Below are 288,358 nucleotides of genomic sequence, written 5' to 3' on the forward strand. Positions count from 1 at the left end.
TGTAGATTGTATGTAACATCTTTTCAAGTGGAAGTTCAAGTGTCGATAGTTGGATGTAACAGTCATAGAGTAGTTGAAGAGTCGTGAGGGTAGATGAACAGTCACAAAGGCGAATGCCAAGGGTCACCCCACCCTTTTCTATATATAGTACCTCATAACTCATTAGAGAGGCTTTTGGTCAGCCAAGCTTCCTATAGGAGTATCTTAGAGAAAGCTTGGAGAGTATTGTAACGAGACTTGGCTTCTTCACAACGCAGAGCTAGTACATCTCTTTGGAGGAGCAGGCGAAAGTGACTGTAACCTTCTGTTATTGGGACTAGTGTTTGGTCACGGTTGTAGTGTATGATTGGAACTTTCAGTTCTTTATATAACATAGCCAATACGTTTCATGCATATGTTGTTATTGTATTTCAGTTAACTTGTTTACTCTAATGATATATGTATCTGTTCGCTTACGCATGTATGGATGGACTCTTTCTGTATATGTATGTATGAATCTTACTGAAATGTGTTGTTGGTTTAACCATCACTTTGGATTGTTGGTTCACATTCCTTCCATCTTGTGATGCATCTTTGCTCGTGTGTTCCCTTCCAAGCTACGTGTTTACACAGGTTTCCAAGGGGCACACTCATTCCACCTTCGGTGTGTTAGAACCATTCACGTACCTTCCTTGGCTTGATGCGCATGTCACACCCTTGCTACCAACGAGGACATCTTACTTGCCTTTGCGTGCAACTGCGATCAAGGCAATACCATATGACCCACTGTTGGGACTCCTACACCAAACGGTCTAAGGTCTAGTTGGGACTTCTTACCGGGGAGATCCCCTAACATGTTGGCAGGTCCAGCATCATCAACAGTGTGCAACTATTTTCTGAGTTTCTAGTTTATTTTTCCGCAACATAATTTTATTATGAAGAATTGTAGTGTGATTTATTCATTGTTTTCCGTAGCAAATAAACTACATAATTAATTAGTTAGAAGAATAAATTTCAGTTGCTACATTTAAAGGTTTTTTCACAATAAATCCTAATATTAATATTATAAACACTAGTATTATAAACCCTAAGTTTAAGATATTAAACTCCAAGAATATAAACACTAAGATTAATATTATAAACACTAATATTAAAAACCCAAGGGATGGATATTATTAACCCAAGGGATTTACAGTCAAAACACAAGGGATTATTATTACAAACCCAAGGGATTATTAATATCAATAAACCCAAAATATTAATATTATAAACCCAAGCAATTGATAAAACTAATGGATTAATATTATAAACACAAGTGATTGATAAAACTAAGGGATTAAAATTATAAACCCAAGCGATTATTAATATTATAAACCGAAAAAATTATTAGCATTATTATAAACCCAAATTTCAATATATTAAACCCTAGGATTGTAAACCCAAAGATTAATATATTAATCCCTAGAATTATAAACCTAAAATTTAATATATTAAACACTAAAATTATAAACCCTAAATTTTATATATTAGACCATAGAATTATAAACCCTAAGTTTAATATATTAAATCCTAGAATTATAAAACCTAAGATTAATATTATAAACCCCAAAATGTTATACCGTAAGTTTAATATATTAAATCCTAATAATATAAAACATTAACATTATAAAACTCAAGATTATAAACATTAACATTAATGTTATAAACCTTAAGATTATAAACCCTAAGATTAATATATTAAACCCTAGTATTATAAACCCTAGTATTAATATTATATTTACCCTAGGGATAATATTAAACCATAGAATTAATTATAAAAACGTTAAGATCATTATTTAACCCTAAGATTAATGTTATAAATCCTAAGATTAATATTACAACCCTTAAGATTATAAAACCCAATCTAATTAACCCTAATATTAATTTTATAAACACTAATATTATAAACCCTAAGTTTAAGATATTAAATCCCAGGAATATAAACACTAAAGTTAATAATATAAACCCTAAAATTAATATTATAAACCCTCTTGGATTAATATTATAAATCTTAGGATTGCGAACCCTGAGATTTTTATTATAAACTCTAAGATTAATATTATAAACCTTATGACTAATATATTAAACCCTAATTTTGTGATTAGGTTTATAATATTATGGCTTTTTAATATTAGGTTTTTAATATTAATATTAGTCCTAGAGTAATATTAATCCAATGGGTTTATGTTCCTCAGGTTTAATATTAAATAGGGTTTATAATCCCTTGGTTTTATTAATCACTTAGGCTTTTTAAAATTTGGTTTATAACATTAGTTTTATAATTTATAATGTTAGAGTATAATATTAAGGTTTATAGTATTAATTTTAGGTCTATAATATTGATGATGGGGTTTATATTAATCCCCTGATTTATAATCCCTTGGGTTTATAATATTAATCCCTTAGGTTTATTAATAAACCCAACATATTAATATTATAAACCCAAGAGATTGGTAAACCCAAACAATTATTAACATTAGAAATCCTAAGAATATAAACTGAAATTTTAATATATTAAACCCTAAGATTAATATATTAAACCTTAGAATTATAAACCCAAAGTTTAATATGCTAAACCTTAGGACTATAAACTCTGAGTTAAATATATAAAACCTAAGAATAATAAACCCTAGGTGTAGGAATTTACAGGGTAAGTTCCTCAGACGGGACACCAAAGGACACCGCTCACAAACAGATCACATATCAATACACCAGTATTCTTGACGTGGTTAAAACCCTCAAAGAGGGATACAGTCCATGGCCTGAGCCAATGCGGCCACTTCAGACAATTTATTAATAAAGGAATGAAAATTTACATAAGCTTCTCTCATGAACGGTTACCCTACAAATGACCCTTCGTGCTCTTTAAATAGAGATCATGGACCAATCGAGTGTTAAGCCAGAGATCAAGTATCGGTAATACCGAGAGAATGAATCATCGGATCACTTCATGTCTGGAACATATCGTGACCATCGGAATGTAAGTTACAAAAGTACATAGTAAAGAAACACACTTTACCTAACTCTATACTAGACCAAGTTATACTTAACTATTTCTTATGTGTCAAAATATCCTAACACTAGGAATATTAAACCCAAAGTTTAATATATTAAACCCTAGGATTATAAACCCTAAGTTTAATATACTAAATCCTAAGATTAATATAATAATAATATAAAACATTAACATTATAAAACCCAATATTATAAACCTTAACATTAATGTTATAAGCCTTAAGATTATAAACTCTAAGTTTAATATATTAAATAATATGATTATAAACCCTAAGATTAATATTCTAAACCCCGGGGATAATATTAAATCCTAGAATTAATATCATAAACCTTAAGATCAATATTTAACCCTAAGATTAATGTTATAAACTCTGGGATTATAAACCCTAGGATTAATATTATAAATCCTAAGATTGTAAAACCCAATATAATAAACCCTAAGATTAATATTGTAAACACTAATATTATGAAACCCTAAGTTTAAGATATTAAACTCCATGAATATAGACACTAAGATTAATATTATAAAACCTAATATTAAAAATCAAAAGGATGAATATTATAAACCCAAGGGATTATTATTACATACCAAAGAAAATTATTAATATTAATGAACCTAAGGGACTAATATTATAAACCCAGGGGAGTAATATTATAAACTCAAAAGATTATTAATATTATAAACACAAGGGATTAAAATTACCAGTATAGATCCATCTTAATCACGGATCTAGCAAGAGTCAGGAGGGATCAAATCCCTTCACGTGAAAACCTCTTTTAGAGTGGAAAAATTGAATAAAACATTTACACATGACATATTTTATCCATCTAAAAGTTGACTAGATCTATAATTAAGATTGATCTATACGGCTTCTTTATATATATATATATATATATATATATATATATATATATATATATATATATGAATTTATAAAATGGATGCGATGTCTTCAAACTTTATTTGGAAACTTGGATTGTGTACGCTACACAACTTAAACTTGCAATTCGAATACATCTTTTCTCTATTTCAAATAAAATTGACCAAAAAAATATTTAAAAGAGGGCCATAATGTAAAATAGTGGGATTACTTAAAATATTTTAATGATCAATTTTTTTTAACTTTATATAGTGTATGTATAGTTTTCTTTAATCATCGAGTCGAGAGGGATTAACTTCTTTTAAAGTATACAAACTTAAACTTGCAATTCCAACACATAATTACTTGATTTCAAACAAAATTGGTCAAAAATATACCTAAAGAAAATAACCAAAATGTAAAACGGTGAGACTACTCGAAATGTTTTACCAATAATATATATATAATAATAATAAAATTTATTTTCTATTTATAATTATTAATAATATTTTTAAGTGTTACAAATTAATTTCATGTTAAGAATCAAATGAATTACACCTCTCTTATTACTCTTATTAAGAAGTAATTGATTTTTTTATTCTCAATTACTCCTTTTCTTTAAACATTGAAATATTTTATTATCATCAACAATAACTTTTTTTTCCTTTTTTCAATATATACATATATATATAAAGTTTAAATTGAAACAAATTAGTGAATATGTATATTAAAATAGTTTATTTAAGTAAAAAAATCATAAGAAATATACAACATCACAGTCCAATGTGTGTGTGTGTTATATATAGCCCACATTGTTTTTATTTTATTTAAAGAATATTTTATTTTATTTTAAAGGGAACATGTGTCAATGAGAAGTTGAGCACAAACATACTTACACATCCCTCATATTGTGTTGTAGAATGAACCTCTCGGCCAATTAACCTAAGGGATTAATAAACCCAATGAATTAATATTATAAACCCAAACAATTATTAATATTATAAACCGAAGGGATTATTAACATTATTATAAAATAAAAGTTTAATATATTAAACCCTAGGATTATAAATCCACATATTAATATATTAAACCCTAGAATTGTAAACCCAAAGTTTAATATTTTAATACTATTATAAACCCTAAATTTAATATATTAAACTATAAAATTATAAAACCTAGGATTATTAAACCCTATGATTATAAACCCTAGAATTATAAATCCTAAGATTAATATTATAAACCCAAAAATATTAAACCCTATTTAGAATATATTAAATCATAATATTAATATAATAATAATATAAAACATTAACATTAGAAAACCCAATATTATAAACCTTATCATTAATGTTATAAACTTTCAGATTATAAACCCTAAGATTAATATATTGAACCTTAAGTTTAATATATTAAATTCTAGGATTATAAACCCTAATATTAATATTATAAACCCTACGGATAATGTTAAACCCCTGTAGTTAATAATATAAACCTTAAGAGTAACATTTAACCGTAAGATTAATATTGTAAACACTAATATTATAAACCTTAAGTTTAAGATATTAAACCACAAGAATATAAACATTAAGCTTAATATTAAAAACCCTTAGATTAATATTAAATCCTAGGATTAATATTATAAACCTTAATATTTTTATTATAAACTCTAAGATTAATATTGTAAACCCAAAGACTAATATATTAAATCCTAATTTTGTCATGTCACAATGCGACGTTGAATAAATTGTATTCTAATGTAACATTGAGACAATGATTGTCAAATTGATGTGACATTGTGATGTTGGAAAGATTTCTAAATATATTAAACCCTAATATTAAACACGATTTTTATAATGTTAAAATATAAAACCCTAACATTATAAAACCCAATATAATAAACCCGAAGATTAATATTATAAAAACTAAGATTAATATACCAAACCCTATGTTTAATATATTAAACCCCAAGAATATAAACCTTAATATTAATATTATAAACCCTAAGATAAATATTATAAACCCTAACATTGATATATTAAACCCTATTTTTGTAATTTTTCATTACACCATTGAATAAATTGCATTGTAATGTAACATTGCAACTATGATTATCAAATTGATTGACACATTGCGACAATGTTTGTCACAATGCGATGTTGGATAGATTTCAATACCATTCCAATGTGACAACATTATTAAATATTTTTAAAGTTGACTATTGTTAAATAAACCCTAGGATTCACATTATAAAAACTCAATATTAAACCTTAATATTAGAAATCCCTATTATTAAACCCTAGTTTTGTAATGTAACAATGTGACATTGAATAAATGCAATGTAATGTAACATTGAAACAATGATTGTTAAATTGATTGTCATATAGAGACAATATTTATCACAATGCAATGTTCATAAATTTTTTGTACCATTCGAATGTTACATTATTAAACCATAATATAAAACCCTAACATTTAGGGTTTATATTAATCCCTTAAGGATTAATATTATAAACCCAATGGATTAATATTTGTTTTTTTGGTCAAATAACTTCTATTATATTAGCTCAAAAATACAAAATATAAAATGAGTCTCATCAACTCTCCCTACTTCATTCTAACCAGATTTGTTAGCTAGGAGAGCGGGAGTGTGCAAAAGATTTTTCTAATGAGCCATTATTTTCAAAGGGCTAGATAGCCATACATGCCAAAAGGGAGACAAAATTAGAAGACATCATGTGGATGACATATAAGGGTGGTAGTTGAGGAGGGCGCATAGGAGGAATTTCCAGTAGGCTAGGACATTCATGCATGTGGAAATATATGTGTTCTACATTGGCCTCCATTTCATGCAAGTAGTCATTAGTCTGTCGTTGGCTCTTGCGTAAGTTGGCCAAATGGTCTAGAATTTCAATCTGACTATATTGGATGTCGTTTTTTATATGCCACTAACTTGTTATTCTCCTCATATCTATGCTCCCTAAGGATATCCAATTTGGCCTGGATGCCCCTCAACTACTCAGCTAGAGATTCCAAGGTGGCCGATAGGTCCACACATCTCAGGGATCGGCCCTAATCCTGGGCCAATTCGCCCTCTCTCTCTCCGTGCTCGTTGAATTTGGAACCCAATGGATTAATATTAAACCCTATAATTAATATTATAAACCATGATACAATTAATATTAAATTCTAGGAACATAAACTATGAGATTAATATTAAACCTTAGAATTAATATTATAAACCCTAAGATTAATAAACCTAAGGGATTAAATTTATAAACCCAAGGGATTATAAACTAAGGTGATTAATATTAAACCCTATGATCAATATTATAAACCCTAAGATTAAATATTAAACCATAGGAATATAAACACAAGGGATTATAAACCCTATGATTAATATTAAACCCTAGGACTAACATTAAAAACCCTAAGATTAATATTATAAACCCAAACATTATAAATTATAAACCTAATATTAAACCTTAATATTATAAACTAAATATTAAAAAGTGTAAGGGATTAATAAACCCAGGAGATTAATATTAAACCCTCTGATCAATATTATAAACCCTAAGATTAATATTAAACTCTAGGAATATAAACCCAATGGATTATAACCCCTAGGATAAATATTAAACCTTAGGAATAATATTAATATTAAAAAGCCTTAATATTATAAACCTAATATTAAACCCTAGTATTGTAATGTAACAATGTGACTTTGAATAAAAGAAAATGTAATGTAAGGTTGGAGTTGAAGTGCCTGTAAATGGTTTCCATCATATGGTGACTAAAGCTGACCAACAAGCATCCAAGTAAGATGTTATCATTCAAAGATACACATCTAGTATATTACCATATTACTAGTGAATCAAGATGCCCATGTAGATGAAAGTGAGTCTATTCCTTGTCATATTGGACATGTTTTGGAAGTGATGGTCAACCTCATCATTAAAAGTGCAAGCATTATAGCCTAGGGATGTACCCTTATTCTTCTTGAAAAATAAAAGTGTAAAGAGGTTATGGAAACTATTCATATGTCTCGATCTGATGAAAATTTGATAGTGTGGAAGGTTGTAGGAGAGAGAGGATCCCAATTACCTAGGAAGACTTGAGTACATTATCCATGATGAAGAGATGGACAATGATAAAAATATTTCAAAATGTTTCGATCCCACTACAAAGGGAAAAGGAGAATAACTAGGTGTAAGTAATGATGCAACAAATATCCAAAGCCATCTAACTAGACAAAAGTGACCCCAATCTTATGTTCAACTATATAATTATGTTCCAAAAAATGGTCCTATATTGTCTCAGGGTATTTGAAAACATAATATTGACTTATAGCTTGTGTAATCATGGTAAGATTGGTGACTTAATTATTCTTGTGCCAATGTTTAAGCTTATTTCCATAGTCCTCTAGCCAAATGAACAAGTTTTGTCATGGGTAGATTTGTAGTAGATGTGTGATCGAGAGTATATTAAAAAACTAGATAACAGAACAATGGTGACTCTAATCAAGAAACCAACATTTCACAGCAGATTCATCCGACGATCCTTAATTTTTTGCAGGCCCCCCCTAATTGTTCAACATTTAACAGAGTAGGGAGGGGCGCCAAGGCTATAAATAAATCCTACCAATCAAGATATTAATGGCCAAGATTTATTGCCAGACCCCCTATCCAAAAACTTGAAACCAGTTGAGGGGGTTGTCCATAATCCACTTTTTGAAAACTAATTGTTTGAGCATTTAATTTTTGGGTTATAAAATATATTATCATATATTTATATATTATAAAATTAACATTTAATTTTGTATTAGTAAATACTATTAATTTCATTTTAAACTAAAGTTTAATTAATTTTAACCTAAATCATCTAAAGAGTAGTTCCACAATTGGGCAAAGTTAAAAATAAATTGGGTGGGGAGGGGGGGGAAGGAAGTAATACTAAGAGTGAAAAATTGTAAATTTATTCTGAAGAAAAAATAAAAGTTATGGAGATTATTTTCCAAAGTTTCCAAATTCAACAGATTGCAGTGGGTTCTTCTTTTCTGATGAGATTTTTCTACTTTTTGAAGTCTTTTTCTTCTTGTATATTTCTTGTAATTCGGAAAATGTACCAGTAGTCCTTGATAATGAAATATTCATGGTTAATTTAAGATGACAAAATAGTATTAAAAAAAAAAAATTAACACTTTTCAAAGTTTTCATGATATCGATGCAATCTAAAATTGGGTATTAAGAAGCATCTTATATTTGTGATCCATAAACTCTTAATGGCTGAGAGCATCTTCATCACAGAGTTATGGTTATGTGAATTCATTCTTTAAAATACTCACATAGTTGAACTCTATTTCCTTTTTTTTATTTTTCTCTCATTTCTTATTAAAGTTTGAGGTTGTAAATTGTTGATGATCTAACCTTGGCGAATGGTTGAAGAGAAAAAAAATTATAGCAAGAAGGAATGGACACAATTCTTCCTAGCCAATAATATTTTAAATCAATTTTTAATTTTAATTTCCTTTGCATTGATTACTCTCCAACCTAGGAATTGTCTCAATGGTTACGACATAACCAACTAGAAAACTTGGCGAAGGAATAAGTAGCAACAAATCTTAGTGAAAGGAGAGGAAACTAACATAGATTGTCAAGAAGCAAGCATAAACAATGGAGTAGGTTGTTTCCTATGAATATTTGCAACAACGTGGATTGGTGTCTCCTGTAGGTTGGTGCTTAGAAAGCAACAAAGGGGATTGTTGTCTCCTGCAGGTTGGTGTTTACAAATATTCAGTAGAAGGGATTGGTGTCTCTTGTGGGTTGTTGCCTAAAAGTAACAGAGCATATTGGTGTCTCCTATAAGCTGGTGGATACAAAGAAGCAAAGGGGATTAATGTCTCCTATATTTTTGTTCCTACAAAGCAGCAAAGGGGATTACTATCTCGTGTAGGTTGGTGTCTATAAAGTAGCAACAGGGACTTGTATCTCCTATAAGTTGATTCCTATAAAGGAATGTAGGGGATTGGTGTCTCCTATAAATTCGTTCCTACAAGATTTTTGATAAAAAGACTTTTTGGGGTTTTCTCCTTTGAGGGTTTCCACGTATATCTTGTGTTATTTATTTATTTTATTAAATTTATGTTTTATGATTTTTGAATATTTAAATAAGTAAAAAATTTCATTACACTAGTTCACAACCCCCCAAGTACATTTGTGATTCCAACGAGCAATAGATTGGATTGGTCTCTCTTGTAGGTTGGAACCTACAAATTTATGTAATAGTAGGTTAGTGTCTGCATGATATTGTATATAAATAGGTTTTATGGTTTTCTCCCATAAGAGTCTCCATAATCTCCATGTATATCATGTTACTTGTTTAACTTATGAAATAATTGTTTTATAATGATTGACTGGTTATAAATATGTAAAATGTCATTACACTAATTCACACCCCTCTCAATAATTGTAAAATCCAATATTTGTTATCAGAGCAATTTCCTTGTAAAGTATTTTAACCACTAAAAGGTAAATCTTATAGGGAAAAATGGCTAGTAAGATTAATTCTTTCTCAAATAGAGCCCACTCTTTGATGTAACCAATTATGCTTTTTGGAAGATAAGGATAAGGGCACATCTGATGTCTCTTGGCGATGATGTTTGGCATTTTTTTGTAGATGGCTATAAAGTTATAACAATCATTATAATACATAAAAATGAGAAAAATGCTTTTGTATATAATTCCAATGCAACAAATGCCATTCTAGGTGGTCTTGGAGATTCAGAATTTGTCAAGATAATCTAGTGTGACTGCTAAATAAATTTGGAAAAATATTCAAGGCGACTATGAAGGAGATGAAAATTTAAATAGGGCTATGCTTCAAACGCAAAGAATGCAATTTGAAAGTCTAAAGATGAATGAAGAAAATACATTGAAGCCTTTTTCCCTTTGTGTAAATGAGGTTGCGAATAATATTATAGGACTTGGTGAAACAACTAGTAAACCAGTAATTGTTCAAAAAGCATTGAGATCTATTCCGTTGAGATTTAATGCAAAGGCATATATGATTGAATAAATAAAATATCTAAAATATATGAAGATGGATGAACTACCTAGAATCCTCACTCCATATGAGATGAGAACATGAAAGTAGAAGTTAGGATTAAAAGAAGCACCCTTCAAAGCGTCAAAGAAAACAAAATGACACAAGGACTGTGATCATTCTATCAATGAATTAAATGAAGAAGAAAATCAATTTGTGAGGAAGTTGAAAAGAGGATCTAGTAAATATAAAGGTAAGCTACCATTCAAAGGTTTCAAATGTGGCAAAATATGTCATTATGCTTCTAAATATCCATATGAAAAATTGGAATATAATGATGTTAGAAGAATATAAAGATAGAAGCAAATCTCATAAATATAGAAATAGAGGCAAATTTCATCAAAAGGAAGGGGAAATATTTCAAGAAGAAACACATTTATTCCAAGGAATATGAAAACTCATCAAAATATAGTGATGAATATGCATATGACGAAGGCTAAGAAGAATTCATATTCATGGCCATGAAAACTCAATATATTGATAAGGAGATATCAATTTCAGGGGAACAATTTCTCAAGGATTCAAAGAAAGAAGAAAAATTCAAAGCCCGTGATTGTTCTAGTGGTGCATTAGATGTATAAGAAGTGCAATCTATCCTAAGAGGAACTAGCAAAGGCAAAGGAAAACTACTATTATGTCATAATTGTAGTAAAATCAATCATCTTGATGTTAGATGTCCTCATGTAATTTGGAAAATAGTAATGATAAAGAAAAACATGAAGATAATAGAAAATCTTATGAGTATTAAAAAAAGTATGTGTGTGTCTAATAATAAGAAAGAAAAGAATTCTTACTCATAACCATGCAAGCTCAATACTTTGATAAAGAGAAATTAGATTTAGAGAGAGGAGATGTTGATGATCTTAAGGGAGAACTTATCTACGCATTAAATGAAATAGAATGACTTGGAAGAAAAATTAAAAGGAAGGAGGAGTTGCAGAAACACGCGAAAGCAAATAATCATGATCTTGATGAATCAACAATCTCTCTTGTGACGTTACATTTAGAAGAGGCAAAGAAAAGAGAATGAATGTTACTATTATCGCTTGAAGAAAAGGAATAAAATTGTGAGAAATTAGAAGTTGAGATTGTTCCTTTGAGAAAGGATTCAAAAAAATCCAATGACCAACTAAATCAAAGTCTTAAGTTTGGATTTTTTTTTTTGAAATCTTGGATGACATTCTAGTTTCTAGAGATCTCCTCTTATTAAAAAAGGTCTTGGTTATCATGAAACTTCCAAGGGAGAATCAAGCTCAAACAAAGTTTCCCATCAAACAAGCACTGAACCGAGTTCTCACTTTTTTGAGTTAGCAAAAAAACATGCGATTTAGAAAAGTGTTGATTCAAAACACACCTTTTTTTTTAGCATATTTTTGGGACTTTAAATTTTCTTATGCACATTTTTTTTAAATGCTAGTGATTTTCATGCCATTTTGAAAAGTGTTGAAGCAACATCAACCCCTTTTTTGGGGGATTATTTTTACCCTTTAAGTTTTTTGATATATTAAATATGGATAATTTTTTTTAAAGGTTAGTGATTTTCATGTTGACTTTGAAAAGCATCAACCTTTCTTTTTGTAGGCATATTTTTGACACTTATATTTTCTTATGTCCTAAGTATGTTTTTTTTTTTTAATGTTGATTATTTAACCATTTTTCAGGTTGGCTTATACCTATTCTTGTTTTCCGTCCTAATATGCTTGTTTTTTAAAGGTTTTCCAAACTTGTGTTTTTTTTCTTTGCATTGTTTTTTTTATAATGAAATTTTTAACCTTTTTTGAAAAGTTTAAAAAAATAATGAAATTAATATTTTGAGATTATGTTTTTATATATATTTATTTATTACTTCAATACACATAAAATAATTGTCACTAAAAAATATAATTTTAAACATTCGACAAAAAATACAAATTATGCATATAGATATAATTTAAAAAATACATATTTTGGGACATTTTTGCTAAAAAAAAGACATGTTAAATAAAAGATTTTTATGAACAAATTGCATTAAAAAAGTTGGAAAATAGCAAATTTTATGAAATTTTATGAGATTTTTATAAATTTTATATCAAAAAATGATGATTTTTTTTTTTCAAAAAAATGGTTGAGATAAAATTTTAAGTGAAGAAAAAAAGAAATTAAAACGTACAATTTAAAAATAAATCATTTTTTTAAGTAAATATAGACAAAATAATAATAATACAATTAAATTAAAAAAAATGAATTAAAAAAAAATTTAAAGTAAAATTTAAAAAAAAAAACAAAAAACAATTAAAAATAATAATAATTTAAGAAAATAGGCCTACCCACCCAACCGCCCCTGCCTTGGCCTGCAACCACTCAAGCTCCTAGGATATGTTAATTTTGAGCAAATAACCTAAACGATTTTGAGCAAAAAGATATGTTAATTGGCCTTCCCCCTAAAAGATATGTTAAGATTAAGGGATTTTGAGCAAATTAACATATCGACCTTCCCCCTCCTACGACGCCTGAGGGGTTGCATGCCAGGGTGGGGGATGGGTGTTGCACACAATGCCCCCCGCTCTAGCCCACAACCCCTAATGCGCCTGAGAGGGGGAAGGTTGATTCTTGAAATTGACCTTCCCCCTTCCAGGCGCTCAAGGGGTCGTCAACAAGAGTGGGGGGGCTGCATGTAGCACCCCCCGCTCCAGGCGATGGCCCCTCAAGCCAGGGCGGGGGGCACTGCATTAATTTGCTGAAAATATCTATCAATGAAAATAATAGTAGGAAATAAGGAGAGGAATAGCAAAAATCTAATCCTCAAAAGAAAGAAAGAAGCACAAGGAAAGGAAGTGAGGATGAGCAGAGACCTAGGAATATTAAATTCAAAAGATAAATTTCCCCAAGAAAGAATTTTACATCTAGGTATCAATATCTCTTTTATAGCTATTAATTTTCATGTAATAATTTTGATCATAGCTCAATAGACTGTAGACCCTATGTAGGAAATGACCATATGAAGAATAGGAGCAGGGGATCATATGAGAGCTTAAGGAATGGTTGTGTGAGTGTAATCCCAAAAGATTTAATGAGAATATTGTCAAAATTTTCAAATTAATTTTCACCCTTATGAAATCATGTTGAATGTTTCAAGTGCAATAGTCTTGGGCATAAATCTCACAATTATAAAAGCAATACATTAAGGCTTTGGGTGAACTTTATAGGATCACGATGAGGATCACTATGGTTTTTGCACGTATCACTCTCCTACTGCCATCATCAAGTTTCAACTCACATTTGAGGCTCTTGACGATATTGTCTCTGGAGAACCATTGATCCGACGTGAATCCAGTCATGGTAATGGTTGCGCTAGATTTATTTTGAAGCATTTTCAGCCCTTCTGGCCATCTTGGAGTTGTGACTACATGGCTTATGATGCGCATATCCTACGCTACAGGTGGATGAAGGGCTTGCATAATTTTTTCTTGATGATTCTAAAGATCCAGTTTCAGATTGTTACAATTCACAACTGCCTTATGGAATTGGCAAAGGAACTTATCCCAGATCCGGTCCATATATCAAATTTGGACTCCTCCCCTATTTTTGCTTAGATGCACATTCTTTAGCATACAACCTCGGATCTGGAGGAGTTTTTTCAACTTTTTGTTAAAACCTTAAAATGGGAAATATTATCTTTTAGGGGTTCGAACATCGTATCTAGTGAAATATATGAAAAAGAAGCTCTGATATAAGTTGGGTATTTCGACAAATCTCAAAAATTTGATTTATCTAGGCAAATTGTTACAAGATGTCAACCAGTTAAAAGACTATGAAATCAAACATAATTCCATTATTATCATAGGTTTAATATTGCGGGGTGGTGCTCCAGGAATGAGTGTCCCATTTGGATTAGTTTTGTTAGCTAGAAATCTCAAGGGTCTAACAACTTTTAAGGATGTTGTGAAAGGGAAAGTTTCCACACCAGATGGAAATAACCCAAATCTTTCAATCCCAAGTCCTTACATTGTTGAAAAGATGGAGAAATTACCAGATATGTCAATAAATTTGCTAGAGGTAAGTAGTATTTTCATAGTCCTCTAAGCTAGAGCCCCAATATGTAGGTTCAATGGTTTTTGGATCAAATAAGAACATATGCATCATGGGGTCTTCACTAATTTGACTGATAAGTGATGTTTACTTGTGTGCGAAGGGTTTTTTTGTGGTACAATTTGATAATGAAGCATATTTGGAATATGATTTAAACAAGGGACCATGGTTTTGGGGTAGGGTGGGGACCATGGTTTTGGGGTAGGGAGGGCCTATTCGTAACTCCATGGTTTCTAGATTTTGATTCTATGACAATGATGGTTACGAAGATGCCGGTATAGGTGAGACTACACAATCTTCCTCTCCCATTTTTGGCACCACCAAGTTTTAGAGGGAATTGGAAACATATTGACAAGATTTCTGAAGATTGATCAAGAAAGAATGGAAAGAGGTATTTTTACCTTTGCGAGGATTTGTATAAATGTAGACCTTAGTAAAGTTCTACAAGATCACATCCACATGGCTCATAAAGATTTCAAGTGGACTCAAATAATAGCTTTTTAAAACACGGGGGGGGTGGGTGTTGCACACAATTCCCCTCGCCCTATCCCACAACCCCTCATGCACCTGAGAGGGGGAAGGTTGATTCTTGAAATCGACCTTCCCCCTTCCAGGCACTCAAGGGGTCGTCGACAAGAGCGGGGGGCCTGCATGTAGCGCCCCCCGCTCCAAGCAATGGCCACTCGAGCCAGGGCAGGGGGCGTTGCGTTAATTTGCTGAAAATATCTATCAATGAAAACAATTGTAGGAAATAAGGAGAGGACTAGCAAAAATCTAATCCTCAAAAGAAAGAAAGAAGCACAAGGAAAGGAAGTGAGGATGAGCAGAGACCTAGGAATATTAAATTCAAAAGATAAATTTCCCCAAGAAAGAATTTTACATCTAGGTATCAGTATCTCTTTTACAGCTATTAATTTTCATGTAATAATTTTGGTCATAGCCCAATAGATTGTAGAGCCTATGTAGGAAAAGACCATATCAAGAATAGGAGCAGGGGATCATATGAAAGCATAAGGAATGGTTGTGTGAGCGTACTCCCAGAAGTTTTAATGAGAATATTGTCAAAAATTTTCAAATTAATTTTCACCCTTATGAAATCATGTTGAACGCTTCAAGTGCAATAGTTTTGGGCATAAATCTCACAATTATAAAAGCAATACATTAAGGCTTTGGGAGAACTTTATAGGATCACGATGAGGATCGCTAGGGTTTTTGCAGGTATCACTCTCCTACTGTCGTCATCAAGTTTCAACTCACATTTTATGCTCTTGACGATATTATCTCTGGAGAACCATTGGTCTGACGTGAATCCAATCATGGCAATGGCTGCGCTAGATTTATTTTGAAGCATTTTCAGCCTCTCTCGAGATCTCAAATACCCGAGATCATTTTGATGAGGGAAGGGTGGCAGTTTGTTTGCATATCACAATGGAACAACAGTCTAAATTTCTTTGTTCAGTCTTGAGTGTGTTTCGGATTTACCATGTTGAAACTCAAAGGTATAAATCCACCCAATTGATCTAAATTCTGATGAACGAAGCCACCCAAGATGTAGATCCGCTCTATATCCCCACTAACCCAACAAAGAAACACTATCAAACCATAAATCTAGAGGATTTTTTTTTTTTCTTTTTTCCTTTACAACTCTTAAGAACACCCTTCTCACCATCTTGGAGTTGTGACTACATGGTTTGTGATGCGCATATCCTACGCTACACATGGATGAAGGGCTTGCATAATTTTTTCTTGATGATTCTAAAGATCCAATTTCAGATTGTTACAATTCACAACTGCCTTATGGAACTGGCAAAGGAACTTATCCCAAATCCAGTCCATATCGGTCCATATATCAAGTTTGGACTCCTACCCTAGTTTTGCTCGGATGCACGTTCTTTAGCATACAACCTCGCATCAGGAGGAATTTTTTCAACTTTTTGTTAAAACCTTAAAATGGGAAATCTTCTCTTTTAGGGGTTCGAGCATTGTATCTAGTGAAAGATATGAAAAAGAAGGTCTGATATAAGTTGAGAATTCTGACAAATCTAAAAAATTTGATTTATCTAGGAAAATTGTTACAAGATGTCAACCAGTTAAAAGACTATGAAATCAAACATAATTCCATTATTATCATAAATTTGAGATTGCGAGGTGGTGCTCTAGGAATGAGTAACCCATCTGGATTAGCTCTATCATCTAGAAATCACAAGGGTCCAACAACTTTCAAGGATGTTGTGAAAGGGAAAGTTGCCACACTGGATGGAAATAACCCAAATCTTTCAATCCCAGGTCCTTACATTGTTGAAAAGATGGAAAAATTACCAGATATGTCAATAAATTTGCTAGAGGTAAGTAGAATTTTCATAGTCCTCTAAGCTAGAGCCCCGATATGTAGGTTCAATGGTTTTTGGATCAAATAAGAAGATATGCATCACGGGGTCTTCACTAATTTGACTGATAAGTGTGATGTTTACTTGTGTGCGAAGGGTTTTTTGTGGTACAATTTGATAATGAAGCATATTTGGAATATGTTTTAAATAAGGGACCATGGTTTTGGGGTAGGGTGGGGACCATGGTTTTGGGGTATGGATGGCCTATTCATAACTCCATGGTTTCTAGATTTTGATTACAACAATGGTGGTTACGAGGATGTCGGTATGGGTTAGACTACACAATCTTCCTCCCCCTTTTTTGGCACAACCAAAGTTTAGAGGGAATTGGAAACATATTGACAAGATTTCTGAAGATTGATCAAGAAAGAATGGAAAGAGGTCTTTTTACCTTTGCGAGGGTTTGTGTAAATGTAGACCTTAGTAAAGGTCTACAAGATCACATCCATTGGCTCATAAAGATTTCAAGTGGACTCAAATATTAGATTTTTAAAACACGACATTTAGGTGCTAGATTTGTCTTTAGACAAGGCATCTCCAGAATACTTGTCCCCAAGCAAAAACAAGGACAAAGAAAAGACCCCAAAAGTCAAAGGGGTGGAAATTTAAAGATCCACATCTTTCAGAAGAAGAAGACGAACAAATGGAAGAGAAACATAAAAAAATGGAAGAACAATATCAACAAGGCTCTTAAGTGAAGGAGGGAGAAAAGAAGTAGAATATTTCTGCAGATCACGTTGAGAAAGGACCTGATTTAACAATGATCTAGTTCAAGAAAAGCAACATGAAAAAATATGTAACAGTCAAGGAGTGAGTGAGAAAAGTGAACACATACATCTTAGAGTTGTGACTCAGACAAAGAAGTGCCTTTGAAGATGGAAGGAGAATAAATGGAAATAGTAGTTGCCAACTCAAACTATGAGGGTTGGCAAATTCAAAAGAGGAAAAGTAAAAAAGAGAAGCTCAGTTTAACTGGGTAAATGTGAATCTAGTTTGGGAAATTTTTTCATGTTTTGAGTGCAAGCAACAATGTTATGCATGCGTTAAGCACATACAAAATGTAATTTTAGTCTTTTAATAAAATTACAAATTTTTTCTTTGGAAAAAAGTACATTGAAGCTTCCAAATAAAAGAGAAAAAAAATATATTGTCAGAAATGGAAATCAAAGAACAAATGTATGGAGAAGGAAGCAAGCGAAGCAGGAAGAATGTGCTCTAGCTCTATGCATTGAAAAGAAAGATAGTTAATGGTATATAGATAGTGGATTTTCATGTCATATGATAGGAAATAAAAGTAACTTTCTCTATCTAAAAGAATTCAAAGGAAACAATATCACCCTTGGAAATAATGGTTTGGGAAGAATAATGGGAAAAAGGACACTCAATCTTGATGATGGAAGACAAAAATTCAAAATGTTCTATTGGTTGAAGGTCTAAAGCACAATATATTAAGTTTAAGTCAAAGGGTTGATCAAGGGTACGATCACACATTTTATTCTAAAGGATGTGAAATAAGAAAAGTAGTTTTAGGAAAATTGGTAGCAAATGCAATTAGGTCTTCAAACAATGTATATGTCATCAATAAGATTAAAAGAAATAAAACACCCGATATGGGATTGATATCCCTCCCATCTCATCAATAACAAATAAGTGATAGACTACAACTCCTCAGACCACATTAAGAAGATGCAAACTTTTGAGAGTGAGTTGTAGGAGACGAATGATGAAATAGAATGTTGAATCAGAAGCTCAGGGCGAGAATTTATTTACTCAAGTGAAATAAAAAATGCAAGTGTTATAAATAAGGAAAAGAACTAGTTCAAGGGGAATAGTCTCAAGAGTAAATTTGTAGAAGAGGAATTGTTGCATGCAAAGAAAGATAGAAACAACTTTAATAACAAGATCCTAGTTGTAGACAAAGAAGTACGAAATCAAAAGAGGTAATTATTTGTTGTTATCATATCAAAGGAAGAAATTTTATCCAAAAGTAAAAACAATATGCATACATATGGATAAATAGTAGATAGGGGGAGCCATTGTAATCACTGAGAGAAGTTGCAGATAGAGGAGGAGCTACAGAAGTTATTGATAATGGGACTCAAATTGTAATTGAAGGATCTATAGACAAATGCATACATGTATACAAAGCAAATCGAACACAAAGCAAATAATTTATCTCAAAAAGCCAAGTGGAGTTTTACAGTAGTTGCAAAAATTTTAAAAAAAATATTGAACCGTAGAAGAATTGCAGATAGTTAGGTAAAGAATTGATCATGGATAGACAGGGGGACTCTCATTCTTAGCAAGTATATACCTTTGAAATTAATGTAAAACAAAGAGAAATTGAAAAAAGGGAGAACTAGAGGGAATTCTTTAGCATTCAACAATATAACTCAAATTCAATGAAAAAGGGGGAGATTTGTGTAAACTGTGTTGTCATTGATGTCAACATGCCAAGGAGAGCACAGTTGGATAAGATTGAATAGTTTGGATTAATTTTGTTATTGATGTCATAGGTCAACTAACTTCGTATAGTGTGTTGTCATTGGTATCATGGGAGAAGAGAAGAGGTGCAAGGTCAAGTAATAGAAGAGCAATGAAGGTTTTATCAGAGGTGACCAAGAAGAACATAGAACAACTTGGATCAATAGATCAATGCAGTAGTGTAGCTTGATGAGATCTACAACCATTATTCATTTAAAGGGGGCCAACCTACTTAACGCTTAACCATAGGATGGTTTAAAATGACATCAGATAGTAAAACCACCAAAGGTACGTGAAATTTGATAAATGGATTCACCCCTCTCCCATATTTCTGAAACCTCCATTGACCCCACCCCCGCTTGAAACCACTTGAGCTTAAATAAAACTAGCGGAGGGTAATGTGGCACTAGTGGGGCCAAATGTGATAGTCAACCTTCAATTAACAGATGGAAAGGAAATCGCCAAGTGTTGGTCCATCTAACAGACACTCGAAACATCAGATGGTTTCTCGAAGCAAATGCTCATCAATTTCCTAATATCCAATAATATGGATTCTTGTCAAGCTCTTAGTCACAAGACACTTAAGGATTGGTGCCCAAGTGTTAAGAACCCTTGGAACAATGTTGTATCAGATTTTTTTCAATATGCAAGTGTCAATTTAGATTTTCCTGATACCCGATATAGTTGGCTCCTAGTCAAGCCCATGATTTTAGAGTGCTAAGGTCTAGAATGTTGGATGCATAAATGTCAATATATTTCTATCATACTCTATAATATTGGCTCTTGGTCAAGCCTTTGGTCACAAAGCACTAAGGCATAACACCTAAGGTCTAAGAGCCTTCAGGCCCATGGAACATTAAATGTGCAAATGTACAAGAGTTAACATATTTTCCCCCATACACACAACAACTATCTCTTGGTCAAGCCCCTAGTTGAAGAAGGCTAAAAATTAATTCCTAAGGGCTAAAGGTTCCATTGGCCGCCCAAAACCTCAGGCATAGTAAAAATTCAAAAAATTGCTTGATAGCCTAACACCTGGGATATGCCAACTAGATAGGGACAACGTAGTGATGTAGCAAGTGGAACAGGTGATGTGGAATGTGTCAATTGATCTAGATGGAAAAGTACATGTCAAAATTAGCCATGTGTGTGACTATGACTGACTAATGGAAGAATGTTGTGGAAAACTAAGTGGACCCTAGAGCCTTGGAATCTTATAGTGCTTTGCAATGAAATCACTTAATAGTATAAGAGTCCTCATTTAAAATTCTAGAGAAATGGAAAAAAAAAATCAAAAATAGATGAAAATTTTGGCATCAATGGGCCCCCGAAGCCCTATAATTCTTGAATGACATTGTGCAAAATATATGTCAATTACACTATCATCTGATAACATTGGATTGTAGTCACATGGTCTAGTCACAAAGGGCTAACATATAGCATGTGAGGGCTTAGCACCCGTCAACCTTAGAAATCCCAAAGTAATGTTTATAAAAGAATGTTCAAGTTTTCCTCATAACTCGGGATCTAATATGGACCTTAGTCATAATGCATGGTTCTAGGCACCCATTGATCTGAATTGGATCATTATACTGTTTTCCATCCATATTGATGCTTTCATAGTGGAAAAAGTGGAGGAATCATCACATAGGACCATTTTACTGGTGGGACCTAGTTTGGCAAATAGGGGTCTAAAACATTCCAGGATCATTTTGAGGCATCAAATGACATTTTTTGGGCGTAAAACTTTTCCACTTTAGCATAGCACTCTTTTTTCATATTTTACACATAGAGACCTTTCCAATGGCACAAGAATTTCCTCAATCAAAGTTCGTATGCAAAATCTATGCCACTCAGAAGTTGACCTTCCTGTTTTCACCACCATAATTCGATAGGATGTGACGTCAAGCCCCATTATTCATGTAAAAGAGGCTAGGCACATCATTAGGATGAAGTAAGTTTAGAATAGTCCATATTGTAACATAGGTTAAGAGTTAAAGTAGTCAAACCAAACCACTAGTACGCTATCAGGTTGTGCTATAACAAGGCCACTAGGAGGAAAAAGGGTTCCATTCTTTTAGAGTGCATTTGTTCCATAGATGAGAAAAATAACTGAGAGGGATAGGGGATAGAGAACACAGAGAGGATTTGTGCACTGTAGTTTCCCACAAGCCACAAGCCTTACTTTTGTGTACTTGCATCCATTTTCTATTCAGAGAAAGGGAGTAGAGTGGCATCACCCTCCAGCTAGGTTTTCCTCCAAAGGGTTTTCCCAAGTTATATCTTATTTCAAATCATGGTTTGCAAGTTTATATTTCATTGTTAAATACTTATACATAATTTATTTTACATGCATACACAATTAATAATAATATACAAATCTAGAAATATAAAGAGAAATAAAACCCTAATAGTGTGGATTTTTTATTTTTAAATATAGTTTTAATAGATTTGTTGTTACAAATTGTCCAGTGGAATATCCAAGACATTTTATGGATTATATTAGTGTCACAACAAGATTCTTTGGGTATATTGTAGAGATTTGCAAGGGATCTAGACCGGTTAAGCCAAAATTCGTAAGACCTTAATCATGGTTCACGAATCTTTGAATAACCCTCCTGATCATGTAGAGGAGATGTTTTCGCAGCTAAAAGTACAAGTTGTAGATATAAGTCATAAAGTGAATTTCCTCATGTCAGCCTTGAACAATAAGCTAGGGATACTTGGAAAATATGGAGGTTTTAACACAGGATAGATCAGAGGGTAATTCAAGAGATTAGTAAGAAATAAAGAACGAGTTGAAGAAAGGACCCAAAAGAGATCAACCTAGTTTGAGTATTGTGAGCCATTAATAGCCCCTATTCAAAATGGAAGCGAAGGTTGATATCAAGATGTACCAAGGTGATATTGATGCTCTAAAGATAGATCACTAGTTGCGACAATTAGAAGTGTATTTTAGTGTTCATCATATAGAGGAGGAATAAAAAAATTCATTTATATGGCTAAAATTACAAGGTCATGCCATAATTTAGTGGGAAATCCACATGGAGACATGAAGGTTAGAGGGATATCTTGTAGTGACTAAATGGGAGGATTTCAAACCCCTCATAAACTCACAATTTTACCCTATTAGGTATGTAGAGGACCAGTGGATTTGGTAGATCTACTTCCAGTAGAAGCAAGGGAAAAGTGCACAAGAGTACACCACAGTTTAAAAAGATGGCCATAATAATGGGTGTCTCCCTAAAGAACCCATATGTACTCTTCAAGTATCTAGGGGGTCTACATAACCATATGTGGAAGCAAGTGATGGTGTTCAAGCTTGAATCGACGGACAAGGTTTGTGTACAGGTACATAACCTAGAGAACATAGGTCTGCAGAAAGGGAAATCAAGTGGATCAAAGCAGAAGGAGCAATAGGGCGATTCTAAGAAGGGGAAGAAGAAGCGAAAAGGGCTAAAGATAAAAAGATGGAAACCACAACACACCACTGCAAAGATCCCAACAACCACTACAACATTGATGGTCATACAAAGGAGAAGTGTTGGAAGCTTCATCCAGAACATAACTTGAAGGACAAAAAGAAAGATAATAAGAAGAATCACATGGCCACTGATTTGAGAAACCAAGTGAAAGTGGCTCGGACATAGATGATAAAATTGTATGTACGTCAGTGCAGAAGGAGGTGAATCTAAGTAGTCGTCAACAACAAGAAAAGAAAGAAATGACTGAACTCTTCCACATCAAGATACATGTCAAAAAGACAAATATTGATGCTTTGTTTGACTCAAGATCGCTAGCAAATCTCATGGTGGGAGAGCTGGTCAAAAAATTGGAATTGGAAGTTTGTGATCATCTAAGCCCATATCCATTGGGATGGGTAAATAAGGATGCAGAGTTGAAGGTAACAAAACAATGCAAAATTATATTTTCCATCAATGTTGATTTTAATGATGAAGTAGAACTAAATGCAATTCCCCTTGATGTGTGTGGAGTCGTGTTTGGAAGTCCCTACATGTACATTTAGGACGCAATCTTCATGTAGAGAGCAAACCAATATCGGCTCATCAAGGACAGAAAATCGTTAACCATCAACGTGCATAAAGGCAAGTTAAAATTTTTCCCTGTAAGTGCCAACCAAGCCAAGAAACTGATTAGTTCCAACACGAAGTATGTTTTACTAAGTTTAAAAGAAAGTCATTTTGTAAAGGAGTCAGTACGAGGTAAGACATTCCTAGGGGGTTGTAATAAGAAATAGAAATAACAACCAGAAGAGTTGCTATAGGCATATTGGTTGTGTTTTGGGAGCCTAAAGGGTTACCATGAAAGAGGGAAGTGGAGCACGAGATCCAGCTATTGTTGGACTCCCCATTCTTAAACATTAAGTTATATAGGCAATCATTATAGAAGAGAAATAATTGCAGCCACTACTAGAATAGTGTCATTCGATCAAGTACATCACCATGTGGGTCACCCATAATCATTATGCCAAAGAAAGATGGGACTTGGCAGACGTGTATTGATTACAAGGCATTGAACAAAATCACGCTTAAAAATAGGTACCCCCCTACCTAGGGGATGGTCTACTCGATCAGTTGCAGTGAGTAAAATACTTCACCAAGCTAGACTTAAAGTTTGAAAATCACTAGATTTAAGCTAGAGAAGAAGATCCCTAGAAGACCTCCTTCAAAACTAGGCAAGTTTTGTATGAGCAGTTAGTCACACCATTTGGCCTATGCAATGCACTACTTACATTTATGAGGTTAATGAAAGATATATTGTGCCCTTTTATATATCCATATTGTATTTCCTATTTGGATGATATATTGATATACAATGCTACTTGGGAAGAGGACATCTCACATTTGACACAAATGTTGGAGACATTAAGGAAGCACCAGCTGCTAGCAAATCTCAACAAGTGTGAGTTTACACAATAATCTTTGGTGTATCTAGGGTATGTGATGGGTGGGGAGAGTTTAATATAGATCCTACCAAGATGGAGGCCATCATGAAATGACAGGTGCTTACTAATGTTTCTAATGTTAGGAGTTTCATTAGGGTGGCACAGTACCCAAGGAAATTCATAGCCTCATTTTTAGCAATAACATCACCATTGCACTATAACAACAAGTGGCAATAGTTTCATGTGGGGAAAGGGTCAACAAAGGGCATTTTAAGAGTTACAGAAGAAGATCAATCAAGCACTGATTGAGTTGAAAGGACAACTTCCAGACAAAGTTAAACGGTACACCCAAGAGAAAGTGAAGGAAAAATTTCCTCATCTTATTCAGTAAAAGCTTTTGGGAACCAAAAGCCTCCTAAAATGGGGAGGTGTTATGTAGATTGGATCATTATATTGTTTTTCATCCATCTCAATACTTTCAAAGTGGAAAAAGTGGAGGAATTAACTCACGAGACCATTTTTACCAACAAGACCCAGTTTGGCAAATTGAGCTCTGAAACTTTCCGGGAGAATTTTGAGGCATCAAATGACATTTTTAGGGGGTAAAACTTTGTTGCTTTGGAGCCACATTTTTTTTCATATTTTACACACAAAGGCCTTTCCAACAATGCAAGAATTGCCTCAATTAGAGTTCATATGCAAAAGTTATGCCACTCAAAAGTTCGCCTTCCTATTCTCACCACCATAATTCGAGAGGATGCCACGCCAACCCCCACTATTCATTGAAAAGGGGTAAGCCACATGATTATGATACTCTAGAAGAGTTTATATTGGAACATTGGCTAAGAGTTTAGGTAGTCAAACCTAACCACTAGTAGGCTATCAGACTGTGTTATAACCAAGCCACTAGCAAGAAAAGGGGTTCTATTCTTTCGAGTGCATTTGTTCCATGCATAAGAAAAATAACCAAGAGGGATATGGGATATAGCACACAAAAAGGATTTGTGCATTATAGTAGCCCATGATCCAAAAGCCTTACTTCTTTGTACTCGCAAGCATATTCTATTAGAAAAAGGGAGTAGAGTGGCCTCACCTTCCCGTTGAGTTTTCTTCAAAAAGGGCTTCCTAGGTTATATCTTGTGTTAAATCATGGTTTATGAGGTCATATTTCATTTTTTTTATTTTCTACATAATCTTAATTTGCATGCATACACAATTAATGATAATCTACATATCCAAAAATCTAAAGAGAAATAAAACCCTAATATTGTGGATTTCATATTTTTTAATATAGTTTTATCATATCTATTGTGATGAATTGTCAAATGGAATATCCATGACAATTTATGAATCACTTATTAACATTAGTGTTTCAATAATGAATAGTATAACCATGGGTGTTTTCTCCCGAAGTGCAATAGCTCGATATATGTTGGTTGATAGTCCTAAGGGATAGGAAGATGGTCGAATCCTAACATAATAAGTTACCATCAAAGAGTCCAATAGACCACGGTTTTGCAAGGGCTTCATGTGTTAAATTTTTTCCAAGTATTCCCCAAATTCTTAGTTATTTCCCAAATTCCCAGTAAAGTGCAAATTTGGTTTTTACATGTCTTGGAATCCTAGGGTTTCAAGGTTGAAAGAAGGGAGTGTAAAGAATAAGAAATCCACTTACATAAGCATTGATATAGGAAATGTTAGCTAGAGTTCCAAGCTCGAGACAACAAATGCATCTATAAATTAAAAGAGTTGAGAGGGGTAATGGAAAGTGATTGTATAAGGATGGAAGTGTGACATGAAGGTGTACTACAATGAGTATTTGCATTGGAAGAAGTTATAGGTATGTGATGAAGTGCAAAAGTGATATGTAGTATGAGAGTTGTTTGCAGTGAACTGTGAATGTGGTGAGAAGATCAAGGATGGTTGACAATGAAGTGCGGAGCAAGAATGGTATACATTGAAGAGTTATAGTGATGTGCAACGAGAGAGTAGTCTATGTGAAGTATGAGGGAGGAGTGTTAGACAACAAAGAAATATGTTGATACATTAATATAGAGTTGAACAAGGGCAAAGAAACTACAAAATAATAAGATAGTGGAGCATATTGTTGAGATGCATTGAGGAGAAGAGTAATTCAAAGAAGGATAGAGAATAGAGGGAATTGGTGTCTCTTGTAGGTTGGTGCCTACAATGATGTAGAGGGTTTGGTGTCTCCTATAGGTTGTTTCCTACAAAATAACACAGTGGATTGGTGTCTCTTATAGGTTGGTGCCTACAATGATGTAGAAGGTTTGGTGCCTCCTGCAGGTTGTTGCCTAAGAAATAACATAGTGGATTGGTGCCTCCTATAGGTTGGTGCCTACAAAGAAGCAAAGGGAATTGGTGTCTCCTATAGGTTGGTTCCTACAAAGCGGTAGAGGAGATTGGTGTCTCCTATAGGTTGGTTCCTGCAAAGTAGTAGAGGGGATTGGTGTACCGTGTAGGCTAGTGCCTAGAAATTTATGTAACATTAGGTTGGTGCATACAAGATATTTTATATAAAGAGATTTTGTGGTTCTCTCTTGTAAGGGTTTCCATGTATATCTTGTGTCATTTTTTTAGATGATCAGATTGATGTTTTATAATATTCGACTAGTTATTAATATGTAAAAATATTCATTATAATGATTGGCCCCCACTCTTCGTATAAATTTGAAATCCAAGATCCTCTCATCTCCCAAACTTATTATATTGATGTGATGTATTTCATCCATTAGTTTCTCCTTTGACATCATACATTAAGGGGCATCTATAATAGCTTAAAATGACACTCCCTCAAGTCTACTGGAGAAGTCACACATGAAGAATGCGGAAGTAAGAAAAAGCTTTAAGAAAACCATAGAAAAAGTTATATTTTACTAATTCAGTGCCCTTGGCACACTAACAAAAAGAGTCGCAACACTCCAGATGGTTTATCAGGAAGTGTTAAACCCTCAAGATGCACATGCATAGAGCATTGAAATGGATATGGTTAGTAATGCCCATGCGTAAGGGTTGATAGGGTCAAAAAGTGATCAAATATCACAATGAGGATGAAAGAAATAAATCAAACTCAATTCGAAAATGTCTAGATTCATTTAATCACTTTGTGTTAACTCATCTATAAAAGATAAAATATCCATGAGGCTAAAGGGGAGAGAGAAGTTAACATGCGTAAATGTTGTCGAAACTTAGTTCCGCCTCATGATAAGCCAACACTAGCAATGAGCTTGACTATGAGTTTTGGTGAGAGGAGGAGTTGAAGAGGACCTTAAGGAGCTCAAAATTCAAATACTATAATTATTCTGATATAATGAAATATGCAATCATGTAGCTCAACTATTATAACTATTTTGGTATGATGAATATGCAATCATATCCCCCCATATATAAATCATCTCTTTCATTTGAATGCTTGTATTTTTGGTTTTGATTTTTGCTAATGCTAATATTGTTTGTAGGTTAATAGAGTTTTCCAGTGTGTCTATGTAATACCCAAAAAGAAAAAGAACACTAAGATGTGTACCTTGTATTCAAAGACTTGGAATTTGGCTGCTTCTTGTTGCTCCAACAACTCCACAACGATGGTATGGAAACAACTCTCCTCCCAACCATAGGCTTGACTCCACTGCGGACCACCCCTAAGCCTCAATCTATTATTGCCAAATTTACAAGTATTTCCCCTCACCCTCTAAATGCCCCTCTTTTTATTTCCCCCTTTTTTATATAGTCTTTCCATCATAAAGAACTAAATCCCAAGACTTGTCATAATTATCTTTATCTTGATCTTTCTTTTCATGTGTCTTATTTTTCTTTCCCTATATCTTTATTTCTTGTATTAATTTAATTGATATGGGGCACGACAATCTATTGGTTTTGCTTCCAAGTTATGGATGTGGAGGATTGAAGCCATTATCTTTGGAGCTCTCATCTAACAAAATGAAGCAAGGACTAGCCCTCTGAAATAAGGTTTGCTCCATCTCCATATTTTTATTCAACATTATGTATTTCCATGCAAGTCATTAGGGGTTAGAGTAATTGTAGAAGATATTATTTGTCATAGGTCTTGGTTAGGCCTGTGGGATTAATATTGCGGCAATAGAGGAAAATTCAGGGAAATAGTTTCCCATATCATATCTTGGTGTTTCTAGCGTTTGGTGCATGTTTGTATTCTTTGTTCTCTATTTTCCACATATTATCTATTGCATGCATGAGGAGAAAGTAGTAATTAATAAATCAAGAAATCTAAGGAAATTAACCATTGTAGCGTAGATTTCAGAATGTAAACTATTTTTATAAGATCTTTGTGACAAACTATCCATTACAATATCTAAACTACCATATCTCTTAACTATAGGAACACTTTTTCACGTCTCCCTAACATAAATGACGCTTCATAATTAATCAAGTAGCAATGTTCCCAAGTTTTTCAAAGAATTAATTACAAAATCAAACATGTTACAACAAAATACATAAAGTCTTCAAACTTGTCGGTAGCCGCAACTCAAATTTAAATGTTTTATAATTTAGATGCCTTCTAATTTTTTTTTTCAATTAATTATTAACTTTAATATATTTAATTGCAAAACAAAAACAAAAAAAATTGTATTTATATATCATTCAATTTTTTTATTAATTTATCTAATGTTTTCATAAATGCATTCCCTGTAATATAAAAGGCAATCATAACAATATATAAAATGTGTTACATATTTTGTGAATATATTGAAAATTGCTCATTTATAAAATGTGTTACATATTTTGTGAATATATTGAAAATTGCTCATTGTAATGTTACTTGTGTATTGCATAGTCCAGATGCTAAAATGTTACAAGAATTGAGTATTCCACATATACATGAAGGTGATTTTATCTTTATTTTCTTTAACAATTTATATTTATATTTATCTAAAAAATTATGATTTTCCTTACAAATTATTGAAACTTGTAAAAGGGAAATAATCATTTTGAATGACCATATTTATTTTTAAATAGTTTATAGATATTGTCCATTTTGTTCACATTCTTAGATACAATAACAAGAAGTGAGATCCATTTACTATCACAGGCAATATAAATGAAATCTACTCAATAATCACTCTTTCTCCTTTGTTATATATATATATATATATATAATTTTGGATTTAGGTTGTGGTACTCCTATGAAACTTGATGAGCTTGACTCAATTTTTGATGTCATGTTAAGGGTATAATTTTGGAACACCTAAGGGTGTAAAACATATGACGGTTCAAATTCGTTAAAGGCATCCACATCTATAAAGGTTTTAATAGAAATCTTAGCGATTAAAGTCTTTATCTTTGAAGTATAATATAATATTATTAAAAGGAAGATAGGAAAATGATGAAGAGTGATGATTCCATATATACCTACATAATAATGTTTATCTTAGTCCATGATATTAAGTAAATAAAATTAAGGTAATAAAATTAATATTTTAGTTTATATTATATATATTTTCAATTATGTTTTTTATTGTTTCCAATTTACAATTATTTAAATATTGAAATTTAATTATATAGTTGAAATTATTGCAATTTGTGATTCCATAAAGTATTGTTATTTTGTCCTTTTTAATGTAAAAGTGGAGTCAACATATTAGAATGTGATTTTTGCAATTTTATCAATTTAAAATTATTTTTGCAAAAAGTCAAAATAAATCTACCTTCCCATTATTTCGAATAGCAAAAACAACTCATTTAACCAACTCTTAATAACTTAGACTATAGAAAAAATATCTTCCAAAGCAGATTTCTCAATTTTAGTTTTAGTTCCAAGGAAACAAAAATAGTTATAAAATTGTCAAACTATTCAAAGAAAGAAATCTAATCTCACTGCCCACAGGGGCAACTCAATTGGCGATTGTTGTGTTATGAAGTATTATGTAAACTATGAGATTTGAAGTTCAAATCCTTATTGGTCAACCCAACAGAAAATTTTAAAAGGAAAAAGGAAATCCCCACCATTTATAAGGGATATTTAAGTTTGGAACCATGTAGTTGGGATAATCTTGGTGCTCTTATTCTTATCTTATGTGTGTCATTGTAAGAAATTGAAATTTACCGAGTTCTCACTAAAAAAAAAATTACTTAAGAACATACTCTATTAAGTGAGCTGGTAGATTGATGTCAAGTGTTTTATTGATGCAAAGTTTAGGGGGAGCTTGGACTTTTCCTATAGTTTCCTTGTTCAAACGAGCATGAAAAGTGTCTAGTTCGATAGTGCTTTCAAAGAGTTTTCCATTAGCATATAACACTTGGTACAACTCCCAAATGAATGCAATGAAATAAAATTTTGTAGTAATGCGATGCAACAAGCGAACTCATCTAGACTTTTTCCAAACACTAAACCTTTGCCAGAATCTGGCCCATGCAGTATGCACCAAGGCATTTGGGCATCCAAGCCATTTGTGATGCATCAAGGCATCTAGGCATCAATGTACCTAGGGTTGCACAAAGGATACCACTTAAGAATTAGGCTAGATCCAAACTTCCCCGGAGATAGAAATTGTTGAGAAGGCCGAACACCATCGGATCAGGTTGCTTAGACATAATGAAAATGGGAGGGCGCCTAGGCGCATTCGAAAGTTAACTAGAGGGCACTTCCCATGGTGGAAATCATCATGGCTTATCATTGGTAATGTGGCAGCACGTGATTGGTTGCACACCCCCCTTCCCCCTTGTGCTCTGTACCATAACCAAGAAACCCCCCCACTCCCCAACCACCCTGCATGCGCGATACTAGCGATTTTTTTTGGCAAAACACAATAGGTGAAACCTAAATGATGAGGATACAGGGTGGCAAGCACATGGCACACATAGTGGCTTAGATGTTGTTGTGGTAGCTTAGAAGGTAACATGTGGTAGACGAATTTGAGACTTTTGAAGGGCTAAATGGATAGTTCGCAAGTGACATGTGGTAGGCATACATGAGCAAGTGAACATGTGACAAGTTCTTAGTAGCAATGGCAAATGATGGTTCATACACAATGACAGGTGATGTGGCAGTGAACCCCATCTCGGGACTTCGGTCTTGGGATTTGCTTTGGAGTTTAGATTTGGAGAGACCTCCGACCTCTTGGATCTTAGAAGCTTAAGCCTATGGCCATAACCCCCAATCACAAAAGCTTGTCAGAAGCGCCTAGGGGTCTTCTAGTTGTTTGGACTTTAGTATTAGGGATTTTATTTGGAGTTTAATGTCGAAGGGACCTTCAATCTCCAAGATCATAGAAGCTTAAACCTATGGCCACAACACCTGATAACAAAGGGCTTGGCAGAAGAAACAGGGGGTCTATCAATTCTCGAGACTTCGGTATTGAGGATTTGGTTTGGAGTTAAGTGTCAAAGAGACCCTTAATGCCTGAGATCTAAGAGAGTTGTTAAGCTTGTGGTTCTCAACACAGGTGACAGATTGTCGAAGGTTAAGTGATGTAGGGATTGGGCCTTGTGGATGGTTCTATTTTCATGGATAATTAATGGCGATCTTTGATGATATGTGCTATGATATTTAAGTTATCTTCTTCCAATCTTGTCTCTTTTTTATGGATTAGGATTATTAAATAATCATCAAGGTTTTGTTGATATTTTACATCTCCAAAATCTCTCTTCATAAAAATTTTCATCCAAGTTATCTTGCTCTGACCTAGGTTTAGCTCCCTCCCTTTATTTGTCGAAGAGAATAAAAGGATATTAGGGTTAAAGGATTAAGGAGCACTATTTGTCTCCTTTGATTTCTTTAAATGCACAAGCATCTCCTTCTTGCCAAGGAATATTATTCTTAAACTGCATTAGCCATTGATAAAGCACTAGTCTTACCTCTTGTGTCAATCTTTAAAAACCAAAAATCAAATTTTTCAGTTTATTTATTTGTTCTAGGATAAATTTAGGGTTTAGCTATAACAAAATTACTAATTTTCAACATTCATTGGCTTATAAATTGATGTCCTATGGTTAGGAATTGTTTGGAACACACTGGATGAGTAAAAGTTGCATCTATTGTGCATTTTCCAGCCATTAATTAGGGTTGATGTCTAGGGTCTAAGCACTACTACGTGCTTTTTTAACCATAAATATCACTATCATTTATTATCTTGTTTACTCAAATTTATCCCTTATTTTACACTTTATTGTCATAGTTTATAGGGCTAAACTTCCTGCTGTTATAAACTATTGTAATGCTGCAGATTCTGATTTGAAGAGCTCAATTATGATAGTCAAGCACAATTTCTTCATTATGCGTGTTTGGGAACCTATTTGAGCCTCTATTGGTTGACCTAAACCTCTAGATTGAGCCATAGGGGCTTTTGAACTCAAATCTTGAAATTACTCTTTAATGCACCTTAAACCCTATTTTCTTATTCTTATCCCCGGGTGGAAATCATTGTAAAACCCTTAGGAGGTGCTTAGCTTGAGCTAATTGGATTATTTGATCCCTAATATCAGCTAAGGAAGCATCCCTTCTGTTGGACTGTCTTCATCACTAAAATAAGTGGAGTTATTATTGAGGTGACAGTGGTGACATTCCCATGGTTGCATTTGATCTGAGTTGTCTAGTGAGGCTTTGCATTTGATCAAGGTCCCAGATTTCACTGTAACAATCCCGAAACATAACAATTCATCACATGTAAATTCATCATTACGCAATGGATTCTTTGCTTGCATAGCTTTTTTCTTTTGGTTGGTTGGTTGGGTGGGGTGGGCATTTCTAGACAAAAATCACGAGGAAACACCCCAATGTCCCACTTTCTAGTGGGGGCTGGGCAGGGTTGCAAAAGCCCCTCATTTTTCCAAGGGTCCCACACATTGGCAAAATATTTCATTGTGTTTTCCTGAGTTTCACAAAATAGGGAGCATGGCAAAACATTTCACCAAGCGCCCGCTATCCCAAAGGCATTGAAAGTGTAAGGTGCATGCCCCCAACCATGCAGGACGCGTCCCCATAGAACAATGCTAACATACCTTCCTGAATAACCTATCAAGTTTTCGTGCAACATCATACAAACGTTCTGGAAAACATAAACAACTTAAAATTGTACTTGTGCATAACAGTTTACAATCCATTTAGACTGGCACTTAATAGTGGAAATTTGCCCATCCAACAATTACGTTGAACTAAATAGGATTCCTGCTAAACATGACTTCTCATAGGGGAAGAGAGAGAGACTGCATTTTACACACATTCATTGCATTTAGCAATTCTCCCTTTATGGTTATCGCTTGCAAGACCTCACTATCGAATATCTACAAATCAGAGTACTCTGTGCACCTGTCCTTGATTTTACATCAAGTTTGTTATAAATGTTCTCAGCTTAAAAATGGTGATGACATTAACATCTTACATAGTTAGAACACTGCTTATTTTATTACTGATAAACTCCAGAATTTACAAGTCTAAGGTATTAAGACATTTCTCAAGTTCATTTGTTGCCTGAACAAAAATGAGATGAAAGCAAATTGTAGAAACACATAATTGGAAGAAACCAAATCTTACCCAGGATGTATATTGTCTTTAAAAAAAAATATGGAACATGCTTGGGTAGCAAGCAATTTGAATGGACAACAATGATCAGGAAGCTACATGATGTGATTCGAATATCACTTCTTCCAATTGCATTAACTGTTCAGAGAAAGACTTGCTTGTTGATCACACACCTGACACAGAAACTGTTATCGTTAAACAGAACATATAAACTTGAAAAATAAACTCATTTGCCTCACAGTATGATGTATGCTAATTGGAAAAGGGAAAATACCGTGGAAGTGTGTTTGAGAAGGGAAATGTCACAGATGTTACTGACAGGATCACGAGACAACAATAGTCGAACATGTGGCATAGATTTCCAACTCTCCCCCAGTGCAGGCTTTGATGTTCCAGTTTTGTCCACAACTATGTGATTAGTGATCTGCACCACTAATATTAACAAAGTTACTGAAATAGCATTTCTTAAATCTAAACAATTGTGTCATTATCAATAGTTATTTATATGCACCAATTTATGACTTTCCATTCCAGTATTGCACTCTATTTTAATGGGCACTGCCTTAAATAATTCTACAGTATTTCATGGTATCTATCTGGATTAAATTTTACGTTACACAACTAAGTAATGTTTCGAAAACCTATACATGTGAAGTTAATTCAGTGCAGTTATAAGGAATCATAAAGGAGGGTAGATTCTACATATTTTCCTAATCAGAATTTGGAAATTCATTAACAAATACATCTAAAAATTTGCACTTAAAATTGATGTTAAGAAAATCTTGAAATTGCAATTCATTAATTGCAAACCCTGCATAGAATGCGTTAAAAGCTAACATCATCCTGTGCTAGCGATATCTCCCTCTAAAGAGAACTCAGATTCATGTTTTGTGTCTGCTTCCATGCATACATAGAGAATTGTCAGGTAAACAGTTTGATAGAAAGGATTTAAAACCAAGAAAAATTACAATGCACTTTACCCTGAAGTACAAGAAAATATATAGAGCAGGAAGTTTCTTCTACCACCTATCTTATTTCCTATGTTGCAGGAAGTGCCCCCACAACCCGGCTACCCGTATCGGAAACGTTTGGAAATGCCAAAACACCATCAGATGTACCTACAGTGTTTCACAATTTGGAAACACCACATGGTATGGTCAGCACCATTTCTGTCCAAATCCACCCCATTTGGGCACAAATCTGTGGCTGTTTTGCTTGTGGGCCCATTCAAGTGCCCAAGAAGGGCGTGGGACCTTTATATGGCCAAAAAAAGGTTAATACAGCACTAAAATTCATCTCTAATCACTCCACAAACTAATTAACTGCCTCTTCTTCCAACCCACACACCAATTCTGCTGAACAAGCATCTTGTTCTATTTATGTTAATGAGGATGAAGATAAGAATTATTAGGATATGTAATTGTACTTGTCTTTAGCTCATGTTTTATTTTATTTTCAGCACATATAGCCTCATGTACAGGGGCCGATTTTGGAATCTTGGATGTATAGCCTCATATATATAGGGTAATTTTGGATTTTGCTTCATTTAATCATTTGTGGAGTTTATATAGACATGATTTTCCTTCTAAAATGCCATTTATGTGTCTCATTCCTTTTTTTCTTGAGTTTCCCGACATTTCCATTTTAAGGGGTCATATTTGTTAATTTTAGATAACAAAGGTATATGTTGAAAATGGCAACAAGAAATGCTAATAATAGCATTGCTATAAATAGCATTTCAGGATATACTCAAACTCTGTTGGAAATAGCAAAAAAATAGAAATGCTAAAAATAGCATTGCTATAAATAGCATTTCAGGATAGATTCCAATTTTAATTAGTCCCTGAATTAAAATTGAGAATTAAAATTCGAATTTAGTCTCACTCGCTGTTTGAAAAATAATTAATTAATTCATCTTCAGTTAATTAGTTGGATAAATTCAAACATGAAGTCTTTGTGAAGACATGCAACAGTGATCCCTTTGATTGAGGAAGTTATCCCTTAATTAAGGAGATAAGGATGAGTTGTATTTGAGTTGTAATTAGATAGCTCATTAACTGAGTTAAGTTCAGTTAAATTAGTTCCAAACAGTTGGAGAACTAATTGTGAGTTCAGTCAGTTAATGCATGCATGCATGCAACTAGTGTTCTCCAGATAACTGAATATTCTCTTATAAATAACTCATGCATGTCAGTTCAGACAGAGACCCAATTGAGATTAAAGGAAGGGGCATTGTACTATCAGTTGGAGGAATTTTCCTATATAAGAAACTCATCCATGCAGAAGGAATTATATCCTTCAGGTTTGCGCAGTTATTTCAGAGGTCAGAGCAGTGTGTGAGGGATTATTACACACAGGTGGCAGCTTGAGGACCCAGGAGAAACTGCGCAAAGAAATAGGAGGCTTGGAGGGCAGAGGAGAAGGTTTGTGAAAAGCATTTGACTGTCTATGAGCAGCAGAGGGATTGTACTAAGAGCTGGATAGCTTGTGAGCTAAAGCTTTGTGTAATCCGGACATATTTCCACTTGTATGATAATACAGAGATCGGGGTTTTTAGCTGAGGCTTTCCCCAAAGTATTCTTCTTTGTTTCATTTGTGATTGAATCTTTTTCTCTGTTATATGTGTTATGTTTGATCTTGCTCAAATTGATTAAGCTTCCACAAAATTTGATAGTAGAAATAGATAAAGTATTTTGCTTTAGTACATTGCATAATCAGTTTAATCTACAGTGAGAATTTCTACATGGTATCAGAGCTAGCTGATCCATAGAGAAATTTTTACATGGTATCAGAGCAAAGGTGATCAAAGCAGTGAATAGTATACGAAGAAGAAAATTTTAAGTAAAAAAAAAAATTGTGCCACGAGTTTTCAGAGTAGATCTGAAAATTTTTGTGCAAAATTTTCAGAAACAAATAGCAAATTTGGATTCCTTGTGGAAAAAGACGCAAATTCAAAAAAAAAAAAAAAATCAGCTGAATCGGAGTTCGGATGAGGGAGATATCGCTAATTTAAAATCAGCTCTTTTTCCATAAAATTTCGTGACAGCAGGAAAGATGAAACAGATTGGTGTGCTAGCCAAGAACCTGTATGCACTTCAAGTACAAGATGCATGCAAAGCCTTGAGGAGCAAGGCAAAGGTTAGATACTTGGTGGTTGAGAGGGAGAGTACATTACCTCTCAACATGCAGTGCCAAAAGAAGTCTCAGACAATTGTGGAGGAGTCACAATTGGTGAAGCAGCTTCAGGAGGTTGTGGAGTAGTCACAACTAGAGAAGCCAAGAGGAGATCGAATGGAGGCATTCACTCATGCAGAGACCTCTAGTGAGGGGTAATTTCGAGCCAAGTGGGCAGAGAAATCACATGCATCCATATCTCCAGGTGGAAAGTGGAGTGATGTGTAGTGATAGTCCCAAGAAGGCTAAAATAGGGATAGGATCCTTGAGGTACCCAGCCTCTTTGATTAGAAGTTGCTACGGTAGCCCCGACGAGTAGTAGCAGGACTGGCTAAGTGGGTAGAGACGGATGTGGATGGAGCAGCAGAAAGAGCTACAGTGCAGGAGTCCCAAGACAGCGCAAAGCTAGCAGGCTACAGCAATGTGAGAGGCACAAGAGTGTTGCACCAGTGCAGGATGGCACAGAGAGGTGTGCAACGGTGCGAAATGCAGGGAATTGTTGCAGTGGCGCAGACATCAGAGAGGGAGCACTTGTCAGCAGCAGATGGAGCTTCAGCATCAGAGGGTGTTTCTAGCCCAACAGGGAGGTCAGTTGGGAGATCAGTTACTTACTTCTCAGTAACTGAGTTGCAGTGCAGCAGTGGGCAGCATGATGCAACATGATGAGAGGAGGTGCAGTGCGGATGCAGTGCTGGGAGATAGGACCAGCAGCAGCAAGGATGCAGCACGAGGAATCAGTGTGATTGATGCGTTCAGAGATCAAAGTGACAGAGACTAGAGAAGTCAGATGCTGAAGAGCATATAGGTGCAAAGTTTTCAGTCGACAGAGGCATCATTCTGATTCAAGTTGGATATTTTTTGTTTCTGGAGTTGCTGGAGCAACAACACTTGAGAGAAGTGTTGCATGCAAAACATTTTCAAGATCGGGTTTGAGTTGAATGCCTTTCTTGTTGAGAGGGAGTGTTGAAAATGGCAACAAGAAATGCTAACAATAGGAATGCTAAAACTAGCATTGTGATAAATAGCATTTCAGGATATACTCCAACTCTGTTGGAAATAGCAAAAAAATAGAAATGCTAAAAATAACATTGCTATAAATAGCATTTCCGAATAGATTCCAATTTTAATTAGTCCCTGAATTAAAATTGAGAATTAAAATTCGAATTTAGTCTCACTAGTTGTTTGAAAAATAATTAATTAATTCACCTTGAGTTAATTAGTTGGAGAAATTCAAACACGAAGTCTTCGTGAAGACATGCAACAGTTATCCCTTTGATTGAAGAATTTATCCCTTAATTAAGGACATAAGGATGAGTTGTATTTGATTTGTAATTAGTTAGCTCAGTTAACTGAGTTAAGTCCAGTTAAATTAGTTCCAAACAGTTGGAGGAACTAATTGTGAGTTCAGTCAGTTACTGCATGCATGCATGCAACTAATGTTCTCCAGATAACTGAATATTCTCTCATAAATAACTCATGCATGTCAGTTCAGACAAAGACCCAATTGAGATTAAAAGAAGGGACATTGTACTATCAATTGGAGGAATTTTCCTATATAGGAAACTCATCCATGCAGAAGGAATTATCTCCTTCGGGTTTGTGCAGTTATTTCAGAGGTCAGAGCAGTGTGTGAGGGATTATTACACACAGGTGGCAGCTTGAGGACCCAGGAGAAAATGCGCAAGGAAATAGGAGGTTTGGAGGGGAGAGGAGAAGGTTTGTGAGAAGTTGTTGTCTGTCTATGAACAGCAGAGGGATTGCACTGAGAGTTGGATAACTTGTGAACTAAAGCTTTGTGTAATCCTGACATATTTCCACTTGTATGATAATACAGAGATCGGGGTTTTTAGCTGAGGCTTTCCCCAGAGTATTCTTCTGTGTTTCATGTGCGATTGAATCTTCTTCTCTGTTATATGTATTTTGTTTGATCTTGCTCAAATTGATTAAGCTTCCGCAAAGTTTGATAGTAGAAGTAGATCAAGTATTTTGCTTTAGTACATTGCATAATCAGTTTAATCTACAGTGAGAATTTCTATATGGTATCAGAGCTAGCTAATCCATAGAGAAATTTCTACATGGTATTAGAGCAAAGGTGATCAAAGCGGTGAACAGTATACGAAGAAAAAAAATTGAAGTATATAGAGAAAAATAAAAATAAATAAAAAATGGGCCACGAGTTTTCAGAGCAGATCTGAAAATTTTTGTGCAAAATTTTCAGAAACAACAGCAGATCTGGATTCCTTGCGTAAAAAGACCCCAAAAAAAATCGGCTGAATCGGACTTTGGATGAGGGAGATATCGCTGAATTAAAATCAGCTCTTTTTCCATAAAATTTCGTGACAGCGGGAAAGATGAAACAGATTGGTGTGCTAGCCAAGAACTTGTATGCACTTGAGGTACAAGATGCATGAAAAGCCTTGAAGAGCAAGGCAAAGGTTAGATACTTGGTGGCTGAGAGGGAGAGTACATTGCATCTCAACATGTAGCACCAGAAGAAGTCTCAGACAATTGTGGAAGAGTCACAATTGGTGAAGCAGCTTCAAGAGGTTGTGGATCAGCCACAACTAGAGAAGCCGAGAGGAGACCGAGTGGAGGCATCCACTCATACAGAGACCTCCAGTAGGGGGAAATTTTGAGCCAAGTGGGCAGAGGGATCACATGCATCCATACCTCCAGGTGGGAGGTGGGGCGATGTGTAGTGATAGTCCCAAGAAGGCTAAAATAGGGGTAGGATCCTCGAGGTACCCAGCCTCTTTGATTATACCTTGCTACGGCAACCCCAACGAGTAGTAGCAGCACTGACTAAGTGGGTAGAGACAGATGCGGATGGAGCGTCAAAGAAAGCTACAGTGCAGGAGTCCCAAGACAGTGCAAAGCTAGCAAGCTGCAGCAATGCGAGAGGCACAGGAGTGTTGCACCAGTGCAGGATGGCACAGAGAGGTGTGCAACGGTGCGAGATGCAGGGAATTGTTGCAGCAGCGCAGAGGTCAGAGAGGAAGCACTTGTCAGCGGCAGAGGGAGCCTCAGCATCAGAGGGTGTTTCTAGCCCAACAGGGAGGTCAGTTGGAACTTGGGAGATCAGTTACTTACTTCTCAGTAACTGAGTTGCAGTGCAATAGTGGGCAGCATGATGCAACATGATGAGAGAAGGTGCAATGCGGATGCAGTGCTGGGAGACAGGACCAGCAGCGACACAGATGCAGCAGGAGAAATTAGTGTGATTGATGCAATCAGAGATCAAAGTGACAGAGGCTAGAGCAGTCAAGATGCTAAAGAGCACATAGGTGTAGAGTTTTCAGTCGACAGAGGCAATAGCAGTCAGAGACTTTGATGACAGAGGCATCATTCTGATTCAGGTTGGATATTTTTTTGTTTCTGGAGTTGCTGGAGCAACAACACTTGAGAGAAGAGTTGCACGCAGAACATTCCAAAGGTTTACGATCGGGTACGAGTTGAATGTCTTTCTTGTTGAGAGGGAGTGTTGAAAATGGCAATATATGCTAAAAATGGCATTGCTATAAATAGCATTTCAGGATATACTCCAACTATGTTGGAAATAGCAAAAAAATAGAAATACTAAAAATAGCATTGCTATAAATAGCATTTCGGGATAAATTCCAATTTTATTTAATCCCTGAATTAAAATTGAGAATTCAAATTCAAATTTAGTCTCACTCGCTGTTTGAAAAATAATTAATTAATTCATCTTGAGTTAATTAGTTGGAGAAATTCAAACATGAAGTCTTTGTGAAGACATGCAATAGTTATCCCTTTGATTGAGGAAGTTATCCCTTAATTAAGGAGATAAAGATGAGTTGTATTTAAGTTGTAATTAGTTAGCTCAATTAACTGAGTTAAGTCCAGTTAAATTAGTTCCAAACAGTTGGAAGAACTAATCGTGAGTTCAGTCAGTAAATGCATGCATGCAAGCAACTAGTGTTCTCCAGATAACTAAATATTCTCTCATAAATAACTCATGCATGTCAGTTCAGACAGAGACCAGGTTGAGATTAAAGGAAGGGACATTGTACTATCAGTTGGAGGAATTTTCCTATATAGGAAACTCATCCATGCAGAAGGAATTATCTCCTTCAGGTTTGTGCAGTTATTTCAGAGGTCAGAGCAGTGTGTGAGGGATTATTACACACAAGTGGCAGCTTGAGGACCCAGGAGAAAGTGCGCAAGGAAATAGGAGGCTTGGAGGGCAGAGGAGAAGGTTTGTGAGAAGCTTTTGACTGTCTATGAGCAGCAGAGGGATTGTACTGAGAGCTGGATAGCTTGTGAGCTAAAGCTTTGTGTAATCTGGACATATTTCCACTTGTATGATAATATAGAGATCGGGGTTTTTAGCTAAGGCTTTGCCCAGAGTATTCTTCTATGTTTCATGTGTGATTGAATCTTCTTCTTTGTTATATGTGTTTTGTTTGATCTTGCTCAAATTGATTAAGCTTCCGTAAATTTTAATAGTAGAAGTAGATCAAGTATTTTTCTTTAGTACATTGCATAATCAGTTTAATCTACAGTGAGAATTTCTATAGTATGTTCTATGCTAAAGACAATTTATTTCAATGTTCTTTTAACAACGCAATGACAAATTCCAATTATATCCAGTAGCAATCACATTAACTTATAAACATTGACAGTAAATGCAGATAGAACATAAAATCATATGCATAAGATAAGCCAAGACAAGAGGACACAAGATGTAGAGCATGCCAGGGACAAACCCCAATGTGGAGAAACCCTTTGATCAAATCTTCTTATTATTCTTCAGTAGTTCAACAGAGAGAGAGAGAGAGTACAAATATAAGCCAAAACAGATTTGTTAAATCAGCCGTCAAATCAGCGCTAACCAGAAAGTCAACGGTGGTCAAAGCTGCCCTGAAACATCCTCCAAACAGTAGTCCAATTTGGCCTTCCAATAGAGTCAAAGTCGACTCAAAATCTTTGGTCAAACCCAATCAAAGGAGAGAGAAAAGCTGCTGTAATTTTCTGCAGTCAAACCTGAAGTCAACACTAGTCAAACACCTCCAACTGCCTCGATTTCTGTGCCAATAAATGCGGCCTAAGAAAAGCGAAATTTTGGTGCAAAAACTGAGGTCAACGTTGGTCAACACTCTGCAATTTCCAATTGTTCTGTCCAGAAGAAACTCGGCCTCCTGCCACACATGCGAAGAAGAGAAAGAGTTGCCCAACCACAAGTGCAAAGAAGAGAAAGAGCTGCCCAGCCACACGTGCGACGTAGAAGAGAGAAGCCTCCAATGTTGTTTGACCCAATCAAGAGAGAGAGATGTGATGAGATGATGCTGTCCAAATGAGGAAAATGTCTCTCTTATTTATACACAATGTTGAGGGTGAAAAGACACATCTGTTGAGCTTCATCAACCTACATTTGACTGGAGCCAACCTTGACAATTTGTCCATAGAAGAAATAAATTCATAATTTCATTTCTGCTTGTCAAAATGAGATGATCTTTATATCAAAATTGTACCTCTCCGAAAGAGGAATCCAATGCAATAATCATCTCCATCATATGAGTTGTCCTAAGGTGGAATTTGGCCCTAGTTGCCAATTTTAACACTCCCTCTTAATTAAGGAGAATTCCACCTGTCAATCCATCTTCATGCCAACCTGTCATCCTATACCATCCAGCCATCACTGCTCTGCTGAACCATGAAGTAATAATGAAGAAGTGATCGGGAGTGTATCATACCACTCTCCACTGACTAAAGTCAGTCCTTGATCCTACATCAAGTTGTTGAACACCATGCATCCTAGTCATAGGGAGTACAACAGTACACAATGCGTCCATCGGTAGTGCTATGGTCCCTAACCAGCTTTTCCCAACTCATTGGCCAGATGAGAGGTACTTCCCATGCATCTCAGACTCTATCGGTAGGATGTGTGTCGGGGCATCAACAGGAGAAGGTGAACCACCCATCCTGCTCATATGCCATAGGAGAAGGTGAACCACTCATCCTATGCATATGTCAACTATAGGGGAAGGACTCACCCCACATGCATGTGTCCGGTTAGGGGAAGGTGAACCAGTCATCCTACACACGTCAACCATAATGGGGTATCACAGGGGAAGGTGAACCACACCCCATACCCAGTGCATCACTAGGGGAAGGTGAACCACTCACCCTATGGTCACTCATAGTTAGCCCCAAGAAGTACCCCACGCCCCGAGGATCTCCCAGAGCTTTATGTCCATGATCTGAAATCACCCGTAAATGACCTCAGAAAATTAATGAAGGCATTACAAACTCAAGTGCTGGGGTGTGCCTATGTTATTTTATGCAATGGATCGATAAGATTGCGAAATACACAGACTCTCGGACTCTCTCTGTCTCTGTCTGCTCGATGCTGCCTTTGCTCTGCAGGTCAGCTCGGCTTCTCTGCTCTCTGCAATTCACTTCTTTCTTGCCTCTCGGCTTTCTGCTTCTCTTCTCTGCTTGTCTTTACTCTCTATATGTTCGTGGCTTAAAGCCAATCTGCTCCCTGACTGTTCGTTTCCGCTTCCCGGCTCTCTGGATCTCCTGCCTCTGCCCGTTGGAATTCCCCTGCTTTGCGTCATCATCACTGTGTAATGCTTCAGAGAGAGGTGGTCACTTGTTTCCTCACAAACTGAGTGTCAGTTCTCTTTGAACAGTCATTATTTCTGTTTCTCCAAGATTGCCCGCGAAACTGATTCTTTTGTCAACTCATCGGTCATGCCGGACCTCAAATCTTATATGACTCAGCCTATTTCCCCGTCAAATCCGGTCATCCATTGGATCATTTCTTCGTTGTTGATCTAGAGCCTCCAGATCCTACGGTCTCCGTCCATATCGCGCGGGTAAGTAGCATGACCTTTACTCGCGCGATGTGAGCAGTTTTCTCTCTCATCCGCTGGATGCGTGTCACCCAGTGTATGGCATCGAGCGAGACTCGGTCGAACCCGCTTACCGCTTGAAGCCCTTCCGATATCCTGCCGGTTTTAGCGCGGGACCCACCTTCTGACGGAATCGGCGATTTCTGTATGGTTTTATGCTTTTCCTCATGACTGAGCGCTTGGGGGCTTTCCTTCACTGAGGGGGACGCCCTGCGATTAGTGCTAATCGCGTATCAGAAACTGCCTCTGTTTTTGGATTTGACCTCCCGTTTGTCAATTTGTGCCAGTGCGCAGTCACCATGGGCCAACGATCTGCGCGCTTTGACCGAGGGTCCTCGTTGTTCCATGCTGACCACAAATTGCCTTGTTCAGAGGTAATTTTTTATAAGCTCGACATCCATAGCACTTTGAAACTTTGGTATGAGTTTTACAGAGTTCAAGGAACTTTAAGAGTGTTTAAGGATCCAATTCGGATCACAGCCTTCCCACTAAGAAAGCTTTTGGACCACCAAAAGTTGGTTTTCAAGCATCGACTAAGTGAAGATATAGTTGTCTCACTTGTCCAATCTCTATCCACTTTGCACTGCGTGGCTTTGAACCCTTGAGTCCAATCCTGAGGTACTCAACATCTCCCCTGCGCGTCGTCCTCACCTTCCTATCCAGAACTGTGTCTTCCTGCAATTCATTAAGATATTCAGGCAATAGATCATCAATAGAAGGAAATTGACTCTGCTCTTCGGGATCTTCAATTAGTGAAGGTTCAAATAGTCTCAAGCTACCTGCATTAACGACTGAGTAGATGTGCATGTAAACTGGTAAATCAAGGCGAAAAGCATTCTCACCAATTTTCTCAAGTATCTTGAAAAGTCCATACCTTATTGGCTTTAGTTTTTTACCTTCACCTTGCATTCTGTCTTTGCTGATATATAGCCAGACTTGATCACCAACTTGGAAACTATGCTCCATCTGATGCTTGTCATGCCTTGCCTTGTATTTGGCTTGGCTCTTTTACAGTTGTTCCTGTACTGCCTGGTGAATCTCTTGGATTTGTTCAATGAACTTGGTTGCCTTGTCCACATCACTATGTCCATCAACTGCTATGTCTTTACCAAAGACAAAATCCAAGGAAGACCTTGGTGTGAAACCAAAACAAGTCTCAAAAGGAGATCTCTGTGTAGAAGAATGTTTTGCTCGGTTGTAAGCATGCTGCACATAGCACAAATGTTCATCCCAAAGTTTGGGATGCTTGCTGCAATAGCCTCTGAGCAACTGGATCACTATCCTATTGACCACTTCTGTCTGGCCATCTGTCTGTGAATGAAAGGCTGTGCTTTTCTTCAATTTGGTGTCCATCAGTTCCCACAAACTCGACCAAAACATCCCAACAAATCGGGAATCTCGATCGGATACAATGGAAGTGGGTAATGCAAAATAAACCCATACATGCTGAAAGAACAACTTTGCAGTTTGTTCAGCTATAATCTGTTTATTACAAGATATCAAGTACACATTTTGCCGAACCTATCCACAACAACATATAAATAGTCATGACCTTTCCTAGATTTAGGCAGTCGTCCAACAAAGTCCATGGAAATACTTTCCCAAGGATGAGAAAGAACTGGTAGTGGAGTGTACAAGCCTAGTTTTCTATTGCTAGGCTTACTTTTAGCACACATGGTACACCCTCTTACATATCTAGAAATTGTCTCATTCATTTTTGGCCAATAACAAAATCTTTGCAGCGGTGCAACCATTTTACTTACCCCAAAGTGACCTGATATTAGAGAAGTGTGTGCTTCTCGAGTTATATTTACTCTTTCAGTTTGTGGAATGCATAGCTTCCCACAATGATACAAGAGTTGGTCCTTAATGTGATAATCCAATTCTTCTACTTGTTTGCCTTGACTTAAAGTTGCATATACATCTTTAAAATCTATATCTTGAGCATATTGTTCAATGTAGCTCTCATGCAATACTGAATTATGCTTAAGTATAGTAGATGCATTTATAATTGGTCTAGATAACATATCTACAACTTTATTGTGTATGCCCTTTTTATATCTGATGACTAAATGAAACTGTTGTAGAAAACCCATCCATCTATAGTGTCTTGATTGCTGCAACTTAGTTTGGGAGTGTAGATATTGGAGTGGTTGATGATCAGTATGTATAATTGTCTCTTTGCCCATTAAGTAATGTTTCCACTTTTTCACACTCTGTACTAATGCATACAATTCTTTATCATATGTGGGATAGTTAACTACTGCAGAATTAAATGTCTCAGAATGATAACATATGGGTTTACCGTGTTGTATCAACACTGCTCCCATGGCATAGTCACTGGCATCCATTTGGATCTCAAATGGTCTTTGAAGATCGGGCAGTGCTAGTACTGGTGTTGTACTAATCTTTTCTTTCAAGGTGTCAAAGGCTTTTTGTTGTTTGCCTCCCCACTGAAACACCTTGTTCAATCCTGTTAAAGCATGTAAGGGAGCTGCAATTAAGGAAAAGTTAGAAATGAACTTTCTCCAATATTGTGTTGCTCCTAAGAAGCTTCTAACTTCTGTAGCAGATTCAGGTTTAGGCCAGTTTACAATGACTTCCACCTTAGAGGGATCTATCTTCAGTTCACCACCCCCTACTATATGTCCCAAATAATTCAAATATGTTTTGCCGAATTCACATTTTGAGAATTTAACATAAAGTTTTTCTCTTTTCAAAACATCTAGTGTCTGCTTAACATGCTTTAAATGTTCTTCCCAAGTTTTGCTAAATATAAGAATGTCATCCAGATATACAATAACAAAATCATCAAGAAAAAGTCTGAGTAAATCATTCATTACTCTCATGAAAGTAGCAGGAGCATTAGTTAAGCCAAAAGGCATAACCAGCCACTCATACAATCCCTACTTTGTTTTGAAAGCAGTCTTCCATGCATTTTGTTCTACAACTCTGACCTGATGATATCCACTATGCAAGTCTAACTTGGAAAAATAAACAGCTTCCTTTAACTGATCTAATAGATCATCTATGTGACGAAGGGGATAACGATTTTTTATTGTTATCTTATTCGGTGCTCGATAATCAATGCACATTCTCCACGAGCCATTTTTCTTTTTCACCAAATCGATTGGAGACCCACATGGTGATGTGCTAGGTCTGATGAACCCCTTCTCGAGCAACTCCTGCACCTACTTCTTGATTTCTGCATTCTCTAAAGCAGACAACATATACATTTCGATGTTAGGCAATGGAGCATCTTGCTGCAAATTAATATCATACACTATTTCTTTTTTGGGTGGCAGACCTTTAGGTTCTTGAAACAAGATATCATATTCTGAAACAACCTTTTCTAAATCAGTGTGTTGCTTAGCATCACAGCCCTCAAATACATTGGTTTTATCAGGCTTTTTTTCCTTTACAACCATCAGTAAAAATTGTTTGCATGAATTTACAATTTGTTTCATCTGCCCTGAGTTTATGAGAGTATAATTATTCTTGAGCTTATGAGCTCTTACAATATATTCGATTCCATCTTTAACAAGGAGATACTTGTTCTCAACTCTATAGAAAATAGCATTTCTATCATACAAGTAGGGACTTCCCAAAACAATTCCACATATATCCAAAGGAACAATATCTAACTCAACCTCATCTACAAATGCTGACCCAAAAGAAAACTTAAGTTTACATTGTCTAGTCACTTGTAGTTGTGCTTTATCACTTAACCAACCTAATGGATATGGTTTCTTGTGAGGTGTAGTCAATAATCCCAACTTTTTTACAATTGCTTCAGAAATTAAATTTACTTGTGAGCCACTATCAAACAAAGTATCAATATTTTGATGCTTGGAAATAACTCGAATATGGAAAAGCTCATGTCTTTTTCTCTCATTTTCTTCATTATTAGTAGATTGGTAGAATTACTAGTAAATGCTTTAGAATTTCTACCTTTTATACATGTGGCTGCAATGAATGTTTCATCTCCTGACTCCGACCCCAAATCTTTCTGAATAGTTGCAGCAGTCTTCTTCTTCTTGCCCTCGAACTTCTTAGGTCTCAGCTCCGAATGCAGAATCCAACAGTGCTCATCATCATGCCCATCCTTCTTACAATGAGTGCATGAAGACTTGCTTTTCTGTGCAGTTTTGGCCTTCCTCTCTTTCCATTTTTGTTTTCTTTTCTCCTTATTCTTGCTTGCAATGGGCTTGGATGATCCTCCAACTTCTAGGTTCCCATTCTTTCCTCTAGCTTCTAGATGCGTAGCTTGAACAAATACCTCATATATACTAGTGGAGTTAAACACGAGGATAGTGTGCCTCATGTCGTTGTGTAGACCACCTATGTACTTCAACAGAGTCTCAAGTGAGTCTAATGAAATTCCTAGAATCAAAGCTCTTTTCCTAAATTCTTGGGTGTAACCTTGTACACTTTGCCCTTTCAATTGGCGAAGAGTTTGCCAAGCTCATCATGGCTTGCTGCATGTAAGCTAGTGGATAGAACTGTTTTTTGATTGCAGAAACAAATTCACTCCAGACAGAAAGAATCTTACCATGTTTCTTCATGTCAGCTTGTGTCCTGCCTTCCCACCATACCAAGGCAGTGCCTCCGAGGCGTAGGCTGGCCAGCTGAATCTTACTCTTGTCTGAGTCGATACTCTGCACTCTGCAATAAACATCAATTTGTCTGATCCAATTATCCAGCTTCTCTGCATTCAACTCTCCATCATATATTGGTAAATCAAATTTAACATCTAATTTAATCAAAGATGTCTTTTCTTTATGTGCAGGGCTATTAGGAGGTGTGAGAAAGTTTTCTTCTTTTCCTTTGCCTTTTGAGAGGTCATGGAGGAGAGACTCTTCTTCTCCTTTATCTTGTTTGGAGCCTGATGAATCTTCATCTTTATGTTTCCAAAAGTCCCTATACCTTTCCTCTACCATGGACCTTATCGCCAGGAAACTATCTATAAATTGGGGGTCTGGTCCCAAGGGACTTTCTTCTGACATTTTCTTCTGAAGATAGACTCTTCCAATTTCCGGGTTAGTTTCAACCAACTCTCCTTCTCCTAATTTAAGCTTTGATCTAGTTAGCATTCAACAACAAAATCCAACACAAGCTTGTCTAAACTTAACAACCTAGAGCTCTGATACCACTTGATCTAAAATCACCCGTAAATGACCTCAGAAAATTAATGAAGGCATTACATACTCAAGTGTTGGGGTGTGCCTATGTTATTTTATGCAACGGATCGATAAGATTGCGAAATACACAGACACTGAAACAGTAAGAGAACACAGTAATCAAACACAAACACAACAAATTTAATAAGGAGTTCACCCAATCCTCCTGGACTACGTCTCCTGGTCCAGCCTTCAGTGGTGGCCTTTCTATTGTGTCTTAAAGCAGAGTTTTTACAATAAGGAGCTCAATTTGAGTCTCACTTTAACTGATGATGATCAATAGGATTGTACTTGGGTTCCTCAAGCCTCTTGAGTACACAGACTCCCCTTACTGAAACTCGACCTCAACTGGTCTCAGTGGTATGAGTCCAATTTGGTACTCGATACCTGATAGGTATACACAGAGGAGTTGCTTGAACCTCTCAAGCCTTCTCTGGAGTTCACAGACTCTCAGACTCTCTATGTCTCTATCTGCTCGATGCTGCCTTTGCTCTGTAGGTCAGCTCGGCTTCTCTGCTCTCTGCAATTCACTTCTTTCTTGCCTCTCGACTTTCTGCTTCTCTTCTCTACCTGCCTTTACTCTTTGTCTGTTCGTGGCTTAAAGCCAATCTGCTCCTTGACTGTTCGTTTCCGCTTCCCGGCTCTCTGGATCTCCTGCCTCTGCCCGCTGGAATTCCCCTACTCTGCGTCATCATCACTGTGTAACGCTTCAGAGAGAGGTGGCCACTTGTTTCCTCACGAACTGAGTGTCAATTTTCTTTCAACAGTCATTATTTTCGTTGCTCCAAGATTGCTCGCGAAACTGATTCCTCTATCAACTCGTTGGTCATGCAGGACCTCAAATCTTATATGACTCAGCCTATTTCCCCGTCAAATCTGGTCATCCATCAGATCATTTCTCCGCCATTGATCTGGAGCCTCCAGATCCTACAGTCTCCGTCCATATCGCGCGGGTAAGTAGCATGACCTTTACTCGCGCGATGTGAGCGATTTTCTCTCTCATCCACTGGACGTGTGTCACCCAGTGTATGGCATCAGGCGGGACTCGGTCGAACCCGCTTACTGCTTGAAGCCCTTCCGATATCCTGCCGGTTTTAGCGCGGGACCCGCCTTCTAATGGAATCGGCGATTTCCATACGGTTTTATGCTTTTCCTCGTGACCGAGTGCTTGGGGGCTTTCCTTCACTGAGGGGGACGCCCTGCGATACGCGATTAGCGCTTATTAGAAACTGCCTCTGTTTTTGGATTTGACCTCCCGTTTGTCAATTTGTGCCAGTGCGTGGTCACCATGGACCAACGGTTTGCGCGCTTTGACTGAGGGTCCTCGTTGTTCTGTGCTGACCACAAATTGCCATTGTTCAAAGGTAATTTCTGATAAGCTCGACATCCATAGCACTATGAAACTTTGGTATGAGTTTTACAGAGTTCAGGGAACTTTAAGAGTGTTTAAGGATCCAATTTGCATTAGTCCAACTCATACGAGACCCTCATAAGAGGGTCGTTCCATGACTCCAAGTCTCTCCCGGAAGAATAAGAAGACCTTCCCGAGAGGCTTCGTGAGAATGTCAGCAACCTGCTCATCTGCCCTGATGTGTTGGAACCTAACTGCTCCCCGTTTTACCATATCCCAGATAAAGTGGTACTTGATATCAATGTGCTTGGAGCAGTCGTGGAACACAATATTCTCTGATAAACGAATCCCACTCGAGTTGCTGCAAAAGATCACAATCGTATCTAGCGCGTGCTCAAATAGTTCACTGAAGAGCTTCCTCAAGCAGACTGCTTCACAACAGACCATACTCGCAGCAATGTATTTGACCTCAGCGGTGCTTAGTGCAACCAATTTCTGCTTCCTGTTCATCTAGGATATAGAAGCAGACCCAAAGAGAAGCAACACCCAGACATGCTCTTACGATCCACCACATTGCCAGTCCAATCAACATCTGAATATCCATGTAGCCTCAAATTCCCGAAAGTGTATCTCAGACCATAGTGGATAGTGCCCCAGAGCTACCTCAAGAGATTCATGGCAGCAATCCAATGAAGGTGATGAGGCTCGACCATATATTGACTCAACATGTTCATAGTGAAGCATATGTCAAGACGGGAGTTGACCAAAAACATCAATGCTCCCACAAGTTGACGATACTCAGTAGGGTTCACCAATTCGGGCTCAGCAGCACTTCCACATAGCTTCTTAAAGTTGAGTTCCATCAAAATAGTCACGGACTTACAGTCCACCATCCCATATCTCTCAAGTAGCTTCACAATATATTTTCCTCGAGAAAGGAAAATCTCCCCTATCTTTTGTCAGACCTCCAACTGTAGGAAATAATGCATCAGTCCTAGGTCCTTCATCTCGAACTTGGAAGCCAACTCCCTCTTGCATTGATGAATGAGAAGGGGATGACCTGTCAGAAAGAGATCATCCACATAAAGGACCAGAATGCGAGGTTTGTCCTTTACAATCTTGAAGTGTAGGTTCGAGTCTGCATTGCTTCTTGCAAATCCCAACTTCATAAGATAGATATCCATCCTTTCATACCAAGCCCTAGGGACTTGCTTCAATCCATAGAGGGCTTTCTTCAACCTGCATACATGTGTCTCGCGATCTTGAACCTCGAACCCCTCAGGTTGTTCCACATATACTTCCTCCTTAAGTGAACCATGCAAGAAGGCAGTTTTGACATCCATCCAATGAAGGTTTCATCCTTGCGAGGCAACAAGGGCTATGATCGAACGGATGGTGGTATATCGGGCAACTAGTGCAAATATCTCATCATAATCTACTCCTTCCTTTTGAGAGAAGCCTTGAGCTACAAATCTAGCCTTGAATTTCTCAGCACTCCCATCAGCTCCATGTTTGATCTGGTAGAGCCATTTCGAGGTGACCATAGAGTTATCCTTGGGTCTAGAAACCACATCCCAAACATCATTCTTCATGATTGATTCATACTCTTCGTTCATCACATCCTTCCAAACTTGTTGCTTCACGGCCTCTTCGAATGTACAAGGCTCAGATTGTACAATAGAACTCAACACAGCTAAGTACCCTTGGTACCTATTCGGCTTCTTGCTTTCACAGAATGTCCCTCTCAGTGCAATGTGTTTCTCGGCATCTTCAAGAGTATCTTTAAGCCACAAAGACCTCTTTCTTGTAGTAGAGGGCTCACAAGGAGGTGGATCAATGAGATCCATCGATCCTTCAACATCGAGCATCAATATATCAGACGGAGATTCATCCTGCTTTTATGCATCAGCATCATCATTGGCCTTCCTAGGAATAGGAAGATCTCGAATCTTTCTAAGTGTGGAATCTTCATCAAAAGTGACATCATGACTTAATTCCACTTCCCTTTGACCAGGCACATAGATTCTATATGCCTTCGAAGTTTCACTGTAGCTCATGAATGTTCCTTTCTTCCCAAATGCATCTATTTTGTTTCTTTTCTCTTTCGACACGTGAAAGTATATGGCACAACCAAAAATTCTAAAATAAGAAACATATGGTTTCTTACCGATGAATACTTCTTCAGGTGTCTTGAAATCCAAACCTTGATGTGGGCATCGGTTTTGGACATACACAACAGTGCTGGTAGCTTCTCCTCATAAGAACTTTGGAAGACCTTGATCATGAAGCATAGTCCGAGTAGCTTCGATGATAGTACGATTCTTCCTTTCGGAAACACCATTTTGTTCAGGAGTATAGGCGGTTGTAGTCTCCCTCTTAATGCCAGCTTCTCTACAATAGTCTTTGAATTCATTAGACTCATATTAGGTCCCATTATCGGTCCTCAGAATTTTGATCTTCTTCCCTGTTTGATTCTCGACCAAGGCTTTGAAGCTAGTGAACCATTTGAATGCTTCATTCTTCTTCTGTAAGAAATAGATCCATGTCTTGCGATGTTGATTTGGGGTAGCATTGGATGTGCTCTAGCCACGAAAATCGGTGGAGAGGCTAAGGCACATGAGATCTCCAATACCCAGAAAGGGTTTGGGTAGATTCTAAACAGTTAGGGAGATATTAAAATAATTAATATTTTTAATGGAGTCCCTAAGTCTAAACTTAGGAAAATTAAAATATTAATGTGGATTAATATAAAACTGTGTTAGAATGGTCCAAAAGACATGGATCAAGCCAGATCTAATCTTAGTCATTGATTAGGGACTTAATCTCGACCATTGATATGTCAAAGAGAAAAGTATAAGAGGAGACATGACGGTCACTTTGAGAACACACTAGATGATCAGTCATCCTATTCTCTAGAGTGGGGTTGGCTAAGAGAGTTAGAATCTGTGATCAGAGTTGCAGCTGAGGGGCAGTGAGTACAGAGACACAAATAGGCAGAGATAGTGCCGGGAGATAAGCGCAGGAGCCAGAGAAAGTGAAGCAGTAGCAGCTAGCGCTCACGCAAAGGCAGCGAGGAGCTGGGCAGTGCTTCAGAGAGGCCAGCGTAGATGATGCAGAGGGCCAAAAGGCTGATGCAGGGCCTCCTTAGGCTAACGCAGGCCTATGCAGGGTGATGCAGGGCCAACGCTGGGCAGAGAGAGGCTGACGCTGGGGTTTCTGGGGCAGATTGGAGCTGAGGAGCTACTGGAGGGTTTATCCGGGGTTTCAGCCGGGACATTTGTCTCAAATTGAGAGGTACTACTGCCAAGGGAATTCTCTGTTGGGTAAGCCAGATTTGGCACCCATATTGTACTCTGAAATTGCTTAATAAGAAAACCCTCAGATAGTTGCACTAGTTTTCCCGCATTAGGTTTTTCCGGGGACATTGGTCCAAAAATAACGGCGTCATTTTGTCTGCTTGTTTCTGTTTCCTTCAGTTGATGATCTATAATATGTTGAGCATGCACTAGTGTTTATTTTAAGTATTTACATTGTAAATAACTTGTTAAGTAACGGAACAAGTAGGTAGGAAAAAATCAGTAAAGTGCATGGAGGGTTTTTAACTGGTAGACTTAGAAACTTCAACATCGTATCAAAGCGTGGTTGCAGATCATAGGAGAATTGAGGACATCAGTCGAGCGGAGCAATAGCAACAGAAAACAGTTCTCCCGAGTGACAGAAGCTGTTTCTAGCAGAGCAGCAACAAGGGAAGGGTGACACAGTGCCTACATCATCAAGGGTGAGCCAGGAAGAGGCAGCGTAGAGGCTAAGGGAGGCAAAGGGAGACTCACGCAGAAGCTACAGGGTTGACACAGTTGGCTGAGGAGGCCGAGTTGCTGGTGCCAGGATTGCGCAGAGCCTAGGAGCTCTCACCTTCAAGTTGCTGGGGTTTAGGAGGCTGTGGGAAACTTGCAGAGTGGAGCTAGTGGGGTACTGTAGTCAGAACAGTACCTAACAGGGCAAGGAGGAGGGAGTTCCTACCGAGGGTTTCTAGCCGAGAAATCTGGATCAATGGTGCAGTTGCACAGATGATCAGAGTAGGGGGCATCTCGACATCGACAGAAGGATTTCCAGGAGGGAAATCGAGACTCAGAGGGAGTCACATCGAGAACTTCCAGGAGGGAAGTAGAAGAGCAACATGGCACTACACGGAGTAGGGGACCAAGACAGACTGGACGAAGCCTCAAACTTCGCAGTCTAGAAGGCCTGAATCTTATCCGTACTTGACAGAAATTGTGTCAGGCACTTCGTCTTGACGACGATAGCAATCCCAGTTGACCCAGCTGATAATGACAAGTATGAGGAGGCAATGGTGAGGGCCAAGAGCATCATCCTTAACGGGGTCAAGGACCATGTAGTACCACACATTGTCGAGAAGGAAACGGCAAATGAGATGTTTGAGGCCCTAAAGAAATTGTACCAACATACTTTTGTGCAAAAAAGAATGTAGAAAATCAAATGAGGTCATACCAGATGAAGAAGGGAGAACCGATCGACACCTTCCTCGGTGGACTGAATGAGATCCGAGATCAGTTGACTTCCATAGGGGCCACACCGGATCAGGAATTAATTGTGAGGACAACCCTAAATGCAGTCTCAGAAGATTGGGAGGTATTTGTCCAGAGTATACTGGGTAGAGGGACCCTTCCACCTTGGGAGGAGATGTGGGCGGCAGAAGATAAAGGCAAGAAGCAGCAGTAAGGGGATCCGAGTCAAAAAGGAGGAGGAAGATGTTGCCCTAGCATCTGGGGAAAAGCAAGAAAAATGGAAGAAGAATGATCTCTCCAAAATCAAGTGCTTCCACTGTGGGGAGCTTGGTCATTATGCGACCTAATGTCCAAGGAAGAAGAGTAAGTGAGAGTCTTCTCAGACTAAGGCAGCGCCAGCAAGGGCAGAGAAGCAAGTGGAGACAGACGATGACTGTGCCATGAATGCACACGCACCACTTGAGCGGAAGTGGGGAGACATCGAGCTGTAGTCAGACCATAGTTTTAAAAACCGTTCCGGTCCAACCGGTTACCGGCCTAACCGGCCGGTTGGGAGGCTCACCGGTCAGAACCGGTGAAAAAACCCGGTTAGAAGCCCCATGTGCCCGAAAAATTGACCTAACCGGTAAAAACCGGCCGGTTTAGGTCAAAACCGGCCGGTTTATTGCTAACCGGCCGGTTTTGTCCTAAACCGGCCGGTTTATGGACAGCCCACTGAAACATGACAAAAAATGCAGTTGTTTAGTGGTTTAGTGGTTTAGGGGTTATGATTTTCATGACTTTATCAATAGGAATGATACATGTTCTAGATACTTCATCTCTCAAACCTTACTACAATTTTCTAAGTTCTTAAAATATCACTGCAATTCGGGAAAATTGAAATACCATTGTAATTCAGACCTTTGTAATCCACTGAAATCTTCAGACCTTCTTTAGTATCATTATAGTTTCGGACCTCTATTAACCAAGGAAGATTTTGTACCTCTGCAATGTTATTAGGCCTACAATCTTCGGACTTCTATACGAAGTTACTGTGATTCTTGGGTTTCTGTAATACTCCGGACTTTGGATCTTTGTGATTCTTGGGTCTCTGAAATACACCAGACTTTGAACCTCTATGATTCTCGTGTCTCTGAAACACCTCAGACTTTGGACCTCTATGCAGACCTATTTTAATTTAGGGGCAGACTTTTTGTCTGTCATTTGGTTCTCTTCTTTTGTATAAGCTTCTTGCTAGTCTTGTTATACTTGATCTCCAAATGATCAAGCTACAGATGAAATAGTGATATTTCCAGCTACCAAGGATACAAACCATAGCTTTGATACCATGTTGGAAAATGGTTAGGGCAACATATTAAACCTAACATTTTCCTTAGATGAAATTTACTTGTGATATTAATATCTTCTTAGTGGTTTAGAGCCTCATTGCTTATGTATTTTGTCGATGATATGTATTGCACTCGGTGCCATTTTGATATATTCACCTTTACATGGTATATAAATGAGCAATCTTTGCATATTTTGTCTCTATTGGCTTGGAATCATGCTTTTAAATCTTAAAAATAGTTTTTTTCATTAAAAAATAATTATTTAATGTATTTTTCTAAAACCGGTTCGTTTAGACCAAACCAGTCCCGGTTAGACCGGTTCCGGTCGGTAAACCGGTTCATTAGGTGGACCGGTCCGATCACCGGTTCCGGTTTTAAAAACACTGAGTCAGACGGACTATAGGCGATGAGGGGCAGGATCCTCGAGGTACCCAGCCTCTTGGATTAGACCATGCTACGGGAGCCCCGAAGAGGAGTAGCAAGACTGGTGGATGTGGGTAGAGACGGATGCAGATGAAGTGGCAGAGAGAGCTACAGTGTAGAATTCCCAGGACAGCGTGAGGCTAGCAAGCTGCAGCAGTGCGAGAGGCACGGGAGTGTTGCACCAGTGCAGGATGGCACAGAGAGGTGTGCAACGGTGCGAGATGCAGGGAGTTGTTGCAGCAGCGTAGAGGTCAGAGAGGGAGAACTTGTCAGCGACAGAAGGACTTCAGCATCAGCGGGTGTCTCTAGCCCAACAGAGAGGTCAGAGTTGGGAGATCAGTTACTTACTTCTCAGTAACTGAGTTGCAGTGCAGCAGTGGGCAGCACGATGCAGCATGATGAGAGGAGATGCAGTGCAGATGCAGCAGTGGCAGTGGCAGAGCCATGGGCAGCAACACGGATGTAGAGGGAGTTGCAGTACGGATGCAACAGTGGCAGTGGCAGAGCCATGGGTAGCAGTACAGGATGCAGCAGTGCAGAGGATGTTGAGGATGTTGGGTAATGGCCTAGCATCAGCACAGGGACCGATGCTGAATGATCAGGGTAATACTCAGCGAGGAGTATTGCTAGAGCACAGTCCTCGCTAAGAGGGAGTGTTGATTTGGGGTAGCATCGGATGTGCTCTAGCCACGAAAATCGATGGAGAGGCTAAGGCATATGACATCTCCAATAACCAAAAAGGGTTTGGGCAAATTCTAAACAATTAGGGAGATATTAAAATAATTAATATTTTTAACGGAGTCCCTAAGTCTAAACTTAGAGAAATTAAAATATTAATGTGAATTAATCTATTACTGTGTTAGAATGGTCCAAAAGACATGGATCAAGGCAGATCTAATCTTAGCTGTTGATTAGGAACTTAATCTCGGCCGTTGATATGTCAAAGAGAAAAGTATAAGAGGAGGCTTGAGGGTCACATGGAGAACACACCAGATGATCAATCATTCTATTCTCTAGAACAGGGTTTGCTAAGAGAGAGAATCAGTGATCGGAGTTGCAGCTAAGTGGTAGTGAGTACAGAGAGACAGAGGCAGAGATAGTGTCGGGAGATCAGCACAGGAGCCAGAGAGAGTGACGCAGTAGCAGCCACGGCTCACGCGGGGCCACGCAAAGGCAACCAAGAGCTGGGCAGTGCTTCAGAGAGGCCAGCGTAGCTGACGCAGAGGGCCATAACGCTAATGCAGGGCCTCCTTAGGCTAACACAAGCCTATTCAAGATGATGCAAGGCCAATGCTGAGCAGAGAGAGGCTGATGCGGTCCAGAGAGGCTGACGCTGGGGTTTCTGGGGCAGATTGGCGCTGAGGAGTTGTCAGAGGGTTTATCCAGGGTTTCAACAGGGACATTTGTCTCAGACTGAGAGGTACTACTGCCAAGGGAATTCTCTGTTGGGTAAGCCGGATTTGGCACCCAGATTGTACTCTGAAATTGCTTAATAAGAAAACCCTCAGATAGTTGCACCGGTTTTCCTGCATTGGGTTTTTCCGAGGACATTGGTCCAAAAATAACAGTGTCATTTTGTGTGCTTGTTTCTGTTTCCTTCAGTTGATGATCTGTAATATGTTGAACATGCACTAGTGTTTATTTTTAGTATTTACATTGTAAATAACTTGTTAAGTAACGGAACAAGTAGGTAGGAATAAATTAGTAAAGTGCATGGAGGGTTTCTAACTGGTAGACTTGGAAACTTCAACATGCGAGAGAAGTCATCCACAAAAATAGCATAATACAAATATCCACCCAAAGATGTAACGAGCATCATACCTGATAGATCAGAATGGACCAATTGAAGAATATCAGTGGTTTGAGACTCACTTAAGGGGAATGGTCCCCTTGTATGTTTTGTATCTTCACATCCCTGACAAACACCTTCATGATTCAAGTTGACTTTGGGCATCCCTGTGACCATCTTGATACATCGGGTAAGGCTTTAAAATGAAGGTGAACAAATCTTCGGTGCCATAATTTAAATTGAAGAGAGGTGTCACAAATCATAGCTCCCAACAGACTTCCTCCAACCTGATAGTGACCTTGAACACTGAATCCTAGAGTGAATGCATCTCTTGGATTCCTTTGCCAAAGACGAAGCTTCCCATCAATGAATGACACCTTAAAACCTTTATCTTCCATCACAGAAATAGAAACCAAGTTCTTTTTCAAGTCAAGTGCATATAGCACTTCTTGTAGGTGAAAGATTTGACCTTGATTTAAGTGAAGAGTAACGGTCCCAATTCCTTTCACAGGATAGGTGGCATTATCCCCAAGTATGATCTCCATATTTGTCTTCTTCTCAACCAAGTTTGAGAGAGCTTCTTTATACCCAGTGAAGTGCCTTGAGGCACCACTATCAATCAACCAATGGTCCAATGTATCTGGAGGAGAGGCGGTGGAGAGGGCAGAAATAAGATAAAATTCATTTTGCTTTGCAACATTAACTTCATCATACCTGGAGTTTCTCGACTTCTTGGGAGGATGACCACCTCCATTTCGAGCAACAGGTGCATTCCTCTTTCCTTTGTTATTGAACCTATTGTTCCTTCGATTTCCATTTCCCTTGAAGTTGTTGTTATTATTGTTGTCATCATCTCGTGGAGTATCCTTCTTGTGAGGACACTCTCTAGCGAAGTGGCCAAACCTGTTACAATTGAAGCACCTTCCTTTTCTTCCTTCTTTGAATCCCTGCTTGAACCCTTGTCCTTGATTCCTTGGACCAGCATTGTTCCTTCTTCTAGAATGAGTGGAGAAGGCAATAGGATTGTTTCCATTTGAGGGCTTGTCTCGTTCCATCATCCTTATTTCTTCTTGAGTGCATCTGGCCAATAGTTCCTCATATCCCAGAATCCTGTCATTGTTAAGAATGGTAGTGTTGAACACATCCCAATCTCTTGTAAGGCCCCCAAGTGCAATAAGAGAGAGTTCCCTGTCACAAATGACTTCTCCAATAGATAAGAGATCTTTATTGATCTCAGGGATCCTCATGAAGTAGGATTGGATGGATTCTCCTCTATCCATCTTGATGTCTTTCAACTTGTTCTTGAGAAAAAGAATTTGATTTGCATTGTTCACTTTGAACATCCCAACCAGTCTTTCATACATCTCCTTAGATGTTTCCAAATCAAAAATATATGCAACCAAAGGCTTATGAATAGAATCAACAATAATCTTTTTAGCTTTTGTCTCACCTTTCTTGTACTTTGTTTGAACAACAACGGATGCACTTGAAGGAGGCTCGGTTATTCTTCCCTTGACATAGTCCATGGCATCATTCTCTTCCAAAGTCAAATCCAAAATCATCTTCCATGCATGATAGTCGGATTTGTCCTTGAGCTTGTCCTCGGATTTGAAGAAAGATGTAGTCGTCATTGGGACTAGTTCCAAGTCCTTGTCCAGCAACTTCCTTTAGTGATTGCTTTGCTTCACTCTTGCTTGGGCTTTGTCTTAACCTGGTTCTGATACCATGTTAATTTTAGATTAACAATGGTACGTTCTATGCTTAAGACAATTTACTTCAATGTTACTTTAGTAGCCCAATGACAAATTCCAATTATATCCAGTAGCAATCACATTAACTTATAAAAATTGACAGTAAATGCAGATAGAACATAAAATCATATGCACAAGACAAGCCAAGACAAGAGGACACAAGATGTGGCACATGTCAGGGACAAACCCCAATGTGGGGAAACCCTTTGATCAAATCTTCTTATTATTCTTCAATAGTTCAACAGAAAGAGAGTACAAATATAAGCCCAAAACAGATCTGCTAAATCAATAGTCAAATCATTCCTAACCAGAAAGTCAACAGTGGTCAAAGCTCCCCCAAAACATCCTCCAAACAGCAGTCCAATTCAGCCTTCCAAGAGAGTCAAAGTCAACTCAAAATCTTTAGTCAAACCCAGTCGAAGGAGAGAGAAAATCTGCGGTAATTTTCAGCAGTCAAACCTGAAGTCAATGCTAGTCAAACACCCCCAACTGCCTCGATTTCTGTAACAATAAATGTGGCCTAAAAAAAGCGAAATTCTGGCCCAAAAACCAAGGTCAATGCTACTCAAACACGCCTTGGTCAACACTCTACAATTTCGACCTGTTCTTCCCATAAGAAACTCGGCCTCCTGCCACACGTGCGAAGAAGAGAAAGAGCTGACCAGCCCAATGTGCGAAGAAGAGAAAGAGCTGCCCAGCCACACGTGCGAAGAAGAGAAAGCACTGCCCAGCCACATGTGCGAAGTAGAAGAGAGAAGCTTCCAATGTTGTTTGACCCAATCAAGAGAGAGAGAAGATGTGATGAGATGATGATGTCCAAATGAGGAAAAGGTCTCTCTTGTTTATACACAATGTTGAGGGTGAAAAGACACATTTGTTGAGCTTCATGAGCCTACATTTGACTAGATCCAACCTTGACAATTTGTCCATAGGATAAATAAATTCATAATTTCATTTCTGCTTGTCAGAATGAGATGATCTTTATATCAAAATTTGTCATGTCCCTTCTCAAATACATTTGTAATAGGGTGCTGCTACACAATTTTGCACAGTTTTGGCTAAAGAAGAGAACCCATCATTTTCGACTTAGGGACTTAGGAGGCAATTCGACTTTATTTGGTTGCTAGTGGAATGTGGGGGCCACCCACATGGGAGTTCGAATTGGCCCATTCGAATAGCTTGGAGGGAAAGTTGAATAGGTGGATGAAGGGGCTCACATGAGGCTAGGGAGGTCTAAGGAGTTATAAGAAGAGAGCAACTCTCATTTTGGATTCATTCTTACACCTTGCAATCAAAATTATTTGACTATTCGCTCTGTTGTTTAGCTGAGTCAACCGGTTGTTTAGCCACGAATCTCTTAAGCAGGAAATTCAACCTCTACTTTGGGGACCATCCGTGCCCGCCCTAGAGAGGCGGTCCCATCAGTATTTCAGGAGTTCTAGAAGTGTGTTATAGCACTACCATTCAGCCACAACAGTGAGTGTTTATTTTTGGCTTGCTGGAGAATACGCAGGGGGAGTTTAGAGCTATCAGTGATCAATCATTTGCGGGGAGAGTTAGAGGATTGGGAGAGCAGCAAAGGGCCAACCTTTCTTGCGAGTTTGGAGCCAACAGAGCCAGCATCCAAGCAATTCAAATTACTGGGATTGGGGACAATGCCAAGGGCCAATCCAGTAATTTTGTGGAGCTAAGGAGTAGGTGCCATGGGCCGGAAGCCTATCCGAGAAGTCAAGGGGTTGATAACAGAGGTCAACCCAACACTTTGGGTCCATTTCCGAGAGGATTTACAGGCAGATTCCAGCAGGCCGAGTTTTGCAGTTGCATCTGAAGCTAGGCTCCAATGGGGTCGAATTTCAGAAGTCTAAACCAACCAAATTCCTTTCCGAGTTTTAGGTAAGGATCACACTCCTAATTTTATAGAATTTTCTGGGCAGATCTAAGGGGTCAAACATGGGTCCCAACCGAGCTAGTAGCTAGAGGAGCTAACGGGAATTTAGGCCAAAACTCTGAGTTCAACATTTGGCCAACTCCTTCGTGGGTTTTTTGGGGTTTAGGCCAAGGAACAAGGATCTGAAATCTCATAATTTTCTGAGCACGGGAAGCAGTGATTCCAGCCCTTCGAAGTTAGCAGACATAACAGTTTTCTAGGGCAATGCAGTTCAGTTTGGTGCAGCAGTTGTAGCAGCCTTTAGTTCAACATTTTCTCACCTAGGTTTTGTCATGCTTCTCCATTGAGACAAGCCGAGGTGCACCATTTTGTTTTACTAATGTATTTGCTCCTAAAGAAGTAATAAAATGACTCAATAATTCTTTATTTCCAGTGTTTCCATGGGTGCTTAATGTATATTTCGTTTTTCTGATTGTTGGATTGTTTGCATGCTTTGTATATCACTTATAATCCGGTTTAGGAACATTATAGTGGTATCACAGCCATAATATTGGCTCAGCCTGTAGGAAAGATTAGAATCAAAAACGTGGTGGTCACTTGGAATGAGGTGGCGAGGATAATGTTCCTAAGTAGGAATGTAAGTGATATTAAGCAAATAAATTATGCAACAGAATATAAAAATAAAACACACATCAAACATCCATGAAAACGCTGCCAATAAAGAATTGTCGAGCCATATTATTAAATATCTGCAGGCTAGATACAATATGAAATGGAATGGTGCACCTGGGCTTGTCCCAATGAACAAGCAAGGCCAACCCCAGGTGGGAAAATTGTTGAGTTGAAGGCTACCCAGCTGCTGCACCACTCTGCACTGCGCTGCCCCAATAAACCGCTACCCTATTGAATTTCGACTAGTTGGAAGGTGCTCAAAAAATGCCTAGAAAATTGTGTGCTTTTAACCTCAAACTCCTTGGACAAAACCCAGAAAAAAACCCAGTAGGTAATTTAGCTGGTTTTGACTTTGGATTTTCGGCCTCATTGGAGCCTCTCCCCAACTTCGACCGCCAATTTCGACTTGCAAGAAACAACCTACAAATCCCTCTGCAAACTCCTCCAAAATGCTGGTTTTATCTGTACTATTCAACTCTTAGCTCCCCAGATGGCTCTTGGCCAAGATCAACTGCTCCCCAAGTCCCACGAATTTGCTGTTGGATGGCCTCTGTACGGTCCCTCTATCCAAGAATTCCACTGACTGTTGCACTGGTCTAGCTGGCTGCAAACTCCAGCGAAAATGCCTTCTCTATGTTGCCTCCTCAACTCCCGAATCTCCCAGCAAGCAATGAATCCCCTTGCTAACCTCCAACTCCTCCTGCGTGTTTTCTCGTTGCTCAGGAATATGCAGTTCCCTCTCTACATTGATGGCTAAAGTATGTTGTTGTCCCTGACTCCCTTAAACTCCTGCTAGAACAGCCTCCCTAGGGCAAGCATGGATGGTCCCGTGAAGTAGAGGTTGAATCTCCCGCGCGAGAGATTCATGGCTAAACAGCCGGTAGACTTGCTAAGCAGCAAAAAGTACAAGTGAGTGTTTGTTTTCAAATGTAGAAGATGATCGAAAATGAAAGTTGATGCTCCTTTTATTACCTTGGGCCTCCTTAGCCCCATGTGGCCTCTCCATCCACCCATTTGATTTCCCTCCAAGCACATCGAATGGCCAAGTTCGAATTCCCCATGTGGGTGGCCCCCACATTCCACTAGCTCCTAAATAAAGTCGAAATTGCTCCATAGTTCTTAAGTCTACATGTGGGGTCCTCCTCCTAAGTCAAAATTGTGCCAAAAATGTGTAGCTGCACCCTGTGACTAATGCCTTTGACCCTGTGACTAATGCCTTTGAGAAGGGACATGACAGTCCTCCCCTCCCAAATGTTGTTTTCCCTCAAGCAACCTCAACGTTAGGTGTTCCAATATGTGCTCACCTTCCCAAGTGGCATCCTCATCCGGCAAGTTCTTCCAGCGTACCAAGAACTCCCTGATGGTCCTGCTCCTCAGTCTCCTTTCCCTGCTCTCCAAAATGTCCTCTAGTTCTAACACCCAATGGCCCTCATCATCCAGCAGGGGTAGATCAACTGATGTCGTCACCTGTTGTCCCAACACCTTCTTCAGGCATGAGACATGAAACACATTGTGGATTCTACTCCCTGAAGGCAGCTCCAACTCATAAGCCACCTCCCCAACTCGCCTATTCGCCCAGTAGGGCCCATAGTAGCGCCCTTCTGTTTCAGCGTAGACTGTCTATAAGACTGCAACCGAAGGTATATTAAGGCCCCCTCCTCAAAGTTCCTCTCTGTCCTGTGTCGGTCTGCATAAAGTTTTTGTTGATTTTGGGTTGTCACCAAATTATCCTTGAGAGCCTTGAGGATATCTTGGCTCTCTTGGACCCAGTCTTTCGCCTTTGGGGCTTGGTTGTCTCCAAAAACAATATCAGCGAAAGTCAATGCATCATATCCATAAAGGGCACAGAAAGGAATCATACCAATAGACATGTAGTGTGTAGTGTTGTAGCAGTACTCACCCAGATGCAACCACCGAATCCACGTCCTCTGCTAACATGTCACATAGTTCCTCAGGTACTCCTCCAACCACTGATTAACCCTCTCCATCTAGCCACAGTCTAAGGGTGATAACTGGTGCTAGGATAGATCTGAACCATCACTGACACACGCAGAAAATCTGAAAAGTACTGCTCTGGGTTGCCAGTTTGGTGTAGTTGTTTCAGCTCCCTGAAATACGCCTCCGGATCCCTCTAATTGAATCACTCCACCACCCTCCGAGTGAAGTCCTCATAAGAAACTATCTGGGCATGCCCTAAGGTGGTCAAGCCATGGAACCACCAATCATGGGCTTCCCCCTCCAGGTGCAACGTGGCCATCTTAATGGCTTCTTGCTCTGTCATCCGATTGAGTTGAAAGTATGTGTCCATCTTTTCAACCCAAGCCCTGGCTGTGCACTTGGCAGTGCCATCAAAAGTAGGGAAATACATCCTCCCTATGGTTCTCTGCAGCTCATAGTTCTGGGTCCCTTGTCCTCTGTACCCCTTGTTCCTCTCACTCTGCTTGAGCTTGCAGTAATCTCTGAAGGAGAGGGCTTCTTTGAAGTCTTCATCCATGGTCTGCCACTCTCTGAAGTAATCCCCCATCTGAGGAGGATCTTCCTCCCTTGCAGGCTCGATTTGTGCCACTGGCACGAAAGAAGGTAGTGTAGCCCGAGTTGGCACACTGACTAAAGGGCATTGTGCTGCTGGTGAGGGATGATCGAAAGGCTGAGAGGCCCCAGAAGTTTCTCCACATAGAGACCCTCTAGACGTGGTCTTTTCTCTGTTTTGTGACTTGACCTCCTCCAGCATGTCTTTCTACCCCTTGGCCAAGTCACTCAAGGCCTCAAGAGGCAGTCGAAATCCATCTCCTCCCTGCTCTTGGGCTCTGTCATTTCCTCCTCTCCGGCCACTGCTTTCCCTCTGTCCTCCGTATCTGGAGTAATTTCTAACTCCCTTTCTCTGCTCCTATACCTCTACCAACAATAGGTAATGTTCCGCTAGTCCCCTTCTCTCATAGGGAACAATCCCCACAGTTGAGCCAAGATCTAGGCTCTGATACCACTATAATGTTCCTAAGCAGGAATGTAAGTGATATTAAGCAAATAAACTGTGCAGCGTATATAAAAATAAAACACACATCAAACATGCATGAAAACGCTGACAATAAGGAACTGCTGAGCCATATTATTAAAAATCTGCAGGCTAGAGACGATATGAAATGGAATGGTGCACCTGGGCTTGCCCCAATGAACAAGCAAGACCAACCCCAGGTGGGAAAACAGTTGAGCTGAAGGTTGCCCATCTGCTGCACCACTTTGCACTGCGCTGCCCCAGTAAACCGCTGCCCTACTGAACTTTGAATTGCTAGAAGGTGCTCAAAAACTGCCCAAAAAATAGTGTGCTTTTAACCTCGGACTTCTTGGACAAAACACAGAAAAACCCATAAGGTAATTTAGTTGGTTTTGACTTTGGATTTCCAACCTCCTTGGAGCCTCTCCCCAGCTTCGACTACCAATTTCGACTTGCAAGAAACAGCATACAAATCCCTTTGCAAACTCCTCCAAAATGTTGGTTTTACTTGTGCTATTCAACTCCTAGCTCCCCAGATGGCTCTTGGCCAAGATCAACTGCTCCCCAAGTCCCACGAATTTGTTGTTGGATGGCCTCTGTGCAGTCCCTCTATCCAGGAATTCGACTGACTGCTGCATTGGTCTAGCTGGCTGCAAACTCTAGCGAAAATGCCTTCTCTATGCTGCCTCCTCAACTCCCAGATCTCCCAGCAAGCAATGAATCCCCTTGCTGACCTCCAACTCCTCCTGCGTGTTTTCTAGCTGCCCAGGAATACGTAGTTCCCTCTCTGCGTTGATGGCTGAAGTGTGTTGTTGTCCTTGACTCCCTGAAACTCTTGTTAGAACAGCCTCCCTACGGCGGGCACGGATGGTCCCCCGAAGTAGAAGTTGAATCTCACACGTGAGAGATTCGTGGCTAAACAACCGATAGACTTGCTAAGCATCAAAGCGTACAAGTGAGTGTTTGTTTTCAAATGTAGAAGATGATTGAAAATGAGAGATGATCCTCCTTTTATTACCTTGGGCCTCCTTAGCCTCATGTGGGCCCCTCCATCCACCCATTCGATTTCCCTCCAAGCACATCGAATGGCCAAGTTCGAATTCCCCAAGTGGGTGGCCCCCACATTTCACTAACTCATAAATAAAGTCGAAATTGCCCCATAGTTCCTAAGTCTACGTGTGGGGTCCTCCTCCTAAGTCAAAATTGTGCCAAAAATGTGTAGCTGCACCCTGTCACTAACGTCTTTGAGAAGGGACATGACACAACAAATGATGATTGATGTGGGGAAGAAGTTGATTCGTTCCTCAGTTGGGAATCCGGACATGATTGCAACTAATGTGGAGTTATTGGGGGAGAACTGGAGGGCATACCAATCAATGGGTTATGGCATTCAAGCGTCCCTCTCTTTTTGGGAATTCTGTGAACTAAGGGGTATGCACAAACCAATGGAGATTCAGTGGGATTTTGCAGGGATGATGAGAAGTATTAAGGAAAAAGATGAAAGAGTAGTTGAAGGGGCCATGGTTGGCAAGGAGACAATTGAGCATGCACCCATTGATGAGGTATTCGAGGTTGTGACCGAGTTCTCAGGTGATAACAATGCACCACAAGTTGATGAGGTGCTGAAAGACAACTCCACCGTTGTTGAGGAGCCGATAGGTACAGAGGCCTCTAGATCTATGATGGAGTTGCCAGACGACAGTCGCTTACAACTAACTGATGAGCATATTGTGCACATCGGGTTGTCTATGGAGGAGCAGTCGAAGGCTCATGTCGAGGTCGTGATGGAGGAGGATGTGCAGCCATCCCTTGGGCTAGCCATGGATGACGGGCAACATAGAGGTTGCACGTTGGGTTTTCAGCACAGTTCACTTCAGATGCCCACTGGTGGGGTCTATAGCATTATCAACCCACCCGTATGCATTGGATTGAGGGAGGCCTTGTTGTCTAGACGTACCCGAGGGGGTGGACAGGTTAGCGAGACTGAACTGAGCATGAAACCACATCAACTTGGAGTCCTTGTTCCTTCCACAGAGGATTACAAATTCGATCTCTCCCTTGGGATTGGATGGCAAAAGGTACTGAGTTGGTACTCGATGGAGTAGGTTAGGCGGTTGGATACATCCATGGCCACATGTCAGCAGAGGCCATGGATTACCAAAGGGACTCGAGGGTCGGACTGTTTTTGGGATCCAGGTGGGATTTTCCATCACATCATAGAGTTGGTAGGTGATGTTAGTAGCTACGTGATGGAGTTGATGCATGAGCGCACCCACATTTTTAGATCTCCATCAGAGCCCCAGTCATCACTAGTGACAGGATGGTTTGACAGGCGAGCAAACAGATTTCATGAGTTGTCTTAGCATACTGATGGTGCGTGGAGTCACAGGGTGACTAGCTTACTTTGGCAGGAGCTAGTAGGAGGAGGCGGCATAGACATGCTATCAGACAGGGCATGGTATGGAGAGAGTACTCTCTTACTAACATATGGGACACAGGGACTATTGAGGATAAGTGCAGTAGTGTCATTTCCGTTAGCATGCAAGGAGTGAGGCCGGTCAAGTCTTTCAGAAAAGATGGGGGGATGTAGCCCACATCATGGAGGGTGTACTAGCAGAGAGGTGGACACTTTGGCCCATGCAAGACACTGTATGTTACAGGGTGGTACGACAATGGGCAATAGTACACAAGACTACACAGAGTTATGTCATAGGGTCCAGTGTTATGTCGAGGGATGCAGTATGGTGCATACAGACCCAATGTTAGGCCATAACATCTAATGGCGTGTGGGGCTATTGAGCGAAGAGCAGGGGCTTGCAGAGGAGCATGGAGATGCAGGGTGGTGTGTCGTAGTATGTTGGACTGTGCTGTGGAGTGATAGGTACAATGACAAAGGCGGGAAACAAGCCAATACAAGATGGCATATCTGTAGCCGAGGGTATCTAGCGGTGTACAAGGGAAGGTCGCGGTGTACAGTGGCATGTCCAGGAGTACTCGGATGATCGGTGGTATGCAGGAGTGTATAGTGCCACATGGCAAGGTCTTGGAGTGTTGCCTCTAGGGAGACCCTTAGACGGAAACACCGGGCATACCTTTGGGCGTAGTTCACTCGGGATCGACAAGGACACAGATAAGCGATACTTGATGGTATCCGCAGGGACTCACACGCCTGAGCCTCTTCTACATCCCTCATGGGCGCAATCGATTTTGTTGTCGACTTTTTGCACTCTAGGCATGAGCAGCGAAGGACGAGGAGCTCGCCCGAGATATTTGGGTGACACTCTGCGCACTACGGGGGAGAATTTTCAGCAATGGCATTGGGTTGTTGCGTCAGTTGACAGCCACAGATTGGGGGATGAGGTGATCATTTGCAGGGGTGGCATCTCGTTCATCACCAAGCCTACGTCTAGGGAACTAGTCACGAGGGAGACATGTGTCACTCTTTTCTCAGGGCATGTCGAGACCATGCATGAGCATAGGATATCGGGTACGACTAAGGTAGTTCCCAGTATGTGTCTAGGCTCTAGACCTTATATTGGCACATTATCGAGAGGGCGGATGGCAGACCCAGGGAAAATGATTGGCAGGGATAGGAGGGATCCACATACCCTGAGTCAATTACGAGTATCGGATACCCATCTTTTGGTTGCATTCAGGGGGTAGCTCTTTGGCACACATGGCTTCCAGGGATCTTCGGTACTACATAGTGGCATGCATCAGATTAGCCCACGATATATGGAGTCTATATAGTGATCACATGCAGGGGATAGAGACGAGGGCCACGGGGATTCCATCAATTGACAGGGCTATGCCACAGCAGGTCTGGCTATGGGATACAGGTATTCAATTGATCGATAGATCACTCGTGATGAGCGGAGTCGTGCCAGAGAGTGATATAGTTCGCTCTTGGGATGACACATTGGGGTTCACAGAGGGTTTCATCATATGGGGAGGCAGACATTCTCTGTTGCTACATAGGTTTAGAGTTAGATTTGGATGGGTAGGCCTTGGTGCAATGGAGATGCCCAGACAGGATGTGTCTCACCTCTTTCAGTATTCCACCATCGAGTTCCAGGAGAGGAGGATACTGACTGCGCACAATGGGGAGTATGACATAGTCATAGTAGCGCAGCATCAGCATGGTGGCACCACTCTGGGACTAGCAGGGAACTGGGGCATCACAACTCTTCACAACTCAATAACCTTTAGGGATGCGCCGACTACTACAGGGGGAGATCATACAAATCTTCCATTGGGCTTTAGCGAGTCACTAATGGAGCAGGGGACTTCTGGTACTTTCACCGGGCAGGATAGTGAGTGGAGTGAGGGGAGCTTCATGTTGGACAGGATTGCCTGGGATCCTGGTATTGAAGGATTCTTTCATATCAGGACAGTGCAAAGGTCAGGCACGATCCAGTGGCACATCTGGGACCCTGGCACATTTTGTAGTGACAGTGGGGAGCAACAATTAGAGAGGATGCTTGCCCAAGCATTGCTTGAGGACAAGCGATTTTTGGTGCATGGAGGAGCTTGCCGGATGCGGATGCCACCTGGGAAGGTGAGCACATTTTGGAGCACCCAACTTTGAGGTTGCTTGAGGGCAAGCAACATTTGGGAGGGGAGGACCGTCATGTCCCATCTCAAATACATTTTTAACAGGGTGTTGCTATACAATTTTTCACAATTTTGGCTAAGGAAGAGAACCCGTCATTTTCGACTTAAGGACTTAGGAGGCAATTCGACTTTATTTGGTTACTAGTGGAATGTGGGGGCCACCCACATGGGAGTTCGAATTGGCCCATTCGAATAGCTTAGAGGTAAAGTCGAATAGGTGGATGGAGGGGCCCACATGAGGCTAGGGAGGCCTAAGGAGTTATAAGAAGGGAGCAACTCTCATTTTGGATTCATTCTTACACCTTGCAATCAAAATTACTTTGATTGTTCACTCTACTGTTTAGCTAAGTCAATCGACTGTTTAGCCACAAATCTCTCAATTGGGAGATTCAACCTCTACTTTGGGGGACCATCCATGTCCGCCCTAGAGAAGCAATTCCATAAGTATTTCAGGAGTTCTGAGAGTGTGTTACAACACTACCATTCAGCCATAACCGGGAATGCATATTTTTGGCTAGCTGGAGAATACGCAGGGAGAATTTGGAGCTATCAGGGATCAAGCATTTGCCGGGAGAGTTAGAGAATTGGGAGAGCAGCAAATGGCCAGCCTTTCTTGTGAGTTTCGGAGCCAACAGAGCCAGCATCCCAGCAATTCGAATTACTGGGCTTGGGGATAGCGCAGAGGGCTAGTCCAGCAATTTTGTGGAGTTAATGAGCAAGTGCCATAGGCCGGAAGCCCATTCGGGAAGTCAGGGGATTGATAACAGAGGTCAGCCCAACACTTTGGGTCCATTTCCGGGAGGATTTACAAGCAGATTCCAACAGGCCGAGTTTTGCAGTTGCAACTGAAGGTGGGCTCCAAGGGGGTCGAATTTCAGAAGTCTAAACCAGCCAAATTCATTTCTAGGTTTTGGGTAAGGATCACACTCCTAATTTTATATAATTTTTTGGGCAGATCTAAGGGATCAAATAGGGGTCCCAACTGAGCCAGCAGCTAAAGGAGCTAACGGTAATTTGGGCCAAAACTCCGAGGTCAACATTTAGCCAATTCCTTAGTGGGTTTTTCTGGGTTTAGGCCAAGGAGCAAGGAGATTTAATCTCATAATTTTCTGAGCATGGGAAGCAGTGATTCTAGCCCTTCGAAGTCAGCAGACAGAATAGTTTTCTAGGGCAACACAGTTCAGTTTGGTGCAGCAGTTGTAGCAGCCTTCAGTTCAGCATTTTCTCACCTGGGTTTTGTCATGCTTGCCCATTGAGACAAGCCCAGGTGCACCATTCTATTTTACTATTGTATATGCTCCTGAAGAAGTAATAAAATGGCTCAACAGTTCTCTATTTCCAGTGTTTCCGTGGGTGCTTAATGTATATTTCATTTTTCTGTTGCTCGATTGTTTGCATGCTTTGTATATCACTTATACTCCTATTTAGGAACATTACAAAATTGTACCTCTCCAAAAGAGGAATCCAATGCAATAATTATCTCCATCATATGAGCTGTCCTAAGGTGGAATTTGGCCCTAGTTTCCAATTTTAACAATATTTCCAAGCATACCCATTTCAGAAACTTCCATACATTTCCACATTTCATGCAACTTAGTTTATTTCTAAACCCCTAAGCACTTTTACTTGTCTTTCCTTCTGAACCCCAAGCGTAAATATCTTCTCATTCAGGGAAAAAGTTCCACTTCCTAGTAGCTGCCACTTTTGTACTTGATATGTGCAAACCATTCAACCTATCTTTCAGCCTACCAGGTTGATTGATTATGGACAGTTGATGTCATTGCCTTTTGGGCATTTGCCATTGACCCCTCCAGCTGTCCATCAAGGAATCAGACCTCTCCCTTTTAAGGCTAACAGCCTACTTTCTTTGGTCAAGAAGACGTTTTCTAGGTGATATGAACCATTGCTAGCTCAAGGGAACTATCCTTGTCATCCTACTTGATGCATCTTGTCTACTATTTCTGGTTCGCTTCTCCTGACTAGCAGTATTATATCCCTCCCAAAAGTCATGCCTCTTTTCAGTGTGGAGTATGATTTATGAGGGGTATTCTGAGTCCATTTACCTTATCTTCATTCAGCGTTGGTGGCTCGTAAAACTTGAGTGGATCCACCAGAAAGGCAAATCAGTTTGAAGGCAGTGGCACTCCTGCTCCATGACTCCACTATCTGGAATGGCCCATATCTGAGTGGTTTCATCTGCAAGTTTTTTCCCATGGGTCCTTCCTCAGGTAGTCACAGAAAAAGTTTATCTTCAGTAATGATCATTTCAATGCTTGTCATGTAAGTTTTTGCATTTTTGTTAAGACCTCAATAAAAATTTCTGCATTTGTAAATGTACTCTCTAATATGCTGGAAAAACTTTTAAGTTTAGCCTATGTATGTAATTCTTCCTGTAAAGTCTTTGGCAAAAATGTCTCCACAGTCATATCCAAAGATACTTGAGGTTGGAACCCCAAACGTGCCTCATAAAATGATGATTTCAGGAATTGCATCTTGTAACAGACTCATATATCAGATTGAAGGCACCAAAAATTATCCTTCTAAGACAACTATGCTGTCCATTATTCGAAATCAGGAGGCTTGTAGTTTAAACTAGATTTCCCTTTTCTATGATAACTGTTTGTTATTTTTTTTGGCTTCTTATTAATTTATTTATGTTCTTCTTCATCAAACAGTTATCAAATGTGAAACATGACGATCACAGTACACAAGAAACACAAGATATAAGTTCCAAGCCAGGGCAAAACACCACAGAAAAATTCACCCTTTAGATGTCAAGTCAGACCTTCCTTTAGCACAGCAAATCCATCATCAAGAGACCAACAAGAGATGTATCAAGGCATAACTTCCACAAACTTTAAGCTCAAGAAGAAAATACCCCTCTCATACTTCGGCCCTCCTCTTCATCTGTCCTTTCTGCGATATTTCAGACTAAAAACATCCAAGTGTGTATGTGCAAATGAACTCTATCTTCCCTCTATTTATATTGTCTAGAGGGGCACGAATAGACATGCCTATTGGGGAAGGGCCAACTTGACACCTAGAGGGGTTTTTGACCCAAAATTACATATCTAAAAATTCTTTTTTCTTTTTCTTTACAATAGGTCCAAATAGGAATTTGACTCAAGGAAAGCTAGAAGCATGAAGAACGTGCTTAACTAATAAAATAATAATTTCTTGAGCATGAAACCCGTGCTTGAAAAATAATATTTCTTTTTCTTTTTTTGCATTTTACATAAAATATATAATGACATAACTATAATGATAATTATGAAGACCAAACCTAGTAACATTTTCCAACACCCATGATACCCTGTATCACAACAATCATAAGGAAGGAATCGTCATAGCATATGGATTACAAATTCTGTATGGGAGGAAAAGTGGAGGACACCTTGTAACTAGGGAAAACACATGACATCATAGAAAAATAATCCAAGAGAGTAGGACATATGGCAATGATGGTATTGCAATAATAGCGTAGTTTTAAAAAATGAAACCGGGTTTTGAACTAGCCCATCTATCTAACTAGGTTTCAAACTAGAACTAGATCAAACCAGATCGAGCCAAATTTAATGAACTAGCTTTGAAAAAAGTGTTGGAATTTGGGTAGTTCAAAAGGTATTTCCGAGTGGAGGAAATCCACCAAAAGTAGTTGGTTCAGCAAGTTACCCAAATATGTGGGTTTGAGCAGTGTTTTACAACCAGGCCGAGTTGACTCGGAAACGGCCTGGTCAAACCGAGTCGAAAAAAAAAATTACGACCAGGCCAAGTAACCGGCTAGGTTGGCCGAGTCAGCTATGACTCGGCCTAGTCATCTAATGACCAGGCCGAGTCATAGCTGACTCGGTCAACCAAGCCGAGTCCGTATTGACCAGGCCGGGTCAATAAAAAGCGGCTGGGCAGCGTAAATCATGTTTTTTTTTTCACTTTTTTGGTGTTTTTTGGTAAAGTTAATAGGGTTTGTGGATTCCAAAGGGTAATGGTAAATTGTTAAATGCTTTTGGGGTCCATTTCCCCCTCCCAAACTCTATTTAAGACAGCCAAATGCTCTCATTTCACTCACAGCAGTCTTATGCATTTGAGTGAGAGTCTTCTTTGAGAGTTAGTGAGCAGTTCTTGAGCTTGTTTTGGAGCAGCAGTGAGGAGTCTTGGAGGAGCATTGTAGCTGGAGTGAGGAGCTTCTTGGGCAGCCATTTGGAGCAGCATTGAGGAGCTGATTCTTGGAGCAAGCTTGAGGAGGCAGTTTGTGCCTGGAAGTATTTTTTTCCACCCTTACAAATCTGTTTTTGCTTAGTAAATTTTAGGTGCATATCAAGAAAGCTTAGAGAGTGTTTTTTGTCAAATAAATGAACATTGAATCAATTTTATTTTTTATTTTTTTCATTTTCAGATTGTTTTCCTAGTCAAAAAATGGCACCTAGAGCAAAAGATCCTGCTTGGGCATATGTTGAAATGGTTGATAGTCAAATGCAATGCAAATTTTGCCATAAAAAAATTAAGGCAGGTCCTGGGGGGATTAATAGGCTGAAACAACACTTGGCAGGGATTAAAGGCCAAATTACCCCATGTCCCTCTGATGAAATTGAGGAGATTAGAAAGAATTTGTTGGCCAGCTTTGAAAAATTTAAAGAAGATAAGGCTAGGCAACAAGAGATACAGGCTGAGATTGGGAGGAGGAGGGAGATACAAAGAATGATGGCTACCAACCCCCACTATGATTTTGAGGGTTCTTCCTCTATCCCTCAAACTGAGGCATCCAACCCTTTCCGTTATGTTCCTCCCTCTTTTGGTTCAGTTCAAGATAAGGGAAAGGGTAGAATGAAGGGTAATGTGACTATCAAAAGTTATTTCACTCCCTCCTCTCCATCAGATGCACATGGTCCTGAAGTTAGTAAAGGTCAAATTCAGCCCACTTTAGATGACCATTGGAAGAAAGAATTGAGGGAGACTGCTTGTGACTACATAGCTAGATGGTGGTATGATGCTGATATCCCCTTTAATGCTGCTCGTTCACCATATTATGAGCCTATGTTTGATGCCATACATGCTGCTGGAAAAGGCTTCAAAGGCCCTACTATGCAAGAGCTAAGGGGGGTTCGTTTGCAGAAAGAAATTCAATCCATTAATGAGTATTTGCAAGAGTTCAAAGACTCATGGGCAAGAACAGGGTGTACCATCATGTCAGATGGATGGACTGATCAAAGAAACCGTACCATCATAAACTTTCTTGTCTTCTGCCCACAGGGAACCATGTTTTTAAAATCAGTTGATGCATCTAATAAGGTAAAAGATGGCCACTTGTTGTTTCAGCTATTGGATGAGGTTATTGAGGATGTGGGGGTGGCTAATGTTGTTCAAATCATCACTGACAATGCCTCTAACTATGTTCTTGCTGGTAAACTGTTAGAGGAAAAACACAAGACCATCTTTTGGACCCCATGCGCTGCACATTGCATAGACCTCATGCTTGAGGATATTGGAAAATTAGATTGGGTCAGAAACACTGTAGATAATGCCAAAAGCATAACAAAATTTATCTACAATCATACACTGGTTTTGAGTCTCATGAGGAAACACACTGGAGGCAAGGATATTATTAGGCCTGCCATCACTAGATTTGCTACACATTTTTTGACATTGCAATCTATGCTTTCCCAACATAGAAACTTGCAAAAGATGTTTTCCAGTGATGAATGGAATCAAACCAATTGGTCTAACAAACCAGAAGGCAGAGAATTGAAAAGGAAAGTCCATGATGAAACTTTTTGGAGAAAGGCAGCAGAGATTGTGAAGCTTGCTGAGCCACTGGTTAAGGTGTTGCGGTTGGTGGATGGGGAAAGGTTGGCTATGGGCTTCATTTATGAGGCTATGGATCAAGCAAAGGAGCAAATAAAGACAGCATACAAGGATAGAGTGGCAAAGTATGGGCCCATTTGGGCAATCATTGATGAAAGATGGAACAATCAACTCCATCGCCCTATACATGCAGCTGGGTATTTTTTGAACCCACGGTATCATTATAGAGCTAAGGAGTCAGGAGCTTTGAGCGGGGAGGTCAGAGATGGACTGGTTGATTGCATTGAACGCATGATCCCATCGGAGTCTGATCAGCTGCAGATACATCAACAGGTCACATCCTTCAGCAATGCAACAGGTACCTTTGGGAAGAACCTAGCAAAGATTGCAAGAGAAGCAGATGAGCCAGGTAAACAAAAATTTCAATTTTCAATTTCTTAACGGTTTTACAGTTTTACTTTTTTTATTAAAGACTAAAGTTTGTTAAATCATTTATAATTTGAAAGTTAGATATAATTTGTAATTTTGTTGAGCTTCAGCCTTCATCTAACTCATAATTCATTACACTCCTATGTTTTTTGCAGCACAATGGTGGGAGGCCTTTGGTGGCCAGTGCCCTCAATTGCAAAAGTTTGCAATTCGTATTTTGAGTCAAACTTGCAGTGCATCTGGGTGTGAGCGCAATTGGTCTGTCTTTGAGAGGATTCACACAAAGAAGAGAAACCGTTTGGAGCAAAAACGGTTGAATGATCTAGTTTTTGTCCAATACAACCTTCGGCTCAGACGGAACCAATTGCTGAACAAAAGACCTGATTCAGATCCCATTGTGTTGGAAGACATTGATCCAACATCAGATTGGGTAGTGGAGAGTCGTGCACCAGAGTTTGATCCTGATGAGGATCTTGATGAACTTGACCTGGGTCTGGAACATCAACTTCAGCCTGTTCAGTTGAATGCAGATCCCGATCCACCAGCCTCAGTCTCACAGCCAGCAAGGACTCCGAGGAGTAGGACTCCAGTTGTAGGTGCTTCCTCTGCTCAGCCACGACAGAAGCGCAGCCGCATATCTACTCTATCTCAGCTTGCATCTGCTAGTGGCACTAGCACCACTTCTACAGTTGCAGTTGGAGACGATGATGATGAGGAGGCATGGGGCCCCTTGTCTGACTCTGATGATGATGATGAGTCTGATCCAGAGATTGGTCGATATGATCTTGGCTCCTCTGGCAGTAGCCAGTAGTACTAGTATTGGAGTCTGGTCAGCATCACAGTTTACTTTTGTTGTAGAGGCCATTTCTAGCCTCCTTGGTTATTTGTATTTTGTTTTGAGTCTTTCACTTTGATCATGTATGACAGTTGACTATGTAGCCATTGGGTACCATTTTGATATAATGGATTGGTTCATGAGCCTACTTTGATCATATGTTGTCTTCCATCTATATTATAATGCTATGTGTTTGGAAACATGAATGAAAATCTTTAAAATTATGTTTAAAATATTTAAAATTATGTTTTTTTATAAAAAAAATAAATATTTAATGTATTTTTTACAACAACCGAGTCATTGAAATCGACTAGGCCGAGTCATTACCGATTCGGAGTCGGAGTCGGAGTCGATCCTCGGCCTGGTCGGAGTCCTGGTCGGAGTCGTAAAACACTGGGTTTGAGACAAAGAAATTAACAATTTATTCTAGTGGTAAGAGAGTGAAAACCAGTTTTGCGAAAATCGCGATTAAATTACGATCTTTTCCGCATGGCGATTTAATTGGCCGATTTTTTCCAAAATGAAAAAATCGCGATAAAATCGTAAAAATTGCCAAAAATTCGTAAAAATCATCCAAAAATCGTGGATGCTTTGGATACTTCAAAAATAAAAATAAAAACATTTTTTTTTAATGTTGCCAATGTTTTGCCGATTTTTACCTATTTTTTCTCGATTTTTACGATTTTTTCCTTTTTTGGACCCTTGCCGATTTTATCCCAATCACGATTTTCACAACATTGGCGAAAAACCTAAAGATCTAGAGTTTTCCTAAGATAACTCAAAAGAAAAGTATAAGTAGAGAGCCTAAGGAGAGGCTCATTGCGCACACGCTTGAGAAGGACTTTGTCGCAAACCCTAAAGAAGATGTAGAGCTAAAGAGAGTAGTCAATGTCTGCTGAAGGAAGGTCAAGGAGGTTGGAGACCTAATAGAGTCAAAGAGGAAGTTGTCTGTGGTTTTCTCTGGTTGTAAAGGAGTTGTGTTAGGCCTTGTTGAACAACCAAAGGAGACCATAAGCTTGGTTAGGTTGACCACAGGGCTATGGAAGGCAAACTTGGAGGGTCGAGGCCTAGAGTTGAAGGTCGAGGCAAGTTTTAGCAAACCACTATTTGGTTAAAGAATGCCACAAGGTGGTTAGAAGGCCTGGTATGGCCAACTACTGCTAGGAAAAAAGGGTCCGAAGCTCAAATCAGGTAGGTCGAAGGTCAGTTGAGGTGAGCCGAGGAGTAGATCCAATGCTAAAGTGGGCAGTCGAGGTCTATAATAGATTAGATTGAGATTTGGAGGCCTGTTTAAAGTAGATCTCAAGCATAATAAGGGTTGGAAAGACTGATGTGGAGGCCGGGGGTCTGAGGAGGACAAAGAGAGTCTGAGGTTCGAACAAAGTGTGGTTGAAGAGCCCAAATTGGTGTGAAAATCAATGTTGCAGTAATCGTTATCTGGATAATATTGACGAGGGAAAAATCGTAAAATACAATTCATTTTTTCCAATTTTTTTAATATCTAAAGCATCTACAACTTAAAATAAATACATTGACACATAAATATGATAAAAGAACTAATATATAAGATGTGTAATATCATTTCTAGTGCTACATCACACATAACAGTGAATCATGTCCTGAATAGTCAGTCCTGACTCCTGAGTCCCAACTCAGCCTCAAAATATCAACAAAAAATATAATAATGAATCTCATATCATGAGTCATAATGTCATATACAATGAAATGAACCAAATAACTAATACCACTGATTTCCTCTGCCCCTCTTGTGAGAAAATGCAATAGCTTTCCCTCTAGATGTAGATGTCAATGGATTTGGCAGTGGACTCTGCTGTGCTCTAGAAGCTAAGGAACTAGGAGCTACAGGAGGTAGACCACGTCCTCTACTGGTGACAGGGGTAGCCTGGGTAGGTTTTGTCACCTCCTCCTCCTATTGCTCCTCCTCATCAAAAAATTGGCAAATATATATATATATATATCAAGATTTTTTTCCTAAAAATCGCGATTTTTTCAAGTTATCATGATTTTTTGCATTAAAAAAAATTAACGTAAAAATCGGGCGATAATATCGCCAAACTCAAAAAATTGCGATTTTCCGATAATATCGCGATTTTCGCAACACTGGTGAAAATTCCTTAATTGCAAAATTGGACATTATTCTCCTAACTGTTACTAGTTTAATTGTTTGCAGCGATTAACGAATAATTCACAATTGCCATCTTCACCATAAAAAAATATGTTATGGAAGTAAAATCAGGAACTGAGAAATAGATACACACAAAATAAAAATGAGAACAATAATTTTGGACTAACGTCCTCGGAAAAATCCTGAAGGAAAAACGGGTGCAACAGATGAGAGTTTATTTTTATTACTATGATGCAACAAATTTCTGAGTACAATAATCTCGTTGCCCAACTGGCAATCCTCTGGAAAATATACTGGCCAAAATAATTAGGAGAAAAATACTCCCCCTGCAAAATAATTTGGCCTCCATCTAGCCTGCTTGCATTGCCTCTCTGGCTACTCGCACTGTTGGTTTGATGCAAGTCGTACAACTCTAGATCTGCCTCCAACTGGGTCGTTTAGCCTCCCTCTACCTCTGGAAAAAAATTTCTCTGCCTTCCAAACTGAAATTTGACCTCCAACAACTAAAACAAATCCTTCCTCGCAACTCGCTCTGCTGAACTATAACTCGCACTGCTTGAACGACTTTCTCTACAGGAAATTTCAGCCTCCTTTTTCCAGCCTCTCTGGCACTGGAAAACTATTGGGAATCTCTCTGGAATTCTCCTCTGCTGCTCCCTCAATCACTAATGCTCTCCTTCTCTAGATCGAACTCTCTTCCTTAGTGAATCAATGGAATTGGAAAGCTCACTATGCTAAGGTAACTCGCTCCCCTTTTGTATCCTTCTCTATCCCATCGACTTGTTCTTATAATCTCTCGATGGAGCTTCAACAACCATGATTAGATCCTCATCAATGACTAGGATCATTTTAAACTTGATCCATGTCATCTTTTGGAAGTCTCTAGAGCATAAGTCGATCTCCTTAATTAATTCACTTTAATTAACTAGTTTTCCTAAGTTAGACTTAGGAAACATTTAAATGATGGCTAATTAATTTAATTAAAGCGTTTCGCAAGCTTATCACACGAAACGATTTTGGGGTTTTGGAAATCTCATGTTCCTTAGTAACTAGTTTTCCTAAGTTAGACTAAGGAAATATTTAAATGATGGCTAATTAATTTAATTAAGGCATTTCGCAAGCTTATCACACGAAATGTTTTTGCGGTTTTGGAAATCTCATGTTCCTTGGTCTCTTAGACACAAATCGAGACTAGAACACTTGTCCAATGCTATTAAATCAGTCAAAAACTAACATTCCCTCTTAGTGAGGAAGTTGTTCTCTCTACTACAACATCTCTTCTTTGTAGTCGAACCATGTTTTTGGTGTTTGGCGTCTGTAACATACTATCATTGTCCACCAAGCTACTGAGCATACTCTGATTCACCTGCTAACCCTGCAGCTAAACCACTCTGCATCTGCGTTGCTACTGACACTACACTGCTGCCAACACTTCATGCGCTGCATTTCATCTCATGCTGCTACTATTGTTGCAACTAAGAACAAATCTATTGTCCCTGCAACTATCTTTTGCTACTGTCCCTTGAGTATCTGACTGCAACTAGCTTTGCTCTGTCTACTGAGTATCTCTAACTGCGCCCCTCTAGTATTTAACTAGAACTAGCTCTGCACTGTCTCTCAAGATCTGACTACACCTGTTAACATCTCGATCTCCCTGCTACTGGAAATTGTGGGCCCCCTGTAGCCAAGATAATGATCCTCAAGAAGAGTAGACTGCAAATGTTGCTCCTCTTCCATGGACCCTACCGGAATTTGCAACTTTAAACACCATGCTCGTCCTCCATCTGGAGGTATAGACACTATCAATGCAAACTCTTCCAATCTAGAGGTCAACTCATCTATCTCTGTCGAAGTTATCATCTGCTCCTTCCCTTTCTTGTCCTTCTTTCTCTTGGGACACTGGGTGACATAGTGGCCAAACTCGCCACACTTGAAGCATTTGACCTTCGGCAAGTCCTTCTTCTTCTTGCCTCCCTTTGAGCCATGTCCTTGACTGGGACCCTTTTTCGCTTTTCCGTTATTGGCAAGGGCTACATTCTCCTCTTCCTTCTCAACTTTCGCTCCCTTGTTGTTGCTGCTAGTAGTACCCTCAATAAGACTGAGCCTTAGCTCTTCTTGAGTAAAATCACTCCATAGGCATTCCCAATTAGGTTTTTCATCTCGTTCACTAATCCCCTGAACGAAAGTTGCCCATTCTTTAGTAAACCCATTTAGAGCTATTCACACAAGTTCATTGTCGTCTGGTTTCTCTCCAACAACTACTAACTCATCTCAGACATTCTGAAATTTGGTGAGATAGGGAGTCACGCTCTCAACCTTTTGTATCTTTGTGGTCCTCAGTTCCTCTTTGAGAATCATTTTAAGATTCTCAAATGGATCCTGTTATAGCTTCACAATGACTTCCCACATTTCCCTTGTTGTATTATGTTGAGATTTCTAAGTCTGACATGTCAGAAATTCCTATTGCATTATCTGGTTTAATTTCTCCTACTTGTTCATTCCATTAACAAGTTATTTATAAATATAAATACTGAAATAAACACAAATGCAGCCTTAACTCATATACAGATTAGCAACTGAAATACTGAGACAAACACACAAGGGACACCATTATTTTTGGACAATCATCCCCGGAAAAACCCAATGTGGGAAAACTGGTGAAGCAATTCTCAGGGTTTTATTATTATGCAAATTCTTGAGTACAACTAGGAATGTGTCATGTCCCTTCACAAATGAATTAGTCACGGGATGCAGCAACACAATTTTGGTTTAGGAGAAGGACCCCACACGCAGAAACTTAGGAACTATACGCAGTTTGAATTATTTTTGGCAACAAGTGGAATGTGGGGGCCACCACATGCATAATTCGAAATTGGCCACAGAATATGTTGGAGGCAATTCGAGCTAGTGGATGGAGGGGCCCACATGAGGCTAAGGGGGGCCAAGGAGTTATAAAGAGAGACCAACTCTCATTTTGGATTCATTCGGATTATTGGACAAACAAATTCATTTTGTACGCTTTGTTGTTCAGTGAGACTACCGGCTGTTTAGCCACAAGTCTTCCGCAGGGAAGATTCAACCTCTTCTTTGGGGGACCATCCGTGCCCACCCTAGGGAGGATGTTACACAGGAGTTTCCGGGGGGGATGGTACAGTCACACACTTTAGTGATCAGCACAGGGGGGAACTGCGTATTCTTGGGCAGCCAGAGAACACGCAGGAGGGGTTAGAAATCAGCAAGGGGGATTCACAGTGTGCTGGGAGAGCCAGGAATAGACCTGCTAAGGGAATTCACAGCTTGCTGGGAGAGCCGGGAGTTGAGGAGGCAGCGTAAAAAGGCAACTCTGCTGGACTGGTAGCCGGCTAGACCAGCGCAACAGTTAGTCAAGATTTTGGACGGAGGTTCTGCGCAGAGGCCACTGTAATAGCAAACTCGTGGTGTTGGGAGAGCAGTCATCCGAGGTGCAAGGAGTTAGTCAGTACAGGTGAACCCAGCGTACTTGGGGTATTTTCAAAGGGCTTTGCAGGCTATTTTCTGCAGGTCGAATTTGGCTATAGCAGCTGAGGAGAGGCTCCAAGGAGGCCGAAAATCCAAAGTCAAAACCAGAGAAATTCCCTTCTGGGTTTTTCTGGGTTTTGGCCAAGGAGTCCAGACTTAAAAGGATATAATTTTCTAGGCAGTTTTTGGGCACCTTCCAGTAGGTCGAAGTTAGCAGATCAGCAGTTTTGCTAGGACAACGCAATACAAGTGGTGCAGCAGCTAAACGGCCATCATCCCAGCTATTCCATCACCTGGGTTTAGTCCAACTTGCCCTTGAGACAAGCCCAAATGCACCACTACATTTATATTGTACCCATTTCTCTCAGCAATGGGTACAATATAAAAGCATAAAGGTGACTTAGTGTACCCTTGTTAAGATAAAAGCATATTTGGCCACATTCAATAGGAAAATGTACCACAAAATGCAAAAGATGATCGGGACAAACACATTTAGCACGTGGGAAAAATCCAATACATCAGCTCTACCCCATCATCATGGTCGTCGCCACCTTCATCATATAGGAACCCACGATTGTCCCAACCCTTAGTAGGAAATGAACTGCCCTACCCTAAAAGGGAGTATCCACTGCTATACCTCATACATCATGCTCTTACCCCTTGAGCCCCGAACAGCTAATTCGAGAACAATCATAAAAAGGCAAAAGGCATATAAGAAGGGTGGAAAAATCAAGGTCGGGGCACCTCATGTACCATGATTGCTCCCTCCTAGACACTATAAACCCAAGTGTGCGCTTCCCTTTTATTAGCTACCCTTGCACCACAGCATGTGGCCCAGGGCTGCCCCTTCTCATCCCCCATTTCATTCACCTATCTATCACATGCCACCACCTTTTGAAGGATGTACCTTGAAAGTATTATCCCCTTTAGAAGTAGAAACCAACTATGTAGGATACTTGGCTAACCCCATTTGGAGTTTAGGAGACATTGGCACATCCCGAAGCCCATTATGGAAGGGCGAGCCATTATAAAGTCCCCACCTGTGGTTTGTGATTGGTAAGCTCATTTACTCGATTTCTCTAATGACTCGTATTGGAAGGCTAGGGGATGCATTGGATCTTATGCAGGATTGCATATGGTCTCCATCTTGTGTTAGGTCTCCCTATACAGGGTCCTAATCCTCCAGAGGGCTACATTGGCATATGCAGGGTGTTTGTTGAGAGCCATGGGCCTCCACAGCGATAGACAACATTCCATGGATCCCCGAGGATGTTCAGAAATGCTCATGATTCACCTGTTGGACGAGGAAGATGCACCTGGTTCACCTTTGCCTAGTCGGCCCCGTAGATGTACCATGTACTTAGCAACTAACCTAGGACATCTAGAACCATCACCAGAGCCCTTGCAGATGATCAACAGGAATCTTCGACTTGTTTGGAGACCCATGAGGTTATTATTGTGCCCCCACATCCACTGGGAGCACCACAAGTTTATTGTTTGGAGAACAAGGGGCCAACCACTTGTCCATCACTTTTGAGGGTCCTACTCTTCATTATGGCATCCATTGACCTCATCGGGCCTCTTAGAGGGCTCTACGACATGTATTATTCATCATTTGACCTCTTAAGAGGCATATTCTTTCATTTGCGAGCTAGTTTGGTGGGCTTGTCACCAAAAGTTACAATATTAGCACATTATTTTGTTTTTAGGGCTTACGTGGGCCAAAGAGACTAATTTGAACTCCTCATTAGTGTATAAATACAAGTGAGATGAGTTCATTTTCTCATCATCACTTTGGATTGGATCTTTTCTCTCTTGAGAATTTTGCACTTTTTCTAGAAGATGAATTGGAGCTTTATGGATGAATTTTGATGTGTGGATATTGGTCTATCTTATCTTGGAGCTTCTCTCTTGTCAATTGTGGATGGTTGGATATATTATGTTACATGTAAGTACATGCTTTTAATGTTATTCTTGTTTTACTTTTTCATATACATTGGACTGGGATTTTCACTATTTTTAGGGCTAATTACTGCATGCATTTACTACTTTAAATTGTCAAATTTTGTCTCTATTGTAGCATCTCTCAATGTATGGGCCATGTGATGTGAATGAAATCTCCTAGGGGTAATTCTAACAATGAATTCACCTTGATAAGCCATCTCCTTTATGCATCAAAGTATAAAAGCTGCAAGATTGCTTCTCTTTGACCTAGAAGGCTAGCAAAGTAGTCTTCAGGCATCCTTGACCAAGTGGCAAGAACCAAAGGTCCTTACTCATATTCATCATAGACTCCATTCTCCCAAGACTAAGGCACTGATCTACCAAGAGATGCTTACCTAAAATCACATCTTTTTCACCTTTTCCCAAGTCTAGTCAAGTTGGGTCACCTAGGGCATCATTTTCTCGACAAACTGTCCCTCCAAAAAGTTTGATCTCCTAGGGTGTCTTGTGTTAGTGTATCATCAAGGCCTCCTCCAATTTTGAAGCCATTCCGACAGTGGATTTGGGAGAAAAGTCGAGCCCTAGCTCTGAGATCAAACTTTGCCCTACCATCCCCAAGGCTAGTACCTCATAGGATCAATTCAATACCTTCAAGTGAAAATTCTTTTTTTGATCCTTTCCCCCACCTTGTCTAGGGTAAGAACATCATTGGTTGCCATACTCTTTCCCCAAACCCTAGTCTGGGTCCGCTTGGTCCCGTGTGGTTCCATTCCTTTGAAAAGAAAATTCTTCAAGAACCATCCAGATACCAATTTCAACGAGGATTTTAGGATTGGGAAACTCCTTCACAAGTCATATCCAATAAAACCTAACTCTTAAATCCTTCCTTGCTTTCCCTAGAATACATTGTACCTTGCTTAGAAAGCAAGCAAGCTCCATCCTTCAAGCTCTTCTGGGAAAAGGGATTATTTGGGTAACTCATACCCATTAATTGATTTATCCTTTGTCAGTGACTCCATAGCATACCAGGTCTCCTCCCATCGATGAAAGTCCGGAAATAGAAGGGAGACTTAGCTAAGATGACAGTGGGCTAAGTCTCCATTTGTTGCCCTTGGTCTAGCAATTTCTGTTTAGGTCCCCTGCTAGTTTGAGCGCTAATAAAGACCTCATCCTTGGTCTTCAGAAAGAAAATACAGGTCTTCCTGGAGTGGTCATCAATGAAGGTCACATAGTACTCACGCCCAGTCAGTGATACATGAGGCATAAGACCACAAACATCAAAGTGTACCAAGTCAAGAATACCTGCAACTCTGTTGTCACTGCTTGGGAAAGGTGACTTGGTGTACTTTGCCAAAGCACACCCCCTGCACACACCATGTTGATCAGTGTTGAACTTTGGTAAACCTGTAACCATCTCCATCGGCATCTTGAAAGCTCCATGGTGCAAGTGGGCCATCCTCCTGTGCCATAGCTCACACAACTCACTATTGTTGATCAGTTCTACCAAGGCTCTAACAAGTTGAAACATGGACCTGTATAGCCTCTCACTCCGAACTCCAATACACTAGCATGTTGAACACCAGATCCCCTAGATATATCAACACATGTCCTCTAAGGCACAACACCTCGTACCCCTCCCTTGTCTTCCAACATGGAAACTAATATCAAGTTCTTCTTCAGCCCTAGAACATAAAGAGCATATGTCACTTTAGAGTAGGTAATGACTCCCTCTAAAATGATATTGTCCCCACTCCTGCTACTTTGACCATGGAGTTATCTCCAAGCACAACCTCCAAGTCAATGTCATCCTCTAAGAGACTCGTGAAGTGTTGTCTCACTCGAGTCATGTGGCAGGATGATCCACTGTCAACAAACCATGCATGGGAAGATGTAACATGAGTGGCTAAATTCACCAATAAGGCAAACTCATTCACCTCTGTTGATAAGGCAAACTCAGTGTCAAATATGGAAGTGAACTCGTCCACCTCTATTGAAGCTCCAACTCCCTGATTCTTCTTATTCTTCTTGGACGCTGAACATCAAAGTGACTCATCTTCCCACAAGCAAAGCATTTCACTTTGCTCATGTCCTTCTCCTTCGCCTTTCGCTTCCCCTTCTCTTTCTTTTCCCCACTATTAGACCCCTTCTTGGCCTTCTTTTTTCCCTTCGCTGCAAGGGCAACATTCTCCTCCTCACCTCCCCCACCACTTTGGCTGCCCACCTTAGCAAATCCTGATCTCCTCCTAGATGAAATCGTCCCATATCCTCCTCTAATCTGGAAAGTGCTCTCTGGCCACAATACCATGTGTAAATCCATCCCATTTCTGGGTGAATCCATCTAATGCAATCTTGACCAACTAGTTTTTTGGGATAACCTCTCCCATGACAGCCAACTCATCCTTCATCTGTGAGATCCTGGTGAAGTATGAGGTCACACTGTCAGTCTTAGTCATCTTGGTGTTTCTTATAGCTTTTGCCTCAACACCATCTTCTTGTTCTCGTTAGAACTTTGGTGTAAAGTGACAAGGGACTCCCACATCTCATAGGTAAACTTCATTCTTGTCACATGAGGGAATAGGTGTCTTTGATATCCTCTTTGCTTTTACATTCTTCTTGTTGAATTTTGTCAACTGTGTTTGGTTAGTAGGAGGACTCTCTACACTTCAAAGAACTTTCTCGTACATGTACGTTTCTTTCCAGGGAGGTGACCTAAACGTACTTTCGGAAACTTCGAGTTTCTTTCGTGCAACTTAGCTCTCTATGTCCCATACCTCCAACTCCTCAAGCACAAGTGTAATCCTCTCCTTCCAGGGGCCAAAATTATCAGCCCTGCTCTATCTGTCCTCTACCCTCAACCTAGTAGCCATGACGCTCACAACCAACAAATTGGAGCAAATATGATACGAGGCAGTCTCCTCCCTCTTAACCAACAACACTTTGGGTTTCTGACTGAGGTTTAACGATTGGTGTTCATTGAGATGGCACAATTTGTGCTTGTTGGTCTTTGTATCAGTTGATGCAAAATCTCAAGTCTGACTTACTTCTCTTTTGCTCTGATACCATGTAGAAAATTATAAGATGTTGTAGCCCAACCTAGTTTTCATGTTTTGCATGGTTTAATGCCCAAAACCATCATAAAACATGTGATTGATAATTTATATCAGATTAGAATTTACATGAAAACAAAGAGCTACTCTACCATTTCATTTTAAAAACTGATACAAGAGAAAATTACAAGCACACACACAAGTTTGACACACTTGTTTTGGTCAACTGGACCCTGGAAAAACCCCACAATACGGAAAACCAGTTCTTCTAGGAGGATCTTATTTGCTTCTAAGAAATTTCATACAATAAAAAATTCAACAAGAGATTAAGTTATCTCTTCCCTTTTGAAGCTTTTCAGAGGTCCTCTTTACTCTGAAATTTTGGACTGATATGATCTTCACACAGTCTTCTCTCCTTCCAGTGAAGAACTCAACCTCTAGGCTGCTCCTTATGCAGAGGGAATTTACTTCACAGAAAAGTCAATACTTCTGCTCACTGACTGATATCTGCTCAACTGGAAATGATACTCCTGTGGCAAGCTTCTTTTACTAAAACAACTCGTTCAAGCTCACACAAATCCACCCGAAATTCTCGCTGAAGCAGACTCAGAATGGCCCGAAAAATGTGTAGTTCAGGCCCGAGAATCTCAGACTCTTGGTAGTTGTTCAAAGGGTGAGAAAACAAAGCCGGCACACTGGATCCAACCCTGACAAATGAAATGACCTGAATGTTGAAGATTAAGAAGACTGCTCCACTGAGTTTCGAAACCCTCCAAAGCTTTAAACTCAGCCTCTAGGGATTCGAACCACTATTATCTCAGACTTGAATCTCTGTTGTGGAATTTCCAAGCTCTCCTCCTCCTATCTCCGCTCCTCTCTTCAATAGCTCATGAGAATAATGAGCTCTCATTTCTCCTATTCCTCCCTTTTGTCTTCTCAATAAGATGAGAACCCTAACCCTTAGATCTAATGGTTGAGATTAAATCTCAGCTCATTAGATCAAGGGTGGAGATCATTACCTCTTAACCCCCCTTTTAATGTGGTTCCCCTTTCTATTAATGAGCCTCCCTAGTACTTTTTAATGTTTTAGTGCGATGGTCCCTTTTCCTCATAAAGTGGTCACTTTTCCTTAGAATATAAAAGTCACTTTAATAATATAGAATGTACTTTAGTACTTTACACATAAAGTCACTTTTAGACACATGCGACTTTAATAACTTAAAGTACCTAGTACATCTCCCTATAAAAGGTAGTCTAGCGCCTTTGATATTAATAAACTCATAATATCACTAAGACAAAAGCTAAGTTGCACGAAACGGAGAAACGGGTACGAGTTTCCGAAACAGGCACGGGTACGAAACATGACCCACCCCAAATTTTGGAAACGGGGAAACGCAATATATATATATTAGGACATTTAAGAAATATGTGCAATCATAACGCATATATGATACATTCTAATTTATTACATTATGATTAAATTGTCAATTGTCAATGCATAAACTGTAAGTCTCTAAATTTACATCACTTTTACTCATGAATGATCACATAATGAAAATAGCAATATCCAAAATCAGCCACAAGAAATTTCGAATTTCTTGTCTCGTGCTTGATTGGGAGTCTCCCCTACATAGTCGAACCTAAGTTGCACGAAACGGGTACGGGTTTCCGAAACGGGCACGAGTACGAAACATGACCCCCCCAAATTTTGGAAACGGGGAAACGCAATATATATATATATATTAGGACATTTAAGAAATGTGTGCAATCATAAAGCATATATGATACATTCTAATTTATTACATTATGATTAAATTGTCAATTGTCAATACATAAACTATAAGTCTCTAAAGTTACATCACATTTACTCATGAATGATCACATAATGAAAATAGAAATATCCAAAATCAGCCACGAGAAATTTCTAATTTCTTGTCTTGTGCTTGATTGGGAGTCTCCTCCTACATAGTGGAATGACATTAGTGCTCTTGATTAAATACAAGTTTCATACCCTAGTACCCTACACGCTCTTGATTATTGGGAGTCTCCCATGCATAGAGGGGCTTGGTTCTCTTGATTAAATACAAGTTCCATACCCTAGTACATGACAAAATCCATTGGAAATATTGCAATCCCCCCAATCCTGAAATTCTGAAAAACAGATAAGTCTGCTGGATTTTGAGTGAGAGCTAAAATTCTACTTTCTCCATATGAAATCCAATGAGGGCAAAACCACTCTCAAACATCCCGAGTCATTTCATGGTAATGTTAAAAATTTAAATAAAAGGATTAAAATAAAAAATGAAGGAGAATATCAATTTTACTTTAAGAATTTAACATTACCATAAACTGCATATCAACACTAGGGCTATAGGCTTGAACGTTCAGCTGCCCCACTCAAATAAATCCTTTTTATATAACTTGAGAGACATCTAGAAGCATCTAGAGGATATTTGAGTTTCCCAATAAAAAATTAGAAGTGAAAAAATTAAAAAAAAAAATAAAAAAATACAAGAAAAAGTCAAGTTATAAGAGGAAACTCCGATGTATAGCCCGGAAACTCGTTTCCGGCTGTATTGGCCACGTTTCCTACTCGAGAAACGTGCCAGTATGGCCAGAAACAAGTTTCCGGGCCGTACTGTACAGGTTTCCCCATTTCCGTTTCGTTTCCGTACGAAAACGGACCCTGGACCCACGTTCCCTGCAACTTAGAGTCGAACGACCTTAGTGCTCTTGATTAAATACAAGTTCCATACCCTAGTATCCTACGTGCTCTTGAATATTGGGAGTCTCCCCTGCATAGAGGGCTTGGTTCTCTTGATTAAATACAAGTTCCATACCCTAGTACATGACAAAATCCAATGGAAACATTGCAATGCCCCCAATCCTGAAAAACAGATAACTTATAAGTCTGCTGGATTTTGAGTGAGATCTAAAATTCTACTTTCTCCATATGAAATCCAATGAGGGCGAAACCACTCTCAAACATCCTGAGTCATTTCATGATAATGTTAAAAATTTAAGTAAAAGGATGAAAATGAAAAATAAAGGAGAATGTCACTTTTACTTTAACAATTTAACATTACCATGAACTACGTATCAACACTAGGGCCATAGGCTTGAACATTAGGCTGCACCACTCAAAAAAATCCTCTTTTTTGTAACTTGAGAGGCATCTAGAAGATATTTTAGTTGCCCGATAAAAAATTAAACGCGAAAAAATAAAAAAATAAAAAAAATACAAGAAAAAGTCAAATTAGAAGAGGAAACTTCGTCGTACGGCCTGGAAACACGTTTCCGGCCATACTAGCGATGTTTCCTCCTCGAGAAACGGGCCAATACGGCCGGAAACGCGTTTCTAGGCCATACGGTACGAGTTTCCTCGTTTCCGTTTCGTTTCCGGCCAGAAACGGACCCTTCTCCAACGTTTCCTGCAACTTAGGACAAAAGGTGATTAATGTGTCTCCCTAGGCCAAAACGAGAAATGCCTATGAAACACGTCCTTGGTACCCTTATTTTCAACACCAAGGTTGGCTCACGGCTATGGAGCTGGAATTGGAGGACCAATTTGTGGAAAACTGGAATAATTATTTCACCGCACTTAAAGCTAGACACATCCAGCGTACTGAGAGGAAGACGAGCTACTTTGGGCCGCTACGATGAATGGAGTGTATTCCCCAAAGGCATGTTATTTACATCTAATATCGGATCAAGCCCCAAGGGAGGAACGTTGGTGGTGGAAATCGCTATGGAAGGCAAAATGCCCCTCAAAAGCTAGATTATTCATGTGGTGTGCCCTGAGTAACAAGGTCCCAACATGGGATGTGATGCAACACATGTTTGAAATTGGCCCAGGATGGTATGCTTATTGCAGGCAGAACGAGGAAACCGTGGGACACCTTTTCATACATTGCCTTTTTTCCATCCAAGTGTGGCACCATGTCCAAACTACTTTTGGGCAATATTGGGAATGGTCAGGAGCCTTCCTGGAGGAAGCTTGGCAGAGATGGAAATCAAATCAGAACACCCTTCCAGTTAGAGCCCTTCTGTTGATCCTCATCTGGGGAATTTGGATGGCCAAAAACCGAGCTATATTCAAAGATCAAGTCTCCCCCCCCATTATAGGTGGTTGGGGAAAGCCTAAATATATTGAGTCATTTCCCACAAATAAAGGATGCCCTGCATTGCAAAGTGGTAATTCCATAGCAGCTGGATCAAACCAGGTCTTGGGGTTTCTTGAACGAAGCTTCACAAGATCAAAACTCTCTGTGAGAAGCAGGTGCACTATTGTTCCTTTCAAAAAGACGCTCTTTTCACATTCCTATGGGTTTTGGTAGGGGCACAAATAATCTAGCAGAATTGCTTGCTTGTAAATATCACATGTTGTATGCTTTAGAAAAAGGCTGCAATACCCTTCAGGTCTTTGCTGACTCTAAACTAGTGGTCAACTGGGTGAACAGAACTCAGGCATGCAACAACATACTGTTGATGCCCATCTTGGAAGACATTTTTACTTTAGTAGTACATTTTAATGTTTTTTTCTGTTTCTCATATACACAGTGAGTAGAATCAGATTTTGGACTCCCCCTCGAAGGCTATACAGAAACTGGAGCGAGGGTTATGGTCAATCTCTGACCACTGTGGGGAGGACGTCTACCAGTTTTATCACCGACCGTTTATGGATGATGTGGGGGCAGACCCATGGAGGGACTGAGTTTTTGTGTTTCTACTATGTTCATTGTTTGGCTCCTTAAAGGAGCAGTTAATTTCAGATTTTTGGCTTCATTTTCTGGGTGAAGGGATCACCACTTGTAGCTAGTCTACGCCTTAGATGTTGCTGCAGCCGCAAGGATTTTTGATAACTTACAGTGGATGCTCTTTCATGTGCATACGGACTCATAGGATAATTAATCTTCAAATTTATGCCTGATCTTCATTTCTTCTCTACAATATATGGCTACCGGTTCTTGTGCTTCTGGATACAATCAGCTATTTCAACCTATTTTCTTTCAAATCATTTGATATATTACAACATTATAGAGTGATTATGGACTACTACCATGACCAGTTTTGTCTCTTGAATGTCAAACTACATGCGGCTTATGTTGTTGATATGGGTTGTCAGGCCCTGTGTTTAAAAGACCAGGTTTTTGGTTACTTGAAGAGTTTTTTTATGAACTGTATGGGAACTGGATAAGAATAATACACACTGGAGTGTGTATGTGCAATATGTAACTTTTAGTCAATTTGGAAAAAAAATTATGAACTTTTTCTGCGGAAAATATATATATATATATATATATATATATAGATATATAGATATATATATATATATATATATATATTGTTTTTCATTGATAGCTGAGTAATTTAGAAATTTAAATAACTTCTTTGAAATAATCCTTTACAAAATTTGATTTATGACCTTTATATATATATATAACTTCAAACACGTCTTTTTAAACTCAAAACTTCCATTATATATATATATATATAGTATATACATAATTTCCTTCACCTTTTAAACATATATATTATATCCACTTACACACCTTTAACTCCTTGGATAATTTACTCCACGTAAAAAAAATAAAACTTATAATTCACGTAATGTAATATCCCCAATTTCGTGAGCATGAGAGTCGCTAAGGAGTTTTGCCCAATTCTAGTAATATTAATTAAAAAGGGGAAAATATTATTGGAGAAAGGTCGCTAGTATTATTTTATCAGAGAATGGCAGCAAATTATTATTTTATTACATGGTAGCAAAAGTGACATAGTGGAAAATAGCCCCCATCAATAAAATAATATTAAAAAAGGAGTCTAGAGGTATGAGGAGAAATTATAAAAGGAGGTCATTTTGTAGATTATATTTGGTCATTTTACAATTTCAACATTAGTTCTCTTGAGTTGCTTAGCCAAGACAACTGTGTTGTTTAGCACAAAGAATTTCTAAGTGGGAATTCCACCTCTACCTTCAGTGAACTTCGAATGTCACCCTAGGGGAGTAAGAAGGAGTCATCTCAGGGCTTCTCTAGGAGCTACATTGCAGACCATTTCCAGCTGGAGCATGCTTCTCTTAGGGCGCAGAAGGAAATTTGAAGGGGCTGAGAGAAGATAGCAAACAATGGAGTTTTGGCCGGACAATCTGCAGAGATTTATCCATAGGGAGGGCGAGTTTTTCCTTGGTGATTGGCAGGGCTGAGAGTGCTGCATTTTAGAGGGCTGAAATTATCCATTTCAAGGGTTTTTGGACAGCTACTACACAAACATTTTAACAAGGAGATTTGGGGAGTTCGAGCCAGTGTTCCACGGGGACTCGCCCCCCCCCCCCCTAAGGGTCTAGTTTCCTCGCTCCCCCGCGCTCCGGGGACTTGGGGACGAGTAGGGGACATTTCCCCACGCTCCCAAAATGAAGGAAGCTCGGGGGGACGTGCCAGGGGAAACGTTTCCCTTCCCTAAGGGGACGTTTCCCCACGCTCCCAAAAAAATGGCCTTGCTTATAGTTTATGATTTAATAGACCTAAAGTGGTACAAAGCTACTCATGTTCTGTATGGGGATAACGTCTTGTGCTGTCTTTTGGTTTCAACAAGCGTTATTTTAGAGGGTCAATATCATGGAACTTTGCTGGACCATATAGCACGTACATGAATTTTCCCTTTTAAAACTTCTCCTTTTTTTCTCAAGTGATGGCTGGATTACAGTGGGGAGATAACTGGAGTGACAGGCAAAGAATATGAGACATTCAGTTTGTGTTTTTAATTTGCATGACATTTGACATACAAACTATGGACGCAGCGCCTATGTCATGTGGGAAAGAATTGGGTGGACTATAGACTAACATGTGTTTACTGCAAGCATGACAAAATACTATGGGCAACAAGAAATCTCAGGAACTGTCGTTATATATGAATTTATACAGTTACAAAATTTACACAGAGCACAGTGGCTCAGCTTGCATTCTCAGGTCTGAAAATTATTTTCACCCGTGAAATACACTGCTAGTTTGAGGTTTGAACTGCATGGCATTGCTCTAATAAGGTAGACAAATTATCCATGCCATCGTTGGTCACCCAAGTTGGTTCGTAGATGGTCATCCTGCAGTCAATGTCATTTGATAGTAAACTGTCAGAAACTCTTTCATGTGATCTTCTCATCTCTCCTGGAACTAAAACTTTTCTTTTAGCATATGGTGTACTATCTATATTATATATAATATAACAAACTTTCTAGCTGTTGGATCCAATACAGCTGGACAACCCATTGTAGTTGCCCCTTCTACTGCCAATGCAGTGTTCCTGATATGTTCATTTACCTTTTCACAGAATTCAGTGGCTACCTTATCAAGCTGAAGCTCTCCCTCTGTCTGACCAAAATCTAAATTAGAATTTGACCAAGCTGAAATAGAATTTTAAATTTATTATTTTATATGATATTATAAATTTGGATAATGTCAAATGATATTCATATCAATGATCATGCTTTGCAGCTTTTCAATTCAAACCAAATTGTCATAGTGGACTCAATTAATAAATTATATTTTATATTTATAAATTTTTAAGACCCTGACGCTCCCCCACGTTTCCTAAAAAATGGTAGGGAGCTTTTGCATAGGCCGCTCCCGCGCCCCCTCGCTCCCTCGTCCCCTCGTCCCGGAACCTTGGTGGAACATTGGTTCGAGCTAAGGAGAGATAAAGAGGCTTGGAGGAGTGATTCGTCAGGATTGGAGCAGATTTTTGCATTAATTGATTGGTCTTCTACAGCAAAATTCTTTCTACAGGGCGTTTTTCCAACTAATTAGAACCATACACATTTCTTGGGGTCACCAGGGCACGTTAGATTCAGTCCAAACCTTTTAAGGTTTTTTGTGGGTTTATTGAGAGGAGTCTCCGACTAATTTTATAAAAAAAATTGGGCAATATTCGGGCTTAAAATCCTCATTCTTATAGCAAGGCGAATTGCTAGTTAATTGGGGAATCTGCATCACTTGGCGAGCTTAGTTTTGGCTTGGAGTTGGGCCAAACCCTTTCTGGGTATTTCTAGGATTTTGGAGGGGATTCTGTAGCTGCAATTTCAAGGTGATCCGAGCATTCTTCAGTGCAGAATCTTCAGTTCCATTCCAGCAACAGTAGTAGTAACTTTATGGGTAGTGCGCAGTACCAGTTTGGGCCAGTATTTCATCTAGATCAGAGTTGTACTACATGGGGTTTTCATAGCTTACATAGCAAGCTCAACTTCCAAAACTTCAATTCATTTTATGTACTCTTTTATCATAAAAATAAATAAATTGGCTCAGAGTTTTGGTGCATTTCCTCTTGTGTTGTGATTTCCTGTGTATGTGTTGAGTTTCCTAGTTGTTGCCATAGTGCATGTTTCTGTTATTCACTTAATATTACCGTTAGAAATATTACAGTGGTATCAGAGCCATAATATTGGCTCATCTTGTGGGAAACCCTTCATTCTATGACAAGGTCGGAACAAAAAAAAAAAAAAAAAAAAAAAACTAAGAAATCATCAGATCCAAAGAAAGTTTAAAATCAAACAACATGGAAGTAACCTTGAATGAGGTGATTAGGATGCAACAAATGGTGATTGATGTGGGGAAGCAATTGATTCATTCTGTTGTTGGGAATCAAAACCATTCTCAATTATACAACAAATCCACTATGCCCAAAATTATGGGTAATGCATCAAGATGGAAAGACATGATTGCAACTGATGTGGAGTTATTGGAAGCAAATTGGAGGGCATACCAATCATTGGGTCATGGCATTCAGGCGTCCCTCTCTTTTTGGGAGTTCTGTGAACTAAGAGGCATGCACAAACCAGTGGGGATTCAATGGAATTATGCAGGGATGATGAGGAGGATTAAGGAAGAAGATGAGAGAGTAGTTCAAGGGGCCATGGTTGGCAAGGAGACAGTTGAGCATACACTCGTTGATGAGATGCCATCTGTTGTTGAGGTATCCCGGGTTGTGACCGAGTTCTCAGGTGATAGTAGCGCACCACAAGTTGATGAGGTGTCGAGAGACATCTCCACTGTTGATGAGGAGCCAATAGGTACAGAGGCATCCAGATCTATGACAGAGTTGTCGAACGACAGTCACCTACAGCTGACTGGTGAGCATGTCTTGCGTGTTGGGTTGTCTATGGAGGAGCAGTCGGAGGCTCGTGTTGAGTCCATGATGGAGGAGGATGTGCAACCATCCTTTGGGCTAGCCATTGATGAGGGGCAACATAGAGACCACACATTGGGATTTCAGCACAGTTCGCTTCAGAGGCACACTAATGGGATCTACAGCGTTATTAGCCCACCCTTACGCATTGGGTTGAGGGAGGCAGAGTTGTCTAGACATACCCGAGGGGATGGCCAAGTTAGTAGGACTGAGTGACATGAGCTGAGTATGACACTGCATCAACTTGGAGGGTTTGTTCCTTCCACAGGGGATCGTAGATTTGATCCCTCCTTTGGGATTGGATGGGGGAGAACTAAACTGGTACCCGATGGAGCAGGCTAGGCGGTTGGATACATCCATGGCCATAGCTCAGTAGAAGCCAAGGATTACCAAAGGGACTCGAGGGTCAGACTGTTGTTGGGATCTAGGTGGGATTTCCCATCACATCATAGAGCTGGTAGGTGATGGTAGTAGCTAGGTGATGGATCCGACGTTTGGGTGCACACACATTTTCAAATCTCCATCAGAGCCCTGGTCAACACTAGTGACAGGATGGTTTGACAGGGGAGCAAACAGATTTCATTAGTTGTCTTAGCACATTGATTGTGCGTGGAGGCACAAGCTCGACCGATGACAACAGGCTACGAAACTCACGGGGATTGGGTAGGAACTTGAAACCACAGATCTCCCCTCTATCTTCCCAACTGCACTCCATCAGTTTTGCTCCCTACCTGCTTACTGAGATTGTTGAACTTCTTCCTTTTGGATTCGCATAGAGAATTTGACCTTGTTCTTACCGCAGATAAAGTCACCTTGCTGCAGAGAAAAGCCCCTTACCCGTGATTAGCTTACTCTGGCAGGAGCTGGTAGGAGGAGGTGGCATCAACAGGCTATCAGATAGGGCATTGTATGGAGACAGTGCTCTCTTATTGGCATATGGGATGCAAGAGCTATTGAGGCTAAGCACAGTAGTATCGTTCCCGTTAGCATGTGAGGAGTTAGGCCACTTAGGTCTATCTAGGCATATGAGGAGATATAGCTCACATTGTGGAGGGCTTACCAACAAAGAGTTAGTAGATATGGTGACCCTGACATGATGAGAGATGTTGCCTATCGACTCAGTGTTAGACCTTGATATCTAGGGGTGGATAGGGGTATGAAGTAGTGCACAACAGTATGCGAAGGAGTATGGAGGTGTGCAATGGTGTGCAGGGTTGCATCATGGTGTAGGAGGAGCGATTCACATCTTAGTGCATTCCCTCATAGAGTAATAGACACATCGATACAGGAGGGACACCAGTTGATCCGAGATGATGCAACAACATGTAGCAGGATCCGAGGTTGCACAAAGATGTGTGATTGGGTGTAGTTGTATGCCAGGAGACACGAGGATACATAGTTATATGTAATAGTGTGCAAGGTTGCACTACGGACTGAGGGAGTGCTTCTAGCAGGGAGATTCCTTGACGACGATGGCAAGCATGTCATTAGGGTGGACATACCCAGGTTGGGAAAGCAGATCGGTCACAGGATGGGTCGGGAGTTTCCACATGGGTTCTTGATCATACCCATCGAAACCCACGCATCTTCAACTCGTTGGCACCTCGTGCAGTTGAGGGGAGCCTTGTTGTGTTCAATCTAGATCCATAGTGTGGATAGCAGAACTTAGGGATTTTCTTCAGACGACGCTATGAGATTCAGTGCCTCAAGGACACGATAGATATTCTCCAGTGGAGAAGCAGAGTCCGTGCATGAGTTGACAACCACAGGCTGGGAGATGAGGTGATCTTCTGCAGGGGTGGCATATCGTTCATCACTGAACCTGCACCTGGGGAGCTGGTCACGAGGGAGACATGTGTTACCCTTTCCATAGGGCATGTCGATATCCTGCATGAGCAGAGGATACCGTGTATGATTAAGGCAGTTTTCGAGTGGGTGTCCGGGCTCCAGACATTGTATTGGCACATTATCAAGAGGGTGGATGGTAGACTTAGTGGTGGTGGTTGGCAGGAGCAAGATGAACCCACATACATTAAGTCGATTGCAAGTATCGGAAACCCATCTATTGGTTGCATTCAATGGGTAGCTATTTCGCACATGCGGTTTCCAGCGGTCATCAGTACTACACAGTGGCAAGCACAAGGCAGTTTAGCATGCATCATATTGGTTCATGATATATGGAGCATATATATTGATTGCATGCAGGGACTAGAGATGAGGCATGGATGGATTCCAACAACTGTCAGAGCTATGTCGTAGCAGGTCTAGCTATGTGATCCGGGGATTTAGTTGGTTGCTATAACACTCTGTCTCATGATGAGCGAAGTCATGGCAGAGAGTGACCTAGTTCACTCTTGGGTTGACACATGGGGGTTCGCGGAGGCCTTCATCGAATGGCGAGGCACGCTTTCCCTGTTGCTACAAAGGTTAGGGGTTAGCTTTGGATGGGTAGGCTTTGGCATCATGGAGATGCCTGGGCAGGATGTATTTGGAAATTGTCAGTATTTCACCACTAGGTTCCAAGAGAGGAGGATACGATATGCACATGGTGGGTAGTCAGTTGTAATCAGAGTGGCACAACGTCGGCATGGTGGCATCTTTTTGAGATTAGCATGGGACCCTGGTATCAAGGGATTCATTTATGACAAGATGGTGCAAGGATTCAGGGTGACTCAGTGACACATTTGGGAACCCGGTATTGTTTACAGTGACATTGTGGTCAACAAAGAGAGAGAGAGCGCTTGTTCGAGCATAGCTCGAGGACAAGCAATTTTTAGCAGGGAGGACTGTAATATCCCCAATTCTATGAGCATGAGAGTCACTAAGGAGTTTTGCCCAATTTTATTAATATTAATTAAAAAACGGCAAATATTATTGGAGAAAGGTGGCTAGTATTATTTTATCTGAGAATAGCAACAAATTATTATTTTATTAAATGGTAGCAAAAGTGACTCAGTGGAAAATGGCTCCCACCAATAAAATAATATTAAAAAGGAGTCCTGAGGCATGAGGAGAAATTATAAAAGGAGGATGGACTCGTTTTGTGGATTATCTTTGGTCATTTTACAATTTCAACATTAGTTCTCTTGAGCTTCTTAGCCAAGACAACCGTGTTGTTCAACACAAGGAGTTTCCCAACGGGAATTCCACTTGTACATTCGGTGAACTTCAAATGTCACCCAAGGGGACTAAGAAGGAGTCCATCTCAGGGTTTCTCTAGGAGCTACATTGCAGACCATTTCCAGTTGGAGCCTGCTTCTCTTAGGGCGCAGAAGGAAATTCGAAGCGGCTAAGAGAAGCTAGAAAACAATGGAGTTTTGGCTGCAGAATTTGCAGAGATTTATCCATAGGGAGGGCGAGTTTTTCCTTGGTGATATGCAGGGCCAAGAGTGTTTCATTTGGAGGGCCGAATTTATCTATTTCAAAGGTTTCTGGACATCTACTGCACAGAGATTTTGACAGGGAAATTTGGGGAGTTCGGGCTAAGGAGAAACAAAGAGGCTTGGAGCAAGATTGCGAGGGAGCACCCCCCCCCCCGATCCCACTCCCAATCCGCGCAAGAGGGGAGGGAAAAAAGGGAGGGAGGGGGGGAATAAATAAACCCTCCTAAGTGAGAGAGAGCAAGAGAGTTTGGAGAGCAAGAGAGAGTTTGGAGCAAGGAGAGGAGCTTCGAGGAGTTTGAAGAGATTGCAAGGGGAGATTGGAGGCCAAAGAGGTAGGATCTACACTCTAATCTAGCAAAAAAAATTTATATTCATTGCTAAATAAATAAACAAATAAATTTCTTTATTTGCCATTCCATTTTTTTGCAAATTCAAAATTTCAAACATTATGGTTATATTTCTTGGCATTTTCTTCTTCTTGGTTATTATGGTGTTGGGGAGTAGAAAAGGAGGGATGAACATGAAGAAGGGGATGAAGAAGTGGGTTATAGTGGATTTGATGAAAACCTCGGAGAGGAGTACCTTGGTGAGGAGGAGCTGGAGGAGAGTGAACATGATTCAACTCAAAAAACTAAACAAGACCTAACCCCATTGTGGAAATATGTTACTAGGCCTGAAGCAGGGAAAGGGGGTGGAACCACTAAATTTCACTGCCCCCATTGCAACAATAATTACACAGGTTCATACACCCGTGCCAGAAAGCACCTCTGCGGGAAAAGGCCATGGGATGGAGATAAACAAATAGGAATCAAAACTTGTACAAGTGTGTCAGCAGCAGAGAGAGCCAAACACACAAGGGAAAAAGAGGAAGCCCAATACAAATCTAAAAGATCAAAGGGTTTCTTTGAACCAAGCTCACAATCACATGCACAAAGAACTCCTTCAGCATCCTCCTATGGCAGTGGATATGGAGGCATAGGGTCACCAAACATCTCTTTAAGGCGTAGAACCATATCAAATTTCCTTGATGAAGGGTGTAGGAATGATGTGGATTCAAAAGTTTACCGGTTTCTCTATGCATGTGGGATACCATTCAATGTTTTTCGATCACCTTATTGGCATGAAATGGTTTTTGCCATAAATGATGCCCCCTAAAGGATAAAAGAGCCCTGGGTATGACAAGGCTAGAACCGTTGGACTTGATCATGAAAAAGAAAAAATATCACATTCTTTGAGTAGAATGACAAATTCATGGACTGAGCATGGGGTGTCCATTGTATCTGATGGATGGACAAATGTAAAAGGCAAGCCATTGATAAGTGTTTTTGTTGTGTCTGTTAGTGGTGTCATCTTTCTTTCAGCATATGATTACTCAGATAAGTTCAAGACCGACATCAAGATTGCAGAACCATTAGTTGAAACAATTGAACGTATTGGGCCATACAATGTCATCCAAGTCATCACTGATAATGTTGTTCTAAGGCAGCCGGGAGAAATTATTGAGGATAAATACCCCAACATATTTTGGTCTGGGTATTTGGTTCACACAATGAACCTTTTGATGCATGATATTATTAAGAACAATACAAATGGATTGGTGATTTTTACAAAAGCGGCAAAAAAATGATAAAATTTATTACAAATCATAGCAATATCCATGAGCTTTTCCGCAGTCACTCAAGATTGGAGTTGTTGAAGATTACGAAGACTAGATTTGCTAGCTATTACCTCACTTTCAGGCGCCTTTTGAAGGTAAGAGAGTCATTGGCTAGCATGGTATCAAGTCCACACTGGTAGGTATTAAAAGAAAGGGCTACAAATGCAGCTGACAGGCAAAGGTTTTGAAGAAGGGGACGAGACCGCTCTTGATGGTCAGTTTTGGGCACGTGTGAGGCAAGTATTGGAATTCACCAAGCCCATTTATCACATGATTCGTTTGGCAGATATAGATAAACCAGTGATTGGGGAGGTGTTTGAGCAAATGGATACCATGTTGGGGCAAATAAAAGATATTGTTCAGAAAGATGATCCCAACTTGTATACATTGATTCACAATTGTGTGTGTACACGGTGGAATAAACTTAATGTTCCACTACATGCCTTGGCATATATCCTTACGCCAAAATACTACTCTCCAACTTGGTTGGGCCAACCTGCACCTAAGGTTGGGGTTAGGGTAAAACCCCATATGGATCCAGAGGTAGCTATAGGATATATGGAAACATTAGACAAGTTGGTACCTGACAGGGAGGAATGTGCTAATTTGCGTCTTGAATTAGGCAAATACTTCAATTGCACTGGTTTTTTTGGTTCTTTGCATGCAATGGAAGATAGAGACAGATTTGATGCTCTCACATGGTGGGAAGCATATGGCGGCATGGGACTTTTGCCAAAATTGGCAAAAAAAGTTCTCTCACAGGTTGTAAATACTTCTTTTGCAGAGAGGTGTTGGAGCACCTACAGCTTCATACATAATGTGAGAAGAAACAGACTCAATGAAAACCGAGCAGAAAGCTTGGTTTATGTGCACTACAACTTGAGGTTGTTGAGTCATTACTGTGATCGGGCTTATGAGGATCCAACATATAAAATTTGGGACAACCACCCAGAGGACGATAATTTGGAGGATGGCACTATACATCTTGAAGAACTGGAAGCAGAACTTATGAGAGAGGAAGATGAAGCAACAACCATGCCACCCCCACCATCCAGTAGCAGTGCTCGAGTTCCAAGTCTTGCTCCTTTGTTGTCGCCGCCTCCATGTACATCCTCACATGGAGGGCATGTGCCTTCTGGTTCTAGTCGTGGGACTGTGCAGGAGGAGACTCCTAGAAGACCACCACGACCTGCTAAGAAATTAGACATTATTCGTGGTGGCAAGAGGAAGATGTAGATGATAGATTTACTTGTATTTTCTAGTTTCTAGTAGTTTTTATAACTGTTGACTCTTTCATATTTATTATGATATTTTTTGTAAACAATATATGAAAATTTAAGTTTGAAGTTTGTTTGAAGTTGGCAATTATAACTCATTGGTAATGAATTATGAATATGATGCTTTGTGAAAGTTGAAAGTTTTTTCGTTTCATTTCATTTTATAACATTTCATTTCATGTTAGATATTATTTGTTGTAATAGTTACACTTAGCTTACAAGTACAACTTTGGTGATCAATGATGATAAATGTTATATATTGAATTTTTAAAGCTTGAAACTTTAAGATTGATGAATCATAATTCATGAGACTCAATATGGTGTACGTTACTAACTTGTGGACGTGGTTGATGAAGGTTATAACTTCTAGATGATTTTTGTTATATGATTCAATCTATGTTTTCTATGTTTTTTATATCTAATTCATCATTCTACATGTTTTTGTTGACATATATGCATCAAAATATAAAATATATATATATATATAAAACGCTCTGAGATTCGCTCCCAAACCGAGAGCTTCTGAAAATGTCGCTCCCGCCCCTGTTTTCGCTCTCGCTACCAAGTAACCTTGGCTTGGAGGAGAGATTTGTCGAGGTTGGATGAGATTTTTCTAGTAATTGATTGGTCTTCTATAGCAGAATTCTTTCTACGGGGCATTTTTCCAACTAGTTAGAACCATACACATTTCTTGGGGTCACCAGGGCACATTGGATTTAGCCCAAACCCTTTCTGGGTTTTTATGGGTTTATTGAGAGGAGTCTCCGGCTAATTTTATAGAATTTTTTGGGCAATATTCTGGTCTGAAATCCTCATTCTTATAGCAGGACGAATTGCTACTTGGGGAATCTACATCACTTGGTGGGCTCAATTTTCGCTTGGAGTTGGGCCAAACCCTTTCTAGGTATTTCTAGGGTTTTGGACGTCTATGGCTACAATTTCAAGGTGATCCAAGCATTCTTCAAGACAGAATCTTCAATTCCATCCCAGCAACAGTAGCAATAGTTTTCTGGGTAGTGCTCAGTACCAGTAGGGGCCAGTATTTCCTCCAGATCAAAGTTGTACTACATGGAGTTTACATAGCTTGCAGAGCAAGCCCAGGGTCCAAAACTTCAACTCATTTTATGTACTCTTTTATCATAAAATAAATAAATTAGCTGAGAGTTTTGGTGCATTTCCTCGTGTTGTGATTTCCTGCATATGTGTTGAATTTCCTAGTTGTTGTCATAGTGCATGTTTTTGTTATTCACTTAACATTTCCATTAGGAATATTACACGTAAAGAGATATTTGTATTTTTTTTTACCTTGCAAATACCATGGGAAATTACCATAGGTTGCCAAAACCACAAGCTTGTAAACAACCAAACGAAATTAATGAGGAATCAAGATTATCTTGTCTATTCTCCCTTTTCATATATCGTAGTTCTAAATATATTTAGGAAAAATCCCCTTTCACTTTCAAGTGCACTTTACTTTAACAATAATTTGGAACCTTTATATATATGAATGTTTTTTCCCACAACCCTAGAATTTTTTGTAGAACTTTTATTTTTTATTTCTTTTTTTGTCGTCACAATAACAAGAGTGACCAAAGGCCTAAATTTGGTAGAGGATCTAGATAATAGGGAGAACTCAATAATTTTATGTGACCAATAGTTGGATCAAAGAACGAAGCTCTGATACCAAATGGTTGGATAACCAATGGGAAATCATCCTCTAATCATAAAATGCCCCTCATGTAGGTTAGATGTCCATGGTCTCAATTACATGGTCAATGTCTACTACAATCTCGGGTTATGGGTCAGGCAGATAAACACACCCGATATGGATGCCATTTCATTGGATGCACTTGACATCACGAGTCCATGGAGGGTGGAAACCGAGAGACTTATCATGGAGGCGACATCTAAGTGGTTGGAGCAAGAGGTTGAGGAGTTGGAGGAGAAGGAAGAGCAAGAGGAGGATGCTCCACTTGTAGGAGAGACAGATTTGGAGCAAGGGGAGGATATTGAAAGTGTATCGCAGCCAATGCCATCAAATCCATAGAGATTGCCAACTAGGAGAAGAGGCAGAAGACATCCCACTTCATCTTCCACCTTTTCCCCGAGACTTTCACCTTCCACCTTAGCCTTGGGCTCAGCACGTCCACCTACTGCTTCTAGAGGAACAATGACACTGGTGAACTTTACCCGTAAAAAGGGTAGAAGGAATCGTTGATATCTTAGTGCATCATGATTAGCCTTGCAATATCTAGATTCTAGATGCCTCGTGACGATCATCTTATGAGATACACTTTTCTGTTTTTATGTGAATTTCTTTTATCTTATTACGAACTGTGACTCAGGACAGATATTGTATTTCAGTATCGATGTATGATGTATGATGTACCACTTGAAATCTTACACATTTTATATAGAAGTTTTATCTTCATATTTATGTGACAATGTGTTTGTTTGATGTTGATATTGCTTTAGAAGTTTAAAATTTTGAAAAAAAAATATTATTTTTGTATTGTTTTAAGTTTCTCGACAATTTCGCCAATATTACTAATAATTTAAATTTTGGACCCCAGCAATAAATTGCCGATAACAATAAATGTAGCATTGCCAAAAATAACCAAAAGATGTTTGGGAGACTGGGACTGCTGAGAGTATCATGGTTGGTAACTACATGGACAGAAGACAAGGCATTTCTAATCTATGCCCAACGCTACAATTTCAGAATATAAGAAAAAACATTGAAAGAGAGGATTCAATTTGTCAAACGACTCTCAAAGCAGAGCTTACCAATACTGCAACACTGTACTCTAAAGCAAGTTTCTTTAGAACCACTCCCAGCCTTATCATTAATGAATGCCCTGCACTTACAATATGACAAACACTATTAAAAATGTATAAGTTTTCCTTCCATACCATTTAATAAAATTAAATCCATACAGCTATACTGATAAGTGTTTCAATGTCATGATATGCTACCTCAACTTCACCAAATGGGCGAGGAAGGGGCAGCATACAACATGCAAACCCAAAATTCATAAAGAATGCACAACAGAATTAAAACAAAGTACCATTAGCAACAAACTTGCAACTTCAACAAATTTACAACTTTGTATGTCATATCAAAAACTAGCAGTCATAGTTTCTTCCTCTCCCACTTACCATGTGCAGCATATACAGATTTGCTTTTCTATTGTAAAAAATAGAAGGCGCTCTTGTTGTTTAAATATAGTTGAATAAATTAATCAAGTGGATCTAGCCCGAATGGTTGTCAATAAAATTGTTATCCTCCCCACCCAGGTTCAAATCCCATATTGAGACATGATGCTCTTTGTGAGTCATTTATTGAATGTCATGATCATCATGAAATTGTTGACAAAGCCTCAACACTCTGCAGAATATGCTTTACCCTGCATACCATCCTCAGAATGAGCGGAAGTGTCTAGCAGGTTTCCCTAAAAAAAATGTCGAATAATTTGTAAATACTAGCAAGGACAATTGTACTTTTTGTGTTTGTGTTCATTCTTCCTATAACCTGCTGGTCCATTTAATGTTTCAGCACTGGCAATAGTGTTAAGACAGACTTTTACAAGTGTACTGACCATTGCAAATGAGAGCTACATCATTTCTGTACTCCTGCTATTGACCATGCTCAGGTCTGAAAAATGCAGATATGAGTTGCAAATCAGTGTTCTGTGGACTACTAATTCTTGTGGGATCACCCTGTGGACTCAGGAAATAGGACCAGAACCAATGGAAAAGTGTAAATAGGAGCAGGAAATTCAAGAATAAATTATAGAGGAGGATTGGTTGCCATCATCCATTTGCATATAAACATGTTTTTATATATGCATGTAGATATATTTGCATAACTCAATGGTGTCTGTCTTACTGAAATATTTATTCTATATCTAATCTTGATGTCAAAAGATGTGTCCAATATGAAGTTTACAAAAGAGTACACCTCTCCAAACTTTAACTAAGTCAGCTAGTTCATTTTTATGTTCAAATTTGGGGACAGTGAAATTTGAGAAAACTTCACCAGTGCAAAAAATAAGATAAAATTCGCCATTAAATCCATAAAGACAATTAAGTGAATTCCATTATAAATTCATACATTCCAACCAAAAACAAATACAAATATTAATTTAACATCAACTTTGACCCAAAATATGTCAAAATTAAATGTCGAGACTGAATACATACATACTAGACACATAATATACCTATGTTGCACTGGGTTTTGGGAGAGGGGAATGCGTCCCCAAGATGGTTAGAGCACGCCCCCTAATCTATATATATTTATCATCATAAACATGTGTGGTTGCTAGCAATACTACATGGTATTATGCACAGCGCTTATACTCGCCAATTCTAAAAAAGCTCAGGCAATTTAAAAAGAGGCTGAGGCATTCCATCATTGGCCACTTGCAGTAGATGAACTCAGCGATTCGGCAAAGACATATTTTATTATTAATAAATAGATAGATGATGATACAATTTGTGGGAGGCCCTTGGCTTTATACTGCCTTGGGTGCCTCTTGGTGAATGGGCATGATCTTTGATCATGCCCTTTGCCTAATAAACTATTAATTAAAAATAACTAATTTTTTATATAACATTGCCTTCCTCCCAAAAAATGCTTTGTCCTCAAAGCATACGTAACGACTGATGTTGTTGACGAAATGCTTCATTCTCCCAAGAAGCTTCTCCTTTTGGTAAGTCCGTCCACTTGATCAAGTATTCCTTGATTACACGAGATCGGAGCTTCTTTTCCCTAGTGGATATGATACCTTCTGGCTCTAAAATGACCCTTCCTTCATCATCTAAGGATGGAATTGTTGTTTGTGCTAATTGATGGTCGCCAAGTTCCCTTTTAAGGCAGGATATGGATACATGGAAGACATTGTGGACACGACTTTTATGCGGAAGGCTTAAACTATATGCAACTTGGCTAATCTTTTTGTTGATCTGGTATGGTCCATAGAACTTCGGTGCCAATTTATTTTTTCCTTATTGTTTTAAGGACAATTGTTTGTATGGCTAGAGCTTGATAAATTACCCATTCTCCAACTTCAATTCTCTCTCAATTCTATTTCGGTCAACTTGCTGCTTCATACGGTTTCTTGCATTATTTAAACTTTCTTTTAGACTTTGAACGACCTTTTGGGTTTCTTCTAGTTGGTTTGTAATAGCTGGTAGTTTTGTCTGAATGATAGCCAGGTCCTTCCATTTTGGAGGTTCGTACCCGTACAAAGCTTGAAACAGAGTCATTTTTGCTGACGTGTTGTAAGTAGAATTGTACCACCATTCAGCGAGATGTAACCACTGAACCCACGTATTTTGTTTGTTTGTAGCGTAACAACGTAGGTAAGCTTCCAAACATTTATTGACAACCTCTGTTTCGCCATCTGTTTGAGGATTGTAAGCAGAACTCATGTTGAGGTAGGTTCCTATACGATTGAATAAATCCTTCCAAAAATTACCCTTAAATTTGGCATCTCTATCGCTCACAATGACCTTTGGAAATCCGTGTAATTTGTAAATATTTTTTGCAAAATATCTCAGCGATTTGTTTTGCTGAGTCTGATTTCTTCACTAAAATAAAGTGAGCATACTTGGTGAGTCTGCCGATCACTACAAGAATCTTATCCTTACCATCGGATACAAGTAACCCTTCAATAAAGTCCAGTGATATTTCTTCCCATTTATGATTTAGAATGTTTACGGGATTAAGTAGTCTGGGTGTCATAATATTTTCATTTTTATTCCTCTAGCATTTATCGCATTCGGCTACATATTTTTGAATATCATTGCTCATTCCCTTCCAAAAGAATGATTGGCGTGCGTTGTAGTAGGTTTTAAAGTATCCTACATGTCTGGCTGACAGTGAATCATGCGACTCTTTGAGAACCTTGGCTTTAAATTTGGAATCTGCATTCAAATAAATTCTTCCCTTGTACCATAGAATATCGTTCTTCCATTCAAATTTTGAATTCTGAGGAAGATTATTGATTATAGCACTTGTTTCTAGATCTTTTGCATATTCACTTCGAATCTCATTAAGCCATTTGGGAACAACCACTGACACTGCGAGTAACGATGGTTCTTTGTCTTTCCTTGACAACGCATCAGCTACTACATTATCTTTCCCTTTCTTGTGTAATATATCCATGTCAAAGGTAGCGATTTTTTCTATCCATTTTTGTTGTTCTGTAGATAGCGTTTTTTGCTAGAGGAGATGCTGAAGACTATTATGATCTGTTCATATTAAGAACTTACTTCCCAAGAGATACTGTCTCCATTTGGCTAATGCGTGTATAACAGCAAGCATTTCGTTGTTATATGTAGACTTGATACGTTCGTGCTTATTGATCTTTCTACTTTCAAACGCAATTTGGTGACCATCCTGCATTAGTACTGCTCCTATGCCAAAACCCGAAGCATCACATTCAATTACAAATGGTTTTGAGAAGTTTGGAGTTGCTAATACAAAGGCATTAGACATAACTTCCTTCAGATCTTCAAAACACTTTCCTGCTTCATCATTCCATCGAAATGAGTTCTTCTTTAGAAGGTTTGATAGGGGTGTGGTTATATGGGCGCAGTTTTTAATAAATCTTCGATAATATACGGTCAACCCTAAGAATCCTCTTAGCTTGGAGATATTAGTTGGTTTGGGCCACTCCCTTATAGCCTTGATCTTGTTAAGATCTACTTTAACTCCTTCCTTGGATATGATATGTCCGAGATATTCTACTTCTTCCTTCCCAAAGGTACATTTGGACTTCTTGGCATACAACTGATGCTCTTCCAATAGTGCTCCAAATGTTGTAGGTGCTCCTTCCAAGTTTTATTGTAAATTAAAATGTCATCAAAAAACACTAACACGAACTTCCAGAGATATGGAAGGAATAACTCATTCATAGTAGCTTGGAATGTTGTTGGTGCATTGGTTAACCCAAAAGACATTACTTTAAATTCGTAATGACCTTCATGTGTTCAGAACACAGTTTTTGGTACATCTTCCAACCTTATTCTGATTTGATAATATCCTGAACTTAAGTCCAATTTTGAGAAATATTTAGCGCCATGTATTTCATCTAGCATTTCATCGATGAAGGGAATTGGGAACTTGTTTTTAATTGTAATTTTGTTTAGTCCTCGATAATCGAGGCATAACCTGAACGATCCATCTTTTTTCCGCACCAATACAACTGGAGCAGCATACAGACTTTTACTTTTTGAGATGATGCCACACTTTAAAAGATCTTGGATTAGTCTCTAAATTTCCGTTTTTTGATGATGAGGATAGTGATACGGCTCGATGTTATTGGGGTTTGACCCTGTTTGACTTCTATTGTATGCTCGATTTCTCTAATAGGAGGCATTTTCATGGGCAGGCCTTGGAATAATTTTTCGTGCTTCTGAATTAGCTCTTGTACTTTTGGTGCTTCTTCATTGATCAATTTTGAAGTTGACATTTCTAATTGGTGACACTGTACTACATAGGCTGGTGCTCCTCTTCGAATCCTTTTCATCATTTGGGATGATGATACGATTTGATTCTAAGGTGCTTGGAATCCATATAACTTGTATTTTTGCCCTTCCCATTTAAATTTTATAAACTGCTTTTGATGGTTGGCAGAGTAAGTACCGAGGGTTTGTAACCATTGGATACCTACTGTTGATTTGGGGTAGCATTGAATGTGCTCTAGCCACGAAAATTGGTGGAGAGGCTACAGTACATGAGATCTCCAATACCCATAAATGGTTTGGGCAGTTCTAAACAATTTGGGAGATATTAAAATAATTAATATTTTTTATGGAGTCTCTAAGTATAAACTTAGGGAAAATAAAATATTAATGCAAATTAATATAAAACTCTAAGTTGCAGGAAACGCAGGTACAGGGTCCGTTTCCGTACGGAAACGAAACGGAAACGCGTTTCCGCGTACCGTACGGCCTGGAAACGCGTTTCCGGCCGTACGGCCACGTTTCCCGAAACGGAAACTTGGCCGTACGGCCGAAAACGCGTTTCCAGGCTGTACGTGCCACGTTTCCCCAAAAAAACACTTGTTTTTTAATTTTTTTTTTTTTTTTTAATTTGTTTTTAATTTTTTTTAGGGTTTCCAGGTAGTAAATGTGATGTAAATTTAATCTTAATGTTTAAATGTTTATGTAAGTAAATGTATCATTCATGCTTTATGATTGCACATATATATAATAATAATTTTTAAATATTTTTAATATATATATATATATATATATATATTATATATATTCGCGTTTCCCCGTTTCCAAAATTTGGGGAGGTCGCGTTTCGTTTCGCTTCCCCGTTTCGTGCAACTTAGATAAAACTGTGTTAGAAGGGTCCAAAAGTCATGGATCAAGCCAGAGTTAATCTTAGCCGATGATTAGGGACTTAACCTCGGCCGTTGAATTGTCATTGAGAAAAGTGTAAGAGGAGGTTTGAGGGTCACTTGGAGAACACACCAAGATATCAATATTTCGACTTTCTGGGGCTGGGTTTACTGAGAAAGTTGAGAGAGCGATCAGAGTTGCAGCTGAGGGGCAGTGAATACAGAAGCAGAGAGGCAGAGATAGCACCGGGAGGATCAGCGTAATAGCCAGAGAGACGGTCACAAAACCAACCGTTCACACAGAGCCAGCCAGGGCTCACGCAGAAGCAACTAGGAGCTTTGCAGTGCCTCAGAGGGCCAACGTGAGTGACGCAGAGGGCCAGAGGACTGACGCAGTGCCTCCAGAGGCTGACGCAGGCCAAGCCAGAGTGACGTTGGGCTAACGCTGGGCCAGAGAGAGCTGACGCAGTCCCTAGAGGCTGACGTTGGGGTTTCGTGGGGCAGATTGGAGCTATGGAGCTACCGGAGTGTTTATCCGGGGTTTCAGCCGGAATATCTGTTTCCGAGTAGAGAGGTACTACTGCCGATATTTTTCTCTGTTGGGTGAGCCAGATTTGGCACCCAGATTGTATTATGAAACTACTTAATAAATCAAACCCTTAGATAGTTGCACAGGTTTTCCCGCATTGGGTTTTTCCGGGGACATTAGACCAAAAAATAACAGTGTCACTTGTGTGCATGTTTTTGTTTCCTTCAGTTGATGATCTGTAATGTGTTGAGCATGTACTTGTATTTATTTCCAGTACTTACATGGTAAATAACTTGTTAATTAATAGAACAAGTAGGTAGGAATAAATCAGTAAAGTACATGAAGGGTTTCTAACAATTAGACTTAGAAATTCCAACACCTAAGACCACATCTACTCCTCCTAATGGTACAATGTACAATGGAGATTCTAAATTAAAGTCTTTAATCTACAATTTGACTTTACGGAATTTCCTTACATTTTCAATCTTCGTACCATTGGCTACCATCACCTTCATGTTGGGCATGGGAAATGTGAAAATGTCGAATCTCTTCGCCATGGTTGAGTCCAAAAAATTGTGGGTGCTACCGGTGTCGATGAGAACCAATACATTGTTCTTCTTGATATGTCCTTTTAATTTTAATGTCTAGGGTTGTGATATACTTGTCATAGCCGATAGTGACACTTGCAGAATACTTTCGTCATCTAGTTCTGAAGGGAATTCTGGGGCATCTTCAATTTCTTCTATGTCTGATTCATAACTGTCTGAATCAATAGTTGCTTTACAGTTATACAGATTCTTGGTCTCTTTTCTTTTAGCACACCTATGCTTAGGGTCCCACTTTTCGCCATAGCGTTTGCACTTGCCCTCTTTCATCCTTTGCATTTCCATGTTAGATTTTTCTCCTTCACAAAGATGTGGTGGAACATATTTTGTGTTATCCATATTCGCAGACTGGGGAAATCTTCGTCTCGAATATACTTTTTCAGCCTTTGACCACAACATCTTTTCAAATTTCTTTTCAACAGCTTTTGCTTTTTGTCTTGCTACTTCTATCGACGTAATGTCATGAAGCTCAAGTTCTGCTCGTAGATGGGTTTTAAGTCCAGAGGTGTACGATTGGATTAGACGAGTTTCTGATAATCCAAGTACTCGTGTTGCTAAAGTCTCCCATTCTCGAGTGTATTCATCCACATCTCCTTTTTGTCGCAATCTGGTGAATGTTGAAAAGAACTCTTCTTCCTTGACACCTTGGAACCTTTTAAAGAATGCATCCTTAAATTTTCTCCAACTAATAGCAAGTGTCGTCTTCTTCCACCACATATACCAATTATATGCTTCGCCTTCCATTTTCATGGAAGCATGCCTAATCAATGTTGCAAGAAGCGGGAGCGAAGCGGAAGCGTTTTTTGGAAGCGGGGACGCCGAAGCGTGATTTTCCAAAAATCTAGGAAGCGAAGCGTCCGCGGAAGCGTCTGCTATATATCTATATATATATATATATATATATATATATATATATATATTTTTTTGCATTTATACTCAAAACAAACATCCCAAATACCAAATTAATTGTAGAAGACATGAAAACATGCATATTTTTGCATAAATCAAGATAGATATAACATCCATTGTACATTAATGATCTAGAATCTAGATTATTCTCCTCTTGTCTAGCCTTTGCCTCTACCTCGATTGTCTAGGGATATTAGTCAACATTGCCCAATTTTGATCAAACTACCTAATTCAAGACTTAAAATATGGTAGAAAAAGCTTAACATGTTTGATCGATGATTTTGACTTGATTGAAAGTAATTTTTTGCTAAGGGCGTGCCGTGTGTCGCGTGACAAAGGAGTTCAACAATTAACACCACCAACACCAGGGTACATATAGGGCTTGGTGCTCTTGATTAAATGCTAATCGCATACCTTCATACTTGATATAATCTAATGAAATGCCACAATCCCATTGATCCTGAATACCTGAAAACTGTTAAGTCTGCTGAATTTTGAATAGGATATGAAATTCTATTTTCTCCATATGAAGTCCAATGAGGCTGGAACCACTCTCAAACATTCTGAGTCATTTCATGGTAATGTTAAAAATTTAAGTAAAAGGATGAAAATGAAAAATAAAGGAGAATGTCACTTTTACTTTAAGAATTTAACATTACCATGAGGGAGCATCTGCTATATTTATATATTTTTTTGCTTTCATTTGTCACCCTAACCCAAGGTGGACCCACCCCCAACAAGCAAACTCACCTAAAATTTAAAAAAAAATTGAAAAAAAAAACGATTTTCTAAATGCTTTTCCGAAAGCTTTTCTAGAAGCGTACGGAAGCGTCTGGGAAGCGTCTGGGAAGCACCTGGGAAGCGTCTGGGAAGCGTCTGGGAAGCGCCGTACGAAGCGTGCTTCGGCGCTTCGGAAGCGCCAGCGCTTCCAAATTTCCAGGAAGCGTCTAAAAATTTCAGAAGCGCGCTTCCGAATTTCGGAAGTGCGCTTCCGAATTTCGGAAGCGCGCTTCCGGCCAAGCTTCCTAGGCGCTTCCGTACGGGACGCGCTTCGGGGCTTGAAACCGGGGGGGGGGCACTTCGTGCAACACTGTGCCTAATCTTTTCGTTATCATTGTGAATATCGTAAATCTCGAAATATTATTCTTCTTTATTAAGAAAAGCAACGCTGCATTTTTCGTTACCGTCGAATTTGGGTAGCTCAATTTTTGCTCTTCGTTGATATGTCGCTAACGGTGAAGCGAAAAAGGGGTATTGATTTGAAAACGACATATTGGTGAATGGATTCCAAAGCTGCTTATTTTTAAAGTTCGTGTTGCTATTTTCTTGATTAAGCGTGGAAGATGTCTTCGGAGATTCGGGTTTCTCATGTGCGTATGATGATTTTGACGAAATCTGGAGAATCGAGATGTTGAGTAGCCTCATTATTCTAGCACATTTGATCAGGTGTAATCTTCAGGTTGGTACAAATACAACCCAACATCACCATAGCTTGATGACCTTAACTGAAAGGTCTGCCTGATCCTTTTTAAATTCATTCTTGCTCTCCTCAAGCTGACTCTTTATTCCATTTGTTGTGTCATGCAGTGTCTCAATTTTGTCGCCATGTTCAAGTTCTATCAATTTTTTATTGAAATCGGCCATCGACATGGGTGCAGCAATTGACCTAGTATGCGGCGGAGTATACTTATCCAACTTAACTCTTTTTCTTAATCTTGATCCTAAATTTTTTTTAAATGATTTTATTTAATAACTAAATATTAATTAATATATATATCTAAGTTGTAGGAAACGCTGGCAAGGGAGGAGTTTCTGTACGGAAACGGAAACGAAACGCGGAAATGTGTATGGTACAGCCCAAAAACGCGTTCCTGGCCGTACTGGCACGTTTCTCGAGGTGGAAACGTGGCCAGTACGGCCGGAAACGCGTTTCTGGGCCGTACGACGCCATTTCCACATGCAACTTGACTTTTTTTTTTAATTATTAATTTGTCTTCTAATTTTTAATTAGGTTTTTCTAATGCCTTCTAGTTGCTTCTAGATTCCTGTCTAAAGTTATAAAAGTGAACTTTTGCCCTAGTGTTGATATGCAGTTCATCAAGAAGTTTGAGGCATATGCATTTCATGGAAATGTTAAATTCTTAAAGTAAAAGGATGAAAATGAAAAATAAAGGAGAAATCACTTTTACTTAAATTTTTAACATTATCATGAAATGACTCAGGATGTTTGAGAGTGGTTTCGCCCTCATTGGATTTCATATGGAGAAAGTAGAATTTTAGATCTCACTCAAAATCCAGCAGACTTATTTGTTTTTCAAGATTTCAGGATTGGGGGGATTGCAATGTTTCCATTGGATTTTATCATGTACTAGGGTATGGAACTTGTATTTAATCAAGAGAACCAAGCCCTCTATGCAGGGGAGACTCCCAATAATCAAGAGCATGTAGGGTACTAGGGTATGAAACTTGTATTTAATCAAGAGCACTAAGGTCGTTCGACTATGTAGGAGCAGACTCCCAATCAAGCACGAGACAAGAAATTAGAAATTTCTCGTGGCTGATTTTGGATATTTCTATTTTCATTATGTGATCATTCATGAGTAAATGTGATGTAAATTTAGCGACTTATAGTTTATGCATTGACAATTGACAATTTTATCATAATGTAATAAATTAGAATGTATCATATATGCTTTATGATTGCACATATTTCTTAAATGTCCTAATATATATATATATATATATATATATCGCGTTTCCCCATTTCCAAAATTTGGGGGGTCACGTTTCGTACCTGTGCCCGTTTCGGAAACTCGTACCTGTTTCCCTGTTTCGTGCAACCTTGATATATATATATATATATATATATATATATATATATATATATATATATATATACACATACAATTATGAATTACATAACAACTAATAACAACTATATAATAATTAATATATATCTAAGAATATTAAACTATGTGCAATGAATCGATAAAGGATAGGAGCGGACGGGCTCGACAGTGAGTCGGATGGAGCGAGGTGAAGGGTGTTGATGGGGACAGGGATTGACGGCGGTGTCAAATGGAACGACGGCGTGGACACAGCGAGGCAGTGACGGCGTAGACACAGCGGGGCAATGACGGCGTGGACACAGCGGGCCAGCGACGATGTTGGCCGAACAGGGTGGAGAACGGAGCTGGTTATACGACGGTGGGAAAGAACAATTGGTAAATATGAATACGGCAAAGGACGAGGTATGGACGCGATTTCTAGCAATGGATGATAGCCAAGGATCGACTCCTCTGATACCACATGCAGTAGATGAACGCAGCGATTCAACAAAGACATTTTTATTATTAATAAATAGATAGATGATGATACAATTTGTTTGAGGCCCTTGGCTTTATACTGCCTTGGGTGCATCTTGGTGAATGGGCATGATCTTTGATCAAACCCTTTGCCTAATAAACGATTAATTACAAATAACTAATTTTTTATATAACACCATTAGACATGAACAAAATGCAATATAGGTTTAGGCAATGTAAGTGTAACTATTTTCAATTTGCAATAAGTCCATGAAGGGTCTATGAGACCAAGCACTGTCTCTAAAGCAACTTGTATTCCTCATTTTCCTGTCAATGATAATTATGTTAAACTTTAAAAGGCATTGCTTTCTCAACAGGTTCTGCAGATTTTTCCAGTTGTGTTAAATATCACTACACAACACTTTGGTCCTGTAATGAGATTAGATTCATAATTCAGATTAAGAAGGTGATTGACTAGGAATTTATTCAAACAGTTAGTACCTAATCCGAGTCACTACTATCTGATTCTTTTCATGATGCTTCAGGTTAGGATGGTGGAAGAATTGGACTTGAATGACTCTTAGGAACTCATCTAATATATGTAAAAGCTGAGTTGACCCGAAAAATGGAAAGAACAAGAGCAATGACGACAAGGATAACCCTTTGAAATGTTGCATTTCCTGGCATTTTGACATGGAAGCTTTGCTTGCTGTAATGTTGTTACCAAAAAGACAATAGTTAGATCATCAGAAACCCAAATCAAAACACATCATACAGACCCATGTTTTGAGCTGCAACTTGTACAACAGATTTAAATTCAATGTAGTACAAAAAAACGGATGGGATAGTGATCATATTGTCCAATCATCATTGTCCAAAATCCATTGTCAAAACTAAAGACACATGCCCAATCCCACAAAGCTGCCAGGAACATCTCTGAAATCTGCCTGGAACTTCATCAGTGACTTGTATGTATATATATATATATATATATATATATATATATTCACCATAAACATGTGTAGTTGCTAGCAATACTATATCGTATTATGCACAGCACTTATACTTGCCAATTCTGAAAAAGCACATGCAATTTAAAAAGAGGCTGAGGCATTCCATCATTGGCCCCTAGACATGAACAAAATGCAGTATAGGTTTAGGCAATGTAAGTGTAACTATTTTCAATTTGCAATAAGTCCATGAAGGGTTCCATGAGACCAAGCACTGTCTCTAAAGCAACTTTTATTCCTCATATTTCTTGTCAATGATGATTATGTTAAACTTTAAAAGGCATCGCTTTCTAAATAGGTTCTGCAGATTTTTCCAGCTGTGTTAAAAAGTACTACAAAACACTTTGGTCCTGTAAAGAGATTAGATTCATAATTCAAATTAAGAAGGTGATTGACTAGGAATTTATTCAAACAGTTAGAACCTAATCTGAGTCACTACTATCTGATTCTTTTCACGATGCTTTAGGTTAGGATGTGTGAAAATTCCTTAAACCAGAATCCCTACTGCAGCAACTGGTGATATTTCTCTTACTTGTTACATTTACATGAACAAGTTATTTGCAGTTTCCTCGACAAACATTGAAATATATACACTGTTGCCTACACCATTTAAAATAATATGCTGAAACAAGAAACTGAACAATAGAGAGATACAACACAAATGATACAGTTGTTTTTTAACAAAGGTCCTTGGAAAAACCCAATGCAGAAAAACCAGTGGAGCAGATCTAAGGGTTTTTATGATTAAGCAGAAGTTATTTTTGAATACAACCTCTAGATGCCTTGCTGGCAATCCAATACAGAGAATATCACTCGGCAGAAGAAATTAGTGAGATTACCTCACTCTACACTGCAAGTCCCGTCTGATTTGGCAGTTGAACCAACAAGTTCCCCGGCTACTTCAGCGCTGCCCCTACGTGGGCTTGCGTCAGCCTCTAAGGCACTGTGTCACCTTTGCTGGGAATCGATTTGCTCTCAGGAGCTGACCCCAACCCTCCTGGCTCAGAATGTCAGCCTCCTCAGCAAATTTGAACCTTTGTGTGGAAGGCTTCTACGCTGCTCTGTGTGGGTCCTTTGTGAGCCCTTCCTAGCTCTGTGCCACCCTCTCTACCAACTACGCCGCCTCCTCTGTGTGTCTCTCAGCCTCTCTGTTGAGTATTCTTGGCTCTGGAGAAGATCCTCCAACCAAAACTCTCTTTGCCCCTCTCTACGTGATCACTACGATATCATTGCGCTACTCTAACTTCAACGATTCGATCTAACTGATCAACTCTCTGTGTCTTCCAAATGACCCTCAAGCCTCCTTAAATAATCTTCTTGTTGACATTCAACAGCCCAGATTAGAAGCTAATCAATGGCTGAGATCATTTCTACTTGATCCTTGTCTTCTTCTAGAAGTTACACCTACAATTAGATTAATACCCATTAATTATTTTAATTTCCTAAGTTTAAACTTAGGGACCCATTAAAAATAATTAATTATTTCAATAAAACTGTCCCCGGGTGGAATTTCCCAAAACACTTTCTGGGTTCTTTAGAATACATGTGCCCAAGCCTCACTGCAAAATTTGAGACTTAGAACACATCTGATGCTACCAAAAATCAACAGAATGGTGGAAGAATTTGACTTGAATGACTCCTGGGAACTCATCTACAATATGTAAAAGCTGAGCTGACCCCAAAAAATGGGAAGAACAAGAGCAATAACCACAAGGATAACCCTTTGAAATGTTAAATTTCCTGGCATGTTGACATGGAAGCTTTGCTTGCTGTTATGTTGTTACTGAAAAGACAATAGTTAAATCATCATAAACCGAAATCGAAACACATCATACAGACCTGTGTTTTGAGCTGCAACTTGTACAACTGATTTAAATTCAGTGTAGTACAAAAAAATGGATGGGATAATGATCATATTGTCCAATCATCAATGTCCAGACGCCACTGTCAAAACTAAAGAAACATGCCCAAAATATCCCCCAAAGCTGCCACGAACATCCCCAAAATCTGTCCAGAACATCTCTGAAATCTGCCTGGAACTTCATCGATGACTTGTATATATATATAACCATAAACATGTGTAGTTGCTAGCAATACTATATAGTATTATGCACCGTGCTTATACTCGCGAATTCTGAAAAAGCTCAGGCAATTTAAAAAGAGGCTGAGGTATTCCATCATTCGCCCCTAGACATGAACAAAATGCAGTATAGGTTTAGGCAATGCAAGTGTAACTATTTTCAATTTGCAATAAGTTCGTGAAGGGTCTATGAGACCAAGCACTGTCTCCAAAGCAACTTTTATTCCTCATATTTCTTGTCAATGATGATTATGTTAAACTTTAAAAGACATTGTTTTCTCAATAGGTTCTCCAGATTTTTCCAGCTGTGTTAAAAAGTACTCCAAAACACTTTGTTCCTGTAAAGAGATTAGATTCATAATTCAGATTAAGAAGGTGATTGACTAGGAATTTATTCAAACAGTTAGTACATAATCCGAGTCACTACTATCTGATTCTTTTCACGATGCTTCAGGTTAGGATGGTGGAAGAATTGGACTTGAATGACTCCAGGAAACTCATCTACAATATGTAAAAGCTGAGCTGACTCCAAAAATGGGAAGAACAAGAGAAATAACCACAAGGTTAACCCTTTGAAATGTTGCATTTCCTGGCATTTTGACATGGAAGCTTTGCTTGCTGTAATATTGTTGCTGAAAAGACAATAGTTAAATCATCAGAAACCCAGATCGAAACACATCACACAAGACCCGTGTTTTGAGCTGCAACTTGTACAACAGATTTAAATTCAGTGTAGTACAAAAAATGGATGGGATTATGATCATATTGTCCAATCATCAATGTCCAGACTCCATTGTCAAAACCAATGTTGCGCGAAGCAAGGACATTTTTTGGAAGCGAAACCGCGGAAGCGTCATTTCCCAAAAATCTAGGAAGCAAAGCATCTATTATATTTTTTAAATTCTCTTTTCTCCATATGAAGTCTGATGAGGTTGGAACCACTCTCAAACTTCCCAAGTCATTTCACTTTTTCTTTAAGAATTTAACATTACCATTAGGGAGCATCAAGGGGCACCTTGGTAGCATTCGGAAAGCATAGTTCCTCACATAACAGTTGGAAATTTCCCAAAAAAATCAAAAAGAGCCCCACGGAACCATGTGAACCGTCCACCTTCTCTCCGATCCGCTCGCAATCCGCGGCGGATACACACTCGAACCTCCACAGATCCGCAGTCAATCCTTTTTAGATCCGCGGATCAGGCATCCTAAACCGCGGATCCAATTTTCTAGGAATCGCCAAAAAATGGCAGATCGGTGCCGGATCCGTACGGGACGCAGTTCTACCTCGTAATCCTTTGGGAGGGGGGATCCTGCAACATTGGACAAAACTAAAGAAACATGCCCAAAATATCCCCCAAAGCTGCCAGGAGCATTCCCAAAATCTGTCTGGAACATCTCTGAAATCTGCCTGGAGCATCTTGGGGATGGATGCCCAGCAAGTCCCAAAGTCGTCGATGAAGTTCCCATAAGTCTGATGCCATTTCATTGGGCTCTCAAGTCCCCAAAACGTCTGAAGAGTGTATACGGGGATTTTTTGGGGGAACAGGTCCCTGTGCAACATAGATATATACATTTCCTGTATTTTTTTATAAATTTATTTTCAAAATAATAAAAAATTCAGAATAGCAAATTAAATCCACCATTAAATTCGTCTCTATCTGAGATTTGACAAAATTTGAGTTTGAAAACAAAAACAAAAAATCTTCCCACAGTTACACTGTGTCCATATCTAGAGATTAACCTATTAACTGTTTCGCAGTTTTTAACACATAACAACTGCCATAGGGGAACATTAACTTTTCTTCAAACTTCTCAAACCATAAATGGTTTGGAAAATATTCCAGGCCATAGAATTTTTTGTCAATAGCTGGGACATTTTCTGATCATCTTCAACCAGAAAAGGCTCAAGCGTATTTTGCTTACTGTTTCAACTTTCAACCAAGAACTTGTTATTTTCTGAAAGATTACTTTTATTGCTTTCGAGATGATACGATATCTTATCATTATTTTTAAAATGAACAATGTTGCAAATTTCGTTTTGGGGAATATATTGCTGAGCATCCAGAAAGAAACTTATTGCAAATATCAACGGAAATATCCCAAAAATCAGCAAGCATAAACTTGGACCTTGGAAAACTAAGAAATATCAACAACCTAAAAACCTTGAAGAAACTAGGAAAAATCAGGAGAAATAGGAGATATTCACAACACTGAAAATGATTGTTTTCTTTGGTTTCTGAAGTTTTCTTTAACTAGTGGTGCCATGATATGAAAAAAAAAAACAGAAATGTATAATATATTAAATTTCTACTTTTGTGGCAATGGTTTCCTCAGCTTTTCCATCCACATTAAAGCCCATGTTTTGTATTAAGTGAGGGTTTCAACCTTGCAAATGGCTGACACCACCCGAGAGCAAGCGGAGGCTGCCAGGGCCAAAGAACGGAAAATGTAAAGGTCTCCGCTGCTGCACCTGGAACAAACTTTAAGAACCACATATTATGAAAGAGACAAGGAAAAATAAAAATAAGGCATCTCGGAGAAAACATTTGATTTTGCACGGATGGATGAAAATAATAATAATTGGGCCAATATCTTTATGAATACAATATTTCTGTGAATGTGATCCAGAATCTGTATTGCTGTGACATTGCAATGGCTATTACCAAGAAATCAATCATCTTAATCTTGAAAAGATTATAACTGAACAACCTTTGCTGCAAAGAAAAAGTTCTTGGTTCATAATCCCATTTGATCCTCTGGAGACCATGAAGACCAATTCACCATTGGAGTGAGATACCTGACCCGGGCATGAGAGATGTATGTGACAATTCTCCTGCATTTATAATTAGGAATCAGGATTTTGAAGTTTGTTGGAAAGTTTTTGTAAGCTTAAAATGTGTTGTTCAGTGTGGGTCACATCAACACCAATGTCAAATGAGAGAATATTTGTTGGCTAGAAAAGGGTCAGATAATATTGGCTGGTGGGTAGCACCATCAATTTATAGATTTGATGGTCAGCCCATGCAAATCAAACTACCGGCAGTGAGAATGCAAGCTGAAGACAGGGGCAGCTACAAAAGATAACAGATCTGAGCAGCATGTTTGTTGAGTAGAGAAATACGTGAGTGGGAGCATGTTCAACACAGTGTGAAACAATTCGAAGACAACATTACTAGAAAGTTTTGATGCAGATAGTTTTGTACATGAAGACAGCATCACCGCTGGGTAGTCCTGCTGTCGATTTTATAGAATTGAAAGGTCTTCTACACAGGCTAACTGTCTAGCATGCAAGAGAGAAGTCCTCTTTAGGTGCTTGTTCGAGAGGTGCAAGTAATATGATTTCCTTCCTAAGTTTTAGCTTAGGAAAAAGTTAAAAACACATTAATTAATTTAGCTGATGAAGTTGGCTAATTGAGTAAATTTCTAAGGATAAATGATTTAAATATTTAAGTAACTTAGATCTAATCTCAACCATTGATCTAAGTGGGTTAGGAATTAATCCTAGCCGTCTATCACTTTGGAGATTGAGGGTTAGGAATTTTCTTCTATTTGAAATTATAAAAGGATCCTAAAGGAGAGGATGGTGACAGCTGTTTCGGAGAGAGTCCAACAGATTTGCATGAGCTAACTGCAGGTTTGTGAAGAGGCTGAAGAAATCAGAAAGTGAGCAGGAAGGAAAATTTTCTGAGCACATAGAGAGCAGGTGATCACACGAGGGAGAGGCCGAGACTAGTTTATCTGCAGCCAGATTTGTCGCACATGCGACAACTGTTGATTTCTGATAGCATCGGATGTGCTCTAAGCCTCAAAATTTGCAGGGAGGCTAGGACACATGTATTCCAAAATACCCAAAAATCGTTTTGGGAAATTCCACCCGGAGAAGATTTTATTAAAATAATTAATTATTTTTAAGAAGGCCTATGTCTAAACTTAGCAAATTAAAATAATTAAAGGGTATTAATTAAACTGGGGGTGAAACTTCTAGAAGAAGACGAGGATCAAGCCAACATGATCTGAGCCATTGATTAGAATCTAATCTGGGCCGTTGATTAATCAACGAGAAGTTAATAAGAAGAGGCTTTGTTGACCACTACGTGTCAACCACCCATAGCAGTGCACCCCCTTTTTTCGCAAAAGGGCTAGCGCCTGATCGACGTATCCGTGCCGTTCAACTATCATCATCACCCTGAGGATCATCTTATAATGTAAACCGAGTCTGCATGTGTATAATGTAATTAATCTCAGCAGATCCGTGTCGTGTATGTAAATCACCTAGGTGAACCTACTTTTCGGGTGACGATCTACATTTCTAGAGGTTTTTGTCTCACCAATCCATTCTCGGATGGTCGGCAGAGTTTTCCTTCAGCCTTACCCCAAAGCCGGAATGGATTTTATCACTGGCATTTTAGGGGAGTCCTAGTGTTCTAGATCGAGTCTATGTAAAAGTGATTTGGGAATAATCCTAACTATTTGGTTAAGTTATTTTATTACAAATTGCTTGATCTGCTAGATTATATTTGTGTTGCAGAACTGGGTAATCTGTGAGGATCTTTTTTCAAATGGGATTTTCCCCCTTGAGATGTAAAAAATGTAAAAGTCATGATGTAAAGTGTCTTGAGGGTTAGAAAAATAATTTATCCCCTCATAGGTCCTACGTCCTAGGTAAATTTAAATTTTCCAGAGGTAAAATTTGTGGATCCTTTAAAAAATTAAATCTTAACAGGTCCGGGGACTAATGTTAATTGGTTATTTTGCTAAATTTTATGCCTTGGGTCCCTGGGGTTAAGTCAAAGTCAAAATTTTGAGAAAATAAATGCAAAATTTAAATTTTTGGATTTATTAAAATGCATTTAATTGAAAAATTCGAAATTTCCTCAATATTTAAAATTTTGGCGGATGAGATTAAAAGAAATTTTGATCCTCATCAACGGTCGAGATCACTTTGACAAGGATCACTTGAACTAGCCGTTGGAGGATTTATCTTTAAATAGGAAGTCATTTGTCAGTCAATATCATCTGATCTTTTAATCGTGTACTAAGCGAAAAGCTCTCTCTTGTAATCTTTTTATGAGCAATAAAGAAACACTTTGGGGTTAAATTTCTGCTGGTGTTACTCTTCATGGAAACGTTGTAAGATGTATTATTTTCGTGCGTGATTTCTTTTTTGCCATTGATAATAGCTTCTGAAGAGTGATTTGAGTACAGGTATCTTGCTCAGTTGTTGGGGTTTGAATGATAATTTAAGTTTTGAATATAATAGCAGGTATCTCTATTAGATCTGAATTTTATTATTGTTTTCTCGCTCTATGTTGACAATTGAATTGTGTTTTGCAAGAAAATCCTTGATTATTAGATCATCGGGCGTTCAGGAAAGTTCTCGACTGAACCAGCCAACTCCCGGTCCGTGTTTTCTGAAGAGCCCAGTTTAAATTTGATCTCGGGCTTATCATAAGATATTTTTTTTATGGGTGATGCATGAAGGGTTTTGAGCTTAGTACCTCCTCTAAAATTCAAAAAAATTTAATTTTTCTATGCTAAATCGTTAGATCTGGCTGTTGAGAGCCTCAGATCATCAGATCTGGGAGCGGAGTCGGACTCACACTCCCTAGATCTGATAGATCTGCCATTTATGTACATAGATCTGTAATTAATTTTAGTTTTCTAACTTTGGTTTTCAGGGTTTTAGTGTTTTTTGGGTCATTGTATATATCGTTTGGGTGTTTTTTGTTGTATTGCAGCTGCAAATCTGAAGCTGAAAGCTGTGCAGAGTCCAGATCTAGGCCCTGGAGGATAAGATCTGGATCTTTGGAGGTCCATCAGCATCATTTTTTGCAGGGGTCTAAATTTATTTTCAAATCTGGAAATTTTCGTGAGGGTTTCATTTAGAAATCTGAGGCAAAGCGATTTAAAAAATTTAATTAAGATTTCTGGAAAAAAAATTATGGTTCAGGTGGAAGTTCTGGGCCACCATTTTGCAGATTGATTGGTTGCCTGGTTTTTGGGGTTTACTCTGCAATTTCGAAAAAAAAATTACAAAACCCTCGCTGACATAACCCTGTCTATTCTTCGTCCAGCTTCTCACTCGGCCTACATGTAGCTTCAGCTTGGTAAGTGAACCTTCCACACTGCCATAGCTCCGTCTTTGCCTCGCTATCAACTCGTCCCACGCAGCTGCCCATTCCACGTTCCTTACACTCAACCCTTCCACGCATGCTTGCATACCCTTCCTCCCCTGCAAACGCAATGAGCTGGCTGCTGCCATATCTACGCACCTACGTGGCTATGTTCAGCTCCTCCTCACATTCTTTACCTGCGTACTGCCATCTCTGTTCCGCTGCCAGCATACCTTCCTGCGTGCTAGCCAAACCCTCAGTCTGTGTCCTCCACGCAGTCTCATCCTGCCCCTGCGTTATTCCTCTATCTCCCTCCGTCCAGCAAACCTCCCTCGCTGCCTGATAGCTCCGTCCAAACCTGCATTCCCTTCTGCGGCCATCGATCATCCATTCTGCAATCGGGTTCTTCTCCCTTCCACCGTCAAAGCCTGCAGCTGCAAAACATATGCTTTCGATTTTATTTTTATTCATGTCGTTTGTTTATATTTCCTTTTTAGTGTTAGGGTTAGTTTATTTGATTTTCATTTCATTTAGTTTGTATATAGTTCGGTTAGCTTATGTCATTTAATGAAAAAATCTAAAACATTTTTAAAATTCCAAAACTTAAAAGTCAAAAAAAAAATTCTAAAAAATCCTAATATTAAAAAATATTTAAATCTAAAAAATATAAAATTTCAAAAGTCTAAAAACATCTAAAATATTTAAAATCCAAAAACATAAATTAAAAAATTAAAAAAAAAACTTTAGATCATAAATCTAAATTTGGTGATTAAGGATTTAAAATTCGGGGGTTTTTTTTTGCTTAAACTCTAGATTTTTTAATGAGGCCTATGGCCCATTAAAATTTTTTATTTTTTAACCCTTTCCATTTTATTTTTTAGTTTTTAACCCTTCGATTAAATTAAATTCCTAGGGAATAATTTAAAAAAAAAAAATCTTAAGTTCCTTCGTGTCATTTGGTCATTAAATGCAATTTTTATGATTTTCCTATGGTCAAGGTGTGATAAACATTTTTAATCATATTTGGCTGTTGAAGAAAATTTATTAAATCTAGATTTGGGCAGTCAGCGAAAATAATTTTAAATCTAGAATTTCTTGCATATGGATTATTTATGATTGTCACTTTTCGTCACATATTGAAAATCGTTCTGGATAGCTTGTTTTATTGAGGGTTAATTCAAATATCGAAGGCACTAGTTTATAATTGTTTCTATCTTGTGGTCGTGTCTTGTTTATGTTGGCGTTTAATCTATCAATCTGATTTAATCGTTGAGATTCATCAAGTTGTCCATCATTAAAATCTCCTAGAGCCCGTGATCCACAGGCTTTCTCATCCATTTACCTTAGGGACTACCCCCCTTGACTTGCCTAGGAGAGAGTCTAAACGGAGTGAGTAAGGATTAAGAGTGACAACCCTTACTCTGAGCATTGTCGCGTTGCCTAGACACTTTGTGCGACAACAGGCCTGATGGGCATTTGGAAGACACATCTAGTGAGAGATCAAGAGATCGATTTCTGAAGAGAGCAGTGCAACAGTTGTCGAGAAGTGATCGAGGTGATTTCTTGCAGTGAGGGGCAGGGATAGTTTCCGAAGGAAGTTTTCCTGATCCAGAGAGTACAAGGCAGAGAGGGCAGAAAGACGTCCAGAGAGGCTGACGCAAGGCCACGCAGAGCTACGTTGTGGCAGCGCAGAGCTTCAGAGGGAGTCTGAAATTCTGTTGAGGAACAGTCGGGATCAAGTGTCAGAGCCGGGGTGTGAGACCAGGAGGACAGAGGGCCAAAGTTTCCAGCCAGTAGAGGATCAGAGGAGGTGCAACGCAATCCCAGCAGCAGTGATGTAGTGACTGCATGAGTGTGATGCAGAGGCAGCGCAAGGCTCATCTCTAGCGCAAATCAATGTTGGATTTTCCAATGACAGGGTGAGATCATCTCACTACTTTTTGTCCAGTTAGACCTTTGTATAGGATTGCCAGTTTGCGCATCCGAAGAATTGTACTGAGAAATTACTGCGTAATAATACAAACCCTCAAGTGTTGCACCAGTTTTTCCACATTGGGTTTTCCAGGGGACATTGGTCCAAAAATAACGATGTCACTTGTGTGTGTTATATCTTTCTTGCTCAGATTCTTGTTTCCGCGTATTATTTAAAGTTGTGAAGGTCGCAATTATATTTACTTTGATATTTATAGTAGAACACAGTAAATAACTTGCATGGATTAACAAGTAGGAGAAGTAGTATCATTTTGTTGCAGTAGTGATTCGAGGCTTCTCGAATTTTCACATGGTATCAAAGCGCAGGGGAAGCAAGAGAGCAGACCGGAAGAGCCCAGCATTGACGAGAAGGAAGATTGAAGTGTTGTGTAGGCAGCAGATCGAATCCCCAGAGGGATTGCGCAATCCAAGCTAGGAGGGCAAGATTCTAAAGGAAGATCTCTCTCTGAGTGAGTCGACAGAGAGGTAAGATTTCCAGATCAAGATTTGTCAGCGGCAGAGGGAGCAGCGAAGCAGTAGATTCACTGCAAAGAAGTTTTATGGTGAGACGCAGTTTTCTATAGCAGTTGTTGGGGCAGAAAAACGTCAAAAGAAGAAAGGAAACACTATTTGAAGGAATTTTTTCCTCAGAGAATTCCTAGCCAGGGAATTTGATTTCTCATTTGTTGAGCAACAGTAGAGAGGAGCAGAGCTACTAACTCTAGCAGGGAGTGCGAAGGCCAGCCCAGCAGCAGCGCAAATGAGAGAGGACGCAGTTCGACATTTCTTTTGGCAAAGATGGCAGCTAATGGGCTGAGATCAAGGTCGGTTGGATGGAGCATCCAACTATGTGATCTGGAAGGCTAGGATCTCATGCCTTCTGGATGAGCATGATCTCAAGATGTATGTAGATAGTGTGGTAGTTGTACCCAGTGATGCAGATCCACTCAAAAAGTACAAGGCTAAGATGGCGAAGGCCAAGCAGTTGATCATTGATGGAGTGAGGGATCATGTTGTATGTCACATTGCTAGCAAAGGGACAGCCAAAGAGATGTGGGATGCATTGGCTACGTTGTATGAAGGATCTTGCGAGCAGTGGAAGATGTACTTGGAGGAGAAGTTGAGATCAGCAAGGATGGAGAAAGGGGAACGCATTGATCTATTCCTGTCAAAGCTTCAGGAAGTCTGAGATCAGTTGGTAGTTGTAGGATCAACACCTCAACCTACAGAGATGGTGAGGTTGGCCTTGAATTCAGTTTCAGAAGAATGGAAAGTATTTGTCCAGAGTATCTTGGGCAGAGAGAGATTGTCGAATTGGGAAGGAATGTGGGCCGCTCTTCAGCAAGAAGAGATGAGGCGAGACTTAGTCAAGTGCAAACTTGATGGTAGCAGCAACAGTGGGACGAAGCCCAAGGAGGAGGAAGAGAATGCAGCCCTTGCATCAAAGGGGCAGCAGGAGCAGCGGAAGAAGAAAAAATATGTCTCAAAGATCAAATGTTTTTGGCGTGGTGAATTTGGTTAGTACACTACGCAGTGTCCTCTCAAGAAGAAGGACAAGGATGAGAAACATGATCCACAGGTTGTTACCGATAAGAACGAGGAAGAGGAGTTCGCCATCATTGGCCAGATACCTCCAGGGGAGAGGTGGAGTGATCTAGTACTGTAGTTCGAAAGAACTACAGATGGGCAGGATCCTTAACGAGTCCACCTCTTGGATCAATACCTTGTTACGAGAGCCCATATTAGAAGTAGCAGGATGGACCGAGTCAGTTGGTGCAAAGGAGTGTCGGAGTGACGGGTGTAGTGGCTAGGAGCGCCAGAGTCTGAGCAACGTAGAGCTAGTGTTGGCAGCAATGTTGTTGGCATAGTGCAGAGTTAGCAACAACGCGGTGGCTTCAGTGATAGCGTAGACACTAGCAGCAGACAGCACTCCAACAATAGATGCATCACGTTGAACACCCTTGGTTCAGTATTTTGGATGCTTTTCCGTTGTTGTTGTTGCAGCAGCAGTAGCAGTTGGAGAGGGTTGCAGTGCAGATACAGTGTTGGCAGTGGCAGGGCCAATAGCAGCACGGATGCAGCATTTGTGCAGTAGTTGGTGGGCAGTGATGTCAGACATCAACAGCACAGAGGGAGATGTTACAAAGAAAGGTAATGCTTCAACAAGTTGCATTACTAGAGCACATTCCTCGCTAAGAGGGAGTGTTGATTTCTGGTAGCATCGAATGTGCTCTAAGCCTCAAAATTTGCAGGGAGGCTAAGACACATCTATTCCAGAATACTTAGAAATCGTTTTTGGGAATTCCACCTGGAGAAGGTTTTATTAAAATAATTAATTATTTTTAATGGAGGCCTAAGTCTAAACTTAGGAAATTAAAATAATTAAGGAGTATTAATTAAACTGGGGGTGAAACTTCTAGAAGAAGATGAGGATCAAGCCAAAATGATCTGAGCCATTGATTGATCAATGAGAGAATTATAAGAAGAGGCTTGATGGGCATTTGGATGACACATCAAGTGAGAGATCAAGAGATTGATTTCTGAAGAGAGTAGCGCAGCAATTTCCGAGAAGCGATCGAGGTGATTTCTTGTAGTGAGGGTCAGGGATAGTTTCCAGAGGAAGTTTTCTTGATCCGGAGAGTACAAGGCAAAGAGGGAAAAAAGACGTCCAAAGAGGTTGACGCAAGGCCACACAGAGCTACATTGTGGCAGCGCAGAGCTTTAGAGGGAGTCTGAAATTTTGCTGAGGAACAGTCAGGATCAAGTGCTAGAGCTGGAGTGTGAGACCGAGAGGACAGAGGGCTAAAGTTTCCAGCCAACAGAGGATCAGAGTGTTGAAGAAAGTGTAACTAGGTTCGGTCTTCATAAATGTAATTTTGATCTTTGTACTTGTAAAAGAAAAGAATTATTATTTTTGTCATTATCAAGAATGGGTTTCTTGCCCATTTGATAGGTCAAGCACATGTTTAAGTGCTTCTAGGAAAGTCAAAGAGTCAATGTAATTGTTGAAGACCCATGTGGGCATGTTACACTATGTAAATCTATGTATTAGAGTCAAAGAAATATGTCAAAAGAGATCCTCCAAAGCAAAGACAAGTCTCCTCTTCAAGTCGGCTAAAAGAATGAATTTTTGGTGCACTTAAAGTCAAGTCAGCCTCACTAGCTCAAGTTGGCCCAATAGGAGGGACAGACTCCTATATATAGGGCCATTCGACCTCACAATTAGATCATCAAGTGATCTCTGAAATCAGCGAAGAAGAGAGTCAAGAAAGAGGTGCGAAAAAGGAGCAGAAAGGTGCTTCTAGGGCAGCAAAGAAGGAAAAGTAGAAACTGAGTTTGGGAGGACTATTCTGTCACACATGCGAAGAAAGGAGGGCAGTTTTGCAGTCACATCAGATCCACAAAGTGCAGCAACATAAGAGTTCGATTGGGCTAGGAAGAGACTCTGAATGTGCCTCCATCTCAAGCGAAGGAGGTCCCACATCTAGCGAAGGAAGAGAGCAAGTAAAAAGGCCTATCTCAAGCCCTAGATCAGCCACACATGCGAAGAAATCAAGTCTGCAGTAGGGTTAAGAGGATCAACCTCTAACTCAGAGATATATCAGAAGAAGAGCCTCAATTCTCTAGTCTAAGTATCAAGGAGAAGGAAGATTGCCAAGCGAGGTAGAGAAGGAAAGGAAGGCACCAAAGAAGAGGTCTCTAAGGAGACCTAGGGTTTCTACAGTTGCCGAAAAAAGAGCGAAGGAAAGTGCCATCAGTTGTCGGAAGAAGTGCAAAGGAAGAGATCAAGGTGCAGTGCAGAAGAAGGCTTTGATTGAAGAACATAAGCGAAGGTACAAAAGAGAGACTGTGTCTTGTGCTTGGAGGATCTACTGGTCAAGGGTCTACGGTTCGGCATTTGTCAATTGAAGCTTTAATAAGAGAAATTTGCAGAAGGGTTTTCTCTCTAGAAGAGAGAGGTTTTCCCCTGGCTAAGAGCCAACATCTTGTGTTCTTGTCTCTTTTCTTTTGGTAACTGTTTGATGAAGTAAGAGAACACACTCTAATAATAATAAAAGAAGATTATGCTAATAAGAAAAAGTAAAAAGTACCTCACAAATAGTTATCATAGTTAAAAGAATCTCATCCTACCTAGATGCCCTAGATTTTCAACACAAAGGAGGTGCAGTGCAGTGCTAGCAACAATGATGCAGTGACTGCGTGGGTGTGACGCAGTACTGCGCAGAGACTCATCTCCATCGCAGATCAGTGCAAGATTTTCCAGTGACAAGGAGAGATCATATCACTACTCTTTGTCTAGTTAGATCTCTGTATAGGATTGCCAGTTTAGGCATCCGAAGAATTGTACTCAGAAATTACTGCTTAATAATACAAACCCTCAGCAGCTGCATGTTGATTTCGGTAGCATCGGATGTGCTCTAGCCATGAAATTTGGTGGAGTGGCTAAAGCACATGAGATCTCCAAGACCCAGAAATAGATCTCCAGAGCTATTCACTTCAGATTTTGCAGCAAAATTCAAATCCAAAAAAGAAAAAAGAAAAAAATCGAGACAAAGGTTTTCATTTTCAAGTCTCCTGGCACCGAATCCAACCTCTCCAAGGTTAGCGTCAACATCTAAGGCCCCAACGTCAGCGTCAAATGCCTTGTGTCATCCCTTTTCAGACCTTTTAGGCTAGGTCGCGAGCCCTAGAGGCCTCAGCCTCCTCTGGAAGCCCCTATGAAGAGGGTTTAAGGCGATTTTTGGCCTAGCTGTGACCTAAAGGGGCCTTAACGTCCCTCTAGAATCCTAGACGGCTACCCCTAGGGCTAGTTGTGGGCTTTTCAGCGCTTAAGCCCTAGCCTTTTCGCCTTCTAGCCTCTGCGTCTAGCATTTTTGGCCTCTCTCCCTGCAACGTTGCCTCTTTTTGGCCTCCTCTTGCCCTTTTGTACCTCGATCTTCCCTCCTAAGCTCCTCTTCCATCAACGCTAGCCTTCCTTGGCCTAGAGTTGGCTTTTCTTGGCCTCTTTCTGCCCTAAGTTGCCTTAAAGCCTCCTCAAGATTTTCAGTATTGATTCTTTGGTGGTTTTACAGGTGTTTGGTCTCCAAAATATTCATTTTCAGGGGGCATCTTCAGTCTAAAATTTTGGGCCACTTGGGCAAGTGCATCTAGAAGGCCTTTGGCCTAGGGTTTGACCTCTAAACCCTTGTTTTCTCTTTGTTTTGTCACAGCAGTTAAATCAATGATAATTAAGCCCATATGCAAATTTATAAATTTAGATTGGGCTCGAGAAGAGAAAAGTACATCAAGATGATGATTCAACTTGGGGTTTGCTATGATGAGCAGGAAGCTGACAACACTACTAAAGCAGAGCATATTACAACTTGTTTGGTCAATTGTGGCGCAGTATGGCTTTAGAAGTTATTTGCAAGATTGTTTGATCAAGTGCGGGAGACGACCGTGGTGACAAGTCAAAGAATGTGGAGCAGTGAGGCTCCTACGTATTTCTATGGTCGAGTTGGTTGTTGACATTCTCGCAAAGCCTCTATCCTTGGATGAAGATGGCATACATCTGAGACAAGATTGGAGTGATCGAGAATGCTTCCCTTGGCTGAAGGGAGTATTGATGTTGTGGCATCAAGGGGCAAATAATCTCCCTTCGGTCATGCGTATTGATCGGGAATCCATCTAATATGGTTGGGAAAATTGGCCCAGTAGCATCAAGGATTGGATTGCTCCCCCAGTCAGGGGTTAACTGACCATATTGCCATGGGTTTTGGATAGTGTTGAGCTTGTGCCTTATAGCAACAGGTAAGTATTTTTACCATTCAATAGCATGTGATGACATGTGGGACTGGTAAATGGCCCTCGGGTTTCACCATGGGTCAGGTGGGTTCCTGACAAGACTCCGAGTGACGACTTGGTAGATTGGTGACCCTAGGACTAGGCTTCTGTCAGGGGCTGCTGGAACGACCAAAAGTCGTATACGCAGTGGAAATCTTTAAAATACTTCATAGACATAAATGTCCATTGTAAGACATGTAACTGTATATTGAATTGATGTAAGATATGAGATGATTACAAACGAGAATGAGGGTTTGTTTATATAACCTAGGCAGGTGCCCTTTCATGAATGGTCATGTATTTAAGACACACCTCTTCATTACTAACTAACAAACCATTATGATGCAGGAGCATTCAACCCAAGAGAAAATCATTGTAATTAAGTAGACATAGGGGATCATGTTTTAGAGAAGTTAGTTTCCTAAGTCTCAAATTAATGTAATATTTAGGTCTTTAAGGAATTAATTAGATAATGATAGGAAGTTGTAAATGCTCTCGAATAAATGAGAACATGAGTGGGCAATAATGACAAAAGAGTCTAAAGTCAAATAGGAATTTAGGACTCTTTAAAGCAGTTCCATGATTCGAGGAACTAAGGAGAGCTCTTAGGAATTAAATGGAGATTAGAAGTGGGCGTAGAGGATAGAGGATTTAGGAGTCAGTTCAGTAGATTTAGGAGTCGAACCAGGATTAGTTCAACGAACCTTTCTGGGATAAATGTAAGCCTACAGGCAAAGTAAAGAGACAGGCCACGATATTGAAGAACAGACCTGTGCGAGACACAGAGTCTCGGATATGTAATTAACTGTTCATATTTATATATATAGATGTTTATTCCTGACTGTGTTAGTGCGTTGAAGAGTATTTCATGAATGAATTACTTGTGAATTCGTAAGCTTTGTAACAGGTTGCAGCAAGAATTCTGAAAGACGCAGAGGAACAAAACGATTCAGAGGAATCATGAATGGATCCTTGAATCCAATTAAGGAAACAAAGGGAAGCTCTGGAGTGAAATAGCGAAGTGAGATTTCGCAGAAGAGTAAAGCTCAAAGGTCGTCGAGCAGCGGAAGCAGAAGGCAAAGTTCTGAAGGACTGCATAGAGGAGAAGAGCGATTTGGAGGATCATAATGGATCATTGAATCCGTTAGAGGGATTAAAGCTAAGCTCAGGAGGAATGCGCAGTAAAACAACAAAAAGGCCGAAACCTTAAAATAAGCCAGAACTATAGAAGAACTGAAGAAATGGCATAAAACTTAAGGAAAGCAGAAGAGCGAAGGAGTAAAGTGGCAGTGCACAGCAACCGTTTGATCTGGAATATCAACGGTCCAAATGATGTCGCTAAGGAGCAAAGCGAAATATCGCAACGGTGAAGTTTATTATACAGTTTAAGTCCCGCAAGCGAAAACCTCGACTTACACTAAAAACGAGCGCAAAACATAGTCGGATTTAGAATCCGAACTTGAAATCCTATAAAGAGTGGCTTATATCCATATCGGGTCCGTAAGGATATCGGATCTGCACATGGAAGTAGAAGGGGTCTGGCCTTGAGGTTGAGCGAAATGCGATCGCGCGAGTTAATCACAACCGTTGGATCGCAAACTAGATCGACGGTCACGATTTGATCGCTAATTCGCAATCGGAAGGAGTTAATACGGAGGAGCGGACCCGCCGATAGTTATGAATGCGGGTGCATAGAATTTGAGATCCGCTATATGTGTTCAGAGCAGGATTTCAACGTAATTCCATGTAATTGCGATAGATGTGTTGCCGAGCCTTTTCAAGGCTAAAACATATATTAACGATTCCGATAGTGGCATATCAGAGTAGGGGGGGTGATGAGGCATGTATGCATGAACCGCGAAGGGAGCGATTCCCGATTGTAATAGAGGCAGCCTCGGGAAATGTGTAGAAGCCGTACAGAGACGGAAAAAGATGTGTTTCGTATGTTTTTCCTTTATAAATGGTTTGAAAGGAAAATAGCGCCGATAGAGTAATTCATGCGATGAAACATATGTAACCAATGCATTAAAGTGAAAGGTTATATATATGCGGGTTTCAAGGGTTGTATGAAGGTTACGAAGGGTTAAATAGTCCCAATAGAAGATTTAAAGCGAGGTGATTAATTTCCTTTCAAAAGGAAAAGGTGGGTTAATGTGTAGACTTTGGTAAGTCTATGAATCATTCTGCATGAGACTAAAAGAGGGCCTTAACCATTAGAGATGGAAGATTTGACTCCTTTGTGAGTTAAATACCTGGGATAGATGTGTGGATGCATTTTACATGCATACTGTGGGTGTAAGCGGGGGTCCCCTGCATCACATTAGTTAATTAATTATTATTTATTATTATTATATTTATATTTATAGTTATTATTTTTATATGAATTATATTCATAACATTGCCTCTCTCTTCAAGAAGCTTTGTCCTCAAAGTTGACTAAGAATATCTTCTCATCTCTGAACTTTTGTCTTTGTTGATACAAGATGATATGATGCTATGAGTGAGAGACAAATTGTCGTACTGAGAACGGATCAAACCATCCTAGATTAATCTTCTATGGAATCTTCTAATCTCTGGAAATTTGTGATGAATGGTTATTGTAGGATTGGATTCTGCAAACTTCAGTATTCTTGGGAACATAAATTTGTCGTTTATGTTCTAAGTAATATTGGTATGCATATTGATTGGAAAGTCTTCTCTTGCGATTCAGATGTCGATAAACAGTTTTTCTGGTTTGGACTTTCCCTTATCATGTCAGTCGTTGTTTCCTGATTTCCTTCAGGTACTGTTGTTGTTAAGTTGGCTATTGAATCATCATTTGGAATATCCATTTGTTGAACTATAACTTCTGTGTGTGTCTTCACTTCAACAAGTTTATCCTCTGCTTGAGTTACGATTTTGACTGGATCAGTATTTGTTTCTTTATCTTCAACTTGGACTGAAACGACTGGAGACTTTGATACTACTTCTTGAATTTGTTCTAACTTTTCATTTAGTGATTTCTTGTCACTTTTAAGCTTCTTTATTTGCGTAAGTAAGGCTTGGTTATGATTCCTTAGACGTGAAAGTTCATCATTTTCTTAATTGTTGACTTTGTCCTTGTCATGTCCCTTCTCAAACACATTTGTAACAGGGTGCTACTACACAATTTTGCACAGTTTTGACTAAGGAAGAGGACCCCACACTTTCGACTTAGGGACTTAGGAGGCAAATCGACTTTATCTGGATGCTAGTGGAATGTGGGGACCACCCACATGAGACTTCGAATAGCTTGGAGGGAAAGTCGAATGGGTGGATGGAGGGGCCCACATGAGGCCAAGGAGGCCCAAGGAGTTATAAGGAGAAATCAACTCTCATTTTGTTTTCATCTTTGACATTTGCAAACAAACTACTTAGTTCACTCCGTCGTTTAGCTGAGTCAACTGGTGTTTAGCCACGAGTCTCTCAAGCGGGAGATTCAACCTCTACTTCAGAGGACCATCCATGCCCACCCTAGGGAGGTAGTTCCAAAAGGATTTACGGAGTTCTGGGGCAATAACATAGCACCATTAACCAGCACAGAGCGGGAGTGTGTATTTCTGGGCAGCCAGAGAATACGCAGAGGGAGATAGTGGCCAGCAGAGATCAGATTGTTTACCGGGGAGTTGTAGAGCTGAGGTAGCAACAATAGACCAACATTCTTGCTGAGTTTTACAGCCAATTGAGCCAACATTCCAACAATTCGAATTGTTGCGCTGAGGGACAATGCAGAGGCCACTCAGCAGATTTTCGTGGGCCTTGGGAGCAGGTGATTTTGGCCAATAGCTCATCCAGGAAGTCAGGGGTTGGATAGCAAGGGTGAACCCAGCACTTTGGAGGTATTTTCGGAAGCATTGACAAGCAGTTTCCAGCAGGCCAAGTTTTGCAACTGCAACTGGAGTGGGGCTCCAAGGGGATCGAATTTCAAAAGTCTAAACCAATGAAAATACTTTTTGGCTTTTTTTGGGTTTAGGCGAAGGAGTCCAGGGTTAAAAGCACATAAATTTTTGGGGAGTATAAGTGCACTTTCCAGCCATTCGAACTTCAGTAGAGAGGCAATTTTCTAGGCAGCGCAATGCAAATTGGTGCAGCAGTTGGGCAGCCTTCAGCTCAACCATTTTCCCACCTGGATTTGGTCATGCTTGTCCATTGAGACAAGCCCATGTGCACCATCCTATATTCTCTTGTATTTTTCCTTCAGAAACTTAATAAAATGGCTCAGCAGTTTTCTATTTACAACGTTTTTGTGGATGCTTAATGTGTATTTCGTTTTTATGAATTGTTGCACAGATTATTTGCTTGTTATCACTTGTATTACAGTGGTATCAGAGCCTAGTTCTTGGCTCAGTTGTGGGGGTTGTCTCCTATGAGAGAAGGGGACCAGCAGAACATCACCTACCGAAGGCAGAGGTACCAGAGCAGAGAAAGAGAGTTGGAGATTACTCTAGATACAGAGGATAGAGGGAAAGCAGTAGCAGAATAGGAGGAAATGGTAGAGCCCAAGAGCAGAGAAGAGATGGCTTTCGACAACCTCCTCAAGGCCCTGAATGACTTAGCCAAGGGTCAGAAGGACGTGCTGAAAGAGATCAAATCGCAGAACAGAGAGAGGACCACTCCTAGAGGGTTTCTGTTTGGGGAAACTTCTGGGGCCTCTCAGTCATTCGATCATACCTCACCAACAGCGCAGCGCCCTTCAGCCAATGTGCCAACTCGTGCTACACTACCTTCTTTCGTGCCAGTAGCACAAATTGAGCCTACAAGGGAGGAAGAGCCCCCTCAGATGGGAGATTACTTCAGAGAGTGGCAATCTATGGATGAAGACTTTAAAGAAGCACTCTCCTTCAAAGATTACTGCAAGCTCAAGCAGAGTGAGAAGAACAAGGGGTATGGAGGACAAGGGACCCAGAACTACGAGTTGCAGAGGACCATAGGGAGGATGTATTTCCCTACTTTCGATGGCACTGCCAAGTGCACAGCCAGGGCTTGGGTTGAGAAGATGGACACCTACTTCCAACTCAACCGGATGACAGAGCAGGAAGCCATTAAGATGGCCATGCTGCACATGGAGGGGGAAGCCCATGATTGGTGGTTTCATGGCTTGACCACCCTAGGGCATGCCCACGTGGCTTCTTATGAGGACTTCACCAAGAGGGTGGTGGAGCGTTTTGATCAAAGAGATCCAGAGGCCCATTTCAGAGAGTTGACCCAACTGCACCAAACAGGTAACCCGGAGCAGTACATCTCTGAATTTCTGCGAGTGTCAGTGATGGTCCTGGATCTATCCAAGGCAAGGAGGTTATATACCTTCATTGAAGGCTTGCTTTGTGAAAATTTATGAATCTAACACATCAGAAAACCCTACTGCATTTTCTAGTTTACTATCTCCTACTTGTTCTTTGCATTAACAAGTTATTTAAATGCATAAATATCGAAGTACACACAAATGCAGCCTTCACAAATATACAGATCAACAACTGAAATAAACTAAGACAACACAAGGGACACCGTTATTTTTGGACAATCGTCCCTAGAAAAACCCAATGTGGGAAAACCGGTGCAGTATATATGAGGGTTTTATTATTAAGCAAATTCTAAATACAACTAGGGTGCCAGAAATGGCTCACCCTTCATAGAATATCCTTGGCAGCAATACCTCTATCCAGAGACAGATATTTCGATTGATCAGCAACCGGATAAACAATCCCACAGTGACTCTGGTTGTTCCTTATGTTGGACAGTGAAAGCTGCTCCACGCACTCCTCTGGAATTGTGTCACCCTCTTCAGAACTGCATCACCCTCTCTGGCTCTGCGTTAACCAATCAGCTCTCAGTCTGTCCCACAGAATCACCTCAATGCAACCTCTAAAGATCTCTGCGTCTCCTGCGTTAGCTTCTTTAGCCTTTTGTGTCCTCCGCGTTGGCCTCCTTAGCCTCTGCGTCAGCCCTCCTAGGTTCTGCGCTACCTCTTCTGGCACTTTGTTGCCTCTCTGACATGTATTCTTCAGTCTTGGATCAAAATCCCTTGTTGAACTGCCCGTCACTGCAACATATCTCTAACTTGATTTCCTCAGCAAACCCAGCCCCAGAAAATCGACTTCTTGATCTCTCTTGGTGTGTCTCCAACTGACCCTCAAGCCTCCTCTTATACTTTTCCTGTTGACGATTCAACAGCGGAGATTAAGTCCCTAATCAATGGCTAAGATTAGATCTGGCTTGACCCTCATTATTTAGAACTTTCTCACCCATATTATATTAATACACATTAATATTTTAATTTTCCTAAGTATAGACTTAGAAACCCCATTAAAAATATTAATTATTTTAATATCTCTTCATCTAGGTGGAATTTCTCCAAACGATTTCTGGGTCTTGGAGATCTCATGTGCCTTAGCCTCTCCACCAATTTTCATGGCTAAAGCATATATGATGCTACCAAAAATCAACACTCCCTTTTAGCAAGGAATTTGCTCTAATAATGCTTCAGTATAGAAACATCACACTACATCAATACTTGTGTTGATGCTTGACCTGCTACCTCACATCCCATGCATTGTCGCTTCCTGTACTGTTGCCCATGACATTGCCATTGCCACTGCCACATCTGTACTGCAGCTCCCTCTCAACATGCTGCATCATGTTGTCCATAGCACTTCCACTGCTAATTGTTGCACTCAACTCAATTACCGAGAAGTAGGTAACTGACTTCCCCTAAATACAAACATCTCGGTCAGTCAGGAAACCTCGTGATGCTGAAGCTACCTCTGTTGCTATCTTGTGCTCCATCTGCTGCCACTGCGCTGTGGCAACCACTTATGTGCCTCTCGCACTACTGCAACCTCTGTTGCGCTGCTACAGACTTCAGCACTCTAGCACTACCTTGTCGCTCCACCACACTTTGCTCCACCCGACACTTATCATCACGCTACTATCGTTAAGGGCTCCTGTAGGCGGATGTGATCCAAGAGTTTGGGCACCTCAAGGATTTTGGCCCTCTTCTGTAGTCCTTTCGAATACAGCTCTGTCTCCCCACCTCTTCTCTAGAGGCGCATGAGTAGTGATGACACAATCGTCATCAATCTCGACATCCTTCTCTGCCTTTGTCGTAACTGCCTTTGAGTCGGACGCTTCTCCCTTTCCTTTCTTCCTGGGGCATTGAGATACCAATGTCCCAGCTTGTAATGTTCCTAAACAGGAATTTAAGTGATAAACCAATTAAACAAGCAGTGCAACAGTGGAAAATTAAAAACATTTAGCAAACACCCGTGAAACACTGTAATACTAGAATTGTTGAGCCATATATTATGAAATATGAGAGCATGAGTACAGTATATAAATGGAGTAGTGCACCTAGGCTTGTCTGAAGGACAAGCTGGACCAAACCCAGGTGGTAGAATAGCTAGAAAGATGTTTGTTCAGGTGCTGCTCTACTATGTTATGCATTGTCCCAGTAAACTATTGATCTGCTGATTTCGCCCTGCTAGAAAGTGCCCAAAAACTACCTAGAAAATTCTACCCTTTTAGCCTTAGACTCCTTGGACAAAACTCAGAAAAACCCAAAAGGGAATTTCTCTGATTTTGACTTTGGATTTTCAGCCTCTTGGGAGCTGCTCTCCGACTACATCTACTAACTTTTGGCCTGCTGGAAAGTGCCCAAAAATTGCCCAGAAAATTCTGCCCTTTTGGCCTTAGACTCCTTGGACAAAACCCAGAGAAGCCCAGAAGGGAATTTCTCTGATTTTGAATTTGGATTTCCGGTCTCTTGGGCGCTGCTCTCCGACTACCGTTGCCAAATTCGATTTGCAGGAAACAACCTGCAAATCCACCTGGAAACACCCCCAAATGCTGCTTTCCCCTGTACTATCTGATCCCTTGCTTTCCAGATAGTCCTTGGCCCTAATGGTTGCTCAATCAAGCCCCACGAATTTGCTGTTGGAGGCCCAGTCTCTTTGCCCAGAAATGTATACAGCTGCATTTACTAGCTGGCTGGCTACAAAACATTGACAAAATACCCTCAATCCTCCACCTTCCTTGCTCCCGAAAACTCCCAGCAAGTGAGGGGCCTCATGCCTGGCTAAATCAACCTCTGCGTATTTCTGGTTGCCCAGAAAACACGCAACCCCTTCCTCTGCGTGATTGGTTGAGTTGTGAATCGCTGCTAGAGACTCCTGCAATCTCTGTGGAACAGCCTCCCTAGGGCGGGCACAGATGGTCCCCCGAAGTAGAGGTTGAATCTTCCCTGCGGAGAACTCATGGCTAAACAGTTGATAGACACGCTAAGCAACAGAGCGTACAAGAGTGAGTTTGTTTGTCAAATATTCAGAATGAAAACAAAATGAGAGTTGATCTCTCTTTATAACTCCTTGGGCCCCCTTAGCCTCATGTGGGCCCCTCCATCCACCCATTCGATTTTCCCTCCAGGCATATCGAATGGCTAATTCGAACTCCTATGTGGGTGGCCCCCACATTCCACTAGCAGCTAAATAAATTCGATTTGGCCCCTAAGTCCCTAAGTCAAAAGTGTGGGGCCCTCTTCGTTAGTCAAAACTGTGCAAAATTGTGTAGTAGCACTCTGTTACTAATGTGTTTGAGAAGGGACATGACACAACTCCCCACAGTTGAAGCACTTGACCTTGGAGATGTCCTTCTTCCTCTTCCCTTGTTGTCCTGCAGATGCTAAAGCCACATCCTCCCCCTCCTCTTTCTTGACTCGAACTCCCTTACTCCCTGTTTTGGTCAACCTCCTGATCTCTTCTTGTCGAAGAGCTACCCACATCTCTTCCCAACTGGGGAGAGTCACTCTACCCAAAATGCTTTGGACAAACATCTCCCAGTCCTCGGAGACTGCATTCAGAGCAGTCCTGACCATAAACTCTGGATCGGATGTAGAGCCCACAGAAGTAAGCTGGTCGTGAATTCCTTGCAACCTGAGGAGGAAGTGATCTATCTCCTCTCCTTTCTGCGTCTGATATGACCTTAGCTGATTCTCCAATAGCATCTTCCGCTGCACGGAAGAGCCCTGATATAAGGTGGTCAGCGTCTACCACATCTCATTTGCTATGCTCTTCTCAGCAATATGTGGTATGACATGATCCTTGACCCCGTCTAGGATCATGCATTTCGCCTTTGCCATGGCCTCTTCATATTTCTCATTTGCATTCGGGTCAACTGAGTACAACTACGGTTTTCAAGGCATAGCCCTTGATGCGATGTTTATCCAGGATTGCCAGGATCATAGCCTCCCAGATGACAAAATTGGAAGCCCCATCCAATCTGTCTTGATCCCTCAATCCATTTACTGCCATCTCTGCTCCTCTTCTAGACTCCCTCTGAGTCTCGACTTACCTCCTGGAAATCCTCCTGCCCACTATCGAATCACCCCTCTCCAATCTCCCTTTGCCGCTGCAACTCGGATCTGGATTTCTTGGCTAGAAATCCGTCGAGGTAGTGCTTCCCTCTACCTTGGTTTTGTCTCCTTAGACATTGTTCTGTACAGACAGACACAACGTACCACCAGCTCCTCAAATCACAATCTGCATAGCTCCCTTAGCTCCGGCAACTGAAGAATCTGAGCCTTTTTGGCTCTGCGCAATCATAGTGAGAGCTGGATCAGCTCCTCCTGGCCTCAACGTCAATCCTTCCTGGCTGAGAAAGATGACCAAGCACTACATAGACCTAATATGCCCCCCCTTCTGCCTCTATGTTGGCTCTGCTCCTAGCTCAGAATGTTGATGCAAGCTCTGCGTGAGCCTCTGCGTCACCCTTTTAGCACTGTGTCGCTCCTCCTCTTGCCTCTTGCAAACCCTCAGATTTCTTCTGCTGTTGTCTTCAGTCCTCCTTGATCTGCAATCCCTCTGATACCATGTGAAAATTTCTGAATCTAACACATCAGAAACCCCTACTGCATTTTTTGGTTTACTATCTCCTACTAGTTCTTTGCGTTAACAAGTTATTTAAATGCATAAATATAAAGTAAACACAAATGCAGCATTCACAAATACACTGATCAACAATTGAAATAAACTAAGACAACACAAGGGACACCGTTATTTTTGGACAATCGTCCCCGGAAACGCCCAATACGGGAAAACCAGTGTAGCATATATGAGGGTTTTATTATTAAGCAAATTTTGAATACAACTAGGGTGCCAAAAATGGCTCACCCTTTAGAGAATATCCTTGGTACCAATACCTTTATCCGAACACAGATATTCCAGTTGATCAGCAACCGAATGAACAATCCCACAGTGACTCTAGTTTTTCCTTGTGTTGGACAGCAAAAGTTGCTCCACGCACTCCTCTGGAACTGTGTCACCCTCTCTGACTCTGCATCAGCCAATCAGCTCTCAGTCTGTCGAACAGAATCACCTCAGCGCAGCCTCTGAAGCTCTCTGCGTCTTCTACATCAGCCTCTACGGCCTCTGCGTCAGCTTCATTGGCCCTCTGCATCCTCTTTGGTGGCCTCCTTAACCTCTGCATCAGCCCTCCTAGGTTTTGCACTGCCTCTTCCAACACGTTATTGCCTCTCTGATATGTATTCTTCAACCCCAGATCAAAATCCCTTACTGAACTGCCCCTCACTGCAATAGATCTCTAACTCGATTTCTTCGACAAACCCAGAGCTAGGAAATCGAATTCTTGATCTCTCTTGGTGTGTCTCCAACTAATCCTCAAGCCTCCTCTTATACTTTTCCTGTTGTCGATTCAACGACCAAGATTAAGTCCCTAATCAACGGTCGAGATTAAATCCCTAATCAACGGCTAATATTAGATTTGCCTTGATCCTCGTTATTTATAACTTTCTCACCCATATTATATTAATACACATTAATATTTTAATTTTCCTAAGTTTAGAGTTAGGAACCCCATTAAAAATATTAATTATTTTAATATCTCTTCATCCGGGTGGAATTTCTCCAAACGATTTTTGGGTCTTGGTGATCTCATGTGCCTTAGCCTCTCCACCAATTTTCATGGCTAGAGCACATCCAATGCTACCAAAAATCAACATGCTTGAGCCCCTACGTGGACTTGTGAAGTCACGCAGACCCTCCACGCTGTAGGAAGCAGTGTTGTGCACTAGAGATCTACAGGGATCCATCCCCAAGACTAGAGCATTGTTTCGTGCATGGACCCTTCTCCGAAAAAGGGGCATGAGACTAGACCTCCACCTCAGAGGACCACACAGGGGAGGGGGCAGTTAGATGATGAGACATGGAAGGACCTCAGGAGGAGGAAGTTGTGCTTCACATGCAGGAAGCCCTAGGCACCAGGCCATCGGTGCTCTGCTGTCAGAGCACACTACATTGAGGTTTTTTCTGACAGTGACCAGGAGAACAAGGTGGAGTAAGATTATGGTGTGGCAAAGGGTGAGAGTCCGACTAATAGAGGGCCACCACCACTACCTCCACAAGGTGGGGCATCCCTTGCCGCAGCCGGGGGAGTCCTTGCTTCCTTATGCGGGATTCCCAAATTTTTGACACTGAGGATCAGAGGCACTGTACAGGGGCAAAGGGCATCAGTTCTAGTTTACAGTGGAGCTACCCACAGTTTCATAGATGCCCAGTTGGTGCAAAGGAGGAGCCTCACCACGGCCGAGTTCGAGGGCTTTTCAGTCCTAGTACCAGGTGACCATACCATACAATGCACTAGATATGTGCCTTCCTTGATAGTTGTTATGGGGACTTACTCGATGATGGACCATTTCTTTGTGGTCAATGTGCCAAACACCAACGTGGTGATGGGTCTCCAGTGGTTGTATTCCCTTGGGCGAGTCACGACAGATTGGAAGAAGCCAGAGATGGAGTTCATTAGGCCAGATGGAAAACTGGTAGTTTTGAGAGGCATGCAGTCTTATCCACCTCATACAGTTTCGGCCCACAGGATCGAGGCAGACCTACAACATGGGGACATTGCATGGGCAGTTAAGCTGAGGATCTCAGAGGCTGGGGGACAGGCTCAGCCACCACTGGCAGACATACAAGCTTTGATGGACAAATACGCAATGGTGTTTGGGGACATTCCACTAGGGCAGCCACCAGACAGGGGATTTGAGCACGCAATTGAGTTGGAGCCGGGTGTGCAGGCAGTGATCAACACCCCTTATAGGCATCCCAAGGCCTATAAGGACGATATAGTGAAGGCCATCCAGGAGTTGCTAGCATTGGGCCACATCAGGCCAAGTTCCAGTCCTTTCGCTTCATCAATGGTGCTGGTGAAGAAGAAGGATGGAACCCTTCGGATGTGCATTGACTACCAGACCCTCAACCGGAAGACAATGGAGAGCCGATACCCCATTCCGCACATAGATGAGCTGATGGATGAGCTTAGAGGATCCAAGTACTTCTCTAAGATCGATCTGCGTTCAAGGTACCACCAGATCAGAGTGAGGGATCAGGATATCCCTAAGACAGTTTTTTGCTACCACTATGGGCACTTCAAGTTCCTAGTCATGCCATTTGGACTGACCAACGCTCCAGCCACCTTCCAGTCATGCATGAACCATGTCTTCCAGGGACAGTTGAGGAGGTTTGTGCTAGTTTTCTTCGATGACATCCTCATTTACAGTCGGACATGGGAGGAGCACCTCCAACACTTTGAGGAGGTACTACGCATTCTGGAAGAGCAACAGTTTTATGCCAAGCCTTCCAAGTGCGAGTTTGGGTTGACATAGATGCTCTACCTAGGGCATATCATTGGTACTGATGGGGTAAAGATCCATGATAAGAAGATTCGGGTTATCTGAGATTGGCCAATACCCCGAGATGTGACTGCGTTGAGGGGCTTCTTGGGCATTTGCAACTATTACAAGAAGTTTGTTAAGGGGTTCTCGCAGTTGGCAGCGCCCTTGACCGACTTGACCAAGAGAAGGACTTTCGCATGGACCGATGAGGCACATGTCGCCTTCCACCGCCTCAAGGATGTGATGAGCAGATGTTGCCGGTCTTGGCACTTCCTGATTTTTCCCATCCATTCACTATGGAGTGTGATGCATCAGGGGTAGTAGTTGGAGCAGTATTGTCACAGGAGGGGCATCCCATTGCTTTCGAGAGTCGAAAGCTCCTACCGCATGAGCTGTCATATTCCATATATGACAAGGAGATGTTGTCCATTATGCATGCATTGGCCAAGTTCCATCATTATTTGGTGGGCAACAGGTTTCGAGTGAAGACTGATCACAACAGTCTTCGACATTTCATGGGGCAACAAGGCCTCAATGACAGGCAGCAGAGATGGCTGAGCAAGGTGCAGGCCTATGACTTTGATATAGAGTATGTGCGGGGGAAGCACAATGTAGAGGTCGATGCTCTATCTCGAAGACCAGCTGGGTTATCCCTCATGAGCATCTGCCATGATTGGAAGGACCAATTGTTGGTGGTGTACACCAAAGACAGGAAGGCATGCGAGGTATTGGAGGGGACCATACATATGGGCATTACTGAGTGATGGATGAGGTCATCTATTACAAGGGGCACATTTTCTTAGTGCCCGACTCGCAGTTGAGGGAGAGGGTGCTCCAAGCAGCACATTATTCACCAATATCCGGGCACCAAGGGTTTCGGAAAACTTATATGGCTGTCAGGGAGAGATTCACATGGAAGCGCCTCAAGGGGGGCATGTTGCAGCACGTACGAGAGTGCAAGGCTTGTCAGAGGAACAAGGGAGAATTGATCCAACCCGCAGGATTGCTACAGCCACTTCCCATTGCTGAGGGTAAATGGGAAAGTATTTCTATGGATTTCATCACAAGGCTCCCCACAGTGCAGGGGAAGAACTGCATCTACGTAGTGGTCAACAGGTTGACCAAATTTGCCCACTTTTTCGCCATCCGCACTAGGTACACAGCTGCACAAGTTGCAGAACTGTTCTTCCGAGAGACTTTCAGATTGCATGGGCTCCCCAAGAACATAGTGAGCGAAAGGGACAACAGATTCTTGGAAGGCTTTTGGCGGAACTCTTCATACTGGTCATGATTGAGCTCACTCCTAGCACCAGCTATCACCCTCAGACGGATGGCCAGATCGAGAGAGTTAATCGGTCGCTGGAGAGGTACCTGAGGATCTATGTGGCCGATCAACAAAGGACTTGGATTCGGTGGTTGCATCTAGGCGAGCACTGCTACAACACCACTCACCACATGTCCATCGGTATGACTCCTTTCCGTGCTCTTTATGGATATGATGCATTGTCTTTTCCTGATATTGTTTTTGGAGACAACAAGGCCCCAAAGGCCAAAGACTGGGTCCAAGAGAGCCAAGATATCCTCAAGGCTCTCAAGGATAATTTGGTGGCAGCCCAGAATCAGCAGAAATTTTATGCAAGCCAGCACAAGATGGAGATACACTTCTAGGAGGGGCACTTGGTATATCTCTGGCTACAGCCCTACAAGCAGTCCACGTTGAAGGAGAAGGGGGCCGAGAAGCTACAACCACGATTCTATGGGCCCTACCAGGTGATTAGACGAGGTGGGGAGGTGGCCTATGAGCTAGAGGTACCTCAGGGGAGAAGGATCCACAACGTTTTTCATATCTCATGCCTTAAAGGGGTGTTGGGACAACAGGCGAAGGCAGCAGCTGATCTACCCCCAATAAATGATGAGGGCCACTTGGTGTTGGAACCGAAGGCCATTTTGGAGAGCGGGGAAAGGAAACTGAGTAGCAGGACCATCAAGGAATTCTTGATTCACTTTCCAGCCAAAATCATTTCTGGGTTTTTCTGGGTTTAGGCCAAGGATTATGGGGTTAAACGCACATAAATTTATGGGCAGTATAAGTGCAATTTCCAGCCATTTGAACTTCAGTAGAGAGGCAGTTTTCTGGGCAACGCAGTGCAGATTGGTGCAGTAGTTAGCCTTCAGCTCAGCCATTTTCCCACCTGGGTTTGGTCATGCTTGTCCATTAAGACAAGCGCAAGTGCACCATCTTGTTATCTATTGTATTTTGCCTTCAGAAACTTAATAAAATGGCTCAGTTGCTCCCTATTTACAGTTTTTCTGTGGATGCCTACTGTGTATTTCGTTTTTATGAATTGTTGCACAAATTATTTGTTTGTTATCACTTGTATTCCTATTTAATATCATTACAGTCCTTAGCATCTTTCTCTTTATCTTTTAAACTTTTTATTTGCTCTAACAATTTTTTATTAAGGGTTTTTGGGCAAAAATTTTCTTTTTCTTTTTCTGATAGATTTTCCTTTAGTTCCTTATCAAAACTTTCATTTTCTTGTTATAGTCTTTGTTTCTTAACCTTAGACTTTTTTATCTGTGAAAGTATTTTCTCATTGTGGTCCCTTAGATGCCAAATTTCTTCGTTGCTTTCCGTTGATTTTTCATGAAACCGATCTTCGATATTTTATATTTCTTTTCTGATGCTTCGTTCTTTTGTTGAAGTTCTATGATTTCTTATTTTAATCTTTTAATTTGTGTCTGGGTGTTACCTTGATATTCTTCTGAAGCAAACAATCTTTGACATTTTGGACAAGGTATTATGCGATTTATAAAAATCAATAAATACTCATCTTCTGTACGACAAAATGGACATATGGTCCAAAATGTAGAGTTATATATGGAATCCATAGTTTCTTTGTTCATCTTTGAATTAGACTCCATTCACTTTTTTCTTCAAAAATGCACTTCTTTAAAATAAGTGTCATTTTATTTGATAAACTTGAACACCTTTATAAATTCCTTTAACTTTCATTTTCCTCAAATATATATTTTTTCCCACTTTAAAAAAAGTTAATATAGCTCCATTATTTAAATAAATTGTTGTTTATATTTATTATAATGCTTTCAAAAAGTACTCTTCCATTGTTATAACTTGTTATCCGTATTCCCCTTTATAGCTCTAGATTTAACCCTTTCTAAACTTTAATATATGGATCTTTTAGGTACCCTTCTATAATAATACCTGCTTTGTACTTATATATATTTTCAATAATTTTATGACTTGAATTTTTCTTTAAAATACTCCTTTATAATATAATACTTCTTTTTATATATCTTTTATTTATAATATTTTCTTTTTCTTTTTGAAAACTTACAATCCTAGTGAAATGTGACTATTCACCTCTTTGGGGTATAATATAAAATATATGTCCATTTATGTGCCTTTGACTCGGTTAATTTTCTCCACGTAAAGTAAAACTTATCATTCACATAAAGAGATTTTGTATTCCTTTTGTTCTTCTTTTACCTTAAAAATACCATGGGCAATTACCATGCGTTGCTAATACTACGAGCTTGTAAACCACTTAATGAATCAAGATAATATTATCTACTCTTCCTCTTCTTACGTATAGTTTTAAAGATATTTGAAAAGATTCCCTTTTGACTTTATCATGCACTTTTTATCAATAATGTAGAACATTTTTATATATATGAATGTTCTCCTTCAAAATTTACATCGAACCATATTTTTTTACTAGAATAATTGAAATGTCAATGGCCAAAGGCCTTTTTGATTTTTTAATTAACTAATTCTCTTTTTTTTAGCTCTTTTCTTTTATATTTCCAATTCTTTTTTTAACTCTCTTTTTTAAGTGGCCAAGGGCCTGACCGAAAATGAAGAAACTGCAACTCATTTAGTGAAACTCTTTTGTTGCGACAAGAAGTTGATGCCAAAGGTCGGTATCTACCATCGTGGCTCTGATACCAATGGAATGACCAAAAGTCGTATACGCAGTGGAAATCTTTAAAATACTTCAAAGACGTAAATGTCCATTGTAAGACATGTAATTGTATATTGAATATTGTATATTGAATTGATGTAAGATATGAGATAATTACAAATGACATAGGCAGGTGCCCTTTCATGAATGGTCATGTATTTAAGACACGCCTCTTCATTACTAACTAACTAACCATTAGTTAATTAATTATTATTTATTATTATTATATTTATATTTATAGTTATTATTTTTATATGAATGATATTCATAATAGATCTCTGACCTGCCAATGGGTATTTATCTTGTATTTGACTAGATCGTTTGCGAAGGAGATGTGACTAGTGGGTTACTAAATCCCTTTGCATGATGTTTGTGTAGGATGCTTTCGACGTGTACTGGATGGATTCATCAACATAGCTGAGCTCATTCAATGTTTTCTTCGTATAGAGAATTTTTTTATTCAACAAGAGAACCTCTAAAGAAGTCATTATGAATAGCTCCCTACCTATGAGGGAGTGTTGAATTTTGTAGCTAGGCCGGTCTTCATAAATCAAGTTTTAGCCCTCCAAATATATAAAAAATGATAAATATAAATGTCTACTCCAGAAAGTTATGTTTTGAAGGAAAATTCACAGATTGTTTCCCCACTTGTCTCAAGATTGTTGGACACTTTCTTGAGAATGGACCATGGATTCCTCAGTCTTCCAAGCGCTCTCCCTTATAAGGACTTGGAGGATTCTTATCCATTTGGCTTCTTTGAGGGAGCATCAAATGATGGGAGATGTGGATGTGGTGCTCTCATCAAGTTGTGCCTTGAGACTAAATATTGTTTCTACTGGAATGGAGGAGGTGGAACAAACTATCGACCTGAGATTGTTACAACTATGTGTCGTTGGTCCCTTAAAAAGAGCAAAGAAGTTAGTTGTTGTGCACAGTGCCCTACATCTTGAGCATAGGAAGACACCTGAGTATTTTAAGGGACCAGCGACACGATGGGATGTTGACCTAGAGGATGATGCACAGGTAGATATGGAGGAGAGACTTGATGAGAGACAGATGGGGTCGGTTGGTGTGCCACTTAACATGCTTGAGAATGCTAGTGATTCAGATTCAGGTGGTGATATGGTTGATCCTGATTTATTCATGCAGCAGCTAGATGCAGAGACTAGCGGGGCATTACCTCGAGGCTTGAGTAAAATTATGCTTGTTTATCTTTTGATATGTTGATGTTCTTATGTTATTCTGACTATAAAATTTTGACTCTTGATGTATCAGACTTGACATTATAATTCTATAAAATTTTGACTCTTGATGTATCAAACTTGACTTTTATAATTTTATGTCAATATTCACTGTTCATTATTCAATGTTCATAGTAGGAAGTGGAACATCTGTTGGGTGTGGAGCATGATTATCATCCTAATTTAGAGGTCTTTGTTTCAGTGGGATGTATACCCAAGGAACTAAGTCACATGACACGAGAACACGAGACACGGAGGACACGTAAATACGAGTATTCAATCTGAAACGCAGCGACCTGGAAACAGGACACGGGGGACACGTTTTATATATATTTAATAAAAAATATATATATATATATATATATATACCGAAATATAGTTTTTTATCCATATTATATTGCAAGTTGCAGCTTATCTAATAAAATTAAAATATAATTACTTCTCAAAGTTCATAGTTCACTTTAAAAAAATAAATAGAATCAAAATTTACTATTTAGAAATTAGAATGTGATATGCTTGGTCTTGATTCTTGAATATTCAATGTTCATTGTTCACGTACAACTTACAAGCACATAAGAAAAAAACTAAAGTCTAATCCTATTGATTTCCTCTGCCCCTCTTGCGAGAAAATGCCACAACTTTCCCTTTCCCTCTAGATGTAGATGCCGGTGCTGGTGGAGTTAACAGTGGAGTTTGCTATGCTCTAGAAGCTGAAGAACTAGAAGTAGGAGCTATAGGAGGTAGACCACGTCCTCTATTGGTGGCAGGGGTAGCTCGGGCAGGTGGTGTCACCTGGAAACATTGCAATCTCCCAATCCTGAAATCCTGAAAAACTGATAAGTCTACTGCATTTTGAATGAAATCTGAAATTCTACTTTCTCCATATGAAATCCAATGAAGCCGGAACCACTCTCAAACATCCTGAGTCATTTCATGGTAATGTTAAAAATTTAAGTAAAAGGATGAAAATGAAGATTAAGGAGAATGTCACTTTTACTTTAAGAATTTAACATTACCATGAATAGCATATCAATACTAGGGCCTAGACTTGATCATTAAGCTGCCCCACTCAAAAATTATTTGTTTCTTTCAAAAAAAATTGCAGCTTATGCAGGGAACATTTTCTACCAACGAAATACGCGTTTTCCAAATTCAGGACACGACGAAAACCGGCGAATACGTATTCCATTTTACAGGACACGATAAAAACCGTATTCGACACGTATTAGGGCCGTTTTCGTGTCCAGTACGTAAAATATAGGACACGGGACCCTGGAGGACGTGTCCTGTGACTTAGCCGAGGAAGATTGTACACCCCTCCATGCGGAGGGTCCGGGGGGGACTTGTCCCCCCCGCGGGGGTTCGAGGGGGGCCATCTCCCCCGGTTGGGGGGTCCAAGGGCCAGCGGTCCCCCAGCGGGGGTTTCGAGGGCAGCACCCTCGAAGCTAAAAATAGATGTAAAATTGCCTTGTAAAAGTATAGTAATTTCTAGTCAATCTGGGCCGTTCATTAGGCGGATGATCTGACAGTAGAATTTATGTTTAGTTTAGGGTTTTTTGCCCTAGAAGGCAACCCCTCTCTTTGTATGAGGGTATTGTATTGAGGCTGTGGAATATATGTGTATTCTCAGAGCGAGAAACATATAGGTGAGACTGTGAGAGAAAACAGAGGATATTACAGCGGAAATGTTGTAGGTTGTGTCTCTTCATTTTGTTGGATAATAGAAAGGAAGGACTAGCTATTCGGGGTGGACATAGCCCAAACTGGGTGAACCACGTATATCTATGTCTCTTTGTTTTTATGTGTTTGTGTTTTTCCGCATATTATATGTCTTGCATTTCTCTGTCATATATAATATTTTTCTAACAACATCAATATGGTTTAATCATGATGTATGATTATAAATTAGAATTTTAAATTTATACGATAATAATATTCATATCAATGATCATGCTTTGCAGCTTTTCAATTCAAACCCAATTGTCATAGTGGACTCAATTTATAAATTATATTTTATATTTATAAGTTTTTAAGACCCTGACGTCCACCCACGTTTCCTAAAAATTGGTGGGGAGCTTTTGCATAGGCCGCTCCCACATATCCTCGCTCCCTCGCCCCCTCGTCCTGGAATCTTGGTGGAAAATTGGCAAACTATGGACCTCCTTGTTGGCTCAATCTCCTCCTGCGTGTTTTTGGCTGCCCAGGAAATATGCAGTCCCCTTCTCAGCATGGCTGGATGAAGTGTATGACAACGCTGGAACCTCTAAAATCCCTATGGAACAGCCTCCCTAGGGCGGGCACGGATGGTCCGCCGAAGTAGAGGTTGAATCTCCCACTTGGAAGATTCGTGGCTAAACAGCCGGTAGACTCGCTAAGCAGCAAAGCGTACAAAGATGAGTTTGTTTGTAAAATTATCAAGACGCTGCAAAATGAAAGCTCCTTCCTCTTTTATCACCTTGGGCCCCCTTGGCCTCATGTTGGCCCCTCCTTCCACTAATTTCATTCCCTCCAAATTCATGCAAAGGCCAAGTTCAAATTATTCATGTGGGTGGCTCCCACATTCCACTAGCTGCCAGAAATAAAGTCGAATTCCCTATAGTTCCTAAGTTCTGTGTGTGGGGTCCTCCTCCTAAGCCAAAAATTATGCCAATGTGGTGTTGCACCCTGTGACTAATACATTTGAGAAGGGACATGACAATCCTCCCCTCCCAAATGTTGCTTGCCCTCAAGCAACCTCAAAGCTGGGTGCTCCAGTATGTGCTCACCTTCCCAGGTGGCATCCTCATCCGGCAAGTTCTTCCAGCGTACCAAGAACTCCCTGATGGTCCTGCTCCTCAGTTTCCTCTCCCTTCTCTCCAAAATGGCCTCTGGTTCCAACACCAAATGGCCCTCATCATCCAACGAGGGTAGATCAGCCGTTGTTGTCACCTATTGTCCAAGCACCTTCTTCAAGTATGAGACATGAAATATGTTATGGGATTCTACTCCCCAGAGGCAGCTCTAGCTCATAAGCCACCTCCCCAACCCACCTAGTCACCCAATAGGGCCCATAGAAGCGTGGTTGTAGCTTCTCAGCCCCCTTATGTTTCAACGTAGACTGTCTGTAAGGCTGCAATCGAAGGTATACTAAGTCCCCCACCTCAAAGTGCCTCTCTATCCTGTGTTGATCTACATACAGTTTTTGTTGATTTTGGGTTGTCGCTAAATTATCCTTGAGAGCCTTGAGGATACCTTGGCTCTCTTGGACCCAGTCTTTGGTCTTCGGGGCCCAATTGTCTCTGAAAACAATATCAGCAAAAGCTAGTGCATCATATCCATAGAGAGCACAGAAAGGAGTCATACTGATAAACATGTGGTACGTGGTGTTGTAGCAGAACTCGCCCAAGTGCAACCACTGGATCCACGTCCTCTGCTGACTTGTCACATGGTTCCTCAGGTACCCCTCCAACCACTGGTTGACCCTCTCCGTCTGGCTGTCCGTCTAAGGGTGATAACTAGTGCTAGGAGTGAGCTGTGTCCCGACCAACCTGAAGATATCCTGCCAAAAGCCACCCATGAATCTGTTGTCTCTATCGCTCACAATGTTCTTGGGGAGCCCATGTAGCCTTAAGACCTCCCAGAAGAACACCTCGGCAACCTGTGCAATCGTGTACCTAGTAGGAATGGCGAAGAAGTGGGCAAATTTGGTCAGCCTGTCGACCACTACATTTATGCAATCCTCCCCCTGTACCGTGGGGAGCCCAGTGATGAAATCCATCAAAATACTTTCCCATTTCCCCTCTGGAATGGGAAGCGGTTGTAGCAGCCCTCCAGGGTGATTCAACTCTCCCTTGTTCTGCTAGTAGGCCTCACACTCCCATACGTGTTGTAGCACGTCCTCCTTGAGGCCCTTTCACGTGAACCTCTCCCGAACAGCCATGTAAGTCTTCCGAAACCCCTACTGTCCAGATAGTGGCGAATCGTGAGTTGCCTGGAGCACCTTCTCCATCAACTGCGAGTTGGGCACCAAGTAAATGCGCCCCTTGTAATAGATGACCTCATCCATCAGACGGTAACGCTCATCTACATGTGTCCCCTCCAGCACCTCGCATGCCCTCCTGTCCTTCGCGTACCCCACCAACAGCTGAGCCTTCCAATCTTGGCAGATGCTCATGAGAGATAACCCAACTGGTCTCCTGGGTAGAGCATCGGCCACCACATTGTGCTTGCCTTGCACATACTCAATGTCAAAATCATAGGCCTGCACCTTGCTGACCCATCTCTGCTGCCTGTCATTGAGACCCTGTTGCCCCATGCAATGTCGAGCACTGTTGTGATCAGTCTTCACGCAAAAGTTCGGAACCGGTTGTCGACCAAGTACTCGCGGAACTTGGACAATGCATGCATAATGGCCAGCATCTCCTTGTCATATATGGAATACGACAACTCATGCAATAGGAGCTTCCGACTCTCGAAAGCTATGCAATGCCCCTCCTGTGGCAATACGGCTCCAACTCCTACCCCAGATGCATCACACTCCACCGTGAATTGCAGGGAAAAGTCGGGTAGTGCCAAAACAGGGCAACTGCTCATCACCTCCTTGAGGTGATCAAAGGCGACCTGTGCTCCATCAATCCATGCAAAGGCCATTCTTGCTCAAGTCGGTCAAAGGTGCTGCCAGATGTGAGAACCCTTTAACAAACTTTATGTAGTAAGTGCAAATGCCCAAGAAGCCTCTCAACGTAGTCAGATCTCGGGGTACTGGCCAATCTCGGATGGCCCGAATCTTCTCCTCGTGAACCTTCACCCCATCTGCTCCAATGATATGCCCAAGATAAAGCATCTCTATCAATCCAAAATCGCACTTGGATAGCTTGGCATAAAACTGTTGCTCCTCCAGAATGCGCAATACCTCCTCCAAGTGTTGGAGGTGCTCCTCCCACGTCCGGCTATAGATCAGGATGTCACCAAAGAACACTAGCACAAACCTCCTTAGTTGTCCCCCAAAGATATGGTTCATGCAAGACTGGAATGTGGTTGGAGCATTGTTCAGCCCAAATGGCATGACCAGAAACTCAAAGTGCCCATAGTGGCACTGGAACATTGTCTTTGGGATGTCCTGATCCCGTACTCTAATCTGGTGGTACCCTGAACGCAGATCACTCTTAGAGAAGTACTTGGCTCCTCTAAGCTCATCCATCAATTCATCAATGCGGGGAATGGGGTATTTGTTCTTAAAAGTCTTCCGGTTAAGTGCTCGGTAGTCGATACACATCCAGAGAGTTCCATCCTTCTTCTTCACCAGCGCTACGAAAGAAGCGAAAGGACTAGAACTTGGCCTAATATGGCCCAACGCCAACAACTCCTGGATGGTCATCTCAATCTCGTCCTTATAGGCTTTGGGGTGCCTGTAAAGACTAGTGATAATTGCCGGTATACCCAACTCCAGCTCAATGGTGTGCTCAAACCCTCTATCTGGTGGCTGCCCTGGTGGAATGTCCCTGAACACTACCACATATCTGTCCAGTAAAGCCTGTATGTCTGATGGTGGTGGCTGTGCCTGTCCTCCAACCTCTGAGATCCTCAACTCGACTGCCCATGCAATGTCCCCATGCCGGAGATTTGCCTCCATCATGTGGGCCAAAACTGTCTGAGGCAGATAAGACTGCATGTGTAAGGACCTCCGGTTGCGGGCGCGTTCGGGCGTCGGGCGAAGTCACCGTGCACGGGCGCACGGGCGGGCGCGGGCGCACGGCGGGCAGGTCTGCACGACGGGCGGGCAAGGCTGCACAGCGGGCTGGCGAAGCTGCACGACGGGCGGGCGAAGCTGCACGGCGGGCGGGCGAAGCTGCACGGCGGGCGGGCTGCACGACGGGCGGGTGAGCGCACGACGGGCAGGTGAGCGCACACGGGCGGGTGAGCGCACACGACAGTGCGACGTCTCTGTGAGCTGCGACGATAACAGTAAAAATTATGAATACGACTAAGTGTTGGGGAAATTTATATGCGACTTGGAGGAGGACTTGCATGAGGGCAAGGCCGACTTGTGAAGAGCATTTTGTGGGCATGTATGAGTGGTTTTGGGGGTCGGCCAAGGGGCTGCACACCCCATGTAAACCCACACATGAAAAGTTAAGAAGCATATAAGTATATGAGCGTGAGAGCTCATTTCACCAAGTAACATTCGCTCAAGCCTTCGCATAAAGGGGTAAAGGAGTGCGCAGTCTTAGGTAGGTAAATGCGCATATCTCATGCGCATATGGCTTGAAGGAAGTGCGCAGTTTATCTTGGGTGAAGGTTGGCAAAGAGTGCCATTGTGAGTGGATTCTTGTACACGGTTTATGCAGGATTTGGTAGGGAGGTTGAGTGGCTCGGGTGAGCACTCCCTCTTATGCAAGGGTGCATGAAATATTGTAAAAAGCAGGTGGCCTGTCTTTTGTAAAAATTGGCTAAGTGTGAGACTTGGTTCAGCCAAGACACACTTGTTGTAAAATCCGATATTCTTGACATAATATTATTGTTGGGCAGACTGTTCGGGGAGTTGCCCCTCCCTTTATACTTGTATTGTTCTCGGTTTATTGATGATGGTTAATGAATGAGAATGTTCTTTGTTAAAGTATAAAGGATAACATTTTATTCAGTTATAAGAACACAAGTTAAGCAAGTTTATGTCGGAATAGGCGTAGCCCATAAACGTTAGTATTGTTAAAAAGAACGCGTTCGGTGGTGCCGCACCTCGCTACAAGCGGTTGGAAGATCACCACAGGTGTAGGGGCGTGACAGTTGGTATCAGAGCTCGGTCAGAGCTGATGAGCTGGGGTGCTCATGACAGTGGACAGCAAGGCATGGCGAGTTTGGGTGAAGGGAGAAAGAAGCTCTTGCTTACCTTGGACAGGTTGAAGAAGTTGAAGGAAGAGAGGCCCCGAATCCGTGAAGAACTTAAAGCCTTGAGAAAGAATGTCGAAGGACTTCTCCAACTTAGTTGGGCAATGAAGCAAGTTGTATTTGATGCCAACAAGGAAGAGGAAGTCCGACATGGTGATCTTGGTCTTCAAGAGCTCTTTGATGAAAGAGCCCGGTTGAGGAAGGAAAGTGACCAAGTGGAAGCCGAAATCAAGAGGAAACTTCTCAGTAAAGAGGTTGTTGTAATTGAACAAGAAGAGCTTGACTACATTGACAGGTTGGGAACTCACTACCAAGGACATCCGGAGGACTTTCGGAAGTTTAGTTCTATGAACGTGGTAGATGGATCGTGTGCAATGAAGGGCAAAGTCAGTTGGCCAAGGCAAGGAGGCATCTTACCATGGATGACTGTGATGGAACCTTGTATGGAGAAGCAAGGATTGTCAACTATTGCAGAGCTTGTTGGGGCTACTTGTGACCTTATGGTTGAAGGTGCAAAGGCCCTTGACAAGGGTGGAACTTGATGATCGTTGTGGAGGATTGGGTCATGCTTTAGCCTCTTTGGCTAAGTGCCCGGCATGACTCATGGACAGATTGGAGGGCACACACTTGTGATGTCTTGGGTGGACTTCTCATGGCCGAGACCAAGAGGTAGTCTTGGTGAACACTTTGGTGGAGGAGCTATGGTGAAGAGACTCATGACATGATGATACGATGATGAGTTGGTTGAGTGACCGAGTTCACTAAACCGAAAGTTGAAGACTTGGGTGGGATGGCCAGATGTTGTGATGTGTCTACTTGGTTGACTACATGGGCAACTTAGTCATGGACATCAGGTTGGAGACTTGAAGACATGGAACATGGTAGAGACCTATGCAAGGACATTGTGTGGAAGCACTTGTGGAGATGTCAAGGGACATCCTAACAAGGTGCTAGGGCAGGAATGTTATGCAGGAGGACTTGCTAGTGTGACATGGGAACTTGAGGATGGCACATTGCAGATGATGAAGAGGACTTCATGGAACTGGGTGGGGCACATCAAGAGTTGATCAGATTGGAGACTTGAGGATGGCACATTGCAGATGATGAAGAGAGCTTCATGGACCTGAATGGGGCACATCAAGAATTGAATGAAGACTTGAGGGTGGCACATTGCAGATGATGGAGAGAGCTTCATGGGCCTGAATGGGGCACATCAAGAGTCGGTTTGATATGGACAACATGTTGCAGATGAGATGGATGGAGTTTCCATGGACCTGAGCATGGATTATGGATGGTGAGCTTGGTGGCAGTGGTCGCTAGGCCGAGACATAGTGGAGAAAGAGTCTCTACATATGTTGCAAGGATGTTTGCCTTGTGTAGAAAGGTCGACATCTTGAATGATGATGATCTTGGTGGAGAGCTACCGAGATGGTATGTTGTCGAGGACGACAACGATTTCAGGTGGAGGAGAATGTAAGGACCTCCGGTTGCGGGCGCGTTCGGGCGCCGGGCGAAGTCACCGTGCACGGGCGCACGGGCGGGCGCGGGCGGGTCTGCACGACGGGCGGGCAAGGCTGCACGGCGGGCGGGCGAAGCTGCACGACGGGCGGGCGAAGCTGCACGGCGGGCGGGCGAAGCAGCACGGCGGGCGGGCGAGGCTGCATGGCGGGCGGGTTTGCACGACAGGCGGGTGAGCGCACACGGGTGGTGAGCGCACACGACAGTGCGACGTTTCTGCAAGCTGCTTGAGACGATAACAGTAAAAATTATGAATACGACTAAGTGTTGGGGAAATTTATATGCGACTTGGAGGAGGACTTGCATGAGGGCAAGGCCGACTTGTGAAGAGCATTTTGTGGGCATGTATGAGTGGTTTTGGGGGTCGGCCAAGGGGCTGCACACCCCATGTAAACCCACACATGAAAAGTTAAGAAGCATATAAGTATATGAGCGTGAGAGCTCATTTCACCAAGTAACATTCGCTCAAGCCTTCGCATAAAGGGGTAAAGGAGTGCGCAATCTTAGGTAGGTAAATGCGCATATCTCATGCGCATTAGGCTTGAAGGAAGTGCGCAGTTTATCTTGGGTGAAGGTTGGCAAAGAGTGCCATTGTGAGTGGATTCTTGTACACAGTTTATGCAGGATTTGGTAGGGAGGTTGAGTGGCTCGGGTGAGCACTCCCTCTTATGCAAGGGTGCATGAAATATTGTAAAAGGCAGGTGGCCTGTCTTTTGTAAAAATTGGCTAAGTGTGAGACTTGGTTCAGCCAAGACACACTTGTTGTAAAATCCGATATTCTTGACATAATATTATTGTTGGGCAGACTGTTTGGGGAGTTTCCCCTCCCTTTATACTTGTATTGTTCTCGGTTTATTGATGATGGTTAATGAATGAGAATGTTCTTTGTTAAAGTATAAAGGATAACATTTTATTCGGTTATAAGAACACAAGTTAAGCAAGTTTATGTCGAAATAGGCATAGCCCATAAACGTTAGTATTGTTAAAAAGAACGCGTTCGGTGGTGCCGCACCTCGCTACAAGCGGTTGGAAGATCACCGCAGGTGTAGGGGCGTGACAGCATGCCTCTCAATACCACCAGTTTTCCATCTGGCCCCATGAACTCCATCTTAGGCTTCCTCCAATCTGTCGTGACTCGCCCAAGGGAATACAACCACTGGACACCCATCACCACGTTGGTGTCTGGCACATCGCCACAAAGAACCGGTCTGTCATCGAGTAGTTTCCCATAACTACTATTAAGGAGAGCACGTATCTGGTACACTAGTTGGTACGGTCACCTGGTACTAGGACTGAGAACCCCTCAAACTCTGATGTGGTGAGGCCCCTCCTCTGGACCAGTGGTGCATCTACGAAATTGTGGGTAGCCCCACTGTCCACCAACACCAACACCCTCTGTCCCTATACCATACCTCTAATCCTGAGTGTCAAAAACTTATGAAACCCGCATACAAAAGCAAAGACTCCTCCTGATGTGGCAAGAGATGCCCCTCCCTGTGGAGGTGGTGGTTGTGACCCTCTGTTCGCTGGACTCTCTCCATCTGTCCCACCGCAATCCTGCTCCACCTCATCCTCCTGGTCACTGTCAGAAAAGACCTCAATCTAATGTGCTCTACTTGCAGTGCACCTATGGCCAGGTGCCCAGGGCTCTCTGCATGTGAAGCACAGCTTCCTCCTCTGGAGGTCGTTTCGTGTCTCCTCATCTAACTGCCCCCTCCCCTGTGTGGTCCTCAGTGGTGGGGGTCTCGTCTCATGCCCTTCTGTGGAAAAGGGGTCCATGCAGGAAATGGCACTCTGGTCTTAGGGATGGCACCCTGTAAATCTCTAGCACACACAACCACTTCCTGCAACGCAGAAGGTCTACATGACTTCACCAGTCCACACAGGGGCTCAAGTAAGCCCTCAATGAAGGTGTATACCCTCATTGCCTCAGACAGATCCGGGACCATCACTGACACCCGCAGAAAGTCTGAGAAGTACTACTCTAGGTTGCTTGTTTGGCGCAGTTTTGTCAGTTCCCTGAAAGATGCCTCTGGATCCCTCTGATCAAATCGCTCCACCACCCTCTGGGTGAAGTCCTCATAAGAAACTATTTGGGCATGCCCCAAAGTGGTCAGACCGTGAAACCATTAGTCATGGGCTTCCCCCTCCAAGTGCAACGCTGTCATCTTAATGGCTTCCTGCTCCGTCATCCAATTGAGTTGAAAGTATGTGTCCATCTTTTCAACCCACGCCCTGGTTGTGCACTTGGCAATGCCATCAAATGTAGGGAAATACATCCTCCCTATAGTTCTCTACAGCTCATAGTTTTGGGTCCCTTGTCCTTCGTACCCCTTGTTCCTCTCACTCTACTTGAGCTTGCAATAATCTCTAAAGGAAAGGGCTTCTTTGAAGTCTTCGTCCATCGCTTGCCACTCTAAAGTAATCCCCCATCTGAGGGGTGTCTTCCTCCCTTGCTGGTTCGATTTGTGCCACTAGAACGAAAGAGGGTAGTGTAGCCCTAGTTGGCACACTAATTGAAGGGTGTTGCACTGCTGGTGAGGGGTGATCGAAAGGCTAAGAGGCCCTAGAAGTTTCTCCACATAAAAACCCTCTAGGTGTGGCCCTGTCTCTATTCTGGGACTTAATCTCCTCCAGCATGTCTTTCTGCCCCTTGGCCAAGTCACTCAAGGCCCTCAGGAGGCTATCGAAAGCCATCTCCTCCCTGCTCTTGGGCTCTGCCATTTCCTACTCTTCGGCCACTACTTTCCCTCTTTCCTTTGTATCTAGTGTAATTTCTAACTCCCTTTCTCCGCTCCTGTACCTCTGCCTCTAGTAAGTGATGCTCTGATGGACTTCTCTCATAGGAAACAAACCCACAGCTGAGCCAAGAACTAGGCTCTGATACCACTGTAATGTTCCTATGTAGGAATATGAGTGGTTCTTAAACAAATAAATAGTGTGGCAGCATAAAATTAAAAACATGCATTATACATCCATGAAACACTATAAATCTGGACCTGTTGAGCCATATATTATAAAATCTGAGAACATAGGTACAATATAAATGGAATGGTGCACCTGGGCTTGTCTCAAGGACAAGCTTGACAAAACCCAAGTGATGGAATAGTTGAGTTGAAGGTTGCCTAGTTGTTGCACCACTCTGCATTGCGTTGTCCTAGTAAAACATGTTGCCCTGCTGAAATTCGACCTACTGGAAAGTGCCCAAAAACTGCCCAGAAATTTATATCCTTGCAGCTGTGGACTCCTTGGACAAAACCCAAAAAAACCCAGAAGGGAATTTCTCTAGTTTTGAATTTGGAATTTCGGCCTCCTTGGAGCCCCTCCCCAGCTGCTGCTGCCAAATTCGACTTGCAGGAAACAGCCTACAAATCCCTCTGAAAACACCCCTAGAATGTTGGTTTCACTTGTGCTAACTGACTCCTTGCTCCCCGAATGATTCTTGGCCCGGATGACTACTCTCCCAAGCACCACGAATTTGTTGCCAAAGGCCTCTACGCAATCCCTCTTCCCAAAAAATCGTACCACTGAAACACCTGTCAAGCTGGCTGCAAAACCCAGCAAAAATATCATCAACCAACAACCTTTCCAACTCCCGGAACTCCCAGCAAACTACGGACCTCCTTGCTGGCTCAATCTCCTCCTACGTGTTTTTCGCTGCCCAGGAAATACGCAGTCCCCTTCTCAGCGTGGCTGGATGAAGTGTATGACAATGCTAGAACCTCCGAAATCCCTGTGGAATAGCCTCCCTAGGGCAGGCACGGATAGTCCCCCAAAATAGAGGTTGAATCTCCCGCTTGGACGATTCCTGGCTAAGCAGTCGGTAGACTCGCTAAGTAGCAAAGCGTACAAAGATGAGTTTGTTTGTAAAATGATCAAGATGCTGCGAAATGAGATCTCCTTCCTCTTTTATCACCTTGGGCCCCCTTGGCCTCATGTGGGCCCCACATTCCACTAACTGCCAGAAATAGTTCCTAAGTTTTGCATGTGGGGTCCTTCTCCTAAGCCAAAAATGATGCCAAAAATGTGGTGTTGCACCCTGTGACTAATATATTTGAGAAGGGACATGACAGCTTGGGGTCCCTCTCCGCCCTGGGCTGATGTATTTTGATTTTTTGCTAGATGTTTCTATTTGTGAATCAGGATCCTTCAATTTCTAATGCGACGGATTTATGATCTGGTCACACATTGATTGATGGTCATATGGCAGTCCTGGATACCTAAAATTGGCCCCTGGTTGGGCACAACAATAGTTTGTTTCTTTGATGCATTGCAGAGGTCTTATTTGATGTTTTTCTCTTTCTTATCATGACTGCAATCCATTGACACTCTTTTGTCATTTATTAGAAATATGTAAGCATTGAACTAGATCGCCTCCTGATATATGACAACTCCTCTTTAATTTTAATGAAGGACATTATGTTTTTTCTTTTTGAACAAAAATGTGTACTCCAAGTCGGCCATGAAATAAATTTAAAATGGAGGAAAAATCAAATTTAAGATTTTAATTAAATAAATTTGTTTAAGGTTGGCTATGTTACCACATAATCTAGCAAGGCCCTAAGGAGGGAAACCTATGGGGCAATTAGTAGACTAAGTTACACAAGTGCAGATTTTCTATGTATAATTGCTTACTGATGAATGTGACACAAGTTAAACTAATAAAGAAATCATTGGAAGTAATTATCAGTGTAGAAAATCATGAAAAATCAACAAAATCCCTCTCCCTGAAAGAAATCAATAGCCCTATCCCTGTAGTCCACAACACTTCCATTAGTTACAACCCTGGAACCAATCATTGATTTTACAATAGGCTCTAACCCTATATCCATGGCATCTCGCCATATATGCTTTGCATATGCTTCCTCATGGCTAGGAGGCTCATCCATCTTCATGTTGGAATGTACAAGAACCACAATATCAACAAGCAACCTATAAAGGCTATCATATAGCACACCTCCAACCAAAGTCATGAAACTTGCTAGACTACAGTCATTGATAGTGCAACATTATCCATCAAATGCAACTCTATATTGAAGCTCTACCACACAAGAAATTAAAAGATGATTTTTCATGAAAGCAGGAACAAACAAAACATCATTCAACTCAAGAACGTCGCTTGATGGAATTCGAAAGAAAATGATACCCAATCCTTTCATGAGATATATAACATCAACAACCAACTCCACACCTCTTACCTCCCTATTGCTTCTAAATCCTGCTGAAGAGTGTCTATCATAAGTCATGCATCTTGTTGCCCTACTATCCACATACAATCCAACATTTGACGCGATATTAAAAGATAGAGAAGAGACCATGCAGAAGGCAGTCACATTGGTCAACACAACTCCCTGCCACCTAATTACGAAATACATAAAGATATAACTTCATAACTTTACATTAAAAAAATGGAAATGCGAGTCTCCTTCTTATTATAATAAGATGTTCCATTTCCCAATAGATAAATACAAATCTGTATCTAACATTTCCCACAGATATATCTAGGTGCCTTAAGACTCACCAACCACTATTTTGATCGTGCATGTACTTTTAGTTCCAATGCTAGTCCTTGAAACACTTACGATATAATTTTTCCTAGATACAATACCCATTTGGTTCTCATTCAAGTAAGACAAATTCAAACTTGCGTTGCTCTCGTAAAATACCACACGTATCAGCCACATGATATTCTTAAGACCAATAACAATCTCAAAAAGCTTTGCCTTCAAAAATTCTGTAAAATAAATCAGCTCATCTTAGTTCAAAACATCAATGACCTCGGAATCAAGAAGGGCCTTCTAAGACGTGGAATAGTATACCTTGCAGGTTGCTGCCACTCAGAATAGGAGTTATAACAGAAGAAACCGAGTCAACGATGATTAGACGCACCCTCGATCTTTCATTTTTGCCCTAAAATTGACAATGGAAACCCACTAGTAACTAACTTTTAAACACACTTGGATATTTTTATTTTCATAAATGTGTTCAGCACAACACCTGAGTGTGCATGCTTGATTCTATTTGATAAAGTATATCCAACATACAGTAGACATCAAACACGTTATAATGGAAAATTCCTTTCATCGCCCTTTCAATATCTCGTTGTCGATCCTGAAATCCACAAAAACACTCGTGCTAGAATCAAACAGCATATATCAAATAATGCATGAAGCTGGAACAACCCAATCTGTTATAGAAGGCAATTGTGTAAGATGCAAAAAAGTGAAAATAAAAAGTTAAATCATTAATAACACTGCACCAAGATTTTTCATAAAAGAATAATAAACTTAAAAGTCAGCAATAATGAAGGAGCATTGTGGGTATTCTGACTGAAGCAATCACTTTCCCTAAAGGACCAACAGACATAAATACAAGGTTTTGTTTTACTTCTGTATTCCCAATGGGTCAACTTTGACAACTAGAAAAAAGACAAAATATAACCTTGCATTTAAATGAAGATTTAGCAAGAACATTAAGAAACTGTGCAATGCGTTTGGAGGAGAATGAGTTGCAAGTGTCCAGGTACATCACTGCAGCTTGAGAATGGTATGCAATATGTGAAGTAGCACGCAAGCATATCTGCACCAACACATTGTAAGTCAAAATCTTTCACTATAAGTAAAGAATTCACAATGCATCCAAACCAAACAGAAAATGTATGTCCTCATGTTAGCTCAGAAATAAATACCGGCAATGTTTTCCCATCAAAACAGAGACAGCAAATATAAAACAAGATGCCTTTCTATCTAAAGCCCACTATGCCAATAGTAACTCAGATAAAGAGCACAAAAAGTATGGATTTTCATGAGTGAATGCACTAAAAGCCAAAAAGTATCAAAACAAAGTTTATGTCCATGTTGTAAGAAAGTAAATCACTTCAAGTAAGCATTATACATAGGACCATGAGAACTGTAATCACACCTGAGTTTTACCAGATGCCGAAGGCCCCACCAGTTCTGTCAAGGTACCTTCTAGTAATCCTCCTCCAAGAAGTGAGTCAAGCCTGGCCATCCATGTTTTAAAAACAAATAAGGTATGTTTTTTCTCTTGTCCAACTTGTACAGATGTAAAGCAGTTATAGAACGCAGAGGAACAAATTAAAATGCAGCATCTTGAATCAAAAGAACTTCAATTGATGTATATAAGATGTACTTTCCACAAAAGAAAGGAAGCATTTCAAAGGTCAACTAATGATCAAACTATTGAGATGGGGAAAAAAGCATAAAGTGTGATACCCTTCACACCCAGTGGGTAGGACATGTACAGTTTGCTGCATATTCTCGAGTAACTGTGCTCCATTCAACCATTGTGAATGCTCACTATCTATATATGATAAAATTTCTGCAATAGCCTAACAACACATAATTAATTAGCATGCTGATAAAACAGTAATAGCTCACCTGGATGCATGTTTTATCCATAATCACATCAATTTTCAACATAGTTGAGGTATTCTGACCATGAATCAACCAAACAAATAATTTAAAGATGCCTCACCAGATCATTTCTCTAAAATTTGGAAGGATACCATGTTATTTTCCCCTGATAGACCCATTCCCTGAATTTCTACATCTAGCTATCTCCCCTATTCTGATATGCAGTGTTTTAAAAATTTACAGTTACTGAAGGAACTTACTAATGGATTTATTCTGTTACATCTCATACTTGAATCCTAATTGCACACAATTTGAATAGTTGATGTACTTTATATAAAAGAATCATACTTTTCTTGAAGCTCATATCAGCTTATCATTTCAAAAAGTATCCACCACTCCAAAACTAACCTGCTTCAAGACCTCTGAATTAGTCTGCTGTTCTGTTAGAGCTGCCAATGTATAGAGATCGTGGACTAGAAAATCTTCAACTGAAAAAGAAAAGCAAACACACAAGTCAAGAATTCATGACTCCCCTCTCTTATCAAAAATTGTGGTTCTTGTTCACATGTTAATCACATTTACATATTACTAAACGTGATCCAGCGAAAGCATTTCAGTTTCCTTTTGTTATTTTCATTTTATTTTTTAAAATGCCTCTTGTACTACAACATAAAACATGATATGTACATCAAATGTTACATCAACTGGCTAGGTGATCGTGACGTCAGCCAAACCCAGCATATGCAAGAAGGGCCAACTTGTCAGCCTTAGCTCCAACATCTAATGAATTGATAACTGTTAGAAACTCACTATTATTGAGCAATTCTTACAAGTATAATGGACAGGAACCATGCATTATCCATTTAAGTATAAATAATAGCAGCAGAAAATACAAATGAAACACTATGAAAACACATACCATCAAAAATTGTTTTTTTCCTTTCAATAATGAAACCAATAGTTAATTTGCAATGACTTTGTGATACAAAAGTGCTTATCTTGAAACAAATCTATGAGGATACCAGACGTGACATAAAAGGAATTCAGCCAGTTCTTTTGTCTGGCACCATTAAAAACAAGATTATTAGTAGATGGAAGAAGTACAATACCCTGCGCTTTATATAGCCTATGCCATGAACATGTTGCTGCACAAACTAGCAGGCCTAGTTTGTAGGCTAAAGCTAGAAGGCACAACAACAATTTGGGACAAAAGCCCATTGTCACCACAGCATATGTTCCCTTCTCTTTTCGGATTTTCACCGACGAGAGGAGTTCCAATAACCCTCACCTTTGATTAATGTCTATACAAGGGTTTGAAGTAAGGCAAGGATGCCTCATTCAATGGAAAGGCTCAATTGAGATGCGAGCTTTGGGAGAAGCTAGAATGGCTTTCCACGAAAAACCTGTAATGTTCCTAAACAGGAATATAAGTTATATACAAAACATGCAAACAATCCAACAATCAGAAAAATGAAATATACATTAAGCACGCATGGAAACACTGGAAATAGAGAACCGCTGAGCCATTTTATTACTTCTTCAGGAGCAAATACAATAGTAAAATAGAATGGTGCACCTGGGCTTGTCTCAATGGACAAGCATGACAAAACCCAGGTGAGAAAATGCTGAACTGAAGCCTACTACAACTGTTGCACCAAACTGAACTGCGCTACCCCATAACATTGTTCTGTCTGTTGACTTCGAAGGGCTGGAATCACTACCTGTACTCTGAAAATTATGAGATTTCAGTTCCTTGTTCCTTGGCCCAAGCCCTGAAAAACCCACGAAGGAATTGGCCAAATCATGACGTCGGAATTTTGGCCCAAATTCCCCTTGGCTCCTCTAGCTGCTGGCTCAGTTGGGACCCCTGTTTGACCCCTTAGATTTGACCAGAAACGTCTATAAAATTAGGAGTGTGATCCTTGCCCAAAACCCAGAAAGAAAAAAGAAAGGAATTTGTCTGGTTTATACTTCGGAAAATTGACCCCCTTGGAGCCTAGCTTCAGCTACAACTGCAAAATTCAACCTGCTGGAATCTACTAGTAAATCTCCCAAAAATGGACCCAAAGTGCTGGGATGACCTCTGCTATCTGTTGATTTGGGATAGCATCGGATGTGCTCTAGCCACAAAAATTGGTGGAGAGGCTAAAGCACATAAGATCTCCAATACCCAGAAATGGTTTGGGCAGAATCTAACCAGTTTGGGAGATATTAAAATAATTAATATTTTTAATGGAGTCCCCTAAGTCTAAACTTAGGGAAATAAAATATTAATGTGAATTAATATAAAACTGAGTTAGAAAAGTCCAAAAGTCATGGATCAAGCCAGATCTAATCTTAGTCATTGATTAGGGACTTAATCTCGATCGTTGAATTGTCAACGAGAAAAGTATAAGAGGAGGCTTAAGGGTCACTTGGAGAATACACCGAGTTGATCAATAATTCGATTTTCTGGGGCGGGGCTTGCTGAGGAAATCGAAAGAGTGATCAGAGTTGCAGCTGAGGGGCAGTGAATGCAGTAGCAAAGAGGCAAAGATAGTACCGGGAGAGGCTAAAGCACATAAGATCTCCAATAACCAAAAATGGTTTGGGCAGAATCTAACCAGTTTGGGAGATATTAAAATAATTAATAATTTTAATGGAGTCCCTAAGTCTAAACTTAGGGAAAATAAAATATTAATGTGAATTAATATAAAACTGAGTTAGAAGGGTCCAAAAGTCATGGATCAAGCCAGATCTAATCTTAGCCGTTGATTAGGGACTTAATCTCGGCCGTTGAATTGTCAATGAAAAAAGTATAAGAAGAGGCTTGACGGTCACTTGGTGAATACACCGAGTTGATCAAGAATTCGATTTTCTGGGGCAGGGCTTGCTGAGGAAATCGAAGGAGTGATCAGAGTTGCAGTTGAGGGGAAGTGAATGCAGTGGCAGAGAGGCAGAGATAGTACCGGGAGCATCAGCACAAAAGTCAAGAGAGGGTTGACACAGAGCGAGCTAGAGGCCACGCAGAAGCATCCAGAGGCCATGCACAAGCAACCAAAGGCCACACAGAGGCAGCCAGGAGCTGCGCAGAGCCTTGGGAGGGCCAGCGTGGGAGACACAAAGGCTCCAGAGGCTGACGCAGAGGCCCAAAAAGCTGACGTTGGGCCAGAGAGGCTGACGCAGACCCTAGATGCTGATACTGGAAGATTTCGTGGGGCAGATTGTGGCTGATATCTGTCTCCGACTAAGAGGTACTACTGCCGAGGGCATTCTCTGTTGGATGAGTCATTTCTGGCACCCAGATTGTATTCTGAAACTGCTTAATAATAAAACCCTCAGATAGCTGCATCGATTTTCCCGCATTGGGTTTTTCCGAGGACATTAGTCCAAAAATAACGGTGTCACTTGTGTGCTTTTTTTTCCTTCAGTTGATGATCTGTATCTGTTGAGCATGTACTTGTATTTATTTTTAGTATTTACATGGTAAATAACTTGTTAATTAACAGAACAAGTAGGAAGAAATAAATCAGAAAATACATGAAGGATTTCTAACAGATAGACTTAGAAATTCCAACATGGTATCAGAGCATGGTTGCAGATCACGGGAGAACTGAGGGCATCAACCAAGTAGATCAGCAACGGCAGAAAGTTGAAACAGCTGTCCCGAGTGACAAAAGTTGTTCCTAGCGGAAAAGCAGCAAGGATCAAGTTTGAGCCGGGAGAAGGATCAACGCAGTGGCAGAAAGAAGCAGACCTGACCTACGCAATGCTTGGTCATCTTTCTTAGTCAGGAAGGATTCACGCCCGTGGCCAGGAGGTGCGGATTTTGCTGGTGCCAAGATTGTGCAGAGTCTAGAGGCTCTAACCTTCAGTTTGTTGGGGCATAAGAAGCTGTGGAGAAGTTGCGGAGTGAAGCTAGTGGGGTATTGTGGTCAGAACAGTACCTAACAGAGCAAGAACAATGAGGGAGTTGTTACCGAGGATTTCTAACCAAGAAATCCGGATCAGTGGTGCAGCTGCACTAACAATCGGAGTGGGGGCATCTCGACATTGGCAGAGGGATTTCCAGGAGGGAAATCGAGGCTCAAAGGGAGTCACACCGAGAACATCCAGGAGGCAAGTAGAGAGACTCGAAAGAGTCGAAAGTGGAGCAGCAAGATGACAGTGAACGGGGTAAGAGATCAAGACAGACTAGACGCAGCCTTGAAAACGATAACGATCCCAGTTGACCCGACTAAGAACGATAAGTACGAGGAGGCAATGGCGAGGGCCAAGAGCATCATCCTTGACGGGGTCAAGGACCATGTAGTACCACATATTGTCGAAAAGGAGCAAATGCAATGTGGGAGGCCCTAACGAAATTGTATCAGCATACTCCCGTGCAGAGGAAGATGCTACTAGAAAATTAGTTGCGGTCATATCAGATGCAGAAAGGAGAACAGATCGAAATCTTCCTCCGTCGACTGAAGGAGATCCGGGATCAGTTGACTTCCATAGGGGCCATGCCGGATCAGGAATTAATGGTGAGGACCGCATTGAACACAGTCTCAGAGGACTGGGAGGTATTTGTCCAGAGCATACTGGGCAGATCGACCCTTCCAGATTGGGAGGAACTGTGGGTGGCTCTTCATCAAGAAGAGATCAGAAGGCTAACCAAGGCAGGAAGCAGCAGCAAGGGGGTCAGAATCAAGAAGGAAGAGGAGGATGTTGCCCTAGCATCTGAGGGAAAGCAAGAGAAACGAAAGAAGAAGGACCTCTCCAAGGTCAAATGCTTCCACTATGGGGAACTGGGTCATTATGCGAGCCAGTGTCTGAGGAAGAAGAGCAAGGGAGAGGCTTCTAAGACCAAGGCTGCGCCAGCAAGGGCGGAGAAAGAAGTGGAGACAGATGATGACTGTGCCATGAGTGCTCATGCACCTCGTGAGAGGAAGTGGGGAGACATCGAGTTGTAGTCAGACGGACTACAAGCGATGAGGGGTAGGATCCTCGAGGTACCCAACCTCTTGGATTATACCTTGCTACGGGAGCCCCGAAGAGGAGTAGCAGAATTGACGGAGATGTCAGAGTTGGGAGATCAGTTACTTACTTCTCAGTAACTGAGTTGTAGTGCAGCAGTTAGCAGTGGCAGTGCTATGGGCAGCACGATGCAACATGATGAGAGGGATTACAGTGCAGATGCAGCAGTGGCAGTGGCAGGGCCATGGGCAGCAGCACAGATGCAGAGGGAGCTGTTGTACAGATGCAGCAGTGGCAATGGCAGGGCCATGGGTAGCAGTACATGATGCAGCAGTGCAAAGGATGTTGGGCAGCAAACCTAGCATCAGCACAAGGACCGATGCCGAATGATCAGGGTGATGCTTAGTGAGGAGTATTACTAGAGCAGAGTCCTCGATAAGAGGGAGTGTTGATTTGGGGTAGCATCGGATGTGCTCTAGCCACGAAAATTGGTGGAGAGGCTAAAGCACATAAGATCTCCAACACCCAGAAATGGTTTGGGCAGAATCTAAACAGTTTGGGAGATATTAAAATAATTAATATTTTTAATGGAGTCCCTAAGTCTAAACTTAGGGAAAATAAAATATTAATGTGAATTAATATAAAATTGAGTTAGAATGGTCCAAAAGTCATGGATCAAGCCAGATCTAATCTTAGCCGTTGATTAGGGACTTAATCTCGGTCGTTGAATTGTCAACGAGAAAAGTATAAGAGGAGGCTTGAGGGTCACTTGGAGAATACACCAAGTTGATCAAGAATTCGATTTTCTAGGGCGGGGCTTGCTAAGGAAATCGAAGGAGTGATCAGAGTTGCAGTTGAGGGGCAGTGAATGCAGTAGCAGAGAGACAGAAATAGTATCGAGAGCATCAGCGCAGAACTAGCCAGAGGCCACGCAGAGGCAACCAGAGGCCACGCAGAGGCAGCCAGGAGCTGTGCAGAGCTTGAGGAGGGCCAGCATCGGAGACACAAAGGCTCCAAAGGCTGACGTAGAGCCCCGAAAGGCTGACGCTGGGCCAGAAAGGTTGACGCTGGGCCAGAGAGTCTGACGCAGGCCCTAGAGGCTGACACTAGAAGATTTCATGGGGCAGATTGGGGTTGATATCTGTCTCCAACTAAGAGGTACTACTGCCGAGGGAATTCTCTGTTGGGTGAGCCATTTTTGGCACCCAAATTGTATTCTGAAACTGCTTAATAATAAAACCCTCAGATAGTTGCATCAGTTTTCCCACATTGGGTTTCTCCAAGGATATTAGTCCAAAAATAACGGTGTCACTTGTGTGCTTGTTTTTTTTCCTTCAGTTGATGATCTGTATGTGTTGAGCATGTACTTGTATTTATTTCCAGTATTTACATGGTAAATAACTTGTTAATTAACAGAACAAGTAGGAAGAAATAAATCAGAAAGTACATTAAGGATTTCTAACAGATAGACTTAGAAATTCCAACACTATCAATCCCCTGAATTCCCAAATGGGCTTCCCTCCTATGGCACCTTCTCCTTAGCTCCACAAAATTGTTGGACTGGCCCTCTATGCTGTCCCCAAGCCTACTAATTTGAACTATTGGGATTTTGGCTCTGTTGGCTCTGAAACTCACAAGAAAGGTTGGTCCTTTGTTGCTCTCCCAATCCTCTACTCTCCCGACAAACGATTGATCATTGATAGCTTCAAACACCCCCGTGCATATTCTCTAGCTAGCCAGAAATACGCACTCCTTGTTGTGGTTGAATGGTAGTGTTGTAACATACTCTCGGAACTCCTAAAATACTTAGCTACATCTCTGGGGCGGGCACGGATGGTCCCCCGAAGTAGAGGTTGAATCTCCCGCTTGAGAGATTAGTTGCTAAACAGTTGGTTGACTCAGTTAAACAACAGAGCGAACAGTCAAGTAATTTTGATTGCAAGGTGTAAGAATGAATCCAAAATGAGAGTTGCTCCCTCTGTATAACTCCTTGGGCCTCCCTAGCCTCATGTGGGCCCCTCCATCCACCTATTCGACTTTCCCTCCAAGCTATTCGAATGGGCCAATTCGAACTCCCATGTGGGTGGCGCCCACATTCCACTAGCAACCAAATAATGTCAAATTGCCTCCTAAGTCCCTAAGTCAAAAATGATGGGTTCTCTTCCTTAGCCAAAATTGTGTAGCAGCACCCTGTTACAAATGTATTTCAGAAGGGACATGACAATCCTTCCCTCCCAAATGTTGCTTGCCCTCAAGCAACCTCAAAGTTGGGTGCTCCAAAATGTGCTCACCTTCCTAGGTGTCATCCTCATCAATCACTTGTCCTCAAGCAATGCCTGGGCAAGCATCCTCTCTAACTGTTGCTCCCCACTGTCACTACAAAATGTGCCAGGGTCCCAGATGTGTCACTGGATCGTGCCTGACCTTTGCACTGTAGTGATATGAAAGAATCCTTCAATACCAAGATCCCAGGCAATCCTGTCCAACATGAAGCTCCCCTCACTCCACTCACTATACTGCTCAGTGAAAGTACCAGAAATCTCCTGCTCCATCAGTGACTTGCTAAAGCCCAATGGAAGATCTGTATGATCTTCCCCTGCAGTAATCGGCGCATCCCTAAAGGTTATTGAGCTGTGAAGAGTTGTGATGCCCCAGTTCTCTGCTAGTACCAAAGTGGTGCCACCATGATGACGATGTGCTACTCTATCTATGTCATACTCCCCATCGTGCGCAGTCAGTGTCCTCCTCTCCTGGAACTCGATGGTGGAATACTAAAAGAGGCGAGACACATCATGCCTGAGCATCTCCATGGCACCAAGGCCTACCCATCCAAATCTAACTCTGAACCTATGCAGCAACAGAGAATGTTTGCCTCCCCATATGATGAAACCCTCTGTGAACCCCCATGTGTCATCCCAAGAGCAAACTATATCACTCTCTGCCACGACTCCGCTCATCATGAGTGATCTATCGATTAGCTGAATCCTTGTATCCCATAGCAAAACCTACTGCGACATAGCCCTGTCAACCGATGGAATCCCTCTAGCCCTCGTCTCTATTCCCTGCATGTGATCACTATAGAGGCTCCATATATCGTGGGCTAATCTGATGCATGCTAATCTGCCCCGTGCCTGGCACTTTGTAGTACTGATGATCATTGAAAGCCATGTGTGCCAAAAGAACTACCCCATGAACGCAACCAAAAGATGGGTATCCGATACTCGTAATCGATTCAAGGTATGTGGATCCCTCCTATCCCTGTTAACCATCTCCCCTTAGTCTGCCACCCGCCCTCTCGATAATGTGCCAATATAAGGTCTGGAGCTCGGACGCATACTGGGAAACTACCTCAGTCGTACCCGCTATCCTCTACTCATGCTTGGTCCCGACATGCCCTGAGAAAATAGTGACACATGTCTCCCTCGGGACTAGCTCCCTAGACGTAGGCTCGATGATGAATGATATGCCACCCCTGCAGATGATCACCACATTCCCCAACCTGTGGTTGTCAACTGACACACCAACCAATGCCACTGCTGAAAAGTCTCCACCCTAGTGCGCTGAGTGTTGAAATTTCTAAGTCTATCCGTTAGAAATTTAATCTGTATTCTTCTGGTTTATTTCTTCTACTTGTTAAATTCGAACAAGCTATTTAAAACATTTAAATACCGAAATAAACACAATACAGTCACAACATCTACAAATCAACAGCTGAAAGATAACAAACACACTAGTGACACCGTTATTTTTGGACAAATGTCCCCGGAAAAACCCAATGCAGGAAAACCGGTGTAGCTATTCTGAGGGTATATTATTATGCAGTATTTCCTTGAGTACAACTAGGTGCCAAACTGGCTCACTCAACAGAAAAAAATAACCGGCAGCAATACCTCTCTATTCGGAAACAGGTATTCAGAAAACATGTCCCACAAAACCCTCTCCAGCAACTTTGAAGCTCTGTGTTGGCCCTTCTGGCCTTTGCGTCAGCCCTCTGAGGTACTGCACAACCTCTGGGACCCTCTGCGTCACTCTAGCTGCCCTATGCGTGGATGATGTTGTCTCTCTAGCCTCTGCGTTGTCTCTGTTGGGCTCTTTGTGGCCTGCTCTAGCTGCTACTTCTCGCTCTCTGCCTTTGCACTGGTCTCTCGGCACTGTCTCTACCTCTCTGTCCAGTACTCACTGCCCCTCGCTACTGATCACTTATTCGACTTTGCTTAGCAACCCCGCTCTAGCAAATCAAATGATTGATCACTCTAGTGTATCTTCCAACTGACCCTCAAGCCTCCTCTTATACTTTTCTTGTTGGTCCTTCAACGGCCGAGATTAAATCTCTAATCAATGACTAAGATTAGATTTGGCTTGATCCATGACTTTTGGGACCTTCTAACCCAGTTTTATATTAATACCCATTAATATTTTATTTTTCCTAAGTTTAGACTTAGGAACTCCAAACAAAATATTAATTATTTTAATATCTCCCAAACCAGTTAGAATCTGCCCAAACCATTTCTTGGTCTTGGAGATTTCATGTGCTTTAGCCTCTCCACCAATTTTCATGGCTAGAGCACATCCGATGCTACCCCAAATCAACATTCCCTCTTAGCGAGGACTGTGCTCTAGCAATACTCCATACTGAGCATCACTCTGACTATACGACACCAGTACCTGTGTTGATGCTAAGTCTCCCCACCCAACATCCTCTACACTGTTGAATCCTGTACTGTTGCCCATGGCCTTGCCACAGCCACTGCTACATCTGTATGGAAGCTCCCTTTGCATCTGTGTTGCTGCTGGTCCATCCTCCCAGCACTGCATCCTCCTCTCATCATGCTGCATCGTGCTACTGCTAACCGCTACTACACTGCAACTCAATTACTGAGAAGTAAGTAACTGATCCACCCAACTTTTGACATCCCTGTCAAGCTAGAAACACTCCTGATGCTAAAGCTTTCTCTTCCGCTAACAAGTGCTCCCTCTACTGACCTCTGCGCTACTGCAACAACTCCCTGCATCTCACACCGTTGCAAACATCTCCGTGCCATCCTGCATCGTTGCAACACTCTTCATGCCTCTCGCATTGTTGCAGCTTGCTAGCCTCGCGCTGCCCGGGGACTCCTGCACTGTAGCACTCTCTACCGCTTCATCCGCATCCGTCTCTACTGACATCCGCCAGTCCTACTACTCTCTCTTAGGGGCTCGCGTAGCCAAGTATAATCCAAGAGGTTGGGTACCTCAAAGATCCTGCCCCTCATCGCCTGTAGTCCGTCTGAATACAACTCGATGTCTCCCCACCTCTTCTCTAGAGGTACATGAGCACTCATGGCACAATCGCCATCCTCCTCGACCTCCTTCTATGCCTTTGTTAGCGATGCCTTATAGTCAGACGCCTCTCCCTTACTCTTCTTCCTCGGACACTGGTTCGCATAATGACCCAGTTCCCCACAGTGGAAGCACTTGACCTTGGAGAGGTCCTTCTTCTTCCTCTTCTCATGCTTTCCCGCACATGCCAGAGCTGTATCCTCTTCCTCTTCCTTCTTGATCCTGACCACTTTACTGCACCTTCCCGCCTTGCTCAACGGCCTGATTTCCTCTTGGCAAAGAGTCGCCCACAATTCTTCCCAATCTGGAAGATCCGCCCTTCCCAGTATGCTCTGGAAAAATGTCTCCCACTCCTCGGAGACTGCGTTAAGTGCGGTCCTCACCAACATCTCCTCATCCGGTGTGGCCCCTATGGAAGTCAGCTAGTCCCAGATCTCCTTCAACAGACGGAGGAAGTGATCTATCTGCTCCCCCTTCGGCATTTGGTATGAGTATCCAAAATCCATTTTGGATCAAGAGAAGACCACATAATCGAGTGGTGTGAAAAGGAACTCACAAAAAGATTTGAAATGAAAGATCTTGGCCTTATGCATTACTTCCTATGGTTAGAAGTCTAGCAGAACAAAGATGGTATCTTTCTAGCTCAAGGAAAATATATTGTGGACATCCTAAAGAGGTTTGGAATGCTTGAATGTAAGTCAATGGCCACACCAATGATCACCAACCTCAAGAAACTACATGACTCAGACACAGGATCATATTTAGTGGACCCCACTATGTACAAGCAGCTAATCGGCTCCTTGTTGTATCTAGCTCATACTCGGCCTGATATATGTTATTCAGTGAGTGCGCTAAGTCAGTTTATGGCCAAGCCTAGACAGAGACATTGGGTTGCTGCGAAGCATATTCTGAGGTATCTGAAAGGGACCATTACCTATGGTCTAAGTTACTCTTCCAACGGTGGTATTTCTTTGCATGGTTATGCAGACTCAGACTGGGTTGGAAGTCCAGTAGACAGGAAGAGCACAACAGGTTACTGTTTCAATCTTGGATTAGCCATGATTTCCTAGTCCATTAGAAAACAGGGGTCTATTGCCCATAATACAACAGAGGTTGAATATATTGCAGCAAGTGATGCATGCAGGGAAGCGGTGTGGCTCGGGAAGTTGATTTCTGGGTTGTACAAAACTCGGTTGGAGACTACAATCCTCTTTTGTGACAATCAAAGCTGCATAAAACTGGCTGAGAATCCAGTGTTCCATGAAAGAACGAAGCACATAGACTTGAAGTATCATTATGTAAGATACATGGTCCAAAGGAAAACAGTCAAGCTACAATACATAGCAACACAAGAGCAAGTTGCAGATATCCTGACCAAGCCCTTACCAGTAAAACAGTTTGCACACCTAAGAGGCAAGCTTGGAGTTGCAGAGAATGCCTCCCTCACTGAGAGGGAGTGTTGAAAATAGCAGCATCGAAAGTCATTCTCCAATGGGAGGCCTTAAATGGCCACCCTGAGGCTAGCTAGGGAAGATTTGGAGAATCAATAAATCCTGTGAGCCACTGCAAAAGTCAAGGCGAAGGTAGAATCCTTGTGAGCTTTGACAAGAGTCAAGATGAAGGAGCTGCTAGTGGATGCCTGGTGAGCCATGTGCAAAATCCAAGGCAATGTCTTGTGAGCTCTTTGAGCAACAGTCAAGACTCAGTCTAGCAAGAGTCAGGACGAATGAAGAAGTCTTGTGAGCTAGTACTGGTATGATGGACTCCTTGGCTTGTTGTGATGTGACTACCTAGGACTTGGCCCCTCCTAGGCTTACTCCAACAAGTGTCCAAGTTGTAGTACTAAATGATCACATGGAAAAGACCTTATTGTTATCTTGAACATAAGTACTTAAATGCAATTGCAGGTGAATGGACCATGTTGGTTGAGAGAGTGATAAAATTTTACAAAAAAAAATTTGGCGAAGATCACATGAGACATCATTTGTCGACGCGTTTCGAACCAACCAGTGTGGTTCATCGTCAGGACAAGTTGAAGAAACAGATCCAGCTTAGCAGTTTAAATAGACAGAGCAAAGCCCCCAACGGTTAAAAAGACTAACAGCTACTTTTGACTAGGTACCTTAAAAATGCTACCCGGGGGGACCAGTCCTTTAAATAAATTAATATTGTGATAAAAATATTAAAAATAATTAAAAATATATAATAGTTATGTTCAATTATTACCTAAAAATAATTCATGTTAAAAGTTAGTTAAAGACAAATAACTAAAAATCATATCTAAGGGGAAAAAATTACCCTAGAGGGGGACAGTCCCTCAAATAATAATAATAAATAATTAAAAATTATTTTTAAAATAAATAAACAATTATGTTCAATTAGTAAAAATAATTTATAAAAATAGTTAGTTAGAGATAAATAATTAAAAAATTATATCTAAGGGAAAAAATATTTCTCATAGAGGGACCAATCCCTTAGAATAAATAAAATAATTATGTGAAAACTTTTTTATTAATAAAACTTATATGATAATAGTTAGTAATGATAATAGTAAATAAACATAAATAATCAAAATTATATTGAAATAAATTATATTAAAATTAAAATATAATTAAAACTAAATTATATTAAAATTATATTAAAATTAAAATATAATTAAAATTATATTTAAAATCAAATTATATTAAAATTATATTATTAAATTATATTAAAATTATGTTATAATAATTAAAATTATATTACCCTAGGGGGACCAACCCCCTAAAATAACATGATTTAATGATAATATTTAATTCAAAAATTAAAATTTTTAAGTTAAATTAGTAATTAAAAATACTTCGTGATAATATTTAGTTACAAATAAATTAATAAAAATAAGAAGGAATTAAAAACCGGACCATTAAAATGAGTAAAATAAAATATATAAAAGAATAAATAAATAAATAAATAATTAAAAATAATTAAATAAATACATAAATAAATAAATAAAAATAATAATAATAATAATAATAAAATAAAAAAATAATTCAGAACAATAATAAATAAATACGTAATAAAAAAAAAAACGAGGACTAGGTCGAGAGTGCTGGGACCCAACACCAACTAATTTTCCAGCCATCATCTCTATTGAGATTACTCGGCCTCTTTTCAATCTCAAGCGCCTCCCTAAATTTCCGATGATGGAAGTGCAAAACCTTTGCAATAACACTAGCTTCCTCAATACAAACAGAAGCCTAAACTCTACTAGAGTGATAAAATGTCAATATAAAATGTTTATGCCTGGAGTCTTTTTGAGTCATGTAAAAGTGTTTGTCATGTAAACTCCTAGTCCTGGTGACTAGTTAAGATGTTATAATGTCATGTTATGATGTAAAGGCTAAAAGCCTAAGTTTGCCTATAAGTTTATAAAGGCATTATTATATTAAAGATGTCAATGTAAAATTAGAAGTTGGTGGGGGGGGGGGGGGGTGTGCACACTTGTGTCTAGACTCTAGAGAGAACAACTTAAGTTGTTAACCCCTCTTCCATGGAGTCTTCTAGAAGGATCATGAATCTTATCCAATGTCAGTCCAAGATTAAATCTAGGCACTCCATTCTAGCCAAGAGAAATGATAGAAGGACCAAGAGAAAGTGATTCGCTACACAAGTTATTTTCTGCATTTTTTCATCTACTCTCCAAGATGTACCTATCCTTCTTGAGCACCCAAGGTTTCAAGTTCTCAGTTGTTAGATATAAGCATTCAAAGTTCAGCAGTCATTTCGCCCAGATCTGGTCTATTTTTCTGCAGTGCGCCCAAGTAATCTTCAGATCTACTTCATACAAGCTCAGATCTAGTCCGGGTTGCTTCAGATCTGACATCTTTGGCTCAAGGCAAGTTGATCTAAGTCATTTGCACCTGCATGCAAGAAGTTTCAAGTCAGTTAAGGCTTCATTTGTCTCCAAATGTCCTCTCTCCCAGTGAACTGTATTGTAGAGCCCTCAAGAAGGGTTTTGTACCTGCAAATTTGTTCAAGAGCAATAAAGTAAGGTCTTTGCTGGGGTTTTCTCCCTTATTGGGTTTCCCCAAGGTAAATCTTGTGTATTGATGTGTTTGAGTATTTTAACAGTTTATTTCAATTACTTATGCATGTTGATATTCAGATCTAAAGAATTTAAAGTACTCACATTCATATCCAACAGTTAGATCTAGCAGATCTAAGTGAACAACAAGCAAATCTAGCAAATCTGAGTGCAGATCTAAGTGAACAGCAAGCAGATCTAGCAAATCTGAGTGCAGATCTAAGTGAACAGCAAGCAGATCTAGCAAATTTGAGTGTCTAGAAGGCTGAAAACCTCAGTTTTGAGGTGTCCTTATAAGTTTTTGATCATTTACAATAAGTTGATTTGAAGAACAAAATTTCATGTGTACTTGAAAAGTTAGTTTCTGTTGTTTATATTTTCAGCTATATATGTGACTGCTACAAGTTCAGAATTTTAATTTTGTTATTGAAGTAATTCAAGATCTGGGTTATTTAATAAAGAAACATAGGACAACAATCACCTTGAGTTAGAAAAATTTTAACAAATCTGAATAATGTAATGATTTCATGGGGTGAATTTAATGAAATGCAATTATCAAAGCAAAGAACAATGCAACCCTAAGAAAAATTAACATGGTATCGGAGCTAGGCTGAAGAAAAGTCATTGAAGATCACCCCTATGAGGACACCTTTGATGGAAGCAAGAGAAGATGGACGAGACTTAAAAGAACACCAGGGTTTGAAGAAAACCCTAGGCAATTTGGTTATTTGGGTTAACGAATATTATGAGGTTAGGGTTTGGGAGAAACCTTGGTTTATGGCAAGGTTTTGAGATATGCAAGTTAGAAACACTAGCATGACTAATGTGAAGATCTTCAAGCCCCTGTGTCAGATTTGATGAAGCCCTAGATGAGATAGTCTCTATTAGGCCTGGTTTCTTATAAAAGTTGGTTGAAATGTTGAAGTCAACATTGTCATATGGAGTTGATCTCCTCTCGTTAAAAGATAAGTACCTTTTAAATTTATATTACCTCTTTGTGATTCCATTCTTGTTTGAGTTTATTGCTTTGATTATTACTTATACATCTTGCATGTATATGTGAGTATTTGATACTTCTAATCTCTTGATGAGATGTGACAAGTGGATCCTTCTTAAGGATCATCTGAGATGCAAGAAAGGATGGCTAGTACAAGAAGAGAAGAGCTATAGTTGCGCATGACAAGGAAGGTGACAAAGTGCTCCATCAGCCCATGTCAAGGTACACAAGTATCTGAATACTACAAGGTATATATGATGTAATGTTTCAACTGCAATATTAGATGGCAAGATAAACCCTAAGGTATGATGAGAATGTCTCCTTCACAAATGGCTCATGCATGCATATGAAAGTGATTTGGATTCACGATACTTATGATGAAATGGTGCACTTGGTATTGAACAAGTATCTTACTTCCTAGACATGATGAATTTCTTGATTCTATGAAGCTACTTAAAAATATTGATTTTTGATACGTTGATACACTTGATGTTTGGCTAACATCTACTATTTTGGATATCTTGATCCCATGTAGAAGGCTATTTCATTGATTCTTATATATGGTAGATTGATACTATTGATAATGCTTGTGATACGCATGACAAACTTGATGATAGAAGTGTAACAATAAGATTGATATTCAGAAACTTCTTGTTCACCTTGGTTAGCTTGATAATTATGACATGTGGTAAAATTAGATGCCCTGACTTGATGGTTAATGATAAAGAAGTGATGAAGTGATCATAATCCTTGAAGTATGATAATACACTTGTCAGTTGCCCTAATCATATGACTCTAACCCTCGATGAAAGTTTGATGTGATGATGAAGTAGCTGATGCTGACATGCTATGACCATGATGGATATATGTTTTAGAACATGATATAGCTTGACTTTATGATCTAACAATTTTGCTGATGCATGACAGTATTATAGACAAGTTGATGACTTGAATAATAATGGTTGAAGGGAATTCTCATTAAAAGGGAGAAACTCTCCATAAAATCCCTACACCTATTATCATTTACATTATATGTATAGAAGATTCTTTATTGTTGAAGTATGATTTATGGACGTGAATATACAAATATCTGGTATTGTCGGTCTGCAGCTAGTTTTGGTCTAAGAAGAGAGAGTTTTCCTTTTACTCTAAGCCCCAACTGCACGGAAGCAAGTTTGAGGGTGCAGTTGTAGCCTCTCAACCGCACGAAAGAAAGCCTATGGGTGAGGTTATGCCTATAGGTCACAAAGTTGAAGCTTTATGCATAAAATCAGGAATGCACCAAAAATATGACAGTCCCACAGATATGGTGCAGACATCAGAATGTCCTATGAGCATGGAAGTTTGAATGTTTGACTTAATGTAGAAAATGTGAATGTGTTGACTAAACTTGTGTTTGCAGGTGACCGAAATATTCATATCAATGTCATTATGATTTAACCATTGAAGCTAGTATTTGATAACAATTGCAAGGGTTTGACAAGATTTGGCTAATTAATATAGATGAGCAATGACATGATACTTGATAGTTCGTAAATATGCTCTAGAACATTGATATGATGCTTCATATGTTGAGTTATGGACTGATTAAACTTATTGTGATAACAAGTTAAGGTTTTGACTTGATATCTGATGAGTTGTCTTGATGACAATGCTATATGAGCATAGTAACTTTCAGTGACTAATATTGATATCCAATAATGGTTTTGTATTCGCCTACTTGTCCTTAGCACCATAATTGAAGTATAAACAATTGTGATTCGGTATGAAGTAATCTCACAATAAATGGATGGAACCTACATGACTTATTCTTCATGTATGCATTTGCATCTAGTGACAGAAATGATTTATATTATGAGCATGAGGATGACTTGATGAAGTTTGGTTTTATATTGCTTGGTAAATGACAATTTGTTGGCATGACAATAGATGAAGTCACAATTTGATGTAAGCTCTACTTGTCACCTGGCCCAAAGAATTTGTTACAGTAATATGGATGATTTTGTCATGTCCCTTCTTAAACACATTAGCAACAGGGTGCTGCTACACAATTTTGCACATTTTTTACTAAGGGAGATGGCCCCACACTTTCGACTTAGGGACTTAGGGGCCAAATCGACTTTATTTAGCTACCAGTGGAATGTGGGGGCCACCCACATAGGAGTTCAAATTAGCCATTCGATATGCTTGGAGGGAAAATCGAACTGGTGGATGGAGGGGCCCACATGAGGCTAAGGGGGCCCAAATAGATATAAAGAGAGATCAGCTCTCATTTTGTTTTCATCTTGAACATTTGCAAACAAACACTCTTTTGTACACTCTGCTGCTTAGCAAGTCTACAGTTGTTTAGCTACGAATCTCTCACGGGGGAGATTCAACCGCTTCTTCGAGGGACCATCTGTGCCCGCCTTAGGGAGGTTGTCCCACAGGAGTTTCGGGGAGTCTGATACAGTCACACACACCTCAGTCATCAGCGCAAAGAGGAAACTGTGTATTCCTGGGCAGCCAGAAAACACGGAGGAGGAGTTGGAAATTGTTAAAATTGGCAACTAGGGCCAAACTCCATGGGGATCACCTTATTCTAGATTCCTCTCGTCGAGAGGTGTAGGATTGATCTAAAGATCATCCGATTCCAATAAGTATTTATGGAGATATGAATTTATTTTGATTATGGACAAATTGTCAAAGTTGGCCAGCAACTTATGTAGGCTCAGAAGCCCAATAGACACATCTATTCATCATCAAGGTTTGCATATAAATACAGGATGTCTCCTCCTCATTTGGACACACACTTCTCATCCATCTCTCTCTCTCTTCTACAGAGAAAAGAGTCTCTCTCTCTCCTGCACAAATAGGTCTCTCTCTCACACGTGGGAAGCTAAGTCACAGGACACGTCCTCCAGGGTCCCGTGTCCCGTATTTTACGTACTGGACACGAAAACGGCCCTAATACGTGTCGAATACAGTTTTTATCATGTCATGTAAAATGGAATACGTATTCGCCGGTTTTCGTCGTGTCCTGAATTTGGAAAACGCGTATTTCGTTGGTAGAAAATGTTCCCTGCATAAGCTGCAATTTTTTTTTAAAGAAACAAATAATTTTTGAGTGGGGCAGCTTAATGATCAAGTCTAGGCCCTAGTATTGATATGCTATTCATGGTAATGTTAAATTCTTAAAGTAAAAGTGACATTCTCCTTAATCTTCATTTTCATCCTTTTACTTAAATTTTTAACATTACCATGAAATGACTCAGGATGTTTGAGTGGTTCCAGCTTCATTGGATTTCATATGGAGAAAGTAGAAATTTAGATTTCATTCAAAATGCAGCAGACTTATCAGTTTTTCAGGATTTCAGGATTGGGAGATTGCAATGTTTCCAGGTGATACCACCTGCCCGGGCTACCCCTACCACCAGTAGAGGACGTGGTCTACCTCCTATAGCTCCTACTTCTAGTTCTTCAGCTTCTAGAGCATAGCAAACTCCACCAGCACCAGCATCTACATCTAGAGGGAAAGGGAAAGCTGTGGCATTTTCTCGCAAGAGGGGCAGAGGAAACCAATAGGATCAGACTTTAGTTATTTTCTTATGTGCTTGTAAGTTGTACATGAACAATGAACATTGAATATTCAAGAATCAAGACCAAGCATATCACATTCTAATTTCTAAATAGTAAATTTTGATTCTATTTATTTTTTTTAAGTGAACTATGAACTTTGAGAAGTAATTATATTTTAATTTGATTAGATAAGCTGCAACTTGCAATTTAATATGGATAAAAAACTATATTTCGGTATATATATATATATATATATATATATATATATATATATATATATATATATATATATTTTATTAAATATATATAAAACGTGTCCCCCGTGTCCTATTTCCAGGTCGTTGCGTTTCGTATTGAATACTCGTATTTACGTGTCCTCCGCGTCTCGTGTCCTCGTGTCATGTGACTTAGGTGGGAAGGAAGGATGCAGTTTTCTAAGGGTTTACAAACTGCAGATTGGAACTTTGACCAACGTTGACCAACATTCTCTCTCTCCTGACTCCGCAGTAGGTGAAGCTGACTCTCCTTGGAAATCCGCAATTTTTGGCACAGGAATCGAGGTGATCTAACCTCCGGTTTGGAAGATATTGACTGCCCTAGTTTAGGGCTGATGCCGATAATACTAATGCCGCTGATGCCGAAAATGTTGATGTCGCTGATGCTGATGCCGCTAATCTAGGGTTTGCTGCTGTTGATATAAATCAAATTTTTGTACTATTTCTCTCTGCTAAATTATTGAAGATTAAAGAAGATTTGTCAAAGGGTTTCCCCATATTGGGGTTTGTCCCTGGCTAGCCGCCACATCTTGTGTCTCTTGTCTTGGCTTGTTTTCTGTCAATCGTTTAATGTTCTATCTGCACTTTACTTAATGTACATGTGATTGCTAATCTGTGGATAATAAAAAGAAAAATAAGTAGACTGCTCTAAGCATAGAACATACCATAAATTAGCAGAAATCAACAAGGGGGGATTCACAGCTTGTTGGGAGAGCCGAGAATAGGTCAGCAAGGGAATTCATAGCTTGCTGGGAGAACCGGGAATAGATTAGCAAGGGGATTCACAGCTTGTTGGGAGAGCTGGGAATAGATCAGTGAGGGGATTCACAACTCGCTGGGAGAGCCGGGAATAGATCAGTGAGGGGATTCACAACTCGCTGGGAGAGCCGGGAGTTGAAGAGGCAGCATAGAAAAATCATTTTCGTTGGAGTAGCAACCAGCTAGATCAACGCAGCAGTCAGTGGAAGTTCTGGACAGAGGTACTGGGCAGAGGCCTCTGGCAGCAAACTCGTGGTGCTTGGGAGAGCAGTCATCCGAGCCAAGGGTCATCCGGGGAGCAAGAAGTTAGTCAATACAGGTGAACCCAACGTTCTAAGGGTGTTTTCAGAGGGATTTGCAAGTTGTTTCCTGCAAGTCGAATTTCGCAATAGCAGCTAGGGAGAGGCTCCAAGGACGCCAAAAATCCAAAGTCAAAACCAGAGAAATTCCCTTCTGGGTTTTTCTGGGTTTTGTCCAAGGAGTCTAAGGCTGAAAAGATATAATTTTCTAGGCGGTTTTTGGGCACATTCCAGCAGGTCGAAGTTCAGCAGGACAACAAGTTTACTGGAGTCTGGGACAGCACAGTGTAGAGTGGTGCAGCAACTGGGCAGCCTTCAGTTCAGCTATTCTATCACCTGGGTTTGGTCCAACTTGTCCTTGAGACAAGCCCAGGTGCACCATCTCATTTATATTGTACACATGCTTTCATATTTCATAATATATGGCTCAGCGATTCTAAATTTACAGTGTTTTATGGATGTATAATGTATGTTTTTAATTTTATGCCGTTGCAATGTTTATTTGTTTAAAATATCACTCATATTCCTACTTAGGAACATTACAGTGGTATCAGAGCCCACATCTTGGCTCAGCTGTGGGTGGTATCAAAGATGAAAATTCGAGGGCCAAAACTGAAGGTTGAAGGTAAAATGCTTTCAAGTCAGAAATTTGAAGATTACAACAAATATTTCGCAAACATGTTAAAACAATTGGAAATGTGGGTATCATTGAAGATGGCAAAGAAAAAGGAAAACAGTTACAAATCTGAAGACTTGGAAGCAGCTGAAACAACACTAGTAGAGGAACCAGATACAGTGGATTCTTTGAGAAATACATCTGAAGGGAGCCAAAGGGTAAGTGATAATTCAGATGGTGGTAGGAAAAAGGTATCAATTTATGTTGCAAGTGCAGAGGTTTCCAAACCAGGCTTAGGAGAAACATATGGACCTTTTTCAAATGAAGTCCTAGTTGGCAAGGTCGTGAGAAGTTTGCCTCACAAAAAGGGTCAGCTTGCCACTAAGTCTGGCAATGTCATGATAGGAGGTGCTTTCCATGTCAAAGGTTCAGCAAAATATGGACACAAAACTTGTGAAGATGGCCAGAAGCATCTTGATGGTATCATTCCTATTTGCAGGGGACAAGACTCCACTCAAGAAGTGTTCAATATAAGTAAATTTCGACATAAAAATATGGTTCAGTTCACTGGATCCTGCATAAGGCCACCAGAAGTTTGTAATGATGATGAGATGCAATCATTATGCTCCTATTCAGTACCTGCCAATTCTATGGAATATTCCTTCTCATATCCATTTCTGAAAGGAGTGAGGCCAGTGCTAGACAAAAGGTCATTGGCAACCTTTGCTGCAAAGTCTGTCACGGAATCACCATGGAAAAGAGCAATTGTATCAGATATGCTTATTGACTCAATGCATACCTACCTGAGAATATCCCTGCCTGGGCAAACGAACCTAAGGTGCCAGAATTGCATGTTTGATGAAGGGAAGACCAAGGCAGATTCTGTGGCACTTGGAAGAGAAATTGGAGGACCTTGTGCTGCGAGCCTCAAGGCTAGATATGGGCAAGATGTGTGGGTTTCAGAAAGTCATGACTTATCTGGAGGAGCAGTATATTCACGTGCAATCAATGGCTATAAATTCGACTCAGGGCCATCTCTGTTTTCTGGCTCCCCATCTACTGGACCTCACGCCAATCTTCTTTCTCAGGTTTTGGATACTTTCAGCAAGTTTTTTCCATGTGTTTCTTATGCTCCTTGGATTTGAAAGATCCATTTATATGTAGCTGTTTGGATCTACTTTGTTTCCTGCCTTCAGGACTAAAAGCCGATGGTACACTAGCAGAAGAAATTGTATATATGTTTGCAGAATGGTATAAAACAGGTGGTCAAGTTGTTGGTGTCAAGCTGACAAGTAGGATTTCCATAAATGCAAAGGAGGCTGACTTCAGCAAGGCATCGCTATCTACAGCTGCATTGCCAGATACCCATTGGGAAAAAGTGCAAAAATCGCCCCAATGTGACTCTTTCAAGCATCTCCATCTTGGTTTTGACGCAATGGATATCCTAAAGGACCTAGAACGATATCACATTATTATAAACCACTGGAAGCCAAGGGTGGATGCTCAGCCAAACGTTGTGCTCATTTCAATAGCGAGTATGGTAAGTCCAAATTTAGCACCTAAGGGAAAGCATGTACTTCATACATACACCCCTAGAACAGAGCCATATGATGTGTGGTATGGATTAGATTGTAGAAGTGAAGAATACAAGAAGCTCAAGGCTAAGTGCTTTGAGGTCATGAGGAGAGTTGTTGAAAGTGTACTCGGAGCTGGTTTTTCTCAAGAAGAATGTGAGGTGAAGTTGGTGGGTACACCATTGACACACCAACAGTTCCTTCAGCGGAATGGAGGTACATATAGGCCTACAATTCGCACAAGAGAAGTAATTCCTGGCATGGGAGTTTCTGACTTGGGGAATAAAGAGCCTGAAATCGAAGATAAAAGCAATGGCGGTGATGACAAGGCTCAGTCAGAAGGTTGGACATGTGCAGCCGAATTTCAGCCTCTAAAATGGCCAAAGATCATTTTTTTAAAGATTAAACAGTGTTACAGGGCTGCTTCAGAATGCAATGGGGTTGATATTGTTTATCAAACAAAATTGAGAATTGAACAAGTGAGAATGCAAACACTACGGTCCACTATGACTCTATTTGAAGGCCTGTCATTGGTGGTCCCTAGAGGAGATCGTTTGTTGATGATAGGTCTAAGTGGAAATGGAGAAACATCCCTATTAAAAACTATTTCTGATATATGGTGCTTGGGTGAAGGCGCCATTAGAATCCATACAAAACATAGCAATGAAGAGCCTGATAAATCTATCAAGAATGTTACAGCTAGGCTACTATCAAATACATTTCTGCATGATTACTTGAAAGAAGAAAGCATTACCAAGTCTAGTTTCTTGGAAGAAGTTGTCAAGCATACTTAGTTACTTAGGCCATGTTGTGATCTTGAGCCTATGGCGGTAGGCCATTATAATGCAGATCTTGTAGGGCAGCAAATCCAAGTTGCAAATGAAGAAACCTTGCCATTGAATCAGTCTCCAATTCCTCAATCAGGCCATACCTTTGTGGCACGCATTTATGATGAGAATGTTCCTAAAAGCTTCCTACCAGCAGCTAGATCTCTAAATCAATATTGCCCCTCACCCTTATCGACCAAGGTTAGAATTGAGACAGGAATTAAAGAAAGGGATACAGTCAGTGTACCTTATGATCCAATGATAACTAAACTATCCGCCTGGGAAGGAAACCGAGCAGCAGCATGGGTTAAATTGGAGGACCGCCTGTCAAAGTTTCAGATTGTTGGTGTACCAGCTAATGTTAAATCCCTCCAAGGCCTTGCTGGTCAATGTACCTTTTTAAATGGCCAAGTTGAAACAAATTTCATTGGGCACCTCACGAGCAATCTATTTCCTAACTACAACGAAAAGTTAGCAAATTGTGAGTTTAAGGATGCTAGATTTGGTGCAGCTTTGAATGCTGTGTGTATTCGTGAGTGTGAACAACTAGAAGACAAAGGTCTCTCCAAAGGGAGATTGGCTTCACTATGTTATGCTGCTCCAACTTTCCAAATTAACCATAAACAGGAAAAATGGAAGAATTAACAAGGACTCCATACCAGTGGGAATTGTTGTCACACATGGGAAGGACATGTACTGTCTTGAGATTGAAGATAGCAGTTACTCTGGAATGATAACTAGAGGCATTACAGTTGTTGGGGAAAACAACTCTAATTTACATGTTGATGGGGTTACCATGAGTGTATCCTTGGCAGTCTATTCTCAGGTTTTTGTTGAACATATACATACTTGGTATGGCGACTACCACCACCAATTCAAGCAGAATACAATGAAATATCACGATGAAGAGGATGATGGTTATCTAATATGTTTGTTGTATGATGAGAACACTCGGAAATCAGAGATCAATGAGTTTGATGCAAAAACCAAGCCCCCCGAGCCAGTTACTATTGTCTATCTTCCGACAAGGGTACATTACAGCAGTGGGGTCACTGACATTCCACCAATACAAGAGAAGGCAATTGGAATCTCAGGTCAGCCTGTAACATTTGAGGGTATAGATATAAAAACACAAAATTACATTGCTATATTGGGGGGCTGCCTTGAAGATCCAGTGAGCAATGCATATGGGATGGCCAGTTTCCAGATATGGCCTTGGGATTCAAGAACTTGTGTGAAAGAAGGTCTCCACTATGGTGAATTGTTCTGTAGCATAGCAGGGAGCTACAACTGGGCAGAATTTAATGGGACCAGGGCAATACACTACTTATGTTTGAAAACATTTTGCAGGCACATTTGGGACCCTGGTGAAGTTTGCAGTGATAGTGGGGGTCCACAATCAGAGAGGTTGTTTGTTCAGGCATTGCTTGAGGACAAGCGATGTTTAGTGCATTGGAAGAACTTGCCAGATGAGGATGCCACCTGGGAGGGTGAGCACATTCTGGAGCACCCAGCTTTGAGGCTACTTGAAGGCAAGCAACATTTGGGAGGGGAGGACTGTCATGTCCCTTCTCAAACACATTAGTAACAGGGTGCTGCTACACAATTTTGCACATTTTTGACTAAGGGAGAGGGCCCCACACTTTCGACTTAGGGACTTAGAGGCCAAATCGACTTTATTTAGCTACTAGTGGAATGTGGGGGCCACCCACATAGGAGTTCAAATTAGCCATTCAATATGCTTGGAGGGAAAATCGAACAGGTAGATGGAGGAGCCCACATGAGGCTAAGGGGGCCCAAGGAGTTATAAAGAGAGATCAGCTCTCATTTTGTTTTCATCTTGAACATTTGCAAACAAACACTCTTTTGTACGCTCTGCTGCTTAGCGAGTCTACCAGCTATTTAGCCATGAATCTCTCACAGGGGAGATTCAACCTCTTCTTCGGGGGACCATCCGTGCCCGCCCTAGGGAGGCTGTTCCACAGGAGTTTCAGGGAGTCCGATACAATCACACACACTTCAGTCATCAGTGCAGAGAGGAAACTGCGTATTCCTGGGTAGCCATAAAACACGCAGGAAGAGTTGGAAATCAACAAGGGGGGATTCACAGCTTGCTAGGAGATCCGAGAATAGATCAACAAGGGAATTCACAGCTTGCTGGGAGAACCAGGAATAGATCAGCAAGGGGATTCACAGCTTGCTGGGAGAGCAAGGAATAGATCAGCAAGGGGATTCACAGCTTGCTGGGAGAGCAAGGAATAGATCAGCAAGGGGATTCACAGCTTGCTAGGACACCCGGGAATAGATCAACGAGGGGATTCACAGCTTGCTGAGAGAGCCGAGAGTTGAAGAGGCAGCATAGAAAAGGCATTTTCATTGGAGTACTAACCAGCTACATCAGCGTCGTCGTCAGTCGAAGTTTTGGACAGAGGTACTGCGTAGAGGCCTCTGGCAGCAAACTCGTGGTGCTTGGGAGAGCAGTCATCCGGGCCAAGAGTCATCCGGCAAGCAAGAAGTTAGTCAATACAAGAAAACCCAACATTCTAGGGGTGTTTTCAGAGGGATTTGCAGGTTGTTTCCTGCAAGTCGAATTTGGCAGTAGGAACTGGGGAGAGGCTCCAAGGAGGCCGAAAATCCAAAGTCAAAACCAGAGAAATTCCCTTCTGGGTTTTTTGGGTTTTGTTCATGGAGTCTAAGGCTGAAAGGATATAATTTTCTGGGCGGTTTTTAGGCACATTCCAGCAGGTCGAAGTTCAGCAAGACAGCAAGTTCACTGGGACAGCGCAGTGCAGAGTGGTGCAACAACTGGGCAACCTTCAGCTCAGCGATTCCATCACCTGGGTTTGGTCTAGCTTGTCCTTGAGACAAGCTCAGGTGCACCATCTCATTTATATTGTACCCATGCTCTCAGATTTCATAATATATGGCTCAGCAATTCCAAATTTACAGTGTTTTATGGATGTATAATGCATGTTTTTAATTTTATGTCGCTGCATTGTTTATTTGTTTAAAATATCACTCATATTCCTACTTAGGAACATTACAGATTATGATATTAGTTTTGATTTGGCATCTAAGGCTTGATAAGTTGACTTAGTTGATTTGATTGCACAATATTGATTTATGTAGGGTTGAGCATATTGGTTTGCTAAAGTGTTACATTTGCAGAAAGTATTATATGAAGCAAGCTCCCCAAGCCTAATATGTTCGCATTGACAGTATTCTGGTGAAGCCAGGAAGATGTGCCCATCCAAACCTCTACTTCAAAAGTGGTCCAAGGTATGGCTTCGATTTTGATGGTCTATTCTTGACAGGAAATGAGTCTTTGATGATTAAAGTAAGAGGGAGATGGCCTCTGAAGTTCGAAATGAAGAATCATGGCATGATGAATTACATCCTGAAAATGGGAAAAGAAAATCTACATAGTGAAGTTGTTAAAGAAAGCGGAAATGCAAATCCTTGGACACTCTGATCAAATTTCAAGAAGTTATGAAAAGATATTGTTGAACTTGACTTGGCAACCGATAGTTGATTGAAGCATTGTTTGTTTGAACACTTGTCCGTATGTATATATGTTGTGCATAGAACCTGAGTAAATTCATGATTGGGCTGCTTCATACACATTCAGTTGTCACCAAGGACCCTTCGAGATATTTGCATGGGATGATCAATTTTTGATCTGAGATATTCATTCTATGATATGTGACTACATGGATGTACTGATGTTGATCTAGATCGTGATATGATGATATAAGCACATTTGTGTGTTGCCTTAGTATGAGATCTGCCATGATATTTTGGATGAGAAGTTTGTAGCTTTAAACACGACCGAGGTTGAGTACGACATTGCTAGCATGGCTAGTTGTGAGGCAAGATGAAGAAGCTCTTTCGAGAGTTGTTTGAGCAAGTTCTAGATATGACAGGAATACATTGTGATAATAATGAGTGGGATCTGATTGGTAGAGAATCTCGTATATTGTTGGGACTGAGATACCTTCATATATTGAGATAGTGTTGCTATACGAGACAAGCTTAGGCTTGTGGTTGTTGCCTCCATGAGAAGGATGTTGAACAAGGTATCTTTTTTGTGATATATATATATATATATATATATATATATATATAGTTTTATTCTAATATAATATTTGATTTGATGTCTTGTATGAATAGGAGATTGTTGCTATTGAGACATGATGATTACCAGATATGAGAACAATGATATATCTTTGATCTATAGAGAACATTGTTGATCGAGGACACTGAGCCAACTCTTATCCCCTGTTTGAGCTCCCAGGGTGTGGAATTGAGATGGAGGGCTCCTGGGGTTGAGGGATCTTTGGACAATAGGGTATCACTCCCATCTTTCACCCATAGGATGTGTGTGATCCTTGTCAGTTTTGACAAGTCAGGTATCTCCCCTATCTTGGTCTTTGCAGAGTATACCCCAGTTGGCATCATACCCACAAGTTGGGCTTGTTGGGATTGTCCCTCCCCGTTTGGCCAACGAGTTGAGGAGGCTTAGGGGCGTGTGATCCTTCTTACCTTTTGGTATGTTGGGTATCTTACCCAAGCTCGAATTATGATGCAAGTGTTCTACCACATGACTCTTGAGGATCATTGCTAAGGAGATCGACAAACAATAGGATGGGTTGATATGTGCTCCCCTATATCACCTATTGCTCGATATGGGGTTGAAGATGTTTTTGCTCCCCCATGAGGTTCCCGCTTGAGATTAAGCTCCCTGACATGGTTTGAGGTTGAGATGTGCTCCCTGATGTTGTTCCAGATTGAGCTAAGCTCTCCAATGTTGATGTGGGTCGTAGAATTGGCTCCTTGCTAATGTTTCCTAAGTAGTAGCATTGGGCTCCCCGCTAACAGTGATTTCGGGTGGTAGCAGTGGCTCCTCGATGGATAGAGGTTGGTAGATTGAGATCCTCTCCGATATCAAATTATTCTTCTTTTAGATTCGAGAATGTCAGCATATAAGCAAGGACAATCAAGAGATAAGCAAGAATAAGCAAGAGATGAGCAACGATGGCATTTGATGACGAGACACTTGAGATTGGATATGATTCGATGATAGGATTCTTGTGATGACTACATGACGTAGTTGGAATTTCTCCCTAGCTGAGAGGGAGTGTTAATTTGGCAGCTCAATGACAAATTCCAACCATGGGATAAGATTCCTCTTTTCGAGAGGACCAATTTTGATTATTGAAGCGCTCAATTTGGACAAGTGAAAGTGTATTTTTGAATTATAAGCCCACATGTGCATATTTGATCAAGTCGGACCTAAAGCAAATTGGACACCCTTGGAAGGCTATAAATACAAGTGATCTCAACCTCATTTGGACATCATCATGGAGCACTCTTCTATTCTCTTCTTTGGTTTGGCTCGCACAGGTTTGAGGCAAGTTCGCGGAGATTGGTTGGTAAAGGTCTGAGATTACAAGGTCCGAAGCTCATGCGTGTTTCTAGGGTTTTGGGTCACAGTCGCAAGCTTACCAAAGGAAATTTTCGACTATAATCGCTGGCTTGCAGCCTCAAGGGAGCGACTAGAAACTCTCAGTTGCTCACATACCTCTTCCTCCCTGCAACTGGAAGCTAAAGTTGCATTTTTCAATTGACAAGATTTTTCGCTTGTTGACTGCAATACTCGGCAATTGACTGCTGGCAGTGACAGTTCATCACAGGCTTCTGAATCAAGATTTTGAGTATGAGCATTGTTGGGTTCATCTCATGGATGATGTTTAGTTGATTTTACTGGTTGGATTTAAGGTTGAAGATATAGATCATTGTACTCTCTGTTTCTGAATCATTCAATGACAATCTAATAAGAAAAAGAATTTGAAAGGGTTTTCCCCATAGTGGATTTTGCCCTGGTCTCCGACCAATCCTAGTGTCTCTGTGTGAATGCTTTTCTTCTATTGTTCCTTTATGTTCCACTGCATAGATGATGATATTGTTCTTTCTACAGAGTTGCATATGTTGCTGAATAATGGTGTAAATTTGAATAATGTAATTATGTTATTGGGTGAATTTGATGAAATGCAATTATCAAAGCAAAGAACAATATAGCCCTAAGAAAAATTAACATCAAGTTGTCATTTGAAAGGCAAATTTGAAGTCTTTCTCCACTTAGGAATGGAAGCTTAACTTCGATAAGGATAGAAGCAAGCTCATTCAAAGAAAGGACAACTAGATGGTTGTATGCATATCTTTAGTAACTCTTCTCTAGAAGGTAGAGTTCATGTCTATAGGAATCTTGCAGAAAGAGTTGGTCATAAGAATGTGCTCAGTAACATGAGCATGAGAAGTCTTCCATGTGGTTACTTGATGCTTGGAAGGAGTTTCGTATGCTTTGGAATGGCTGAAGGTCAAGATTCTTCCATAAGATAGCATGGCATAGACATGATGATATTGTTCAAACATCCAAATGGTCTCTTAAAGAAAGAAAGAAGATTGGCAATGACAACTTCAAGGAGAAGATATTGTAGCTTGTTGATTAGTTTGTTCCATGGGCACTTTGATTGAAAATTGAAAGCATAGAGAAGGATTTTTGTACAATATGGAGATAGACCATGCAGAAGGATGTTGATCTCAAAGGAAACAAGTAAGCAAAATCTGACACCTTGACAAAAAGGCCATTATGATGAGGTAATTATGATATTGATGTTTTGGTATTGGTTACCTGGTTTGTATCTGGTTTTGCTACCTGAAAGATTGTTGCAGAAATGCATAATGGCAATTAAGGCTAGTGCATCTACAACTATTTGTTTTGAACTCAATTTAAAGAATACATGGATTGAGTGGATGGCTTTGGTAATTGTTACCGCTCAAACTAGCAGGGGTCCCACAAGGGAATCCTTGAAGGGATACTACTAGGTCAACAAGGGCAACAATGGAGCAATAGCCCACTGTCACCTTGGCTAAAGATCCCTAATCTTTACGGACTTTCACCGATGGGAGGAGACTCGTTATAATAAGGATCACGAAAATGAATGGATCAATGATAGGATGAGAGGTGATCTTAGAAGCCTATTCACAAGAGAGGCTCAGATATATGGCTTTCTCACTTTGAAAGCAAGATGAATTCTAAGAGCTAGGGTTTGAGTATATGACTTGTCAAGAAGACTCTTAGCTCCTAAAATCCTTATGGAAACTTGGATTCCAAGTGGTTTTTGTGAAACTGACTTCAATAAGTTGTGGGACCACACAAGACCAAGTGGACCCAGAATTAGGTCAAGAGGATGGAATTTATCAACCAAGGTCACTAGCCAAAGGAAACCCAGGGCAAGAAATGGTCCTCGAGTTAGGGCTTACAATATCTCGAGATCCCACCATCAGATTTGCCTCAAATTTGGAGGGCCTCTAGAGCGAACTCCAGTTCAGTTGTGGAAAAAAAACGAAGTATTTGGATGGTTAGATTGTGAGATAAGTGATGCCCTAGGTGAACTATGTAGGCCATGCCTAGAAAGAAATAGAGAAGGTGAAGAAAAATATTCTTTAAAGTGATCACTAGTGGAAGACTAGTGCCTTGCTCTTTGGGAGAGATGGAGTCATGGATAAATTAGGGTTTAGCTCTATTACCGTTCAAACTAGCAAGGGGCCTAAAAGGGGTTCTTAAGAGGGCAACTTCTAGGTCAAGGGCAATGATGGAGACTTAGCCCACTGTCACCACAACTAAGACTCCCTACTCTTTACGGACTTTCACTGATGGGAGGATACCTGGTAGTTAGGAAGTCACTTATAAAGTGTAGATCAATAAGGGGTGTGGAGTGACCCAAATGATTCCCTTTCCAGAAGAGTTTGAAGGATAGTGCTTGCTTGCCCTTTAAGCAAGGGACTTGATCTTCTAGGGAGAGGGGATGAGGATTGGAGGGTTGAGGTGGAAGGATAAGACCTATAAAGGATGTTCTCAATCCCTAAAATCCTCTTGAGAACTTGGATTCTCGAGTAGTCCTTGATAAATGGGCTTTGGTGAAGAATGGGACCACACGAGGCCAAGTGGACCCAGCCCAAGTTAGGGGATGGATTTTGGCAACCAATGATGTTCTTAACCTGGTCAAGGTGAGGGGAAAGGATCAAACAAGAATTTTCTCCCAAAGATGTCAAATTGATCCTACTAGGTTCTAGCCTTGGGAACACCTAGGCAAAACTTGATCCTAGAGCTAGGGCTTGAGGTATCCAGAGATTCCACCGTCATAATTGCTTCAAATTTGGAGGAGAGCAAGGGGACCCACTAGCGCAGTTGTATCTAGGAGATCAAAGTTTTCTTGTGGCCAGTTTCCTGGGAAATTGATGCCCTAGGTGACCTAATGAGGCTAGACCTAGGGAAAAGGGGAAAAGGGGTAAAAGGAGGGTTAAAATGATCACCCTTTTTGAGGGACAAGTGCCTAATTCACTTGGGGATATGAAGTCAAAGATAATAATGAGGAAGGATTTAGTTTCTTGTTCAAGGAAGCTCCAAAAGTCAACTTCATCCCATGTTAGAGGAAAGAGAAGAAAAGTGACTTTCAAACATTTATACTTCATACAAATGGTGCAAACTTATCAAGATAGCATGATCTCTGGGACATTTCATTCATCCAACAATGGCCCATACAAAGAATAAGCTAAATAGACACAATTCCACATTTCGTACATGCAACAATTAGCCCTAATTATAGAGAAATTCAAATGTATGCAACAACAAAAAAATAGCGTTAAATTTGCACTTACAATGTTATAGAGTATATCCAACCAACATCACATTTGCAAATAAGAAGCTCCAAGATAGAAATAGCCCAAATCCATACATCAAAATTCATCCATCATCCAAAATAATCCTCCAAGGAAAAAGTGTAAAATTCTCTACAAATAGAGAGATCCCAAGTCAAGTGGTGATACAAACAAATCCAATTAACTCTTATTTATACACTAATTAGGAGTTTGATTTAAGCCCCTAAAAATAAAATAATGTGCAAACGACCTAACTTTGGTGACAAGCCCACCAAACTAGCTCACAAATGAAAAAAAAAGGCTCTCAAGAGGACAAATAATAATCTATGCATGTCGTAGGGCCCTCTAAGAGGCCTAATGAGGTCCATGGGCGCCACAATGAAGAATAGGACCCTCAAAAGTAGTGGACAAGGGGTTGGCCCCTTGTAATAACTTGTGGTGCTCCAAATGACTGTGGGGGCACACAAGTGTCCTCATGGGTATCCAAACAAGTCAAAGATAAATGTAGGTTGCCCTCAAGGGCTAGGATGACAACATAGGAGATACCTGCATCATCATAGAAGTCCTGGATCATCTACCAAGTGTGTGGTGTAGAGTTGGGGCCAGCTGGGCATAATGGACCAGTTGTATCCTCCTCGTCTAATAAGTGACCCACGAGCAATCTCTGAATGGTTGTTGGGATCCATGAAGTGCAGTCTACTGCTGTGGAGGCCCATGGCTCTCAACGCTCACCTTATATGTGCTAATGTAGCCCTCTGGAGGATTAGAACCCCATATAGGGAGACCAAACCCCAAATGGAAATCATCTACAATCCTGCATAAGATCCAATGCGTCCCCTGGGCTTCCAATACAACAAGCCATTAGAGAAATCGAGTAAATGAGCTTACCTAATCATGGACCACAGGTGGGGACTTCATAATAACCTGCCTTTCCATAATGGGCTTCGGGTGTGACAATGTCTCCTAAACTCCCAATGGGGTTAACCAAGTACCCTATTAGGTGGTTTCTACTTCTAAAGGGGATAATATAGTCAAGGTACATCTGTCAAAAGGTGGTGGCATGTGGCAGATAGGTGAATGATGTAAGCAATGAGAGGGGGTAGCCCTGGGTCACACACTGGGACACGAGGGTAGCCAATAAGAGGGAAGCCCACACTTGGGTTTATAATGTATAAGAGGGAGCAATCATGGTACATGAGGTGCCCCGGCCTTGATTTTTCCACCCTTCTTTTATGCCTTTTGCCTTGTTTATGATTTTCTTTGATTGACTGCTCAGGTCTCAATGGGTTAAAGCATGATGTGTAAGATATAGTAGTGAATTCCCGCCTTTAAGGTGGGGCACTTCATTGCCCACTAGGGGTTGGGACAATCATGGGTTCCTATATGATGAGGAAGGTTCATAGAACCTGTTAGAACCAGGGTGATGACCATGATGATGCGGTAGAGCTTCATGTAATGGCTTTTTCCCACACGCTAAATGTTTTTATCCCGGTCATCTTTTGCATTTTGTGGTACTTTTCCTATTGAATGTGGCCATATATGCTTTTGACTTTCTTTTTAGCTGCATCAACCTCTGGGCTTCATTCCAAACCATGACCCAAGGTGTGGGGAAGGGGAAGGGATAAGCTAACCCTCTATGAACCCAATGGAGGAATGTGAACTCAGGTGGGAGAAGTGTCAAATGGGGCAATAATGAATGGAAAGGGGGTAATATAAGTCGATAAGGGAGCGGGACCACGCAACCAAAATCAGGGTTTCCCATGAAATACGATCCCTAAAACCAAGTGGTTAGTAAAAGAGATCCCACGGGAATAGAATCCAAGGTGAAGTCCTAAAAGGGGTCTAGGGGACAGAAGGATAGACCTAAACCATTCTTTCCGTCGAATCCCCCCACTAATCCATACCCAGAAGTGTCCATGATAAGCAAACTACAAGACTCAATTTCAAAATGACAAGGCATACATTTAGCTTTGGAAGGCCCACCTTCAAACATACGATCATGGCAGATGGGCGAGGGACCTCATGGCCGACTCAGGTGGTGGAAAAATGATACAGTGAACTAACTGATGGCTGCAAGGGGCTGCTAGCGGTCGGTTGAGGACCATCTTGGAGAAAAAATTTCTCCTAGGGATATTACCCACAAAATGGTGGGTAACAAGCTCGATTTCAACTTATCAAGGAGGCCTAGAAGACATTTCGCTAGGCTTAGGGCTAGTTTGAAGCAACTTCAAGGTCTTTACAATTCGTTTAGCATAATTCAATGACTTATGAGGAGAAATAGTTATCACTAGGAATACTCATTCATTCATTGCATGGCCCAATCATGATACAACACAATTTAGAAACTTAATTTCCACAACTTCGCATAAATTGATGCAGTAAATAAGCCCTACAATAGTGAAATTCCCAGCATTATGATGCAGCAAAATTACATAACAAAAATAGCATTTAAAAGGTACTTACATGCAAGAAGAATATATCCAATCATCAAATTTGCCAACAAGAGAAGCTCCAAGACAAAGAAAATTTAACCAAACATCAAAATTCATGCATTCATCCATAAAATCTCCTCTTCCAAAGAATGCGAAATTCTCACAAGAGCTAATGATCAATCCAAGTGATGATGCTAAAATGAATCCTCCATCACTTCTATTGATACACTTCTAATGAGTTCGATTTAGCTACTTGGGCCTACATTAGCCCCTAGAATAAAGTAACGTGCAAAACAACTCATTTTTTGTGACAAGCCCACCAAAATAGCTCAGAAACAAAAGAATAAGCCTCACAAGAGGTCGAATGATCAATAACACATGTCGTTGAGCCTTCTAAGATGCCTAATGAAGTCCATAAGTGCCACAATGATGAATAGGACTCCCAAAAGTAGTGGACAAGGGGTTGGCCCCTTGTTCTCCAAATAATAAACCTGTGGTGCTCCCAATGGGTGTGAGGGCACACAAGTAACCTCATGGGTCTCCAAGTAGGTCGAAGATGCCTGTAGACCATCTGTAAGGGCTCATATGATGGTGTAAGTGATGCCACATCAGCATACAAGTCTTGGGTCATCTGCCAAGTGTATGGTACAACTGTGGGGCCAGCTAGGCATGGTGAACCAGGTGCATCTTCCTCGTCCAATAGGTGAATCTCGAGCAATCTCTGAACATCTTTGGGGATCCATGGAGTGTTGTCTACTGTTGTGGAGGCCCATGGCTCTCTACACACACCCTACATGTGCCAATGTAGCCCTCTGGAGGGTTAGGACCTTGTATAGGGAGACCAAACCCAAAATGGAGACCATCTGCAATCCTGCATAAGATCCAATGCGTCCCCTAGCCTTCCAGTACAACAAGTCATCAAAGGAAATCGAGTTAAAGAGCTTACAGATCATGGAACCCGAGTGGGCACTTCATAATCGCATGCTCTTCCATAGTTGGCTATAGTGGGCTTTGGCATGTGCTACTGTCTCCAAGCTCCAAAAGGGTTTAACCAAATATCCTATTAGGTGGTTTTTACCTTTAAAAGGGGTAGTATGTCCAAGGTACATCCTTCAAAGGGTGGTGGCATATGATAAAGAGATGAATGGAGTAGGGAATGAAAAGGGGCGGCCCTGGGCCACAAGGGGTACAAGGGTAGCTAATAAAAGGGAAGCCCACACTTGGGTATATAATGTATAGGAGGCAGCAATCTTGGTGCATGAGGTGCCCTGGCCTTGACTTTTCCACCCTTCTTTATATGCCTTTTGCCTTTTATGATTTTTCTTTGATTATTGCTCAAGGCTCAAGGGATAAGAGCATGATGTATAAAGTATAGCAGTGAATATCCCCTTTAAGGTAGGGCAATTCATTGCCCACCAAGGGTTGGGACAATCATGGGTTCCCGAATGATAAAGGAGGCTCATTTAGGGCCTTTAGGAACCAGGGTGATGGCCATGAGAATGGGGTAGAGCTCATGCATTGGATTTTGCCCATGTGCTAAATGTGTTTGTCTTGACCATCTTTTGCATTTTGTGGTACATTTTCTTGTTGAATGTGGCCAATTATGCTTTTACTTTTCTTTTCAATTGCATCAACCTTTGGGGCATCATCCCAAGCCTAACCCAAGTTGTGGGCAAGGGGAAGGGGAGGGCTAACCCTATGTGGTCCCAGTGGAAGAATGTGGACCCAGGTGGGAGAAATGATGAATGGGGTTATAATGAGCGGAAGGGGGGGTGATATATGTGAATGAGGGCACAGGACCACGCAACCAAAATCAGGGTTTCCCATGTAGTACCATCCCTAAATCCTAAAGGTCAATTAAAAGAGATCCCACAGGGCTAGGGTCCAAGGTTAACATCCAAAAGAGGTCTAGGGGAAAAGAGCACATACCTAGCCCACCCTTTCTGCTGAATCCCCCCATTAATCCATGCCCAGAAGTATCCATGATAAGCAAACTACAATACTCAATTACCAAATGACAAGGCATACCTTTGGGTTCGGTAGGCCCACCTTCAAACATACGATCATGACAGATGGGTGAGAGACCACATGGTTGGCTCACGTGGCAGAGAAATGGCACAACGAGCTAGTTGGTGGCTGCAAGGGGTTGCTGGATGCTGGTTGAAGACCATCTCGGAATTAAACAAAATATATATATATATATATATATATATATATCACCCACAAAATGGTGGGTAACAGTAATCCTTGGAGGATTATATGGCCAAGATGTCTACATCATCTTGGGATTGAAAGGTAGCAGTACAAAAAGATAACCTAATGTTTATGTTTCGATGACAATGAAGATCACTTTCATGATTAGAGGGAGCTATGACTAGCTCTACTTTGATTGGCTCAATATAATGCCTTTGTTGATGATGACTAGAGGAAAGTGATATGAAAGGTTGATGGCCTGAACCCTGTCACAGATTGAAGAAAGAGTTTGGCTCCATAACATTCTGAAAGATAAAAGCTCAATATGATGAGATGCAAAGAAAAAGGAGGATCCATGCAGCTACTTGAAGATCTCCATGAAAGAACTAGTAGTTGATGTATTGATAAAGTTTGAGACAAGCTAAAGAGCTTCTAATTATATCTTCCTAGTTAAAAGGAAGTAAGAAATCCCCTCTATGCTTGAAAGGGAGTAAGAAGTCTCCTTAAATGTTTGAAAGGGAGCGAGTATCTATTCCCTAATCAAGAGGGAATGAGTATCTCCTATCTGGTTGAGAGGGAGTGATGATGGACATCATATTCTCTTCTTCATGTGTCATGCACTAGGCCAGAACTAACAGTCATGCGTCTAGTGAAGGCCATCGAGGGAAAATGGAGGGTTGGATAAGCATCTAGGATTGGTACTCCTTGAGGATTGGGAAAACAAAGAAAGGAAGTAATCTCGTGGAACGACACTCTTTGAGGATTGGACAAGGTATCCAAGACAAGAGTGGTCATACAGGACCAATATTCTTTGAGGATTAGGAATCCAAGATAAGAATAGTCTTGGAAGGACATATCTAGTGAACATTCGAATGGGGTATGTGCTTTGAGAGGTAGTGTGGTGTCTCACGTAAAGCCTCCCAACATTGTGTTATAATCTAGTGGAGAGATAGAGCCTGTTAGTCAAGGCCTTGCTATGTTGACAATGTTGGTTATGATGTTGATGTTTAAAGACGACTTATAAATCTGACTCTTCTTATAAGAATATTTCAATTTGAGAGAATCCTTGTACCAGTTATGTAATTATGAATACCTCCCTAGTTAAGAGAGAGTGTTGGAAAATGTAACTAGTTTTGGTCTTCATAATTACCTTTGTACTTATGACATTGTATATTTTTGTAAAAAGAAGAAAAAAGAATTATTATTTTCTAGCATGGGTTTCATGCTTAAGTTGATTTGTCACTAGGTCAAGCATGTTCTTCATGCTTCTAGGGTTTGTCAAGTCAAAAGAGTATTTGTCATAAGCATTGTAGTCAAGTCCCATTTGGACTTTGAAAATAAAGTATAAAGGAAAATAAAATTATTTTGAATCAAAATATTATTTTTGTCCCTACAAGATCAAGTTGGCCCTGCCTCTACAAGTTAGCCCTGTTTGGGGTAATTCGACCTCCTTAGATGTGTATATATAAGAGCAGTTTGGCCTCATTTGGAAGACACATCAAGCAAGTTCGATCTCTGGAACAGGGAGGAAAATCAACGAAAGAGGCAAGGAAAGAAGACAAAGTCAAGGTGAGAGAAAGCAAGATCAAAGGGGAAGAAAATCTGCCCTAAAAGCTCCCACACTTGCAAAATTTTAGAGTTGCAAGAGGGCCAAAAATTGCAGGTCTATTGCAAGAGGCTGAAATTCTGTTGCAGAGGCCGAAATCTGAAGTTTGAGTAGTTTTGGAAGGGTTTGACCATCATTGACTTGTGGAGACTTTGACTTGTTGGAAAGTCTTGGAAGGAGGGCTAACTTGGGGCTTGTGACTAGACTTGCTCTTGGCATTTGGGTCTTGGATTTCTCATTTGATCTGATTGTATAAGAAGAGAAGAAATTATTTATGGGTTTTCCCCTCTGGAGGGGCTTCGCCTTGGCTTGGAACCTACTTTTGTGTCCATTGTCCTTTATGATCTTCATGTTTTATTAGTCTTGATAATTGTTTGATGAAAAGAATCTAACAAAGAATAATAAGAAGCTAACAGAAGTTCACAAGATTTTAACAAGGATAAGGAGAATTGTTTAAATAGCTACTATACTAGATTCTGCAACAAACATCACCATGAGTGACCACCGCGACGACATAGATCATGGCATTGATAGCATATTCGACAAATTTTAGGTTTTATGAGCAAAGACGCGAAAGGTTTACTACTGTGCACAATTTACCTTGACGTTACGACAAATTTGTTCAGGTCACCAAGCCGCATGCACCATTTGAAGATGAGATGGATTACCAATCAAATAAGGTCCCCGTCAAAGGAATTTTCTATGGCAGATCCCAAAACTTTTGCTCAACAAAATGATCCTGTTGACGCCATCGCATCATTCTCGAAAGCTATTAATGTCAGAGACAGTATTGACAGTGCATTGAACTATATACTTGTGATGATGAAATTGCAAATTTGATCTAAAGAATTGAAGACGTGTTCAATGTACAAGGGTAATTCTCCACCAAAATCGAATCAAATCATTTCATTTGTGAAAGGACTTTGACAATCAGCTCGATTCCTCAACAATTTGTTAGACAATCCTCAAAATTTGCTCAAATTTAGGTAGCAAATCAGAAGATTCTTTTTCTATGTGATAGGCAGCATTAGTTTCAAGTTTTAGCGGAATATCTTCTTAGAAGAGGATTAAACAATTACTCCTCTTTTATTTTATAAAGTAATATGCATCTTAGATTTGTAGCAAGTGTCAAATACTTTTTAAGGGAGTATTAAACTTGTTTTGGCATTCAAAATCATAGTAAAGAATTGGCCATGCCTCATTGAAGCATTCATTCTTAAGAGGAATCCACCAGTTTCAATATAATTCAAAGGTTATTCCACCATTAATAACAATCAATATTGGTTGTTCATTATCAGCTTCTTAAGTGTTGGGGCTTTAACTTGGTAAAAGGCAAGGCTCCCTATGTTGTATCTAAGACACATCTCTATGATCAGTATATTTTCCATAATACTGCCAAGACTTGAGTTATGGAAAGAAAGCATTAAAAGGTAGAAGTACCTAGAGGATCAGTTCCAAGTTAACCTTTGAAGAAGACAGCTTATAGTACAAATTTCTAATCATGAGTCTTCATCTGTGGAAGAAGAAGCCTATATATTTAATCTATCTCTATGGTACAAAACAAGTCGATGGTATCTCTATCTCACTGTGACAATTTTGAAGGATAGCCTGAAACTCTGTAAGGAAAGTCTCATTGTCTACACCTTGCTACTAATCTCATGTTGTTGTTTACACTGGTACCTTTGAGATGATCATGGATCTGACTACATATAAGAGTATATGTTTCCTCTCATGCCTTGAATTACAAACAATTGTTGATGATTCATGGATGCTCGTATTCTGTGTTACTTAGAAAAGTCACTTTGGCTCCTGCAAACCCTATACAATAGTAAAAATTGAAACATATTGATATCTTGCATCTTCTACGAAGAGCAAAAATTCTTGGACAACTTTGTTTGATTGATGTGGAAAGGGTTCTGATATCTGAATGCATAAGGGCATCTTGATTTAAAAGAGATCAAGGAGTCAAATTCTCCAAGCCCCTTCTTGAAATTAAGACTAAACTTGATTCAAATTCTATGGCATCTATGATTTTGAAGAAGACCTAGGGTTTGAATGTCTGGAAACCTTGGCCAGATACTAGGGTTTTGAAGTATTTAGGATTTTTGAACCCTAGCTGAGTCAGAACAAGAAAGAGGAAGTTGTAAAAAGAATGCAAGATTGAATCTTAAGAAAAACCTAATCTAATCTTGGAAAGTTATTAGGGTTTGGAACCCTAGTTAAACCTAGGGTTGATAATGTTGGACGCAAAGATGAATGTCTAGGGTTTAGAATTAAAGCCCTATCCAGTCAAAAGGGTTAAAAAAACTAGGGTTTATAACCCTAGGATCGATTAGATTCGTTGAAAGAAACCCTAGCTCATTGATGATGTTGTGGACAAGGAGGATTTGTTGATTGGATGCAAGAAGACCAAGATCAAGAGGGAGTTGATATGCCCTCAAGAGATAAGTACTTTCTTGATTATTTCTATTATTGTTTTATTTTCAATCTCTTGTCTTTGTATAACTTGCTTGGTTGTATTTGCTCTTCCTTGACTTCTTAAAGAGGATTGTAGGTACATTATAGAGATTTCCAAGGTCATGGAAATCAATGGAAGAACAAGATGACAAGAAGATTTTTGACAGATGAGCATTGGACTCAAAGGGAGAAGACAAAATTAGCTTGGTTGAAGTGTTGATCTATGAAGAAGAGAAGTCTATAATGACTTCCAAGATGGCTAGAAGTCTTGAAGATTGAGGTTGATCTGAATCTGATAAGATGAACATGCTTTGTATGCTTCTAATAAGAACGAAGGATCTGTATACCTAGTGTAAGAGGGAGGTGATTGAAGAATCTTGGTTCTATCCAAGATTGAAAGTATGAAACTTGGTGAACTCCTCATTGAGATTTGGCATAGTGGACTGTGTGTCCATAGATATCTGCATGATAAGGAATCTTTGTTGCTAGCTTGATAAATCATATTGATTAGCTCGTTGAATCATCTAATGTTGATTCCATTTTGACTGGATGCATAGCATTTTTGGGTGCTATATGAGCCTAAATGACATGGATGATTTTGTTGTTCATTGGTTTGTATATTCTGATATCCATAATGAACAAGTTGTTAATAATTGTCTAATATATGTTGCAATTTAGACTGCATGGATTCTCTAACTTTGACTGGACCGGCCGTACTGAAGATGGAAAGAGTACAACCAATGGGTGTTTCTTTCTGGGCTCCATAATGATTTCTTGGATAAGCAGAAAATAGTCTTTTGTGGCACTTAGTTTTGCAGAAGTTGAATTCATGGCAGCATGTGTTGTGATTCGAGAAGAAATATGGCTTTGGAAATTGCTTGACGGATTGTTTGATCAGATGTTGGAAACCACGATGATATTTCGTTATAATCAAAGTTGTTGAAGTTGCCAGAGAATCCAATTTTTAATGGCAAGTCAAAGCATATTGGCATCAAGTATCACTATATTGTTGACATGGTGCAGAAGGGAGCAGTGAAGCTCCAATACATCTCCACAAATGAGCAAACAACTGATATTCTGACAAAGCCTCTCCCCAAAGAAAAGTTTGTGTGTTTTGGAGATAAGTTGGAACTTGTGGAGAATGCCTCTTTCACTAAGAGGGAGCAGCGATTTACCTAGGTCATGTTGTTCTTCCTGTGTCACTTGACCAATATAGGTGTTAGAAAATCAAAAAGGCAAAAAGATTTTCTTTATGTTGATAGTTAGTTGAGATATTCTTATGTTTTCTTATGTTCCTCTTTTATCTTTAGTTTATCAAGCAATTATCAAAACGAATGCACAAATATCATAGACACTAGATATAGGCGGATAGCCAAGGTAAAACCCCTATCTAGGGGAAAACCCAGTCAACAACACTTCCTTAATAACTTCCTAAGATAATCCAATACTCTAACAAACTTCCTCCACACCAAGTCAACCTTTTCTTCTTTCTATAGATGATAACCTTTCCAATAATATCTTCAACCTAGCAGCAACAAAACTTCAATTTCATCCTAGCAATTAGCTCAGCAACAACTTCGACCCAGTAGTTAGCCAAGCAACAACTTCGACCCAGTAGCAGCACTTCGACCCTCTAGTATTATACCAAAAAATCCACACGTGTGAGAGAGAGATGACCCAAAAAGTTCGATCTTGATCTTTCCAGCACTTCTCCTTCTCTTCTTGGAATTTGGCACTTTTTTTGCCTCCTTCTTGAGTATCAAACTTGAGTGAGAGAGAATGCTCCAAATGAATTCGAACTGCTTCAATATATAGGCTTCTGGTGAGGTAAAATTACCCAGTTTGAGGCCGACTTGGTGTGGAGTTGACAAATACTTTATTTGACTCGATAATAAATCTTTTTACGTGATTCAAAAGCCCAAAAAGGGTCTCTTTAAATGGACAATGACTCTAATGACTCAAAATAAATCCTAGAAGTCCTCAATGAGGACTTTGACCTAAAAAATGATGACCCAAGCATGAAACCCATGCCTTAATAAGTCATAATAATAATAATAATAATCTCTTTTCATTCTTTTTATAAATACATTTCATTGTGACTCTAATACAATTTATGAAGACCGAACCTAGCTACATTCTTCAACACTCCCTCTTAACGAGGGAGGTATTCATATTTATATGTACAAGTACATGGAAGATCTCAAAACACATGAAGATTTTAGGCACTTACGGTGCCACAGACTAGATTCCTTACTAGGGCAATCTATCCGGGTGGAACTAAGATGGACTAAAGCTTTTAACCTCTCTAGGTACCATTAAACTTACTTACTAACCATCAACCCAGGGATCTAGGTGCACAATGCCAAGATCATAGCTCTATGCCCAACGCCACCCTCTCTACTACTTCGAGAAGTAGACATCAACACATATACTAGCCAAATGTCCTCCCAGGCATTATACACACTCAATGCCTCAACATATCAAATCTCTCTAACCTCAAGCATGCTTTTCAAAAACCTTGAGAGATTTACCTGAACAGTCACAACCCCTTAATCAGTAACAACCTTTCAAATACTCATGAGTAAACACAAACCTTCGGGGTCTTCTGACTTCTTGATGCTGCCTCACAATTCATCATAGTAGGACTTCGAGGCTTCCCAAACAAATATTGACAAAGGTTTCCTCAATCATTCAGCTTCCTTTCCTACTTCACATGCAGCAACCAAACCCTGCTTTCCTTCTTTCAACAACACCTCGATATTCATTCTTCAATTTTCTCTTCAAGGTATCCATCATTACTATAATATGTCCTCCCTCTCAACTTGGGAGATATCCTTCCTTATAACATCAGAGAATATTTCATGGCTTCCATCCTTCTTATCAGATTCATCTTGATCATCATTATTTCATATAACTTCCTTCATCATGCGTATCGATCAAATCAACTTTACTTACGAACATCTTCATTATCTTGAAGATTATGTACCTGCACAACTTAGTTAGCAAGTACAATCAAGTACATATATAGAAGCATGAACTTAACCGTATTAGAATCATATAGTAATGGAAGCATTAGACTTTAGACATCAAATATCAAAACTTAGTTATGTTCATAATCAGCAAGAGCAACATACTTTTATACTTCAACTTCTTTTGCTCGAGTTAGGTTATAACCCCTAGATCACATTAGTAACTCAATCAAGATATCTGTAAGAGCCCTAAATTCGAAATTTAAAAGGGTTTAACAATAATTTGTTCATAAATACCATAATATGTAATTTAAATACAGAATATAAACAATTTATCTAATGAATACCAACCTGTCTGCTTTGCTGCAAACCTTGTTCTGGCTGTGTTACCAAAACGGCCAAAACCTCCTTGCCGAACTGGGTACAACCTAGGTACTCAGTCTCAGAAAGCTTTCCAATTGAAGCAATCCGATCCCCCGTGCCCAAAAGCTCCAGTACAATCGAGACTCCTTCCTATTTGTACCTCTATGTTAAAATTGTTCTCCTTCCTCCCCCTCCTCAAGATTTCCTTCCTCCTTTTAATTCCTCGTTCACCACCTTCCTCCCATCTCCATGTCATTGTTTTGTTACGTGAAACTTTTATAAAATCAAATCTCATTTGATTTTGTTGATTTTATTTGGATACGTAAATTTGATTTGATTAAAGTTTATTATTATTTTAATAAATTAATTTGATTTATTTGGTTTATAATTTTAGTTAATTTATATTATTATTTTTTTAATTTTAATTTTAATTTAATTTGTAAATTAAAATTAACATTTTCTTTTAGTTTAAGGATATATATATATATATATATATATATATATATATTACCTACCTAATTTGATATATATGATATTCTGGTGAGGTATTAATTCATTACCTTAATTTATATCTCTTCCTGTAGTAACCAGCCTATATATAGTGTGATACATGCGAGTCCATGCATACGTAGCTATCGTATGGAGGTCTCGTATTTATGCTAATATTCGTATTTTATTTATAGTTGTAGGTGGATCATTACAATATCAGTGTTATTATATCTAGGGCCTCAATATTTCTTCCAAAGACATGACATACTCTACTATAATATATTGCAAACCCTAGAATCAATTCAGATTTCAAACAAGTACACTTACAATGAATCTAACAACTTTAGAATTCATATGTTAGACTTCTACCAGGATTTAATGCATACCCTAGATTCCATTCATGAGACACTAAGCCTTAGATGTCAACAATCAAAACCAATCATAGCACAATCTAAGGTTTCAACGATATGACCAACTACTACTAGGATTTATTGTAAACCCTAGATTTTAACATCATAATGGAAACACTATCATCATATCCTAAAATATTCAAACTTCTACTAGGGCTTAGTTACAAACCCTAAAACTTATCAACAATTAGGTTAGCACATATACATATCTAAGATAATCATGCACAAGCATATCATAACATATATAAGGCACAAATATCAACACATTTAAATTCAGACATATAACAATCTTGATTAGGCTAGGGATTTTATCAGACAGACAAACATACACTTAGGGTTTCATTCCTAGGAACTTACACTTGATGCATAAAAGTTTTACTCATAAACCCTAATTTACCAAAGCCTCTAGGTCTAGGAACACATTACCATCCAACCCTAAAGAACTAGGGTTCCCATAACAATATTACCATCAAAACCCCAAATATCAAAGGAATCGTATTTTCTAGATTTCATCAGTAACCCTAAGTAGACTAGGGTTTTTCACATTAGCATTGACATACCCTTAGGTTAGGGTTTTATAGAGAACCTTTCAGGGTTCTACAAACATAATGAGTTTAATGAGGGTAGATTCAATCTAATGATTAATCTCCCGAACAAGAATCTTTATGATTTAAAGGTCCTAGACATAACACTTGTTAGTAATGTCGAGCAAATTTAAATGAATATAACTTTATCACAAAGAGAACAAAACTTATGATCTAAAACATACATTTGAGTTGTTTTTCTAGACAAACCTTATAGGACATCAATTCCAATGCTTTGTCTTGTGAGATCTTCTCCATAGCCCTTGAGTATATCAGCAGGCTTTTCCTAAACAAGGAAAATATTAAAAAAATGTTATTAGCATCTAGTATAGATACGTCTAGATAAGAAAAGGAAAATCAAATATAAAAACTAATACAAGGAGTAAGATACTTATCTTTGGAAAATGGTGAGGGATCCCTCTTAATCCAACCTTGAGGGATACCTATAACTTCAACAACAAAAAATCAACAATGTTTTTCCAAAGCATGTTAAACCTATAATTGCTAGAAATCAAAATACAAAATAATTCAAAAACTTATAATAGAAGGGCCTAGTAGTATAAGTCCTTTATTTCTGATTCTTCAGTCTTCTACTTCTTTGGAGATCCTTCTTTGACAACATTGGCATGATCCCTATTTCTCTTTCTATTTCTCAGATTCTCAGGACAAGTGCTTTTATAGTTACCCATCTTGTGACAATTGTAGCATTCAATTTTGGATAGGTCTATCTTCCTTCTAGGCCCTTTAGACTTCTTGAATGATCCTTTGTACTTGTGATGAGCGGAGTAGGCATTTGAAACTGTTTCTTCTTCATTCCCTTTGTTGCTTACTAGAGAAACCCTGACTGCCAGCATTCCATATTTGTTCGAATGTAGGAGTCTCCTTCCATTTGTTGAGACCTGATGAAAAGGAACTCCATGATGTTGGTAAACCTAGAAGTGCAATGATTACAAGTTCCTTCTCTGGTACTATCTCATCAATTGCCTAGATTTCATCTCTTATTCTAGCTATTCTCACAAAGAAAGATGTCACAGTGTCTTCCTTTGTCATCTTTATAGATCTTAGTTCATTTTTAAGGCTTGTTATTTGAACAAGATTCTTGATAGTGAATAATTTTGATAATGCCTCATACATCTCTTGAGCAGAGTCTATGTTGGATATATAAGGGATGAGGTTATCTTGTATTCCATCCACCATTAATGTCATGGCCAATACTTTTTTTCCCTGAACTTTGCCTTTTCTGCATCACTTGACTCATTAGTAGGCTTCTTTACCTTTCCCTTGACTAGATCCAAAACTTTATTCTTCTCGAGGATGAGGTCTATCCTCTTCTTCCATGCCTTGTAGTTAGATGCTCCTTCTAGCTTGTTTTCTCCCTTCATTGAGTTAGACATTGTCCTTGAAGATGATAGATTTGACTTCTTATATGTTCCTTTTGATGACCTTTATTCAAAGCTTCTTAGAACTCCTTATTCTTCTTTCAATAGATCTTTGAGTTTCCTTTTTCCCTTTTTCACCTTAGCTCTGAAACCATGTTAGAAAATCAGAAAGGAAGAAAGAATTTCTTTATGTTGATAGTTACTTGAAATATTCTTATGTTTTCTTATGTTCCTCTTTTATCTTTAGTTTATCAAGCAATTATCAAAACAAATGCACAAAGAGCACAAAGACTAGATATAGGCGGACAACCAGGGAAAAACCCCAATCTAGGGGAAAACCCAGTCAACAACTCTTCCTTAATAACTTCCTAAGATAATCCAAGACTCTAACAAACTTCCTCCACACCAAGTCAACCTTTTCTTCTTTCTGTAGATGATAACCTTTCCAATAATATCTTCGACCTAACAACACCAACTTGTAGCAGCAATAGAACTTCAACTTCGTCCCAACAATTAGCCCAGCAACAAAAAATCCTAGAAGCCCTCAATGGGGACTTTGACCTAAAACATGATGACCTAAGCATGAAACCCATGCTTTAATAAGTCATAATAATAATAATAATAATTTCTTTTTCATTCTTTTGATAAATACATTTCATTGTGACTCAAATACAATTTATGAAGACCGAACCTAGTTACGTTCTTCAACAAAAGGGACATTATCCCTATGTCAATGTGACCAATATAGGAAGAATGGTTTGACAGATTAGACAACATTTTGGACATTCATTCTCTCTGTATCTTGTACTTTGACCAGTATAGGGATGTTATCCATGTGTCTTGTACCTTGACCAGTATAAGGAGAATGGTCCAATGAGCATCTCCCTATGTCTTGTACTTTGACTAGTATAGGGATATTATGCCTATGTCAAGCACATTGACCAGTATAGGAAGATGGGCATTTTCCTACGTCTTGTACTGTGACCAGTATAAGGTTGTTGTCCTTGTGTCAAGCACAATGAACAGTATAGGAAAATGGGTTTAGAGGCTACCTGGTTGGATAGGAGCCTCTCAGCATCTAGCTCGGATCACGTTTTAAAGAGAGCTTATTGATGGAAATCATGCATGGATTTGATTGATGTCTCTTTAGTAGACTTTGTATGGATACGATGATACCATGGTCATGAGAAATTGGTTGATTGACATCTCTAGGGGAGACCATGCATGGATATGTTAGTGCCATGGTGATTTGGTACCGGATGGTTAATGATGCTTGTGATGATGAATTGTTAATGATGTTGACTTAAACTTGACTTTTCTTTAAAAAACCTTTCAACTTGTTTGACATCTTGACTGTGATTATGAATACCTCCCTAGCTAAGAGGGAGTGTTGAAATTGTAGCTATAGTCGGTCTTCATAAAATTATTTATTAACATGTTCTTCGTATTTTTGTTTTGGTCAAAAATGTATATTTGTAAAGAAGAAAATTATTATTTTATTTGTAATTACAAGTGGCTCCACATGTGCTAAGTTGGCCCTTCTAGATGGTCAAGTTGGCTTGCCTAGAAACTCACTCATTTGGATTAGATCAGCCCTTCTAGATGGTCAAGTCGGTTTGCCTATAAAGGCACCCATTAGATCTCATGGTGGCCATATAAAGAGCTCCATTCGTCCTCCTTGCCAAGCAATTTGATCACACATACTTTGCTCATTTGTTCTCCTATGCAAAGGTATTCAAAGAAGGGTTCAAGGGTTAGATCAAGCGAAGAAGGATCTCTTCTATCTTTCATTGAGATCTGTATTAATTCATTGCTCCTATGGATCAAGTTTGAGATTTGTTACTCTTTTCAATGGTTTGAGATCTGCTCATTATTCTTGTGATTTGAAGTCTAGTGGTCTGAGATCTACTCATTATTCTTGTGATCTGAAGTCTGGTGATCTAATATCTGCTTCTTATTCTTGTGATCTGAAATCTGGTACTAGGTCGAGACCTAGTAGGATAATTCAAGCATTCTTTCAGCAGTTTGAAATCTCTTGAAGATATGCTTACCGAGATCTAACTCAGATCTATATCTAGTCTGAGATCTAAAGCTATTCCAGAATTGTGGTTTGATCAGAATTTTGTGCCTCCACAGATCTATTTGTCAAGGTCTAACTCAGATCTGTCCGAGATCTGAAGCATTCCAGAATTATGATTTGGTCAGAATTTTGTATCTCTACAAATTTCTATCTGAGCCTCAAAAGTGAAGTGATTCGAGCTTTGTCTCTGTGGTATGGTGATAGGATCAGTCTCTCGTTGTGATCTTGATTGGAAGACTTTGTGAAGAAGACCCTTAGCACTTGTGGAAGCCATCTTGATTGGCTAGTATTGTCTATGTCTTGATCTCTTGTTGAAGGATCTCTCTAAGAAAAAGCTAGATTGGGCTTTCCCCTTTGTGGAGTTTTACCCTGGTCTCTGACCTAAACACTGGTCTCTTGTTATTGTGCACCCTGATCTCTACTTTCTTGTCATTGTTATCGGTTGAGTTTTTTTATGTGTAATTATTTGATGAAGAATAATGAAATCATCGGATCCATAATCTCAGAAATAATTATCAGTAGTTCAAAAATTGTCCTTTTACACATTCTACTTGGTTTTTCAACACATGTGCTCCTCAACACTCAAGTGCAGCAACGGCAACAGGAATCAAGCATGTCTCTAGACCGAATTGCAATGCTAAAAGAACTAAGGGCTATACACTTTGCTTTTGGGAGCAATGACAACAAACTAAGACAGGATTTAGTGATTGAAATTGAGGCAATTGACTAAGGGCACCCAAAATTTGGGATTGCTTGCCAACATTAGAATATTTCTTTAAAAACATGATCTAGCAATCTGGGTAGAATTAAAGGGCAACACAGTCTGAATTGTTTGCAGAGATTGAGGCTCAAGGCTTGAAATTGGCAGCTTGACCATCAAATGGAAAACTTTGATACGATGCCCCAAGCTTTACCAGCATAAACAAGTATTGGGCAAGTTACTGTATCTCATTGGTTAGTGTGATCGCCCACTCAGATATCTATGAACTCCCTAAAGTTGCATTGAAGATTCACTTTGATTCTAATCCATTTCTTGGGTCACGGATGAAAAGTCCTTTTCAAGTTTGCGACAGATAGATTTGCCTTGGTGTTGGAACTTTGGCCAATTTTTTTCAGAAACGCTAGAATTGAGCCAGAACACCAAGAAACTGAACCCAAACGTGGTAATGCAGTTGGATCAACACCTCAATGGAAAACTCCCTGCTCTAGAAAACAAAGACAACCAAGGTATTCCTACAAATCTATGGCATATGTTGCATAATTGAAATACAGCTTTAATTCTCCTGGAATCTAAACGTGAAAAAGAATCATTTTTTAATTCGCGATGCTACTAACATGCCAAAGAAAGGGTTCCCAAGATTCTCAAACCCAAAGCCAGATCATAGTGTACGATGGGGTATGGCCAAAAATATAACCAACAAGGGCATGTCATAATCATCCCAGGTTTGCCCATATTCATCACAAATAATTTTTAACCAGATTATCAGCATGAGGAACAGGAACATTACCTTTCGGAACACCTTGAGTACAAACTTCCAAGCCTTCTTTTTAATTTATTTTCGTAGTTGCTGCTCAATTAGAATATCCAGAAAAAGGACTATGGGCTCCTTCGGATCCCTGTCGAGCTCACAGGAAGGGTCACACTACAGACAGCAAACTAAATACTCAGTAATGATAGGAGTTCTAAGCATGCAGGATGTTGCACCAGTAAAGACAGACAAGGACATGCACAAACCCTCGGAGCGTCAAACCAACAAGTTGAAATATTGAATAGGACACTGCATGCAAATATATGACATACAAGACAACCAAAACTTTCTTCTCTCTACTAATGTGAGATAGACAAGGGTTCACGTAAGACAAGTATCCATATTGGATATTCATTAAACCTGTTCTTCTACCTAACAGATTTATAGGGAATCAACTAAATGTTAGACATGCCGGTCAAATGCAGAGAGGTCTTGATTCTTGAACATGCACTTCGCCCACTGGAGTCTCCGGGCCTAGCAACGCGCTTCTGTGAATTTCATGTAGATTGTGTTTTCCGGCATTTTTTAATACTGTTCACATATGCGTCACCTCGTTTCAGAAATCTCCCTAGTTCCTAACTTTGCTTACGGTTATATTGTTTAAGGAATGAAAAATACTCGGTTCCCATCGTTTTTCAATTGCGAATTCTGCGTGCAATGGCATACAGTGTGCATTCAAACCTGAATTTGTTCAGGGACTTGCCCCTCGTTCAATACAATAAATGTAAGTCTGTAAGACAAAACCACCATAAAATTGCCTACCAATCTACAGACAAAGTATAAAAACTGAGATAGTTAGAGGCCGGAACCTGATATAATGCCATTAGCCGCCAAGAACTGGAGGACTTGGTGGGTAAGAATTGGCAAATTGAGAGCTCGTAGAGGTGCCATCAACTTTCAAAAAGGTTTCACGTTTTATGCCAGGGTGTCTCTAGTCTTTCTGTCGACTCCAATCGCAGTAATATCCAATGGGTTTTTCTTGAAAGTTCGTACTAATAACCACAACGTGTACAGCAGACGCCCAACAAACAGAGAGGTAAGTTGGAACTTGAAATCAAACCCAGAAATTTACAATAAGATACTATTTTCCCGGGCGGGTCGAGTTCGATTAAGGAAGCTGGAACTTGAAATCAAACCCAGAAATTTAAAGATACTAGGTCGAGGTGATTGTATTTTTGATGTGAGGTAAGCAATTCAATTCATTCCCCACTATGAGCTGCGCCAGGATTGTTGAGGAGTAAGGGTTAAGACGGATGGGTGTCAAAGCTCTAGGCCGTTTGATTGGCTGCTGTTTTTACCTTTGAAGTTTTATGTTGATGAGCAGCGTGGTCAGCGGTGAGAACAGCGAGCACAGCGGTGAGTTTTTATGCAGCGAAAGTATCGAGCAGCGAGCAAGGAACAACGATAACCTGAACGGTGGGAGCCGTGCGAAGCAATCTTGACATTTTATAGAGCTATATCTTTTTCTAAACATGTTGGACGGCAAATGCATTCAAACATAACAATGGGACAAGAAATTCGACAACATGTGGAAACAAATAATTTAAGACAAGTGAAAATTGTCTCATCCACCAAAGTTGGGAAGTGTGTTTGGGTCAATGCCAAACAATATTGAGGCATGTTAAAATGAAGACTAGCCCGTCTAAAATGGGAGCAAACAAGGAAAAAACGGTCTAAAAAGGAAAGTACTCGAGCCCTTCGCAAGAAGCACTCAAACAAGTCCCCTCTACAAGCACGTGGGAACAAGAAGTCCAAAGGAAAAGTCATTAGTGATTATGCCTTATATAGTCTCACATCCACACCTCTCACCTGGTCATCTGGTCTTTATGTGAAAGAATTGTTAAATGCAAAACAAAGGTCGGAGGTTTTAGAAGCTAAAGAGCATAAAAGAGATCATAAAATTCATATAATAACAGTTGATAACAAGGCTTTAGCAGAAAGCAATAAAGTTTTAAAAGAACAAGTGGCATTGCTACAAGAAGCTCTTTTGATAGAGAAGACAGAATGGCAACACATGAAGGCAGACGTGCAAAACATAAAGAAATCTGTAGTGGAAAGTACAGAGGTGGTGCATGCGAAATGATTACAGGATAAAAGGAAAATGATTGCCCAAATAGACAACCATGAAGAGAAAGCAATAGAAGAAAGGAAAAGAGATTACACCAAAGTTTCCAAAACTGAGCTCAAGTTATTAGCAATTCTGCTAATAAGGAAAGAGAAACAAACATTCAGGTTGACAACATGCAAGATAGAGAAGGCAATGAAAGACAAAATAGGGCAGCAAACATAATTATTAAAGGGGTGAAAGACTATGGGAAAAATGAATGTATTATTGACTTTGCAAGAGACTTATTGAAAGACAAGTTGCTATGGCAAGGACAAATATGCCAAGCATGGAGGGTGGGTAAGTTTAACGGTGAGAGAGCCAGGCCCATAAAAGTCATCATGCCTAGCTTACGTGATAAATATATCATTCTAAGCAAGAAGCATCTCTTGAGGAGTTCTCGTTTTTTCCTAGAAGAATATTTAACTGTAAAACAACAGGAGGAAATTAGGGAGGAAATGTTAAAGGTTAGGGCAGCAAGAGATGAAGGCAAGAGAGCATGGATTTATAAAGGCAAAGTTGTGATAGCATGATTTGGACCTCCTTCCAAAACAGAGCAGCAAGATGGTAATAAAGAAGAGGCAACAAACTCTTCAACAGAAAATCAGGAAGCAAGGTCAGTATGGGAAAGCAGAGACAAAGACTCAAATGTGAGTCTTGCATGTCAAAATAAATAGCAATCAAGTCATACTCAAGTTTCCCTAAGATTAGTTTGTTGGAACTACAGAGGTTACCCATGGAGACAAGGACCTGGGTTGGGGCCTATTGCGGAAGATAGAGACATAATTTGCCTCATAGAAACACATGAGCATGAAGGGTGCAAGACACCTCTATTTGAAGGATACTGGAAGATGGAAATGTGGAATAAGGCAGCAGGGAATGGCAAAGGGCACGGGGGTATCATGGTTTTAGTAAGGGAGAAAGAAGCTCATCTCATTTAGTTAGAAAAAGAAGACTCAAATAAGCAATTCATTTGGTTTAAAATATCAAAAAATGGAAACCACATCAAAATTGCAGCATGCTATTTTGCGCTATAAGTTTCAAAAATCTACAAGGGTAGAGGGCTTGACCACAAAGATCCATTTGCAGCCTTAAAAGCGGATATTGCAACATATTCGCAGCTAGGTGAATTCCTTATAGTGGGTGATTTCAATGTTAGGATTTCAAGTGAGCAAGCTAACATTCTTTGTTTTAAAGATGATTGCAACCATATTTGGCTTACATAAAAGAGTAATCATCAGTGAGAAAGAATTTCAGAGGACAAGTGTTGCAATCTCTTTGATGAACAATTGCTTACTCTATGTGGGGCCTTTGATTTAGTCATTTGTGATGGCTTGACTAGATGGGCAAAGTCCGGTAATTTCACTTGCAATGCTTATAATGGAGCAAGTGTAGTAGATTATGTAATTTGCTCGCATGGTTTGTGTGAGAAAATGGAGGAAGTTTTGATTGGAGATTAGCTATGGGACTTAAAATCATATCACAAGCCAATTTATTTATGTTTCTCTTGGACTGAAAAGAAACAATTAGAGTCAAAAATTCAACATGTCCAACAAAATCTCCCACAGGGAAAAAAAATTTGACTCCAGAAAATTGTAATGCCTTCAAAATGACACTAGAGAGGTTCTTCAAGAACTTGGAGAAAATCTCAATTCATAGTCATGAATTAACACATTTAATTCAATGCGCACTTGCAAAGTGCAAAAGAGAAAATTAAGAAGTCTAGAACAAATTGATTTCCGGTTAACGCTTGGTTTGACAAGGAATCTAAAAAGGCAAGGAGAATGTGGAAATAGTCAAACAAGGATACCAAAAAGCTCAAAGATTACAAGCAGTTATTGAGCAAGAGAAAGGTTGATTTCATGGTTTCAAGGAGGGAAGAACTAATCTTCATTGGGAAAAATAATCCCAAATTATTTTGGAAGGACCTCCAACCGAAAAAGATACAAACTGGAAATAGTATTACAGCTTCTAAATGGTTTGACTATGCAAGACAACTCTACAAGTAGGATCCCAAGGTTGACCCTCCCCCCTTAGTCAACATTGATACTAAACTCTTCACAGTGCAAGAGGTAGAGATGGGTATCAAGAAGTTGGGTGTTGGAAAAGAAAAAGACTTAGCTGAACTCCAAGCAGAATATCTAAAGTGGGGCTTAAAGATCCTTGCACCTCACATTACAAAAAATATCAACACCATCATACAACAAGGTCTCCCCACATATTGGACAACTAATCTGGCAATACCTCTTTTCAAGAGCGGTGACGTCAATAATCCCTCCAATTATAGGACCATCATGATAAACCCTTTGTTTGCAAAGCTATTTGGAAGCATGCTACAAAATAAAATTAGCAAGTGGGCAGAAGAAAGAGATAAGTGTGCTCAAGGGCAAGCAGGTTTTAGACCTAAACATTCCACAATTGATCATTGTATAACTTTAAGGCACGTCATTGAAAGAATTTGGGAGAAAAAGGAAAAAAGTATTTTCTTGCTTTGTTGATTTCAGAAAAGCTTTTGACTCAATTCCTAGGGATAAGCTTTGGCACAGAATGGAGGAACTTGGGGTTCCTAAACATTTGAGAGCAGTTGTGCATAGACTGTATGAAGAGGTGAAAGTCAAAATTAGAACTTCAACAGGCATTTCTGAAAGTTTTAGAAGTGATATCGGGGTCAAGCAAGGTTTCCCACTGTCTCCTACCATTTTTGGTTTATATATCGACAAGCTTGAGGAGTGGTTAAATTCGCAAGGGGGTGATGGTATCTATTTGGGCAAGTTTGTTATAAGGCTTCTTTTGTATGCAAATGACCTTATTCTGATTGCTAAATCGGCTCTTGGTTTGCAAGAGCACTTACTATCCCTTGAGCATTTTTGTAGAAATGTGGGGATGCAAGTCAATATCGGCAAAATGAAAGTAGTGGTTTTCCCTAAGAAAATAAAACATAACTAGCATAAGTTCTACTTTGAAGACAACATTCTGGAAGAAGTTGTGGATTACAAATATCTCATAATTGACTTCAACAAAAATCTAAGTTGGGATGGTTGTAGAAAGAAAAGAACTTTGGGGGGTGGGAAAACATTTGATGTTTTTCAAAATAGGTGTAGAGAGGCAGAGTTATGGGATTGGAAAACCACTCAAACTCTTTTTGGGCTTCTAGTGATTCCAGTGATTCTCTATGGTTGTGAACTATGGGCCAACAGTACATCTAACATGCAGTGGAGACAAATTGAGAAAATTCATAAGCGTTTGATAACAAACAAATTCAAGATTAAAAGTGCAGTTCCTTATGCTACTTGTTAAGTGAAACAAGGGTTGCTCATATTGAAGCAACTGCTACGGTGCGATTCATAAGGCATTTAAAAAAATTTGAGCAAATGGAAGAGGGTAGATGGCCTAAGGTTATCTTTAATGACAGATTGTGCAACAGGAGGAAACAAAAAAACAACAACAACAACTTGGATGCAACAAAATAGCAAATGGTTTAGTAAATAGGGTATTTTCTTGAATGTGTGTCCCATAAACAACAAAGAGATAAAAGCTTTTGTTATGGAAAAGTTCCACAAGCGTACTTGGGATAAGGAGCTAGGAAGAAAGAAAAAGTACTATATTGAAGTGTTTAATCCCACTCATAGTCATCAACCAAAAGCATACATAGAGGCCAATATCTCTTGGAGAGCCAAAATTCTTATTGCTTAGTTAAGGATTAATTCTCATCAACTCCGTTGTGAAACAAGGCGCTAGAAAAGGCCAAAAGAAGCGTGGGAGGAAAGAGTGTGCATTATTTGTTCTTCCGGAAAAGTGGAAACAAAAAAACATTTCATTTTAGAATGTGAATCCTTCGAAAACAACAGGGAAAGTTACGCAGATATGTTGGCAGCTAGCTCTTGGGATAATCTAGCGAGGGGTTTGTCGAGAAGTTGGAAGCATTTATTGTGAAGCTTCACAAAAAAAAAAAAAAAGGCTGAATACATCAGGCAAATGAAGAAGCAATTTGTTCCATAGGCTATCTTTAGCCTCGTGGACCTCGTGGACGTTAAACTAATTTCTTCTTTTCTTCTATGATATGATATATTAAACATGATGAAAATGTAATTCTACAAAACTTACCAAAAACAAAAACAAAACATTCGTAATTGCATTGGAACCTCGTGCTATATTGATGATGGATGCATTAAAAAATATGATGGTACCCATAACATATGTCTCTTCGATTTTTATTGTACCTATAACATACCTCGAATGCGAGGTGTCGAGCATTGTGTTTATATAGGCTTCAAATTACCCTTATCACAATCTCTCATGGAGGGTCATAGTTCATCATTGGAGAATTAGAAAGCTTATAGGTTTTACTTATATATTCATTCATCTACTATGAACATCATAAACATGTATTTTATTTTTTATATAAAATATTTATCTTTTTTTTTTTTTCAAAAGGTGGAAAAACCCATCAACTCAGTTGTCAAACCAACATTGAGGACAACCATCTTTGGCTACTATCCGCGAATGTCGGTTGATGCATCACTGTTATCAAGGAAAACCACGCCACTTGGAATAACTAGCTGGTGGTCCATAAGGGCGCAGGGTTTCACTCCTGCCAGATGCCTCTAGGTCTTGGGTCGTTAACCTGTTTCCTTACGTCCGAGGAAGACGAGCTCTTAGCCAAGCAGAAGTAGTTTTAGGGCATACTCCAGGCCCGATAAAATATTTATCTTGCTATGGTTAGTTACTATTAAAAAAAATCATTATTGTATTTATTTAGTTCGATATAAATATAAGTGTGGTTTTCTAGTGTCTTTAAAAAAGGAAAAAGATTATATATTCAAAATTTAATATTAGATAACTATTACAATGTATAATTTTAATGTATATTCTATTTTTAAGTTGATTATAATATATTTGTAGTTAGTATATTAATATAGCACATTTTTTTTGTTAATGGTATACTAAGTTAGAGGAGGAATTGTGGAATCGGTTTTTGTATAACTTCCAACAATGATTAATCCCATACTCTTCCTAGTCAAACAAATTACAATGGCGTTACAGTTCAAAGGTTCCTTCACCATCTTAGAAGCATATTATCTAGAATTAGGGCATCAAGAAATACCAAGAGATGGGGTTTGGATTAACATTTGGAAACAAAATACATGGCCAAAAAGTTCCTTCTTCATGTGGCTCCTAACTCAAAATAAAACCTTAACGTGGGACAATATCCAAAAGCGCAATCATTAGGGACCCTCTATAGGCCCCCTATGTCTCCTTCATCTAAAAGTCTCGAACATTTATTTAATAGTTGTACCTACTCCAATTGCTTTTGGCTTCGATTGGAAGATTGCCTCAATTTCTCTAATTGGGGCCCACTTAACATTCCAAACACCATTGCTCAATGGAGGAGCCACGCCTTCTCCAACCCCATCCTTAACCGCATCTAAACACTCTTTCTCAGCTTCATGCTATGGACGACGTGGAAGGAACGCAACCATCACATTTTCAAGAACTATTTTCTTTCCTTTCAACTATCTCTTGAGCATCATTCCAAGCAACATCAAAGAAACCATTATTCATTCTCCCTTGGTCCCCTCACGATTAGCAAGTGTGTGGTCATGAAGTCAAGATTCTTAGTAGATGGAACCTGGTTCCAAACTCCCCTCCCCTTTCTCCCCCCCCAAACCGACCACCTACCCGAGCTATCCTGATATCATGGTCTCCATCGGCTCTCTCTTTTCTTAATTTGAATTTTGATGGTGCCTCCAAAGGAAATCCTAGTCCAACTGGCTATGGTAGAATATTTAGAAATCATCTCGGCTTTCTGCTCTTCACATATTCTTGCATGTTTGGCATCAATAACAACAATGTTTTGGAGCTCACAACCCTCATAAAAGGACTAGATACAACACAGAAACAAGGATTTTCTAAACTTTTTGTGGAAGGAGACTCCCAACTCATAGTTAATATGCTCTACAGACTTCAAAATGGAACTCCCATACATAGAGTCTCCAAAAGTTAGAGATTGGAATAAATTCTACACTAGGTCTCCCCTCAAATTACCAATATCCCTATTATCATTCCCATCAACATTCGGGGATCGAGGAAAATGTTGTCGACACACTTGCTCAGCATGGTTGTCTGGACTCTTCGCGTAGAATATCCTCCACCTAGAATTTTCTAAACCACTCTCCTCTCAAGAAGGTTTGTTGGCAACTCATTCAGAAAGATATATTGTCCCCTGATGGGGTGTTTTACACGCGAGAGGGTAGGGTGCGAGTAGTTGTCGCCCCACCTAGCCATTTGACTAGGTGACGTGGTAGCGCGCACCTTGGCTAATCATTAAGGTTTCAACCTAGCATGAGGAGCATTATAGACCCAACACGATGTATGTTATTCACCACCCTTATTAGCTACACCCCTCTCAAAGCAGACTCACCTAGATTGCTATATCTTGACCTAATCACCTGAGCTTCTCCTATGTGACCGTACAAGTTATGCAACCACCAAAAATGGCATTTAATGCCTTAGTCATGGTCATTCAGAAATTGAACTTTGTTGGCCAATTTGAAAAGTAGATTACCAAATGCATTATCGCGATTGCAAAGGAAAACTTGGTAGTCTTGATATTTCAAATCCCTCTCAAATGTGATAGTTCATTTACCAAAGAACACTTCACACTAGTTCATCCTTGCATGCCATGCTCATGGATTTGCATTGCCTCTAGTTATCCATTTGGGATTGGAGAATGAGAAAGTGAGCTTGTCAATGAGCTTTTCTCCATAGAGCTGACATTTTCCTCTTTTAACCACAATTGGCATTTAGTCGCGTTTGATAACAAGGTTCTTTGTATACACATCTATGTCAAGCCCCAAAGCTAACTGGAGCACTCTATAGCCACAGAGTAGCTCTTCATTCATTGGGCGACTTTTCCCTCGGGAAAGTTTATCCTTCTCTCTTCATCGTTCTATCTCATGTCTTCTTTTCTTGATCTCCGTGTCTGGCCTAGTACTTCTCACAACTGCATGGCATCCTCTCCGTCCCTGTTAATATTCAACTCTTTATATCTCAGGGATGTTCTCTCCTTCTTGCAGCTCACAATCCCTCGCAGTGTTCCCTTCTGTTGGAACTTATCTTTATTTTCCCCTCCCCGACCACTTGAGTTCATGGTTGACTTCATTTATTCATTCGAGACATAGATGTGGCCCTATTTTGCTTTCTCTGGCCTTTTACCTATCCCTCACAATCTCTTTCCTGGCATGCTTCCACCTATTCCTTGGCCTTTTTTCCACCCCTGTGCAACCACCATGCCACACCAGCGAGTTAGGGTCAAAAGGGGCGCAATGTATTATCAAGAACATGCCAGTCATGGAAACACATGGACCCATCATAGATTGGAGGAAGCAACAACTCATTTTCGGGAGCTCACACCAGCACTCATCCAAGAAGAACTCACTCATACTAAGAGGAAAGGAACTTCCCAAAAGAACCTTCTCTTAGACACTAAGTTACTAGTTGAGTTGGTTGATTAGGCGTCCAACACAGGCCACACATGTGAGCACTTCAATCAATATATGCACATGGTGGACCTGTACTAGCACATGAAATACCTTCTTACCAAGGTTTTATTGGATCGACAGGAGCATACAGAGGATCTCCTCCTCTCCATGGAGCATTTACACCAACATATGACAAACCTAAATCAGTGACTAGAGCAAATAGAGAAGCACCTCAACATTCCCCCCACTAATGGTTGCTCGCCTAGCAACAACAAGGACTTGATCTAGGTGGAAGCTACAGATTCAAGCCCCTCTTCTTAGTCTCTTTACTTTTGTTATGTCTTTGGTTTCTTAGTTTCTTATTTATCTACTTTGTTTTCATGGTCTCAAAGGTCCATATATTAGCATACATATGGAATATTTTGAACTTTTGGGCAACCTTTTGTCTTTTGCCTCTCTTCAGAGGGTGCATTTTTGGATATGTTCGGGTTTCCCCAATGACCAACCAATCTAAAACCTTCAATTTTCTCATGTAATTTCTTGTTTCGAAGGCAATGTAAATTTTATTCCACCAAAAAAAGCATAATCTTGTATTCATGACACTGTGTGAGTAGAAATTCGTGATAAGATATTTAATAACAATATGACAAAAGCATTTCTAAATCAATTTATAATCAAGTTGTTGTATTTGCTATCATTTAAAGTCAAGAAAAATATCTCAAAATCTTGTAAGGACATGTCATAGTTGCCATTACATAACAAGTTATAGGAAAGTTATTGACCTCCAAATCCAACAATAATAAACATACATAAAGGAGGTAGAATTATCCAAGTTGTAAATTAGACACAAACATCAAATATTTCTTTTTCTTTTTTCTTTTCATAAGTACAATGTTGTGTATTTCATATGAGGACTATACATATATTGTCAATATTATCAACATCCATCATGTTACTTACATGAATTGAACGTGGGTGGGGAGGATCCCATTTTTTCCTCCCAAACATCCAAGATAACCCCAATTGACATATACATAAAAAATGGTAGAACGTTAGGAAATGATTTCTATTTGATGGAAATGACAATACATCCAATTTATTTCTTGAATTCAAACCTTAACATGGTAAATTGTTTGAACATATTTGAGATGAAAAGTTGTTAATAATATCTCCAAACCCTCATGTAAATGGTATTATCAGTAGCATGTATTCTCATGTTATGATTTTCAGTATTAATACGACCTTTTAGGTTTAAAGTCTAAAAATTGGAAACTTTGCAATGCCATGTCTAAATAATTGCACTTTCATATAATCATTTTTCACGGCTTTCTCAATTTATGAACATGTGAATCACAATATAGTTCTTGTCACACAACAAACCCCTAAGTAGCACTAAGGAGGTGGGGTATTTAAATTTTTTGTATTAAGCATTTGTACAAGATCACTACTAAGCTCATTGAGGCATACTACTTGTTTATAGCTCTCCAACAACCATGCTCTCGCCCAATTTCAAGCTCCAATCACAAATTATGGCCTTTTGAAGTTTCTTAAGGCTTTCTCCACCTTGTGATGTCATTGTTCGTACATGGCATTAGATGTGCCAAATGATGTGGTGGTGTATAGTGGCACATCACCCTTTGCATGAATAACCTATGAATTATATGTTTATTGAGGCATTTTTTCTTCCACTGGATTATCACATCGAGAAAAACTTCTCATAAGCATTGTTCCACACCACAAATGCTTTTTCCATGCAATGTATCACATCGAGGGAACTTTTACGGCTTGTGTTGAGTCATATTGCACTAACTGAAAACTTATGGCCTTACGATGTATCACACAATAATTTATTTGTGCAATACATTGAGGCACACAAAAAAGTCTTTGCTTGTGATGCAAGCCGCCCTTCCTTTCTCCTTGTTTCTTCCTCTTCACTTTCGTTGTCTTCTTTTTACTCCTCCATTATTTCGTTTCTCAACTTTTCTTCACTTCACTTGTCTTCCCATCCTCCTTCCCTTATCACATCATTGAAAGGCTCGAGTCTAGAGGCTCCTACCACTGTCAAAGATCTTCCAGCTTGCGACGTGTTTATCATGCCCTTCAAAACTTTCCTTCCTCGTGACATATTGCATGAAGATTTTCTTCATGTGGTACCTTACATCACAAAGTTTTTTTGTCTTTTTTTTTTTTTCTTTTTTTTTTTTTCTCTTGCGATGAGGGTTTTTTTCCTTCTCTTTTCTTTAGCTCTTTTCCTTAATTTTTTTCTTTCTTTCCTTTCCCGCTTGTCGCATCTTCATACATTTTCAACCACATGTCATATTATGCCCCAAAAAAATTTGTGGTGTCATACATCATGCCCTCAATGACTTTTTCCCATGCAACAACTAAACTCCTTTGCCCTTCAACCACCATGTCACAACCTTAAAAGTGTGAAAGGGTGTGGTGCATCACACCATGAGAACTTCAATTCGTATCTAACACATCAAACTTTACACCACTAAACTCTTATCTTTCCAATCCTTTATGGCCTTCACAATATCACATGAAAATTATTTTCATGTGATATGCATTGTATCACATGAAAATTATTTTCATGTGATATGCATTGTATCACATGAAAATAAACTTAATGTGATACACTAAAATCATCCAAAACTTTTCCCTAAAATTTTTGTTAAGATTTACTTTGTAATACCAAGTTTTTCTCTATCATAAGACACCCCCTCGAGGCCCACCTTTGGAACCTATAAGGGGGGGAATAGATCCTAAGGCCTCAACTACATATTAGATCAAGCTTGAGGTTTGGAGGGAGTGGTTAATGCCAAGGTCATACATTAAGGTTTATCACAAGAAATAAATTGTCCGTATCATTTAATCCTTAAGTCGATTCTCATAATATAAATTTAGCCTATCATTAATCATTACTCATGCATAAATTATAGAAATACATTCATATCATAAAAAATGCATTGCCTTATTGGAAAGTAACAAACTTCATGCCTTTGACAAGGAGTGATCTACCTTACTCCTTACACCATGTAAGCACCATAAACAACACTATATTGGTGATCCAGAATTATACATTAATGCAACAGAATACATATACAAACATAAACACCGAGATATAGCAAAAATAAAAATTCATTTCATTAATATCAAAGAACTGAAATATGCTTACATACAAAATGGAAATAAACTAGCTCAGGTAATGGTAGTTTATGTCTAAGAAGAGATGTGGTGGCTACATGCCTCTGAACTATGTTACAATGAGGCCCGATGGCCTTTTTATCATTGAGAAACAATGACAAACCCTAAACATCCAAAAACCTAACCCTAGGAGATGAAATGCCAAAATCTTCTGTTGGGGTAAGATGGAACGTCAACTTCACGGGGTCGTAACTTTGGCATACAATCTCCATTTGGATATCATAATACCTTGTTTTGAAGAATTCAAAGAGGAGGCTCAAAATCATTGTCTCCCATATCCTTAGTGATGATGTATGGTCCATATCGGAGCATGTGAAGCATGTGGTGGGCCCTAATGAGACACTCCTTCTGCAAATGTAACCAAACTTTGTCACCCACCTGGTGTAGAAATTTTGAATAACATAACACTTATTCACAGAGATTATCCTGATTATACACTATTTGTGGAATGCATGCATAATACATAACCTCCTCTACGTTGATCATCAATTTTGCAGAATTAAGAAACAATCACATGCGCACATTCAAACATCAATCACACATATCAACACATTATGTACTGGGGAAAGCATACAGCTAAAAACCCCCAACTATCTGTATATTATAATGATAGAGAACATGTAACAATACATAGTACAATACTCCTCACAAGTACTCAGTACTATCTCCACCTGCTACACACAAACTAGCTCAGATCTGAATCAAGTCACAGGTTCAAATCTCCTCCATTGTTTGCCTGCCTCCATTGCACAATCCAATGTGAGAATAGATCAGATCCAAGCTTGTTTTTCCTTGGCTTATACTGTGAAATCCTCATTGGCAATCTCAATCATTGATTATGCAAATCTCATGCACAGCTATAGTCACAACTGATAGTAGTCTCCACCTCTAACACCTGTCTCCACTGAACTGTCCATGCACTGAGTTAACTGATGTATTTTTTAGTTGATTTATGAGTTAATAATTAGTGAATTAATTAATAATTAATTCACATCACTCATCACTAGTGTATTATGTAGTTAGACTAAATACAACTAGTTCAACTAAGTCAAACTGAACACAACTCCATCAACTCCTCAATCAACTCCACCAAACTCAATCACTTGAGTTCTAACTGAAGTCCATCATGCAATAGCTCAACTAACCCATAAGAAAAGCGTATTTCCTTTTGGCAGTTGCATGTGCCACATCCATAGCTCGAACTGAAGTGCTGCAAGAGGATAAGATAGTGTTTATAGTCCAAATATTATTAAGAGCTAATAATATTTGACTGTTCTATTTTTAGACTGGCAGTCTAAAAATAGACTCCACCCATATGTCTAAAAATAGAAGTCCATCTATTTTTACCAACATGACCAATCATCCACAAATAACATCTTGCAACTCATAGACCATGATCCATATGTCTAAAAATAGACTTTGCGCCAAAAATAGCCTGCGGGCCCACTTAGTGAAGGCGACTTCTTTTCACTAAGCTCCATCATCTTGTTGCATTTTCAACACTCCCTCTCAACAGGATATGGATTATCTGCAACCCCTATCCTGCAACTCTGGAATGTTCTGCATGCAACACATTTGCCCGGTCCACTTGCTCCAACAACACTTGGAACAAAAACACTCCCAATTGACCACTCTGTTGGGCTAGGAACATACTCTGATGCTGAAGCTCTACCTGCTGCTGACAAGTGCTCCCTCTCTGACATCTGTTCTACTACAACATCTCCATGCATCTCGCACCATTTCACACCTCTCTGTGCCACCTAGCACTGTGCAAAACACTTGTGCCTCTCGCATTGCTGCAGCCTGCTAGCTATGCGTTGTCCTGGGATACCCTTCACTGTCGCTCTCTTTGCTGCTCCATCCGCATATGTCTCTACCCAATCAGTCAGTTGCTGCTACTCCACATCGGGGCTCCCGTAGCAAGGTATCATCCAAGAGGTTGGGTACCTCAAGGATCCTGCCCCTCCTCCTTGGGACGATCACTCTATATCGCCCCACCTCCTACTTGGAGGTATGGCTGCATGTGATCCCTCAGCCCACCTGGCTCGAAGTTTCCTGCTATTGGAGGTCTTTGTATGAGTAGATGTCTCTACTCGATCTCCTCTCAGCTTCCCTTGTTGTGGCTGCTCCACAACCTCCTGAAGCTGCTGCACCAATCGTGGCTCCTCCACAATCGTCTGAGACTTCTTCTGGCTCTGCATGTTGAGAGGTAATATACACTCCCTCTCAACCACCAAGTCTCCATCAGTTGCCTCGCTGCTCAATTCTTTGCATGCATCTTGAACCTCAAGAGCATACAGGTTCTTGACCCGTGAACCAATCTGCTTCACCTGTCTAGTGATGATGTGTCTAAGGAAAACCTTTCCCTTACTGAAGACTACATCATAGCCTCTGTCTTCTAACATCGCCACAGAGATAAGATTCTTCTTCAATCTTGGAACATGCATCACTTCCTTCAATACGAAGGGTTTACCAGACTCCCTCTCAAAGGAAATGGTACCGATACCGATCGCACTGTATCTACCATCATCGCCCATCTCGATGTGCACTCCAAGATCTTTCTCATCCAGATCAGAAAACAAATCTCGATCTCTTGTCATGTGAAAAGACGCACCACTATCCAATAACCATACCGATCCCATCACACTTGATAACAAGCATGTGATCAGCGAAAAATCCAGCTCAAACTGCGAGGCTAAGGCCTCTCCCGCGGCAGATCCAGCAGCTTGCTTATTTTTCTTCTTCTGCGGACAATTTGTGGCATAATGTCCGTGCTAGTGACAGTGAAAGCACTTCACCTTGGACATGTCCTACTTCTTTCCTTTCGCACCGTAATGAGAAGCTTTCTCGTTCTTCCCCTTCTTTGCTTTGGCAGCCAAAGTGCAATTTCTTCATCAGATGCCTTTGATGAAGATCCGTCCCTGGTATTCCGCCTGATCTCCTCTTGCACAAGATCTGACCAAAGGCTCTCCCATCCTGGCAATTTCTCCCGACCATTGACAGAGTCCTGATAGGAATGCCAACTCTTTGGAAGACCAAGGAGAGCCAAGCTCACCAAGTCCTCATCATCGACAGTCACCCCCACACTTCCCAACTCATCCCAGCATTGGGTGAACTTCGTGAGATACTTGGGCATACTATCTCCATTCTCACACTTAATGTTTCTGAGTTGATCCTTGAGCGCCAACTTCCTCTGGTCGCTCTTGCTTTAGAATAAATCTTTCAACGCTTTCCACGTCAAATATGGAGAAGCCTTTCCATGCAGGCTGGATATAATGTGATCCTTCACGCCCTCCAACAGAATCCTTCGACACTTTACTGTATTCTTTTGCCAAGCCTCAACGTGAGCAGCATCAGTAGGCTTTGGGACCTTAGCCTCTATGAACTTGTTCAGGCCATTTTCATCTAACACCGCCTCCATCCTGTCTTTCCATGCAATATAATTCGAGCTGCCTTCAAGGGCATACTCCAATCGCAATCCGTTGAAAGACATTTCAACTTTGACACCAAGAAAACATTGCTGCAAATTCGAATTCCACCAGCTCAAAACTAAACCTCTTCTGATCTAAAATTCGTGAGAACAAAGTATTTCTCGTACGGAGATTCACTGTATGGGCTTTTACCGGATATCTCACCTTCCAAAAGAAGGATGAATCCAGAAGCTACCTGGCCCGATTACAGACTCTGCCTGAAGAAATAAAATGTAATCACTTTTGAATAATAGATTTGATGATCAACTTCGCTCTGATACCATGTAGAAATTTTGAATAATATAACACTTATTCACAGAGATTATCCTGATTATACACTATTTGTGGAATGCATGCATAATACATAACCTCCTCTATGTTGATCATCAATTTTGCAGAATTAAGAAACAATCACATGCGCATATTGAAACATCAATCACACATATCAACACAGTATGTACTGGGGAAAGCATACAGCTGAAAACCCCCAACTATCTGTATATTATAATGATAGAGAACATGTAACAGTACATAGTACAATACTCCTCACAAGTACTCAGTACTATCTCCACCTGCTACACACAAACTAGCTCAGATCTTAATCAAGTCACAGGTTCAAATCTCCTCCACCGTTTGCCTGCCTCCACTGCGCAATTCAATGTGAGAATAGATAAGATCCAAGCTCGTTTTTCCTTGGCTTATACTGTGCAATCCTCATTGGCAATCTCAATCATTGATTGTGCAAATCTCATGCACAGCTATAGTCACAATTGATAGTAGTCTCCACATCTAACACCTGTCTCCATTGAACTGTCCATGCACTGAGTTAACTGATGTATTCTTTAGTTGATTTATGAGTTAATAATTAGTGAATTAATTAACAGTTAATTCACATCACTCATCACTAGTGTATTCTGCAGTTAGACTAAATACAACTAGTTCAACTAAGTCAAACTGAACACAACTCCATCAACTCCTCAATCAACTCCACCAAACTCAATCACTTGAGTTCTAACTGAAGTCCATCATGTAATAGCTCAACTAACCCATAAGAAAAGCGTATTTCCTTTTGGCAGTTGCATGTGCCACATCCGTAGCTCGAACTGAAGTGCTGCAAGAGGATAAGATAATGTTTATAGTCCAAATATTATTAAGAGCTAATAATATTCGACTGTTCTATTTTTAGACTGGTAGTCTAAAAATAGACTCCGCCCATATGTCTAAAAATAGAAGTCCATCTATTTTTACCAACATGACCAATCATCCACAAATAGCATCCTGCAACTCATAGACCATGATCCATATGTCTAAAAATAGACATAGTCTAAAAATAGACTTTGCGCCAAAAATAGCTTGCAGGCCCACTTAGTGAAGGCGACTTCTTTTCTCTAAGCTCCATCATCTTGTTGCATTTTCAACACCTGGAACCTGTGTGGTACTCGATGTTGATCATGGCGATGCTTGGACTTAGCATTGGCTCTATCCAATATGTCATGGACTTACTGATGGATGTGTTGAATGTGCTTAATGAAGTTGTTAGCCCTGTCAACTTCGGCATGGACATGAGCCGAATCTACCTGAGTAGCAGCAAATGGTATGGCCACATCAATGGGACATAATGGCTGGAATCTTAATCCCACCTAAAATGGGTTGTGGCCAGTTGAGTTGTGGAGAGCTTTGTTGTAACTATGCTAGACATAGGGGAGGCTTTCATTCTATGTGCATGGATGCTTCGAGTTGTACACGCGTAGAATGTGGACGATCATCCTGTTGACGAACTCTGTTTGGCCATCATTTTGGGGGTGTGACGTAGGGTTACCCCTGCTTTACCCACATTATTCATATTCCTATGCATAAACCATTCCCCCCCACGAAATTTAGATGACCTTCAGGTCAAAGGTTCACTATAAATAACAATGGGTTAAGGCCCCCTTAATTTATACTTGGTGAAATGATTTATCAAACAAACTAACCACAGTTTGTCCCTTGATCCATCCTTTGCATCAACCCTCGTTAATCCTTAGGCCCGCATATATAAGCCAACTCCCTAAACCATTATTAAACTTTGGGTCATACATAGGCTTAACCCACAAATCGCTATCGGTGCTTTAATACTATTATAAACCCTTTATAATAGATATCACATAAAACCACATAAATCATACCTTTTTCCGCCTTTCATAAGCCTTTACACAGTTCCCAAGACTTGTCTTTATCGTAATCGCTCATCACAATCCTCTACGCTCATATGACTCCTATCACCCCTTTCGCATCCGATATGCGACTATCGGAATCGTTTAACACCACTTTTACATTAAAAGACTGGGACCCCACTTTAACCGTAATACATAGAATTACATTGAAATTCCACTTCAAAACACATAAGTGGATCTCAAATATTATACACCCGCATTCATATATTGTCAGTTCCACCCTTCCATATCAAACCTTCCGCTACGTTGCTCCTCCTCCGATCTCCGATCTCTGAAACGCCCAACCTCTGATCGTCGATCTGCCTGATCTCTGATCAGCGCTTATCGCTATCGGCTATCGCTTGATCCTTGCACTTGACTCTTCCACTTTAAAACTCTGATCCGACATGTATTTCAGACCCGATGGGGTTCTAGGTTACATTTGATAAGGTTTCGGGTCCGGCTATGCAACGCATGTCACAATCGCACTTCACCTCCTCCTTTAGAAAGATTGCGATGCGATCCCGATTTTTCCACTCTTGCAATTTAATCATGGCCATTGATCTATGAGATCTAACGGTTATTGTACATTGACACTTTACTCCTCCGCTACTCTGTTTAATTATGTTTTTACGCTATTCCTTCAGCGTTCCACTATGGTTTCGGGTTTCTTCAAGATTTTGGTCCCTCCGTTGTTCCACTGCGCACTTCCTCTCGAGCTTTGAATTTGATCTTTCTAATGGTTTCAACAATCCATTATGATCCTCCTCTTCATGTATTTCTCCAACTCTCTGTTACACAGAATGTGCAAATTCATTCATTCATCATTCAATATTCGATAACACACTTATATAAATTGGAATTTGAATCTTTATGATTATATATATCAACAAACAATTACATAATGAGACTCTCTGTCTCTCCTTGGCCTGATCTTCTAATTAATGGCCTCTGTTACATCATCTACCCATAGGATTACAAACACAACTAAATATCTAACTCTCTCTCTCTCTCTCTGTCTAACCTCTCTAACCTTTGATCATGCCTTTTAGGCTTACATTTATCCAAAAGGATTCTAAAACAAATTCCTAGTTTAGATCCATAAGCTTCTCAACAAAATCCTAAAATCTCTTTCTCATCCCTAAGGTTTCTCTCAAATCCACAAAATCATGAACTGACTCCTAATCTAAGATTTACAATCAATTCTCAATCCTCTCATCACTCAAATATCCTAAATCTCTCATATTCTCCTACATTCGAGAACATTTACAATTATGCCTCACAATATTCAATTAATTCCTATTCTCATTAAAATCACTCAAAACATTAAATAATTACATTAATTCAATACTTAGGAAACCAACTTCCTTGAAACACAAGACCCCCTATGTCTACTAGAATACAATAATGATGTTGAGTTGAATGCTCCTGCATCAGACTCCCCAAGTAAGAAAATTTATGACCTCCTGGTCATAAGTCTGGATAATTGATTCCTCCTGGATCCCAGACTTTATTTTGTAACTTGTCTTTGCTTGTCCATTGTTCTATTGCTTCTGTTGTCTGCTGCTGTTCTCCAGGTCTCCATACCTTATGCTGTAATGCTCCACTTGCCCTGCTTTCATAGTCTGCTACTGTCTTCCTCTTGTTGTTACTCCTCTCCTTTCTTGTTGTTGTCTTCTTCTGAGACACTTTCATCATTAACCTTCTTATCAACTCAATTTCTTTGTCCAGTATATCCTCAGTTTGTTGATTGCTTTCATCTCTTGATTGATGAACTCTCCTTTTTTCTTGTTCTTCACTTACCCTGATCACCTCATTTTCATCTTTACCCTCTTCTTTACTGTTATCTTGCACCTTTTCTGCTGCTGCTATATTGGCTTTCAGAACAATTTCCTGCTTCTGTTTTTTGTACTTGTCAACTTCTTCTTGATTATTGTTTATGACAACTTCTTTGTCATCCTTCTTCAACAATTTATCCTAAACACTTATCCTCTGCTCTTCTAACTTCCTCCTTTGAAAGTATAATTCTCTATATAACTCAATGATTTTACTTGAAGTAAACTTTGGAAATTTTACACAATCTCCTATTTATTCATTTGTTATTGGCCCATCATCACATGGTCCTTTTTCCTCTGCTAAATCTTTATTAACATCCTTCAGTAGATGTCCTTCCTCTTCTTCTTTCATTTGGCTGTCCACCTGTGCCAAATATGTTCTAGTTTCTGCAACAAAATCTTCAATTATAAGACAATCATTAAATATAAGGCTTTTGTACCTCTTCTTCCTTTGGCAACACTTTAGTATGTTGCTCTGATCTCTCCTCCTCTGTCAGCACATCAGTATGCTGATTCAAACTCAAAGAACTCTTGAGATTGCCAGCTAGTCTCTCCTTCTCATCATCTGTTTCAATGATGTCTTTCAACACTTGTCCACTGTAACGAACTGATTCTTTTCCAGTCTCCTTGTCATATTCTGCTTCAAAACTTTCATTTTCTGGAAGGTATTCTTTCATGTTTTTGACAGCTTTAAAAGACTGCCTATCTTCTTCCAAACCTGCAATCATACACAAATCATTAATTTTAAAAATATAAGACCGTTCGGCCTCAATTTATGTTTCATTCATCAAGTCTTCTAGCTGTTTTGAATCATTCATATGATTCAACTCCTATGTCTCTTCATCACTTTCAAAAAGTAATGGTCCACGTTCTAGTTCACATATCGAAACTTCAATATCTTCTTTAGCATCTCCCTTTTGTTGTAGCTCAACTATTTCGAGCTTCTCTGTCTTCAATTTGGCATCTATAATATGTTCAAGTTCCCTTAGCTCCTTTATTATCTGCATATTCACATGTTGTTCCCTCTTCTCTTGTAGCCTCTGCCACTTCACTTTCTTTCTCATGACATAACCATATTTCTGGTCCATCTCATTTCTCTGCAACATTTCCATTAATACTTCAAGTTGAACTGCTATCTCAGCCTTCTCCCTCTCATATTCTTCTTTACTTAACTGTCTCTGTATGCCATTTGCCTTAGCATCACTTTTCTTTTGTCCTTGGCTATGGTTTCTTTCAGAACCTCTATTATGACTGTCACTAGTCATCATCCTCTCCATCTCTATGAGTTCCTCACTCACTCACTATGAGCTGCACTAAAGCCTCTACAACAGCAAGTCTGCCCTGTTGCCACCTACCTCACCAAGCTCTCCTCTGTACTTGGTATTTTGGCAAGCAATTGGTTCTCTATCTCTGGAACCTCCTTTGAGCAATTTTCTTTGCTCCTTCTAGGCTTCAACTCATCAAAACTTTCCAAGAACGCAACTATCCTCGTTATCCAATCTCTGTTGGAATTCCTCAAGGTTCTGCCACATTTCTGCTTTCACATAGAAACTCTTACCAGCTTCCTTTACTTGCTTAGCAATTATACCACATCCTCTGTGGAATTACCTTTGTGAGCTGCAATAATACCCCTGTAGTAACAAGTCTCCTTCTTGCTACAAATGCCTCACTAAGCTTCTCTCCTCTGAGCTCAGTATGTTGGCATTTCTCTGGTTCTTTCCTTTGGAACCAATTGAGCACTCCTCACTCTAGGTTGTTGCAATATTCTCACCTTCATTTGTTGCTACCTGTGCATCAATATAAAGACCACAACTCTCCAATCTTCAATTCAAATTAAAATAAGAACATATCACCTTGCCTTTAAGATCTCTGTCTGACCTTGTCCTCCCATTCACCTGCACTTTTGAATGGACTATTCTTTCCACTAGCCTTCAGCTGTATCTTCAAACTCTGTTACTTTAAGAACTTACAAAGTCCTTCTTACAATTTAACTACTGTAATCCTTCTTTAAATATCATTCATTCAATATCTGCTAATCATTAGACAAATTTGCATACCTTCACATACCTTCAGGATCTCACCACTCTTGCAAATCGGTTTCAGCAGATCTTCATGCTTCCACTGCACAAATTCTCAATATTCAACCACTTCCAATCAGATTTAGAATCTGATTCTTTCTTCCAATCTTCTGGCTTTATCTTGGCAAAGCTTAACTATCAGCAACAATTTCTCATTTGCTGAGTTTTTTCCCACTCAGAAATCCTTAACAGTTTCCTTCATTACTGCTTCTTAAGGCTTGATCTTCTTTTGCTAAGATACTTCATTAGCTGCAACTATCAATCTTCAATCTATTTCTTTATCCAGCAAAACTCAAATCAGAGTTAAATAAAACAATATCTATATGATTTCACAAGCAATCTCCATTCACTCTTCACATTCGAGTGAATCTCCATTCTTCAAAACATCGCTATGGATTTTTTATGTTTTTGCAGTCTCGTTACTCACCTGCCTCTAAGAACTTAACTGTTCTTCTCCAATTTCAATTTCAAACATTTCACAATCCCAATTATACAGATTCATTGGTCATAAATCATTTGTTCTACTTTTCTCAAAATCTGAACATTCTATCAAAATGTAGAAATATCAAGATTAGTATTCCTCTTACCAATCTCTCAGCTTTACTCTGGTCGCTTAACTGTCAGATTAGAATCTAATCTCCCTTGCCTGCATACACATCTTTCCAAATATTTATGTTCTAAATTCTTCCAAAGAAACTTTCATACATAATTTCTTTGTTCTGCTTTGATACCAAATGACGAAGGGTTACCCCTATGTTACCCACAATATGCATATTCCTATGCATAAACCATTCCCTCACCCCCCCAAGGAATTTACATGACCTTCTGGTCAAAGGTTCATTATAAATAACAATGGGTTAAGGCCCCCTTAATTAATACTTGGTGAAATGATTTATCAAACAAACTAACCACAGTTTGTCCCTTGATCCATCCTTTGCATTAACCCTTGTTAATCCTTAGGCCCGCATATATAAGCCAACCCCCTAAACCATTATTAAACTTTGGGTCATACATAGGCTTAACCCACAAATTGCTATCAGTGCTTTAATACTATTATAAACCCTTTATAATAGATATCACATAAAACCACATAAATCATACCTTTTTCTGCCTTTCATAAGCCTTTGCACAGTTCCCAAGACTTGCCTTTATCGCAATCGCTCATCGCAGTCCTCCGCGCTCATATGACTCCTATCACCCCTTCCGCATCCGATATGCGACTATCGGAATCGTTTAACACCACTTTTACATTAAAAGACTGGGACCCCACTTTAATCGTAATACATATAATTACATTGAAATTCCGCTCCGAAACACATAAGCAGATCTCAAATATTATACACCCACATTCATATATCGTCGGTTCCACCCTTCCATATCAAACCTTCTGCTGTGCTCCTGCTCCTCCGATTTCCAATCTCTGAAACGCTTGACCTTTGATCGCCGATCTGCCCGATCTTCGATCAGTGCTTATCGCTATCGGCTATTGCTTGATCCTTGCACTTGACTCTTCCACTTTAAAACTCCGATCCGACATGTATTTCGGACCCCATGGGGTTCTAGGTTACATTCGATAAGGTTTCAGGTCTGCCTATGCATCGCATGTCGCAATCGCACTTCGATTCCTCCCTTTGAAAGATTGCGATGCGATCCCGATTTTTCCACTCTTGCGAACTAATCCTGGCCGTTGATCTATGAGATCTAATGGTTGCTGTGTATTGATTCTTTACTCCTCCGCTACTTTGTTTACTTACGTTTTTACGCTATTCCTTTAGCGTTCCACTATGGTTTTGGGTTTCTTCAAGATTTTGGTTCCTCAGTTGTTCCACTACACACTTCCTCCTGAGCTTTGACTTTGATCTTTCTAATGGTTTCAACAATCCATTATGATCCTCCTCTTCATGTATTTCTCTGTGTAATCGTCGGAATTTGCCTGCAACTCTCTGTTACACAAAATATGCTAATCCATTCATTCATCATTCAATATTCGATAAGACACTTATATAAATTGGAATTTGAATCTCTGTTCATATATATATCAACAAACAATTACATAATGAGACTCTCTCTCTCTCCTTGGCCTGATCTTCTAATTAATGGCCTCTGTTACATCATCTACCCGTAGGCTTACAAACACAACTAAATATCTAACTCTCTCTCTCTCTATCTAACCTCTCTAACCTCTAATCATGCATTTTAGGCTTACATTTATACAAAGGGATTCTAAAACCAATTCTTGGTTTAGATCCATAAGCTTCTCAACAAAATCCTAAAATCTCTTTCTCATCCCTAAGGTTTCTCTCAAATCCACAAAATCATGAACTGACTCCTAATCTAAGATTTACAATCAATTCTCAATCCTCTCATCACTCAACTATCCAAAATCTCTCATGTTCTCCTACATTCGAGAACATTTACAATTATGCGTGACAATATTCAATTAATTCCTATTCTCATTAAAATCACTCGAAACATTAAATAATTACATTAATTCAATACTTAGGAAACTAACTTCGTTGAAACACAAGACCCCCTATGTCTACTAGAATACAATAATGATGTTGAGCTGAATGCTCCTACATCAGGGTGGAAGGTTGTGGACTTAGTGAGCTTGGTATCTAGCATCGACTAGAGGCTTAACCAAAATTTACTTAGGAACCCACTGTCCCGATATGAGATAATAAACTTTGGGATCCCAAAGTGTACCATACTCGTTCAAGGAAGAACTTAGTAGTGGATTTTTCTGTGATACTTTTCTTATAGTCTGCTAGAATGTCCATCTTAGAGAATTTGTCGATGACCACGAAAAAACAGTCGTTTCCATGCTTAGTAGAAGGAATTCCCAACATATAATCCATGGAGATGGATTCCCAAGGCCGACTAGGAGTAGGCATAGGATTATATAGGCCTTGATTCTTGATGGTTGGTTTGGAAATGACACAGGCAGTGGAGGATCTGATGTACTTCCCAACATCTTGTTGAAGGTTCGACCAATAAAAATACTTATGCATCAATACCACTATTTTCTATACTCCGAAATTTTTAGCGACCCAACTGTAGTGCGCCTCCCAAATCATCTTGGCACACTTGCTTGAAAGAACACAAAGGTGTCCCAGGTGGCATAACAATGCACCCTAGAGGTGAAAATCATGAACTTTCTTGCCTTCCAAGAGCATCTAGTATGTGTTGTCGAATCCAGGATTGCTCTTATAAAGAAGTGGCCACCTCGAAGTATCGTGTCCACAAGATTCAAGCATAGTGGTTAGCGCCATGACCGATGGTCGATTGAGGCAGTCTGCAGCATTATTTATGTTTCCCTTCTTATACTTAATGTTCAAATGGAAGTTTTGTAGGTATGTGGACCTTTTTTTATGTCAATCGTTCTACAACTTTCCTTGTGTCTGTATGAACTCCAAATGACAATGTTCTGTGTGGATGACCATTTCCTTTCCCATAATATAATGCTTCCATTATCGACAGGCCTACACAATGGAATACATCTCTTTGTCATAGTTGGGATACTTTCGAACTGTGTATGAAAGTGTCTCACTATGATATGCCGCTAGATTCTCCTGCTAAGTAAGAATTGCACCAATAGCGTAGTCAGAGGCATCTGTCTCAATCTCAAACAATTGTTGCTGGTATGGTACTGTGAGAATTGGTGCAGAGCATAGAAGATGATTCAACTCAAAAAATGCCTTCTATTGGGATTTTGACCAAAAGAATTTTACTTTTGCTCCACCCTTGGTGTCTTGACTCAAAGGCCAAGTGATATGAGAAAACTCCAACACAAACCCATGGTAGAAATTGACAAGTGTTACACAGTATTTTGTCACACTTCTTGTTCACTTCCTGTTCCATATCTCGAAGTGCCAAAATGTTGACAACTGTGAAGTGTACTCTTCATGACACACATACTAAAACATCCCTGAAGAATGTAAGAAAAACTGCCCTGAGTGAATTCTGGAGAAGGTTGAACGAAACCCTAAATTTCAGGACCAACGCTCTTTATTCCACAGATTGCTCGGGCTAATGGCAGGTTGTAGTTCTTTGACCTAGTACTGCCAGCGCGGGTTTTGATATGAAATATCGCACTGAACCTCTTCTACAAGGTTTTCCCAAAATGGAGGAGAAGCTTCGCATGCTAGAAACTTCGAGAATAACGAGCTGGATGTTGTTGGGTAGAGATATGGTTGGGCTTTCCCATTTGGAGCTCTTGATCCTACCTTTAAAGGCCTTCCCCTTGATATGTGGACCTTCCTTCCTCTTTTATGGATCCCTAACTCCCTCTCCCTTCCTATAAATCAAGTCCCCTCCATCCCCAAATGGTTGGTCATTGATTGCCCGCATTCCTATGCTCAGATTATGCCCGAATGCTTCCCATCTAACTTGGAGAAGGAGTGCTTGAAGAGTCTTGGCTTGGACTTGGAATTCCACCCAAAAGGAGGTCTCAAACATTAAGACAATAGTTGTATTATTCCCTTTTTTATTCATTAATATATACATATAATGTTCACTTTCCATAAATGTCTAAATATTTATGCATTTAGCTTGTTACTCCTTGAGCTTTCAAGTAGTTTATGTTTGATATATACTATGTATGCTCGTGTATCTCTTGTTGCCTTTTGACCTCTGTTACAGGTATTCAAACGCAAGGAATAGCGAGGAGCGAGCCTAGAAGCTAAGAGATCGAGGTCATCATCAAAGGATTGAGTGCTTAGCATAAGAGTGAGGTAGGTTTCTCTCTATATGTATTTTTCAACATAAGCTAGGAAAGTCTGCATTAGTTTGTTTAGTTTGTTGGTAGACCCACTCATTTTGCTAGAGAGATCGCTTTTGTCTGCATAAGGAATTTATCTTCACAACAAAATGGAGACTCACCTCAGCACTGCGGGGACAATCCTTGGTATAATGATCTTCGTCACATATAAGACAAATTAGAGAGAAGGGGCAGATCTCTCACCTGTAGCAAATGACTTGACGAATGGTGTCCTAGATTGGTTGCACTCCTCACCTGAAGATCGGGATAAAATAAGGTAAAAGTGCTCTCTGATTTACAAAATGGAAAAATGGTAAAAATGTTTTACTTTTTTGGGTTTTCATAAGTTTTCAAAAATATATTTTTACCAAATTAGGGCATATTTCACTTATATTTTAATATTTTTCCTCGAAATGGGTAATTTGCGTTTCACTTGTGCAACAAAAAGTCATGGTACATGGTGACGGTGATTAATTTTGACTGATTCAACAAGTTTTATTTTATCACTTTTCGGACTTGTAAAAAAATAAGTGAAAAAGGAATCCCCGTGGAGTCATATTTAAGCTCTTTTTTGACTCTCGAAACATGAAAAGATTGTCGAGTACTTGGCATTTCGAACTCATTAAAGTAAATGAAATGACGTCTACTCAGTATAAGTTTAACCCTTTTCCGGACTGAGATAGACTATTGTACGAAAAAGGAATACCTTAGTCGAACATGTCTAAGCAATTCTCTTGGATATCGTTTTTTAGCTTTTTAGATTCAGAAGACTATTTACGAAAAGGGACCTTTGAGTTTTATTTTTCACCTCTTTTTCAAACTCTCTAAACATGAAAAAGATGTTGATTTACCCCTATGTTGAACTCGTAAAACTTAAACGATGCAGGACTTGTCATTGTGACAAGACTGAGTTTCTCCTTCCTACGGCTCGTTAAACTTACTAGATTGGATTCATCCGAAGGATGAAATTATAGGATAAGCATATGCTATCCCCTTCAAGCTTGCGATAAAAAATAATGGGGTACTCACTAGAAATAGTGGGGCGAAATGAAAGCGAACATATCTTGTATTTTGTGTAAAGGCAGCATGTCACTCTTGAACATCACACTTATCTATTGCTCGTGTCAGGTTTGGGTTATCCTCACTACATTACGTGCCTTCCTGGGTTTTGGAAATCCATTTTTCCTCTCATCTGATTATACTGCATTATCATTATGACCTCTGATCCTATGATGAGTCAAATGTTTCCAAACTCTGGAGTTGTTTCGTCGATATGTTCAAGAGAAGTCCCATCTGCAATCTTTTACCGCTTATATAGTTTCTGACCTTTCTGCCATAGTCTTGAATCAAACTTATCTACTCTACTACATCATTCGTTTCATTCCGATGATGTGGGATACATTATGGCCCTCCTTCGACGGATCAATTCTTGTCGACTTTAACTCATTATCCAGGAAGATGATCTAGAATCTCCCTTCCAGTGCCTTGGAGCTTGCATGCCTCAATGGCAAGTTCTTCACGTTCGAAGACATGTTCACATCATTGGCCTTCGATCGAATGATTTTGCGGGTGTTCGACTTCAACTTCATCATTCACACTCATGGATTGTGTTGTTGTACCTTAAGGACCATTGGCATTATTAGTGGTTTCTCTCATGCCTATTAACGGTTTACATCATTGATCGGTAATCAGTTGGTTTTCTATCATGTTCGACTTCGACACATCTATTCACATGATAGAATTCATACATTGATCGGATCGGGACGGAGCTCAAGACCCTAGATTCCATCTGATAAAATCCAAGTTGCATGGAGTTATGAGTTATTCATGATTGTACACATGTTTCCCTCTATACGGATGGTTGTGACCATACCGTGGGTCCATATATATGATCCTTTTTATTCAGATGGTTGTGTCCATGCTGTGGATCCATGCACATGATCCCTTCTCTTCAAATATCTGCGTCCATGTTGTGGATCCATGCACATGATCCCTTCTATTCAAATATCTGTGTCCATGTCGCGGATTCATGTATTATTAGATGCCTATTTAGAGATGTATCACTAGGCATGTTTATATCAGAGATGTCAGACATGGATATGTATATGCTTGATTTGTAGGTTTCCTAGTGGTGTTTTTTCAGTCCTTGCCTTGACTTGTAAATAATTTCACCAATCACTCGCTTTTATGCCTTTGTGCTTTATGGGGCATCTGCTACACAATATTTTGTCACACTTCCTGTTCCACATCTTGAAGTGCCAAAATGTTGACAATTGTGAAGTGTACTCATCATGAAACACATACTAAAACATCCCTAAAGAATGGAAGAAAAGTTGCCTTGATTTAATTATGGAGAAGGTTGACAGAAACCCTAAATTTCAGGACCAACGCTCTTTGCTCCACTGATTACCTGTGCTGATGGCAGGTTGCAGTTCTTTGACCTAGCGCTGCCAGCGCGGGTTTTGATATGAAATCCCGTGCTGAACCTCTTCACGCAAGTTTTCCCAAAATGGAGGAGAAGCTTCGCTTGCTAGAAACTCTGAGAATAGAAATCTGGATGTTGTTGGGTAGAGATATGGTTGAGCTCTCCCATTTGGAGTTCTTGATCCTACCTTTAAGGGCCTTCCCCTTGATATGTGGACCTTCCTCCCTCTTTTGTGGTTCCCTAACTCCCTCTCCCTTCCTATAAATCAAGTCTCCTTCATCCCCAAATGGTTGGTCATTGATTTCCTGCATTCCTATGCTGAGATTATGCCCAAATGCTGCCCATCTAACTTGGAGAAGGAGTGCTTGAAGAGTCTTGGCTTGGACTTGGAATTCCACCCAAAAGGAGGTCTCCAACATCAAGGCAATGGTTGTATGCTTCCATTTTTGATTCATTAATATATACATCTGATGTTCACTTTCCATAAATGTCTAAATATTTATGCATTCAACTTGATACTCCTTGATTTGTCAAGTAGTTTATGTTTGATATATGCTATGTATGCTCATGTATCTCTTGTTTTCTTTTGATCTCTCTTACATGCTTCTATCTATGAGTGGAAGAGCCACTCCCCCTCCTCTGGATATTTGGGCTTATTTTTCTGGAGCTTGGTGGTGGTAATGGTGGAATTGGGGTCTGCATCAATAATTTGATTCCCTTTGATGCTCCCCTTGTCGGGTTCTGACTTAGAGTTGGAACATGCATCTGATTCAGAAGCTTTTGGCTCGACCACTAGTGATTACTTGGCTTGACACTCACTTGTTTTGTGAGTGGGGCTCTTATGGAACTCACACCATTTCCCCATGTTCTTCTTTGTCTTCGTGGTGTTCTTCTTTGCTTGCGGCTTCAGCGGGTTGTCTTGGGTCACCCCACCCTGGATTTGTCCTTTTTTTATGGTTTAGGGGCGCCTTTCCCTTGCTTACAATTCGCATATAGAAAGTCTCTCTTGTTTTTTTTAAATCTATGCTCGATCTTGACATCATATCGATAGGCAATGCCAAGAAAGGATATGATCACGAGCTCCATCTCATCCTGGATGTACTTACGTAGACAGTCGTGGTACTTGAGTACCAAATGCCGCTAAGAATATTTGACACCCAACTTCGTGTGAAGGGTATTAAAAATATTTGTGAACTCCAACACATCTTGGTCCCTTCCCTCCCACAGCGTGGTCCACTTTATGTATTTATCTTCATAGCTCCCGACGGGGTAATATTGTTCCTTGATGACGTCTTAGAAAAAAATCGAAGTGGGTGTGGATGAAAACAGTGAGGATTCCCTCTCATCTTTCTATTCATAGTAGGTTTCCTACCAGTTATTGATATGGGGGGCGTATTTGGGGAGTGCAAAAGTAATCTTTTCTCGATTGGAAAAGTCATGAACCGAAAAATATCCTTCCAACAGATTTAACCATCTATCTACAACATCTACATCTATCTGACCTTAAAATATGGGAATGTCAAAGTTGACTTGTACCTTAAAGGGAGTGACACCTCCAGAGTGGTTGTTTGATGAAGATGTGTCACTGTGGGTAGCCACCGATGGATTTGGGCATAATTATCCATCATCATGTTCCTCTGTCGCTCAAGGGATTCCTCAAGCAATATTTTGAAAGGATCTCCTGCTCCATCGTATTTCTTTCCTTCTGCCATGGGAGGCTGTCGACGTTTGCGAGGTTGGCCTTGCAAAGGTTCAACCAGTTCGAGCCCTAACTCCTTATACCCTGACCTCGTTGGGGACATGCAAAGAAAAACATAGAAAGGGCAGTCCGCTCTGATACCAATGATCCAGACTTACATAGGAATGCAACACAATACGGACATAAACATAAACACTGAGATGCAGCGAAAATAAAACTTCATTTCATTAATATCAAAAAAGTGAAATATGCTTTCATACATAATGGAAATAAGCTAGCTCGGGCAATGGTAGCTTATCTTTGAGAAGATATGTGGTGGTTACATGCCTCTAAATTGTGTTACATTAAGGCTCGGTGGCCTTTTTATAATTGAGAAACAATGAGAAAACCTAAACATCCAAAAACCTAACCCTAAGAAATGAAGCGCCAAAAGCTTGTGGGGCCCGTTGGGGTAAGTTGGAACGTCAACTTCCCGGGGTCGTAACTTTGGCATACGATCTTCGTTTGGCTATTATAATACCTCATTTAGAAGATCTCGAAGAAGAGGCTCAAAACAAACCAATAACTTTGATTGGCACTTTTTCGATCTCTCCATTTTCCCTAAAAATGTCTTGTAGTCCCTCAAAATGGCTTCGAAAGTTTAGGACCCGAAAAATTGCCCAAAATAGTAAGTTATTATACAATTAAGGAAACTGAAAAGAAACAACGATGGGGGTCCAAGTGGAATAGGCAGGTGGCCACCAATATCTACTTGGATCAATATGTAACTAGATTGATATGGTTTTAGTTATGGTAGCTTCCCAACTTTTGCTACCTATTGAGTTCATAACATTCTAATTGTATATGACTAAAATCGAATTACTCTAGTAAACTAAGGGCATTAACTCTCTAGTCATCATTTCAACTAAGCCCCTAACTCAATACAATATTATGCTTCCAACAAGAAACTATTATCATGCAAGGCATACCATTTAGAGGTTTATGGCACCAATACTAACAACTAATTTTTCAAAATTTAAGGTATGTAGATGTTGTAATTTGAATTCCTAAGAAAATCTATAGAAAATTAAATCATGCATTAAAGAATCTCATTAAAACTTTACATTAGAACTTTCCTTTCCATGGCGATTTACTTCTCATACCCATATGCATGTGTAATTCACAAGATATAATGGATTACATGTAAATTTCATAGCAAGATAGAAACTCTTAACTAATTCAGATGATTCCCAACAAATTACCCAGGGTGAGCACTTTTTCACTTGACCTTAGGCTCTGCTGCACTAAATCTCTCTACAACTATCCACCCCCTAGTTAAACCATGATACTACATGGCCAATATGGGTAACTCTTGGAAAAATTTAGACAAATGGAAATTCTTCAAGGGTTGATTTCACTGGGAAAATACTCATTGGCTCTCAAGACCTCCACAAATCTAGGTGCCCCTCTTGCTATCTAAACATAACACAAGAGCAAACTCCCCTTCACTACTTCAGAGAACTCCTTATTCAATGTTTCATTCATTCTCATGGATTCAGTCTTTTGCATTCCAACAATCACAAAAAACTTCCCATGTGAATTCTAAATCTTGAATCAAGGGTTCACTAGTTAGCTTAAGAAAGAAATAATTAAACTCACATCCCAACACTTAGTGTGTTTCTCTTCTACCTACAAAACTCTACCCTTTTCCTACTCATGCATACCCCCCAAATCACAATTTTCTCCTTTTTTCTTTAGAGGTTTGGATCATCCATGATTTCCCATGGCTATACTTTCTCATTCCATGCAGTTGTTGTCGAGAGGACTATCTCAACTACCACTTAAAGAACAATAAGAGTGGACACTTCAACCTACCAAGTTTTTCATTCAATGATTTGGGCAAGACGTAAAAATGAGTGAGACATTTCAAATTCAAATATTAATACAAAATGGTCTTGGCCAAGGTTTGGAATCATTTACAAGGTCAACCCCCAAATCCTCACCAATATTCCCTAATTGTGGCATCATGGTTCCTGTAGGTGCATATGTTCCAGTTTGTTGTTTAGCATATTCATTGATTAAAACAATATATATATATATATATATATATATATATATATATATATGCATAACTTTTATTTATCTAATTCAACTCGACATAGTAATGAGATGTTCATGCTAAAATAAAACATCACTAAATATAATTAATTACAAATTGTTAGGGGATAAAAATCAAGGCATGAGAGTTATTAAGGGTTTGCATGCCTTCTCTTATCATTAGCAAAATATGGCTTCTCTATGATTTAAAAAATGGTTTTCATTTACAGAAAGTGTGGTCTTCAATTTCCATGGAAGGGTTATAATGTTGTAGTGTATTTGGAAACTACTTTATCACACGCTTTGGTTTAAGTGATATCTATAAGAGGAATCATCAACAATCGCACATTGCTAATGCATGGAATTTGGAAAAACTAGGTTTGTCACATTTAGAATTTTGTTAATGAAATATTATTGCCTACATGCAAGAGGTGGTTCACGCAAGAAAATATAGTTTAGTATAGTTTGTAGAAAAAAGTAGTTATATAAAAAATTCATTTGTTGATGTGGTTTTATGTGATTGTTAACAATATCCATTTGTATGGATGGTTGTATTCTCATTGGCTCATTATAGACTAAGGATTACATTGGTGTCCAAAATGGGGGGTCTAGTATGGTCTAAACACTAGCATTTTCAATCCCCATGAAGAGGAAGGTCTCACCAAAAGTGTTATGTCCACACTAAAGCTTGTAGAGATATCACATAATATGACTAGCAAAACCAACACCCAACCACATACTTCCACCTTAACTAGTATGCAATAAGTTACCTAATACACTATAACCCATAGCAACATATTCAATAACCAATGGGCCAACACAACAAATACCACCATCTTGCCTAAGAGCACAATGTAGATTCAAGCATATCCATTCATCGACATATAAGGAATAGTGGTAAAAATACATCATCACCATATACAAGAAAGACAATATTTAAAAAAAAATAGGCCTCATTCCATTGATATGCAACATGAACTAGTACATCTCCCATAAACTAGTCAAGACCACAACCACATACAATGCATTACAAAGGACAAAACCAATATTAAGCCCAAAATCCCTTATAATTTCTATGATATCATAGTAATAGTAACATTCAACAACGAACAACAACTCAATGGCAGATGCCCCAATAGTACCAAAAATACAATTAACTAATAGGCAACAAAATAACCAACCAACCCACCAATAGGCCTAAGCCTTTACATTATATAATGTTGTTCCTAAACAAAAGAATGTACATTCAAACTATGTAGAATTGTTAACCTTCTTCTAATGTTGGATTGTCTTAATCCTTTCTCCATTTCATCCTTGATCACTTGAAATCTAGCTTGGTGTTCTAGCTTTGGTCTCCCTTTAGCATCGAGGATACTCAATGTTGTCAATGGTCTATGCACCATGTGGTGAAAATCCCATCTATTGTATTTTTGAAGCCTAGGCCACTCTATCCCTTTCTATCACTAGAACATGGCTATCTCCAAAATTAAAAAAGAGGGCCCCAACAATCCTTGACCGTACCTATTGACTCGACCTTGGGTCAATTTCCTCTGCCATTAGTTGACTTTATCTACTTCTAAAATGAGGGGCCTAATTATGGGACTATTCCCAAAACCTTATCCCCAAATTTGAGAAATTTATTGAGTTCCTTAATCCATTTGCCACCAAAATGTTTAGACCCACCCAATATACATTTGCTTGGTTAGGGTTATGTGCACATGGTTGAGTTTCTTCTATTAACGACCAATTAGTTTTTGTGGAGTTGTGGAGTTGTTGTAGTGCATTGTAATTCACTAACACAATTTGTCAAAGTTCTACAGGTTGTGATTAAACTTGCTTGGTGGATTGAAATAATTGGTACAAATCGTCATTTATCTTATGTATCTCTATGAGTTCTTCTCCATGAGTCAGAGAATCTAGTCGTTGTTATGCCTCCTATTACATATGGATGATATTTTATGTGATCCTTTGGTTCATCATTCCTTCTTCTTAACAATTTGTGCTTAGATATGGGTTCTAATCAGAATATCCTTACATTTGTTGGCTGGCACTCAAATATTTTCCTTTAAATACTTGACTTACCTTGTAATGGGATCCTGGATTTGTAAATTTGGGATATTGTTTACTGCTCCACTAATCAATATGTGTCTAAAGTTTCCTTAAGCTTTATTGATGTGTTGTTCACGCCACATATAAACTAGAGTGATTTCAGTTCATACTTGAACCTACATCCCTCTAGATGGAAACCAAAATTTGAAATTGTGAAATTGACAAATGATCTTCACTTATTAATCATGAAGACCTCACAAGTTTCTAATAACTCAAAGTTGACTTCAATGTTGCAGTGTCTCCTCTCACAAGGTCATTGGTAATGGTTTATCCTTTTAAAAAGGATATTAAAAAAGAAGAAAAATTGAAATCAACCTCCCATTGAATAGCCCTATGTGACAACTTCATCTAGCACTTTACAGAATAAAAGGCGAAAGTCATATGCTTGAGATATTGTCAATTTGGTCCAAGAATCAATGGAGTTAACTCACCCACATCTTCTAACACGTTGGGCCGGGGGGGGGAAGAAGAAGAAGAGATTGGAAGGTTTGTGGAAAAAAAAGGACCCATGACTCATACGCACAGGCAAAAAAGGGAACAAGAAAAGAGGGAGGTCGTGAGGCTCTTGGATGGTCAAGCTAAATCGTTAAGAGGGCATACAATAATAGTAGGATTAAGAGAATTTAGGGAGAGTATGACTTTGAGGATAACCAGTTGGGAAACCCATGAGGCTTGCTAACTAACAATCATAAAGCATTAGTTGTGCCTTACAGGGCTGATAAATCCATTGGATACTTTGCTGGTTGATAACCTTTAAGAGGTGGATACACACAGGGATAGTGAGCTAATAACACCTGATGGTAGGTTCATGGGATTTGGGCCGAGAACACATGTGGAAGATACCACTAAGTTTCTAGAATGTCCACTCTTACTGCTTCAAAGGTAAAATATCTAGTAAACCCTCCATGCTATTAAATACATATCTCTCTCTCCATATCTGAATCAAGACTCTCTGTGTCTAAATCCATAGAGAAGTTGGGATGTTTATCTATAAGCCCCTCTGCATAAAATAATGTGTTCCCTGCCTTGCATGTAATTGTTAATTAGCTGGTGGGTGAAGGCATTATGGCCTTGAGACACCTTGTTTCAGTTGAGGGTTTTGGTCTAATCCCTTGAGTGGATGATGGTTATTAATTCTTGAAAGTTGGTGGGTGGAGGTGAGGTAGCTTCAAGACACCCTATCTCAACTTACGCTCTTAGTGTGGGAGGATACAGGCAATATGAAATCAAGTCCCATCACCAACTCCGGCCTCTGGAGTTTTGGTGTTTGGAATCGATTTTCAAGTAGTCCCACCTGTGTTGTACCTCAAGATTTTGAATCTAGCTCGAGGGTAATAGTTACAAGAAAGACTTGGCTGCAACTTGTCTATGGTTGGGTGGAGAGTTGAAGTCCCACTCTCGGTTGCCAATTTATCTTGCTACATAAGATAAGTATTTACTTGAGATTCTTATGTTAAATGATATGTACATGTTTATGATGTTGGTTATATGCTTCTGCTGATATAAAGGAATGTGAATTCATGTGTGTTAATGGTCACTAGATTTGTTGTATGCATGCCTGAAGTAATGGTTGAATTCATGTATGTATGAATATTAGTGATTTTCGGCCCAAATGAATAAATGAATCTCTGTGTGTATTCATGAGATGTGATGAATTGGTGGTTGGCATGTATTGTGGATATCTCTATATGTGTTGTGTGAGCATCACTTATTGTGTTCCATTCATGAAAATGATGAGACTAATTTGCTCGCTATTTGTTGCTTATTGTTTTGTGAATGTGAACTACTGAGTATAAGATAAGTGTTTTTATGTTGTGTGAGACTCTTTCTCAAGTTCCCTGAGATTATGAAGAAAAACACTCGAATGCATATTCTCATAATTTATCCTCCTGTATATGTGGTCTTTCCAAGTTTCGTCATTAGAACTCCTGAGCATACTTTAGCAAGTTAGTTGAATGTCACGATGTCTGCGTGAATTCAGTAAGGAGCTCAAAAAATTCTAAGTTTAGAAGGCTTGTAAACATGCTTGAATTCGCTTATAAGATCCGCTAGGTCAGGAGGTCGGCTGAAAGGACAAACTCAGATGGACTCCTTCGTGAACTAAGGTGGGTAGTCTGAGAAGGTGGGCAGGCCCGCTAGTCTGGATACAAACAATCGAGCTCGATGGCATAAGTCAGAGGTTGGGGTCAGGCCCTTGAGTAAGGCAGAGGTTGGGCCGACCACTAGATTGGGGGTTTGCCCATTTTGATAAATTTAAATGTGCGGGTTCATGGAATGAGGTCAACCTTTGATTCCACAGAGGAGTGTGCATGTCCTCATGGATTTGTCCATGGTGGCGGAGCAAGCACGTTAGGCACCACGTTGGGTATTATATGGTTGCCACATGGAAATCAGTGATGACGTGGCAAGGTTGTAATTGGCTATCTTTGAATGATCATATCTTACAATCTATAAGTTGGAACAAGGTAAAATTTATATCATTGGAAAGATCTCGCTGAGTCGAATGCAACAAGGTCATATGTTTTAGGATTTAAGAAATTTGGGAAATATCAAGAACTTTAGACCCCATTTACAGTATTGTACCATGGAGATTAGGTTAACATAGTGGCCACCTCCTTATAACCTTGTTTGGGGCAAGGGATTAGGAGGGTGTGGGCTACAAATACCTTGTAGGCATATGTTCCCCAAGAACATGTGAAAGTGGTTTTTTTCATGATCTTCTAAAGCTATTTTTGTTTGATTGTAGCCATTAAATCCATTTAGGAAAGAAAAACATTAGGAATTGATCAATGACTAGTAACACAAAATTTTCTTTAAGGGAATATTTTTTTTAATTCTTTGTAGTCTACACAAACTCACAAATTCCCCTTTTTGTTGGGCTCCAAAACTAAGTGAGAAACTCATTGACTGTCAGTGATAAGGTAGATGAAGTCTACCTTTTGTAACTTTTGAAGTTCTTCTTTTGCTGTAGCCTTCAACATTGGATTCATCCATTGTTGAGGCCGCCTTATAGGTTTCACATTCTCTTTTATATAAATATGATGAATTCTTATGCTGGAATGAATCCTTTGCCTATTTGTGTAATCCCAAGCAAAAGCTTTGTTATATTTATTTAACATTTGAATTAATTGGTTTTCTTGAAATGCTTCCAATGTGGAAGTGATATTTATAGTTTTCCCTAGCTCAATTTCAATAGTTTTAGTATTTGAATTAGCAATTGAGTTTATAGGAAAAATTGTTTGAAATAAAGATTATAAGGAATTTTTTGTAAAATCTTCTTGAAAACTTTGTTCCAAAAGATACTTTGTAGACATATATTGAGTTGTTCTTAATTGTTCTACAATACTAGGATTATAAATGAAATAATATAACAAATTTTCGTTTGATGCATCCCCAAAATCATTAGCTTGATTGATAATAAAGACTGGTTGAATTGATTCCTCTTCCAAGTTAGTTTGTTCAAGCCATGATAATTGCTAAAATTCTTTTAATGTTTTGGGAAGGGGATATAATGTTATTTTCTTACTTTCATTCCCTTTTGCAATTATCATTTGTCCTAAATTATAGTTGAAAAATGCATTGGTTGTATCCAACCATGGTCTTACAAGGAGGTGATGTCAACCTAAATTGGATTTAGGTTATAGGTCGAATAAGAAGTCCATTGGATATTCCCAAGAATTCAAGGAAACTATTAAATATTCCATTACACCCATTGGCTTAATCCTTGATCTATAATTAGTTCAATTATTGTAGGTGTTGGTCAAAGAATACGTAAATTCAAGCATTGCATTGTGTTTATTGTCATTACATTAATTACTACACCAGTCAATCAAAGTATTTAGTATTAAAAAAAATTCAATCATAATTGTAACCATAGGAATTCTTGGATCAACATATTTTTCTCTTTCAAATTATTTTGACATGAGGCTAACTAAATTACCAATGACATATATTGTTGTTGGATCTTTCTTTCTCTTTGACTTCTTAAAACATGATTCCTTGATTGTTTTTGCATAATTTGATATTTTTTAATAGCTTGCAACAAAGAAATTTTAATAAACAAATTCTTCAATTGATCTAAGAAATCATGCTCAAGAGGGATCATTGGCTTTTCTATAATCAACCTTTCTGGAAAAGGGATGTTATTTAGTTGCTAATGATTGGTCCTATTGAACTTCTGAGTTTTTAGACATTTCTATACTTTTGGACTTTTCTATGTTTTTTTCTATGCTAGTTTTATTTGGGATTTTCTAAATCTCTTCTTCTTGTTAGTATATAATTACATCATATTCCTTTTGTAATACCTTTCTTGGCCTTAAGTGGATATTATGAATAAAAACAATTGCATAAGTAGGAAGTGTTCCTTCCTCTGCATTATGCACAAGCTTTTCCACTTTAGTATTGGGATTCAAAACTCACTGGGTTGGTAATTATTTAGGTCTAGGTTAAGGTTGGTTAGAATGCAACTGAAGTTTTTGAGGTTGGGTTATTTGTGGTACATAAAATTGTTGTTGGACATAAGATTTTGAGGTTGTTGGAATTGCTAAAAAGGAGGTTGTTTTGGTATGACTATTGAGGATATAATAGTTAATAAGAGTGTTGGAAATTATATGGAGGTTGGTTTCCATAAGTCTGTCCTCGCCAACCTTGTTGATAAGGTTCGTTTGGGGTTTCTAAGGAATCCAATCCAACCAAGGAATTGAAGCATTCCATTTATTTTGTACAAGATATTGATATTGAGGAAATTGGCAACTTAGATCTTAAGAAATACTTGGAGGTCAAGGCTGCGAAGACCTTGGTGGTGCAACATAATAGAGTGATTTTGTTGTTTCACCTTCTTTCCTATAGGTTGTCTTCATCTCCAATATGGTTAGGAAATTCTCTGTGAAGTGTTTTTTGCACAAAATCCACAAACATCAATATTATCCAAATGATGTTTCTTCCTACATTTAGGGAAAAATATAGACAATACTTCACTCTATATAATAGTTGTAAATATTTTAACTATTAAATAAAATAATTAGCAATTATGCCGTAATAATTATTCAATTATTATGTCGTAGTAATCGTGATATATATTCTTATTTTCTAATTTTCTTATTCAATAATTACAACTATAAAATCCTTAAATAGTTAGTTAACTCTATTACATGTTTATTAATTTAAAATTAACATATTTATTTATTTATTATTTTAAATCGTCTAATTCAATTATTTGGTTCTTGCTCTTTTTAATAATTTTATTCTTTATTTATTCCCAAATCCTTTAAATAAATATATTATAATAACAAAAAAATCTTTGAATAATATAGTTATTACCTCACATCCCCTTTTTAATATACATAAAGTTTCTGTATTAAACATTTTATGAATATATTTATTTTTTTATGCCTTTGTAAATTTGTTATTTATTTGGACTCTTTTTAATATTCATCAATTAATTTTTTAATTTCAATTATTTTGTGGTCAGAGATAAACTTTGAATTACCTAGCTTATTCATTAAATATATTCTTAATTCCAAATCTTGAATTATCTAGGTTTTTGTTTCTTTGTTTTGTTGTTTTTTTTCTTCTTTTAGAACATAAAAAGATGTTTACATGTTTATTAGATAAAAAATAACAATTTTATATTAGATAAAAATGTGCTTACATATTTATGCATATAACATATGTTTAAGAGTAAACTTCATTATGAAAATACTGAGCCGCATGTCCTCAAAATATAAAACCTTGAATTACCTAGCTTATTCATTAAATATATTCTTAAATCCATTTATTAGTTTAATGACTAATTACTCATATCTAATTTAATAATTTTTATTTTAATATTTTCACGTTCATTTATTTTTATGGTTTATCTACACATCTCTAATTTTGGTCAAAGTTCATTTCTCTAATTTTGATATTGTCTTTATTATAACCTTTATCCATTTTAACATTTATTTAACATTTTCTTATATTTCAGCACACACACACACACACACATACTTTAACGTCCACCTATTTTAATCAGGAGTTGTCTACAAGTGAGATTTTGTTAGTTTCCAGTGGACTTGTGGCTAGAATCTGACAAAAAAATTTGTGCTCAAATCTCGATATGTGTTGTTTAAACTTGTTTTTTACTACATATATGGATTCAACACCCTGAAAAACCTCAAATATTGATTTGTGTTGTTTAAACTTGTTTTTTGATTACATATATGGATTCAACGCCCCGAAAAACCCCTTGGGCACTTCGATTGTGAACAATTCACTTGTCAAACTTGTGATTTCAATGAATCCTTATTGGATTATAGACAAATTAGATTGGAAAATAAACATGAAAACTTTTTTAAAAGTTTCACTAATAGACAATGTCTTTTAATCGTTTATCTATATATCTCTAATTTTGGTCAAAGTTCGTTTATCTAATTTTAATATTGTCTTTATTATAATATTTATGATTTAATATTTCCTTTTTATAAGGTTCTTCTATCTATATTTTTAACATTTATAAATGTTTATCTCCAATTTTGGTCTAATTTTATTCTTTTCAATTAAATATTTATTTATTTTAATCTATCTATTTTGTTTTAGCATTTATTTTTGTTTAATCCCTAATCTCTGTCGAAAATATTTACCAACCAATCTAGTAAATTTGAATGGTAATCTTAACGTTCACAATACCTACCTTGCCTATATAATTCTCTAGGCACATCTCTTCCAATTCATAGACATTTCTTTTGTCCCTCATGATGGGTGGTGAGTCCACCCAAAACGTTGGACAATTGAAAATCCACACACAATTAAAACTCCAAAAATACTGACAACCATTATGATAACCAATTGTGGAAACATACACATAAATTTTAAACCTCTATGGAGAGGCATGCTTGAAGAAACTCGAACATTTGAGAAGCTGTGGGCTAAAATGTGGAAAAGAGTGGTTGATCTCACTTTCTTAAAACAATGTCATGACTCTTAGGTACTTCCTTCCTTTACTTGTATCCATCAATCTTGATCTAGATTTGACATAATCAAATCTTTTGGAGGACTAGTTTTTCTTTACTTCGAGCAGAAATTCATTTTATAAGATTTGATCTCTCTTGGATTTAAGATAAAGTCTTTAAAATTCATTTACAAACTATTTGCTATTTTATCTTCGAATATCTAGAATAAAATCAAATGCAGGTCATTTCCCTCAATATCATTAAGTTTTGAATTGACCATTGCTAAGAAGAGCTGCAAATTTAATCACCTTGTAGATCGACAACACACTCGCTTCTACCATTCTCATTCTTCTCCCAGTCCTCCAACCTTTTCCTTGCTCGATTCTGCTGATGATCTTCAAGACTCTAATGGTAGTGTTGAGGATCTTCATGTATCTTCAGTATAACCCCTACGTATTATTTCTTCACGCATGGAAACAGATGATAATGATAATGGATCTCAATATTTATCTTTTTCATTTACAACAAATGATAATCATAATGGATCTTAGCATACATCTTTTTCGTTTATTATAGTAGATAGATCTACCTCACTTTTTAATGAAAATGTATCTCATGATGTACCTTTCCTCTTTGTTGAAGGCCTGGTGGCAACATTTAAATCCCATGGTTCTTCCCTTAGCTCTCTACAAGTTCAGCCCCTTTCCTCCTCAACCTCCTCTATTGGTTTTGTTGGTCACTGTCACGCATCCTCAACATCCTCGGTCGGTATTATAGCTTGCTCTCATGCTTCCTTAAACCCTAAATATCAATCAAGCCCTAGACTTCCCTTGAAATATGCAGGCTCTACTCAATTAAACATATATTCATTAAGCGAATCACCTTTGTTTAACACAAGGTCTCATTCTTTATCCAATACATCTTCCTCTTTTGCTCTAAATTCTTATTCGTCGGGCTCTAACTTGCAAACCAACTCCATGAATGGATTTATCTCAACCCAAAGCGTCACTGTTCCCATGCATGTTAATCAACTTCCTCTGATTTTACCATGTTTGTATCCCAGTGCAATATAATTCCGGTCCTCGCCTTATCCTCCTTATCCTTGAATGGGCTCTCTTTCTTAGCCCCCAGTTCTCATCCCCCGATGGCTCTTGGTTCACGTGAGAATTCTCCCCCCCCTCATCTACTTATTTTGCTAAACATAATTCTAATCTTTTTCTACTCTTATCTCATCCCTCGGATTATCCTCCCCCTCAACCCTTGTATAACCTTTCCAACGCATCTCTTGATCCCTCTCCCTCATCAAATCCCGCCTTTTAAACTTTAGCCTCTTCTGTTTAAAATGCAACAAGAAAATCTAGTTTTGAATTTGCCTTGGTCATACTAGATTAAAATTTGAATTTCTATTTCAGAAAATTATGTGGGGTTAGTTAAATGAGGTGACATGGCTCTTGTCACTCAGTTAACTCAGTAAATTCGAGTTGGAGACACTTGAGTTCAGTTCTACATGATTGATTGCTAATTTGTAGCAATCTATTTCAATTAATTTGAGATATTGCCAATTTTTCTAGTTCTAGTTATCAAAAGAACTGGTGGAGGTAAAGTTGTGGATGTGTAACTTCAACCACATTTACTGATAAACCAGTTAACTAATCAATCAACCCAAAATAATTGTTGCATGTAGAGAATTTGAATTACCCAGTTGAGATGGAGATTCCAAGGCAGTACACTATAACTTAGAGCACATTTCCATGTGTACAAGTGGTGCATGTAGTGATACATTGCCCAAAGGCTATGCACAATTCATTGGTGTGAAATTCCTAAAAAATAGGGGCAATTTCCCAAGGCAACAACACAAGGAAATGAGAGCTTGGGAAGGCTTGAAATTGGCTAAGTGTTGGGCCAATATCAGTCAGTCAAGCAGAGGGATAAACTATACAGTTGCAGGGTGTGCTCAGTCTTGAGCAAGCATTGTATTTCTTCTCTATTCTCTTATTAATGCAATATAGATAGTAAGGGGTTTTGAGCAGTTGATTTCCCCCAGATAAATCTCTGTGCATGTGTGATGTTTCCTTTTGCATGTCAATGATTCTTCTTCTAGATGGTGAATTAACTTCCACATTTGAGTAGAGTGGCTTCAAGTCTTGTGATTTAGTAAATTTCATGAGCAGTATTGAATCTACATCCTAATTTATACATGGTATCAAAGCTGGAATCACTGTAGAGAAGAGATTTCAAAGTTGTGATTGCAGGAGATTTGAATTTGAAGACCAGTGTTGCTAGTTTTCTTGAGGACTGAGAAGATGGATTTCAATAGAATTAGGCTCGAGTATGCCTTGGAAGACACCTCAAATTGTGTTTCATGGAAGGACCGGATGGAGACAATATTGGATGCTAGTGGGCTGCTATAGTACATCAAGACATATGTAGCAAAATTCCCAAGCATTTGATGCCTAGAATATTGCTCAGTGGAAGAAGGATGTGGCTAAAGTGAAGAGAATCATATTGGATGGAGTTCAGGATCATATTGTCTTGAATCTCCACGGAAGAGAGACTTTGTTCGTGATGCGGAAAGAATTGACTAAATTATTCGAGAACAATAGTGACCATAGGAAGTTGGAACTCAAGGAAAAGCTTTGAAGTATCAATATGCAAAAAGAACGATACAATTTCATAGTACCTGAGCAAGTTTACACAATATCATGATGAACTTGGCAGGGTTAGTGTTAATGTCCCTGAAGAAGACTTGGTAGCTCTAGCCCTTTTGGGCCTTCCCAAGAGTTGGCATAATGATCAAGTTTCAGTATATGGTAGAGAGAAACTATCGTTGGGAGGAGTTATGGTCCGACCTAGTGCAGGAAGAAATAAGGTGGAACACTAGAGGCGAGACCTCATGCAAGGGCGAGGATGAGGAGAACTGTACTTGGATGGAAAGGCAAATAAAGGGAAGAAATACCAATCCAAAGTAGATTCGAGTCAAGGGGGCAAGAAGAAATACTTGTCCATAATCAAGTGCTTTAATTGTCATGAATTTAGGCACTATGCAACGAAGTGTCCATGTAAGAAGGCAAGAAAGAAGATTGTAGGAGGAGGAGTGGGTGAAGCTTTGGATTCACAATTTGAACTTGATTTTATCTTCATTGCATGCATGGAAAGCACAGTGATGGGTTGCGTGTGGCATTTAAATAGAGGTGCCTCATTCCACATGATGGGGAATAAATAATTTTTTAGTGACTTGGAGGAGAAATATCTCCAGATGCACATCAAGATGGGAGAATATGGAAGGTATAACGCGACTAGTATTGGTACAATTACTTTTTAGAGGGTGTCTGGCTCCCCTCTCAGGCTTAAGGATGTGATGTTTGTACCGGTTCTGAAGAAGAATCTAGTTTTTGTAGATGTGATGGAAGACCGTGGATACGATGTGATATTTAACACAGGGAAGCTTTCCTGAGACACATCACCACGGGACAAGTGAAGTAGATTGGGGTTCGAGTGAAAAACCTCTGCAAATTTGATGTGGAAGACTGTGTAGCATTGGGCACAAAAGCAACGAAGGTGCAAAGTCGAGATGTCGACAAATTATGGCATAGAAGACTTTCCCATTTGCATCAAGGTGCTTCGAAGATCATGCAACAGATTTCCAGAGGCCTCCGCAAAGGAGCACTAGAGAAACGAGATACATGCAAAGGGTGTACATTGGGAAAGTACACAAAATCCACCTTCAATGATCATGATGACAGGGCACATGCAGTGCTAGAAAGGATCCACTTTGATGTTTGTGGAACTTTCTCGATAACCTCCACTACCAAGAAAATGTGTTATGTTATATTTGTAAATGATTTCTCATAAAAGGGTTGTATCTACTTCATGCAGAAGAAAGACTAGACATTCTCCAAATTTGTTGAGTTTAAAACACTTGTTGAGAAAGAAACTAGCAGGAAAGTGAAGGCTCTTAGGAGCGATAACAATGGTGAGTATGTGTCGAATGAGTTTAAAAATTTTTGTGAAAAGGAAGGCATTCGACGAGAGTTAACATCACCCCATAACCCACAAAAAAATGGGGTGGACGACATGAAGAACAAAAGTATTGTGGGAGTGGCAAGGACGATGTTGCATAACTAAAGCCTAGCTCTTCACCTATGGGATGAAGCATGCAACACAACTATCTATTTGTAGAACATGCGTCCTCACAAGATTATTGGCATGAGTACTCCAGAGGAAGATTTTCCAGGGAAGAAACTAGATGTATCACACTTCAGGATCTTTGGATCATCAATTTATAGGAAGTAAGGAAAAATTTAGAGGTGACAACAAAGTTGGGCATATTTGTTGGGTACACAAACACATCTCACAACTATCGTGTGTAATTTCCATCCCCCATGATTACAATGGCTAGCAGGGATGTGAAATTTGATCGGAGAAGGAAATGAGGTGTTCTCTTGAGAGGGAGATTCAATTGCATCATGATCAAGAGCTTTTGGATCCAAAGGAAGAACCTCGGGAAGTTGTGGAGAAACCACAAGCAGAGGAGCAGAGAGTGGAGACATCCACTCAAGCAAAGACATCCAGAGAAGGAAGGAAGTGAACCAGGGAAGTTGAGAGATTATTGCAGGATGTTAGAGAGAATGTGGGAGAACCCACAACAGATTGCAAGCGGAGGAGGTCACCAGATCAGTACACTGGCTACATGGCTCTGAGGAGTGAGCTTGTAGAGACTCGGCCATCCTCATGAGAAATATGTATAGAAACCAATATGGGTTGATGCTATGGTAGAGGAATATGATTCCATTGTCAAAAACATTATTTGGGAAGTGGTCCCAAGACCAATAAACAAGTCATTGATTGGTTCGAGATGGATTTATAAGGTAAAGCATGCAACAAATAGAAGCATAGAGAAACATAAGGCTAGATTTGTGGCCAAGGGATTCTCTCGGGTTGAGGGAATTTAATATGAGCAGACATTTTCTCTAGTGGTAAGGTACTCTTCCATCAGGTCAATTCTAACACTGTCAGTGCAGATGGGATGGAAGATTTGCTAAGTGGATGTGAAGACAACATTCCTAAATGGATTTATCGAGGAGTAGGTATATATTGAGCATCCAAAGGGGTTTGAGACCTTTCACAGAGAGTCACATGTGCACAGACTCAAGCGAGCGTTGTATGGACTCAGGTAAACACCTTGTGCTTGGTATACCATGATCAGTATCTATCTCATCAGTTTGGGCTTCACCAAAAGTGAAGAAGATGCAAACCTTTATCACATTATGGTAGAAGGTAAATTATTAATTATTATTTTATATGTTGATGACTTGATCCACACTGGTGATGAGCAGCTGATGAGATCTTGCAAGGAGGACTTTTCAAGAGAGTTCGAGATGAAGGACATGGGCCTCATGCACTACTTCCTTTGTTTGGAAGTATGGCAAGGAGATGGAGAATTGTTTATCTCTCAGGGTAAGTATGTCAATGAGATACTTCAGAGGTTCCACATGGATAGGTGCAAAACCAGGAAGACTCCTATAGCAAGAAAATGTAGGAAATAGGATGCTACTTCAGGTGAAGTAGTGGAGGCCACCATTTACAGGTAGCTTGTGGGTCCACTTATGTATTTGGTGAACACTCGACTAGACATGTGTTATACAGTTAACTAGCTTAGTCAAGCAATGGTTAAGCCAACCAAACTGTATTGGAAGGCAACAAAGCATGTGTTGAGATACCTTAGATGCACTACTCAATTTGGTCTTTGGTACAACGGACAAAGGGAGTGAGGTTGCAAGGCTTCACAGATGCAAATTGGGCATGGAGTCCATTAGATAAGAAGAGAACATCAGGAGGAATATTCAGTGTTGGGTCAACAATGGTTTCTTGGTACAACAGGAAGCAGAGACCTGTGGCACTCATCTCAGGAGAAGCAGAGTACATGGTTGCAAGTCAAGCAACAAGTGAGGCTATTTGGATGAGAAAGATTATTGTTGCGTTATTTGGTTACTAAATGGATCCTACTATGATAATCACAGTTGTATCAAACTCTCTGAGAATCTAGTATTTCATGATTGATCCAAGCGTATTGACATCCAATATCACCATCTACTAGATTGTGTGCAGAGACAGATTATGTTGTTGCAGTACATTTTGACAAGAACAATATGCAAGTATTTTGACAAAGGCCTTATCAAGAGGAAAATTTGAGTTCCATAGAAGTAGGATTGGGGTATTTGATAATCCCTTTCTTGCTAAGAGGGAGTTTTTAAAATGCAACAAGAAAATCTAGTTTTGACTTTGCCTTGGTCAAATTAGATTAAAATTCAATTTTCTATTTCAGTAGACTACTTGGAGGTAGTTAAATGAGGTGACATGGCTCGTGTCACTCAGTTAACTCAGTAAATTCGAGTTGGAGACACTTGAGTTTAGTTCTACATGATTGATTGCTAATTTGTAACAATCTATTTCAGTTAATTTGAGTTATTGCCAGTTTAAATAGTTATGACTGTCAGAAGAACTAGTGGAGGTCAAGTTGTAGATGTGTAACTTCAACCACACTCAGTGATCAACTAGTTAACTGATCAATCAGCCCAAAATAATTGTTGCATGCAAAGAATTCAAGTTACCCAGTTGAGATGGAGATTTCGAGGTAGTGTATTATAAGTTGTAGCATATTCCCATGTGTACAGGTGGTGCATGCAGTCATATATTGACCTAAGGTTATTGCGCAATTCCTTGGTGTGAAATTTCTAAAAAATATGGGCAATTTCCCAAGGGAACAACGCAAGGAAATAGGAGCTTGGGAAGGCTTGAAATTGGCTAAGTGTTGGGCCAAGATCAGTCAGTCAGGCAAAGGGATAGACTATATAGCTGCAGGGTGTTCTCAGGCTTGAGCAATCATTGTATTTCTTCTCAATTCTATGATTAATGCAATATAGATAGTAAGGGTTTTGTGTAGTTGATTTCCCCTAGATAAATATTTGTGCATGTGTGACATTTCCTTTTTCATGTCAACAATTCTTCTTTTATATGGTGAATTAACTTCTGTAGATGAGTAAAGTAGCTTCAAGTATTGTGATTTAGTAAATTTCATGAGCAATGTTGAATCTACATCCTAATTTCTGCATCTTCTTCGATAAAACTTGCTTCAATTACGGTAAATTTAACCTTTGTACACCTTTACCCCCCAACTCTTAAGCTTCCTCATAAGGGCTTTAATTATGCAGTTGCCCCTAATAAAATCTCGATGGAAGACATTATGTTTGCCATTAAATCCATTTATAGGAATTTACCATCTTGAAGTGGAAGAGGTAAGACAGGAATGCTTTAGGATTCTTGAGCGCACAAAACCCTTGATACCTAACATTTCAAAAGTTTAGTTCCTCATCGTTAATGAAATATACAATAATCGCCCTCATGGGTTTGGTCTCATGGTCAGCGAATAGTCTGCTAAGTCGTTCGTGCCACTGTGCAGGTCACGGGTTCAAGTCTCGTCTTACCCTGAGGGGATATTCCTTGCGGGTTGGGCAGTTCCTCCTAGCTGTTATAGTGGCAGACGGTGGGATTTGACCCCGTGTAACGCGAGTACGATACCACCGTCGTTGTCGATTCAGCTAGATATAAAAAAAATGAACTATACAATAATCCTGATATTTTAATGCTTAAAGCAGATAAAGGGAATACCACTATTGTTATGAATGTGTCTGAACACGAAGGAAAGCTTCTTGACCTCCTTTCCTCATCTTGTTATAAGCATCTCTCTAAAAATCTCGTTAATGTTGTCACTAACCTTGTCACTAAAGCCATCAAAGCCTCATCCATTGATATGCTTATTCAAAAGTGTCTATCCCTCATATCTTGATGACCCCGAGAATCTATGTTCAACCTAAGATTCATAAAAAGGACACTCCATTAAGACTTATAATGAGTTCCATTGGTGCTCCTACCCATGCCCTTTCACGATTCCTTGGTGATAAACGCCAACCCTTTGTGGGTTCCTCTGACTCCTTTAATAAGGATTCTTCCCTCTTCATTCAACAAGCCATGACCATCCATTTTGACCCAAATGACACCATGGTTAGCTTTGATGTCGTGTCCCTTTTCACAAAAATCCTTGTTCTTGAAACCCTTGATCTGATCTTGAAACTTGTGGATGCCGAAACTCCCAATCTCATTAAAATATGTCTAACCTCTACCTTCTTCTCCTTTAAAGGCACTTGCTATTAACAGATTTAAGGCACAACAATGGCATCTTACTTGTCTCCTATTGTAACTAATATCTTCATGGATAATTGCGAGGACTTAGCCCTTAATTCGTGGCATCAAAAACCAAAACGCTGGTATCAGTTCATTGATGACATTTTCGTGGTTTGGCCACATGAGCTTCCTCCTCGTCATGCCTTCCTTAACTACCTCAATATCCTCTCTTTGCATATCTAATTTACCATGGAGTTAGAGGAACACTCTTCCATTCCCTTTTTGGATGTCCATGTCACTTGACAATCTAATGGCTCCCTCTCCTTTCAAGTGTATAGGAAAAAAACTCACATTGACCGATACCTCCATGCAAACTCTCAACATAACCCCACTCACAAGTCTATTGTCATAAATACCTTTTTCAATAGAGCACTAAGAATTTCTGATCCTCAATTCTTGTCGCTTGAGAAAGCTCACCTCACCAACAACCTTATAAAGAGTGATTATTCCTCTTCCCAAACCAATAAAGATTATAGATAAGCTCAATCACACTGTCCCAAAGCCCCCCTTCCTCTGCTTAGAGCTCTCCTATCCCTTCCATATATAAAAGGTACCATTGATAATATTTCACAACTTTTAGCCAAAAAGAACATTAAAATTGTTTTCAAACCATATAAAACTCTTAAATATCTATTCAAATCTCCTAAAGACAAGATGGATCCTTTGCTTGACCCTAAATTCTACCTTATTCCTTGTTCATGTGGCAAATCTTATATTGGTTAAGCTAGTAGATCTTGCAAAGCTCGAATAAAGGAACACAAAGCAGATATGACTCACAACCGGGTCATAAAATTTGCATTAGCAGAACACTCCTTCAACACCAAGAACCTCATCAACTTTGATCAAACTAATATCCTGGCCCTTTCCCCCTTCCATCCCACCACGTGATTCGAGAGGCTCTTGAGATTAAAAAAAAACACCCTAATAACTTTAATTGGGAAGATGGCTACAAACTCAACCATTAATGGTAGCCCCTTATTCATAAGCTTAGTCATTGACTAACCCCCTCCCAACCTCTTATGTTTTTTCCCTTTTTTTCTCCATTTCTCTTAGTTTTACTATCTTTTTATTTAATTAACCCCCACCCCCTCTTTTAAGTTTAATCAACTGTGCTATTTATTTTATTTAATAATTTTTATGTTGTAATAATCGTGATATATATGCTTATTTTCTAATTTTCTTATTCAGTAATTATAACCATAAAATCCTTAAATATTTATTTAACTCTATTACTTGTTTATTCATTTAAAATTCCCTTATTTATTTATTAGTTTTAATTGTCTGGTTCAATTATTCGGTTCTTTCCCTTCTTAATAATTTTATTCTTTATTTATTCCCAAATCCTTTGATTAAAAATATTACAATAAAAAAAATAATCTTTGAATAATCTAATTAGTACCTTACATCGCCTTTTTAATATACATAAATTTCTATGTTGAAACATTTTATGAAAATATTTAGTTTTCGATACTTTGTAAATTTAGTATTCATTTGTAGTCTTTTTAATATTAATTAATTATATTTTAAATATTCATTATCATTATTATTATTATTTTTCTTTCATGCCTTTCTTGTCAAAGATAAACCTTGATTACCTAACTTATTCATTAAATATATCATTAAATCCATATATTAGTTAATGGCTAATTGCTTATATCTAATTTAATATTTTCATGTTCATTTAGTTTTATTGTTTATCCATATATCTAATTTTGCTCAAAGTTCATTTCTTTAATTTTAATATTGTCTTTATTATAACGTTTATCCATTTTAACATTTATTTGATATTTTCTTATTATAAGGTTATATTTCAACATATATCTACATTTTAAACATTTATTAATGTTTATCTCGAATTTTGCTCTAATTTTATTCTTTTTAATTAAATATTCATTTATTTTAATCTATCTATTTTATTTTAAAATACATTTTTATCTAATCCCTAATATTGGTAAAAAATATTTACCAACCAATCTACTAAATTTGAATGTTAATATTAACGTTGAGGATACCTATCTTGCCTATATAATTCTCGAGGCACACCTTTTCCAATTCATCAACATTTTCTTTTGTCCCTGATTATGGGTAGTGAGTCCACCCGAAATGTTGAACAATCGAAAATCCACACTGTTGTGGGGAAAAATGCCTATGCAGGACGATCCTATCCACCTAAGGTGTGACAGTGCCTTAGTAACAAACGAGTATAACTATGCTGGTTTCTTCCTTTATGAAATGTGAAAGAAGAGAGATCAATAGACTTACCAGTGTCTTCCGTTTGTCCCTCGATCTGGTCTCTCTCCTCTTTGGGTGTTCACAGCTACTTGCCTTCCTGCTTATCCAGCTTCAACTTCCTGCAAGATCACAAGAGAACAACTACTTGCGACAAGAGAACAACTACTTGAGACAAGAGAAGAACACTACACAAAGACAGATGTTCACATTCATAACTAGTTTAGGATTAGAAATAAACCAAATACACTAATACATTCATACATCAAAATACATCAGCATATAGGAGAAACCAAGATAGCTTTATTGATGAATAACAAGGTTCAGGAAGAGATACAACCCAGAGGGCTCCAATCCAGCATCTCCTTCCCAAAAAATGGAATTCCTATCTTCAGCCCCTTTCAAAGCATTAAGCACCCAATGATTCCAGTCTCAAACCAACATCAATTCTTTGCAATAACAAAATTCCAACCTCTAGATCTCATGGAGGAGAGATCCATATATAGATGTTTGGAGAGAGGATGAGTCAGCTTGAGATCTGACTAGTGTCCTCTCCCTCTGTCAGTTCTTGAGTCCACTTGGAGGTTCTTGCTTCCACTTGGAGATTTGGAACCTCTTACTCATCACCAATCGAATTCCCTGAGGCAAGTGTCATTTTGGAAGCTTCCTGGGTTTTGACACCTTGAGAAATGAGCCTGCCACTTGTCCACTCTCGTTCAGCGCAGGTAGCCTTTGTTCCAGTTGACATTCAACGCAGGTAGCTAGTGTTGGCTTTGACATTTAGCGCAAACAGCTAGTGTAGCCACTGAAATGATCCTGAATTGACTTGTTTCTGAGCAGTTTCAGGTGGAGAACTTCTGTGAATTGCTGTGGTTTGTTAGCCTTGTTCCTCTAGGGGTAGGAACAACATGTTTAGGGAATTTGGATCCCTTAGATTATGGACATTTCATGCTCAATGCTGTAAGGCACAAAAATGTCTATAACACACACATAGTTAAAACTCCAAAAATACTGACAACCATTATGACGACTAATTGTGAAAGCATACACACACATAATACTTCACTTTGTTCTTCTTGCCTCTTTTTAGCTGTTAGTGTGTCAATTGAAGAACCAAGAGTATTTAAGAGGTAAATTTTAAATATTTCTAACAATTTCTAAGTTCTACCTTGTAATTCCTTAAGAGGCTAATTTAGTCACCTTTAAGCGAACATATCATTGTCCCTAACTTGATTTGGTTCTCCCTTTAGAATTTTTTCTTGCATAATTTAATAATTTGGTCATATGGTATTCTAGAAATATCACTTGCCCCCATAAGATTAGGGACATCTATCTTTTCATCCCAAATTATTTTTAAGAAGATTGTTTAGGTAAATTAAGGACTTACATTACTTAAATATCTCCAAGTAATCTCCTAAACTTTTATCCTCTTGTTGACTCATCCTAAAAATGTATTCTTTGGAGTTTCACGATCTACAATAAGGTTGACATTTTCTCAAGAATGTTTTTCTCATATAATCCCAATATATATTTTCTTAAGAATGTTTTTTCTCATATCATCCCAAACATTTTAATGAAAAACCTTTCAAAGTAGCAAGGGATAAATGAAGTTTCTAAGGATCACTTCTATATCAATATGTACAACATAAAATATCAAATTCAAACATGAAAGCATCAAGGTGCTTGGTAGGCATATCATAGAATATTGGAAGAAGAAAAGGAGGATTGTTCTTCATTTTTACCTCTATTCCAAATATTATTGGTGCATCCAAATGGGAAACCCAAAATTAGTTTCATCTTCTTGGTCTTCTTCTTCTTCAACTCTAGCTCTTCTTCCTCCTACATTTGATCCTCTTTCATTATTGTTCACCTTAACTTTCTTTCTGTTTTCGATTCAATTCTTTCTCATTCTTCTCATCATTCTCTTTCTCTTTCAAAAATTTCTCATTCTAATCCTCTTTCTTTTCCTTCTTGTTCTTCTCTTTCTCTGCGTTCTCATTCTCTGTTTTCATTTGCCATTTCTCCTTCAAACAAGTTTGACAATTCTCATTCCAACCAAAATCACCTTCTAATGGTTCACTAGTTAATTCAGGTTGTTCTTCTTTAGATGGTTTTGGTTCTTCAAAGATTAGTTGAGAGATTGGCTCACTAAATTTAAGATGTTTTTGTTTAGTTTTATGTGCCAATAACACTTGTCTTTTCACAAGTGAAAACCTTTTTCCTTCATATAGTTTTTTCTCTATTTGCTCAATGTATATTCTTCCAACAATGGGTGTGACCTATTCCTATAATTCTTTTGATGTTCCTAGTACCACTGAAGATTAATTAGTAGTGGAGGGGGGGGGGGGGGTGCTTTTGCTTTATATACCTACCTCTTTGATCTCTAATTCTATGCATATATTAACATAAGTACAATTAAATCTAATTTAAGAAAACAACTATAAACATGACTTGGAATTACCAAGACTCAACTAAAGTGAATGCACGAGTGAATGTGTAGGTTCTTACCTCTCGTCTAATTGCCTTCACTCCTATAGGTCCCAAATGTTTATATTGTGAACTGCAAAACTTTTAAGAAAATTTCAAATCTAGTTCAAAATCAATATGAGCTTCCTCGACAATGATGCCAAAAATGTCGGTAACCTAGGGCATATATTAGGACATGATATTTAAATCAATCAATCTAGGTGTTCGTAAACTTATAAGCACATTACAATATGTAGAAAGTTAGACTAGGTTAATTTGTCACATTAAGCTAAGGCTTATGTGCTAATATAGCAAAAGGTAAGGCTTAAAATTCAAAAAGAGTAAATTAAAGAAGCATAAAACAAATCTTATTCTAATCACACAACTTTGAAAGTAAAGCGCACATACTTGAAATCCATTTGATGATTGGCCATGCACTAAAGCCCCAAAACACATGTCAACTCATAGTGTTCTACACAATCATATTAAGTAGATTTACAAGATTTCACATTGAAATCAAATACTTGTAAATGACAAGAATTGTAAACAATGCTTTAATAGGTTTGGTTTGGTGAATTGGTAATGTACTAGGGATTTTCCTACTATCGAGAGAATATGGACAATTCAATAGTCTTTTTGTTGCACATATGTTGCCATTGATGTCAACTGTCATCATTGATGTCAAGTTCAGGGGGAGCTTGTAGAGTTGTCATACATGATGCTTATGTTTACTTGGTTGTTTCTATTAAGCTTATGCTGACTTGGTTGTTTTCTGAGTAGCCTAACTTTGAAGATAATTTTGTTTGCAATAAATTATTCGAAAGCACAAGAAAAGTGCTTAGTTGGATAACCCTCTTGGATACCTTTCCAACGGTATATGGAACTTAGCCTAATCCCCAAGTGAGGAGGAAAAATTAGAGTTTGAAGTGTTGAATTTCTATCATGGTTCCAAAGGCTCGAGGTTCTATAAGGGCCCCACTTCATCGGATTGGCGCTAATTGACAATTAAAGGAAAAATATCAAGAGGAATATTCCAATGGTCGATGGGCAGTGACCCATCAAGTCTTTGGTCACAATGCTTTATCGCCAAGGAGCCTAACGTTAAGTTCCCGAGCATCTATCAGACCGACCAATTAGATATCTTGTTGCAAATGATGAACATGGATGCTGAGTGGTGAAAGGTGGAACGAAAAGGCTACTGGTCACAACACCTAATCAGGGGGAGCATGTCGATAAGTGCTCAAGTGTTTATTAGACTACCTATAGTACATAATCCCATATACTGGAATGAATGCAACAAACAATAAGGGGCACAGTGATGAGGCTGCTAGTAAAAACCCTTAGTCACAAAGAAGTTTGCAATTAGTCTTTAGCTGTTCATAGGGCCACCCAGTTTAAATAACTTGCTCACAATCGAATAAGTGGTAGGATGACACAGGTGGCATCTAGATGACATGGTAGAGACACGTTAGGATGACATAGGTGGCAGACCAATGACCTGACACCTTGAGGTGAGGACACATGTTAGGTGGATTTGGGATTTTTGGGTGGCCATGTGCCCCTTTTATGAGTGGCACATGGAAGTGATGTGGCAATGGTATGACATGATTGGTGGAAGAGAGATGATGTGGCAGGTCTTCGTTGGTTAGCACAGATGACATGGAAGTTGAGCTTGGATGATCACAATGGATGGTAGTAAATGACAAAAGACTTCAAATCCTCCCTTCATTAAATCTTGGAAAGTCGGGGGAAGGGGGGTGAAGTTTCTTCTCTGTCGTTGGATTTAAGTTGATCATGGGATCACGGGATGTGCACCAAAATGTTGGGGGGTCATGTAAATCACATATGCGACAAATTATAGACCCCCCTGTTGAAGATTGAACATGCGGGGGAGGGGAGGCGTAGAGAAGTCTCTATTGTTGGTCATAGTTGGCTCAATTAACACACATTAAAGTTGGTGGAAAATTAACCTTGGTGAAATTTGGTATAGTCATGGTTATGTTGTGAGAAGGATATATCTGGCCATTTTCCCCTTGAAGCAAGCATGCACAACTCACCTAATCCTAAGTCAAATTTCTAGATCGATCCAAGTTTTGTGGTGGATTATTAATGCACTATGTATTTTTCTACTGTCAAGAGCATATGGACACTTTAATAGTCTTTTTGTTGCACATATGTTGTCATTGATGTCAACTATCGTCATTGATGACAAGTTCAGGGGGATCTGATTGAGTTTTCATACATGATGCTTATGTTTTCTTGGTTGTTTCTATTACGCTTATGCTGAATTAGTTGTTTTATGAGTAGCCTCTCTTTGAAAATAATTTTGTTTGCAATAAATTATTCAAAAGTGCAAGAAAAGTGCTTACTTGGATAACCATCTTGAAGACCTTTCCAATAATCTATGGAACTTAGCCTCACCCCCAAGGGATGAGAAAAAATAAGAGTTTGAAGTGTTGAAGTTCAATCATGGTTCCAAATGCTCGAGGTTCCATAAGGGCCCCACCTCGTCAGATTAAGACTAATCGATAGCGGAAGGCAAAAGCTTAAGAGGAATATTCTAATGGCTAATGGGAAGTGACCCATCAAGACACTCATCACAATTTCTGATCGCCAAGGAACCTAGCGGTAAGCACTTGAGTTTCTATCAGACCACCCAACTAGATATGTTATTGCAAATGATGAACATGACTGAAGAGTGGCAAACGGTGGAGCGGAAAGGCTACTGGTCACAACACCTAATCATGGGGAGCATGTCGAGAAGTGCCCAGGTGTTTTTCTAACCACTTGTAGCACAAAAGCCCATCTATTGGAATGAGTGCAACAAACAACAAGGGGTAGAGAAATAAGGTTGCTATTCACAACCCCTAGTTACAAGGAAGTCTGTAGTTAGGGTTTAGCCACTCATCAGACCACCCAATTTAAATAAATTTCTCACAACCGAATCAGTGGTAGATTGACACACACAACACCTAGATGACATGGTAGAAACATGGTAGTATGACACAGGTGGCGGGCCAATGACTTGACACCTTGAGGTGAGGACACATGTCAGGTGGATTTGGTATTTGTGGGTGGCCATGTAGGCCCTTTTTTTGTGGCACATGGAAGTGATGTGGCATGAATAGTGGCAGAGAAATTTTGTGGCAAGTCTCAGTTAGTTAGCACAAATGACATAGAAACTGAGTTAGGGTGATCACATTGCATGGCAGTAAAGAATAAAAGACTTTAGATCCTCCCTTCATTAAATTCTAGAAATTTGGGGGAGGGGAGGGGGCATGAACTGTCTCCTTTGTCGTTGGATTTGAGATGATTATGGGATCATGGGGCATGAACCAAAAAGTTGGGGGTCATGTAAATCACATATGAAAAAATTGTGGACCCCCGTTGAAGCTCGAACATGCGGGGGAGGGGAGGCATAGGGAAGTCTATATTGTTGGTCATAATTGGCTTAACTAACGCATAGTAAAGTTTATGGGTACTTAACTTGGGTGAAATTTGGTGTGGTCATGGTTCTGTTGTGAGAAGGAGATATCTGGCCATTTTTCCCTCCACAGGTTAAGAAAGCATGCACAACTAGCCTAAGCCTAGATTTGGATGTGCATGAAATTAAAAATATGGTCAAATTATCAGGTCGATCAAAGTTTCGTGTTGGATTGGTGATGCACTAGGGATTTTTCTACTGACGAGAGCATACAGACACTTCAATAGTATTTTTGTTGCACATATGTTTCCATGATGTCAACTGCAGTCATTGATGTAAAGTTGACGGGGAGCTTGATGATTCTTATGTTTTATTGGTTGTTTCTATTAAGCTTATGTTGACTTGGTTGTTTTATGAGTAGCCTATCTTTGAAGATAATTTTAATTGCAATAAATTATTCAAAAACACAAGAGAAGTACTTAGTTGGATAACCCTCTTGAATACCATTCCAATGTTATATGGCACTTAGTGTAACCCCAGGGGAAGAAGAAAAATCAAAGTTTGAAGTGTTGAAGTTCAATCATGGTTCCAAAGGCTCGGGGTTTTGTAAGGGCGCCACCTCGTCAGATCAACAATGGAAGGCGAAATCTTAGGATGAATATTCTAATGGCCGTGTTGACGAGTCCCATTCGATATGATGGCCCAATTGCCATTGGCTTAAGGATTTTCCTCAACTCTTGCTTGTCAGCACAAGGGAGTGGTTCGCTTTGTCTTCGAGAAGCGAGGTTCACATGCCTGGTGAGCGTAAGTGTACTTATGTCAATGGTTCTTTCACTGTGAAGGGAAGAAGGTGAAGGTGAGTTCTAGGTTGAAAGGGACCAGTCCCAACTTGACTAGGAATAAACAACACAAAAGGACATACACAACTTCCAGCAGAGCAGTCCACTCGGATGAGACAATCACAACATACAAGGTAAGATAACATGTAAAACACTCATGGATGAGTCTGAATGAGTGCAATGGTTGTTACAACAAGGTTCATGTGAAAGGTTTGTCTGATGTCTGACAAAGTAGTCGACACGGACGGGACAACATTAACAACATATACAACACATTTCCATTAATAGATTATGCATTACAACAAATGAATTAGTTCAGATGTAGAACACAAGTTAAAGCAACATGCATTACAAGTGTTAAAGATTAGTCTTACAACAAATAAAATACATGTGTGAAAACATGCTGGCCTGTTAATAGGCTTCTGAATTAAGTGAAAGTTCCAAGACACATCATTACACCATACATCACTAACCCCGTCAGCAGGGCGTTGGAGCCACTTCTTACTCCTCAAAGAAAATATTACAGACTCTCTTGGCTATGTGGGAGGAGCTGAGGTGAAAAGTCCCTTCATGTACAAATGACAGGGGTATTTATAGCCAAGGGTGAAACTAACCCTTCTGGCTGTTCGACTACCCTCATGACTGTTCGACTTACATGACTCTATGTTCAAAAAGTGGGTCTCTTGGACTTCCACGTTACATCACATTGATTGACATGACTTGACATGACAATGTTGGTACATTCGTGCTGCTTCTGAAGTGCACGTCGAGCTACAGTGCTACTGAGTGATGGATGTCTTCATGGTGTATCATAGCTTTACCTCCGCATGGTGAAGTGCGCCGAGTCTTTGATGGTCCTTGGTTCACTTGATGAAGCTTTAGCATGTTGTTCCTTACTTTCAAGCTGGTAGGCTTGACAGGCTCACTTGTTCGCGAAGGTGCATGTTTGCCGTGTTCGTCCTCTTCGCATGCTTCGTTCGTTCGTCTGTTGGTGAACCTGTCCGTCTGCATGTGCCCCCTTCGTTCATCCTGTTCGTCATCTTGACATGTTTGTTGGTGTATCAGTACCTGCAATCACTCATGACGAGACAACATCAAATCCAAAACGTCATAGTCTACCGTGACACATGACCATTCGGATGCAGGTGACCGAGAGAGGCAACAGGGCTGTGATGCGGGATGATGGCTCCGAGAAACTATTGATGAAAATTGCGTAAGAGTCACTGAGGGACGGAGACAGATAATTTGAGTCGACAGTGATTGTTTGCAAGGTCTGGCTCAGCTGGGAGGCAAAAATTGTGCAAATTTTGGGAGGGACAGTCCGGGCTACAGGAGGGCAAGGCAGGCATGCTCTGCGCATTTTCCGAAACGAACAGTCAACAGGGGCCGGACAACCAAATTTTCACAATTTTCCAGAGGAATGGGCTGGGCTACATGAAGGGGTTAGCAGGCAGAGATTGCGTAGTTTTTCTGGGGAACTGCCCGGGAGACTGGTAGCCAGAACTGTGCAATTCCCGGGGGGGACTTCCAGTTGGCTGTTGGGTCACTGGAAGCCAAAACTGCGCAATTCCCAGAGGGAACTGCCAATTGGCTGCTGGGGTCACTGGAAGCTAAAACTACACAATTTCCAAAGGGGACTTCCAGTTGGCTACAGGGGTCACTGGCAACAGAAATTGCACAATGCCTGGAGGGAACAGGTAGTCTGTTGTTGGCTAGGAAAACTACACTGAGGCCGACCTCTTGATTATCTTTGCACAATTTTTGAGCTGAGCTGACTGATGGGCAGCAGAAGGCTTGCTCATGAGCACTGCTCAATTTTTGAGATGAACAGTCGATCGATTATCCGTATGACTGACTGGGAAATATGTGCAATTTTCTGAAGGAGACAGGGATGGGCACTTGGTGTCTGTCTGGCCTATCTGTGCAGTTTCCTCAGTCAGTTGAATGGGTGAGGTCAATGGCCTCTGAGCAAATTTTGAGGGGAGTCAGTCCAGGGGTGATTGTCGGGTTCGACTGTTCGGGAGGCTAGCATGAGAGTTGATTGACATTGCTTGCGGGCAGTGTAGCTTGGTGCTTCTATGCTGTTTTGTGTGATAGTTGATCAAGTCAAATGTGGGGTGATGGTCCGTTTGTCAGTGAGGAGTCTGGTGGTTAGAACTTCAACAAAAATAACTAAGTGTGTGAATAGTCAGAAGGTGCATAGGTGGTCATATGAACACACACACGCATGACTTGACGACGAAACGACCGAACCATCCAGACACACATGTTCAACAAGATTGACCGACGGTGCAAGCGACAAGAACGAAACTCGTGATTGATTGTTCATTGATCGAGATGATGCTTGTGTGAAAACGAATGTGACTCTGTGTGTGAGTGCGAAAGATGCTTTCATGGTGAACACAACAAACACATGCGAAACAAAGACTTTGAGCATTACTAGAACACGGTCGCAAGCATGATTTAGACATCAACATGCAGGGACTTGAATGCAATAAACAAGCAAGGAGAATGTGAAGACTCACATGAGCTCACAGAGTAAATCTGAGTGTGTGCAGTCATCAAGTGAAACTCTTCAAGGGAGGCTTCGAAATCGGTGCAGGCCAAAATTTTGGAGGATGGTTGTAGCCGCTACAACACTTGGTGACACACTGGTAGAACTCCAGCTTCTCTGTTTCGGTTCATTGCTAGTAGAGGGCCTCGGTCTTTCGGTGGGTATTGAATCTTTGTGCAGGTTACTTCAGTTTCCCCACTTACCCCATGGACATACATGGTTCATCCTTTTCCAACTCAGTCAAACATAATAAAAAATTCATCTTAGATCTCAGTGTTTCAAATCCCTGAAGGGTAGTTTAGTTCGCGAGTTGAAGATTTTCAGAGCATAAGTTTTCATCTCTATTGTTGCTCCACTGCCAGCAGCCCTGGACAGTACCCTGGCAGAGTCTCGCAGGAACACACACATTTCTCCATTGCCAGCGAGCCTGGTTAGTACTCCGGTGGAGTTGTATGCTTCACCTCTTTGCACAGGAAGCCTTTCTCTTCTTTTGCCTTTGTATTTTTTTAAGAGGATTGTGCATAGTCACTTATTTATTTTTGGGGTGGAAGAGGGATCCCAACTTATTGAGATGAGAATAGGTTGTTCCTTCAGAGAAGCATGTAAGACCTCTGACATAGGTTTGCTCATTTAGATTTTTCCCCTTCTCCATTTCTACTAGTTGGATTAGCTTAAACACACAGAGTAGAAGGCTGAGTACAAGCATGGGGCTTCCCAGTGTGGACACAGGTTCACGGTTGGACCAAAGCTTCCCTTACAGACGGTTCGTATTTTCCATCAAGACTTCATCGACCGAAGGTTGTCACCAACAACAGAGAAAATGGACACAATATTGGCCAAGTGTTGTAGTGTCACAAGTCTCTTCAAATTTCAGCCACATACTCTATTCAAAATCCAGAAAGTAGTGGTTGGAAGCATTTATTTTCGGAAACAAAAATAGTAATATATCAAACAAACAAACTGAACGTGAACAAAAGTAGTAAGCAGAATCAAACAAATCGAAAGAAAAGATAATAAGAAAAACAAACCAAATGAAACAACGAGCAACAAGCAGCCTATGTACATGGCACGAGAGCAGCCCAACCTATTAAAACTAGTGTTTGAGGACTTGGCCATTGACAGGAAGATTATCAATCGTCCTATCAAGTGATTGCAAATGATACGTGTGTGAGCCCAGTTTATCGTGGACCAGTGCTGGTCCACCAGGCTCCGCTACCGGAACCTGGTGGCATTCTAGAATACCTCCAAGTGAGGACAACACCATTGTTTTAGGTACTGTGTGCAACATGGGCTCAGATGATTGCATGGGGTAATTGTTCTTATTCCAGGTGTTAGGACCTATATCGACCTCAGGCTGAAGGAAGGCAGGTCTAGGGTAACATCAAACCATGCTTAACCTGGTAACTAGCCCTACCAGGTTGGGGAGGGCTCTCTCCTTGTCAATCTCGATTAGGATATTGGCAATTAGGGCTTGAGATGATTGAATTTAATGTAGGTTTTAGGTTTTGGTTGCTGGATCAATTGGAGAAGGCAGATTGGGTCTAGGAAATCAACTCAGGGATACAGTCATGTTCTGTGGGGCGAGGTAGACAAGGGTTTATGTTATGAAACCAACTCAAGAAAAAGATAGAAAAGATAGATCAACACCTTAGAATTCAGCCTCTTCGAGGTGGGAACCTCCTTTACATTACATAAATGAACAATTCTCGGATGATTCAAATGACAAAACCTCCTTTCTATATATAGGCGTCTAAGGAGTCACAATATAACCCAGCCGACCTAACAATAATAATATAAAGCCACAAAAATAACAATAGAGGGATTCTATGGGGCACAATAATAACAATATGGGGATAATAGGGGCACAACAATATTAATAAGGGGTACAACTACAATAGTAATGGGGTAATCACTAGTATTATAGGGACCCAACATGCCCCTCTCCTTCAAAAAAGTGTTGTCCTCAACGCTTGAGAAGTTCTGGATGCTTCTATATAAAATTCTCATCCTCCAATGTGGAATCTTTAGCAGATAAGTTCTTCCACTTGATAAGATACTTCGAAATTGATCGATTTCGTAGCTGTCGAGTTCTTGTTTCTGTGACTGCTTCCGGTTCCAATATAATTTTTCCTTCCTCGTCAAGTTCTGGCAATATTGTTTGAACTGGGAGCTTGTCGCTTATAACCTTCTTTAAACATGAAACATGGAAAATTGGGTGCAATCGAGAAGCTGCAGGAAGCTCCAATTTGTATGCCATAGTACCAATCTTTTGCAACACCTTGTATGGACCATAATACTTTGGTGATAATTTATTATCCTTCTTAGCTTGCTTGAGGGACATTTGCTTATATGGTTGTAGCGTAGGAATACCCAATCACCTACATCAAAACTTCTTTCGCTACGATGTTGATCTGCCCGTTGTTTCATTCTATTCTGTGCCAACACGAGGTTATCCTTTAAGAGTTGGAGGACCTGTTGTTGATGTTCAATGTGATGTTCCACTGCTTGAACCTTAGAATTTTCTCTTAAATATGATGTGATGGATGGTGGCTGATACCCATAAAGTGCCATAAATGGGGTCATTTTTGTTGCTGTATGGAAGGACGTGTTATACCACCATTCAGCCAGAGGCAACCATTTGACCCATTGTGCCTATTTATCAGATACAAAGCAACGAAGATATCCTTCCAAACATTTGTTTACTATCTCAGTTTGTCCATTAGATTGAGGATGATAAGATGAGCTATGAGCTAACTGAGTACCAAGACAAGAAAATAATTCTGTCCAAAAATTTCCAGTGAAAATGGTATCTCTGTCACTTACAATAATCTTTGGATTTCCATGTAGCTTTTGAATTGTTTCCATAAATGCAGTAGAAACTGTACTGGCTTTAAATGGATGTGATAATGCACAGAAGTGTGCATACTTGGTAAGTCTGTCAACTACCACCATGATGACACTATTTCCCTCAGACTTGGGTAAACCTGTGATAAAATCCATTGAAACCTCCTCCGCAAACTTTTGAATATCTGCTTTAAGGCTATCCCAAAAAAATTCCTTCTTAACCATGTGGTAAGTTTTAAAAATCTTGAGTGCCCTCCTAAGGGAGAAGTGTGCAATTCCATAAGAATCTTTTGTTTTAGCTGGGAATTCTTACAGAGGTATAAGCGATCTTTGTACCATAACGAATCATTTTGCCAGCTAAATGTATCAGACATACTGGAATCTTGTTGTAACTTTCGAATAAGTGCCCACACTTCTTCGTCATTCTTCCATTCCTCCCTTGCTTTGTTTATCCAATTTGGTTGGATAATAGAAATGGCGCACAACAATGCTTCCACATCCTCATCCTTTCTTGAGAGTGCATCTGCCACCACATTTTGCTTCCCTTTTTTGTAGATGATTTCAAAGTCACAACCCAACATCTTTGTGACCCACTTTTGTTGCTCTTCAGAGGATAATCTTTGTTCTAAAAAGTATTTAAGGCTAGCATGATCCGTTTTTACCTTGAAGTGTCTTCCCATTAGGTAGGGTCGCCATTTCTTAAGTGCATGGAGTATTGCCAACATTTCCTTCTCGTAAATAGCTTTGTGTAAAAACTTTCCCTTGATTGGACGTCTTTCAAAAGCAATGGGTCTTTCATCTTGCATTAAAACAACACCAATTCCATTTCCTGAAGCATCACATTCCACAATAAAGGTTTTTGTGAAGTCCGATGTAGCTAAGACCGGTGCTTGGCACATTGCCTCTTTAAGATGTTCGAATGCCTTTGTTGCTTCTGGAGTCCATGAAATTGCATCTTTCTTCAATAATGTTGTTAGAGGTGCTGATATTCTCCCATAATTCTTAACAAACTTGAGATAATACCCTGTCAACCCGAGAAATCCTCGCAGATGCTTTATGGATGTGGGAATTTTCCATTCCTTAATGGCTTTAATTTTTCTAGGGTCTACCTTAAATCCTTCATGAGATACAATTAGACCCAAATATTCCACCTCTTGTACTCCAAAGAAACATTTGGATGTTTTTGCATATAAATGTTTCTCCTCCAATAGTTGTAGCACCTGTCAACATGTTTAACATGATCCTTCCAAGACTTGCTGTAGATTAGTATATCATCAAAAAATACTAACACAAATTTTCGAAGGAATGGTTTGAAAATTGAATTCATCAAACCTTGAAATGTTGAAGGTGCATTGGTAAGGCCAAAAGGCATGAGAAAAAATTCATAATGACCCTCATGAGTTCTAAATGCTGTTTTCGGAATGTCTTCAATCTTCATTCTGATTTGATGATATCCCGAACGAATATCCAACTTGGTGAAGTAAATTGATCCATGCCATTCATCTAGTAATTCATCAATGATAGGAATGGGAAACTTATATTTAATAGTGAGCTTTTTGAGCTCCCTATAATCCGGACACATGCGCCATGATCCATCCTTCTTGTGCACCAATACGACTGGAGCAGAGAAAGAACTTTGACTTGGTTGAATTATACAACCTCTAGCATTTCTGCAACCATACGTTCAATTTCACTCTTTTGGGCATAGGTATATCTGTACGGCCTGATGTTTGGAGGAACACTTCCTGGAATCAGATGAATAGCATGATCATGATCACGAATAGGTGGGAGACCTTTGGGAGTCTCAAATACCTTGGAATGATTGTCCAAGGCTTTTTGGAGATCTGGAGAAATAGATGATTCCACTGTGGACACATCTAGCGAACATAATTGTGCAATTACACCTCTTTGTTCCTTTTTTAGAAGCTTTTTCATATCGTTAGAGCTGATTATCTTTCCCAGTTTCCCTGCAATACCCCTTAATTCAACTTACTTTCCTTCCACAGAAAATTTCATGAAAAGTTCTTGAAAATTAAAAGCTATTGTACCCAAGGATTGTAGCCATTGGACTCCTAGTACAACATTAGCACCTCCCATTGGAATGGAAAGCATTGGGCTAGTCAATACATATTCTCCCATGGATAGCTTGATATTATGGCACTTTCCCGAGCAATTTATTGTTCCTCCATTTGCAACCATCACTTGACACTCTGGTGCTGGAGATAAAAAGCAATTCAATTCTCTTGCTACCTTACAATGAATAAAATTGTGGGTACTTCCTGAATTAATCAACACTATTACCTTTTTCTTCTTGATTTGTCCTTCTATATTGATGGTTTAGAGTGGTAATTCCCGCCAATGCATTACAAGATATGGTCGGATTCATTTCTTCTTTATCTAGGCTTTGTTCCTGGAGTATATCCTCTTCTTTTGACCTTTCTTGCTCCTTTTCTTCTTCCTCTTCACAATCTATGTAGAATAATTTCTTCTTAGCACACTTATGACCTTTAGTGTATTTGCTATCACAACTGTAACAAAGCCCTTTTGCTATTTTTTCTTCCAATTGTTGTGGTGTCAACCTTATAGGTTGTGGAAGACTAGCGGCAACAACACTTCCGTATTTATAGTTGTGAGTGGTATGCTTCCTGGTTGCCATAATTTTGCTTTCCATTTTTCTTGCTAACCTGAATGCCTTCTCTAATGAATCAGGTTCCCAAAGGCGAACATCATGTTGGATATTATCCTTTAAAGACCCTATGAACACATCGATCCTATGCTCCTCTGGAATATCTTTTACCCTTATGTTCAATTTTTGGAACTCCTCAATGTGCTCCATTATTGAATCCTTTTGTTTGAGACTTACCAATTGGCTAAAAAAAGTGTTGCTTTTTGTATCTTCATAATGTGCTATCAATTCTTCCGTAAAAATTGCCCAAGTGATAAATTGTCTACGAGAGCAAAGCCATTGATACCATACAAACTGATTTGGTTCCAAATATAAAGTTGCAATACGTACCTTTTGTGTGTTTTGCACATTATTGAGATCGAAAAATTGCTCCATCTGTAATATCCATGTTGCGGGATCCGTGCCATCAAACTTCCTCATATCGGTTTTTGGAATATGGTGGGTCTTTGATCCAACATTAGAGTCTATGGAATCATGATTAACATTTCTTTTGTTCTCATCAAGTTTCCTTTACTACCCTTTCACCATTAGTGACCCTTTCTTGTAGCAACTTATTCATATTTATCTTCAATTCTTCCATGTCTGTCTTCAAATCTATCTTCAAATCATCCATCTTAGCTTCCACGTCATTCATCTTAGCTTCTACACCTTTCTTTAAACAATCCATCTTAGCTTCTACGCCTTTCTTTAAACCATCCATCTTAGATTCTGTTCCTTTTTGTGCAAGGGACAGTTGTTGCACTTGGTCTTGTAATTTTGATATATCATGTTGCATTTCTTCCTCTTCTTCATGAGTCATGCTAGAGCTTTCAGGTTCCTTACTAGGTGTTTGCATTTTCTTTCCTTGGGGCATCAATTACCAATAATAATGCTCTACTATGCCCTTTGAATTACTTCAAAATAAATTTTCAAATCAAGTTTAACAAAAGATTTAAGAAAATCTACACACCTTTTTTCACTTTGTAGGAGCTCGATATTTCCTCTGATGTATCTCTGTGCTTTCCAATCTTCTATATCTTAATTTGTGACCTGCAGTATCCCTCTTTGTCCTCTTTCCAATGCCACAAGTCTGACCCAAATTGGATTCTCCAAGGAAGAGTTATGCGAAATCTCCCACAGTGACTTGATTATAGACTAGTTCAGTAGAGTGAACTTGTACGAATTTCCACGAGTCACTGTTTCGACCTTTGGATCTGAAAAATGCATACAAGAAACTACAGTCCGTCCTCTTTCTGTACCTTCTTACGAAATTTCAATCTGATCCCCAGAGAGAAAGTTATGATGCTTTTCCCCAGGTCACCTGTTTGGAATGTAATTCAGGAGTCTGCAAAAAGACCAACTTCCTCAGATCATATCTCCGCAAATATAGCTTGAACAGCTCTGAAATTCAGACCCTAGGTTCAACGTGATTTCTTCTCAAATGGGTTTTTTTTGCAACTTCTGAAACGTCGCAGAAAAAAGTTATAGCGAAAATGCCACGATGACCTATTTGGAGCAACGAAACCCTAGAATCCAAAGCTCTGATACCAAATGTTATGAAACCAGCTCAAGAAAAAGATAGAAAATATAGATCAACGCCTTAGAATTCAGCCTCTTCAAGGGGGCAACCTCCTTTACATTACATAAATGAACAATTCTTGGATGATTCAACTGACAAAACCTCCTTTCTATATATAGGAGTCTAAGGAGTCACAATATAACCCAGCCGACCTAACAATAATAATATAAAGCCACAAAAATAACAATAGAGGGATTCTATGGGGCACAGTAATAACAATATGG

The 288,358-nt window shown here is 39.7% G+C and overlaps 1 protein-coding gene across 2 annotated transcripts; it reads right to left on the reverse strand.

Moving 5' to 3' along the window:
- Window positions 1-34,211: 34,211 nt before the first annotated feature.
- On the reverse strand, window positions 34,212-220,413 carry RAD51D (DNA repair RAD51-like protein). 2 transcript variants are annotated; one of them, XM_089385333.1, is made up of 10 exons: window positions 219,739-220,400; window positions 168,904-168,983; window positions 168,355-168,470; window positions 168,041-168,122; window positions 167,561-167,698; window positions 167,117-167,230; window positions 166,939-167,029; window positions 106,896-106,966; window positions 34,625-34,774; window positions 34,212-34,523 (listed from the first exon to the last, which is right to left on the reverse strand). In XM_089385333.1, exons 1-10 carry the CDS (start codon window positions 219,818-219,820, stop codon window positions 34,485-34,487), a joined length of 963 nt encoding a protein of 320 aa, XP_089241459.1. In that variant the 5' UTR covers window positions 219,821-220,400; the 3' UTR covers window positions 34,212-34,484. The 2 variants fall into 2 exon arrangements, with proteins under 2 accessions (XP_089241459.1, XP_089241460.1); XM_089385334.1 differs by lacking the exon at window positions 34,212-34,523 and adding an exon at window positions 123,292-123,376 and having other exon boundaries at window positions 34,691-34,774; window positions 219,739-220,413.
- Between the last annotated feature and the right edge of the window lie 67,945 nt (window positions 220,414-288,358).

This window comes from Pinus tabuliformis, chromosome Q (genome assembly GCF_031772625.1).
Source record: "Pinus tabuliformis cultivar Carrire ecotype Pingquan chromosome Q, CPIR1, whole genome shotgun sequence".
Classification (NCBI taxonomy): Eukaryota; Viridiplantae; Streptophyta; class Pinopsida; order Pinales; family Pinaceae; genus Pinus; species Pinus tabuliformis.

What these genes read in the sequence shown, in the direction of transcription:
- RAD51D (XM_089385333.1), bottom strand. Translation starts at nt 219,820, where the DNA reads ATGGCACCTCTACGAGCTCTCAATTTGCCAATTCTTACCCACCAAGTC. An exon ending in CTACCCACTGGGTGTGAAGG is followed by an intron (nt 168,123 to 168,354) that starts GTATCACACTTT and finishes ATGGATGGCCAG; the next exon opens with GCTTGACTCACTTCTTGGAG. An exon ending in AATCAAGCATGCACACTCAG is followed by an intron (nt 167,030 to 167,116) that starts GTGTTGTGCTGA and finishes TGTCAATTTTAG; the next exon opens with GGCAAAAATGAAAGATCGAG.